We start from the raw sequence: 288,358 nt of genomic DNA on the forward strand, positions 1-288,358 counted from the left end.
CACTTCTCTCCTGCAGGTAGGGTCATAGGGACAGTCAGTCAGAATCCCCATTTCCTGGGACTTCCTTGGCGGTCCAAAGGGTAAGACTTCGCCTTCTAAGGTAGGGGTTGTGGGTTCAATTCCCTGGCTGGGGAGCTAAGATTCTATATGCCTGGAGGCCAAAACACCAAAACATAAAACCAAAACAATATTGTAACAAATTCAATAAAGACTTCGTAAAAGTCCACATTTTTTTTTTTTTTAAAAGGAAACTTAAAAACAACAACCCCCAAAACCCCGTTTCCTGCTTTGAGTCCAATCCCAGATCCACTCTGTACCTGCCTCAGGGTTTGGAGCAAGAGCTTCCTCCCCCTTGACTCCCTTGCTGTATCCCTGATTTAACTTTACCTCATCCTTCCAGGCCTGGCAATCCTCACCTCGCCAGCTATTTAAAAGAAGTAGGGACACATGACTCGAATGTAACGAGCAGTTGTAAGCACTTGACTTCGATCAATCAACCCCATCAACAACCCTAGTGGTTCAAGTTGCAATTGTTTAATTCCTCATCTTGTTCTCCTGAAGCCTCAGATGAGGAAACTGAAGCTTCGAGGAGGCACGCGCGCTGTTCTTGCCTCCCCAGGGGAGCCACAGCTCTCCCAGCGCCTCCACTCCTCGCTTGCCGCCCCCCATCCTAGTTCCTCCCTCCGTCCTCTTGGCCTTGGGTGAGGGCTGAGCCCGAGCTCAGACACCAGGATGGGCTCCACAGCACTGACCTTCGGTCATTTCCAAATCCATCACATGGAGGACCTTCCTTGTAGGAGCCAGTAGTTAATTCACCCCTTTTATTTCCTATCTTATCCCCCAAATACCCTGCTGCGCATGGGTTATGAGGGTGTTCACAAGGCTGGCCACTTGGCAGCACAAGCCATGTGTCCTGAACACCTGCCCGCACACTCCTGTCCCTGAGACTGGGTTTGGAGAAGCTACAGTTTAGAACCAAGGTGTGAGTCACTGGGCTGGGTGAACCCCACTGGCGACCTAAGAGTTCTTGTGGTTTCTACAGCAGGCAAATGAACAGTAATTCTTGCAAGAAACAGTTTTCAGGTGAAAATAAATCAAGCATAAAGTTTTCTGGAGGGTGTGACACAACTGTTCCCTTGCTCCTGGTGCCAGTTTTTCTGTGTGTAATTCAGTTAGAGCTGGTCTCTGCGTTTGGTGGTTGTGGTGGGGGAGGGTTTGGTCCCAGTCTAGCATCACAAAGGCTGGGGTGTCCTGACCTCAGGCTGGTGGGACTGGGGGCAGTGTCCCAGTGCCCAGCTTTGCAGCCTCTCTGTCAGCTTTCATAAGGCCAACTGGATGCCCGGATCCTCTACCTGGCAACCAAGATGCTCTGAAGACAAACGAGGTCACACTCTGAGGTCACTTACGCAAACACACACAAAACACTGAAACACTAGCCCACTGTACGTGACTAGGTGTGTTCACCCACCCTCACAAAGGAGGTAGAATCTACTGGGGTAGGCTTGGAGATCAAGGGTCAATCCTTGATCTTCACATCTTATCATTCTACCCAGAAGTGCTACCCAAGTCTAGAGGTCTACAAAGCCGGCAATACATATTTACTTGCAGCAGAAGTCTGTAAGGGCTTCTGGAAGCGTGGCCCACCCAGGCTCCAGGCTGTTTATCTACCATTTATTGAAACTAGGTTCCAAGGGTGAGGCTGGCGGGGCTCCTGCTATCTGCCTCCTTGCCGTGACTTCGGCGCATTTCTGCCAGCCTGGTTGATAACTTCGGACATAGCCCTTCTGGGGCTTGAGAAGCCATGCTTCCCAAAGTTAAGGATCACAAAGTTCTCAACTTCAGACACAGGAGGCACTTGGGTGTTTGGAGGCCTCTTCCAACCCACAGAGGTGCCCCTCCACCCCGTGAAGCCTGGGGCTCTGGAATGGGGCTTAAGAGAGTGGTGGCATCGGCTGCGGGTGTTCAGGCCGCGAGTCCGGGGAGTAGGTGCTGCGCTGTGTCCCCTTCTACTGCATCTGTGTTAACCAGGTGTTCTGGTAGCTTGAGAGAGAAGGCAGGCCAACCCTCCTGAACGAGTATTTACCAAGCCCCCAGCACGGTGCCCACCTAGGACTTGTGTGTGCAGACGATGCCTTCACAAGATGTTGGGGCAGCAAGAGGCAGCTGAGTGCCACTGAAGTCCTCAAATACAAATTTGACTTTTAAACTTTTTTGTTTTTTTAAATCCAGGATCGAGACCACAGACAATTTATTATGTAAGACATGGGGTGAAGAATGATCAAGGAAAAGTTATGGCTGTGAGTGACATGGAATTAGATGAAAAGGCTCAAGTTTGCTGAAGAGAGTTTTAAATTTGGCTTTTGCTCTTGGAAACGTCAAAATAATCATAAGAAGCACTTATGCCTTACAGAGCAAATAATCCACAGAGTGTCATTTTCATTTTGCAAACAGGGACACAATAGCAGTCAAAGAGAAGCCTAAACACCCAGAGAGTTAACATACAGGTTCGATAAGATATAACAAGGGATTTTTAGCATGCTGGTGGGTTGTTAAATCAAATCCATACTGAACCCTGTGACCTACTGGAGGTTCTAAGTGGAACCTGGGGAAAGCAGCCTTTCCATACAAAACAACAACGACGACAGCAAAGAAAACCCAGGCTCTGCTGGGTGTCTATAATACTCATTTGCAGTAAGGCTTTCAAGATACATGAAATTTTTATAGCATTTGTATTTTAAGGATTTAGGGCAAATACATTTTTTTTTCCTACTTGATAAAAAGAAAATTAGTACTTAAAAGGTTCAAAAATATATCAATTGAGTGATTTTTTTTTTACATAAATAAATTATATTGATTTTTAGGATTAACAGCTGAAAAAACCCTTTCTGCTTCCACTGGAGGCAAAACTGAACAAAATGTTAGTTAAATAGAGCGAGCAGCATTTCTAAGAAATCTGTTGTCAGCATTAGAGACCACCTATGCGACAAAGATGTCATTAAATAGAATCGGTTCAATTACTGGATCTTTTTTTATGGAATCGGTTTACAGAATTTCTGATTTATAACTATGACTCATTAAAACTGGGACTCCACTTTTTAAAAATAAAGCTGGTTTTCCCCCCCACCCCGGCCATGATTTAACAGACTTCTTTGAGATGCTCATTTTAACATTTACATAATTTATAACCCCAAATGTATAAAAGACAATGACAGAAGCATCATAAATAAATAACGCAAACTCAAATAGTTATGTCGAACTTTTGGACCTTCTGATAAATTATAGCAAAACTGTTACAGAAAAAGTAAAACAAAAAAAATACAGTAAATTGTTGACAACAAAACGTGAAACCGGTACTAGTAACGCTTCCAACATTTCCAACGGTCCCGCACCCCCAGGGACTGAACCACGAGCTTTTTTTCAAGTCTCAGAGTGTGAACTGTGGATGGAGAGTGAGACCATCAGAAGGGAGGGACCACGTGGGGCGGGGTGGGGGGGGGGTGGTGGTGGTGAAGGAAGACGAGGCAGGGGTGGGCAGGGTAGGGGCAGGCTGCCCGGAGAGCTGGGCAGCTGAGGAAGAAGGGGGAATGTTAAGCTTGCCAACACAGTCTCCACTAACTTGATGATCTGAGATCTGGGTCCGACTGTAAAATATAAACTGAAAAATCCGGAGGGAAGGGAAAAAAACTTCTCAGTCCCACTCTTTGTAAGAGGTGGAACGCGTGTAGCTTTGACAGCCTCGAACCCCTGGCTAGTGTCAGAGTGTTGGGGGACTTATTTTTCGTGCAGGCTCCAGAGTGAGCCTGGGTCCTGGCAAAGGGAACCACAAAGCAAGAGTCCAGGAGGCTCCAGCAGCCAGAGGGCTTCCTAAGAGGCCCGAGTAGGGGCAGAGCTGGTCGTGTGCTTTACGCCGTGTGCAGTCGTGCTCCCCACCCCACCGCTGGCGACAGCCCACGGTGTGTACAGCTTGCTCGTGCTGGGAATCCCCTTTTGACTCAGGAGGTGAGGGACGAGTGCGTGTGTAAGAAATGCTGCCTGGTCACTGTCTTCTAGCTGCAGGTTGCCTGAAAACCCACAGGGTAGGGGGAAGTCGTGTTACTACCAGTAAGGTTTCTGTTTTAGAAAGAAATGGATATGTGCGGTTTCAACCGTTAGAGACTTCTGCCTAACCTACTTGTTTAGTAATCGTGATAAAACTGGGAAATATTTTAACTAAAGAATACGCACCAGCATTTCCTTTCTCTGTGCTTTTGTTTTTTTGGTTCCCTGTTACCCTTCTTCCCGGTCGGCACAGCTCACGGAAAAAAAAAAAAGAAAAAAGAGCTGCTCTCTGCCTCGGCCCTGCACTGGTCAGTCCCTAGCCGGCTTTCTTTTGCCATTTTTTTTTTTTTCCTCTTTGAATAAATGGGAAACTTGGAAGAGAAGGGGGCAGGGCGTGTCCCCACGTCTGTACTAACTACGATCGCTGGAATGGACAACTGGGTAACGGAGTGAGGGGTTCTGCACCTCCTATACTAGGTCAACGACACGGAGCTGATGATGTGGCAAGACCCTGTGACTGACTATTAACATCTGTTACCATAGTTCTCAGACAGGAAATCAGGGAGGTAATAGTACTCATGGAAACACAGGTTCTTATGACGGTGAAGTGAGGGGAAGTAACAAACCTTTATGGGATAAGAAACTTACAAGTCACAATCATTTTCCTTGGTGAAAAAGTTCTAATTGGTGTCACCGTGAGAGTCCTGGGGGCCCCCTTCCCGGGCCTGTGCTGCGTGTTCTCTATCGGGGGGCGCGGGGGCCCTGGGTTCTGGGCAGCTCTGCTCGCTGCCTGGCTCCCTCTCCAGCCTGGGCACAGGCTCTGGGTTGGGGTTCGGGGCGTCCCCCTTAGTTTTCTTCCGCTTCCTTCTCTGGCTCTCCAGACCTGCTGCTTCGGAGTGTCTGGCCTGCTGCATGGCCGGCAGCGCCATGCCCATGCCGGGGGAAAGGAACATGGAAGGGTAGATGAGTCCGGGGGAAACACCTGGGATGAGGAACGGGTTAAACGCCACGGGGCTGCTCGTAGTTATTGCAGGCTCGGGCTGGTCGGAGGAAAAGGGGTTAGGGCCGGGCTTGTCTTCGGCCGATGGGTCCGTTTTGACGTTGTGGCTGCTGGGCTGGTCTTCCACAGTCTTTTCAGCCGCCGATGCGCCGCCCTTGGTTGTGCTTGACAGGGGCGCTGGCACGGCCGAGGCGCAGGTGGTGGCCATGGGGGCGTTGAGGAGCCCCCCGACCCCGAACATCTGGGGCACGGCGGCCATGCCCGGCAGCACCATGGGCAGCATGCTTAGTGTGCTCTTGACCTCCTCGCCTGGGGGCATTGCCGCGAAGCCGGCTGGGAAGCCCACCAGCCCCGTGAGGGGGATACCCGGCACGTTTCTCACGTTCTGCAGCCCGACCAGGTCCATCCCGGCGATCAGGCCATTCATGAACAGCGGCCCCATCCCGGAGGGGGCGTCCGCCACCAGGGCCGGGGTCTTCAGCAGCTCGCTTCGTGGCCGCCTGCCCCTGCGGCGGGGGCCCGTGTCTCGGAGAACGGGCTCGGGCAAGGTGTGATTGAACTTGTTTTCTGGGAGAAACCCCTGAAAAATGAGAGACACAAGATGCTTCAGGCGATGGATGGCGGGGGGTGGGCAGCTCGGGGCTCCACAGTGGTCTTTCCTGCCCGCCCACCCACCCACCAGGAGCTGCACAGCTCTGCGCCCCAAGGACCTCCCATTTGAGGCAGACAGCCTGAAAGTGGTGAGCAGGTTCCCACGTGCTCACGTCCAGTGCCCCGTGGAGAGGCCGTTGGAGCTCCAGGAGCTGGGGCCAGCCAGGGACCTCAGGTCTTAGCCTAGAGTGTTTTTACTGAGGCATAACCGACATGATAGCAGTTTCACATGTAAAATATAAAAACAGCAATAAAGGACTTCATGAACTCGCGTGTCGTCCTTGTGCAGGGCCGCGCTTGACTTCCCAGCTTCATGCGATCTTAGTGTGTGCAGCTGAAGCCAGTGGTCGAGACCCATGGGGGTGACCCCCTCGGCCAGACCCCCCATTAGCCTCCCTCCTGACAAAGGGAGGGTTTTAACTGAAGCTGCAGAGCCGAGCCGGAGGACGGGGTTTGGGAGCAGAAGACCTGAAGCTCTGTCCTGACCTGCAGGCCCGGCTGTGGGTGAGAAAGGACAAGCGTACCCAAGTCAAATCCTTAGAAGATGCCACAGGTCTCTGCTCAACGGGCGGCCACGGGCACAGGCCGGTGGGGGACACCGGTCAAGCTCTCAGCAGAGGGAAACTGGACGTCGGAGGGGCTGATGAAGGGGGTGGCGATGACAGAGGAGCCAAGCAGAGCTACTGCCCCGTGTTGGGCTGTGCGCGCCTAGCTTCATGTGCCTGCTCTCAACTCATCATCACACCCACCCTACGAGTCGGCACTGCTGTCACAGCCATTTCATAAAGTTCAGAGATTCACACACATGTGAAAAATGTGCACTCAAATGTTCCGAGGTCCCTGGAAAGTGTTATCCCTGAGGTTTTACATTTGTCCTTCAATTTCCCTAATAATATCATAGAAAAACCAAGTCATCATGGGCAAAGAGCTCTATGACGGTCACCTTTGTGTGAGGAGAAAACCTCCTAGCCAGCCTTGTCTTAGGAAAGCCGACGAGGGAGAGACCTCAGTTCAGCCCCCTTTCTTCCTCGCCAACTGAGGAGGGGTGGGATGTGCCCTGGAGTGCAGCTGGGCTGGGACAGAGGGCCCAGACCTCGCAGCCCCGGCCCACCTGTCTGCTCTCGCTGGAGCGGGACCAGCCCCCTGCAGGCTGGGAGCCAGCCTGTCCTGACAGGGCAGGGCAGCCGCGCCCAGCTGTGGGAATGAGGCTCGGGGAGCAGTTCTGTCTGGTTCCCGTTTCTAAAGCGAGGGTCAGACGTGAGGATGGGGCCGGGCTGAAAGAAGCGTTTCTTACCACTCTCTCTGGAGACCATTAGTGCAGATCGCCTCCCTCTGGAGACCACGGCCTCAGGCCCCTCCTTTCAGCCCAGGGCCCCGCCACGGTGACCAGTGCTTGGCCATGAGGCCTCCCAAGCCCTCCTCCCTGTTACCCAGCCACAGTCGAGGGCCAGGGAAAAGGCCCCAGGTGTATCTTCTCCCTTTGTGCCCTCAAACGCCCCCACCCTCGCTCTCCCCATCACTCTCCAGTGGGAGGGCCTGTGCCGTCTCACGAGTCTGTCAGGGAGAAGAAACTGAGCTTGCTGAGTAAGGCCTCAGCTCTTTTGAATAATCTGCTACCTACACAGCAGGCATCCGGTAACACGCTTTGAGGTCACTGGGCGCTGGAGAGGTGACTTTGGGCGGCCTGCACCCTGCAGGACCTGTAGGCCCGGCCCCCCAAGTTCAAGTCACACTCTTCAGGCGTCAGAATGTCCCCGCCCTCACTGGAAACCACTGAGGCGGATCACGTTGGGCTCTCAGGACAGGGAACCTGCCCAGGAGGCGAGGCGAGGCCAGGCGGCCTGCACCCTTTAGACGGGGGAGCAACAGCAGGAAGTCCCTGGGGTGAGAACAGGGCTTCTCCCCCGCTGCAGAGCGCACAGTGGGCTGGCCGAGGAAGGGGAATCCACCCCTTCCTGCGGCTGGCCCGTGGCTGCCCACCCGGGGCACGTGCCCCTCCCAGCAGCGTGGGGACCACACACAGCGGCCAAGCCAGGCTTTGGCAGCTCTCCCTCCTGGTAATTATACCCTGGGAACAGGCCTGCTTCCTCTTCTAAGGGAGGCTGGGGGGAGGGCGAGGCGAGGGGAGACTCCGAGGGGCAGACACAGGCAATGGGTCTGCTCCTCCTGATGATGGCACTTGTATGTGCCCCCCAGATCTCTCTCTAAACCAACACAAGGCACCGTTTAACCCCACAGCCTGTGTGTCCTGGCTCTAACACTCAAGTCCTCGGTAAAGGCAAAGGAGGAGGTGGTGGCCAAAACTGCCTCGCTCCTCCCAGGAAGGTGAGTCGATTCAGCCTAACATGCCCTGAGTAGTAAGAAACCTCACCCCCAGATGCAGCAGGTGGGTCCTGGTTTAAAAATTCTAAAAACAAAAAACAAAAACTAGCTTGGAAAGACACTTCTGGGAGAGCTGGGGATATCTGAATATGGGCGAGCTATGACATATTACTGACATGTGTGGTAGTGGTGACAGATACACGGGAAAACGTTCCCAGAAGACCCATGCTAAGTGTTTATTTAGGGATGACATGTCATCTCTGCAGGGCTTCCCAGGTGGCTCAGTGGGTAAAGAATTCGCTTGCAATTTAGGAGACAGAGGAGATGAAGGTTTGATCCCTGCGTCGGGAAGATCCCCAGGAGGAGGAAATGGCAACCCACTCCAGCATTCTTGCTTGGGAAATCCCATGAACAGGGGAGCCTGGGGGGAATATGGTCCATGGGGTAGCAAAGAGTCAGACTCAAATGAAGTGACTCAGCACACCCAGCAAGCACACAGTCTCCACAATATACTGTCAAATGTCTCAGGAAGAAACTAGCAAAACCGTCCCACCCACTGCATAAGAGTAGGTGAAACACTTAACTCTTCATGTGAAGTATGGGGACATGTGTGTGCACACGCATGTGATAATGAGTGACTGCCATTTGCCGGGCGGGCATTCTTAGAGCTAGGTCTGTCTGTGTGGCGCTGTCAGTGGGGCTGTCAGCCGAACCCCAGCACACACAAGGCAGGAGGGGCTGAAGGCAGGGAGACGCTCCTTGCGGGATTTGGATATTTCTAGAAGAAACGGGAAGGTCTCTAAGGGACGGACAAGGAGTGTCACACACCCAAAGGCTCCGGCCCCACTGGGGTCCACCAAGCAGCCCCAAGGGCCAGGCGGACCCTGCCTGCAATCCCGGCCTTACTGCAGGCAGGGGACCCCGAGGCGGGGCCTGTGTTTACTTAACAAAGGAGGGAAAGCGCATCTCTGGCAGGAGGCTGGCTTGTGAGGACAGCTCGGAAATGAGTGCTCTGGCAGGAGACTGGCGTCGGCCGTGCCGTGATGAACGTTAACTTCCAAAGAATGTCCAAGAAACTGAGACGTGAAGAAAGAAATGAGGAGGTCAACGGGGGAAGCCACTTCGCTCAACCAAGAGCTCGGAGACCCCACCAAGCGAGGGCTGGGGGTGGTCTCTCCATGACAAAAGGAGAGCTTGGGGAGGCCGAGGGTGGGGTCTGGAGGAGGGATGTGGGATCAGCCTGTCCAGCAGGCAGTCATGTTTGTCAAGCTGCTAGCGGAGTGACCCTCCTGGCCACCAAATCAGAAACGAGCTTCCTAACAACATTAACAAGGAGGAAATGACTAGGGTGGGTGGTCTCTGGGAACTAAACACAGAAACGGTGTTCTGGAAACCTCTCAGAGGAGGAGAGCTATAGATGGTCAAGCACCAAAGGAGGCCGTCAGGAGCGCCTGGGAGATCAGAGGACAGCTTACAAGGGCAGAGCCCCAGAGGACCCTCAGAAGCTCCCTATGTGGGCAGAACTCACTTTGAGGAGGTTAGAAGCACGTATGAGTATCCCCTGCAGAAGCTTAACACGCTTTCAGGTTGAAATGCTACCGCCCCCTAGAGGTTGCAAGTCTTCTAGTCCAAATCTGTACCCATCTGTAAACTATAATTAACTCGGCTTCGTTCTACTGCAAGTATCTGCAGATGTCTTTGAAGTCTCTTCCAGGCTCATGATTCTATAATAGGAAAAGGGCAGTTCATGAAGTCAGCTGTTTCTCATTGCCAGCGAGGACAGACGAGGAGGGGGGTGTCTTAAATGGTAGCCGGAAAAACTTAAGGCTGGAAAATGAAAATTTCCAATAAAGAAGTTTTGTTAAAACACTGGATAACAGACTCCTGATAAGACTTAAAAGGTATTTTCCCTGAACTCTCCAAAACGGGGGGAATCGAGCCTTGGGAGTCGTTTCAGTGTAAAACTTAACCCCAAAGTTTTGGAGGGAAAGGCTGAAAACAAAAGACCATGGAGAACATGCTGCTGCTGAGAACACCCCAGTACCACCTGTCCCTGGTCCTCCTGCTAAGGCCGCCTGGCTGCCCCTTCCCAGGTGGGGTGTCCTCTCCGGGTGTGCGATTCCGGGCTCCACCGGGACGTCCTGTTCCTTACCCTCAGGCCGGGCTCCTTGGGGACAGCAGCCCTCTCTTCCCCACTCAGGGAGGTGACGTCTAATGTTCCAGGTTCCTTACAGCGTGGCCTCCTCTGCTTTGGTTTGTCTGAAAAATTCTAGGAGGTAAATGGAAACCAACATTACAGAACGTCCTGGCCACAGGGTCTCCTGATGCGGGTGGTGCCGCTCAGATGGCTGTGCTGTTTCCTCACTCACGGCCCTCTGCACAGGACCTGTCGGGTCAGGGCTGCAGGAACAGCCGTGGGGCCCCCACCGAAGCGCCCTCCTCGAAGCCACAGTGTTCCTGCAGTTAAGTGGCAAGGTGGGCCTCCTGTGAGCGGCCCGCTGGCGCTCCAGGTTCTCAGGGCACTGCTTCACCCCTGCCCTTGTCTCCCCGGACCGTTTTCTCAGGTTCTCTCTTCGCTGCTCCTGGTGTGCTGTGTGTCTCCGGAGGATGTGTGTCTATGAATGCATCCTCCTCCCTTGTGAGCTTTCGAGCGCCTCCCCTTACTAATGAGAGGTAGCCAGGACAGCAGGGGTGGTGGTGGGGTGCCAGTGCTGGGGCGCCCTTTCCTCTGGACCCCTGCTCTGAAGGACGAAAGGCAGAGGAGGAAGAGGACTCGATGAGCAGCCCCTGGGCAGGGACTGAAACTAACCCGTCACCTCAGAGTGGAGACGCGGTGACTTGAATGCACGGGAGCATTTCAGTGAAGGGGAGCAGCGCTTATGCATCCTAAAGAATGCCGTGTGAGCTCACAGATGTGGTGACTCGCGGGGAAGGGAGGGGCAAGCGGAGGCTCGCTGTCCTGGTAAGAGGTCACGCACGTCGACTTTCTGGCCTGGCGTTCTGACATGGGCTGGGATTTCTGTCACCAGAAGACGTAACCAGAATTTAAACTCCCCCGCCCCCACTTTCCAATGAAGTTCTTGGAGGACACAGATTTCCCTCGGCTCCCCAGTCCTCCTGGGCCCCCTCTGAGTCTCTGTGTCAGAGGGGATGCGCACTCACCGCGCCGAAGCCCGGGACCTCGAGGGAGCAGTCGGCCTGCTGCCGCAACCAGTCCAGCAGGCTCTTGCTGGGAATGGCTTTCTCAGCCGGGCTGCCGGCGGCTGGGGTCGGCTCCGGGGTTGACGTGGCGGGCACCGGCCCTTCGGGAGGGTGTGGGGTGCTCAGGGGGGCCTGTCCTGGGTCTTCGTGGACTTCCTGCATGGAGGGAAGATGAGTACGTGCCCTTCACCACGACAGAATGAAAACTCGTTTCTTAAAGGACTCTTCCCACCCATGCCCGACCGCCGATCCCCGCCACAAGTTCCTGACGTGGCGGGGGACCCCTCTAGCCTACTGCTCTCCTCTGCCCTGTCTCCATGGTGACCTCTGCGTCATCCTACCTGCTCAGGCTCCCTCCTGCTGTCTCTGTCACCAGCATGGACTGTCCCCGTGACCCTGGCCACCGCACTTTGCTCCCCCATGGCACTTGTCACAGGTTTTCACGTAACAGAGAGTGCCACCCTGCAATCGACTCGCCTGGCTCTCCTTCTGCATATATAGTCGGCCCTGTGTCCCCAGTGCCTATATGGGGTCTACAACTGTGATGTTGGAGAAGACTCTTGAGAGTCCCTTGGACTGCAAGAATATCCAACCAGTCCATCCTAAAGGAGATCAGTCCTGGGTGTTCATTGGAAGGACTGATGCTGAAGCTGAAACTCGAGTACTTTGGCCACCTCATGCGAAGAGTTGACTCATTGGAAAAGACTCTGATGCTGGGAGGGATTGGGGGCAGGAGGAGAAGGGGACGACAGAGGATGAGATGGCTGGATGGCATCACCGACTCGATGGACATGAATATGGGTAAACTCTGGGAGTTGGTGATGGACAGGGAGGCCTGGCGTGCTGCAATTCATGGAGTCGCAAACAGTTGGAGACGACTGAACGACTGAATTGAATAACATATATCAGTACTAAATGTCTGCATGATAAGATCTTCAAAACGCTCTGAAGCCAAGAAAAAAATACTTCACTTACTCCACTGGAATTCTATGATCATGACAGGAAAACCACGGCTTTGCGTCACTGAAAAACCAGACAACCTTCTTAAAGGCATTGAAGAACTGGGAAGGGAAAGAACCTGCCATTTCAGCTTCCCAAATTATATAGAAAAAAAAGAGGGAGACATCTACCGAACAATACAGCAGAGCTCCCTGGCTGCAGAGGACCAAGCCGCTGGTTTAGTTCCCTGGTTTGCCACTTACTACCTGGATAATCTTGGGCAAATCATTTAACGCTTGTGAGTATCAGTTTGCTCATTTCCAAAACGGGAGCAGTAACCGCACCTTCACAGTGTTGCTGTGAGCATCATACAGGGCAATCATGTAAAACCCTCAACGCAGTGCCTGCCAGAGGCACTCAATACTCGTCACTAGTATTCCTTCTAAAGTAGTTAGGAAGGCAAGAAATGTTGGTTCCTGTTTCGGAGCCTGAAATTCAACAAATGGGAAAAATCAAAATGCAAAGAGAGAGAAGTCGGTGGTCTCTGACACAGTAAGTGGAGTCAGAGGGGATCTCGGGCATGTGTGCAGGGTCTGCCCTCTTCTGTTTCAGACAAGGATTTCTGAGCTGAGAACACCTTAGTGTGACTTCAGCCAAGCTTCACAGTGACCCTCGGCGGCAGAAGCTGCGGCCCCCAGTTTACAGAGGAGTAGAGCAGGGCTCGATAATGAGCCCAAGGTCGCCCAGCAGGTCAAGCAGCAGCCGAGCCAGGACTGATGTTCAGGACCTCCTGACCCCCAAGTCCCTGCTTCTGGAAAGCCCGCTGCTGCTGCAGACCCAGCCCTACTGCTTCACTCATTTGATCCCCAGGAGGAGATCCCCTGGAGGCTGGGCTGTTTCTCTGTGACATGGTGAGACCTCCTGGCTCGTGTCTCCAGGATGTAGGCAGGTTAAGGGCCCTCGATGGACTAATATCGATTTCTAGAAAAGACTGAGGACAACTGATGGCAAGAGTTGTTTCAAGCCAGACAACTGAAACAGGGACTGCTGCTAAGTCGCATCAGTCACGTCCGGCTCTGAGTGACCCCATAGACAGCAGCCCCCCCGGCTCCTCTTTCCCTGGGATTCTCCAGTCAAATACCCACCAAGATGCCCGCCTGCAGGGTCTGCTCCTTCAGGAAGATGAGGTCCACCCCTCCATCGACATGTTTCCGCCTTCCTCTCCGCCTTCTGGAGGCAGCGTCATCTCTCCTGAGGCTTCCATTGACGATCTGTCCGGTCACTGGGTGGATCAGGCCAGCTTGCAGGATCCCCGACAAGTCCATGCCAAGGGCTCCTTGCAGTGAACCAACAGCCCCGATCTTGGGGGTGCTGGCGCTCACTGGGAAAGGAGACGTGGCCCCTGAGGACCCCTCCGATGGGCAGGAGAGGTCTATGGCTGACTCTCCATGCCAGCCATTGAGGACGATGGGGGGGTGCCCGTGGGTGGCCGAGAACTGCTCCAGGCTCCGAGTCTTCACGTCCCTCTCTACCTCGAACTCGTAAGGATGCCTGTGCTTCTGTTCATCCTTTGTGAAAACTGGAGCCAAGAAGCTCTCCTGCAAATACACAGACGGGGCAAGAGAGGTTTGAATGTCACCTCTGTGGGTCAATGCCAGCTCTGTCTTGGCCCCAATTTCCTGGGGACTAGTAATCACCTTCTTGGAACGTCTTTTAACTCAAGCCTTCTCAAACTTCAGTACCTACTCACCTGGATAGCTTGTTAAAATGCAGATTCCACTTCAGTGGGTCTGGGGTTCTGCATTTCTAACAAGTTCCCAGGTGTTGCAAAAGCTCCCAGTCTATAAACTACACTTGCAATTGCCAAGATCATAGTTTAGGGAATCTCTACCTTAGCTGTACATCAGAATCAACTAGAAGTTAAAAAAAAAAAAAGCCAATACCAAGTTTACACCCTGGACCAATCCAACCAGAACCTGGAGATTCTCAAGGTCCCCAGTGTAGTCCAATGTGTAGCTAAGAGCTAGTGAGCTAACTACCTACCTTAAACTTGAGCCCTTGAGTTTTCATTTGCATTTACAAACCTCAAATAAAACTCCTCTGCTGACTTCCCTCATTTCTTTTTTAAAAATAATGCATTTATGTGGCTGCACTGGGTCTTAGCTGTGGCTCTCAGGATCTTTTTTTGTGGTGCACGGGCTCTCCAGCCGTGGCACATGAGCTTAGTTGCTCCGCAGTAAGTGGGATCTTAATGCCCTGGTGAGGAATCAAACCTGAATCCTCTGCTTTGGAAAGCAGATTCTTAACTGCTGGACCAGCAGGGAAGTGTCTGACTTCCCTCATTTCTATTGGCTGCTACTGTTCCCAGTCCTCAAGTATTCATCCCTCCCTCTCCTCAGAGAGTCATCTGTCATCAAGCCATGCCTGCCAACTCCCTCCATCTCTTTGGATCCACTCCTGCCACTAAGCTGGTTGAGAACTTACCTCGTCCTCAAGTGCCCATCTGCCTCCCCACCCCAGAGGTATGCCGGCTCCCCACCCCCATCTCCCATGAACCAGCACATCACTCCCACTGAGCTGCAAACCCACTTTCACCACGCACTTTCCCGCTCCAAGACGCAAATGAATCACTCGATCAGGAAATGCAAAGTGTCCTCCTCCTTTGTTTCAAGGTCAGACATAGCATTCTTAGGGCCTCACCTTCTGCATCTGGGCCACCAACGCTGCACCATTGCTGAAGCTGTGCTCTGATGCCTCTGGCTCCGAGAGGCTGCTTCGGGGACCAGCGCTGCTGGTTAACACGGGGGTGGGCAGCGCGCCCGAGGGCTCATACTGCTGGCTGGAGGGCCACTTCCCCTTTAACACCACCTGACAGATGTTATCCAGGCGGTTGATTATCACGCGATCCTATAAAAAAGGATGCAAGCTCTGAGGAGGAAGTACTAAGTTATCCAAGTTTACAAAGTCCCTTGAAATCAAGCCGCATGTCTTCTAACCAGAAGGAGTTGATTAGAAGAGGGCGCACACAAAGAGACTCACTTTTGTAGTCTTAAAAGAAACGGTGTAGTCTGGACAATGAAAAGCCATAGTACTGTAAATACAAAGATGTGCTGAACGCTTTGGTCTTATGGTCTAGTTATGGTCCTGATACCATTAAAGTCATGTAACTAATATCTCTTAAAGATATTAAACATTTGTCTGAGTTGGTGATTCAGAAAGATTCTAAAAGGTTTAATGTAAAGGATTCAAAAGCTGAGGATGCTCTGGGTGGAGCATGCAAGCTCTGGGAGGTACCTTTGGCCACTCGGAGAATGAATAGAGCGTTTTCTCCTGGAGCAGCTGAGCAATGGTGGGAGCCCGCGCCTCTTGCAGGTCGTCCCCGAGGTCTCCCGTGATGCCTGAGGTCGAGCTCTTGCTCTCTTCCTCAGAGTACTTCCCTGGATAATCTGGGAAGAGAGGTTTTAAAAATAAATGAGACAGGTAGTTGGTAGACTGAAGTGATCTGAAAGACAGGACATCTGAGCTTTTTTTTTTGGCCGCACTGGAAAGGGAACCTAAGTTTCCCAACCAGGGATCAGACCCACACTCACCTCCTGAATTGGAAGGGTAGAGTCTTAACCACTGGACTGCTGGGGAAGTCCCTCATCTTCTTAAAACACTGGCCTATTGTGTGCTTATTTATTTTAAACTGATTAATTACCATGTCTTCTATTTCCAGAAGCGCTCTATCAGTTAAGCCATAAACCCACATCCTGCTCCAAGGCTACCCAAGCAAATCATCTGATAAGAGTCTGCATCGGTAACCAAATGACAACACTGGATGACCACAAAGGCTTCCCCACTTGGTGCAGCGGGGTGAGAGGGAAGTGAACACTGCTTTGATACAGAGGCAGAGACAGTGTGGGAAATAGAACATGGCAAGAGGCTGAGATTAACGATGAAGAAGGAAAAGTCCTGAAACTTACAACGAAGGTAAACAGACCTGATTTACGCTAAAAAATGATGCAAAGACACCTAGGACAGTCAACATCACTGACAGAAATGGGAATGCGACTCATTCCTTCAGTCTTCAGTGGTGAGCACTTATCATCAGTCGTGAAATGTATCTTCAACCATCATCCGCTTCACAGTGCTGACGGGGGACGAACTGAGTGTAGGAAAAGCTGAGGGCCCCTTCCGCGGTGAGACGACACGGAGTGTCCGCCCTCTGCAGCGTGGAGGTCTCACTGGTGCCTGTGCACCAAGTTCCCCAGGGGGCCGCAGGGACCCCTCGGCAGGAGCAGGGCCTCGCCAGGGCAGGGGATTCAAGGATAAAAACAGGACAGTGTGGCGGCTCTGGCCTTCTAGGCTCTTAAGAACTCCTTGAGGGAAAGGCAGCCGGGAAAAACACACTAATAATAAACGAACAGTTTCAATTATAAACCATGGTGAGGACCATAAAGGGAAAGAAACAAGGTGCCCTGATAGGGAAGAAGAAGGAAAAACTCTGCTGGTTGAAGGGAGGGCTGGTAGAGGGGGCCTCTCACAGGAGACCACCCAGGAAGAGGCAGCGGCGGGGGAAGGGTGCGTTCGACTTGCTGAGGAACAAGGTGGGGGGGGAAGTATATACAAAGATGGGGGGGTGGAGTAGGGGGAGCAGGACCATCACCATCATGCTGAACTCTATGGGCTGGGCCAGGACAGAAAATCCAAATTATTCTATATCCAATGGGGGCACACCCCTGCCAGGTTTTAAGCACAGAAGGTGAATTTAAGTTTTGAGAAAAGAACACAACGCTCTGTGAGAAGGAGTCAGGAGAGAAGGGGCTGGGCCAGCTCTGGACTGCTCCTTTGGCCCCAGAGTTCCAGTCTGAGAAACAGGCAGGGCCCTCTCGGCCCCGCCGAGCCCACACCCAGCTTCGGAGGAACCCTTCTGGAGTCTGCCAAAGCCCCTTTAAAAGCACTGGGGCGAGGGACTCCCCACCGCTGAGTGTGTGAGTAGCTCCCGAGAGCTTATCAAGTTCACTGCTGCCTCCTAGCCCAGCACAGCCCAGCCCCACGGCCAGGAGAGGACCGAGCACCTCCTCTTACCCTTCCTTGCTGGACTGCCTGTGTTCCCAGGACTGAGTAGGTAGTGATTTCCCCCATGACAGAGTTCAAAGAGCAAGGTGTACATATAACCCCGCAGGTGGCAGGGACCCTTTATGGCCTGGGGCGAGGAGGGTGGGCAGGTCAGGGCTGGCTCCTCCCAGGGTGGCTGAGGGATGCACTATAACTTGGGTTCAGAACCCTTCCCAAGAGAGTCAGCAATCACAAGGCAGAAGCCAAAGGTGGGAGCTCAGAAATAAAAAGGAAGTCGGACAACCCAGGGAGCAGAGCAGGGTTCCTCTCTCTTTCCCACTTTAGAGCAGTGGTCCCCAACATTTTTGGCCCTGGGGACCAGTTTCATGGAAGCCAATTTCTTGGCGGTTGGGAGGGGTGGAGGATGTTAATGTGAGCGATGGGAGGTGGCGGGGGCGGGCGTGTGCTTGTAAAATACAGATGAAGCTTTGCTTGCATGCACACTGCCCGCCTCTGGCTGTGTGGCCTGCGGAACCTCAGCTTTGGAAGAAGTCACTGTCCTGTGTGGAAGGGGCTGGCCCACCTGAATCCCTGTGTAATACATGGGCCCTGGCACCAGACTGGCCACCAACAGGGTATTCTTTTTTTTTTTTTTCTGACGAGGATAAATAAGAACTATTTTTTGTTCACTCTAATACGCCCTCTTGGGTTTGAAGACACAAAAACAACAGTGAAAAAGTTAAAAACCATTTGTCGTCGCTCAGGATCTCTAATCACTGTACTCATATCCTCGTAAAACATATGCAAATCTCAGGCCACCTAGAGTCTTCACATTTTCAAATCCTTTCCTTACCTAAGATCTCCCTATTTAAAAAGTTCAGACCTATTTGGATTTTTGTCGACTTGCATGTAATTTGGTTATTTATTTTTTTACTTAAAAAACTGCTTATTTGGCTGCACTGGGTCTTAGCTGTGGTAGGCGAGATCTTTAGTTGCAGCACGTGGGATCTAGTTCCCTCACCAGGGATTGAACCAGACGCCCCTGCATCTAGAGCACGGAGTCTTGGCCACTGGATCACCAGGGAAGTCCCTCATTTGGTTATTCTTATTTCTGTTGCGTTACTCAAAGGACTCTCAATACAATGCACTGACATTACAACACAGGGTTTTGACAGTTGAGTGGGTTGCTTTTTCCTCCTCCAGGGGATCTTCTTGACCTAGGGATTGACTCCAGGTCTCCTGCACTGCAGGCAGATGCTTTACTGTCTGAGCCACCAGGGAAGTCCAACCTTACTAAAAAGTTAAGTCAAAGTTGCTCAGTCATGTCTGACTCTGTGACTCCATGGACAATATAGTCCATGAAATTCTCCAGGCTGGAATACTGGAGTGGATAGCCTTTCCCTTCTCCAGGGGATCTTCCCAGGGATGGAACCCAGGTCTCCCGCATTGCAGGCGGATTGTTTACTGAGCTGAGCCACCAGGGAAGCCCAAGGATATGGGAATGGGTAGCCTATCCCTTCTCCAGGGGATCTTCCTGACCCAGGAATCGAAATGGGGTCTCCTGCATTGCAGACAGATTCTTTACCAGATCACAGTTATTTTTGTGGAGTTCCTGAAAAATGACCTGCATCTCTGTTAAACTTCAGCTTCCTGGCGTCCCCTGGCTCTTCTCCTTTACCCAGTTTCAGCACCCTACCTGGTGGAACAACAAATTCCCCTCGACGTCCTATATGGCATCAACATGTATACCAGCACACAGCCCCTGCCCAGACCACGCAGCTGATGCAGCCAAGGTGCTACAGTCACCCTTATCTTTCTGGAATGATCAGACGTAAGCTACTCCATCCCATTTTCAGAATGAGCCCTGTACCCTTCATGTTTAAACACACGGTGGGTGTGAGAGGTCGGTTTCAGAAGCGGTAGAACTCTCACCAGCCCCCACGCACTCGCCCTCCCCGGCCTGGGAGAACTGGCTCGTCCAGGACACAAGGTCTCACACACAGTACCTTGACTCTGGCAGTTCCCGTCTTTATCGAATTCCTCTTTACTCTCATAATCCATGTCTTCCGGCTTGAGCTCACTCCCTTCAGGATACGGAGGGAGACCTTGGGTCCCTTCTGTGCTCTCTTTCCAGGGTTCCTTCAACAGTTCCTGCTTCACCTGGAACAGCTCGGGTGGGACAGCAGTGGGCTCGCCCCTCATTGTGACATTATTGGCTTTGCTTGTGAAGGGGTCTGGGGGGTAAGCCTGGGGTTTCTCCACTTCAAACTCACCCTTCTCGAGGCCACGTGTCCACCTCTCCACGTGTCTGCAGTGACACTGACAAGCTGTGGGAAGGAAAGGGCCCTGCGGTCCAGGAGGCTGGCTTGCGGCCTCCGTGCTCCCTCTCTTGGCTTCCTCCGTAAGGAAGCCGGCCAGGCTCTGCTCCCCTGTCATGCGGGTGGTGGGCTCGCTGAGAGGCGACGCCGCCAGCCTTTCCTGCCTGCCTGCGGCCAGCTCGAGACTCTCCTCCTCGTTGTCGTCCTCGTCGTCCTCCTCATCGCTGTGGTTCGGACCCAAAACCAACTTGCTTTCTAAGCTTTTGCTTTCTAGTAAGTCAATTAGCTGCTGGTCTGATGACAAATTTCTTCTGGAGTCGCAGACACTCAGGTTGCACATGTCGACGAACCCGCTCTCGTTCCCTGGGTCCAAGGAAGGGGAGGCGAAGCAGTTGGAGTCCAGCTGCCCGATGCTTTCAGGTCTTGGCCCTGCCTCGCTGCAGCCGAGTTCCCCTTCCTTTGAAAGAGACATCAACAGGTGTTTCTCATTTTTAATGTTCATCTGAGCCACTCCTGCTTCTAAAGTTTCCATAAAAGAGGGGTCTGAGGCTATTTTTGCCTCGTGGCCCCGGGGCTGGCAATTTCTGTCTCTGCTTGCGGGGATGGCCATGGTGTCTTGCTTGGATTCAGTAATGGCACCCGTGCTGCTCTGAAAAGGGCCTGGCTCATGGCTTAGTGCCTTCTTCCCGTACATCATGGTCTCCAAGGACCCAGGCAGCAGACTCTCGTCATGGGTGAGGGAAAGGACATCTTGAGTTTTAGAGATGAAGCTTTCACAGGTCATGTCAGATAAGCTGCCCCTGGGTGGACCAAGGTGGTCGTCTCTACCTTCAATTTTCATGAGGTTCTCGGGTTCGTTTTCAAGGGACTCGGAAGTCCGGCTCATGTGTGTATAGGCCAGAGACTCATACAGTTTGGAGTTGGTCTGGTACAGGCAACAGAGACTCTCTGGGGCCTGGGGGTCGGGTCTTTTGTGCTGGGCGTAGTTCCTGTAGGCGTCCAGGAAGGACAGCTGGGGGTCGGTCATGACGTAGTAGTCAGTGCGGTTCAGGCCGTGCTTGGCGGTGCCGATCAGCAGATCGCGGTCATGCTTCCCACACTCCCACCAGACGGGCAGGTAGAGGCTGGGCCTGCACAGCTGCAGGCGTTCGTGCAGCTGAGGACACGTGAGCACCTGCTCTCGGACCTTCCGCAACAGCTCGATGCGGTACAGCGTTCTCGCGGCCCGTTCTTCAGTGATGGGTTCCACGTAGATGCTGGGATCCAGGGGCCCTGCGAGGGAAGACACAGCGCCCATCACTTAAGGGGAGGACCACGATACCCCCGCCCACCTGAGCCCCTGCATCCTTATCTTATAGTTTTGACCACCTGGCCCTCAGTAAGGCAGGGCCTTAGTGGCCCCTCAAAGATGAAAAGCTGAAACAGGAAGGAAAGATTTTATGAAACCTGGACAGACCCACTGAGGGTAAAAGGAGAGCATGAACACTCCAGTTCTGGAAATGTTACTTCCTGATCGGTAAGTGTGCGCTAAGTGCCTTCTCACTAGATACTTTATGGACGCTGTTTAGATCTCACAAAACCTCTAGCTACATCATCATCCTTGTGTGAGGATGAGGAAAGAGGCTCGGACAGGCCGACTTGCTCAAGGTTCCGAACCAGAATGCCAGTCTAGGTCTTGTCCGCGTGACTCTGAGATTCAGTCTAAGCAGCTCCCTGGTTTTACTGAAAACTGCCCGACCGTGCCACCTGGGGGCAAAAGGTGGAGTGTCAGAACATGCTGCCATCAGCCCAGAACCCATGCTGAGTAGGCTCGACGTTTGTTTCCGCTTTTTCTAGAATGTAGTACTATGGTCCAGAGTGAGTGAATCCATTACGAGACTGAAGGGAGGCCAGGGGGAAAGCTGGCGCCAATTCCCACCAGGAAGAAATTTCTCAGAAGGGGCCTCTACTGGAGCACAGGAAGTTTAAATGACAGTCCCATATTTTCCGTGGCTACAAGTCAACACATGAGAAAACATTTAAGATTTAGTCTAAGCAAAGTGCGGAGCTCACAGCAGGCTAAATCTATGAGGCTGAAAAAAGAAAACATTTCTGTGGCATTTTAATCTGAATTTCAATTTTTGGTGGAGTTACATCATTTTGGGAGAGAGATTTTATTTTATGAGGGTGGGCTCAATTAGAAGTTTGTGGGTTTGGGAAAACCCACTTTATCTGAATTCTCCACATAGTCTCCATGTCTATAGCTATGACTAAGGCAACTCTCTACCCTGAAAATAGGCTTTTACCCTCTTTGTTCCCCTGGGAATAGAGTGACAGAGCATCCTCACCACCGTCCTTCCAGGCTGGCAGACGACAGACACTGCGGCACATGGACATGAAGCTATAGAAATAGTGCTCCAGGCTCTCGTCCGACTTCTTGTCCAGACGGGAAATGACGCGAAACTGTGTCCAGTCAAAGGTTTTCTTCTCTTGATCGTAAACGACACCAAAGGAAGACACTGTTCTGTAGAAGTCGGCTTGCTCCCTCCTTGTCCACCTAGAGACAGAATCAGAAAGGAGAGGGAGCAGTTTTCCCTTTTTGCTTTTTTTGGTTGTTGAAAAGAGCTTAAAACAACTACTTACTGAGTGCCTAGTTGGAGAGTCTGCAAGGTTCACAGAGCAGGCAGAGCGTGTCTATTTTATTGTTTAAATTGGGAGGAGTCACTTATAACAAAAACAGCCCATCAGCCCTCCACCGCCTGCAAATCATGTGTGCATGCTTGATATCTCTTGACTTACCAGTTTCGGAAATTACCCAGTTCATTTCCTCTTGTGGGAGATAAAGATTTTTAATATAAAAATACTCTGTAGGCTTAAATATTCTGCCCATGACAACAGAGAATCATAGAATCCTGGAGGGATCTTTTGGGCCATTAAATTCACTTCCTTCATTTTACAGATGGATAAGCTGGTCTGGAGTGAGGCAGGGTCTCCCTTGGTCACACACCTCCCTGACTTTCATCTCACACGGGCTTTCTTCCTGGTCTTAATGTAAGTAGATGGGTGATCTTTTCTAGGACACAAAGGCTCTCTAGATTTTATACCCTGCAGGACTAAAAGGACTTAAGGGAAATGGATTATTATTTCCCACCAGTCTTTACCAGGAGCTCTTGGGCATGGTACTTGCTGCCCCCAGAGGGACTCAAGCTAGGAGTGGGGTGAGGGGTCAGTAGAGGAGTGAGAATAAGGGAGGCGGCAGCTCTGGTTCTCTCTTTGGGGCCAGATGAGAGACCTCTTCTCCCTGAATTACAAAATTTCGTAAAGCCAGGAGTATAGAGAAGTAACTGAACTCACTATGTGGTATTTCAATTCACTGGACGTTACAGTAAAAGGATGGAAATATAAAGACCCCATCCTAAAGGAAATCAGTCCTGAATATTCATTGGAAGGACTTATGCTGAAGCTGAAACTCTAATACGTTGTCCACATGATGCGAAGAGCCAACTCGTTAGGAAAGACTGATGCTGGGAAAGATGGAAGGCAGGGGAAGAGATAGACAACAGAGGATGAGGTGGTTGGATGGCATCACCGACTCAATGGACAGGAGTTTGAGCAAGCTCCAGGAGGGGGAGATGGACAGGGAAGCCTGGCATGCTGCAGTCCATGGAGTCGCAAAGAGTCAGACACAACTGAGCGACCGGACTGAACTGACTCAAAGAACGTGAGCTTCACTCAACCATTCTCGTGGCCTCATCCCCAGTCTGTGCTGACCTTCGGCTGCCATTTTTAGCTTAATTCTCAGATGGGCAAGTACCTCCTTCCTTCCTTCCTTCTGGGCTGGCATTTTATGGTAGTCATTGCTCTCATAGGCTTGATAAGGACTGCTGGCTACAATAAGACCACTTCAGTGCACGCTATTCATTTTTCTGATTAAAGAATATGACCTGATGGATATGTTTAAATCACATCCCCAGAGACTGGGGTCCTATTCGCGCAAGTCTGGGAATTGTGAAGAGAGGCTGTCCTAGATCTCACTGGACTCCTGGGCCAGCATGACACCACCGAGGCTGGATTTAACAGACTCTAGAGTTAGCTTAACTCCACACGAGAATATCAGACACACTTGCCCTCCAGCTGTCAGTGTTTCCCTGGTCACCTTTACCCAGTGGGCAGCTCAGCATGCCCTCTTGACTGCCGGCTTTTACCTCTTTTGGGCTTCTTTGTTGATGAGCTCCATCTCTGAGGACCTCCGGAACATCTCTTCCTGGACCCAGTAGCCCTGGTTTCCTAGTCCCAGGACCTCAGGCCGGCAGAGCTCCTTGCGGTTACAGCGCTGGTAAATGGTGACCAGGCGTCGGAGACGAGCAGTGAGTGCGGACGAAACCGGCCAGGGTGATTTGTCTGGGTCGGAGCCATCCTGGGCTTCAAACATCAGTGAGGATATTAGTATTTATAGACAGAACTAAGACTATGGTGACTGGGGTTTTTGGTGGTGGCTCTTCCCCTTTGTTTAGAGAAAACTAAAGCAGCCTTTGTAACTTAATGGAAGTAGCTGATATCTAACAGCGTGGGAGCCAGGCACAGCTGGAAGGGCTGCAATAGTGCTTCAGAAACAGCTTTGGGTATGGTGGGCTCTGTTCTCTCTCAGATACAAGTATGCCTGTCTGTAGGGGCAGAATGGACTCGAGGGCCTTGCTCTAAGGTATCGGAGTAGGTGGACCCACTGAGGCCGTCTCTAGAACTACGGGTTTTTGTGTGGCTGGGCTTTCTAAGCACCAAAGCCTCCAATTAAGTCTGGATTCAGAAAAATAATCAAAAGGACAAACCAAATACTTCTAACTTTTCTCAAAAGAGAAAAAAAAAAAAAAGAAAGAAAATCAATGAAACCACGATTCCTTTTCATCCTCAGAATCCATCCTGACGTTCATTTCACTGCCAGGCAGAGGAAGCTGGCCGGAGTCACATTAAAGCTCCATGTGTGACTCCAGCAGAGTTTGGTGAAGGTCAACTTTATTGGCTTTTAAAAACAGCCTCCTTAAAAAAACAGCATTTAAAAAAAATTACGCATGAACTCCAGGATAACTACAAATGGAGATCTTATTTCTCTTTGCCTTCAGAAGGACACAGTCTCACCTGCCCGGGTATCATCCTTCTTTTCAGCAAAAAGGCCATCACCTCCATCACTGGAACTCTCCTAGGGATAAATGAAGTCGAGTCATCAGCAAAACTGCAGCTCAGACACCCAGTCCCTGTATAGAAGGAGTAAAGATGTACAGGCAACATCTCCTGCCCAGGAACATCTCAAAGATCAAGATGGTCCCTGATGAATAAAGCTTAAGCTATGCACAGTCTTCAAAGAGCCAGAAAGCAGTGTATTTAAAATAAGCATTGTTTCCCCCCTGGAACTGTGTGGAATGATTCTGCCTGTAGAGAGAATGAGCTTGAAGAATGACGAACTGGCATGCTCCCCCTGGCAAGTACATTTTACACGCACTATTTCAATTGTGAGCTTAAATATCTGCTTCACCGTCGTCGCCTGCAGCCTAAGACTGTCACTTCGTAAAGCATGTGCCCGTGTCGTTGGATTTTTGCCGCGGGAAAGTGTCACGCTCACGTTCATTACGCTGCATGTACTTCACAGCAAGCGACACTATTTTCATAAAACACGACTGCTCCAGACGGGAGACCTGATGGCACAGAACTCCAGCAATTTAAAATTAAAATCACGAGCTGAGGCTCAGAAGCTCAAGTGATATCACAGGCACGGAGCTTATCCAAGTCAGAGTACATGTCAAGCTGGCTCTAATGGATTCCTCTCCCAAGGTGTGCTTGGTCTCAGGAAATGAACTTCAAAGGCTCCTCACACACAAGGCACGTGGGAGTTTGGGGAAGGGCAAAGAGATAGCACTAGTCTTCAACTAGCCTCAGTTTTTAACACGAAAATTTATTTTTTTTACCGAAGTAAAGTGGACTTAACAGTATTATTCAGGTGTACAACACAGTGATTTGATATCTTCGTATGTTACGAAATGATCCCGACCGTGGGTGTATCTGTCACCACACAGTTATTCCAATATTCTTGACCACGATCCCCATGCGGTAGGTTCCTCCTATTCACCCCTGTGACTTATAATTTTATAAACGCAAGTTTGCGCCTCTTAATCTCCTTTACGTAGTTCACCCATTTTTTCCCACCTAACATACTGCGCTTCTGACGAGCATCTTAAGACCTGACTGATAGGTGAGAATCACCCCAAGATTCATGACTGCGGCCATGAGGGAGCACAGGGCCAGATCAGAAGAAGGTTTAGTAATCCACAGCCTGTTGATGGTTTTTGTGTGGCCCTCGAGCTAAGAACGGGGTTTACATTGGAGGAGGAGGAAGGGAGGGGGAAGGAGGAAAAGGAGAAGAAAGAGGCAAAGGAGAAGATGTGATGAAGACTCTTCTGGGCCCCAGGCCTAAGATATTTACTATCTGGTCCTTTACAGAAAACTGGGACCCACAGCCCAGGAGAGCCGTAATCTCGTGTCAGGAGGGATGGACAGATACCGACAACTGGTGATACTTAAAAGCCAAACCTCTCTCCTGGGCCCTTCATACTGTGGACGGACCTGACAGAGAAAACCTTGAGAAGCAGAGGAGCAGGCACGGTGGTAACTGCTGGCGTAACGAGAACCACATGTCACCGGGCACAACCCTTTACGTGGCTTCTCTCCTTTAGTCATCAGAACTGCTTCCCCAGGTAGAAAGTATTAGTATCCTCATTTTACAGATGCAGAAAACAAGTTCCAGGAAGTTCTGTAAGTTGCCAAGGCCACACGGATACCAAAGGGCAGAGATGGATTTTGAGCACAGGAGTCTGCAAGGGGCCTACACTGCAACCACTGAGCTGTCCAAATAAGAGTCCCATCTGAAAATGTGACTCAGAGAGTGAAACATACTTAGGGCTGAAGAACACTAGTTTAATCGCTCTCCTTTGGCCATATGACATCAGTGAAGGGAGGAAGCCTCACACTGATCGACTGCACCATTCTGAAGTGTCACTTAAATGCACCATCACAGCCTCTACCATGTTTAGGTAGTTATAAGCAAAACCCAATCAGCCATGCCTTACATCCTTTGCTGCCACTGAGAACATTTTTGAGTATCCTCACAGTAGCTATGCAAGGAGAGATAAGAAAGCTTTCCTTAGTGATCAATGCAAAAAAATAGAGGAAAACAAAATGGGAAAGACTAGAGATCTCTTCAAGATGATCAGAGATATCAAGGGAACATTTCATGCAAAGATGGGCTCAATAAAGGACAGAAATGGTAGGGACCTAACAGAAGCAGAAGATACTAAGAAGAGGTGGCAAGAATACACAGAACTGTACAAAAAAGATCTTCACGACCCAGATAATCATGATGGTGTGATCACTCACCTAGAGCCAGACATCCTGGAATGTGAAGTGAAGTGGGCCTTAGGAAGCATTACTTCGAAAGCTAGAGGAGGAGATGGAATTCCAGTTGAGCTATTTCAAATCCTGAAAGATGACGCTGTGAAAGTGCTGCACTCAATATGCCAGCCAATTTCGAAAACTCAGCAGTGGCCACAGGACTGGAAAAGGTCAGTTTTCATTCCAATCCCAAAGAAAGCAATGCCAAAGAATGCTCAAACTACCACACAACTGCAGTCATCTCACACGCTAGTAATGCTATGCTCAAAATTCTCCAAGCCAGGCTTCAGCAATATGTGAACTGTGAACTTCCTGATGTTCAAGCTGGTTTTAGAAAAGGCAGAGGAACCAGAGATCAAATTGCCAGCATCCACTGGGTCATTGAAAAAGCAAGAGAGTTCCAGAAAAACATCTATTTCTGCTTTATTGACTATGCCAAAGCCTTTGACTATGTGGATCACAATCAACTGTGGAAAATTCTGGAAGAGATGAGAATACCAGACCACCTGACCTGCCTCCTGAGAAACCTGTATGCAGGTCAGGAAGCAACAGTTAGAACTGGACATGGAACAACAAACTGGTTCCAAATAGGAAAAGGAGTACGTCAAGGCTGTATATTGTCACCTTGCTTATTTAACTTATATGCAGAGTACATCATGAGAAACGCTGGGCTGGAGGAAGCACAAGCTGGAATCAAGATTGCCGGGAGAAATATCAATAACCTCAGATATGCAGATGACACCACCCTTATGGCAGAAAGTGAAGAAGAACTAAAAAGCCTCTTGATAAAAGTGAAAGAGAAGAGTGAAAATGTTGGCTTAAAGCTCAACATTCAGAAAACTAAGATCATGGCATCCGGTCCCATCACTTCATGGCAAATAGATGGGGAAACAGTGGACACAGGGGCTGACTTTATTTTTCTGGGTTCCAAAATCACTGCAGATGGTGACTGCAGCCATGAAATTAAAAGACGCTTACTCCTTGGAAGGAAAGTTATGACCAACCTAGACAGCATATTAAAAAGCAGAGACATTACTTTGCCAACAAAGGTCCGTCTAGTCAAGGCTATGGTTTTTCCAGTGGTCATGTATGGATGTGAGAGTTGGACTATAAAGAAGGCTGAGCACCGAAGAATTGATGCTTTTGAACTGTGGTGTTGGAGAAGACTCTTGTGGGTCCCCTGGACTGCAAGGAGATCCAACCAGTCCATCCTAAAGGAGATCAGTCCTGAGTGTTCACTGGAGGGACTGATGTTGAAGCTGAAACGCCAATACTTTGGGCACCTAATGTGAAGAGCTGACTCATTTGAAAAGACCCTGATGCTGGCAAAGATTGAGGGCAGGAGGAGAAGGGGATGACAGAGGATGAGATGGTTGGATGGCATCACCGGCTCAATGGACATGGGTTTGGGTGGACTCTGGGAGTTGGTAATGGACAGGGAGGCCTGGTGTGCTGTGGTTCATGGGGTTGCAAAGAGTCGGACATGACTGACTGAACTGAACTGAACTGAACTGAACTGAACTGAACTGACAGTATCTATGAAGACCCTTTGAATCCTGAAAGCTGTAGTTATAGACACTTCTAGACTGAGAAATGTTCTAGTCGGGTTCTAGTGGGTGTTCCTTATGCCACACAGGTGGCTGATGTGAGCCCCACCACACCCCGAATCCACATAGGTAGCTCCAGGTGGCAGGTGGCAGACACACGACACGCAGGCTTCCTTTCCAGTCTCCCTAATGCTTTCTTGGCCTCAGGCAAACCCTCTCAAGTCAGGAAAGCTTCTGGGATCGGTAAGTGCCTCTCTGTCTCCTGCCCTCTCCTGATGGTAGGTCCCCTTTCTGGCAATGACAGAAAGATTTGGATGAGCAGCAGCCAAAGTGAAAAAGACGCCATAACATTCAACATCATCAGTTTATTACCAGGATTGCGGGAAGCACACGGGAAGTCGTGCTTCCGAAGTCTGAGGCTAAACATTTCCTGGTTTCTGCCTCTGTGAATCAACCTGAAAGAAATATTCATCTCGGAAGAAGTGTGAATCCATTATTTCAGAGTACAGGGTCCCCATAAGACCATCAAAGGGCAGGCAATGGATTGGTTCCAACCTGCAGTTTCTCCATCCTGAGCCTGCCTGTGTTTGGAGTCTGATTGTCTACCGCTCTCTGACCTTTGGCAAGCTGTTTCGCGCTCGCTCAAGCTTATTTCTTTGTTTGCAAAATGGAGGCGATAGTACTTTATGGGGTGATTGTGGTCAAGCTCATTTCTTCATTTGAAAAATAGAGATGATAGCACTTTATAGGGAGATTGTGGGACACAGGTAAGTTGATGATGTGAACTGTTTAACTAAATGCTGGCACAAGGCAAATGCCTGACACATGGTAGCTGGGACTGAGGAGCAACCCACACACGGACCCAACTGCTGCGGGACCATCCATTATGTCTTTCATTCAACTAAAATGTGTCCTCTAAGGACAGCTTCATGACACAGTGGAAAACAATAGTAATAACAACTAAAGTCTATGGAGACCCAGGTAAATAAGTGGGTAGGATATCATACTGAGTACTTCATATGTGTTTTTCATTCATTCAAAATGACTTAAATGACCCTTTTTAGACAGAAACTGCAGAATCAGTTCAGTTCAGTTCAGTTGCTCTGTCATGTCTGACTCTTTGCGACCCCATGAATCGCAGCACGCCAGGCCTCCCTGTCCATCTCCAATTCCCGGAGTTCACTCAGACTCCACGTCCATGGAGTCAGTGATGCCATCCAGCCATCCCATCCTCTGTCGTCCCCTTCTCCTCCTGTCCCCAATCCCTCCCAGCATCAGAGTCTTTTCCAATGAGTCAACTCTTTGCATGACGTGGCCAAAGTACTGGAGCTTCAGCTTTAGCATCATTCCTTCCAAAGAAATCCCAGGGCTGATCTCCTTCAGAATGGACTGGTTGGATCTCATTGCAGTCCTAGGGACTCTCAAGAGTCTTCTCCAACACCACAGTTCAAAAGCATCAATTCTTTGGCGCTCAGCTTTCTTCACAGTCCAACTCGCACATCCACACATGACCACTGGAAACACCATAGCCTTGACTAGACGGACCTTAGTCAGCAAAGTAATGTCTCTGCTTTTGAATATGGTATCTAGGTTGGTTGTAACTTTTTTTCCAAGGAGTAAGCGTCTTTTAATTTCATGGCTACAGTCACCATCTGCAGTGATTTTGGAGCCCCCCAAAATAAAGTCTGACACTGTTTCCACTGTTTCCCCATCTATGTGCCATGAAGTGATGGGACCGGATGCCATGATCTTCATTTTCTGAATGTTGAACTTTAAGCCAACTTTTACACTCTCCTCTTTCATTTTCATCAAGAGGCTTTTGAGTTCCTCTTCACTTTCTGCCATAAGGGTGGTGTCATCTGCATATCTGAGGTTATTGATACTTCTCCTGGCAATCTTGATTCCTGCCTGGGAAATCCTATGGACAGAGGAGCCTGGTGGGCTATGGTCCACAGGATCACAGACTTGGACACGACTTAGTGACTACGCAAAAACAACATGCAGTGTGAAAGTGCTCTTAAACACAGTGGGAAAATCAGAGACAGTCATCAACCCTGCCAGACCCAAATCAGGCAGGAGGAAGACATCTAAGAGGTAACTTTTGAGCTTCAGATCGAAGGACACAAAAGTTTATGAGGAAGAGAACATAGGAGCTCTCTGTGTAGAGGTAACATGATGCAGAAAAGGAGTTTAAAAGATCCCACAGCAGTTTTCATCTGTGGAAAAATCAAGCATCCTATGACCTTCATAAATTTCATGTACAAAGTAGATACACATCAAATGTCATTAACAGAAAATTCAAGGGTTTTACAACGGAAAGACTGCAGGATTTAGAAAAAGACGTGAGCAGAGAGACATTGCTCTTGGCTAGCGTGACTTTTCTTGCAGCTCATTAAAACTATTTGATCTTCCCCCAGTCTAGAATGGGGATAAGAGTAACACCCAACTGAAAGGGAAACGTGCTTGGTAAGCCTGGAAGTACTCCAGCTACAGTCAAACATCACTATTTGAGTTCAGAGACCTCCTCAAACTCTCAACTCCTAAGAATAGAGTCATTGTTCAGATCCTCACTGAACTTTTCTTACAGTAGGATCTGACCATGTTAGGCAGTAAGTTTCCCTGCAGAAGTTTTTTTCTAGGTCACTTGGCACATAACATCACCCTCCTTTTACAAAGAGCACCTGCTGTAGGGAGCACTGCAGACTGAGGACAAGGCCCAGGAGTCAGACACATGAACTTTACTGTGAGTGGCCTTCAGAGCTAGGCCTGGCAGCTGGTCTGCCTCTTCACACTGGCTGTTGCTAGGAGAAGGGGTGCGTACCTGCAGCTAGAATAAAAATCAACCCTGAATCAACTGGAAGGACTGTTGCTGAAGCTGATGCTCCAATACTTTGGCCACCTGAGGCAAAGGGCTGACTCACTGGAAAAGACCCTGATGCTAGGAAAGACTGAGGGCAGGAGGAGAAGGGGATGACAGGGGATGAGATGGTTGGATGGTATCACCGACTCAATGGACGTGAGTTTGAGTAAACTTGGGGAGACAGTGAAAAACAGGGAAACCTGGGGTTGCTGCAGTCCATGGGGTCACAGAGAGTCGGACATGACCGAGCAACAACAACAACTCTTTTGAATATGAAAACAATACTTGATCAGGAAAAAAAAAAGCCATAACATCTAGTCTGAATTCTCCTGTCTAGTCTGTCTAATGTAGTTATCTAGCCTGAACTCTTCTATCTGTGAGACTCTGGCAAAGTCCTTTACGTTCCTGGCGGCAGGGGGAGCGGAGCCGTGAATCTCCTCAGCTTTCACATGAAGGCAGTTAACACCTGAAGCTCTTACGTTACACAGCTGAGGTGAGGATCAACTGATACAAGGGGGAATAGTACTTTGGAGAGAGTACTATTCAGAAGAATTTAAGGTACTATTTTCATCTCTTTGATACTTGAGTTGCCGCCTAAAATGCAGGAGACTTTCGGGAGACATGAGTTCCATCCCTGGGTCAGGAAAATCTCCTGGAGGAGAAAATGGCAACCCACTCGCTACTCTTGCCTCAACAATCCCATGGACAGAGAAGACTGGTGGGCTACAGTCTATGGGGTCTCAGAAGAGGTGGACATGACGCAGTGACCTAACACCACCGTGGGAAAACACATCCCACGTTCTAGGCAAAAGAAGTCACAGTATAAGCTAGGGAACTGAATGGCAGAGCTCGGATTTTAATCGTCAAGATCACAGCCAGCTTCCTTCTGGTCCACAGTCTGAAGCTTGAGAGTGATATGCTTCAATCCCCTGCTTCTTAAATCTTGAGGAGATACGGAAACATATATTCAAAAAAAATTTTTTTTTTTTTTACGTTGGGAAAGTGATGTCTTTGTTACTGTTATAGGAATCAGAACTGATGGAAACCAAAGTAGATACCATTCTTCCAGCTAGAACTAAAAGAAGAGAACCTAAAATTTTGGGTTGGTCATCAGGAGAAGAGGAAAGATTATGTGGATAAGAGAGTCAGTTGAGGACAATGCTATAGTAACCTCTGGTATCCAGAATCCACAAAATCCTAACAGATTTAGTTTCTCCACTCAAAGCCAGAGAAAACGTGGTCGAATAGTGCTAGGACTCTAATAAAGCTTCGGTCTGCTTATGCAAAGTCCTAGAAGCTCATTTGTAACATGCAATACAGATTTCTGCTTCTGGGAAGATGCATTATTTCCCTATTGCTCACTATAAGTACAACTAAAGCCCCTGGACACTATATATAAAACACACCTAAGAAAACGCTGACAGGTGAAGAGAAGGTAGACCAACTAGGGACTTTGGGACCCATGGAATGACACAGTAGTGAGTTCCTTAGGTTTTCTTTTTTGCCTTATATGCCTTAGATTTGGCGGTAAAGAAGGTGGCTACCTGGAAATGACAAAAGGGTGCAGACAAAAAAAGCCTGCTTTCTCTAGCCCAGGACAAGGAAAATGGCAGGCTAGGAATGGACACAGTGTTGAGATGAGATGTGCTACACTCCAGCCCAGCAACACAAGAGCAGACAGTGGCTTGCCACACCCACACCAGCAGAGGCTGGTGGGGGCTCTAGGCGTTTGCCTTCGCCATGCTGTACCAGGGCACCCGGTTCCCCTGCTGGGTGGTGTCAAAAAGTCAAGTAGGGAGCTTGGATTTTCATCCCTGACAGCTGGCAATGAGGTCCTCAACCACCCATGGTATCAGCAAAGACCACACGGAGAGCTGAACTTCCATTCTGCCCTCAGGTCTCTTTGGGGGCTGACTAGGAACGTTAACCTCTACTACAGCCAGGCAGTCAAAAGGCGGTTCACGCTGTGCACTAGGCCACTGCTCCCCCTGCCCCCACCCCCTTCCTCTGCGATAGAGGTGTCAGAGGCAGTCAGTCACAACAGAAGTTTTAAATAAGATCCCAAGTCTCATAATATAATACCCCAAATGTCCAGGTTTCAGTCAAAAATCACTTATCATTCCAAGAACCAGGAAGATCTCAAACTGAAGAAAGATAGCCAACAGATGCTAATGCTGAAATGACAGAGATCTTAAGAATTACCTGACATAAGAATTTAAAGCAGTCATCATTGAGGAATTCTTAACACACTCCAGAAGATCTCAGCAAAGAAACAAAGCTTTAAAGAAGAACTAAAGGGAAATTTTCGATTTGAAAAATACAATGATGTAACCAAGCCCAACAAAAACACAATGGATAGGCTCAACCGCAGAGGGAGGAGAAAGAGGTAAGAATCAGCAAGCTCAAAGAGGGAAAAATATAAAGTACCCAGTGTGCCCAAGAGAGGAACCGATTAAAAACAATCAAAACAGGGCCTCAGGGACCAGTGGAACTGTAGCGAAAGACTTGACGTGCATGTCATCAGAGCTACAGAAGGAAGGAGAAAGGGTTCCAAGAAACAACGACCGGAAACTTCCCAAATTCGGCAAAGGACACGGATCTGGCAAATCTACACATCTGAGAAGCTGGAAAAGCACCAAACAGGATAAACTCAAAGAATCCACGTATACAAAATCCAGAGTTAAACTTCTGAGAACTGAAGATGAGGAGAAGAGCCTTGCAAGCAGCAAAAGAGAAGAGAGACCTAACTGAAAAACAACTCAAGTGACAGAAGATTTCTCCTCGGAAACCACGGAAGCCAGAAGGAGGTGGCACAGCATTTTCAAGAGCGGAAGGAAAACTGTCCACCCAGAATCCTATGTCCAGTGAAAATGTCCTTCAGGAGTGAGGAGGATATCAAGGTATCCCCAGACGAAGGAAAACTAAGAGAACCATCACCAGCAGACCTATCCTAAAAAGAATGGCTCATGGAATTTCCCCCAATAGAAAGAAGAAATCTTGGAACATCTGGAAGAAGAAAGAACACAGTAAGCAGATGTATGGGCGAAAACAGTAGACATTCCTTATCCTTCTGAATTTTATCAATTATATTTCATAGTTGCAGCAAAAATTACATTATCATTAATATCAGTGTATGTAGGAGAAATATTTAAGACCATTATAAAGAGAAAAAACTAGCAGTAGGGATAAATTCCAGTAAGGATTCCATACTTCACCTGAACTGGTAAAATGATACCAGTGGACTGTGATAGAGTATGTATATGCAGTAAAATACCTAAAATAACCACTAAGAAGCTTAAAAAACCTAATACAGATAAGTCAAAAAAGGATCAGAAAAAATTTTCCCGTAAACCAGAGGAAAGCAGGAGAAAGAAACTAGAGAATCCAAATACAGAGAAAACAATAAAAAGTCAGACTTAATCCTTAATGCGGTAGCCTGCAGTCCATGGAGTCGCTAAGAGTCGGACACGACTGAGTGACTTCACTTTCACTCTTGACTTTCATGCATTGGAGAAGGAAATGGCAACCCACTCCAGTGTTCTTGCCTGGAGAATCCCAGGGACGGCAGACCCTGATGGGCTGCCGTCTATGGGGCTGCACAGAGTCGGATACGACTGAAGTGACTTAGCAATCCTTAATGCATCAATAATAACATTACATGTAAACGGCTGACTATGTATCAACTATAAAACAGAGTGCCTTAAAATATATAACCTGACTAAATACTGTCTACAGAAAACTCACTTCAAATAGGCATGTTAAAAGTTAAAGGATGGAAAAACTGACTACCATACAAACATTTGTCAAAGGAAACCAGCAGTAGCTATCTTGATATTAAAGTATACTTCAGAGCCTATCAGACAAGGAGGGGCATTCTATACTGACAGCAGAGTCAACCCACCAAGAAGACATATCCTAACTGTGCTTGCACCAGACAACAGAGCTGCAAAACATGTGAGACAGAAACTGACAGAAGACTGAAAGGAGAAACACATAAATCCCTAAGTACAGCTGGAGCTAAACTAAAAACAAACAACAGAAAGATTACAGGAAAATCTCCAAATGCTTAGAAATTAAATAACACACATCTGATCATCTATGGGCCCAAGGAAAAGTCTCAAGGGAAAAATTTTTTAAAATACGTTGTAATGAATGAAAACGAAAACACCGTATAACACATTTCACCACTTACAGTAAATGGTAAAAATTATGGAGCACAGCTAAAGCAACCCTGAGAGGGAAATTCGCTGGAAGGACTGACAATGAAGCTGAAGCTCCAGTGCTCTGGCTGCCTTATAATGCAAAGACCCTGATGCTGGAAAAGATCATCCCCATAGTGGGAAACTGGATAGAAGGTACATGGGATCACCCTGCACTGTATCTTCTGATTCCATCTAAAATCTACAGTTATCTCAAAAGCAAAAGTTTCATTAAAGTCAGACTGCAAAGCAGCTTGTGAGTTGACAATTTTTACAATAAAATGTTGGGGAAAATGCAATGCAACTACAGCAATGCAATCAAAGACCGATACACCTCGATAGGGATTTCTCACATTTGACTCACCATTTGTTTCTGGAGGCCGTCTGCTTTGTCTTCTGTATTGTCTTCTTTATCCGTGTTGCCTCTAAAAAAAAAAGATTAAATAAAAAGAGTAAAAAGCATCACACACCATCTAAAAGCTATTCTGGAACAGGATGCTGGCACAAACCCCCCCTAAATCATTGACCAAAGAGAGTACTAGTAGACACCTTGGGAGAAGGCAATGGCAACCCACTCCAGTACTCTTGCCTGGAAAATCCCATGGACGGAGGAGTCTCATAGGCTGCAGTCCATGGGGTCGCTAAGAGTCGGGCATGACTGAGCGACTTCACTTTCATGCATTGGAGAAGGAAATGGCAACCCACTCCAGTATTCTTGCCTGGAGAATCCCAGGGACAGAGGAGCCTAGTGGGGTGCCGTCTATGGAGTCGCACAGAGTCGGACACGACCGAAGCAACTTAGCAGCAGCAGCAGCAGTAGACACCTTTCTCCACAGGTCTCAGAATCTTGATTTTTCCAGTGTCATAACTTCTACAAGCAATGACCTCCACTCAAGTGAGACTTCAGCAGGAGCTTCAGGATCTACTCAGGACAGTTCAGAGGCCTGCTTTTCAACAATGATGCTATCTTTGAAAAGGTAATTACTGCCCATCAAGAATTAGCTGAATACGTGGCTTTGATAAAAGAACAGAGTCTAGACACTGACAGCTGTACAAACCAAGAGTCCTCTCGGGCCGACCTTAGCTCCCATGGTAGGGCGAGTCTCAGTGCAGAATCGCTCATGTTTGGCAGCGGTCACTTCCAGGAAAGGACACTGCCCGATGGACCACTGGCAGCTTGCCTCTAAATCCACTGCCTGATGTCTTCTCTCGTGAGCTTAACTACTGCTGATGCCTATTTGTTTTTCATGATGCCTGGGAAAATCAACTTTGAAGGATTCCTGTCTCAAATATTCTGCTCTTCATTGCTCAGGTCCTGGAGGCTGGAAGGGTCTCCTACCTTCATTGCCTGACCAGAGAAAAAACAGCCTTCCCACAGAGAAACCAGCTTTTAGCCACATTCAGGCACCTCCCCCAGGGGGTGTTTCTCCCAAACCCATGAACCCAATATTAACCACTGGTCCTCTGGACATTTGTTAACATTTCTCTGGATGGATCCTTATTATCTTTGGGGGCACAGAATGTTATGAGAGCTAGCTCAAGTGTTTGGCAGGGGCTAAGCATGAATGGAAAAATGTATTTCATCCTTTTCTCAGCCTGAGCAGACAGTTAGGGGGGCTGGCATTGTGTACCCTTGAGTCCAGCCTTGCCTGTGACCCTAGGAAATACAACTTTGGGGGAGAAGATCAGGCCAAAAGCTCACCAAATGCAAACCAAGAGATTCTATACTATGTCTTTCAAATACCCATACACTTATGAAAACCACAGCTTTGGCTGTTTATTTAGTTTTCCTATGAATTCCTATGAATTCATACATTTGGGGTTATGCCAAAAGTAAATAAAACTCAGACAAAGGGGACGCCTCCATACTTTTTTACACATAACCCACGGACAGGACCTGAACGCCATGGCCATCAGGCAGCGGCTATTCATGGACTGTGCAGTCCTTAGAAAACGCCGGTATTTCGTCTCAGGCATTTCAAGGTGAGGAAGCCTGAACTTGCTGTGCCTCTTCTTAACTTTCTGCCAAATATAAGAGGTTAAGAGAGGTCTGAACTCCTCCTAGAGAATCCTCTGACCACACGAGGCTGGTTAAGGAATAGGGCAGGATGGTGGGCAGCTTGGGGAACCCAGGAAGGATAGAAATGGGTATTTGGATCAAAGTGTTCAGAGTTCAGGAGAAAGGCCTGAGGTGCTGTAGGATGTAACCGAAGCAATTCTGGAAGGCGGTTCAGGCTAAAGGGAGACGCCAGGCTGTGAGGAAGAGGCTGTGAGAGTGCTGGGTGCCTGTGGTCAGAGATTCGTGGCGCGACAAGTCACACTGTGCTTGGTCTGTGCAGCTTCTCACCTTTCGGGGACGTCTGAGGCCCCGTCTGTGACACCCTGCTCTGCAGAAAGCAACTTCTCATCTGGCATGCCCACTTTCTCCAGGAAGCAAAGTGCTGGGTCAGCCCGCATGGCGTTGTACCTCTCGTAACCTGATTGGGGGTGGCGAGAAACAACAAGGTTACGACAGGGGTCATGTCAGAACTCATTAAATCTGCCTTGCACCCTAGACATACATTTTGTTTCCCTTATTAAGTAGAAAAACAAAACAAGCCAAGGAAAAATACTTATTTAAGAATAATTGGATCCTATAAGACCTCCTGTCGGGGGAAGATCCTTGAGCTTAAACGGACTCCTTTGTGTAGCGCTTGACCAAAAAATGAAAGCTGAAGTGTACCGAGTGTCCTTGAAGACACACAAGATACAGATTCCACTCCCACTTGTTGTTTCTTTTGGACAGCAAGAGGATCAGGCAAGCTGGTTTCACAATTTCTCCCCCTCACTGCAACACCCCCGCCCCCAACTCTGGACACCCTGTTATCTTGTCATCTCCTGCCTGCATGCATGCTTGTTAAGTCGCTTCAGTCATTTCTGGCTGTGCAGCCCCATGGACTGCAGTCTGCCAGGCTCTGGAGTCCACAGGATTCTCCTGGCAAGAATACTGGAATCAGTTGCCATGCCCTCCTCCAAGAGATCTTCTCAACCCAGGGATCAAACCCTCGCCTCTTATGTCTAACTTGCATTGGCAGGCAGGCTCTTTACCACTACCACCACCTGAATGGGCTGAAATTTTCTCATAGTCCAAATTTATCCCATGTGTTAAAAAAGGAAACTGAGCAAAGTGATGATGCAAAGGATGAAACATAAAGAGGACAACTGGGATTGTTGACTGGATGAAAATGGACTCGTTGCCTCAGTGTTCAGACTCAGTATAAAATCCTAACCCACTGACCAGGGCTTTGGAACTGCCTCTCACTGTATCCCCAGAGTCAAAAACAGATGGAGGAGTTTTGACCCAGAAACAGAGATCCCAGAAGCAAGGCAAAACAATGGAACAATGTCACAATGTCATAACACCGTGCGTGAGAATGTTATCTTATTGACTCTAATGTAATCCTACAATGAGACCAGATATTTGGTCAGCTGTTGTCACATCAAACTATTTGGGGGGAACGCCTTTATGGTCCTCAAAATCCTTTTCTTGCTGCTCCTAACAAAGTCCATTTCTAGCTCTGTAGTAGGTACAGACAGCCCATCTCCAATGAGGGTAGATGCTGTGCTGAAAATGAGAACCGTCTTGATCAAACACACCGGATTTTACTCTGCTGGGTATTTCCCTTCTAGACTGGTTTCTGTTCTGGGATCACTGCTGATGCTGGTCTAGCCTTCACATGGAGGCAGCACCTGGTACTTTTTCTTTAAGGGGTTTCAGGTACTTCATCTTTTAATCCAAAGTGACTCTTCTGCCTTCTCCACAACAGGTGCTGCCTGCCCGAGGCATATGGTGGGAGCAATGGGTCCCTTATGTTCTTCTTTATTCATTCATTCCTCAGGGCGATAGTGTGATTACTTTAAGTCTCTCTCACGAGATTGAGGGCTTCCCAGGGACAGAATCTGTATCTGCTTTGGCATTATATAGTCAGTTCCTCACACAGCGCCTGACACTGTATAAACTCAAATAACAACTGCCTGGATGTGTCAGTTTGGCATGGATCCTCTTCCAACAGTCATTGTAGGAAGAACCATTCTCACGCTCTGCCCGTTCTGCCTTAGCTCACATCACGACAGGAATGTCCGTGACTCTCCTACTCTTTTGAGGATATGCCTGCCACCATCTCCACCTGCCACTCCCCAGGAGAAGAGGCACCTACTACCCAGGTGGGTTCCTCCTCTGCAGACTTCTTGTCGTGTATAGGTAGGTATGAAGTTTGGACAGGTTCTCCACTTCTCTTTCTCAATCAGCTTTGGAGCTAGAGGTGGGAGAGTGATTGATCCAGTTCCCTAGAAAACCCTGACTACTGAAGAGCAGTAGGAGCTGTGTGATAGCAACATAAAGACATAAACAGTAGAACAACAGGCCGCCTGCTCCTGTCCACTTAGTCTAAAAGTTCCTCTGTAAGAATGTGAACAGGGATACTAAAGCCCACAGCGTGATGACTATTTCCTAAGTCCAGGCTACCCTAGAGGGGCGGCCGTTCATCTCTTCCTGCGATCAAGAGCTGTCAAGAGTGTCGTTGAGAACAGATTTGCTGCAGAGTCCTTCTTGCTGTTAGTGAAAGCCCCAACAAAGATGCAGCCAATTCTTCCACGGTGGTTGGCTTCTCATCTAAGCAGGGTCGTAGGAGACTATGTCTAGGGTGGATTAAAACAGCCACGAAACCTCGGACAATGAACAGCTGCATGTTTCATAACAAAGAAAATGGCTGCAGCCCTACAGCTCATACTTGTATCTCCAGGGCATGGAGGTGAGGCAGAGAGAGCTCCTGATGGAGCCTTGAAAAATAAAACACCAGACAACGTGGCTCTCTGAAAATGTCACATGTCCACCGGCTGCCGGGTATCTTGAGAGTTTGTCACCTGGTAAGACACATTGTGTGGGTTGGATTATTCTGTAGAGAGAGCTGTTATGTGGGATGATGAGGTGTGTTACCCAGGTGAGGACAGGTCTAAGTCAAGGCCCATGGACTGTCTGCTGGGCAGCACCCCACCAGGAGTGGAATCTGATTTGGACTCTGCAAGACACCAAAGAGGATGGGTCCATGGAGCCAACTACAGGCCTCTGTCCAGCCCAGCCTAGGTTTGCTTACAATATCCCTGTCCAACTACATGGGTCTGGTCCCATCCAAGAGTGAGCCGGTCAACACCATGTGTGGCTTAACACCAGTCCCTCAGGACTGGGCACAGAGGCTAGGTCTTCCCCATCTTCACAGTGTGTCTGCTAAGCTCATCACATACAAAGTCTTTAAAGCCAAAAGCACAATGTGTGATACAGAGGGTCATTACACAATGACGGGAGATATTAATTCACCAGGAAAGTATGGCTGACGATCCTGACACTAACATCACCAGGCCTCCCAAAGCCTGCAAACACCAGAATCTATGTTTTGAAGAGATTCCTCATTAAAATAGGTATATGCATCGTTGTTATGTAAATACTGCAGGCTGGCCTGCAAATGTTGAAGAATTCTACCGATAGGGCACGTGTGAGAAAGACCGTGAACCTTCCAAAGGCAGAGGAATCAGTGATGGTGGACGGCACCCAGGGCCTGTTACGTGAGAAGCACCGCTCAGGCTGCCCACATGCCCCGTCTCAGTTGATCTTCCAACAACCCTCCAGGTGGCCTGTCTTGTCCTCTCTCTGGTGTCCAGGTAAGGAAATAGGTCAGAGAAGTTTCTGACTTGCCCGAAGTCACACACTGTAAGTGGCAGAGCTGGCAGTTAAGGCAGGGACATCTACCTCTTCCCACTTTTAAGCCCTGCTCTCCAGCTCAAAACGTCGGCTCGTTCACCTGGCAGGGAAGGTGTGTATCAGGTACATTACAGTGAATATTTCTGGGATTTGCTTTATTAATCTTAACAGTCGGCTGAAAGCAAGGACAGGTACTTAGAACAGGATCAGAGATGAAGAAAACACCATTTATGTCATTTTCTCTAAGCTATTAAAAAAACCTCTCAATCCCCTTTGGTCTCTAGGTAACTATATTAAAAAAAAAAAAAAGGATATGCTATCTTTTATTCTTAAAATTTTTAAACCAAAGATATGTACTAGAAATTAAGTAGATCAGCTGAAATGTCCTTAGAATTCTGGATACATGTGAAATGGTAAAACCTAACATTTTCCCCATTTATTTATTGCTTCACTCCAGAAATCCTAGGGCTTGCCACATGGCAGACACCAGGCCGGATGCTGGGTCTGTGAGTGAACGAGAGCAGGGCAGCCACACTAGTGAGGAGGACACGCCACCCTTCCAAGGGGCCTCGCTGATACATTCGCTGTATTTGCATGACCCATACACTCATCTGGGCAAATTCCTCAGAGGACAGAGGGGAGGCTCTACTTTCTCTGAGAGACACGCGACAGGCCCGTGGGATATTTCAGGAAAGAGAAAACACACCCTGAAATACACACCGTGTTTGAACACGCCAATCAGGAGGGACTTGTCGGCCTCAGCATCCCACCAGTCCACCGGGATCTCCACATAGTCGATGTCAGGCAGGGGCACGTCCAGCTCCCTGTGGAAGGAAGGGCGTGAACTCAGAGTGCCTTCCACACGGACAGAATACAACACAGGAGCTCCTGGCCGGAGCCCTGGGGCTAAGCCACATCCCTAGGTGCACGCTTAGAGGCTGAAGGAACAGAACTGGGAGGATTCAGACAGCAGGGGGCCCAGGTGTCCTAACCAGAGCCCTGCATCTGGTTAAAATGGGGAGCGACTTCAGCAGGTGTATTTGATGTCCAGCCTCAACTCAGACTGAATGATGTAGAATCTGAAAGCACCTCATGGAGAACGTGTTGCCAGCTGGTCTGGGGTGGGGCCCGGGGCTCTATGTGTCAGATGATTCTAATGTGCACCTTCAGTTGACAACCACACCAAAAGCCATCAATATGTCCATTAAGTAAAGGCAGAACAACCCCCCAAGTGTTTGAATTCATACATGATCAAAAGCTGAAAAGTGCCCAAGCATCCTGGTCTGACACGTAGAGATCGTGAGCACTATTCCTGAATGAGCTAGTCTGCACTGGTGCACACAGGGTACGAAATGAGCCTTTCAGGGGACAGGGGCCACAGCAGGAGGAACTTCCTGGCCAGGGTCTGCTAAAAGTCTGCTGGGTCAAACTTCTGGCCAAGGGGATGAATGTGACTCACCCCAGGGAGCAGATCTGCAGGGACTGGTCCCTGTCTGAGTTTCTGTGCACGTTCTGAGAGCTCACACAGATCCTTAGCTAACTGGCTTCATTTGTCTGAACACCGTCCTCACTCTTGGAAGGCTTTGGGGTTTGAGGGAGAACATTCACCTGGATGGCTCCTCCCTCCCACCTCCCAGGAGCCTGGAACGCCTCCTCTGGAACATCTCCAGCTGGTTCTTCCATTAGGTTCTTCTTGGGACGCAGGGCTGCCTCCCCCTTGCCAGGCCCAGCTCTCCTTGCAGGGGTGGGACTCCCTGACCCCACCTCTCTCCACCTGGCCCACTGCTCTGCCTGTGTGGTGCCATGTCTGAACAACTCTTTTGGGGTGAGCGGTGTTTCATTCCTCATGGCAATTTCTCCACTATAAGGTATTTAACCTGAATAGGACCAGTGAGAACTAAGACCACGGAAAGCAAAGGAAAGGGGGAAGGAGGTGGACAACGGACTTAGTCTCTTCACGTTCTACTCACTTCCCTCCATCTGCAGGTCTAAGAAGGCAGCTGACAGGGGAATAAGTAAACTCAGATAGGTTACTTCTGCCAGGTAACACTGGAGATAAATAACCAGGCTGAATTCTGCTGCCTTTACATGACTCACTAGTTGGACCTTTTCACCGGGACACCCAACCTCTTGATTCTCACTAGAAATGCCCACGGTAACTGTGAAATGTGTAGCCAGTGCTAACAGTCAACAAGCTGACTGCTCCTGATTACAGAATGCTCAAGGGTAGGACTGTCACTGCCCTTCACCTCTCTCCTCCTCTCATCCTCCTGTGACCACTAAGGCCATGAGCACTGCCCAATGGGGAAGAAAGAGAGGGAAGGAACCATGGCCCTGGGGAACCTCAAAGCAGAGTTCAAACGCCAACACCTGCGGTCCTCTGGGGACGACTAGCACTGTATGGGGCCAGAGCAAACTGCAGGTCTGGGGGAAGGGATGGCGAAGGAGGCGTCTGGGGATCCCGCTCACACACTGTGACTATCCTACAGCCTGATCAAGCGGTAGCCCGGGGCTCGGCAGTCTCTTCCCCCACATCTTGGGCTACTCCAGGATTCTATGGCTTCGGAAACCCTACCTTACAAAACTAAGGCACAGGTGAGAAGGCATCAGTAACACGACTAAGTATTATCACCCAGTAAACAAAGGAGGACCATTCAAAGGTGGAAGAGGACTGAGGCCAAGGGCGGGTAAAGCCTTCAGTCTATACCTGCCATGTCAAACATCAACGTCACTCATATCCATCCATGAGTGATGATCAGTTAAGGCAGAGAAATGACTGCTTTAAAAGCAATTTTACAACACTACCGGAAGGGGAAAAAAACTAAGAACCTCACCAAGAGCCGTGCTATTATTTTTTTTAAAGAGAAAGAAGGTTTATTCAGGGAGATTCTCCACAGACAGAGTGTGGGGCAGCTCAGAAGACGAGAGAGGCCCACGAGCTATGTTTTAAACAACCACTTTTTCTTTTATTTCACTCACAGATGACCTGGCTGAATCCTCCTCACTCTACCAGCCTGCTTTACCAGGGACTGGCCCTGGGAGGGCGGGGACACGGGCCTCGTGAAACACAGGCAGGTTTGTCCATTTCCATCAGCAGGTACTTTATAGCCATTCCTTCACACTGGGCGTTAAGGATGCCCTATTTTACCTGGCTGGAGTTCCTTCAAATGCTTTATCGGCTGCTTCTCCCAGAATTTCAGCTTTTAGGTAGTACAGCATCCGGACTCGCAGGAGTACCCTAGGAAAGGTGGACACGGTAAAGAAACATGCCAGAACCCATCAGCTGCCTGTGCGCTGCCATTCCCTCAGTGACCCAGGGCAATTCTGGGTGCTCCCAGGTCGTGAGTACTAGGAAAAGAGAACATTAACAGCAGATGTTACTGTGGTCATCCCCATTTCACACACGAAAAGGTTACCTTGCCAGTTATCTGTTAAGGTTACCCTGTGAGCCATGGGGGTCGGGGGAGTAGAAAAACAGCATCTCCTCTGGTTCTTAAGATAACCTGCCCCATCCAGGTGGCCACGCGACCTCTAGGGCAGAGCTGCCTTCCAAGAGGCTCGTTACCAGTTTCCTAGTTAAGTGATGAGTGGCGTATGTTGAACGGTGATGTTTCCAAATAGTTTCACTTGTACACGTGCCTGTTGCATGCTCAGTTGCTTCAGTCGTGTCCGACTCTTTGTGACCCCATGGACTGCAGCCCGCCAGGCTCCTGTGTCCATGGGATTCTCCAGGTAAGAATATTGGAGTGGGTTGCCATTTCCTCCTCCAGGAGATCTTCCCGACCCAGGGATCAAACTCATGTCTCTCGTGTCTCCTGCGTGTCTCCTGTATTGGCAGGTGCATTCTTTACCACTGTGACACCTGGGAAGCCTGTAACACCCTTAACTTTAGCCAAACAAAACCTAGTAATATTTTGGCAATGGCAACCCACTCCAGTACTCTTGCCTGGAAAATCCCATGGACGGAGGAGCCTGGTAGGCTGCAGTCCATGGGGTCTCAAAGAATCAGACACATCTGAGCGACTTCACTTTCATGCACTGGAGAAGGAAATGGCAACCCACTCTGGTGTTCTTGCTTGGAGAATCCCAGGGACAGGGGAGCCTGGCGGCCTGCCGTCTATGGGGTTGCATAGAGTTGGACACGACTGAAGTGACTTAGCAGCAGCATTGCCTTTTCTTTTTCCTTTTTCTAAAAATGACTGTTCTCTCGATATGAAGTGTGTTTTGCACAAATGCACAGCTTGATGAATCTTCACATACTGACTGCACATGTATATCCAGGATCCAGATCAGGAACCAGAACATCTCCCGACAAGGTCCCCTGGTGTTCCCTTCCGGTCACTTTACCCACCCCTGAACACATCATCACTGTCTTGACTTCTTGAGCTTAGATCTGAAGCAGCTGTTTTTCCGCTTTTTTAAGTTCTTCTGATAACGTCATGCACTCTCAGTACTATCAGGATACTAACAGCAAACAGTAGTTTGACTACCCACTATGTGCCAGCATGTGTTAGCTCACTTGATCCTCAAATCAATGCTAGGAGGTAGGAACTATTATAAAGGAAATCAACCATGAATATTCACTAGAAGGAGTGATATTGAAGCTGAAGCTCCAATACTTTGGCCACCTGATGTCAAGAGCTGACTCACTGGAAAAGACCCTGATGCTGGGAAAGACTGAAGGCAGGAGGAGAAGAGGGTGGCAGAGGTTGAGATGGTTGAATGGCATCATTCACTCGGACTTGAGTTTGAGCAAACCCTAGGAGATAGTGGAGAACAGGGAAGCCTGGCGAGCTGCAGTTTATGGGGTCACAAAGAGTGGGACATGACTTAGCAACCAAACAACAAGGAACTACTATCCTTATTTTTAAAATAATTCACCTGCAGGTAAGTAATGGGGCCAGGATTGAAATCCAGGCAGTCCTGACTCCAGAGCATGTCTTTACCCTTATCTGAAATTGGTGGTGTGGTAGTTTAGCCACTAAGTTGTGTCTGACTCTTACGACCCCATGGACTGTAGCCTGCCAGGCTTCTCTGTCCATGGGATTTCCCAGGTAAAAGTAGTAAAGTGAGTTGCCATTTCCTTCTCCAGGGCATCTTCCCAACCCAGGAACTGAACCTGGGCTTCCTGCATTGGCAGGAGAATTCTTTACCACTGAGCCACCCAGGAAGCTCATCTGATACAGGGGTGGCAGTAAATTTACTAGTGAAAGAGCCCACAATTCTAGAAGCTCACAGGCCAGATATGCTGAAGCAATCCTGCCTGGTCTCTGAGACCAGGACCTCATGAGAGAACCAGAATCCAAGAGCAGAGGGAGAACAACTCAAGGAGGCAGGTTGTAGATTCGATACACAAAGGACAATGAGTTAGAATCATCTGGTAATTCAGTGGTAAACTCCCATCACTAGGAAGACTGGAATGGAGGCTGGAGGACTCCCTGTTGGGACACTGCCCACAAAACTCCCAGGCTACATGGGGGGCGCTGCAAGCACCCACCAGCTCTGAGTCTCTGGGCCTCACTGAGCCAGAACCGAGAGGGCAGTGGTCTCCACCAGATTCAGAAGAATAAACAGCAGGCAGCTTCTTCAAACCCAGAGGACTGCTTTACTGTTCTATTCTCTGATTCCTGGGGTAAGGCTTGCACTCAGGAGATAGTTGGAGCTGGTGGTAGAAATGTTGAGAATTTCTCCAAGGTTATAATTAGTTCTGCTCAGCATCTGTGATGACCCGTGCAGGTGTGAGGGAAGTTCTATGTCAACCTCTCGAGCTTAGCCTGCTTCCAACACTCCAGATCCCCATCTGCAGCTGGGGACAGGGCAGCCAAGTGTTGCTGCTGTAACTTAATAAGGCAAAACCGGAGTCGGTCCTTGGCTTTGCTCTTCGTCATTTAACGAATGTAACGATTCTGATATGGAGACAAGCACCACTGTTCTCCCAGTCCATAAGGCTCACAATCTTATGAAAGCTCACTGCTTTTCATGTCCCTCATCACACATGGTGATTGTTTCTCCTTTAGTCACACCTCTCACAGTTGACACTTTCTCCCCGGTTCTACAGTCAGCATCCTAATCTAGGTCATCACGGTCAACATTTATGATGACAAAACTCTTGAGTTGGCCATTCAGCTCCAGGTAAGCACCTACTCCATCTTGCAAATTGTTACCAGATTATTTTCTCCCCAAATACCACTTTTTCAATCATGTCTGACTTGTTCAAGAAACATGGCTGCTTAATATTAATACTGACTACAGACTCCTCAGGAGCCTGGGGCACCAGATCTCCCATCCATCAAGGAGTCCTTGTCCCCGCCAGCCTCCTTTCTGTGTATCCACGTGTAAACCTGTCACTGTTTGTGGCTGGTGCCCTCCCTCCCCACAACAAAACTTCACAAGGACGGGTTCATTTTCTATCACTTGTTTCCTTTATCTCTGCCTGCCCCACCCTAGCTGTTAGCGCTGGGATATACAGAATGCTATCTCAGATGTGCGTCCATCACACACCAGGAGGCCATGGATGTCACAGCAGATGGGAAGAGGAGAACCTGGCACAGCGAGGGGGCAGCCGAGCGTGGTGGCTGCCAAGGCCAGTCTCTGTTCTCGCTAACGTGCCCGTGGCGATGGAGGGAGGGAAAGCAGTGCAATCACCAGGGTCCTCAGTGGATCTTGAGAGTCACGTCAGAAGATTCTGTATGAACTCCGTTGGTGAGAGAGGCCAGGTTCCAGAAGAGAAGAGAGATGGTTAAAGGAGGTAGAGAGGGGACCTTCCTGGTGGTTCAGTGGCTAACACTCCTGTGGCTTGACTTTGATCCCTGGTTGGGAAACTAGATCCCACATGCCACAGCTAAGCAACTAAATATCCCTCATGTCCACACTGAAGATCAAAGATCCTGGTACAGCTAAATATTTTTTTCAAAAAGGAAAAAAGAGAGCTTTCAGTGTGAATGAACCCTGACCCAGCTTCCAGCATAGAGCCGCCTGCCTTTCTGACCTTGCACGGTGGTCTAGGGGCACCGAGTGACCAGGGGTGAGGGGCACTCACTTGTTGCAGTGCTGTTTGAGGTGCTTCTTGTAGCCGTCGTCATGTAAGACCACCTCGGGGTTGCAGGTGGCCAGCCAGTCTGCATTCTTTAACTCTGGGAGCAGCAGCTGGTTCTTCGTCTTCTTCCCCTTCCTCCCTCTGGGGACCGGAGCAGACAAGCCTGAGACAGAAAGGCAGGGAGGTGAGCCAAGGTGCCTTCAGTGTGGTTGTTGGAACAAAGCTGGGCTAGGGCGGCAGTGGGGCTGCACATGGTGGCCCTGGACGAAGGACCCTGCTCCTCAGCCCCCAGGCACGGATGGTGAGGGAGCACCCAGTCCCCTACTCAGTGAACCCTTGGTCCATTCAGTCAGTTAGGAAGAATCTACCAAGTACCCTGTAGGATTAAGGAAGGTACAGCCGAACCTGTGTCCTTGGGGACCCCACCACCCAGCTCGGGAAAAGGAACACTGAACCTGAAGATGAGAAGGCGAGTGAGCTGTGGCTCAGCACAGGGAAGGAGCAGCCCCAGGAAACATAGAGAGGTGGAACTGGGGTGGGGCATGCCTTGGGTCACAGGAGGAGATGCTGTGACCCCGAGGGCAGAGGGCAGGAGCGGAGAACTTCAAGAGAGCCCAGCCACACTTAAAACATCCCAGGTAACATGGATGAGTGGGAAGGAGAATGGAAATGAACAAAAATCAGCATCCTTTCCCACCGGTGGTATTCTGAAATACACCTGAGGAGAGAGAGAAGTCCCCAAAGCACAGCGACGCGGACCAGCACGGAAGAGGGAGGGAAGGACACGCGGCCACCCCGCACCTGAGTGGTTCTGGAGCGTCTGGGCCTGCCCGTCTTTGGTGGGTGTGATCAGCTCCCAGATGAAGCTCTTGATCTTCTCGTCCCCTTTGTAGTGCTTGACACAGTACACCAGCAGGGCCCGGCAGATCATCTCCATGTCTTTCTCGTTCAGATGCCACTTGAACCGCCCGTGCGTCAGGATGTCCTTCCACCGGCCCCAGCTGAGAGCGGACCCCGAGAAGGGCGTTAGAGGGAGGAAGGGCCAGCCGTGCCCTCGACACGGCAGGGCACACAGGAGCCAAGGGCGTGTCTTGACCCCTGGTGGGGCCCTGAGGGCTTTGTCTCCTGAAAAACCTCGGAGGCCTGCACACTACAGTCAAACAAATGCCACTGAGGGGACCTCGACACTAGACAGAGAGCTTCATACGGCCGCTATAATGTTAAGAAGGGAGGAATGACAGTATCTGGAGTGCGGAATAAATTTGGAATTAAGACAGAGTCCAGGTGCAGTACTGGAAAGCGATGCGGAGCTCCCAGAAGCTAAACCCTCGGCTTCTACCAGCGCCAGAGCCCGGCATGCATCATGCGGTAACGCTAACATCTGCTGCACTGATTCCTGTACGTCCTTGGGGGGAAAAGGCCGGAAATCAGTACCAGGTGGCAAATGAGTCCCAGAGATGCGCTGTGACAAACACATGAGAGAATCACGGCACGTCTGTAAAATGGCGGCAGAGCTTACCGGCTGAGGGGCCCTCGGGCAGAAAGCTCAGTTCTCTCTTCCTATAACAGACCCTCCCTCCGCCCAGACCCCAGAAGGGAGGGGAGAGCCACGCTGGACACATCTCGACTGAACAGAAGAGGGGGAAATGACGAGGGAGAAGAGGCGAAGCCGACACCCACCCGAAGATGAGCAGGTTCTTCTCCACCCGGAAGCACTCGGCCCGGAGGTAGCGCCTGGTTTTGTCATTGAGGCGCCGGGACCTTGTGGGCCTCTCGTCAGAGTCGCTGTCCAGCTCGGAAAACTCCATGAGCTCGTCCTCCTCGAAAGAGTTGTAGTGTTTGGTCTGCTTCCGCACGCGCGGGCGGTCGAGCACCAGGCTCTCCTGGAGGCAGAGGGGACGGCTGGGGAGAAAGGCCCTGGTCTCCCTCCGCCATCATGGCGGACCCTGCTGCCGCTCCTCAGGACCGCGCGGGGAGGAACCACACCCCTGTCTCGACCCCCAGCAGGAAAGGCCCTTTCCAGCACACCTGCCAGGTCCACGGCAGGCAGAGGGGACTTGTGGAGGCTGGCCGCCACCATCTGCTGGTTCTGCAGTCTTTCTAACAAGGGCGAGGCCCCCAGCGCGGGAGTGGCTGCCTGGGGCACCCGGCTGTTCTGCCCAGCACGCGGAGGCGGCTCTGGAGACAGGAGTCGGAGAATTCCATCTGCTAGGCAACTTTCTGAAGACACATATTAGTGCTGCTTCCTTTTGTGCCTTCCACTGGCGCCACTAACCTTTGTCTTTCATGGAAGACAGAAACGCACCCACTCGGTGGCTCCCTTGGCCACAACCGTGACCACTTCTCTAGCCTCTATCATTTCATGCTTCTCACCCCCTCTGCCTAGGCCTCCTCCGGAAGCTCGGCTACCAGGCCTCCTCCGGAAGCTCGGCTACCAGGCCTCCTCCGGAAGCTCGGCTAAGCTCCTGCACACCCCTCTATGCAGCCTGGATGTCGCCTCTGCTTCAACCATCTTCCCTTCCTCCTGGATGCTCCAACCGCTTCTGACTGTCTCAGGCCAAGGCCTTTTATTCCCCCTCTTGCCCACCGCCCTGTACACAAGTCACTTCCTGACCATGACACTGGACAACACTAGAAAGAGGTTACTAAGGGGACAGCAGAATCCTCCTGTTAGGAGAAGAGGCCGGACTAAGCAACCTCTGGCCATCCTACTGAAGAATTGGCAAGGCTGGATGCTGGTTACTGAATCAAAAGGGTGTAAGCAGGGACTGTCTGCTGGGTCTGTGAGCCCAGGAGACTTCAACACGCATCTGAGGACAAGGGCAGACAGTGACCTGTGCTCAATCCCAAGGGAGGTGATGGGGTCAGAGATGGAGAGTAGGGCAGCTGACACTTCTGGGAGCCTTGCAGCCGGCTGGGGGCAGCTGCCTTCGCAGTGTTACCTCCAGCTCTGCAAACTGGGTGCCACCAGCTCCTCTGTCCACATGTCTCTTTTTTCACTTTCTCAGTGAGGTCAAGTACCTTGCCCCAAATACAGACAGTGGATGGCAGAGCCAGTATTCAAACCCTGGTTTTATTCCAAGGCCATTCTCTTCCTCATGTTCAGAAACAGAAAAACTCAAGATACTGAAAGAATGGAGGGGAACCTAATACACTTTTCTACATCATGCTTTTTTCCACTGTTTGTCAGAGGTAAAATTCCTTGCATAGGAAGTGCTGAAACAGAGGAAAATAGTCACGTGCCAGGGACAGGATATTGGCTTGGGTCACAGGGCTGATCTTGATCTGTTTGGTTAGTTCCAGTTCTAAGTGAATTTTTACTAAAATTGGAAATTCCAGTTTTAATAGAATTTCCCAGGTGCCCATTAGGTCATTTTAAATACAGTTAACATTTCTCAAGCTCTGTCTATGTGGCAAGCATGTTTTAAGTACATTACATGTAGCATCTCATTAAATACTAAGGCTCAGGAGTGAATCATGGTTTGACCTGGTAGGAGTTTATGGCCCCATGAGATATCTGTGAAATGTTCAATGAAATAAAATATTCTCAATGCTGTACCTTCTCACTCTTTGCTTCAGTGTCCAGTTCAGCTATTTTAGCCCACTTCTGCCAAAAATTTGGGTCATCTAAGGAAATATCTGTTCTGTTTCCTGAAGCCACAAAGCTAGCCTGCGAAGAAGAAAGAACCAATAAACCATATCTGAACACAATCAATAAAACACCCTGTGTTTTCCAACGTACCACAGACACAAGTATATGCTCCATCTGCGTTCAAAATCAAAACCTCTAACAGAGCTGCCAAAATGTTAAGTGGAAATCTCAAAGCTATTCTTTTAAAATTTTATTTCAAACATTGGGCGAGGAAATTATAATTTCAACCTACAGGATCATTTTTTGTAACTTAAACTCAGTGGGAGACAATGGCAAGCATATGTCTAGCTGCCCGTGAAAGGGTTGATTCTTACAACTTCCCTGGACGTGGTTTCTCTTTCAGTTCACCAGGTCCCAAGTGTCCATGCTGGGACAGGCCATGGCTGGGCAGTATGAGGTCTGCAGAGATGAGTTATGCCTCTTAAGTGCAAAATGTCCCTGGAAAAGCCCTCCCCCTATAAGTCACCAGACCGGTGATTTACAGAACAGGTCACGAAGCTCAGAGAGCCCGTGGCGAGGGAACCACAGAGGGATCTGTAAGCGGTTTGGTTAAGTTGAATTCTAAACCCAGTGACCTGACGAGCAGAGGAAAGAGGCACCTAGGCTAGAAGCTGGGAATCTTGGATAAACACTCTCTCAAGTCTCATGAAATGAACAGAATACTTGCTTGAGTTTGAGGAATGGAGTGTTCACTGGAATTTCAACTCTCTGACATTGACCAGGGAGTATCCTATAAGGGAACTGAGAGGACCAATCGAGGATTCTGGAGCAATCTTTGTGCATAATGAGGAGTGCAAATTGCAAGCCCAAGTGTCCTCCCTGCCCACTGAAGATCAGCCAAGGATTTGAAGGGGTGAGTTCTTTTATAGCTTCTGACCCATCATTCAAACTTCTTCTAAGAATCTGCATCTTCAGAGTGGCACACAGAATAGGCATATAGCCAGAAAATCTCAACAGTTTGCAATTAGAGAAGTAGGAGCCCAGCCGATGAGGGTCAAAGTATAAAGACTTCCCTTGTCACTGCCCCGCCCCGCCCCGCCCCACCCCGCCCCACGTGGACGCTGCAGAGAAGGCCCTATACCTTGGCGAAAGTGGATCCTTTCCCCTCAGACTGGATGGTGATGGTATGTGTCCTCCTCTGCAGGATCTGGTCTATGTCTTCTTCACAGAACTTGGAGCCTTCGTCCTCTTCATCCATCAAGGCGCCGTAGGCACCTTTCCGGAGCAAGTCCTCTACCTCCATCTTTGAGAGCTGCTGTACCTGGATGGGTCACCAAAGGCTACTCACAAAGTGGGAAATGCACAGGAGGAAAACAGCCTCAACTCTGACCTTCAGGACTCAGCACACAGTTCCTCCACTCATTGCTCATGTCAGAAGAATAAAGACATGGACAATGAGCTTTAGAAAATGAAAACCCAGATAAAGACATGCAGGAGAATGATGGGGAGGGCGGGCAGATGATCCTCTACAGGGTGCCCTGGAATAAAACCCAGCCCAGGACCCAACAGCCCTAACATTCCTCAGGATGTTGGTTATTATCAAATGTCACAAACTGTTAAAACTAGGCACCACAGGAGAGAATATGTTTAAGGTTTATTTTATGTTTTAGTTTGAGTCTGTATCTTTAAAAACCTCCAGATGGACCAAACTGAGCTAAAGAATAATGATTTATTCATTATTAAATAAAAACAATAGTATTGGAAATGATGTCATTTCTTAACTAAAGAGAGGATCCCATGCCAAGTGTGATCTGCTCAATTGCTTGCTGAAAACAGGAAATGGGAGTTCAAAACACCCTTTCCTGGTTCTAATTAAGAATCTGGTTCTCTTTATATCAGTCACAGGAGGGAATTCCATGACTCCCAGCACTGTACCATGAAGTATTATACTTAGCAGCATATGCATAGCTAAGAGGATACAGAACATCTGGACGAAAGGACAGCTCACTTAGAGGGACAGAGATTAAGGACAGATATTCTGCTTTGTTTTCCTGGACTTTACTGCAACTCAAGAATCTTTGCAGCAATTTTTATCCCCTCCAGAGGTGGGAAAAAAGATTCTATTCACTGCCATGTTTCAAGCTGATTGATAATTTATTCATTCATTTCTTCATTGACCGTGATGCACTGAACGTCTTTAATATGCCAACTACTCTAAGGGGTGCTGGGTATGGAATAGCTCACCTTCAGGGAGCTCCAAGTTTGCAGTATCAGATAAAGCATGGTGACAGCAGATAATTTGTAGAGCCGAGAGGGTTAAGATCGACTCATTTCCAAAGGGCAATGTTAAAAGTCTATTCATGGGGTGGGTGGGAGGGAGGCTCAATGGGGAGGGCATATATGTATACATATAGTTGAGTCACGTTGTTACACAGCAGAAACCAACACAGCATTGTAAAGCAATCATCCTTCAATTAAAAAATAAAAATATAAATTAAAAAAATAAAAGTTTTTTTTTACTGAAATGGTATTGAATGTTGGGCAATCCTACCACCTAACTGCTCCTATGGATTCCCTTATCCATCTAGAGATGCAGAGATTCACCCTCAGTAATTCTCTATTCCACGGGATTGACTGTCAAAGGTGTGTGCGTGTGTGTGTGTGCTCAGTTGTGTCCAACTCTTTGTTACCCCATCGACTGTAGCCCGCCAGGCTCCTCTGTCCATGGAATTCTCCAGGCAAGAATACTGGAGTGGGTTGCCATTTCCTTCTCCAGGTGATATTCCCAACTCAGGGATCGAATGTGTGTTTCTTGCGTGTTCTGCACTGGCAGGCAGATTCTTTACCACCATGCCACCCGGAAAGCCCCCAAAGATGTGCGGCCTGACTCAATTTAGTGAAAGGGAACCTTACAACAGCCGTAGGAGTACAGGCTTCTGGCAGGTGGGGGTGGAGGGGTCTGGGCTGCATGACAACCCCGTCTCCGGGCCTAAGGGCAGCCCCGGCATACTCACGCCATTCGTGCTGCCCTTCCGGTTGATGTCCTGAAGGACGGCCTTGTCCAGGCCCAGCTTCAGGCTGGCTTTGTCGAACATTTCCCGCTCGTAGGAGTTCCGCGTGATGAGGCGATACACCTTCACGGCTTTACTCTGGCCTATCCGGTGACACCGGGCCTGAGCCTGGGGAGGAACGAGGGGCACACGCGTCAGGGCACCAGACAGGACGGCGTCAGCCCAAGGGATGGGGAAATGATGCTATGTTCCACGGGGTGTGAGTGGCTAGCTCTCAGAGGTGGGAATCACGGGACTGACTGTGGAGCAGAGCTCACCCTGGTGCCAGCCATCCCTTCCTTTCACCTCCCGTTATTTATGGGGTGACCCTCGTGTGCTGGGATACAGTGCCGAGAGGGACCTGGCTTCCTCCCTCCCCAGCCTGCGGTGTGCGTGCAGGCACTCGGTCCCCGGAGGCTGCCCTGCTCTCTGGGGAAATGTGCCATTCAGAGCCAGCAGCCCCCGCTTGCTAAGTTGTTTTCATTTTACCATAGAAATTTTCACACATAAGACAAAAGCAGAGAAAAGTACAAGGACCTCTTGTGGTCATTCTTATTTCACGTCTCTGCTATGCCTTGATCCTCTAAGATTATTATGGATATCGTTTCATCTTCACATACTGTAATACGTATTTCTAAATATAAGGACTCCTGTAAGATATATTACCATGGCTCTACTTCAGAAAATCAGCACTGAGTACTATCTAGCCAGTGTTCCTATTTCCCTGCTTATCTCATATATATGTTTTTAAGTTTACTTGTTTGGATCAAGATTCAAACGAAGCCCATGTGTTATAACTGGTTGATATATTTCGTGTCTCTTTTAATCTACAGATACTCCCTGCCTGAATTCTCTCCTTTTATAAAATGCAGCTTCTTTGCTGAAGGGACCAAACACCTCTTCTGTAGCTTCTCACGGTCTGTATTCTGCCACCTGTGGTTTGGCTGCTTTACTGAACAGATTCTTCTGTTCCCTTCACTCCTCTAAGCTGGAGCTACACCTCGAGACTTGATGAGGTTGAGATGTTACCTTTGGCAAGTGTATTTCACAGGTGGTGTATAAATTTCCATCAAAAGGTATATGATGTCTGGTTTGTCTTTCTTTCGAAGCTGATGATCACTGCCCAGACTCATTATATCATTAGGGGTTACAATTCCCCTCTCTGATTTTTTTGGTGACCCTGATGTACAGTTCATAAAGGAGAGACAAGCTAGATGTCTGGCTCTTTCTCTTCATATTTAATCAGTTTCCAAATGAACACCCTCCAGAAGTGACTAACAAAGATCTTTGTAATTAGTTTTTTAAGTAATACAATGAAAGTATGCATTTAAATAATACATGTGCTATTTTTTTTTTTTTTTACTGCATTTACTGCTGTTATTATTCTTAATGCTGTTCAAATATGGCCTGTGGGAACCTCTTCGTTGGCTCCTGGCTTTCTGAGGAAGACTAGAAAAAATTCTGATATTGTATTTGGAGGCATCAGTATAAACTCACAGTTGGAGTATGCTGTGTGTAAAGAAAAAGATATGGATATGTTCATATGTTACATCAAAGATGAGCAGTCTCTGACAGCTCCCTTGCTTTCTGGTATGATAACATGTTCCATGCTCCCACTGCATATTTCTTGCCTAAACCCAGATTCAGCCCTCTTTTCAAGGAGTCCAAGAGCCTCTTTTGCTCTAGTGGCAGTGAGACAACAGTCTGGATGCTCACTGCCACTTGCTTGCTTGGTCATTGGTCCTGGGTCTACTCAGTGGGCAAAAGTACAAGTGTTTGTGTGTGTGTGTAGTGTGTATGATCACGTGCACACATAAGACCAAACGCATCATGAAATCATACTGACAACTTTTAATTCCAGTTTGGGACTATGGGATTTTATCTTCCTTAACCACTGACAACTTTTAATTCCAGTTTGGGACTATGGGATTTTATCTTCCTTAACTACACATCTTTTTAACTACACTGAAAAGCTCAGTTCTCAACCATGCCAATATCACTACCTATTTGATCTATCCCACAATATATACCAGAAAAATAGCATCATCATGATCCCTTCTCCCAAAAACTCAATTACCGAAAACAATGTAAGACTTATTGCCCTCCCACTCTAGGCCATATCTCATTAAGTATGCACACTCAAACTGCAGTGTTTTATACACATACTTGCAAATAGGTTTCTTTTATACAGTGTCAAGATTGGCAATTCTAGAACACTTTCTGTGTAATCTAGGGTTGAGCGAATTAGTGAATATACTGAGGGTAAGAGGAGTCAGGCTTTTCATTGCTGACAAAGGAAGTTACAAACATGGAAAGAAGAAAAACTAGAAAACCTCTCTGTGGTGTCAGACTGGATTTGGAGGTTATCAGTATTGTCACGGTTAGGTATGCAGGTGTGTGTACATAGTCACACATATACAGACATAGAAACAGACATAAATGTGTATTTATGTTTATACGTTTAGGTAGACAAATGCATGTTTATACACACATATACACATGAAGGCATCATATTTATTATGTGTATCTGGATTCCCTTTGTGTGTGTGTATTCTGGCTCTGTCCACTGAGAGGGCCTGGGCGCAATGGCATCCTAGTAGCAAAGAACATACCTAACTCTCAGATCTTGGTTTCTAAATTCCATTCTCCATAAGAAGAACAAGGCCTATCAGAGAAGTGCTTAATTCTCGGGCCAGGGGAGGCAGTCTGAAACAGATCACTATGCCAGAATGTGAGGAAGAACTCAAAGGATGATGGAGACACATCAAAATAATACCTGAAAGTTGAAGAGGCGTCCACTGGCTGGGTCTAGGACTAACTCAACATCAAAATAAATAAAATGATAGACTATAACCCACTGAACAGAAGAAGAATCCATGAGTACATACTGACATAAACAAGCTAATGGGAGAAAAGGGAAGACTCTTCCATGGAGTAGAAAGTCAATAACAAATGTAGAATGACTGTTAGAAAATCAACACTTTGCAACCATCACAGTGATGACTGATCCAGGCAAAAAGGATCAATGGAAACTAAAGCCACTGGGTGAAACTTTGATGAGGAAGAGTATATTTACATACTCTCAAAGCATCTCTCCAAAATTCCTTATTAATTTCAGAGGGAAATGAGCAACTTCACAGTGGAGAAATCCAGCAGACGCCACTAACCGAGCTCAAAGTGCTGATTATCGACAAATGAACGTTGTGTTCCTGTAGACGTGACACCCTGAGAACGACCTATCACTGAGAGGGGTATCACTGAACCCGGGCCCAGTCCTGAGGAAATGCAAACACAGAACAAGGGACCATCTGAAAAACATACAGCCTGCACTCACCAAAGACATCAAGGGGGTGGGAGAACGAGAAATATCAAGCAGCTGATCCACTAAAGGAGACGAAAGAGGTAAGAGAACTGTAATGGGTGATCCTGGTTTGGATCCTGGGGAGGAACACTGAGTTGGCCAAAATGCTCATTCAATTGTGCAAAACAAAACAAAACAAAAAATCCCTGAACCAACTTTTGGCCAACCTAATAGCTAGAAAGGATGTTGAAAGAAATGATAAAATCTGAATATGCACGGTGGATTGGAGTTGTTGCTGTTTAGTCATTAAGTCGTGTCTAACTCTTTGTGACCTCATGGATTAATGTGGGGAGAAATGAAACAAACCCTAAATATCAAAAGCAAAATCAAACAGTTGAATCTAGCTGTATATGACATGGACAGCATAACCCCAAGAGAGAGATTACTTCAAGCGTTTGTATTTAATTTTTCAATACCTTCATTGTGATATAATTTCAGTTTACAACTCCAATATGCCCTTTATCCAGATTTACCATTTTCCCTCACTTATTGTACCATTTCTGCCCTAACTCTCTCCTGTCTCTCCGAGTACACACAAAGACATAAACACACGTGTGCACACACACAGGCCACTTTTTGTCTGAAACATTTGAGAGTAAGCTGTCCCAAGTGCTTTAGTCTTGCACACTAAAGTGTGCAAGGACAGTCTCTTATATAACCACAGTTCTCAGGATCAAGAAATAAGGATAGTGTCTCTACATTAATTTAACCATGTGAGAATGGAAAATGGCATTTTGATAACATACTTTAAGCCTAATGAAAACTTTGGTCCAATGAAAAGAAAATCCAGACAAGAGGGGATATGTGTGTAATTACAGCTGATTTACTCTGCTGTACAGTAGAAACACAACATTGTGCAGCACCTATACTCCAATAAGAAATAGTTAAAAAAAAAAAAAAACAGTTTAGTCCGAGACTGCTGTTGTTTAGTCGCTAAGTTGTGTCTCTTTTGTGACCTCATGCATGGACTGTAGTCCTTCCAGCTCCTCTGTCCATGGGATTTCCCCAGAGTAGGATACTGGAGGGAGAAGGCAATGGCACCCCACTCCAGTACTCTTGCCTGGAAAATCCCATGGATGGAGGAGCCTGGTAGGCTGCAGTCCATGGGGTCGCCAAGAGTCGGACATGACTGAGCGACTTCCCTTTCACTTTTCACTTTCATGCACTGGAGAAGGAAATGGCAACCCACTCTAGTGTTCTTGCCTGGAGAATCCCAGGGACGGGGGAGCCTGGTGGGCTGCTGTCTATGGGGTCGCACAAAGTCGGACATGACTGAAGCGACTTGGCAGCAGCAGCAGCAGCAGCAGGATACTGGAGTGGGCTGTCATTTCCTTCTCCAGGGGATCTTCCTGCTTCAGGGATTGAACTTGTGTCTCCAGGGCATCTCCTGCATTGCAGGCGGACCCTTCACCACTGAGCCACTGGGGAAGCTTTCATAGAATATGGGTTAATAATTCTGAAACTATTTGATCTATGCGTATACTAAGAGCGAACAAGTGAGTAAAGGTATGGTATTATGATAATGAGACCAGGCTTCTCACAGCCAGAGAAAGGAGTTACAAATACGGAAGAGTGCAGAAGGCTACAAGGAGTCCTGTGGTGTTGGGACGGGGATCAGAAATCTCACGACAGATGAGCAGATACAGAAGGAATACAGGTGTCTGGTACACGTGCTTGTGTCAGCACGCACACCTGTGTTTCCTGGCTGTCTGCCTGGGGAGCCTAGAAGCAGTAACACTCCAGTAGCAGGGCGTGCTCAGTCACTTCAGTCGTGTCTGACTCTCTGCGACCCCGTGGACCATGGCCTGCCGGGTTCCTCTGTCCGTGGGATTCTCCAGGCAAGAATACTGGAGTGGGTTGCCATGTCCTTCTCCAGTGATTAAAGTATGAAGTGAGTGAAGTCACTCAATTGTGTCTGACTCTGCGACCCCACGGACTGGAGCCTACCAGGCTCCTCTGTCCAGTAGCAGTGGGTACACTCACAAGCCAGACCTTGATTTCTACAAGCTGTTCTCAACTAAACGGAAACCAGGGAGCCTTTGAGACAGCCAGTTCTGTGGACCTGAACCTGAACGTCTCGTGGTGCCAGGAAGTAGAGGAGTACTCACAAACTGACGGTGCTGGTGGTGGTTTAGTCATTCAGTCGTGTCTGACTCTGGCGACCCCACAGACTGTAGCCCACCAGGCTCCTCTGTCCACGGGATTCTCCAGGCAAGAACACTGGAGTGGGTTGCCATTTCCTTCTCCAGTGGATGTTTCAGACCCAGGGATGGAACCCGAGTCTCCTGCATTACAGGCAGATTCTTTACCAACTGAGCCATGAAGGAAGCCCCACAAACTGACGGAACCATGTCTAAAGGATAGGAGCCAATCTAAAGGGGCTCCCAAAAGACCAAATCCAAACAGCAAAATAATGAGAGGAATGGATTCTAACCTGTAAGATAAAATAAATATTCAAGAATCCATACCGATGTGGGGGACAAACAACAGCTCTTCTTTACAGTTAAGAGTCCAATTCCGACTGCAGAAGGAATGACTAAAATAGAAAATTACCATTAGCCAAACACACCATGGTATTAATTACTGAAGGCAAGAACCACTGGTGGATGCTAAAATTAACAGGCAAAAGTATGATAAGAAAACAATATTTATAGCATCTCAAAATATCTCCTCCCAAGAAACTGACTATGTTTCAAGGTAAAAATAGTAACTTTACTGTGGAGAAACCTGGCAGACACCACCTCAACCAAGTAATGAAGCTTAACAATCATGAGTAGTAAGACGTATCGACATCACATACCCCCCGAGAAGGACATAACATCACTTCTATGATATTCATGCCAAAAGTGCATAACCTCAAATCTGATCATGAGAGAAATGTCAGGCAAACCCAAAGTGAGAGACAATTCTACAAAACACCTGGTTAGTACCCTTCAAAAGTGTCAAGGGCATGAAAGATGAGGAAAGACAGGAGCTGTCACAGATTATAGGCGGCTAAGGAGTTGTAATTTCTAAAGGAAACGTGAGATCCTGAACTGGATCCCAGACCAGAAAAAGGAGCATTTGCAGAAAAATGAAGGAATCTGAATAGGGTCTATAGATCAGAGTATTGTACGGACGTTAATTTCCTGGTTTTATTAATTACACTATGGTCATGTGTGCTGCGTGCTGAAGTCACTCAGTCGAGTCTGATTCTTTGCAACTCCATGACTGCAGACTGTAGACTCTGTCCATGGCATTTCCCAGGTAAGAATGCTGGAGTGGGCTGCCATTTCCTTCTCTGGGGGATCTTCCCAACCCAGGAATCAAACCTGCATCTCCTGCTTGGCACGAGGATTCTTTACCACTGAGCCACCTGGGAAACGGGTATGGTTATACAAAATGATAACATTAAGGGAAGCTGGGCAAAGGCTCTTAGAATGTTGCACTATCTGGCACTTTTTACTTAAAATGACTTCAGAATAAACAGTTTTTAAGAGATTTTGTTCTATAATGGTATATTTAGGATGGTTCCAAAGTTGAATATACAAAAAGGCATTTTCAGAAAAACTAGTTTCTATACATCACTTCTCTGTTCTCTCACCCTGACCCCCTCCCCCAATAGGTAACCATTTAAAATGAAGGTTTTTGTTTACCTCTCCATGGCAGGGAAGGCATGACAGATAGACAGACATCCAGCCTTTTTAGATAAAGGCTGGCATACTATATTTTTTCTACCTTATTTTTTTTCAGCCAACAATATCTTTAGGAGATGACTCCAGAGCAGTGTGCAGAGATACTTCCCATTCTCTTATTGGAGCTGAGTATATTATCTTAGTCAATAAGTCTCCTACGGATGGACAACTAAGTTGTTTAGTTTTTGGCTATTACAATTAGTTCCCACACCTTCTTTCACTGTCTTTAGTGGTAGTAAATCTTTATTATTATTAGGAGGAAATCTGATGGCCAGCTCTGGTAAATAAAGGACATGATCAAGTTAAGTAATATGCTTTTATGGATTATGGAGACTATGAAGTAGTAGTAATATGTGGTTCCTGCCAAAGCAGGAGATGCAGGTTCAATCCCTGGGTTGGGAAGATCCTTTGGAGGAGGAAATGGCAACCCACTCCAGTGGCTTGCCTGGAAAATTCCATGGACAGAGGAGCCTGGCGGGCTATATCCACAGGGTCACAAGAGTTGGACATGATTGAGAGACTAAACAGCAACAATATGTGATCATTAAGTACTGGCATTGATTTTCTTATTTTTTTGGTTCATCTGGTATTGAGGGAAAATTACAACAGGGAGTTTCAGAAATGTTCTGAGCAAAGGTCTAACAGAGCTGCAGACATCACCAATTTATGACCTTCTTAGAAGCGACATACCCATTGGTCCTTGCTATCAGCATCGTGATTCTTACACAAGGGCAGCCACGTCTTTGGCTGAGACCATTTCCAGCCTCCCAGAGTCAGCCAGGTCATACGGTTCTGAACAAGGACATGTAACAGCAGTCAACCTTGACTAGCTGAAAAAGTTCTGGATGCTCTTCTGAAAAAAAGCATCACGCCTTCCTTCCTTATTCCTTCCTTATTTTCCCTACCCGGGGTTTGAAGTGTCCATCCTGGAACCAACAGCGTGTAAACCACACTCATGGAGGCTGATAGAGCAGCGAGACAGAGGAACCCAGGACTCTCCAGTCAGCACGAAGCCACCTGACTAGTCCTGGCATATCTATCTCTGGAGTCCTTGCCAATTAAGAAAAAACACACCTCTGCTGGGGGTACAGGGGTGGGGGTGGGCAGGGGGTGCTGTCACAAGTAGCTGGATGGTACCAAGAGACCAAGATGACTGACTTACAGGGTGAATTCTGTCCCATTTAAGAGATTGTCATTTCACAATTCAATCTCATATACTCCTTATTTTCCTTATCAGAACTCACACACACACACACACACACACACAACTTGGTAGACAGAGGAACATTCAGAACTAAGGTAGCAACTGAGATGAAGTCCAAACGAAACACATTAGCAAAGGTATAAACACAGAACCTCTGCTGGAGTCAGGGCCCCTGTCCCAGGCGGTGGTGCTACCCCTTTACCCCACAACCTCCACCCAGGGAAATCAGAGCTCCAGTGCTCTCTGCATGATTTGAGAGCTCGACGGTTGTTCTCTACTTTTTAATACCAAGAGCTTCCAAGAAACATACGAGAGACAAGTAGTCATGTTCAGAAAAATTTTAAACGGGTACAGATCCCAATGACTGCGATGGGAAGACAGAGGGAGTCTCAGATTTCCAACTGATTCCAGCTCTCAATTCACGGTGGTTAAAGGTCCAAGTCTAGAACCTTGCATCACGTCTCTACAATCACATGAAAATTCGAAGGTCGATATGAGGAATCAGGCATGCTGTTCATTCTTCTCTTGATCCTTATACTACTTCTTCAAATGATTAGCTCTATGACATTTTAAAGGCATGTTTTAAAAAATACTTTAAAATACTACTTGTACCTTAAAGAAAACTTACATCATCAGAGAGGTTAAAAGAATTTCCCAGAGTGTCCTCTAACTCAAGCACTGTGAGCATGCTGGGACACTCTGCCAGTTCATGACACATGAATTACATCTCAAACCCAGCGGTTTGACATTTCTCCTGGTACTCTGTAGTCTGGGTCCGCGGGCCACCTACTCATCAGAGGAGGACTCAGGGGCTCTCAGTGTAGTATGAACCAGGGCCCCAGGAAGCTGCCTCCCTTCAGCCATCTCCTTTGCAGGCCTACTTTGGAATCTGATTCCATTCCTCCAGGAATAGATTCCTGGGGGAAAGGCACATTCCCTCTGACAGCGGAAACATCTCTGGGGAAGAGCACAGGTATCGGCCCACCATGCTGTGTTTCCACTGTGTGGTTCTGAAGCCTTGCACGCTTCTGCCTCCCCAGGGCCTGGCCTCAGGTGGAGCACTCCTAAACGTGTCCCCTGGTCAGGCAAGAGCTGGCTGAGGACAGGAAGGAAGGAGAGGTGAGCGAACAGCCTGGGAAAAGGGATTTTGGGGACAGCAGAAAAGAGGAGCAGGGAGTGAGATGGAGAGTCCACTGAAGAGAGGGGCAGGAGAGACCTCAAAGGAGCTTGACTCACTTTCTCGGGGACTCACGCTCTGCCGTGAGCACCCCACCTGTGTCAGGCGTGCCACCGGCGCTCCCTCCACTCTAAGTGGCCACACATCTTGTCCCCTCTGTCTGGAACATTCTTCCTACTGATTTTGTATCCTAAGATTCCCACTCCCATCATTCGGATCTCCCCCAAGATGTCACCTTCTTGAAGAAGGCTTCCTAGGCTACCCTCTAAATCAGGGCACCCAACCCCCATCATTCGTGTCCTCTTACCCTGTGCTGTCTCTGTGTATTGCTGTCTGGGGCTATATGACTTATTCTTCCCTGTTTATTGTCTGCTTCCCCCACTAAGACGAAGGCTCCAAGAGAGCACACACCACGGGTCTTGCTCACTGCTGTGTATTTGACAGTTTAAACATGTCCAGCACATTCTGGCACATCTCAGCATTCAGCAGTCACTGAGCACCTGGACCATTTAACAGAGCAGTCACAAAGTCTTCCTTTCTTCTAGCAAAGAAAAGTAAACTCGATGGAGTTCACGCACACTATCAGTATCAAGAGGTGGTGCCAGCAGAGGCAACGGCCACAGGGACGAGCCCCTCTCCCCACTCAGAGCAGAGAGTCAGGTCCCCACTCCTCTGGATGGGTTCCCTCCTCCCTTCCAAACCCTCTGCAGAGGCCACATTACCTGTGGTTGTGCTCTCGGCCAGGATGCCTGCACCCAGGCTTCCTGAATTCCCCCTTTTGGGGCCTCATCCACAGGAAGGACGGGACCTGGGCCACGTTACCACTGTTATCGTGCGGCCTCTGCAAGGGTGGCACGTGCCCTCAGAGCTGGAGTGGTGCTGGCTTTTTAAAACATATATATTTCTCCAACAAGTCCTAAAACATATATATTTCTCTAGTTCAATCCCCAAAGCACAGAAAGCTCCAGCAAAAAGATCAGAAGGCTGAATGAATGAACTTTCAATAATCGTTAATGAAAAAACACTAGAAAAGGCAACACTGTGCTGACTTGGGCTGAGTTTTCAGACAGTGCAGCTCTGTTTCACGGCCATGGACGCTGGCTTGTCTGCAGCCCTGCCCCGGGGACTCGGGCTGACTTCAGCTGAGCCCAATTGTCACCCCCGCTCCCGCCCCATCCCAACCTGGTCGGCTTCCTTGTCGAGGCTCAGAGGGGGTCTGCCTAGGATCAGTGGAGAAGCAGTGTCCTAGCAGTCCCTGCCTCCCCACACTGCCCCAACTCTGGAGAAGCACGGATTGCACCAGATCTGCCCAGGCTGTTTGAGACCACAGTGAACACTGAAATTCACTATCTGAACCTGACCTCTGGAGCTACGCTAAATTTCACTAGCATAGAAGGTAAGACCATGTTCATATGGGACTCTTTTTTCATGGTCCTGACGTTTTTATTGGGTAGAACGTGCTTCAATCCACTCGTAAAGGAATGTTCTATGTCACACCCATTTTCCAAGAAGAATAATGATCATCTTCAATCAGGGTAGAAATTGTGGCTCTTCAATAACCATGAAGAACTACACATGACCAAAAACTTTCACTCATATACGGAAAATGTCAGAATACGGGCATACGTGTGAACGACTGTGTATGTTGATGTGACCTAACTGGCTAGCAAGGGCAGAACCCGGGGAACGGTCAGGTTGAGTTTTCTGCTCTGTTAGGGACAGGAATGCATTTCACCAATGTTCACAGCTGATTTAGCTGCAGTCCTGTGAACCACACGCTGGTCTCGGCACCCCAGTCTCCAGACTTTGTCTTCTACATCACATTCCCAGCACGTGGGTGAAGGGTAAACGCCAGGGAGACTGTGCTGAATGTGCATGGTTTTGGGGGGGCATTGTCTAGGCCCTTGTACTCCCCTCCCCATGCCAGGCAAGCCGAGAACACCCTGCTCCATCTCTGGGGGGCAACTCAGAACAGCCCACCATAACCACAGACCCAGTTCCCTGCCCTAAAATTACTCTATGTATCCCAATTCTTTCATTTCTACCTAGTCTGATCAGATGTCTCAAAAACAAAGGAGAGTTCCCCCTTGGTTACAAAACTGTAACTAAAAATAATCCCAAAGGCAGCCAGTCTGGGAGACCACAAGTTGAGGAATTCCAGCTCTAACATGGACTTGGGGCTGTTCACTGACACCATCATTCATGATCTTCTGCACGTTCTTGGACAAGTGCCTGCCTGAATCACCCGGGCGCTCATGGCCCTTGTTTCTCCACCAAGGCTGAGTGTTAGAGGAGTTCAGAAGCTGACTCGGCATACGAAACCCTCACACAATCCAACTTCAGTCTGGACATCCCCACTAACTTCTTGACGCATCTCTTGTGACTCCCCCAGCAGTGGACACTAACAATGGCCATTCCAAAGCTGCTCCCTTCTCCCTTTGAGAGCCCTGCCCACCCCATCTGACCAGACAAATCCATCACTTCAGGGGGGACTGATCTACCTCCTTCAGGCCTAGACATTCTCACTCTTGCTCATTCCATTTTTTGGCACTGCACCATCAATGTCTAGATGCCTCTGGCTGTGACCCATCTCTAAATGCCAGCCCTATGCTTTTAATTTTCCTTTTGCAAGTCCTTCAGGCATGCCCAGCTAACAGAGCCTCCAAATGGCCACGCATCACCGGCCCAGGTACCAAGCCTCATCGTCAGGTGAGCGCTGTGAAGGAGCACAGAGCTTTACAGCTGTTGAGAACTTACGACTTAAGGAACCATCTGCTTTAGGGTTGGCAAACATCTTCTCTAAGAGTAAATATTTCAGATGCTTTGGGCTATGAGGGCCCTATTGCAAGACTCAACTCTGCCACTGTAACATGAAAGCAATCAGAGATAATACAGACACAAACGGGTGGGGTTATACTCCACTCAGACCATTTTTAAAAACAGGCAGCTAGCCCAAGGCGGTAGTCTCCCGCCCCAATTAGGTTCCCGCTGCTGACCTTGTCAAATACTGGTTTCTACTGATTTTTAGCACCGTGGTGTTGAGTATGTTAACTTCTTTAAAAATTGGTTATTCATTATATCTAGCAACTCTTTGGGTTTTTTTTTTTGGTGGCCTCGCAGCTTTGGTGGGATCTTTGTTTCCTCACCAGGGATGGAACCTGCACCCCGTGTTGGAAGCACAAAGTTATAATCACTGGACCTGCCAGGAAAGTTCAGCAACTCATCCTGGACCCAAATATCCCATCACTAGCAGAAAGGCCTGATGGTGAGCTGGTCATAGCCGCTGATTTTTCAAGTTAGATGTTGAATAATGTGCCACAAAATTTGTTTTAAGATCATTTTTTTCCCCCCTGAGTTTTATCCAGTTGTCACCAACACGATAATTCAGAGCACTGCTATTTAAACTAGGAGACTGTTTTCTTCCAAAAAAACGTTATTTGGAAACTTGTTAAATGAAAAAGATCGAACAGAGTGACTCTGTGTGACGTGGTGGGCAGGGAAGAAGCCAGATGCCCATCACCTTAGCTCCCTTTCCCTGCATCCCTTCCCTGGCAGTACCCCCTAGGGCACCTCCTCAGTTTTGTGAAACAGCAGCCTTCAAACTTCTCCTATCAGTCACTCTTATCAGTATCATGAAACAGGCTCTGAGGTCCCACTGTTCTCCCCACCACAAACTCACACTCTGATTATCAGCAGATGTTCCAGGAGCCAATACACACGTGGGATGAAGCGTGTCATTAATGGTAATGAATGGAACTCTGGGATCTAAAATGATTAGGATCTTTTGGACTGACTTATTGTGCAATCTAGTTAAAATGTCTTTTTTTTTTTTTTTAACTTTCAAACAGGGTTGATAAGGAATTCTGAACCAGAAGGATCAGCTCTCTCATTTTCTTGTTTGTTTACATTTGCTTTTAAAATGCATTAACTCCAACCCTTGCAATAATCTTTTAGAGCCAGTCATTTTTTAAAACCAAACATTATTCAGTTTGGTTAAAACTAACAAATTTAATCTTCAAATACAGTTAAGTCCCCTACAGGTGAACCTTCAGGTGGTAAGCTTTCAAAGATGCGAACATGCATCTGGTTCCAGCAAGGCCCAGAACCTGAGTGAAGCTGCAGCTGCCCTCCGCCTCCTCCTGTTGACGACCCTTCAGCTCTGCCATCTCCCACCTCCTCTGCCTCCTCCAGTCAGTAATTATTCTTGCCTGTTCGCTCGATGCCAACCCCTGCTGGCCAGCTGTTGTACTGTGCTACTGTACTTTTCAAGGCACTGCAGTGTCAGATTAAAAATGCTTCTGCTATTTTTGTGCTAGTTTGTTTTTATTGGCTATTATTTGTGTGAAAAGTTACTATAAACCTATTGCATCACAGTACTATATAGCTGAATGTGTTAGTTGGGTACCTGTGGCCACTCTGCTGGACTTAAACGAACAAATCGGACTTACAAATGCGCTCTTGGAAAGGAACTCATTCCTATGTAGTAGGCGACCCATACTTAACGGCCACACTGACTCTAATGTGCTACCTTAAGCGGGGAGCAAAGGAACTAACGTGGATGCCTCAGTCACCCCAGCCACACCAGGGAACCTTCCCACACCTCTGGGTCATCTTCCTGTACTGTAAACGACATACAACTACCTCACAACCAAAGTGAGTGAAAATGCCAGAATCAATCCATATGTCAAGAATTAGAAAATTGCTCAAGCTTAGTATCTTGCTTTATGTCTGATAATAACAATGAAGAATAGCTCTACTCTACATTTTGGAAGCTACCACTGCAAAATACCATTTGATTTATCATAAAAGAAAAAAAAAAAACCCCACTCTGATTAGTGGGGAGGCTCGACATTTACTTCTTCCTTAGTTGTACCCGCTGACCGAGGCCCTGAGCCTGCCATCCGGCCAATGCTGTAGCAGTAGCATGGAGCGTGGCAGACTCTCTCTGTAGCCAAGCCAGGCCCTGCCGTGAGGTTCTTAGATTCAGGGACACCTAAGGCAAACAGCAATCATCCTATGGTTACCTGCAAGTCATTTTGTGGGTTCCAGTCTGAATCAAATATGATGCAGGTATCAGCAGCTGTGAGATTGATCCCCAGGCCTCCCGCTCGGGTGCACAGAAGAAAGACAAAGCGGTCTGAGTCTGGCTTACAGAACCGGTCGATGGCTGCCTGGCGCAGGTTTCCCCGTACTCGCCCATCAATTCGCTCATAGGTGTATCTGAGGGGACCCAAACGAACGAAAGCCCAGGCGTTAATCATGACTTCAGTGGAGAACAGGCAACAACGCAGGAAGCTGGTGACTAACGGCCTTACACCCCTCACTTCTACATATGGACCCAGTGTCACAGTCTATAAAGAATCCCCCCCCTCTGTATGCAGCAGGGCAGACACCTGAAACCGTGCTGCAAAATGTCCCCCCCTCAAAACAAACAGAAACCAAACCAAAACAAAACACCAGCCACAGACTACAGAGGACTAGAGGAGCTGTGGACAAAATATCAATCCCCACTGCCTGGGCAAATTTACTCGCAGTGTTCCCAACTGTCTTGCACTGAATCTAACCGTAAGACCGGGAAAGAAAAATAAAAGCCTCAACCATCTTTTAGTTGAGAGTGTAGCATGGAATCAGAGTTCGAATCAGGCTCTATCTGCTTTTGGATGGACTGAGAATGGACAGGCTGTCTTGTTACGTCTCGGTTGGTCATTTCTACCCTAACAGTTCCTTGAGGTTCTAGAAGCAGAAAGCAACGTCTCCAAGTTTATAGCTGAAACCAGGGTCTTCTGGGCAGTATGTTGCCAAGCACATAGGGAGAAATTGCAAGAAAGGTTTCTGGGCTGAGTCAGGTTGGAAAGAAGCCAGAAGAATTTTTAGAGGAAAATAAAATGAGGAAGTAAAACTGAAAGTTACTAAGAAGGCACATACCTGTGTGGAAAGTTAAGAAACGAAGGTGGACAGCACTGTGTAGGAGAAGGTTAAGAGAGTAATTACTTTGGGAGCCTAGAACCACCTTCAAAAAACCAGAAAGTACCTTTAGGATGGAGATCATGTAATTAGCATAGAATTAAAACAGTGCCAATCTGGGTAGCTGTTGAGTCTTATCTTTTCTTATTTACCCCTTGACAACGGACAAATTAATATGAGGATGCTACCCTGGGCCCAATTTTGACCAACAAGTAAGAACTGGTTGGTAAAGTGTAAGTAATAGGAACCAAGTGAGAAAAGAATCAAGTTACCCTAGACTCCACCATAGCCAAGAATGTGAATCCTGATGAAAATCTCAGTAGCCCAGAATCTGGGAAACTGGATTGCTAAAAATTGAGATAAATGACTGGTAAGAGCTAAGGACAGATCCTCTAGGAATAGACAGCTCTGGGTGGGGGTAGCTCTAGATAACTAAATTTGGCGATATAACCCTGCCTTCTTTGAAAGTGAAAGTGTCAGTCACCCAGTCATGTCTGACTCTGCGACCCCATGGACTATAGCCTGCCAGGCTCCGCTGTCCACAGGATTCTCCAGGCAAGAATACTGGAGTGGGTAGTGATTTCCTTATCCAGGGGATCTTCCCAACCCAGCGATGGGACCTGGGTCTCCTGCATTGTAGGCATAATCTTTACCATCTGAGCCACCAGGGAAGAGGAAAATCCACATGAGAAATCACCCAAGGAAATACAGGGAGAGACACCAGACCAACTCAGGCTCAGAAGGGAAATGTACAAGGCAAAGAGCCAAGTCCAAAAAATCTGCCTTCCTTTCACAAAGCTATAGTGCACCCCTATTTGGAATTACAGGTGCAGATTTTTCCTTTCTTCTTCTTTCTTAATGCAGTTAATTTAAGAATAATACACGAGGCGATAGAAGCAAATAAATAAATAAAGCACAGCACAGGACTGTCATGAAGGTAGACTAAGGAGCTTCTATTTACACTAAAAGCCAATGGTCATAAGTCGAATTCTACACAACTACGAAGCAGTTAGATATATTATCACTGTTATTTACAACAGCCACAGCAGCGATATTCACAGCAAGCTCTGAAGTACCAAGCTCGGTGCCAGGCGCTGTGATACGTGCATTTTATGCATCCTTATATTCACTTCTTGTGATAATCCCGTGAGGCAGTTTCCCATTTTACATTTGAGCACACATCAAAAACAAACAAACAAACAACCCCCCAAAGACAAAATGACCCTCACAAACAAAACAACCTGCTCAAACAAAACAACCTGGCAAGTGAGATCCATCTGACTCAGAGTCCACCCTCTTAGTCGGTTTGTAATGTACCCTACGTGTCAATGCAGCAGAAAGATTTCCCTAAAAACTCAGAAGAGAATATTAAAGATAAAGAAGCACCTCTGGAAACCAGTTAATTCTAGTAGAAGGTGAGAACAGAAGCTACAGACATCAAACTGACTCTGATGAACCGATGCCCTGAGGACCTGCACTGAGTTACTCCTACGTTCGGCTGCATGTGTGATGCACTGGGCAGTGGAAGAAGCAGAGCACTTGGACTCAGAAGGCAGGACTGAGATTCAATTAAACAATGGCTGCCAGCGCCCCACTAGCACACATGGGTACAATCAGTGCTGCAGGCACAGAGGACTCGATGTTCTTTGACAAGATACCCCTAAAGCATCAGAGAGGAGCCAGATGCCCGAGGATCTAAGTGAGGCAGGGAACGAGCATCATATTAAGGAGGTGGAGGAACCAATAAATAGTGATGATATGGTTTGGCAATCACCTAGGGAAAACATTCCCATAAAATTAGATAGTATTTTGGCCAGAGATGATAGAACATAGTTTTAGAAATTGTCCAGGATGAGTGGAACATTACTTCTCATTTCTATCACTTACTCGGTTTTGAGAGAGTGTGCTCAAAGAACACAAAACTGCAGTAAAAATCCAGTGATTTGAGAGTTCAATTAAATCGTTCCTCACTCCCCTGACTTCTGAGCCAGATCCTTTGGCTCTTGCCCACACCCCTGTACAAGTATGGCACAGAATTAAACGGGAACAAAACCGAACTGACAGCTGGCGTGGCGACAAGGCTCAGGAGCAAAGAAAATCTTGAGGGCTAGTAAGTCTGAATGAGGAAATTACAGACATCATAAAATTTTCCATACCAAACATCGGTATAGCAGTTAACCCTCTGTGTCAACTGCATTCTGAGTGGAATCCCTAGGAGTTGATGCGGTTCATCCAACGGTAATTGTGAGTCGCTGTCAAACAGCAACAGGAAGCAGGTGGCACTCTGGAAAACCTCTGTGTGCTCAGGAGGGAGGGAGGTGGGGAAAGACACGCTTTTGGCACAACAGGAAATGCTGACCTCAGAAGGCCTGAAGGAAATGAACAATCTCGTCTCCCAGCAATAACCCAGCTGGAAAAAATAAAGACTGGGGGAAAAAAAAAACCCCACAGCACAACCATTCATGATTGCCATAAACATATAAAATTCTTACAACTAATCTGAATAAGAAATATGTGGGACTTGGCAACATGACACTAGGGGTCATGTTGGCTTGGTCACCAAGTCCCTAATACCTACAGAGGTCCCAGCACAAGGCTGGCACCTTATAAGTATTTACGGACTCAACGGTGTATACAAAAGACCTGAGGGACTGCAGTGAATATCATGTTCTTCAATGATACCAAGATGTCAGTCCTGCTCTACAACATGCGGAAGAGCTGATCAAAATCTCAACAAATGGGTATAGCTATACACAGATAAATACAGATATGCAAATGTATAATCTTTTTTTAGTAGTGAGGACTGGAGTAGTAAATACATTAAAAAAGAATAAGTCTGAAGTTCATCTGCAATAATATTGAAAATACTAATTTGCAAATAACAATATTGCAAAGCAATAGAAATATTGATCAAAAGAATAGAAAGGTTACATATTACACCCAATATATATAACATCTCAGTACGTTTCATGGATAGTGTCTTATACAAATGGGAAAAGACGAACTACTTAATAAACAGAAAATCAGACATATTTGGAAGTAAATTAAATTAGACCCCCCCATTAATGTCATTTACCAAAACTGTAGAAGGACTGAAGACTGAAATGAAGAATAATAAAATAAACCAAAGAAATCCAATTAAAGATTCAGAATTAACATACACATTTAACTCTTTTATCTCCTCAAATGTTTAAAATGATAAGTAAAGGGATTTTTTAAAAATGCATAATAATACTCTCCCCCAAATAAACCTACAAATAGAACCTAAGAAGCTATAATAAAAATTTGGAAGTTGGAAAATAAATCAAGTGATACCTGATTCAAAGAAATCCCAGATGAGAAATAGCCTAATTCAGCATGGCAGAATATCCAAAGGGATCAGGCATTGGTGGCACCAGGTACCCCGAAAGTGGGGATACAAAGAGTCTAAACATAAGAGAACTAACTAGTTGAATATTTGCTGAAGTATCTACTAGCCTATAGATCACCCACCTCAGCCTTGAGAGTGAAAAAAGACCTGTAGCTTTCTCTACCTAGGCAACACCATACAGTAAAAGGCAGAGGTGTTATACTAAAAAAGGGAAGAAGGAAAGAAAGAGATGTTGAGACTTCCCTACCTCTCTCCACCCCTTCCCCACAAGTCAGCTCCAAGTCCAAATAAGTTCCCACCCTTTGAGCAGGAGAGAGGAAGAAAAGCATCCCGAAGCACTGACGCTGGAGGCTCCTCGATGAAATGGTCCAGCTAGACGGACAGTGTTCACAGATGGAGCGGAAGGCAGCCAACACACTGGCCCACATGCCCAGAGCTTCTCATCTCTGGATGGTGCCTACCATCTGGCAGCCAAACCAGACATCTGAGGAAAGCCTCTGACCTGAAACACGAAGGCTTTGCTTCTGGTGTGGAGGGGCAAGGTTCTAACACACTAACCCTCCAGTAAACAACCGCAAGACCCTGGCAAAATACAGAAACAAAACAAGTGAACAGAAAAACCTACCTGAGAGCTAAGGAGAGCAAGCAGATTTGGGGAAAAACAGGAATCTGTGGTTTGGGCCTTGAGGGGAAGCAGGAGTTATGGCAAAGGTGCAGGACAGCTACAAGTCTTGATGAGAAGCCACTGTCTTTCTGGCCACAGGCACCAAGGAAAGCAGTCTGGGGCAGCGAGGACCACCAGAGGGTGAGAGGGGGCCTCCAGAAGGGACAGAGATGGTGAACCCCAAACTCTGGGTATAATGGCACCCTACTCCACTACTCTTGCCTGGAAAATCCCATGGGTGGAGGAGCCTGGTAGGCTGCAGTCCATGGGGTTGCTAAGAGTCAGACACGACTGAGCGACTTCACTTTCACTTTTCACTTTCATGCATTGGAGAAGGAAATGGCAACCGACTCCAGTGTTCTTGCCTGGAGAACCCCAGGGACGGGGGAGCCTGGTGGGCTGCCGTCTATGGGGTCACACAGAGTTGGACACGACTGAAGCGGCTTAGCAGCAGTAGCAGCAAGGGTCTGGCTGACCTCTGATGCACACACGCTTGGGGCAAGCTGAAAGCAGTCTGGGCTGAGACTAGACCTGCCAGACGCCAACAGCCTTTGCCTTTGAGACTCACCTACTTAACTGCCCCCAAATAGAAACCATCAACACCTCACAGCAATGTAACAGAATCCTGTATCTCCATAACAAAAATGTTCACAATGTCCAGGGGAAACGTGACCCGTTCTCAAAGGAACAGACAACAGATGTCAAATCTGAGATGCTCTGACGCTCAGACAAGAACTTTAAAGCAGCTCTTACAATCATGTTCAGTGAAGTAAAGACATGTACATGATGAGTGGAAAGATAGGAAATGAGAGCAGAGAAACAACACATCACACTAAGAAACAAATGGAAATCTCAGAACTAAAATATAATCTTTAATATAATGAAACCAATGGCATAATAAGCATGATAGAAAAGACAGATGAAAAGAGTCAGTGAACTTGAAGATAATTCAAAACAAAAGGAGAGAGAGAAAAAGGACTAGAAAAAGAATAATAAAAAGAGAGAACAGAGCCTAGGGACTTAAAGGTCAAATATAGAGGTAAATTGGAATCTCACAGGGAAACATAAAAGTAGGGCAAAAGGATAAAAAAAAGGAAATCAAAGAAATACTGACCAAAAGTTTCCTAAATTTGGTGAAAGATCTGCTTATGGATTTAAGGAGGTCAGTGAACTCTGCACAGGATGAAATCCACACATTATAGTCAAGGTGCCACAGACTGAAAATTAAAAAGAAAATCTTAGTAGAGTAAAAAAACACATTATATATGGGGGAAGAGCTACTTAAATGACTGCAAAACTTCACATCAGAAACCATGGGGGTGAGAACACAGTGGAATAGTAATTCAAAGTGCTGAAAAGAGGGAGAGAAAAAGAAAAAAGCCAACCCAGAATTCTAATATGAAAGACAGAGACATCAACAAACAAAAAGAAAAAAATTTGACTTGAGGAAACAGACACTGTAGGAAGAATGAAAAAATAAAAAATCTATCATCATTCATCTCAAAAGGGCAAGACACTGAGCCTGTGCAATAACCAGCTGAGTGCTACAAAAACTGAAAAATTACAGAAGAAAACTCAGAAATTTATGGTATTCTAGCAGAGGGAGACGGTGAAGGACAGGGAAGTCTGGCGTGCTGCAGTCCATGGGGTCACAGAGAGTCAGATGCGCCTGAGTGACTGAGCAACAAAACCAGAGGTACAGCAAAAACCAGAGGTAAATGAAATGGGATGGGGAAGTAGAGAAAACAGAAAATCAGCCGATCAGTCCAGAAGGTTTGACACACGAATAACAAAAGTTCCACAAACTGAAAGCAGGCCAGAAAGAAATAATGAAAGATAAAATACAAGAAAACACCCCCTAGAACTGACCAAGTATAATTTGCCATGGGAAAGACCTACAATACATCCAGTTCAACAGATGCCATACAAAACCCAGTTCACTGTCAAATGTCACAGTACTGGGACAGAGGACAGATCAAAGCTTCTGAACAGAAAAATCATGTCACATACACAGACCAGGAATTGGAAAGGCTCTGAATTTCTAGACAATCCTGGAAACTAGAAGACAACGGACTAACAACACCTTCAAAACTCTGTGGGAAAATTATTTCTAATCTACTCTCTCAAACTCAGCCAAATGATTGCTCAACGGTGGGAGTAAACATTCTGACAAAGTCTCAAAACCCATGTATCATTCACCCCTTCGCAAGAGCTCTCAGAAGAGGTACACAGGGTCCACCAGCAAGATTAGATTCAAGAGGAAAGGAAAAGAAAGCTGTCAGAGTGCTGAAGGAAGGGAGATCACAGACGGTGACTGAGCACCAGGCAGGAGGGGTAACTGGGCGGAGAGGAAGAGACCAAAGGCCCCGGGGGAGATGGCTCAGACAGGAAGCTGATGCGGCTGCACATAACAAAGGGGGATTCAGATGGCCACAGTGAATTCTGGACCTGAATTATAATGCGTATATTTAAAATTTCACACTGAATTTAAAAAAAAATTATAGCTTCAGGAAAGATAAAAATCATGCAAGAAACAAACAGTAAACAGCATACTACATGGCTGAGCTATAATGCATTATTTACACAAGTCGCAACAAACACTAAATAGTAATTCAACCCCAAAGTATTGCATGGCAGGTTGGGAAGATGGGAGGACAGGAGGCACAGAGGTGGTAATTATGAGGGGCAGTGAAAGAAAGGAAATATTCATCTTCCATAATGAGAACAGATAATATTTAAAACTGAAAAAAAAGAAAACAAAAGAAATTGCAACTACGAACATTCTGTAAAGCTACAGCTATAAACACCAAAAGAAAGCGCATAAGGAGCTTAAAAGCTTCAGGCAAGGGGAAGCTGGGGGTATGTGGTGGTATCAGGAAAATGCTGTTTTTCATAGGTCTAAAAGAATAATTTGCCGTGTCAAATTATGTGCATGTATAACTTTGATGAAAACAAAAAACTAAATTAAGAAGAAAAAAGCAATGGTGATATTAAGGCCAGAAGTCCCTGCTGGGTACAGAGTTGGGATGAAAAAACCACAAAAGAGTGAAAAGAAAAAAGCCATAAAAAAACGAAAAGAAAAAAACTTCAGACTATTTGTATGATACAGTTGAGAGGTGGGGGAAGTCTTTTTAAGTATGTTAATTTAAGTATAAATAAGCACTTAAGTTTATTTAAAGCTGTTTTAAGACTGGGAGATTATAAAATTTAAAACTTCTAAGAATAAAATAAATAAACAAAACCCCACAGCCATAAAGAAAAAGTCAAAAGCAACACTGGGGAAGCATTTGCACCATATTCTTAACAATCAATTTTTATAAATTAATTAATAAACAAAAAGGCAAAGAGTAACAGAAAGTGGGAGAGCATGAATAAGCAATGCACAGAAAAGAAATATAAACAGCTAATATACATAAAATATATTCACTCTCATTCATAATAATAAGTATAAATTAAAACAAGAGACCATAATTTTGGCTTATTGAATTAGCAGAGACTAAATGGCAAAAACAGGACTGATCAGAGTATGAGAAAAAAAGAGCATTCTCATACACTATGAAAAGGGAGATAAAAGTGTCTTTCTAGAGGGTGTTTTGGAAATATGTATTAAATGTTTTTAAAAATGTACAAAAGAATTTATCCCAAGGAAATAACTGGCAACATTCACAGTGACCGAAAATGATATTCAGAGTTCCTAAAAATGTTGAAAAGTTGGAAACAATCTAAATAAGAGAATATCATTCAAATCATCAAAACTATATTGTAGAAAAATAAAGCAAAAAACTCTATAATATATTAAATAAAAAGGTGAGTTACAATGTAGAATGTAGCATACGATCCCAATTCAAGCAAATCAACAACAAAACTAAATATATGTAGGCACAAAGCAAAGAGACTAAGAAGATAAATGCCCAAGTATGAATGGAGTTTTGAGCTGGTGGTGGTATTAAAAAGTATCGCTATTTTCAAGAGCAACTATAATACTTGGGTAATTTTAAAACAAAATGAGCAATAAGTGATAAAGGAGCTAAATAAAGACACTGGTACTTGGCAAAAGTCTGTTAATCACACTGTTACTCATTTGTGGGGGATCTCTTTAAAAAAATCTTCAAACTAGTAGTTGTATATATTTCAAAAAGATAACTATATAAGAAGCAAGTATTCTGGCAATTCATCTAGTGTGAATTATTAAATACAAAACTGCCTTCTAGTTTTGATATATTCCTCAAAGAAAAAAAATAATGCAAGTCTCAAGAATTCTTTACCTAAAGATCTCCACTACAGGAGAAATTCTTTTAGTGCCTAATCCGATTTCAGAGAATTATTTAGGTAATGTTAAATGTGAGCATAACCCATAGTTAAGTTGGTCGTTTCCTTTAATACTTTTTCTATAAATTCTCCTATGTTATAAGGAGAAACAGAATCTTCAAAGATCAGAATATGTGGATTTGCCATGATGATTCTATAAAAACAAAGAGGTACTCTAAACCTACCAATGCCTTGGCTAATAGTTTCTAAGATCTTGAGAAGTCTTTTAACATTAAGAATAAATTTTAAAAATCCATTTGCCATCTTCAGATTGTTGGCGGATCCCAATGGCTGGAAATGGATTGATATAGTGTAATGTAACAAATGTAGTACCCTCACAGAGCCCAAGCAACCCACATGATACCCCAGGCTTTTCACCTGCATGAGGAATGGAACCTAGGTTCAAGGAATTAGAGGAATACAAACAAGAAAATAAACTGGGATGCCAGAGCTAGTGTGTCATAAAAGCTTAGAGGGCTGGCTGAGAAAAAACATAAAGCATCCCCAAGTTCAACTGTCAGCTGATGCTCTTTTAGCAACTTGATATAGTGATGCTTTCCAGGGTTTATTTTTCTCATCACGGGGCAGGAAGGGGGTTGAGGGGGTAGTAAATACACTATTTTCTTAACCTTCTGTAATGCTATTTGAACTCTGTTTCTTAAGAAAATATAAATAAATATGCAAAATTTATTTTTAAAGCAAAGCAAGGGCTCCTATCATAGGAAATTCACTCTCAAGACACTTAAACCTGGTCATAAGATTCAACTCTGAATTTTGGCCAATCTTTTAAGAGAAGATTCCTTTTCTCTATTTTCTAACACTTTTTTGTTGTTAAAACATAATTTCTGAATGAATCAAAAAGGCGACAAAGAAAAGGAACTGCCTGCAGGACCTGATGCCCAGCTTTGACACAAGGCTCACCTTCTCTGGATGAGATAATCTTCCAGGATGTCGAGACAGCGCACCATCTGCGAGAAGATGAGCACTTTGTGGCCGCCAGCAATCAGCTTAGGGAGCAGTTTATCAATCAGCACCAGCTTCCCTGCAGCCTGGATCATGGCCTGCAGCTGAAAGTCCGGGGCATCGGGGCTGTGAGTTTTCCGGAAGTCCTCCAGAATTTTCTCCTCTGCCCCTGAAAAAGGATGCAACAAAAGTATTCTTTGAACAATCTATATGGGCAAAAGCGACTTTCTGTTTGACAGAGCCTAGAAGAAACGGAATGAACTCTTAGGTCCCAAACCAACAGCCCGTGAGGCATCTGCGGTGTGTGCGTCCCTGGTCCATGCCCTCAACCGTAGGCTCTAGTCAGGGGACGACTGACCTGCAGAGAACACAGGGACTTGCTCTCCTGGGAGTCTGACCAGGTAGAGAAAGGATCTGAAATATCAAGCTGACTCAGGCAAGTAAATAAACCTTCACAGGAAGTTGACAAAAAGGAACTTCCCTGGTGGTCCAGCGGTTGAGAATCCACCCTCCAGTGCAGGGGACGTGGGTTTGATCCCTGACCCTACATGTTGTTGGGCAACTAAGCTCGCACACCGCATCTAGACAGGCCCACGTGCTGCAATTACTGAGCCCATGCCCCACAATAAAAGAAGCCCCCGAGTATCCCAACTAGATAAAGTCTGTGCGCTGCAACAAAGACTCAGCACAGTCTAAATAAACAAAGAAAAATTTTAAAAGCGGACAAAAAGACACACCTCTTGGACATAAACACTAGCGACTGGCAAGCCATGTTTGGATTTAAAATTTCATTAAAAAGTTTTGTTTTAAAAAAAAGCTTCCAACGTGTTCTCTATCCAGTACAGTTAATTGTTAATTTATCTGCAGAGAGTTTTAATCTCATTGCGCCATGATCACTTTTTCAACGAAGTAAGACATCTCCCTGATCCCAAGTGGGAAGTGTGGGCCAAACTGCAGGCCCACAAAGGAGAGCAGTGAGACTCATCATCTGTCTTCTGATGGGCAGAGAACTGGTTCAAAACAGGGCTCTGTGTACTCACTGGCCAGATCACTGACGCAGATCCACTGACCTCTTTGAACCTCAGTTTAATACTTGGTAAAAAGTTCAGAATTCACACGAGTGTCTCATGGGGACTCGATACGCAAGCTGGAAAGGCCTCCCCGCGTCCCCGCTCACCGTTGATCAGGTAGGGGTGGTTGCAGCACTTCCTCAGCTCCATCATGGTGTTGATGAGGTTGGGCATGTTGTGTTGGTTGGCCCCCTTGGTCAGGAAGGAAAAGTTCTTCTCCAGGATGGCACGGTAGTACTTTTTCTGGATATTGGTCAGCTCTACTTCGATGATTGTCTCTTGCTTGGGAGCGAGGTTCTTCTCCACGTCATCTTTCAGCCGCCGAAGCATCATCGGTTTGAGGATAGACTGCAGTTTCTTCACCTGGCCAGGGAAACGAGACCTGTTTACCTGCCCGGATCCCCATTCAGTAATGGTTACTGGGGTGATTCCAACCTTCGCTACAGTCTCTTGAGCATCTAATTGCAGAACTGCGGCAGCTGACTAAACGTAAGGTCAAGCCTGATGCCTGAACACAGGAGCTTACAGGGGGACTGAAAGGAAAAAAGGGATCTGGTTTTGATTCGTAAGCAATTACTGAGAACTCACGTGGGAATCTTATAAGAATAAAGGGAGAAAGACACAAAGGACAGGACCTCTTCTCCAGGATGGAGAAAACAAACCTCTCTCTCTGACATGCACTTGTATGGAGCAATTGCCTGAGGACTATTTTCAGGCATGTTAGGAGGCACAAGTGATATATTACAAGGGGAAGATGTATATGCTGAAAGAACAGAGTAAGAAGCAGAGGGAATCTGGGGGTGGGTCAAATGGATGAAGGTGGTCAAAAGGTACATACTGCCAGGTATAAAATGAGTAAGTCCCGGGGATGTAACAGACAGCAAAGAGACTACTGTTAGTAATACCATATTGTATATGTGAAAGCTGCTAAGAGTAAACCTTAAGACTTCTCATCACTAGAATAAAATTTACATATGTATGGGGAGGCAACTAGATTTATTGCTGTGATAACTTTAATACATACTACTATATCACTTTACTATACTACATACATTGAATTGTTACAAAACACATCCGAAACTAATATAGTGTTGTATGTCATTTATATCTCAATTAAAAAAAAAAAAGCAGAGGCAATCTGGAAGTGCATTCCTCTCATATCTAAATAAAAGCAGCCAACAAGTTTGGGGGTAGTGACATAAACAGGGAATGCGGTAAAGTGACACCTCCCACTGCATCAGGCAAGCTGTCATCTCAGGGGCACTTCCAGCCTGACAGTCTTCTTTGCTATGATTTGTGTGTTCTTGCCCTAAAAGACCAGGCCTGGACAGCAGATCTCTATGCACTTGACTGCACTGGCAAGATGACTTGCTCACTCTCCCAAGAAGAGGGCAGAGATGGGATTCAAAGTCAAGGTACCTGAGTTCACCCTGAGCTAAAACCTGAGACCAGTAAGATTAATGCTGGTGGGAAAGTAAGAGGCAAGTGCAAAAGATCAAGTTATAAAGAGCTGTTCAAAAATTTCAAAAGGGTAGATTCCTCACAAATAAGCTGTCGGTTGTCCCAATGCTTCCTGCTGAAATAAAGTGATTTCTAGAGAGTCTGATTTAAAGGAGTTACTGGAGCAGGTTTTAAACAACAAGGAATAGGCTTTACTTTGTAACCAGATGCTTTCTAAAACTTCTATTTTACTGGGATTTAAAACATACAGACATTTGGGGCCATTTTTGTGGCTTTTCCCTAACAAACCCCAATCTTCAATCTAATCCATTTAATGAACGCTTTATTTTAGCAACCACGGAACTTAGGTATGTAATCCCCCACAGGGATAAGGAATTACTACGTAAGAACCCACAGGGGAAAGACACAGCTAGGGACTTGTTAAAAGACAGGGACAAATGCCAAGTCTGCCACATGCTGGGTTCAGTGTTCGCCCTTCACTTGGTTCGTACCTTGAATCATTTAGAGTATACTATATGCCAGACACTGTGCTGGTCAATACAACAAACACAACTTGGGAGGAGATGTGGGCCTTGTCCTCAAGGAGGTCATTGTCTAGGAAGAAGAGAAAACGCATACCACAAAATAAGTGCAATGGGAGAAGAGGAAGCATTTCTAATGGCCCAAAAATGGAGAGAGGGCTGGAGGTGGCTTTGCAAAGATCAATAGATACTGCAAACGTCAAGAAGGGGAATGAAGTTTGATTACTCACTGCTCTCAAAGTCTGACTCGTCGCTGAAGTAGAAACAAACAGATTGGAACCACAGCGTGTACTCTCAAGACATCTGTTAGTGAAATTCCCAAACTTTCTCCATTCCCAAATTCTCTGCCCCAACCCACTCTCACGCCACTGCTAGATTAATTTAGCAGAACTAATTGTGTCGTTGCCTCAGTCAAAGCCTTGTGTTGCTTTTCTAATGCTCACCAAATCCTTCAACCTGTCTTTCAAGATGTTCCCACAATATAGTGCTAAACTCCTCCGGCTTCATACTCCACAGTTCATCCCCAGCTCAGCCAGATGATCCCCCTACCACTGAATAAATTCCATGGCTGCTGCTGATTGCTTTTTTTTCCCATGCAAAGTAGTCATTATCACCTCTCTCTCTGCCTAATGAAAACTTACCCACCCTTTAAAGTTTATTCTCCAACTGTACTCTCTCCATGCAGTTGTTCCAAAGTCCTAACAGATGTGACCTTTCTCGCCTTTAAAGTCTTCAGCTCTGTTCATTGTTCCTCTTGTGACCCTTACACCTGTCTGCCTTATTTCTGTAATGTCCAGTGGAGATTCCTACACATCGTAGATAGATATTTATTAATGTTGGTTTGTTTCTAAACAGCTTTGAGTCCAATAAGCTAGACTCAGGACCACATCTTTGAAAACAGGAAATTGAGTTGATCTGGACAAAACTGGACTGACCAACTACTCTAGTGTACACCTGCCTTCTGTTCCTCACTATCTGTGTATTTGGTTGTACTCAAGAAAATGAGCCTGGAAACATGTTGCAGGTGGTGGAGGAGGAAGGGCGAAGGATGAAGGAAGCAGAGGAGGAGGGAAGCATGGCCCTGAGGGCAGACGATGAACAAAATCACTGAAGTTATTTATACATGAGATTAGTGAAAGCCAAGAGGCTGGAGATTAGGTATTTTGGATGCAGATTCATTTATTGTTTGGATAGAAACTGCTAATGATCAGTTGATCCTCCTCCACATAAATTAAATAAAGGAGGCGATGCTCATTTCACCAGGGGTGTGAGAACTGGCTAACTCCTGTCCCCATGGTGACTTTGTTTTTCCCTTGATGGTGAAGGTAGTGATCACCTTGACTCCTCCAATCCTTCAGGCCCCTATTTACCTGTTCCTCTGTCTTCAGATCTCCAAACTCCTCCAAGAAAGCAGTCTCTGAAGGGAACTGCGATGGCTCCAGGAAGTTGAGCAGACTGAAGAGCTCCTCCACCGAGTTTTGCAAGGGCGTCCCCGTGAGCAGCACCTTATGCTCCTGCACAAATTCATAGCACGGGGAACAGGTTTGAGCTGCCAAGACAGCAGGTTTGGGTGGGAAAGTGACGCCAAGGCCTCTTGGGCTCAATTTGGGGGCAATTTTGTTTTTGCTTTTATGACAACATCGAGTGATAACATCAACAAACAGATCAACCTTCCTTTCACATCCCTGAGTCCAGCAGCAATTCCATGTTAGTTAAAGCACCCATTCACTCATTCACATTCTGGAGGGCCTGCTAGCCACAGACTGGGCACTGTGCCAAGGCAGTAATGTTCAAGGCTATCATCTTTGGTACCAGATCATTCAGGGACCTGGAAACAAGCCAAAACAACTTACATTTCCAGGTCACAAACGCCATGGTACTTAAGATGCCCCTGGGTCCCTCTGGGAGTCAATCTGTGGCAAAGGTCAAATTGCTGACCCAGTTTATAACAGCAACAACAAAAATTTGATTCCTGCACCACTGGAGCTACAAAGGGCAAGAAGAAAATCTAGGGTAAACAGACGGTGCACAAGCAAGCTGCATGCAGATGGCTAAAGAACGCTTCCTCCACTGTGAACAGGAGGGGACTGTGTTCACAGAAAGAGCTCGCCAACTCTCACCAGGGCCATGAGCTTCAGGCCCTCCAGAAGCTTGCAGTTCCTGTTCTTCAACCTGTGGGCTTCATCGATGATCACACAGCTCCAGTGAATCTTCTTCAGCTCTGGGCAGTCTGCCAGGATCATCTCAAATGTTGTAATGACAACATGGAACTTGAAGACGCCTGACAGGGGGTTTCCCTGAGGATGACACAAGCCAAGGCAGAGCTTTACACATGGCTGGAGAGCGCAGCTGCCGGGTTACAAGCTGGACTGGAGAAGGTGGCAAATAGATGGTCAGACCTAGGTGAGAGGCCAGTAAGCACAATCTTCCTCTTTGAGAAGAGAAAGAAGAGGAGAATCAAACCAGCTGTTTCGACAAGAGAGAGATCCCGTTAATTCAAAGAAACAAAAATCAAGATAGCATGTACCCCCACAAAAGCGAGATGATAGAGTATGGAAGGCCAAGCAAGGAAGCTTTTTGTTCATTACTTGCCATGATAAGGAAAGCTGATGGGTGTTGATCCACATGTTCCTAGCCAGCAGGTGGTCTAAACCACACAGAGCTTGAATGCCCAAAGAAAACCCTCTTTGCTAGTTTTCAGGCAGAATTAGTTTCACCTTGTAACTTGGGTTCTAGAACAGATTTAACATGATGATCCTGATTCACCTGGGACAAGTGCTACCAGGCAGGACATACTTTTGTCTTTCCGTTTGTCTTACTGCTACCATCACATTTAAAAAGCAGAGCTGCATCACATTAGAGCACATCTTAAATTTCTCCTGGGTGTCTCCTGCTGCCTGTGAAAACTATGGTATGAGCCCTGCCTCTCCTGTGACTGAATTCATTTAATTTTTACCTTCTTTATGAAAACCAATGCTCTGGACAAGCCTATAAGGATAATGAGCAAAGTGCTTATATTTAACAAAATCTTCTTGCAAAATCCTGCTGTGCTTTAAGCTATTTGTTTTTTCTTTATGCTTTAACCTCAAATCCGTTAACCTCCTCTCTCTCCAAACTCCCTGGCTGAGGATCCTTCCTCTGTTTACAAATCCCTCTGCTCACTTTCTTCACTGAGCACATGGCAATTCAGATAAAATTTTCTGCATGTAAAAGCAACTTTGTAAGCCAACCAAGAAGCCAAGCTTTCGGTGTCCTAAAAAGAGCCTCTGGTGTATGTCAGAGTGGAAAGTATGCCCTTCAGTTCTGCGTTTCATCACAGATGAAGTTACCAGGGAGGAGGGAGACGTCTGCCTCAATAAGTACGTGACTCTACGGAGTAAACCAACAGTAACTCCACGCAGGGCATTGGACTCTGGAGGACAAGGCGGGGAGAGGCTGCTGTGAGCATGATGGCAAGCTGCCCTGGGCCTCTGCGATGAGCGGGGGGCCTACCTGCGCGTCTCTGTACACCATCTCGTACTGCTGGATCATCTGCCTGCTGATTTGGCTGCCGTGGTACACGATGGCGTTCATCTCTGTCCACGTCCGGAACTCCCGCTCCCAGTTGGTGATGGTGGAGAGTGGGGCGATGATGAGGAAAGGGCCGTGGATGCCCCTGAGGAATATTTCTGAAAGGAACGTGATGGACTGGATGGTTTTCCCTAGGCCCATCTCATCGGCCAAAATGCAGTTTTTCCTGCAGAGTAAGAAACAGACCATTCATCGTCAATGTCAGAAAGAGGCGGAGGTTGGTTACAATGAAAAAGATACTACAGAAGCGTACCTTGACCTGTAAGGTCATCAGTGGAGGTTTTATCAGCATTTTCCAGAGATGCAACTGAGGCAAGTTTCCATTATCGTTATTTACACCCTGCCTACTTCCAGAAGGGAACTATTGCAACTTGTGAGAAAATACATGAGATGCATCGATTCAAATGGATACTAAAGATACTAAAAATTAAAATAATAATGCGGCAAGGAGAAAATTATAAAATGCCTCAAATCTACGCCAGTTCTCTACCTGACAAATTTCATGGAAGCTAAGGCAGAAACAGAAACACAAGTTAACACGATTCTCATTGTCTATCACCTGTGTTATCAAAGGACAGACTTTCAACCCCTACCCTAACTTCTGTGTCAGAGTGAAAACGCTGGTCTCTTGAGGTGACCCAGAATCATGGACTGCACACAGTGGTCATCTCTGAAGCTGTGGCCCCTGTTCAGTCTCGCTCATCACTGCACAGGTGGGCAACCCCAGACCTGCCGTGTTTCAGTGAGCTCTGTGAGTGACAGAGACAAGGTTGGAACACAGGTCTCCAGAGTGCCAGCTTGGTATGTGTTCCACTTCATGTGGTCTTTAAAATCAATGCTAGATTGTTAATCAGATCTTAACCCATCTTTCTCAGATGTCATCTGCTTCACCTAGATTCTCACAGGGACTGAAGCTCAGGGTTGAAAACGACAAGTCGAGGCCATCCATGGCTCACAAACAGATAGTGGAGTTGGGACTAGAATGCAGATTCATTCACCTTTAGAGGCACTTTGTGTTAAAGATTTGGGAGATAAAAACACAGTTTTAAAGGATCTTTGGGGTTTTGTTTCATTTAGGTTGAGCCCAACCTTCTGACAAAGGAAATAAAAGAACAATGTTGATGACATCTAAAGATCATTACTCTCTGGTAATGAGAGAAACCAAACCAAACCAAACCGGACATGACAAACAGAAGTCCTGGTATGTCTGATGTACAGAGATCACCCACTAAACTGATGGCTCCATTGCACTCCTCCACCACTCAGCTATCGCCCCTTTATGCTGGCTAAGCCCACCATCTCCCTCCTGGCACAAATGTTTGGTAGAAAGATCAGCCCTGAAGACAGGACTGGTTCTGGTTCCACACCTGTTATACCAGTTAAAAAGAAGCCAGTTCATCCCCTCCAGCTGGTACTCCCGGAGCTGGTTACTGTTCTTATACTCTCGAGACTTCTCAAGTTTCTGCCAGGAGTCTGAAGCGGGTCGCTCCTAGGGGAGGGAGGGCAGAAAACACAAGACACAGAGCAATGTCTCAGCAGCACGGTGTGGAGAGGGATGCGGGGGGGAAGGTGGCGAAACTCACACCACCACCCTAGAGCTACCTGCAGACTGAAGCTGCTATCTTCTGACTGACGAGCAGGCCCTGTATTTTCTAGATTTCAGCAGATTACACTAAGAACATCTCTATAAAATTTGCAAGCAATTAATGAAGAAGAGAAACAGATTCACCTAAAATCTTGGTTAAGTGTTATATTGCTTTACTGAGACTCTTAGAAATCACTCCCACTTACATTTTAATTTCCCTACAAGCCGGCACCAAGGTTTTTAGTTTTCTATAGATAGAATTTTTTGTTATTTGTCCCTGTGGTATCAGTTCAGGAAAGTATGGTGGGTCAAATATTTTGTTGATGAGTTTCTAAAGCTAAAAAGCCTATATAATCGAAATTATAAATTCCTTAAATTCGCCATAAAGGTAAGAGCAATCTTACTGCTTTACTTTTCAATATGAAACACCAATTTCTAAATGTAACTGATCTCTGTTTATATGAAACGCCATTTTTAGCATATATTAAGTTCTAATATATCCAGGGAGCTATATCCAGAGTCTTCATTCTGTTCCACTAAACTGTCTCACGCTACAGTAAAATCACACTTTTGAATTACTATAGCTCTACATCTGATGGGGAATTATTTTTCAAAAATGTCTTGGCTATTTTTCAATTTAGTATTCTGTGCAACTGTAGAATCAATGTCAAATTCCTTTAAGTTTCTATTGGAATTTCTAATCTGGGGAAATTTAAAATTTTTAAGTATTAAGTCTGCCCATCTAAAAACTTTGTTTATTTAGGTTTTAATTATTTGGACATAGATTTGATTATTTTGCTTCTAGACAAATTGAGCCCCTAGACTGACACTTTTAAGGTCTCAAAAAAAAAAAAAATCTTAGCTATGTCTGTAGTTACATTGAGAATTTTGAGACTGCAGCTTTTCTAACAGCAATTTTAGTTTGTGAGTTTTACTTTGGGGTATTACAGAAAGTTTACTCCTAAAATATGTTATTATCTAAAACTAAGCCATTTGCATGTGAGATTTAATAAAATATCCCCAATCATATTGTATCATTGATATATGGAGGTAAATATAATGGTTCAATCTGTCCAGACTACTGAAAATGTGGAAATTTTCAGAAACTTACATACCACAACGTAACCTACAAAATTACGATAGCTGTAGTTAGGCTAAGCTCCTTGAAATACAACTCTGTTGAATATTACTATCAGCACATAGGTACAAGGTGCTTTTAGAAATGTTGCTGCTGCTGCTACTAAGTCGCTTCAGTCGTGTCTGACTCTGTGCGACCACACAGACGGCAGCCCACCAGGCTCCCCCGTCCCTGGGATTCTCCAGGCAAGAACACTGGAGTGGGTTGCCATTTCCTTCTCCAATGCATGAAAGCGAAAAGTGAAAGTGAAGTCGCTCAGTCCTGTCCAACTCTTAGCGACCCCATGGACTGCAGCCTACCAGGCTCCTCCGCCCATGGGATTTTCCAGGCAAGAGTACTGGAGTGGGTGCCATTGCCTTCTCCATTTAGAAATGTAAGGGAAAATAATTTATTATGTCAAAAAAAATTTTTTAAGAGAAAGCTTTTAAGCCAATATATTCTCTTATAAACTCTCTTGCTCTGTTCCCTTAATTACATTCTTATCCCCTAGGAATCATTCAGCCTGGCTTCCTGAAGTTCATGTAACTCATTTTAATGGCACTCTACCCGACACTATGGGGAGACTTTCTGGAATGTTCCTCATCTCTAGAGACCGAAGGGGCTCACTTTTAGCATCACAGATACTGTAGAATAGACTTTCACTGCAGGTTTCTACTTTGCTGACCTGGTAGCACTCCAGATACAGAGGCATCACACACTAATCTAGTCCCTCCTCTGGGTTTTTCCGCTTTCTCCAGATTTTAGTTTTACATCACCTACTGCCCAGAAACTTCAGCGATCTAAGGATGAGACTTGAAATCAGCTAGAAGTTACCGATGCTTAGTCTGGCAGGCTCCTCAGTGGTATCACAGGCGACAGACAAGCGCCTACCGCAGGGCTCCAAAACCTTTAGTGGCTATTATTAAATTCAAAAGAGAATTGATATTTCAAGTCTCCAAGGTGGGTCTTGACTATTAAATGACTGCTACTCTCTTTGCAAAGTTGTTACTGACACTCATGTCTCACTCTCCCAAAAACAAGCAACCAATTTTTAGCCAAAAAGCTTTTAGGGATAGGATGTCCTAGTCATTAAGACAAGCGGTATAAAAACAACAATAAGGAACTGGATAACAGTTTTTCATATAAAAACGTGATTTTTTTTGGGGGGGGGCAAGATTTCCTGGTGGCCTAGTAGTTAGGACTCTGCACCCCCACTGCAGGGAGCACAGATTTGATCCCTGGTCAGGGAACTAAGACCTTGCACACCACGCAGTGTGCCTGCCCGCACCCCCCCCCCCCCCCCCCCACAAAAAAAGTGACTTAGAAAAAAAACAAACTGATCATTCCAGTCTTTAGCCATCTTTAACATCTCTGATTCTCTTCCCAAGTTAGTTACACCTTAACTGAGCTCTATCCCAATTCTGCCTCTTTTTAATTACTAGGTACCCCGTGACATTCCTGCAGCTTGGTGGTAATAAGCCAGAATCAGAAAAACTAACCAATTCAACACATATGGAAAACTTATGTTTTCTCTGCCAAGTCCGAGGGATCTTTTGATAAAGGAGCGTTTAAGAGTATTCTGAGTAAAAGCAAAGAATAAAACCAAAGAAAAGAGATCACTGATGAAGAGATAAGAAACAGGAAACAAAAAAGATATCGAGAACTTACGGAGCTTCTTTCCCAAGCCAGGCAGTTCTTACACCTTCTATCTTACCGACCCCACATGACAGTCATACACCAAGAAAACAAAGCTCATAACCAAGCTTCTTAAATGTCACATCCATCAAACTAGAGCCCAGACCTAAAGCTGACCCAGTGCTAGCAAAGCGTGATGTGGGCAGAAACATACTCTGAACCCCAGTTCCAATGGGCACAACCCACAGTAAGATGCCACAGAAACCACTCAGGAGAACCGCCTGGGGGACACCCCGGATCGTGGCATTACAAGAGACACCAGATAGTGACGTGGGTACGTTACCACGTGCTTGATTTCGGGGAGCACTTGCAGAGATTCGAATTCTTTAACTTTGGCAGGATCCACGTCCTCCTCCAGTTCCCACGTGCTTTCTTCGTAAGGCAGTGAGCACCACTTCACCAGGTAATGCGTCACCTCCTGGAGGCAAAAGGGAGAGGCACTGATGTTCTTTCTACTTCGTTAGAGCAATCAATCCTGCACTGAGGACCTAGGAAACCCTCCCTATGATACGGCAAACAAAGGCCATTGAAACAGAGGCCACGTGTTGACAAAACACGAGACAAGCAAGGAAGACACTTTGGAAGAGTTACAACAGAAACACCCACCTCTCCGGTTTCTGCATCCTTGGTGTGGGCCACCTCTAAGATGCGATCGACCTCCACATAGTCTGGGTTGAACAAGTCTTCGTCAGGCTAAGGCAAATGGGAAAGAAGAGCTCCAGCACCCAGTGTTTTATCTTTAAGTGATCCCCCCAACCTGGGCTCTATCGGGGAATGCAGAATGAAAAGGTCTGCTTGAGTTTAATTAGGTCCCATTTGTTTATTTTTATTTCCATGACTCTAGGAAGTGGGTCAAAGAGGATCTAGGTGCAATTTATGTCAAAGACTGTTCTAAGTTGTCCTCTAAGAGTTTTATAGTTTCTGGCCTTACACTGAGGTCTTTAATCCACTTTGAATTTATTTTTGAGTATGATATTAGAAAGTAATCTAACTTCATTCTTTTATATAAAAGAATGCCCAGTTTCCCAAGCACTACTTATTGAAGAGGCTGTCTTAGAACACTGTAAAGCAATTACATTCCAATAAATTTAAAAACAACAACAAAAAAAGGAGGCAACTCACCAACTTTTCTCATTGTCCCCAAATCCTGCCCTTCAGGACTACATTTAAAGGCACAACCACATCTTCCAGGTTGCACCAGGGGTAAGGATTTCCTATTGGTCATTTCAGTGCATGCATACTAAGTCACTCAGTCGTGCCCAACTCTTTGGACTACAGCCTGCCAGGTTCCTCTGGCCATGGAATTCTCCAGGCAAGAACACTGGAATGGGTTGTCGTGCCCTCCTCCAGGGTTATTAAGTACTGAGCAAAAATCAGCACAAAGAGGATTTCCAGAGATAACCCACGGAAATCCGGAATGTTAGTTTCTTTTTCTTCTTTACACCAATAACAGTTAATAACTGGATGGATGCAAGCGGGGAGCTTATGGGGATACTGATAATGTTCTATTCCTTGATCTAGGTGGTGGTTACATAGGAGTGTTTATTTTGTAAAAGTTCATTGAGCTGTACTCTTAGGACTTGTTTACGGTTAAACAGACCACGCTTCCCACACCACCACCCTCCCCAAAGTGTACCTATAAGAACAGTAATAAGCAAGATTTAGAAATATTCAATGTGTGTCTAGTGCTTTCATGTAAGCCTCTAAACTACCTCATGAGTAGTAAGTGCTGTAAATACTTTAGAGATGACAGAACTGACTCAGAGAGGTTAAATATGTCCTGTGGCCAGGGTCGCAAAGCCACGTGGACCGGAACCCTTACCCAGGTCTTTCTTGCCCAGAAGCCCTCCTCTGAACTGCAGGGGTGTTCTCACTGCCCCTTAAGCTGGAAGGCACTTTAGGAGCTATATAGTTTCACCTTCCAATATACACAGGAACACTTCTTACAGCAACCCTGGCAAATCCACCCTCGGATTCAATTACTCCCGTGTTCAGGAATTTATTGCCTTCTGAGACCTGACCAATCGCCAAGACAGCTTTACCTCTGCCTGTTCAGGAGTAGCATCACAATCTTTATCATTATCACTATCAAATTACTGCCTAATTTTCCTCCTGGACTCACTGGAGTGAACTGCTTCCTCTACAGAAGCAGTAGCCAAGTGATTCTCTCCTCTCTATCTGAATACCTCCCAACCCCAGGTGTTCAATGTTCTTCAGATGCCATGTTTCCAGATCCCTCGGTGATGCAGAGAGCTAACCTTTGTGGAGCAGTGACCGTGGGCCGGGCACCATGCTAAGCACTTTCATCAACACTGTGTCATTTAATCCTCCCAGGTATTGTGAGGGTTAGGAGGATTTCTGATTTATGAAAACAAAGGATGCTGAGTCCAGAGGAGCTATTCAGTTGGCCCAAGGACGTTCAGCAGTGCGTGGACACCTGTGGGTGTGGGTGTTGGGGGGGCCAGCACTGGGCATCCACTGCCCACCTTTGCTCTCAATCACTCAGACATGCTTCTGCCCATTGTTAACAGTCCTTCCCCAGCTGCCCTCAGGCTTTACAAAGTCTCTCACTGAATCCCACTACCCACATCAGCACAATACTCAGCAAAGAATGGAGCATGGCAGGCAGGGTGCCATCTAGGATTACTGGTGGCTTTTAAGCCCCACCCTACTCTTGCTGATGTTGTTCAGTTGCTCAGTCACATCCGACTCTTTTGTGACCCCATGGACTGTAGCCCGCCCACCAGGCTTCTCTGTCCATGGGATTTCCCAAGCAAGAATACTGGAGTGGGTTGCCATTTCCTTCTCCAAGGGATCCTCCCAATCCAGAGACCAAACTTGCATCTCCTGCATTGGCAGGCGGACTGTTTACCACTGAGCCACCAGCTCTTGGTTCACAGTAAACTTTGTCCCTTGAGCTGTGATCCAGTCATCTTCCCCACTCCAAAGCTGTAACGATCTTTACAATACCAATGTGAGCCATTACATTTACTTATTGCCATTTGCATGACTTAATTCATCCTTGCCTGTCCAGGTGAACCTGAACTTGGGTTCCGTCATTCATTCTCCCAGTGCTGGGTCTGGTGCTGAGGAGTCAGGGGCTAACAGGCCTCCGGCCCCGTGGGGTGTGGGAAACGCTCAGCCTTCTAGCCTGACTCTCCTTCACACGTGCCCCTGGCTACCTCATAAAGCAGCTGGAAGTAATGTGTATGAAGAAGCTCTATTCAGAACTAGGTTATTATTTACAAGAATATCATTTATGCAAGTTATAAGTAAAACTGTTGACCAGGTCAAGACTGAAGACAGTGTTATAGCAACTACTTCCCAATTTTCCTTCCTCTCATAGTGGCCTCCAATCTCCTCCCATAACTGTCTGTTCTCACCAGGATCTCACCAGGGACTCCCACTATGGTATTTCTACACATCCTAACACAGTTTTCTCTCTCAATACCCAACCAAGGGAAGAAAAAAAAAAATCACTCCCTTGGGCATAAATCAGAAACTAGACTCATGGGGCTTCGTAGACTGCATTGAGGAGTCTGGACTTTATTCCAGGGAGACAGGAAGTGCTACAGGGTCTAAGCAGGCAACCCTCCTCACCGGCCTGGGCACAGCCAAGTGGTGACTGAGCACGGAGCCTGCGCCTGGTGTCCTGGAGAGAAACACAAGGAAGGCGAGGCCCTGCCTGCCTCGCAGGGCTCAGAATGGCAGACCCAGACCTGTAAACAAGTCTCTATGCTACAAATCCTTGCTAAAATAGAGGTGTGAGTGCGATGTTCTGGGAACCCAGGGACAGCGTCCAACAGGGCTCCAGGACGGCTTTTCCAATTCTAGCCCTTCCTTTCCCTGATGCTCTATCAGAGGAATGATGCCATAAAAAACAGTTCTCACAGGCTTTACAACGAGCCTGGAGAGGCCTGGGGCCAAATGTTGAGGCTACAGAGAAAGGACTCCATATTGGGACAAAAAGAACACTTACTGACACCATCCTAAAATAGGTTTTTGGCATTTGCGGGAAAAGGAGCACCATGTGAACAATGAACTGGTGAGTTATATGTGTCAGTTTGCTATGACTTGACGGCATCTGAGTGCACTCTTAAGATTGCGTATTTGTGACTACATTTAAAAAATAATTTATATTGTTTTTTCTTTGTAAGTTGTCTGTATAAAATTGAAAAATTACATGTTACAGAAAATAGAAACCACCATGATCCTACTGAATAGAGAAAATCAGGTCAGTGATTTCACATAAACTCAGACATTTTCTATGCATTATGATGGTGATTCTTTTCCCCTGCACACCCACCTCCCACTCTCACCCCCAATGCTGGGAAAGATTGAAGGCAGGAGGAGAAGGGGATGACAGAGGATGAGATGGTTGGATGGCATCACTGATTCAATGCACATGAATTTGAGCAAGCTCCAAGAGATGGTTAAGGACAGAGAGGCCTGGCGTGCTGCAGTCCATGGGTTCCCAAAAAGTTGGACACAACTAAGCGACTGAAGAACAATCATCCTCAAAACGGAACTCTCCTATGCTGTAGGAGCCTAACGTTTTCAATTAACAATAGTTTACAACATTAATCCCCTTCCTACTGACATTAATAATCGTCCTCCAGCATCACTTTTACTAGCTACGCAGTACTACACTCTGTGAAATGTATCATTATTTAATAGTATTTATTACCTAACGTTATGCTTGTTTTTAATTTTTCACCAACATAAACTGTTTATCACAGCTAAGTCTTTGCTCCAAGATCTGATAGTTTCCTTAAAAATAAATGATGGAATTAGAACTGCTGGGACAAGGGCTATGCAAATATTGAGGCATTTGACATCTGTTGTCAACCTGCTCTCCTGAGAGGGCATCCTAGGTTATGCTCCCAAGCCGTGATGACAAGAGGGTCTCTTCCATACACCTTTACCAGCAACGGATGATACTTATTTCTAAAACCTTCCAGTATTTGGTAAGTGAAAACTAGAAGATTCTCATCTTAATTTGCATTTCTTTGGCTGCTAATGAAATGGATTACTTTTTTTGTATGATTAGTAAATAATTTCCCCCCCTTTCCTGAATTCCCCAATAATCTGTCCACTTTTTTCCATTTAGGATTTTGTACTTTTCTTTTTTTCTTAATTTTTATTGGAATATGGTTGCTTTACAATTTTTAGTTTCTACTGTACAGCAAAGTGAACCAGCTACACATATACATAAATCCCCTTTTTTTGGATTTCCTTCTCAGCTAGGTCACCATAGGGCACTGAGTAGAGTTCCCTGTGAGATACCATAGGATCTCAATAGTTACCCATTTATATACAGTAGTGTATGTATATCAATCTCAATCTCCCAATCCATCCCACTTCCCTGTATCCATACATCTGTTTTTTATGTCTATGTCTCTATGCATTTTCCTTTTTGAATTATAAGAGCATTTTTTATCATTACAGCTTTTTGTCATATGTATAGGAGTGTATATCATGTCTGTGTCTATGCAAATATAAGAAAGGTTTCCATACTGGATGAGAATTCATGCCTTCTATGTAGATGCATCCGACTCTTCGTGACCCTATGGACTGTAGCCTGCCAGGCTCCTCTGTCCATGGAATTCTCCAGGGAAGAGTACTGGAGTGGGTTGCCATGCCCTCCTGCAGGGGATCTTCCCGACCTAGGGGTTGAACCCCCATCTCTAATGGGTCCTGCACTGGCAGGAAAGTTCTTTACTGCTACAGTGCCACCTGGGAAGTCCAAAGTGAAAGTGTTAGTCGCATCTGACTCTTTGTGACCCCATGGACTACTGTAGCGCATCAGGCTTCTTTGTCTATGGGATTTCCCAGGGGAAGAGTACTAGAGTGTGTTGCCAGTTCCTTCTCCAGGGGATCTTCCTGACCCAGGGATCAAACCCAGGTCTCCTGCATTGCAGGCAGATTCTTTACTGTCTGAACCACCATGGAAGCCCAGCTGTATGTAGGTATGCATGTACACAGTTAGGAAATACATATATGTACCTATGTACTTAAAGATTTGTGGTTATTTTCCAATTTATAGACACTAAAGATGCTCTGATAGCCAAATCCACCAATCCTTCCTCTTAATACACTTAGAAATTCCCAAGTTGATATATTTATTTACTTATTTTCTAACATTTTGGCTTTGTTTCTACTTTACACCCAAACATTAATTCTTGGAACTACCCTTTTGGGGAAGGGGAGGAAGAAGATGAAAAAACTGTTAACACATTCCTTTTGTCATAGAATGTAACCACGATGCAGATTCTTAGGAGTTATAATTTGTAAAGTTTGAGCCTTATTTCATTTTCTTTGACTTAAATCTGGACAACTTGCATCTCAAATCAGGGCACACCTGAGCAATAGGTCTGCATGGGACTTCGACTTAAAGAAACTTAAACCTGGGATCTAATACTGCAGGAAAAGCAGTGATCAAATTAACAAGTAATGCTTCACCTCAGTAAAAATGTGCTTCATCTGGGCTTGCTTATTCCTAAATCGCTTGATCTTCTGTGCGATGCGAGGGTCCTTTTCGAGTTCTTCCATTGTGGCCCATTTACAGTGTAAGTAGGAACTATCCAAAGACACACAGATTGTGAGAACCGGCAAATAATCAGACTTTAAAGTTTCAGTAACGAGGGTGACCATCTACCATAGCAGCCGCGGAGTGGCTTGCTGTGGAACTGCTGGAGACTGGACTTAGAAGGGCCTTGCCCTTCAGGACAAAAACTGAACACAGGACCAGGCAGCAGTTCCAAGCAACTGATCACTCTGTGGTTTCCAGAGAAACTGGCTCCCAGTTGGAGGCAGGGCAGGTATAGGGAGGCTAGCATTCATGCACGTTAGTGGAAGTGGGCACATAGCAAATAAAAAAAGGAAAATGCAAGAGAGCAGAAAAGTATAGGCTATAGGACTGTGATTCTCCACATTGTGTGCAAACAGGAACCGCACAGGGAGTTCTGAAAACACGTCAACCCTTGGGAACTATACCCAGAGAAGAAGTCAACTGGCCTCGAGGGCAGAAAGGGCTTCAGTAGTTTTAAAAATTTCTCCAGGTGACTCTATAAACAAAGTTGAGCACTGCCCTCTAAGGTGAACTTGAGCCAACTGAGGTCTGTGAGTCACACCTTAGGGGCCATTGTTGGAAAATACAGAAGATAATGATGGGATGAAGGAAAGACGTTTTATTCACATAAAATCCAAAAAAAAGAATACATTAAACAGACATACAAATTTCTATACTTGACGTAGAACAGCTCCAGGTCGAATGGGGGTTCTCCCGGGTGGACCTGTAACCCAAAGCAAGCCGTTATCAGCCTAGACCCCTGTGGACCACTCTTAAGTACCAAAGAAAAAAGGTAAATCAAGCGCTCCTTCTTGGTTTAGAATATCTCTCGAGGACATTTGCATTTTACCAGGTCGGGATTTTTGGCAGCTCTGGAGCAGACTTTCTAAAGGCTGAACACACAGCTAAGCTACAACGTTAAAAAAAAAAAAAAAAAAAAAAAAAAAATCCTCCTGGTGTCACTCAAAGATCTCGGCTAGGAGGGCACTCAGCTGAAAAACCCCAACTGGCCCAGGGCACTGAGAGCTGCTGCAAAAGCGAGAACATGCATTTCCAGTGTCCCCGCCAACCCGTCCTACCCTCCCCCCACCCCCTGCTTGTTCCCCACACACTCCAGAGGGGTTCACTCTCAAAGTGAGGAAGTCTTTCATAAATCCTCCAGGTAACTAAAAATGAAACCATGCTCTCCTCCACACTATGTTCTTATGCTCTTTCACACTAGGGATTTTCTCTAGAAGTTCCTTATGACAGTCCTGAAGACATCGAAAGGAAAAGGTGTTTGCACTGGGAGTCTTTCCCCATCTCTTCTTCGTGGCTCCTTGATGACTTTCAGTGAGTTGTGGCAACTAAGAGGTCAATACCTATTGCTAGGATCATAGGGAAAACATCAATTTGAGTCATACTCAAATATTTTAGAATTTCATGTCCTAAAATCTTCTACAGAGGTAAACCTAAGTGTCAACTAGCCCAACAGTGCGCCTGCCTAGCTCTCAGTCCAGCTGAGAAGGACCATTCCAGAGACATCTTTTAACAGAGGGTGTGATGTGCGCTAGAGACACACAAGCCAGAAACATCAGCCACCAACCTCCTGGACAGTCTTAGATGCCAGGATCTTCTCAATGATGTTTGCGTCATCTTCTGGAGGCTCCTGAAGACAGAGGTGAGAGAGAGAGAGTGGATTACTGGCACCACGGAAGCCATGAAATAATTCTACAAGAAATGCTACAATAGATACTACTTGGTCCAAAGGTTCACCTTTGAGTACAGAGGCCTCCATCCTGCCAGCTCAGAGTGATGCAAAGATGGTACACAGTCTAACCTCTGTGTACGACCCTCCCCCTCCCCCCCCCGCACCCCCCGCACCCCCCGCCCACATGAGCAGGGAAGTTACTCTGCTTTGCAGATTCCTGACTTCAGAGCTGCCTTTAGCATTACTAAAATTGGTCCTGGGACCTCCCTTCTCTGCCCAAACTGCTTACATGTTACTGCATAAAATTTTCAGAAAGGCATAACATGAAAGTCTGGGGGCTTCAGAAGCAGAAGGCCCCAATTCTGACACCTTTCAGCTGTTGACTTTGGGCAAGTCAATTAACACCTCTTAGTTTCAAATCTATTAAAATAAGAATTAAAATATGTATCTCACTAGGTTACTGGGAGGATAAGATGGCATGTGAAAACGTTTTTTGGACAGTAAGCATTAGGCAAATGTAAGGCGTAACTATTCTCTACTAAATGGTACCACTGTTCCCCTCTGTATCTGGAAATCGCTTTCTGTTTTACTGATCATCCTTTGACTACAAATCCCAACTGGAAACAATTTAATTACTTCCTTTCTACCCTAGATACACATCAACATTTTCTAATCTCCATGAAATCTCTTTCTACAGAGGAGTACTTGATTTAAAAACATTTGCATTTAAAAAAACAACAAACTTGGGACCTCTCTGATAGTCTGATGGCTAAGAGTCTGTACTCCCAAAGCAGGGGACCCAGGTTTGATCCCTGGTCTGGGAAATAGGGCTTCCCTGGTGGTTCAGATGGTAAAGAATATGTCTGCAATGTGGGAGACCCAGGTTCAATCCGAGTCAGGAAGATCCCCTGGAGATGGGAATGGGACCAACTCCAGTATTCTGGCCTGAAGAATTCCATGGACAGAGGAGCCTCGTGGGCTACAGTCCATAGGATCGCAAAGAGTTGGACATGACTGAGTGACTTTCACTTTTTTTTCTTTCACTGGGAACTAAATCCCACATGCTGCAGATAAGAATTCACATGCTACAACTAAAGGTAAATAAATAAAATTAAACAACAGAAATTTAAAAATAAAAATAAAATAAACAATAAACTTACAAAAGGATACACTGGGTCAGAACACTCCTGTTAAACGTTCTTCCTAAGATTTCAGTTGAGCAGTTTTATTTCAGTGGTTTCAACTGCACTATATGACTTTTCCGGGTCTAGCATTTATCACAATATGAGACTTAGAACAGTGTATGAAAAGAACACATACCCCAACCCTAACTCTCAGAATAACTAGTTGGGTTCCTTCTCAGAACTTTCCAAGAGGATGATTTGCGCTGCATTATCATTGCCTTCAGTCTAACCACTCTAGGGCTCAACTATCCCAAAGTCATACCGTTACAGAAAACATATTTTCTAAGAACTTAAATCAAGCTTTTCCCAGAACATCGATAGTAAGAAACGACGAGTAGGGCAGACGGTGGAAGAGAAGTGTGGAAATCAGCAGGCGCTGACAGATGCTCCCAAAGGCTACGCATATTCATTATGTCCCCCTGGACACATGGCACTGTGAAGTTAATCCAAAATGACAAGTCTTTTCCCACTGCTCAACCGGAAGATCAGTGAACTGGGGCTGGGTACAGACTCAGCTTTTGATTTCCTCTAAGCGTATTTGCTCTGCTTGATTCTTATGCACAAGAAAAGGAGGCAGCGGCAGTTCACAGTAGGTTGCCGTCTTCTCCCATCACACTAGCCTGTAATGGCAGGGATCCTTATTTGTTTTACTCACTGGTGTAGCTAAATACCTTGAGAAAGCCAGACAACAGTGGGTGATCAATGAATATTGGTTGAATGCTAAATAACAGGGAAGACAGATGGAATACAAAGGAAAGACAAAGGGTTATTCTTGATCTCTATCATATAATTAAAGCCTCCCTCTTTTTCCATATACCTGGACTTAACTTCTCTTGTCCAGATGGCTACCACTGAAGGGCCCAAACTAGATGTCTTTTCCTGAGCAGTAAAATCACAACCCCAGTCTTGTAGCCAACACACAGAGCTTGGACTATGACAAGTGGACAGCAAGCAAAGGAACAGGGGCTGGGTTAAAGGAAACTAGATTAATGATCCAACTTCCTTCCCCACCGCTTCATTTCCTTCCTAAACTTTCCCCCCGTTAATTACTGCGTGTCTTTTGAGTTTATGTACTGGTCTTACAGAAATAAATGCGCTATAGTCTTCATCAAGGAATGGCCAGGCCTGCCCACATAACGCTGTAAGTGACTGTGGTACGGTACACATACAGCATGCAGAGATTTCAAGCATACAATTATCGACATTTTACATGTACACATATACAGTGAAGTCCCCCCGAGGTAAAGTTATATTAAATTTTCAACATTCTTGGAAGATCCTCACGCCCCCTTCTAGACATAACCACTCTCAGATTTCTACTACCATTGATTAGTTTTGCCTATTATGAAGTTTCATGCAAATGGAATCATATAGCATGTGGTTCATTCTCCTGTATCACTATGCAGTATTTTATTGTATAAATTACTCATTTACCCACCACTTACTTATCCATGCTATTGCTAAGGAATATTTGGGTTGCTTTCAATGTTCATATAAACGCACTTGCTTACCTTGGATATATACACAGGAATGCAATTGCTAGGTTATGAGGTTGGTTATATGTTTAGTTTTGAGGGATACTGTCAGAACTTTTTCCAAAGTAGTTGCAACCATTTTTACATCCAGCAGCAGTGCATGGGAGTTCTAACTGACTTGATATCATGAGTACTGAAAACTTCAGCCATTCCAATGGATATGTACTCAGTTCAGTTCAGTTACATCCGACTCTTTGGGACCCCATGGACTGCAACACATTAGGCCTCCCTGTCCATCACCAACTCCCGGGATGTACCCAAATGCATGTCCATTGAGTCAGTGACACCATCCAACCATCTCATCCTCTGTTGTCCCCTTCGCCTCCTACTTTCAATGCCTCCCAGCGTCAGGGTCTTTTCAAATGATTCAGCTCTTCACATCAGGTGGCCAAAGTATTGGAGTTTCAGCTTCAACATCAGTCCTTCCAATGAACACCCAGGACTGATCTCCTTTAGGATGGACTGGTTGGATCTCCCTGTAGTCCAAGGGACTCTCAAGAGTCTTCTCCAACACCATAGTTCAAAAGCATCAATTCTTCAGCACTCAGCTTTCTTTACAGTTCAACTATCACATCCCCTCCTTAATTCACATTTCTCTGATACTTAGAAGGTACTGAGCATCTTTTCATATGCTCATTGGCCCTCAGTTCAGTCACTCAGTCGTGTCTGACTCTTTACAACCCCATGAATCGCAGCACACCAGGCCTCCCTGTCCATCACCAACTCCCGGAGTTCACTCAAATTCACATCCATCACAGCTTTCTTCACAGTCCAACTCTCACATCCATACATGACCACTGGAAAAACTATAGCCTTGACTAGACGGACCTTTGTTGGCAAAGTAATGTCTCTGCTTTTGAATATGCTATCTAAGTTGGTCATAAATTCCCTTCCAAGGAGTAAGCGTCTTTTAATTTCATGGCTGCAATCACCATCTGCAGTGATTTTGGAGCCCAAAAAAATTAAGTCTGACACCGTTTCCCCATCTATTTCCCATGAAGTGATGGGACCAGATGCCATGATCTTCGTTTTCTGACTGTTGAGCTTTAAACCAACTTTTTCACTCTCCTCTTTCACTTTCATCAAGAGGCTTTTTAGTTCCTCTTCACTTTCTGCCATAAGGGTGGTATCATCTGCATATCTGAGGTTATTGATATTTCTCCTGGCAATCTTGATTCCAGCTTGCGCTTACTGGCCCTATGAGGCTTCTATTCCAGTCATTTGCCTATTTTAAAAATTGTCCTTTTTTTAATTGTCAAGAGTTCTTTATATTTGGAAGAGTTTATATCTTTATATATTTCTGAATAAGAGTCCTCTGTTATGATCTATACTTTTTCTGTCAATCTATGGTTCACCCTCTCAAACTGGAGATGTGTCTTTTGATGAAGAGAAGTTTTATATGATTCACCTTTTTTTCTCTTTTGTATTTTTATGTCCATTGAACGAATCATTGCTGCCACCAAAGCCACAAATAAGCCACATACATAGTTTTAAATTTCCTTATAGCCACATTTATGCTGGGAAAGGTTGAAGACAAGAGGAGAGAGGAGCGACAGAGGATAAGACTCACTGACTCAATGGACGTGAGTTTGAACAAACTCCAGGAGAGAGAGAGAAAAACAGGGAAGCCTGGTGTGGTGCAGCTCATGGGGTCGTAAAGAGTCGGACATGATGACTCAGCGACTGAATGACAACAGCAGCAGCTACATTTAAAAACAGATGAATTTGATTTTAACAATATTCTAACTAACATAGCCAAAATATCATTTCAACATGCGATCAATATAAAATTATTAATGAAATAGTTTACACTCTTCTTCTCACACTGAGTCTTTAAAAATCTGTTCTGTACTTTGTTGAGCAGATCTCAGTTCGAACTAGGCTGTTTCAAGTGCTCCATAGCCACATACAGCTTTATTTCTGGCCCACTGGTCTATGTGCTCTTATGGCAACATTACCCTGTCTTCATTTTTGTAAACTGGGTTCTTCCTTTTCAAGATTGCCTTGGATAGGGTAGATCTGTATTTCCATCGTCAATTTCCACCAGAAAAGCACTCTGCCTAGATTTGGACTGGGACTGAATTACAGATAGCTTAATTTTGAATACATGTATATCATATATCACTCCATTTACTTAGGGCTTCTTTCATTTGTTTCAGCCATGTTTTTCATACAGAGGGCTTATGTATCTTTTGAGAGTTACTTCAGGGTATATAATACCTTGATACTATCATAAGTGGCATTTTACAATTTTCCATTCCTGATCTGATGTTGCTAGTTTATAAAATAAGTATACTGTAAAAGGTATATTGTAATATTAGTATATTATAAATGGTGCCAATACATTTGTTTGATCCAAGGTTACCATAAACTTTCAAACAAAAAAAAAAAGAAGTATCTGTAAAGTGCACTATATCAAAGAACAATAAAACAAAGCATGCCTCTATTTCTTCCCTTTCCTTAGTGCAGGACCTCCAACGTATTTCTGAATATAAATGAGAATAGTGAAATCCTTTTCTTACTTGCTAATTCAGAGGGAAGGTATTCAATACTATACCATTTAATATAATAGTAGCTGTCAGTTTTTATCTAGTGATTTATAAGATATTCTTTTAGTATCTGGTTTGTACAGTTTAAGATATGCCTAGGTATGGTTTTCTTTTGTGTGTTTTTCCTGCTTGGGGGTTACCTAACATTGAATCTACTGATTGATATCTTCCATCAGTTTGGGGGACTTTCTGGCTCTCCACTGACCCAGGTGTGATCCCAGGGTGGAAAAGATCTCCTGGAGGAGGAAATGGCAATCTACTCCAGTATTCTGGAGAATCCCATGGACAGAGGAGACTGGCAGGCTACAGTCCATGGGGTCACAAAGAGTTGGACGTGACTAAGTGACTGACCTTTCCTTTTCTGTATCTCGGATGCTGAGCAGAGCATCAGGCCTTTTCACTGTATCCCAGTGGTCTCTCTGTGCATTTGTGCTTTGCTCTGTTCTTTCCATTCACTCTTCTGTGTGTCAGTTTAGAGACTTTCTACTGATCTGTCTTCAAAGTCACTAACCTTATCTTCTATTATATCTAATCTGCTTTTAAACTTACCTATTGTGCTTTGAATTTTACAAATTTTCAGTTTTACAGAGTTGATCTGATTCTCTTTATAGCTTCAATTCTCGGTTGGAATTCTTTACTTTAAAACTTATTTTGTCCATCTTTTCCTCTATTTTCTTTAACTCATTAATCGTAGTAATTCAAAAAATTTTTTTCTGCTAACTCCATTATCTGGATCATCTGGGCTTTGCTTCCATTAATATTCCTGATTGTTAGTCAATTTCCCAGCCTTTTCAATGTCTAATAATGTTTTATTGCATGGTGAATATTGTCAACAAAAGAATCACAGCAGCTCCAAACGCTTCCTATTTTCTCCTTGATGAACAGGGAGAAGGAATGGGACCCACTGGTCCAGTCCCATCAGGCTCTGCTGGGTCAGGACTGGGTCACCGTTCTGTTAAGACTCAGTCCATCTCATTTGATCTATTCCTTGAGAACAAATGCCCATGGTCACTTGACTGTAAGCTCGGCATGTCTTTTTACTCCTCAGGCCTGAGTTTTCCAATCCCAAGCAGGTTAACAATCTCTCTTAAGGGAGAGTCAGTTTTGTTTTGCAGTAGACCCATCCTTTCAGTGAGAGTTTATCTCCTAAGTAACGCAAGAGTTTGAGATTTCAATCTGCTTTCTGATTCGGCCACCCACTTCTTGTACTGCCCCAGAACTCAGCAAATGTCTTCTGGGGAAGGCTCCTTGCTTTGGGGATTTCTCTAGTTCCCAATCATTTCATCAGCCCTGCATAATCAACCACCATCAGGGTCAGATGGTTTCTTGTCAACCCAGAGTAGGTCTCTGTTTGGGCCCAGCCTGGTGCTCAGCCCCTGCCCGGAATTACAGAATGCTCCAGAGAAGAAAACAGTCAGCAACCGTCAGCTCATCTAGGAAGAGCTCTTCTCTGTCTGGAATTTTAGTGCATCTCATTCTTGCTGCTTCCACAGCTATCTGATGTCTTTAAAAATATGTTCTTTGCAAGTTACCTTTTTCTTCCCCCTTGCAGCAAGTGTTGGCCTGCCATGCCCGACTATTTCTTACCTGAAAATAGAATCCTCCAACGCTAACTCTTATTTCTGCAGTTCCCTAGGGCCTAGTTTTCGAGCTTTCTTTTTTATCTATATTCATTCTCTAGGTGATCCCATCCAGTCTCATGGTTTTAAATACTGGCTATATGTGTCTTGCCTGCCATATTTATTTATCCTGGGCTTCCCAGGTGGTGCTAGTGATAAAGAGCCGCCTGTCAATGTAGGAGATGCAAGAGATGCAGGTTCTATCCCTGGGTCAGGAAGATCTCCTGGAGGAAGGCATGGCAATCCCCTCCAGTGTTCTTGCCTAGAGAATCCCATGGACAGGGGAGCCTGACGGACTACTGTCCACGTGGTCACAACGAGTCAGACATGACTGAAGCAACTTAACTCGCACGTGTACATGTTGTCCGGACTGCCATATTTATTTAATCCAGCTTAGAACCCCATAATTATAGATTCCTTTATCCAATTGTTATTTGTCATCACCACCTGAGGATTTCAGAAATATATCACACTTCAGATGTCCACTAACCAAACTCCTAGTCTCTTAGCCAAGCCACCAACCCTACCCCTTCAAACTACAGTTTTCTTACAACTGGATTAAAAAGAACTCTGTCCCTCTGGAAGTTCAACCCCCAAATCCTGTAATTCCCAATTCCTCTCTTTTCGCGCCACACACCCTATCTCATCAGCCAAGAGATCCTGTTGAGTTTACCTTCAAAGTATGTTCAGAACCCAGCCATTCCTCACCACCTCCACTGCTTCTACCCTGGCCTAAACCACCTTCATTTCTCACCCAGATTATTCCCAATCATCTCTCAAGTAGTCACTTTGTTACCCTGACTGTCCTACTGGTCTATTCTCAACACAACTATCAGAATGGCCCCTTCATGTAAGTCATCCTTTTGCTTACACTGCTTAAAATGCTTTTCTTTCAACTTGGGAGTAAAACCTAAAGTCTCCCAAAGGTCTTCAGAAGCCCACGGAATGCGTCCCCAGCCTCTCACCTCCTCTGTCACCTTTCAACTCCTTGTCTGTCCCACATACACACCAGGCACGTTTCCACCTTCAGAACTCTGCTAGTCCGTCTGCCTGAAATGCTCTTCTCCCTACACGACTCCCTCACTCCTTTACTTCCTTCAGTTCTTGGATTATATACCACCTTTGTGAGGCCAACACTGATCACCCTATCTAAAATTGCAACCTTCATTCTTGAATTTCGTAATACTCCTACTCTGATTTTTTTTTTTCCATAGCACTTACCACCATGTACACACTACACAATTTTACTCTTTCCAGGTTGAAAACCAGCCTCTCCCGAGTTATTTCTACCCTTTGGAAGTTCTGAGCTTAGCCCTTTGGCCTGACACCCCACGTAGGCTGAAAACCCGGCAAACCTCTGGAGGAGGAGATGGGCTGTGTGCATGGCCAAAGGCTCCCTCCACAAGGGCGGGGACTGCCGGCTCTTTTGTTCCCTGATGTTATCTCCAGCACTCAGAACAGTCCTTGGCACCCAATAGTAGTAGGCGCTCAATAATATTTCTGAATAAATAATGTTAAGAGATTTTACAACGCAACATGGGAACAGCAGTATAGAGCAAGTGCTACGGGCCCACAGAGCCAGAGCGGCTGGCCAAATCAGAAGAGGCTTTGGAAACAAGCTATATGTCTATTAGCCTTAGACTTTCATCACTGCCAACTACCTTTCCTACCTACTTCCAAGTCTATACGAACCAGACTAACAAGCAAGCGTTCCCAAGAGTACACCCACGCTGAAAGAACCACAGTCTCTCCTCACCAGCAGGCAACTTCAAATAGGCTCTCTCTCCTTAAAAGAATGTTCTTTATTTGACTATATATTTGGGGGGAGGGGGGCTTCACCGGGCCTTAGTTGCAGAGCACGGCCTTCTTCCAGCTGTGGTGACCAGGGGCTACTCTCTGGTTGTGGTGTGAGGGCTTCTCATTGCAGTGGCTTCTCTTGTTGCAGAGTATGTGCTCTAGAGCGAGTGGGCTCAGAAACTGTGGCCCACGGGCTTAGCTGCCCGATGGCATGTGGGATTTTAATTCCCAGACCAGGGATCAAATCCATGTCCTCTGCACTGGCAGCTGGATTCGTAAAACCACTGGAGGTCCCTCCAAATAGTCTCTTATTCTTAACTACCATGAAGAGCAGAAAAAGATGGCTTCTGATGGAAAGTTGTTGATTTCTCTTCAGTTTTTAACCAGGACCCAATCCACAGAAACATTAACATGTGGATGAAGAAGGCTCAGAACTTCACGCTGAGGGTTAAAAAGATGGGGGGCTTAAAGCATTCTTTATTACAGAAAATTTTTAAGTAAAAATTAAGGAATTTGAAATAAAACTTCAGTTTGCTTTTTGGCACTAAAGAACAGGGGATAACAGTAGAATTTAAAAAAAAACAATAGTTATCATCAAAATCTGACAACAGATTTTTTTTACTCTATCCTTATAAAAGGGAAAAAAGAGGCTAGTGTTACCAAACATACACATCAAAGTAGGAAGAAGACTGGAAAATCAGGATTTCTTTTTCCTAAACAGAGACCGTGCATAAGCATGATCATGTGTGTATAAACACTCAGTGTATACAGAAACACACAGATATAAACTAAATCTGCTTGCCGAACACACTTCCATAACAGCCATCTGTTCCCAACTTCTTGGAATTTTCTCAAATTATCCTTCAAAGAAGACCATTTTAATTCATTCAATTTCATGTCAGAAACTCATGAAATTAATTTTTTCCCTTAGGGAAAAAGTTTTCAACTCACATCACTCCCAACCTCAACCAACCACCTGATTCACTCTATTTAGCTAGAATAAGGAGAGGCTCTACTGAGACACAACTCACTTTTCAAAACATTAAGTATTTACCAAGTGCTATGGAAGGTCCAAAGTCGCATCAAACAAGGTGCCCAGTCTCAGGGGCTTAGCTCTGAGTGGAAGCAAAATAAAACATATTTTTCTTAGAAATGTGCCAGGGGTAAATCCTAATCAGTGCAACAGTAACGCTAAGTCCAGCAAGAGAGCAGAAAGCATGAACAGCTTGAATTTCAAACAGTGTGTTTTCTCTCAGCTGGGCCCTAAAAGATGCTGGCTCATAAGAGGACTGCAAACAGGAAGGAAAGCTGAAACGTACCCATGGGATGAAAGGACCAGTATAGGGGAAGCAAGATGCCTATTTGGGATACCAAGGAACACAGTCTTAATAGAAAAAAAAACATTACACAGAATGGGGAGTGGGGATAAATGAGAACAGAACGCGGCCACATTCCTTAGAAGAAAATCAGGCAGGAATTTTGATCTAAAACAGGAGTTAACAGGCAAAATCACCTTAGATTCTTGAGTGGGACACTGAGAAAAGCCAAAAACTGCCCTGGGAAAATGAGAAAATTAGCCTAGAAATGGGGCGAGAAGGACAGAGGGCTGTGGCAGGGAACGACAGAGGTGCAAACCGCAGCTGTTTGAACACTAGAAGCTTCAGCAGGACTGGTGGCCAGCAGCAGCCAAGAGGAAACAAAGACAGGAGACACTCGGAGGAAAGACCCAGGGTGGAAAATGGTGGTGTGGCCAACGAAGAAATGGAAAGAATGAAAACCATCCTCCCGGGCCGAGTGGGACGGCAGCCCCAGTCCTGAGTCACCCGGGTTGGTACAGAGCTGCCGTCACTCTGCCCCGGGGCCTGCCCATGGCAGTCAGGGCTGGAGCGAGAAGAGGGCGAATGCCAGCAGGAAAACAGGCCAGTACAAAGAAATGGAGGAAACAAGAGCCCGAGGAAGAAAGAAAAACACCTCATTCTCATCTTTCTAATCCAGGAGTTAAGAATCGTACCTGTTTCTACAATGTTTTAAGCCTATTTATTCATTACTTACATTCAGTTCAGTTCAGTCGCTCAGTCGTGTCCGACTCTTTGCGACCCCATGAATCGCAGCACACCAGGCCTCCCTGTCCATCACCATCTCCCAGAGCTCACTCAGACTCATGTCCATCGAGTCCGTGATGCCATCCAGCCATCTCATCCTCTGTCGTCCCCTTCTCCTCCTGCCCCAATCCCTCCCAGCATCAGAGTCTTTTCCAATGAGTCAACTCTTCGCATGAGGTGGTCAAAGTACTGGAGCTTCAGCTTTAGCATCATTCCTTCCAAAGAAATCCCAGGGCTGATCTCCTTCAGAATGGACTGGTGGGATCTCCTTGCAGTCCAAAGGACTCTCAAGAGTCTTCTCCAACACCACAGTTCAAAAGCATCAATTCTTCCGCACTCAGCCTTCTTCACAGTCCAACTCTCACATCCATACATGACCACTGGAAAAACCATAGCCTTGACTAGACGGACCTTAGTCGGCAAAGTAATGTCTCTGCTTTTGAATATGCTATCTAGGTTGCTCATAACTTCCCTTTCAAGGAGTAAGTGTCTTTTAATTTCATGGCTGCAGTCACCATCCGCAGTGATTTTGGAGCCCAAAAAAATAAAGTCTGACACTGTTTCCAATGTTTCCCCATCTATTTCCCATGAAGTGATGGGACCAGATGCCATGATCTTCGTTTTCTGAATGTTGAGCTTTAAGCCAACTTTTTCACTCTTCTCTTTCACTTTTATCAAGAGGCTTTTTAGTTCCTCTTCACTTTCTGCCATAAGGGTGGTGTCATCTGCATATCTGAGGTTATTGATATTTCTCCCGGCAATCTTGATTCCAGCTTGTGTTTCTTCCAGTCCAGCGTTTCTCATGATGTACTCTGCATAGAAGTTAAATAAGCAGGGTGACAATATACAGCCTTGATGTACTCCTTTTCCTATTTGGAACCAGTTTGTTGTTCCATGTCCAGTTCTAACTGTTGCTTCCTGACCTGCATACAGATTTCTCAAGAGGCAGGTCAGGTGGTGTGGTATTCCCATCTCTCTCAGAATTTTCCACAGTTTATTGTGATCCACACAGTCAAAGGCTTTGGCATAGTCAATAAAGCAGAAATAGATGTTTTTCTGGAACTCTCTTGCTTTCTCCATGATCCAGTGGATGTTGGCAATTTGATCTCTGGTTCCTCTGCCTTTTCTAAAACCAGCTTGAACATCAGGAAGTTCACGGTTCACATATTGTTGAAGCCTGACTTGGAGAATTTTGAGCATTACTTTACTAGCTTGTGAGATGAGTGCAATTGTGCGGTAGTTTGAGCATTGTTTGGCATTGCCTGTCTTTGGGATTGGAATGAAAACTGACCTTTTCCAGTCCTGTGGCCACTGCTGAGTTTTCCAAATTTGCTGGCATATTGAGTGCAGCACTTTCACAGCATCATGATAAGTACAACTGAATGCATGTCTTTATGTTACTTACTACCCAGTGTCAAGTACTACCTATGTTAAGTGAAAATTATGATCAACTAAAAAGTGACACTTGTTTTTGCAAAAGTTTACAGTGTGATGGCGCGAACAATCAGGAGTGATATTCAGAGCAATACGGCAGGGGCGCTGACCCATCAGTGCAGTCACGGGCTGCGAACAAGAGGTGGGTGGGTTCCAGGGACATTGGGCATAATGAATACACCACAAAACAGAGGAGGGACGCGCCATACTTTTCTCTAAATAGTTCCTGGGGCTTAATGTACATTTTACTTTACTGAAGCCTTTTCATGCTGGAGAGATAAGTTAAAAAAAAAAGAGAAAAAGATTACAAGCCCTACCCTAACATGGCTCATGGCTTCAACAACGGCAAACAACAACTGGCAGGTGTTTAAAGGACAGTGACAGAGTTAACCATACTAGAGTGCCATGGGAGACAGAGGAGGCACACTTACCTCCAGCTTGAGGGGAAGCAGGGAGCTTCCCAGGCGAGGGAACCACTGCACTCACCTGCCAAGAGCAGGCAAAGACCAGACAAAGCAGAGGGTACTGTCTGCAAAGATGCAAGAGCGGGCACAAGAGAGCACTGGGAGGTGATGCCTCGCTCAAATTCAAGTCCTTATGTCTCAGTGGCAAAAATTACACAAACCACACCAATTGCAGGAGGCAAAAACTGAGACCACCTTGTAAGAATCTATATGTTGTAAATGGGCCATAACCGGGCAAGCCTGTCTCTGTTCCAAGCACTGCCACCGGTTTGACAAAGAATGAGAAAGCAGGGAGTCACAGTGAGGATGGGAACATATTTCCACCCCTAATCCCATACCCCGGCCAGCGGACTGTCCTCTAGACTCCAAACCAGGTGTCAATGCTGATCTGCCAGGCCCGAGCTAGAATGAATCACGTGTAAAGACGTTTGCAGCAACTCACCACTAGGCAAGCACTGCTGAGGTTGCAATTTGGGGTTGGGACAGGGCCAGGAGCTACACTAGTGGGCTGAGTATGCCGATAAGACACCACAAAGAAAGCAGGGAGGGAGCAGCGGGGACTTTTTGGTGCTGACTGCACACCCTTCTCTGCCCCTTCTCTACCTGTCTGCAAGCAGGCAGACACCCTTCCAAAGGGCCTTGGGAGAAGGACGGAAGAAAAGTCTAATCTTCTACCGGTTTTCTGTGCCCCTGGAATCCTAGATGAGATCCCTGACTTTTGGGCTTTCTGTTAGTCTGGGAAGTCTTTGTTCAGACCTCCCCAGAGAGCCTGGTATGTAAAACAGACACGAATAGAGGGCTCCATGGAGCACTGATTCGGGTCAGTTGCTCAGTCCCTGGCAGGTGATTGGGTCTGTCCTGTGGTGTGGAGGCCAGAGCCACATGGCTACCTTTTCTGAACATTAACATCAAAACCACATTTTGGGCCTCTTTCTTTTTTAAATTTAGTCACAATCTTTGAGGTGTAATTAATACAGATTCAGATTCTAGCTTACGTTTCACCACATATAAACTCTTTCTTGAATGCACCCTTCATGAGGATAAAAAGAGCCTTGTGAAGATAAAAACTTTTCAAGTTATTTCTGTCTGATCAGCTAACACGGCCCTTTAGGTACCGGGGTAGAAGTCAGAACAACAATTAAAATACAGTTAATGACTTGGGCTAAATGGCCACTAGGAGTAAATAAAATCCCTTATAGTGTTTTAACTACCAAATCAACCATAAAATCGCCAAGGAAGGGAAACCCACTGTAAATATTCATCTGGCCACACTGGGTCTTAGTTGCAGCACACGGGATCTTTGATTTTCATTGAAAATGCGAGCTTTCTAGTTGTGACATGTGATATTTAGTTTCCTGACCAGGGATCGAACTTGTGCCCCCTGCATTGGGAGCATGAAGTCTTAGCTACTGGACCACAGGGAGGTCCCAGGAAACCCACTGTAAAGCAATATAATCCTATCATGTCAAAGAAGTCTTGCAAGGACTACTTTTAACTATTTGTTTGTACTACTTCAAATTATTATTCCTATTAGGTGTTCTGTTCATTTCTGTTCTGATCCAGAGAGAGACACGAAGTCAGTTCTTACATGCTTATCACTGATGCACTGGTGCTATGTAATGCTATGACCTGGATTGTTCTGTGCTTATTTCCTGATTGTTAACATAGGCACAAGGGCCCCTGCTCCTAGCTACTTTCTATGCAGACACAGAGCAAAAGGCTGTGAGAAATTACGTGAGAAAGCTTGATGCGGGAGTCAAGGTGGGTGGCAGAGATAAAAGCATCCTCAGCTCCAGGAGCCACACTGGCGTCCAGGAGGAAGCACAGGTATTTGCGCCGTTGCTGCACAGGCAGAACGTGACTCCTGCCAAGTCAGCAACAGGGACTCCATAACGACAGACAGCCTGTGTTCCAGAATGTGCTGCCGGCCGTCAGGCGCATCCCACATGCACAGCCTGCTGCTTCTTTTGCTTCTGCTTTCTCCTCTGCAGGCTCCTTAGCTCAGACCTCCTCCTTTTCAACATGTATTCCCACCCCCTCTTCCTTGGTAGCATCTGGGGGTACCAGGACTAAATGCTGTCCTCGTCTTCCCTGATACTGCTGCCAGTGGAAATTCCTAAACTGCACAGATGGGCATCCTGCTTCTCTGACTGCCCCAGGCCCCTTGTACCATCTACAGGAGGAAGGCCAAACACTTTAGCTGAGAGCCAAGGCCTTGCATAATGTGGCTCTCCCTACCACCCCAGGATCATCTCCCATCACTCCTCAAATCACACCTCAACGTCTGACCAAGCTCATTAAACTGTCATATCACAACCTCTGGTACTCAGCAGGCTATGGGGCTGTGGTTCAGGTTGGAAATGCCTCTCCTAAAACCCTGACCTGCCTTTCCTGTCCATTCCTCCTCCAGTCACCATTCCAGCACACACTTCCAAGACTGCACTTAACTCACAATACCAGTGTAGCCATTCGCTCCTTCTCCCAGATTTAACTCCCTGGAGGCAGGCATCAAGCTGTGATACTCCTCTTGGTGTCCTAGGACCTGGCCCTGCTGTGGGCTCTCCATACACATCTGTAACCCCAGTCCCAACTGTAATGGCTGCTTTATGTGATTCTGTTCATAGAGTACATATTTACTCCATATCAGACTTCTACATTCTAATGGGAGAGACAAATAAAATGAAATCAAAACACAATTATAAATTCTAAGAAGTGCTATGAAAGAAACAAACAGGAGTGAAATAAAGAATCATTAGAGGATTTCCCTGGTGGTCCAGTAGTTAAGACTTTGTCCTTCCAACAAAGAAGGCCCAGGGTTCAATTCCTGGTCAGAGAACTAGCTCCCACAGGCTTCAACTAAAGATCCTGTGTGCCACAACTAAAGACCCAGTGCAGTCAGATAAATAATAATTAATTGGGAAAAAAATCATTAGGACAAGGGCCAAGAGTCGACTTTAAATAAAAGTCAAGTGAAGCATGTGGCAAAGAGCATTCCAACCGAAAGGGACCACACAGGCCAAGGGCAGTAGGTGGGAAAGAATGGCTGATACATGGCTTTAAAAAGAGTGAAGTCTTTTGGCTGGAGAGTAATGAGAGAGATGGCGCAAAGTCGTGTATCTGGGTGAATTTGGGGGAGTATGATGACAGAGGGACCTGCTAGGCCCAGACAAAGAGTCTGAACTTTCAGTTCAGCAGGAAGCCACCTGAAGGACAGAACCTGAAGTTAAAGTGATGGAACTTATGCTTTGAAAAAGAGCCACAGTACAACTCCATCAGACAGTCGAAGTGACTGTCCAGCGGAGGCCAGCAGTCCCGTCTAAAGGCCGTACCTCCGCCTGCCAGGCCAGGGTAGAAGCTGAGAGGGCGGACGTCCGGCCGGCCCCAAGCACGGCAATGGTTTCCCCATCATCGTCCACCACCTTGAAGTCCAAGTCTTCATTGTATTTTCTGCGCTTCACTTGCCGTCCTGAGCGTCGTTTCTGCAGGACAAACACACCGGCCAGAGACGCTCAGTGAGTCGGAGGGAAAAGCAGGCACAAGGACACCCTCGCCTTACTACACTCGCTCACACTCTCCAGCTTTCCAAGAAGGATCTGCCCTAAACACAACTCTTTTCAGAACGAAATTCACTCAAAATGGGAGCCAGCTGAGGAGCGGGAGCCGCCTTCCTGGACCCAGAGTAGGAGCTGCAGCCTCAGGATCCAGGGAGAAGTGTTTCATTATCTCTGCCTGTGCCTTTCCCCCTCCTTTCTGGAATCGGTTTCCATTCCTGTGAAACAGGGATGGGAAGTAACTTCATCATCTCTGAGGTCCCTTCCAAGCATAGCCTGAAGCTCCAGATTTATGACAATGATTTAACAGGTTTTTTTTGGTTTATTTTCAATTTTCCAAGTTCACCAGATTTGCCATGTACTTCCAAACAACTAAATAATACCAATTTCATTCGGACTTACTTTGAGAATCTCCTACCACCACCCTTTGAAATTCAAGCTGACGTCTTGAGTGTGACAAAACGAGATTCGTGACTCACCATGTAAGGACTTGACTATAATTAAATAGCTTATGACCTTTAAAGAGAGATAACATTCTACAGCAAAGCAACCCAGTGGCTTTCCTCAAGCAGAAAAACACATGGTTCATCTCTACCCATCACATCCAAGCAGCAGAAACACTTCCGGGAACTATCCACTCAGCCAGCTAAGTCTTCAACACTTAAACCCTACAAAACAAAACGAGAAGCCAAACCTCACCCTCACCCTACCCCTGGCCCTTATTGTCTAAAAGATGCCTCCTGGGCCTAGTTGTTTCTTTATTGAGTCACCTCAATGACATTTACTTTTACAGGAGGGATTCCACATAAAAAGCTCTCCCTCAATGCCACGTGCAGATCACCATCCTAGAAACACTGAACTACCTGCTGACCCTCATGGACCAGATGTACTTGCTCCTCTGCCAGTCAGGATACTTGGGAGTCACTAACCCAAGTATATCGGCAGTGAAAGGGGGTCTCGGATCTGACACCCCAGACACCACACTTATTCATCACTGTGATGTTAGGAGCTGAGACTTTCCTACAACGAAGATCACAGGACTTCAATTGATCTTATCCTAAATGGCCCTTGTCGGGGCAGAGCCCAGATAAACTGCTGCGGCTGTCAGAGGAAACAGCACTTTGAAATATCACAATTCAAGTCCAAGAGAGGCTGCCTCAACTCAAGGGAGAAAACTCCTACCATTTTGGTGCGTCTTCAGAAATCTCATTTGGGTGCGCCATTCATTTCCCCAAATTTTCCTTCCCATCTTGGCAAAAGGAATCCATCCCTGACTTTTCCAGCATCTGGGATTATGAACGTGTCCTCACACAGACTGGCTTATTAGCACCCCGAGCCATCAATGCATCACCTACATGGCAAGAGAGGCCCTCAGAGCCTCACCTACTTTGGATCACACTTCCCCTCGCCACGTTCCCTCTCACTGCAACCTGATACCATGCGACTCTCCTGGAAGGAAGCCAACACTGCTGAACAGCTGGGAGATTGTTAGTCTAAGGACCAGGATGCTAGGGAAAGAGCCTGGTGGTCACCCACTAACACAGGGAAAGCCCAGCCCAGGTCTGGGTGCGAGGGAAGTGGGCTGGAGACGGAGAGAGGAGCACCAGGATGAGCGTCAGCGAGACCCCGCCCCGCAGCCGCAGTGCCCGCCCGGGCTCCCGGCACAGCGGTACCTGGCTGTCTGCAGACTCAGTGGACTCCTCGGGGCTCCGCAGGGACGGGTTCGGCAGGCCCTGATCCAGCTCTAAACTCTCCACTGCAGTTTCACTTTTCCTTTTTCCTTTCTTCTTTTTCTCCACTGGGGTTGGTCCTTGCTCCTTGCTACAAGGAGAAATTCAGAATTAAAACTGTTGGGCAGTTCTTAAAGCTAAGATTTCTCATGTGATTCAAGTTATGAGGGTACATCCTAGAATTCTGGGGCCAGGATAGGCTTTAATGGAAAAGCGACAAGAGTTTCCTGTCAGAAATGTGCAGGAAAAAGGGAAGAAACATCTACATGCGTTGATGTAAAATTCACTTTTTTTTTTTTACACCCTTATCACGACTACTATAGATAGGATTAATGTGATACAAAGTAAAATGATACAAACATCTCCCCGCCCCCCAAAAAACCCTACTTTCAAATAAACGTCTTCTCTAGGAAGTTGAATTGCTTCACAGATATTGAGAATCATCTACTTTCAAGCTCCCTTTAAGGTATGTGGGAACATCTCCCTAAGCCGTCACCATCCTCTATTGAGAATTATCTATGTAAGACTCAGAATGAGAGCTAGGAGTTCAAAACTGAAGACAGCACTGCCACAGCCCTTGAGGAGGTCACAGGTATAAGATTCCGACCACCCAGAGCCATCACCCACGGCAGGAGATTGATGCTCCTTGAGAGGTGGAGATGGGCAAAACTCACTGTGCAAGGCCCTGCTAAGACGGCAACATCTCCAATAAGCCTTTCTGGCCCCTCCTGGCTGATAAAATCCCTTTTCTACACTCCCAAGCACCACAACGGCATCCCTTGTGGCTCAGCTGGTGAAGAATCCACCTGCAATGCAGGAGATCTGGGTTCAATCCCTGGGCTGGGAAGATCCCCTAGAGAAGGGAAAGGCTACCCACTCTAGTATTCTGGCCAGAAGAAGTCCATGGACTGTATAGTCCATGGGGTCCCAAGGAGTCAGACAGGACTGAGCAACTTTTACTTTCCTTCAAGCACCTCAACCGTGCTTTGCCTAAGGCATTCAAACTTTGATCTTCCACCAGAGTTAGTCATTACACGTGACACCAGGCTCAGAACTAAACAGGACCTCAGATCCTCTGCAGTGAGTCGATCAACATGCGCTGAATGGATGAACAGTTACAGTCCTCTGCGCTCTCCCGTCAGACACTAAGTTCCCAGAGGGCAGGATGCGCTTAAGTTCTGTATTCTTCACAGCGAGTAGTAGTCTTATGCTTAGCATATCAAGGATTCGATAAAATATTCATTGGACAGATGGATGCACTAATGGATGGATCAACTGGGGAGATTTGGGAAAAACACACTTGAGCAAAGATACACACAGAATTTTGATAGAAGACAATAATAATAATAACTAAAGCTAATTTGCACGTAACACCTACTACATGCAGGTACAGTTCTCTAAAGTTTTACATGGATTATCTGCTTTATTCTTCAAAGCAACCATTTAAGGCAGATAGTATTATTATCCTAATTTTATCAAGAAAAACAGTGAGGTTAAGATTTCCAGGGTAACACACTAGTAAACGGAAGAGAAAGTATCTACACCAGGCACGCACGTAGTCACCATGACATTCTTGGGGAATGGAAGAGTGTTAAAAGACAGTCTGTGTGGCTAGATGACAGGACAGGTGAAAAGAAGCACTAAGCTGATGAAGCTGGAAAGAACCCAGGGGTATGTGAGGCTGGAGAGCTTAGACTTATTCTGCATGAAAAGGGCACGATGGCAAGACTGGGCAAGAGAGAAAGAAGACTCAAACGAGACGTGATCAGAGAAAACGCAAGGGTATAAATGATGTGAAAGGTCCGACAGAAGCAGAACCAGTAAGTCTTGGAAGAAGTAGTGTCGATAAGTCTTGGCAGAAGGTGAAGATGAGGAAAGAGCCACAGTTACTGGTACTTCCCATCCGGTGAGTCACTGCAAGGTGTGGGGGAAGACAGGCACAGAAGACGGAAGATCCAGCGGGGTGCACCCTTGGAGGGACGGCGCCTGGCGTGGACCAGGGGGTCTGTCTGCTTCTCCCAACACCCTTCAACCGTTCGCACATGGATCACTCATCAGGTGGGCAAAGACCCAGTCTTACCCTTGATTCTGTAGGCTGAAGACTGGCTTGCCTACCTATCAGCAAAGTTCTTTATGAGATTGTTTTGATCCATAGTTAGGAAATGAAACTTGGGGGTTGTGGGTGGGGATCAGGGGAGAAAGACCACTTCCTACCAGTTTCAGGACAGAAGACTCCGGTGAAAAGAGTTTTTAAAAAGATGTCCAATTTTCACTGGAATATTTATCATGTTACCTGGCTCTCACTAAGAAAATGACATAGCAATTTATATTCTAAAAAGCACTTCAGTGTTTCCTGTCTTGTTTAACTGTAGCAACTGCGATTCTGCGAGGGGGCCAGGGCAGGTGAGCCTCATGTTCCAGATGTAAACAAGTTTAAGAAGCACAAAGGCCCCAAAGCCAGCAGCCAAGCAGAGGCCGGTGCTCAGCTCAGCTGACTCACAATCCCCTCACTGTTTATACTATATCATGTTTCCTGCTTCCTTTTTTCTTTTTAAATCCCCAGTCTCCCTTTCAACAAATGCAAAAACTTCGAATTTCTCTTAATCTTCTTGGAATTTCAAAATAATCACCAAAAGAATTGGTTACAAAACACTCCAATAACTCAGATATATCAAAAAAAAGAAAAAGAAAAATTCGTAACTCCATAGTTGATTCTCTCAACAGAAGAAGGTGTGTGTTTCATTTTTTGGACACACATTTAGAGATAGTAATATAGATATAATATAGTCACCATAATAATCACATGCTTGGAATCCCATTTAATCTTCTGTAAAATCTTAAATCCTTCCAACATTTGAAATCAATTTTATCTTTCTACTAAATATAATTTCATTTTGGAAAGCTTTATCTATATGTTTAATCTCCATTTTAAACATTCATTATATAGATGGGCTAGAAACATGTGCTTCACTGTGAAAATATCCTGCTCAAAACTAAATTAAGCTTAAGACAGAATTAGGGAATAGAACCTCCTCAAAATACTAAACCTTACTATAAGACATGTATATATTTGCCTTCCATGTTTTCAGAAACACGTTAAATGATGACCGTAGTGAGGCCCTCCGAAGTCAAGCCTGGGGCACCACAGGTTTCCTAGCCAGAGGCTGGGTGTGAGGTGGGGTGGAGGGAACAACTTCTTAAATACACATGAGTAAAACAGGAACAAGTCTAGTGATACCTGCTTACCTATTTGGGGATATATAAGAAGATACTCTACTGAGAAATCTTCATAGTGACTTTCTGAATATTACCTTTGACAAAAGAATCAATTTTGATTTTCAAAACTTTTTGCTGGAGCTCTTCTGATAAAGTCAAGTATCAGGAAGATTCCTTGTGAGCTTATAAATGGGACTTTCAAATAGGATAGCAAGAAAATACCACCTGAATTCATCCTCTAGGAAGACTAGGTGAAATGTGTTTTCCCTATCTTCGGAATGAGTTTTAAAAAACTTATACTCGAGAGTTTTATCAAATGAAGACATTTAACCCCCACTTTGTTACAGATGGATTTGGACCATGAATGTACTGTTTTCTCCTTTGGGTTCCAGGTTCTTCAAACATAGTAGTCAAATAATATGTAACAAAATTACGTATGTATGTACCCTTTGATCTAACAATTCCATTTATAGGAATATATTCTGAAGATACACCTCCATCAATATGAAACACATATGCATGTGGTTATTCAACATTGTTTGATAATTTCAAAATAACAAAAAACAACCTAAATGTCCAAACATAAGTGATGAATAAATGAGGATACACAGAAAGGTACTATGCAGCTGTAAAAACAATTAAGAAAGAATCCTATAAACTACCATGGAATGATTTCTAAGATATATTGTTAACAGAAAAAAAGCAAAGTGCAAGAGTATACTAACATGCTACTTTTTATGAAAGAATAAAGAGAAAATAAAAAACCTTGCATATATCTACTTATTTTACAAAAAGAGACACAAAGATGATAAACCAAATAAAGCAAGAGGTAAATTATCTTTTTTATATAGATTTGACTTTTGGAAGCATGTTACCTATACCTAAATTTTTTTTTAATGAAAGATGAAAACAAGTTGAAATAAATAAATCTAGGTGTTTTTCAAATGAAAAACATAACCACACTCAACAGATGGAAAAAGAAAAATCTCATTAATTTATAAACACAGTATCTGACTATATACTTTCAGTTTTGGGGAGAAGTGAGGAAAACAGCCAACAAAAGGTGAACTCTCTTCGGCAGGCGTATAAGGGAAGCAGTTCTGAAGCCATTTTAGCTGTGGTAATAGGAGTAAGCAAATCAGTAAATGTGCTGACGTTAGGAGCTGTGGTTCTCACCCAGGAAGACGTAAATACGAGATGTTGGAAGGCAAGGAAGAGACTGTGGGATGAATCTACACTGGAGGCTCAGTAAGACGCACACTTTCTAAGGTAAGTGTATGTAAGAACACACGCATATAAGTGTGTACATGTGCAGTATGAGTATACTGTGTGTGCATGCAGATGTGGATCCATGTGCATGTACATAATATACGTACACGTGTTTGTCTTGTATATTTCCCCCAGCTTTGACAACTGAGAAAGCCAACAAGCAAAGATGCTCCAAGCACAATCTGCACACACAGCTCTCAGATTTTGGTTTCGAATTCCAAAGTTCTGCACAAAAATGGCTGGTTCCAAGAGAAGGAAGTTATAATATCAGCCTGAAACATTCTGTGTCGTAAAGTAAAGGGAGTGCCCAAAAAAGCGAAGGCAGCACATTAAAAGGGCACAGGAGTCAGCTAAAAGAACTCTCGTTAGTCAAAACCGGGGCCACGTGAGCACGAAAGTAATTAAGGTCAGTAATGAATTATAAGCCATTGAAAATGGTAAGAATCCACACCAATGATAGACAGACAGACAAATAATGAAAAATGAGGGGGAAAGGAAAACTCTTGCTTATTATACAATCCAAACAGTAAATGTAGACAGTGGTGGAGTTGGAAAATCATTTTGTAACCACTGTAGTCAAGATAAGCATAGTCCAGAATCATCAAGGAACGCTAAATCTAGGGGAGAACTTGAAGAGACACAGGATATTTACATGATTTTAAGTGTGTCTCTCTACAGACTGTACGGAAACAGAAGCAGTAACTGAACAAATGGTTATGAAAATGGCATTACTCTTAGAAAAGATACACTGCAGCACTTAGGGATAAAAAGGCATGATATTTGCAACTCATTCTCACAATGGTTGAAGAAAAACCATATAACTTATACACACACACATAAACATAAAAGGTATATATACCTATGCTGCTGCTGATGCTGCTAAGTCCCTTCAGTCGTGTCCGACTCTGTGTGACCCCATAGACGGCAGCCCACCAGGCTCCCCCGTCCCTGAGATTCTCCGGGCAAGAAATCTGGAGTGGGTTGCCATTTCCTTCTCCAATGCGTGAAAGAGAAGAGTGAAAGTGAAGTCGCTCAATCGCGTCTGACTCTTCGCGACCCCATGGACTGCAGTCCACCAGGCTCCTCCGTCCATGGGATTTTCCAGGCAAGAGTACTGGAGTGGGGTGCCATTGCCTTCTCCAATATATATACCTATACCATTGCTGAAGTGGACATTTATTGCCCAGCACCTTTTTGCTGATAATGACCCCTGAATCCTGAGAGTAAGCAGAAAGTCAGGCTGGGCTATGGTGTCCTAGTCCTTTTACTGCAGGAATTGGTCCAGATATGGACACGCGACCTAGCAAGGCCAACGTGGGACTCAGCTCAGTTCAGTCGCTCAGTCGTGTCCGACTCTTTGAGACCCCATGAAGAGCAGCATGCTAGGCCTCTCTGTCCATCAACAACTCCTGGAATTTACTCAAACTCATGTCCATTGAGTCGGTGATGCCATACAGCCATCTCATCCTCTGTTGTCCCCTTCTCCTGCCCTCAATCTTTCCCAGCATCAGGGTCTTTTCCAATGAGTCAGCTCTTCGCATCAGGTGGCCAAATTATTGGAGCTTCAGCTTCAACATCAGTCCTTCCAATGAACACCCAGGACTTATCTCCCTTAGGATGGACTGGTTGGATCTCCTTGCAGTCCAAGGGACTGTCAGGAGTCTTCTTCAACACCACAGTTCAAAAGCATCAATTCTTTGGCACTCTGCTTTCTTTATAGTCCAACTCTCACATCCATACATGACCACTGGAAAAACCATAGACTTGACTAGATGGACCTTTGTTGGCAAAGTAATGTCTCTGCTTTTGAATATGCTATCTAGGTTGGTCATAACTTCCCTTCCAAGGAGTAAGCGTCTTTTAATTTCATGGCTGCAATCACCATCTGCAGTGATTTTGGAGCCCCCAAAAATAAAGTCTGACACTGTTTCCTCATCTATTTCCCATGAAGTGATGGGACCGGATGCCATGATCTTAGTTTTCTGAATGTTGAGCTTTAAGCCAACTTTTTCACTCTCCTCTTTCACTTTCATCAGGAGGCTCTTTAGTCCTTCTTCACTTTCTGCCATAAGGGTGGTGTCATCTGCATATCTGAGGTTATTGATATTTCTCCTGGCAATCTAGATTCCAGCTTGTGCTGCATCCAGCCCAGCGATCTCATGATACACTCTGCAAAAGGCTCCTTCCTTTAAAAAAAAGGACTAATTTCTAGCAGGAGTGGGCAGGAAAATGAATAATCTCTTTCCTCCTAGGTCCTAGGTCTGTTAAGCTATGAGCCCAGAGATATGGGCAGGCACAGTTCAATCTGGAGAAGGAAAGCAGTCGTCAAAGATGGAGCCAACACCCAAAGAGGCTCAGGAAGGGTGGGGGACAAAGACTTCTGTGGAGTTCTTGACTAGAGCCCTGGGTTCTGACTCCCTAAACCAGTGAACCCACTTGTTAATCTTTTTCTTATGTTAATTCAAGTTGGGTTTATGTCAGTTGCAACCAGCGCAGTTCTCATAATACAAAGGCCTAATATCGTTTAACGACACTTGAGGCCACATCAAAGCAATCTAATTTTTATAATCCTTGCTTTTCCAGCTTTCAGAGCTAGAACAAATTACATTACAGGACAGGGAAAAATATACGGCAGACAAGATTTTCGGGGCTCAAAGTACCTATTTTTAGTAGTAAAACTCAACTTGAGTTTACAACATAAATCCATACATCCACTTTAAAGAAAGCATCTATCATGTATTTATGACATGCAAGAAACTTCCAACATATAATCTGTACCATCCATGCAGGACAAGGATCAGGTATGATCAACAGCAGTTCATTAGCAGCCCTCAGCCCCAAAACGCTCTCACATCCTGTCTACCACACAATCTCATCAGCCAAGATTTTATACATCTTGACTCTCCACAGTTTGCATTAGAAAAATAAGTACGCTTTTTTGAGGGGAAGGGATCGTTTAAGGAGTCTGGAAAGGACATGTGCACACTGCTATATTTGAAACGGATAACCAGAGTCTATCTCTGCTCAGTGGTATGTGGCAGCCTGGATGGGACGTGAGTCTAGGGAGAATGCATGCATCTATTTGACAGTCATCTGAAACTATCACAACATTGTTAATCAGCCATACTGCAATACAAAACAAAAAGTTAAAAAAAAAGAGAAGAAAAATAAGTACCTTTTTTGCCGTCCACGTAGAAAATTATAGTATTAATCACAAGACAGACTTCCTCAAATTCTCCTCCCAGCTCCATCTCCAGTTCCCTACCTCCAGCTTTCTTTGCTTGAATTAAGAGTTAGAAATTGAGTGCTGGATCTGAGTACTAGAAGAAAAGTCTGGGTGCATGTCAGAACACTGAGATTCATGGCTATGAGTCTTTTATTAACTTTTCCCCATGGATTCCAGGTATTGAAAATTTTTTATCTACTGGACAAACTGCATTATTTCAAAATGACTCATCTCCTCATTTTAACATTAAACTTGGCAAAATGCTCATCAAAGTTTTAGCAGGAAACAATCAGTTACTTCCACAGTGAGTTGCCATAATCCCCAAATTCAGGACAACAGAAAATAGCACATGAGGCCAATCATTCCTTCCACAAATGTGCATACACCTGGGAGCCCAGCCTGGGAGCCACTGCCCCACTCGGGGAACGACTCTCCAGAAAAGCTTCTATCCGGGCCTCGCCACAGGCTCAGAGCCTCTTCCAGGAAGGACAGTACTGAAATCCTGGACGTTACTCCACGGAGCTCATTTGCACACTTAATCCAACCTTTACTTGCTACCCATATTCATTCCATCTATACATGCAGGGCTGACTTAAGCACGGATTTTTTCAAGATATTGGTTTAAAGAAAAACACACCCCCTCAACTATTGGTTTTGGTGTAGATGGAGTTATCTGTAGACATGATCTCCAGGTTCTCGGAACCTCTAATCACATCATTAGCATCATCAAAACAAAGATTATGCAAGTTTGTGATGTCCTAGCTTAAAAAAAAAAGAAACAAAAACATTACAGGGACTTCCCTGGTGGTTCAATGGTTAAGAATCTGCCTTTCAACGCAGGGGACGTGAGCTCAATCCCTGGTCCAGGAACTAGGATCCCACATGCTGTGGAGCAGCTAAGCCTGTGTGCCTCAAACAGAGGCCAAGTGCTCTGGAGCGTGAACACCACAAGTAGAGAGGAAATGGGCGCCACCTTGAAGAGCCCCGCATGCCACAACTAAGACCCGATGCTGCCAAATAATAATCTTTTTAAAAAATTACATATAAGGTGACAAGGCAGAGTTTTAACAAACTTATTAAAAGTGATCACAGCAAATGAAAAAAAAATTTTTTTAACATAGAAGGGCTTCAAATGAAACATACAAGCCATTCCTACTTGCACCAAATCCCACGTGCCAGAGAGATCTGCTCTTGACCAATACCTCTCTCACTCCAAATACATTCCTGCCTCTAGTTCTTTATTCATCGACATTCAGCAACCGCTACCCACATTCTAAAGTCAATCAGCTTAGATCTTATATATCTCCCCTATTCCTTTCTCTGCTCAAAATTTTTGATGACTGAGTGTGGGCAACCATGTTTTAAATTTTCATTCATTCTTTTTGTTTTCTATTCCTTTTTCCTGATAACACATTTCTTGTTTTGCAGACATGGTATCGATCATCTTGGACCTGAGGACACTAATTTGAAATCTTTATGGCTTCTTTGCCTTGAACTGTTTTTTCTGAGGACAGCTGTCCTGGTCATTCCTCTTCTTCCTGCTGCTCTACTGCTTCTCCTCATGGTCTGGGGATCTCTGGCGGCCGATTAATATTTAGCGTGAAGAAGGCTGATAATACAGGGGCTGGTGAGGCTCCCTGCTGCCGAGTTAAGTCACTTTCTCCAGCAAGCCTCACCCCTGAATGGGAGGCCTGACCTGGGACTCTACATACACAAGGGGCTACCCCTCTCTCCCCCTTTAAGGGGTTTGGGCAGGGAAAGGCAGAGAAGCCTGGGTTCCTGTGCCCCCTTCTTGTGGATGTCAGTCTCCCCAACTGGAGCCTAGACCTTCTTCCAGAACAAGCTGCTCAGCTTCTTTAGAATAACTGTCTAGAGCTGCCAGATCACACAGCCGCTCTGCAGACGGTCCCCGACCCGACACCTCCAGCCCCGGCCCCTCTCCAGGGCTGCCGGGGCCACCATCAGGGGGAAGTACTTCCGCCTCTGCTGCAGACACGGCTCCTGCACGTGCTCTGAGCGGGGATGTCCTCCACAGCATTCACCCATCAATACTTGACCAGGGGCCCCCACATCGGAACTTTGTAACACCTCCCAACTTTGAAGAATTTATTCCCTTCTGTTCTTCCTGTCATTTCAGTAAGTGAAAATCTGGTGAAGAAGGGAAAAAAACAGCATGCTTGATCTACCATTTTAAAACTGGAAATCCCCCAAACATCACAATGCTGTAAGTCTTTTCTCATCTATTAATCCCTTTAATAACTGGCTCAATTGCTTTAATAATGCAGTACTCTTTCAAGGGACTCCCTAGATCAGAAATGAAACACTTTTTTGGGGGGCTTGTGGGATCTCAGTTCCCTCATTGGGGACTGAACTGAGGCCATGGAAGTGAAAGCACAGGATCCTAACTACCATGTCACCAGGGAACTCCCCGAAATACTCTTAATTCTCTAAATCCTTTCGGCTATTCTGTATATTAGGTTCTTTCACTTGTTTATATTTTGCCTGTTTTGGGAACACCGGCCAGGCTGTTTCCCTAACTTGTGAAAGTCCCTCGACGGCAAGGCTCAGAGACACCTCTGAGGCATCTTCCTTCCTCCACTGTCCCATTCCCAACAGAAGTGCTCATTAAGGAAGCAAGGTACGCAGGAGGTAATACATACATACTGGATAAATAAAGGAGCAGGTATTCATCTAGCATTACTGTTTATAAACTGTTTCCTTATGGACCAGGTAAGTTTCCTATAACCCAGACCCTAATGCAGAAAGCTCTGAGGGGACTTCTCTGGTGGTCCCCTGGTTAAGAATCCACCTGTCACTGCAGGGGAAACGGGATTGATCCCTGGTCCAGGAACTAAGATGTCACGAGCTGTGGAGCCACTAAGCCCATGCCCCACAACATCTGAGCCCACGCGCTTCAACTAGGAGGCCCACACACCCTGGAGCCCATGCTCTGCACAAGAGAAGCCACCACAACGGAGAGCAGCTGCAGAGCAAGCCCTGCCCGACACAACTAGAGAAAGCCCGTGCGCAGAAACGGAGACCCCGTGCAGCCCCATTAATTAACTTTAAAATTATATATGGAAAGAAAATCCTAAGAATTACAGAATAAGCACTCCAGGAGCTCGTACAAAAATAGGAACAGAGATTTAGTCCAAAGCTTCAGAGGTGGGTCTCTGACGTTATCATTTAGTTTTCTTCCCTACTTAACAGAAAGCCCAGTAGCTTCTAAGCAGAGGGTCTCTACTCAGAACTCATTTATGTCTTTATATTTGCTTCTTTCTCCTAATAAAATGAACAGAATGTAAAAACAAGTCTCCCAACAGAAAGAATTCTGTCAATGGACTCTCTTGAACCTAAGTTCAGCCTCCATAAAGATCTACACTCTAAACAAAGACAGGTGATTCACCTTCGAGCAGTGAGGCAGAGCTGACCTGGTTGAATTTTATTACCCCTCCTGCTTCATAGTTCTTAGCTGACTCACAGCTCAAACAGTTACATAATCAGAAGGTTTGGGGCTTACCTTTCTTGAAGCGAGCATCAAAGAAAAGAAATCAGAAAACGTAAAATCTTTCTCCTAGGATGTTATCAAATTCATTGGATTTGGAATAAAAATCTGCTGTGGGTTGACAGATCCAAACAAATGGGGGTAAAAAGCTGAGCACAGAAATTGGGGCTAATCAGAGTCTTCATTTCTTTTCATCATTTTGGCTTTTTCATTCCTAGCAGATATCACATAACCCTTAACTTAGACCAGCACACAGATTTATTTCTTGACTTTTGAGAGAGAATATAAACCACCCCCAGCTCTGACATGTGTGGAAATTCCAAAACGTATATACTCTGCCCTCAATCAGCAACATGGACACTGACACTCAAGACCCTGGCTTACAAATGCGACCTCCCTCTCTGTCAAAGCACTTGGCTCCCGGTTTGCAAGAGTAACTCAAAGGGCCATAAACCTCCCCCTCAGATTTCTCTGGATATTGAGTAGGGCCTGATGGCTTCGTACACACTGGAACCACTTGTCTTTCCTGCTCACCAAGCCGCGCTTTAATGCCATGAAGCTTTAGTTACAAAAGGCCGTTTTCAAGAAAGAAATACGAAATTCATAGGCACTCAAAAGTGTTTGATGCAAAAAAAGCCATTGAGGACAGTATCCATTACATCACGTGATGCTGCCCAGTGAGAAATTTCTTTCTCAACTCGTAAAAATCTGACCTGCCTGACTGGCCCGGTGCTTTTCTAATCTCAAAGCATTTTCCCAAAGCCCTTATCAACATTACCTGACCCCGCAAACCTGCCTACCCCTAGGTCCTACGCTGCAGCTGTGTGGGCCATGGTGTCCATGTATGCACAGGTGTGTGCGTGTTTCTGAGAGTATTTGTGTCTCTGTGTGTCTTCTGTGAGAATGCCAGGAGCCCTATTCTCCTTAGGAAAGGTACTATAATTTAAAAAAAGCAAACCGTGCTGGTGAAATTTAAATTTCAGAGTCAGGGAAATGACAGAGAACCTAAATCAGCTTCCTGGAGGAGCTTTCCTGCTTAAGTTTTACATAATAAAGGAGTGAACCAGGCTCACACTTCAAGGTAGCTTGCAGGTAAAGGAAGAGAGGGTAGTTTTTGTTTTCTTAAAGGCTCCTGCTACCTGAGTTGTTTTTATCCCCTAAGCAATAATATTAGTCACTATTAATTATCATCCTTAAAAAGGAAAATTCACTAGACTCTATCATCTGTTAAGGAGAGAAACTGTGTTCAATTAGGTGCTGCCTCAAATGCGAAGAGAAATAGAACAGGAAAAGGTTGCGGTCATCTTTGTCCATGAGGGGATCCTGAGTGTGCAAACTGAAATTCTGCAGAAGAGGGGCCATGTCCTACAAATAAAAACCAGTTTCTCTGACACTAGGCTCTCCCCACTGTTATCCATGCAATCTTCCCTAGCAAGGAGGAAAGAGGCGCAAAGCTGCAGAGAACAAAGTGGGTTTTGTGGTCAGGGGAGCCTGGTGCCAAATCCTGACAGTGCTGCTCATTAGTTTGGCCTCTTGGACAAGTTACCTTGAAGTTTTCATTCCTAAAATAATAAAATTTATGGGATTAAAATATTTAATTATAACATATGCAGAGTACATCATGAGAAACACTGGACTGGAAGAAACACAAGCTGGAATCAAGATTGCCCGGAGAAATATCAATAACCTCAGATATGCAGATGACACCACCCTTATGGCAGAAAGTGAAGAAGAACTAAAAAGCCTCTTGATGAAAGTGAAAGAGGAGAGTGAAAAAGTTGGCTTAAAGCTCAACATTCAGAAAACGAAGATCATGGCATCCGGTCCCATCACTTCATGGGAAATAGATAGGGAAACAGTCGAAACAGCGTCAGACTTTTATTTTTGGGGGCTCCAAAATCACTGCGGATGGTGACTGCAGCCATGAAATTAAAAGACGCTTACTCCTTGGAAGGAAAGTTATGACCAACCTAGATACCATATTCAAAAGCAGAGACATTACTTTGCCGACTAAGGTCCGTCTAGTCAAGGCTATGGTTTTTCCAGTGGTCATGTATGGATGTGAGAGTTGGACTGTGAAGAAGGCTGAGCGCCGAAGAATTGATGCTTTTGAACTGTGGTGTTGGAGAAGACTCTTGAGAGTCCCTTGGACTGCAAGGAGATCCAACCAGTCCATTCTGAAGGAGATCAGCCCTGGGATTTCTTTGGAAGGAATGATGCTAAAGCTGAAACTCCAGTACTTTGGCCACCTCATGCGAAGAGTTGACTCATTGGAAAAGACCCTGATGCTGGGAGGGATTGGGGGCAGGAGGAGAAGGGGACGACAGAGGATGAGATGGCTGGATGGCATCACGGACTCGATGGACGTGAGTCTGAGTGAACTCCAGGAGTTGGTGATGGACAGGGAGGCCTGGTGTGCTGCGATTCATGGGGTCGCAAAGAGTCGGACACGACTGAGCGACTGAACTGAACTGACCTACTGTTATTTAACAATGGGAGTGACTGTGTGATAACTTGTATGACTCCTGTTTTTGGGAGAAGAGCTCTAACCATTTGTTCTAAGAAAACAATTATATTATATATGTATGTAATACTTTAAAATAATACATAAACTACACAAACACACACATACCTCCTTCTACGTGTCCAACAACCTGACAAACCTCTCTGCTGACAACCTCGGCTGTACGTCAAGGCTGTATATTGTCACTCTGCTTATTTAACTTATATGCAGAGTACATCATGAGAAATGCTGGGCTGGATGAAGCACTACTTGGAATCTAGATCGGTGGGAGAAATATCAATAACCTCAGATATGCAGACGACACCACCCTTATGGCAGAAAGTGAAGAACTAAAGGGCCTCTTGATGAAAGTGAAAGAGGAGTGAAAAAGTTGGCTTAAAACTCAACATTCAGAAAACTAAGATCATGGCATCTGGTCCCATCACTTCATGGCAAATAGATGGGGAAACAGTGTCAGACTATTTTTGGGGGCTCCAAAATCACTGCCGATGGTGACTGCAGCCATTAAATTAAAAGATGCCTATTCCTTGGAAGAAAAGTTATGACCAACCCAGACAACATATTACAAAGCAGAGACATTACCTTGCCAACAAAGGTCCGTCTAGTCAAAGCTATGATTTTTCCAGTAGTCATGTATGGATGTAAGAGTTAAACTATAAAGAAAGCTGAGAGCTGAAGAATTGATGCCTTTGAACTGTGGTGTTGGAGAAGACACTTGAGAGTCCCTTGGACTGCAAGGAGATCCATCCAGTCCATCCTAAAGGAAATCAGTCCTGAATATTCCTTGGAAGGACTCATGCTGAAGCTGAAATTCCAATAACTTGGCCATCTGATGTGAAGAACTTTGGAAAAGACCCTGAGGCTGGGAAAGATTGAGGGCAGGAGAAGAAGGGGATGACAGAGGATGAGATGGTTAGATGGCTTCACCGACTCAACTGACATGAGTTTGAGTAAACACCGGGAGCTGGTGATGGACAGGGAGGCCTAGCATGCTGCAGTCCATGGGATCACAGCTGCAGGACTGAGCAACTGAACTGAACTGACAACCTCAGGGACACAGAAGACACAAAGCATGGTGGTCCTGACCTTAGGCACTTCACTTCTGTTGAAGAGAGAAATATATACATGAAAATCCTGGGTTATGACTAAGAAACAGCCTACGGCAGAGGTTAGTGTACAGGACTGGGAGTCAGGACTTCTGAGTTTATGACCCTGCAAACAAGTCACTTCTCTGCGGGTCTCTGTTTCCTGGCTGCAATGTGGCAGGGCTGCACTAGATGTCTTTTATTCAAGGTCCAAAACTCTTGATTTGTGATGCCAGTGAGGCCCCGAGAGCTGAGGGATGGGATGCTCTAGCACCAGGTGTGGGCATTCTGTGCAGGAACTGGGCGGGATGTGAGCTCAGAGCTGAAGAATGGGAAGGACTCTGGGATACTGAGAGGGGATACTGAGAGGGGGACCAAGGGCATAATGTTGAAAAGTGATCAGGAGGGGGAAGGAACCAAGTACCTCATTTCAGGCCTGAGGAGGACTTCCCTGGTGGTCCAGTGGTTAAGAATCCACCCGCCAGTGCAGGGGACACAGGTTCCATCCCTGGCCTGAGAAACTCCACATGCCTCAGGGTAACGAAGCCCGCGCACCCCCACTACCGAGCCGGTGTGCTGCAGTCCTGCAGCTACTGAAGCCACTGCAATGAGAAGCCCCAAACCGCAACAAAGGGTGGCCCCCACTCGCCAGAACTAGAGAAAGCCCGCGCGCAGAGCAGTAAAGACCCAGCACAGTCAAAAATACATAAAAATTTTAAAAATTTCATAAAGGCCTAACGAGGTCAATCTAGCTAGAAAGGTCTGTTGTCAGAGACCAGGCGGCAAGGAGCGGTCAGACCCCAAAGGGTTTGGGAAACAGAAAAAGGAGCCTGATTCTACGCTGGAGGCAGAGGGAACAATCAGAAGTGTCTGAGTAGGTGTAACTGTTAGAGGGAATCCCACTTCCCTGTCCCCATGTCTTCAGGCTTCCCTGTTCCCGAGGAGGGCACGATACTGGAAACATACTTTATCCCTTCTTATAATTCCTCTCACTTGCCTGACCACCTCTGATGGGGACCTACGGGACTGGAGAGACCGAGAGGAAGACTAAGGCATCCCCGGCCCAGAGGCCTCCCTCTGCAGGGCTGCGCCTGCAGTGCTGGTGGGTGAACTTGACCGAGGGCGTTAACAGGAAGCCCGATTCTGGCCGCAAGTCATTGAAAGTGTTTCAAGTCAGCCCATCAGTGGTAGAGCTGCTAACTCCATCTCCATCTCTGTGGACGGGTTCCCAGCTGATCTGGAATGGAGAGAGGGAAGAGGGGGCTTGACTGACCACCACCGCCAGCTACAAACATAAACAATGAGGTAACAGCGGGGCTTCAGAAAGATGAGCCAGGCGGCAGCTGGCAAGACGGACTGAAGGAAGACCGGAAGCCCTTACATCAGCTGTGAAGCTCCTCCAACAATCCAAACATCCCCTGAATCATCTGTAACTGAGGAGTGCAATCCAGGGGCTTATCAATAAAGGCTCAAATCAAAACACGTACTTAAGCCAATCTGCCAGAGAGCAAATCAAAGAACACAAAACATATGACTTAATTATCAACATTTTAAAAAATCAATTAATGTCCTTTCAGAACTAGAGCTGCCTCTGCTGACTAGTGGCATCGTGAGTTGAAGGAGCCGAAGCAGCTTTATAAATATAAAAAAGACAGAAAGGCTTAACAGTCCCGAACCGGACCTGGGCTACATGGAGTAATTCCGTGATAGCCACTGGTCCATCTTCCACTGCTCCCACACCAAGGGAGGTGGAAAGCCTCGTGGATCTTGTGTACATTTCTAAAGGGATAACCAGCCCAACTTGTCAGCATTTTCTCAGAGGGTGTCTCCTGGATTTCTAAACCTCAAGAGCATCTGCTGTCTTCTCAGTTAGCAGACTCACTAGCACTTATCCAGCTCATGCATATTTTAAACAGCCTCATTAGATAAAAATCAATTCCCTTAACATTGCTATGCATACATCTGACACCCAACCTTGCTTTGTCTTCCCTGATGGCTCAGTGGTAAACAATCTTCCTGCAATGCAGGAGATGCAGGTTTGATCCCTGAGTCGGGAAGATTCCCCGGAGGAGGAAATGGCAACCCACTCCAGTATTCTGGCCTGGGAAATCCCATGGACAGAAGAGCCTGGTGGACTTATGGTTCAAAGAGTCCCAAAGAGTCAGACACAACTTAGCACAAAACTTGTGAAATGCCTCCCCACTCATTGCCCCAAATGGAATCTATGACAATGTCTATCTATATACTTGTCGCCTTGTCTCACAAAAAGTAAACATGAATTCCTTTAAGAAGTTGATAAAATTACAAGCACCAGAGACCAGTGACTAAAGTGAGCCCGGATACCTCTGACTTTCTATTACCTTCTAAACACAAACCAAACTCCTTATTAGAGCTCTCAGACCCTCCCCTTGATGGCCTTAATTCTAAAACATCACCCTGGAGGATGCTGCTGCTTCTGCTAATAACCAAACTCAGTCACACCACTAGCTCATGTCTGAGTCTCTCTCCTTGCAAGTAGCTACCCTGCAGAACCATTTCAGCTTCTCCAAAATAATTTGGAACTCAACTGGGACACCCCCATACAAGACATTCCACCCACATCAGAGATGAGCCTGTGTGCACCAAGTTCACAGAGAAAGTGGTTCAATGGGCTTCTGAGGTGGCTCAGTGGTAAAAAAAAAATCCGCCTACCAATGCAGGAGACTCAGGTTTGATCCCGGGATTGGGAAGATTCCTTGGAGGAGGAAATGGCAACCCGTTCTAGTATTCTTGCCTGGGAAATCCCATGGACAGAGGAACCTGACGGGCCGCAGTCCACGAGGTCACAAAGAGTCAGACACAACTGCGCACACACACAAGTTGCTCATTAGTCAGACTCCTGATTTTACTGACTTCTCTTGACCTTCTGAGGAGGTTAGTTTATGTCTATTTGCTGTGAACTACATTCCTGGGATCCCACCCAAGCCTCTGTGATAAAAAAAAGGTAAAATCCCCTGCCAGGCAGAAGAGAGTGAATATTATAAGGCAGCTTTAACTTGGATTAGACAAGTACCCATCTGGTCCCAACAGACTGTCCTTCTGAAAATGAACCGAACCATAAAATAAATTCTGAGTTGTGGTACAAGGCATTCTAAAATGCTTTCTCTCTTTAAAACTAACTTCCTCTATGCCTGACCCGTACAGGACTGATGCCCCCATTAGCTTACATCCTGTTAGCAACTGAATCAATTTCTGCACCTTTAATGGGTGCTCCCGGTCTATACTCTGCCTTAGCACTTAGAACTTAAATTCCCCCTAAATATAGAGGAGTTTTGTATGACCTCAGAAAGTTTAAATATTTTCCACCAAGAATTTAGAAAGAGACAGAACAAAAGACATCATATTTGCATGCACATGTCTGAGTTGCTCAATCGCGTCCGACTCTTTGTGACTCCAGGGACTGCAGCCCACCAGGCTCCTCTGTCCATGGGATTCTCCAGGCAAGAATACTGGAATGGGTTGCCATGCCCTCCTCTAGGAGATCTTCCTGACCCAGGAATCGTCATGTCTCCTGCAGTGCAGGAGGATTCCTTACCCAGTGAGCCCCCTGGGAAGCGCACTTTTGTACAGCGATGACAAATATTTAGCTCCCTGAATAAGGAGTACATTTGGACCCTGACAGGATCTCTAGCCAGGGCCCCTGCAGTCAGCTCCAGCAGCCAGTGCGTCCCCACGCCCTCTTCTCTAGACGGGTCTCTACACGGGGCACTGTGGTCTGTCTCCTCTGGTCTCCCCGACTCACCATGTTCTGAGCACCTTGCTGACATGTCAGGCACCACGTTGGACGCTGAATGAGAGACGCGGACCTGGGAGGCGCCAGCACTACACAGCTCGCAGCTAGGGAGTCTAGGCAGCCCTTCTCTGTCTGGAGCTCTGCACACACCCCTGGGTCTGTGCACACCTCACCCCTGACAGCTGCCCCTCTGCTGTCTACACGGCTGCTGCTCCTCGCATCACTGCCCACCCCATACACACCTGTGGCGTCCCTTCCCTGACACCCTGCGTGTGCTCACAGACTTCAATTCTTCTTAATCCAAAGGGAATGGCAAGAAATGGCAGGCACTCTATTAATTAAGGCTATCTTTCTCTCCTCAGGAGGTGAGGAGGTGGGTTTACTTTGGCCCAGAGTGGGGAAGCCATCCAGGGGCTAGAGCCTGGCCACGGCCAGCCGGGCCATGGACGCAGAGCCCAGGACCGGGGCGGGAAGAGGGGGACGCACCTGGCCTTCCTGGCCTTCGTCCTGGCCGCAGCGTCGGGGCCACCCCTCTTCTCTTTGGCCTCCCTGGGGCCCAAGGCCTCGCGGGGCTTCCGCGCCTTCTTGGTGCCGTCCTTCTGCTTGGGCTCCCTGGGCTCCTTGGCCTTCCTGGGCTCCTTGGCCTTCCTGGGCTCCTTCAGCTCTCTGGGCTCGCGCTTCCTCTTTGGCTTAGGCTCCCTGTCCTTGCTTCCCTTTGCTGCCCCTTCGTGCTCCCCTGGATCCTTTTTCTTGCGTTTCTTCTTCACGCCTGTGCCTCCTCCACCACTGTCCTCCATGCCATTATGGGACGCTGTTTTCCTGGGGAAAAGGGGCCCGGCCTCCTCTTCAATGTCGTACAGCTCCTTCGGTGCTGGACAGTGACTGGCAACATCTTCAATCTTCTCCTCCTGGTCAGTGCTGTGGTCAAATGGGGAGGGGGATGTGTAGTCAAAATTGACAGAGGCATCAGACATTGGGGAGTGATTCGGAACTTTTAGACTTGACAACTGCAAGAGAGAGAGAGAGACAAGCATGTTATTCTTCCACTGCAAGCTTCACACAAACGGTGATGTCAACTGTGAATGTATGGATCTGTTCAGCATCTCCTGAGTGCCTAAAACGTGGTAGTTCCTCCTCTGCTTGGCCACAGTTGTAGAGCGGCAAACACGACGCTTTATTGAAAATATTTGCCTCTGCTGTGTGGAGCAAGGTCCTGGTGGACCAAGTTGTCGTTAGCATATTATGTAGGAGATGTGTATGCAAAGATCTAAAGGCTTTCCATGTTTTGCAGAAATCTGAAACACCTGTTTCAGCTCCAAGTCTAGAACCGGCAACAATGGTCTCCCACATAATGCCTGTAGATGCCATTGTGCTTATTCGCTCAGTCGTGTCTGACTCTCTGTGACCCCACGGACTGAAACCCGCCAGGCTCCTCTATCCATGGGGATTCTCCAGGCCAGAATACTGGACTGGGTTGCCATGCCCTCCTCCAGGGGATCTTCCCAACCCAGGGATGGAACCCAGGTCCCCCGCATTGCAGGTGGATTCTTTACTGTCTGAGCCACCAGGGAAGCCGCAGAAGCCACTAGCAGACACAAATCCTGGGCACGCTGCTCCAACCCAGAGTGACATTTACCATGCTGATACACAAAGTTACTGGCCAAGTGTGCTCCTGGATAAAGCTGATGTCAGCAGGGTGATAAGGATATAGGGTCAAGCTCAATGTGTGAGATTTATTTTCCCCAATCTTCGCTCTCACATATCGTCAAGCAGCATCAACATTCAGCTGGTTTGATTTTCAAACAAGAACATCTGGTCACTCAAAACTGCACCTTTTCTTTTTAGCTAAAAATAATGTTCTGTATGATCATCTAACCTTGTCACCACTCAGCACCAGATAACCTTTGAAAGTGAAAGTTGCACAGTCATGTCCGACTCTTTGTGACCCCATGGACTATACAGTCCGTGGAATTCTCCAGGCCAGAATACTGGAGTGAGTAACCTTTCCCTTCCCCAGACAATCTTCCCAACCCAGGGATTGAACCCAGGTCTCCAGCACTGCAGGCGGATTCTTTACCAGCTGAGCCACAAGGGAAGCCCAAGAATACTGGAGCGGGTAGGCTATCCTTCTCCAGGGGATCTTCCAGACCCAGGAATCGAACCCAGGTCTCCCGCATTGCAGGCGGATTCTGACCCACCAGGGAAGCCCACCAAAGATAACCTTTGGCCACTTACAAAAAAGCAAGTAACTGTACAGGAGCGTGCTTTACTGTAACAGATGCCTTTAGAAAGTGTCACAGGTGCTGAAGGCAGCCCTAAAAAGGACATTTCAGAGCTGATTTGGAGCACTGCCAAATAAATGTGCAGCCTCCTAACACCTAACACCACTTTTAAGGAAGCATCCCTTTGGAAGCAGAAGTTATGTCTCGTATTTTCAGGTGTGGTGTCACAGCGAACATCTGTCATTTCATAACCACGCTAAGGTTGCCAGTAATCTGACAACAACACGGGTGCTGGCTTCAGGAAATAAAGAAGCAACCTACGGAGGACCTGGAAGAGACAAGCAGGCTTTCTAGGAGGATGGTTACAGCCACCATTGGATGATGGCTTAGCAGCGGCCCCATTTGTGAGTTGCCTGCTCTGTTAACATGAGGCCAGGCCTGTGCTGAAGGGCACAGACACTTGCCAGGTGGTGCGGTTTCCCTCTGGCCTTCTGGTCACCCCATCTCTGCTCAGACTTCCTGGCCCACCCTGGGAGTGACGGGGTGCAAAGCCCAGCTGCTTATTTCCCTTTCGTTCTTCCCAGCTCCCATTCTTAGCCTGATATTTCCAAACACAACACTGAGAATCCCAGGAGAAGATGATGAAAGCAAAGGAGGATTCTTCTGGATTTTTATCATAAACACAGTTCAGGGTCATAAACAAGCCTAAATCCAGAGCGAACTGGTCATTATGGCAGGACTCACTACTTGGGGGGTGAGGGTGGGGGGACAATTTAGTGTGACTACCTCACTGCTGATTCAGTACTTAAGATGGTTTAGGAAAAAGAAGAGCTAAGTAAACTTCAGAGAAATTTAAATTAATCAACCGTAAGAAAGTGATTTAGATGGTAAATCTTATGTGTTGTCCACCACAATAAAAAGACCAAAAAAAGTAGGGAGGGAGGAAGAAAGAGAAGAAAACGGAGAAAAGAGAAAGAAACTCAACAGTACGGCAACGGACCCAGTTAAGACTGGGATCCTATGAGCACCTTTCCATCCCTGGGATATTACTAAATTCTGTGCCCGGGACACTCGGCCCTCAGGGAGCAAGTTTTTGCTTAGTATGCAAGGGTGGACACACTGAAAAAGGCAGAGACACACAGGTGTTTATTCAAAGAGGCTTTAAAAGACAACACACTGAAGACCTAATTCTACCAAGGCAGTTCTCTGAAGCTCAAAGTGAGACCCTCTCCTCAGTTCATACCTCATGTTGAGGTCTCTCTTTTGGGGGCTCTCCAGTAAGCTGAGCAGGTAGCTCAGGCAGGTGTGGTAGTACCTAGGTATCCAATCATTAGGCAGTAACAGTAACAGCAGCCAGAGCTACTGAACACACATCAAATGGAGATACTCAGAACTACGCAAAGCATGTTTCATGACGTCTCCTATCTTTCTCAACAACCCTGCAGGCTTATTATCACAATGATGTCTGTTTTGTGTAAGGGGAAAGGGAAGATTACTACCTGATGCTAAGTGATGTGCCCAAGGCCATACAGCTAATGAATGACCAAAGGAGCCTGGATCGGAACTCTCTGGCCAAAAGCTAATGTTGGTTTCGTTGAGCATTTGACGACACCCCAGGGAAGCAGACCACCAGACAAGCATTAACTATGCTTGGTCAGAAACCCTAAATGTGACGGTGTACTCAATCGCTTTGGGAGAAGATCAGGTTCTTTATAAAACTAAACACATACTTACCTGATGTCCTAGCAATCTCATTCCCAGGAATCCCAGAGAGTTGTCTAGTCCACCTCTCACTTTACAGATAAAATAATCTGTCTTGAGATTTAGAGTTGTTTAGTTGCTAAGTCTGTGTCCAACTCTTTTGTGACCCCATGGACTATAGCCCTCCAGACTCCTTTGTCCATGGGATTTTGCAGGCAAGAATACTGGAGTGGGTTACCATTTCCTCCTCCAGGAGTTCTTCCTAACCCAGGAACTGAACTCGTGTCTCCTGCCCTGGCAGGCGAATTCTTACTAATTCTTTACCGCTGAGCTACCAGAGGAGTCAAGAGGTTTAGAGAGAAAAGGCAGTTTGTCAAGATATATTCCTAGGAAGTGGCACAGCTGGGGCATCCTGGAGGGAGAAGGGAAACCCAAGACATGAGCACAATCAACCAGTGTTTAAAAGGCGGAAGTATCCCAAAAGGCAGGTATTAGTAAGCAAAAATATAAAATTTTAATCTTGCAAGTCAATAATTCCTCAGAAATTTTTTTTTTTTTTTTAAATTTTCAAGAGACCTTGTTGGGAGCCTGGAAAAGTATCTGCTGAGGATTAAAAATATAAGACAAAAAATATTTCTTCCATGTATCTCAAGGTCAGCTGGGGGGTGGGGAGGGGAGGGAGGCAAAAGAGTATAAATGAAGTCTCTGTTTCAGCTTCCAACAAGAAGGGCACTAAATTACCCCTTTTCAAAATGGCCTTAAAAGGGACAGACGGCAGATGACCGACCACAGGAACAGTATCATTTTATATTACACTGACAGCTTAACCAGAATCACGCATCTAGGGACGTCAGGATGAAGCCAAGAGAGATGGATAAAACACACATCAATGTTAACTTCTAAACCACACTGATAGTAATAAAACATATTTCTTGGGCTCAAAATTAACAATCTACAATATTGCTGGAAAAGACACTTAAAAGATCTGAATCTAGATAAATAGGTTCCCAGACAGACATCCAAGGACAAATCTCGGGTGTTCCCCAGAAGAATCACGCAAGTCCTTGAAAGTCAAAACAGACTCTAAGAAAATCATCCATGCTACAAAATGTAGAGACCCTGAAAAAACTGTGCTAAGTGAAAGAAGTCAGACACCTTGAAGACCATATATTGTCTAATTTTACTTACATCAAAAGCCCAACATAGGCAAATCCATAGAGACATAAAGGAAGGTATATGGAGTTGCCAGGGGTTGAGGAAAGAAAAAAGTAGTGTCTGCAACAGGCATAAGGTTCTTTTGGGGGTGATGAAAATCTTCTAGAATCAGATAGTGGTGATCTTTACACAATCCTGTGAACAAACCGAAACCACCGAATTGCATGTTTTAAATATGGGATTTATAGAATGTGAATTATATGTCACTTAAAAAAAATTCAACATAAGAATATACTCACAAGGGTCCTCTCTCTTATGTTGCTAACAGGAGTATCAGTTTTTTTTTTTTTTTTTTTGGCTGCAACACACAGCATGTGGGATCTTCGTTTCCTGACCAGGGATTGAACCCATGCTCCCTACAGTGGAAGCATGGAGTCTTAACCACTGGATCACCAAGGAAGTCCCCAGTGCTAACTAGTGAAAGCCTTTTTGCAGGGGAGAGTAGCAAAAATACTAAAATTTTAATCATGGATATGCTTTTAAGTGAGCAATTTCTCTTTGAGAACATAAACTAAGGGAAACATTTAGAAACTCCAAAGTTTATATGTAAGAACATCTGATACAGAATTATTTTTTAATAGAGTAAAAATAAATATCCTATTTAAAAGTAAACACACGGAATTCCCTGGTAGTCCAGTGGTTAGGAACTCAGCACTTTCACTGCCGGACTGCGTGGGTTCAGTCCCTGGTAGGGGAATCAAGACCTCACAAACCACGCAGCATGGCCAGATAAATAAATAGAACATAAATATCTTATTTGTCAATCTTTAGGAAAATGCTTAAATTAATAGCACATCCACACGGAATAACACTACACAGCCATTATTACACAAAGTTTTACCTGACATTTAACAATTTAAAGTTTTAAAGTTTAAAAAGTTTTAGCTGACATTTAAAGTTTTAGCTGACAACATGTGGGAAAATAAAAACATATATATATATATATATATAATCTAATTTTTTAAAATGCGACATCACCACTAGCTTTTTAAAATAAATTTTAGGATACATACCATCATTATGTCTGGGAGATAAGACTGTGGGCAAGTTTCACTTCTTTTTCCTAAAACTTTCTCAAAGTTATTACCTACTTGTCTTTAATTGTTTCCCATGATTAGAAGCTTTATAAGACAGTGACTTTGTGGTGTTCCCCAACATTTTTGTGGCTTATAGTAAAATTCAGTCATGTGGTTATTGGGTGAAACGAATATTTTCAATTTGAGAAAAATACGAAAGTCTACAAAATTGTACACGAAAGCAAAAATGACAACACCCGTGAACAGAAGAAAGAAGAAAACAAACAAAATGTTAAGTCATTTGAGGCTGTGTAAATTGTTTTTCTTTTTTAATACATAGACGTCTAGATTTTCAATAATGAGAATAATACTTTCATGATGTTTGTCACAGATAAACTTTTCACATGGATGTTTAGCAGAAAAATTTTAAAGACTTGAATGATAAACAGGAAAATCTGTTTGCCAGACAATTCATGCTCCTCCAAGTCATCAGGCTTCAGAAATTGAAGGGAGACTACAAGAGGTGCCAGCTCACGATGACATCTGACTGCACGCAGGGCACGGTGCGCTCCTCACTGGGGCCGGGCAGGCCCCCGCACACCCTTCACCCACAAGCGCGTCCTCCAGCTTCCACCCGTGGTGAGTGGCCCCATGGGGCCCTGTTACCAGTCTGCTTCAGGGCCTCCCGCATTCCCCAGGGAGAAGACGGTGTTCTGTGTGGTGGTGTTTAGTCGATTCTTTTGCAACCCCATGGACTGCAACGTACCAGGCTCCTCCGTCCACGGGATTTTCCGGGCAAGAATACTGGAGTGGGGTGCCATTTCCTTCTCCAGGAAATCTCCCCCACCCAGGGATTGAACCTGCGTCTCCTGCATTGGCAGGCAGGATTCTTCACCACTGAGCCACCAAGGAAGCCCGTGCTCTACGTGCAGACTAACTTAACCTACAGAAATCAGTTAGATATAAAATTAAGCAAAAAAGCTTAGCTAAGTTTGAGACCTGTCTTTTTTTTTCTTTAAGTCCAAATAAAAAAAATTAAAATACAAAATAAGAAGCAATCGCTCCTATTAACAAGTTGGGTCTGTGGACATTTCAGGTGGCAAACCTACTTCCCAATTAAAATTAGAAATGGCTTATATTTTTGCCTTCTCTTTCATCTGAAAGAGTATTTCTCATAGCTCCCTGACTGTGGAATACAGTAAAGACGGAAAACCCCACACATCCTTGCCTTTTTATGCTGCAGTTGCACCGGGACACTCATCATTCAGCACAAAGATTTGTGCTGAGATGGCAAGACTCATCTGAGGAGGGAAAGTGTCAGTGTGTGTGTGTCCCTGCTCTGTGCTGAGTTTTTTCCCTGCATTCAGCATATTCATCTGAGGAGAGAGAGTATCAGAAAATCAGAGTGAGTGAGCGAGCGGGTGTGTATGTGTGTGAGAGAGAGAGAGTGAGTGTGCGTGTGTGTGTCCCCTCTGTGTTCCTTGAGTTTTACCCCTGTATTCAGCATATTCAATGCCTTCTGCACCTAAGAGTCCTGTGCTCTGGGTGGTAAAGCAGCCATTTCAATCCTGTGTCTCTTCTCCCACAGTCACAGCTGGTTAGCACCAGGGGAAGAGTTCCGTTTCAGGGATCTAAGGTGGAAACCTTAGGTATGTAAGATGCAGGTGTCCAGGAGGCTCTTGGATATACTTGCCAAGGGAAATGTCCAGAAGAGTACATTGGACTCCCCAGGAAGAACGGGTAAAGAGAGGAGAGGGAACAGGGCCTAACCTGAGGTACACTCATGCTTACGGTTCCCAGAGGGGGAAGAACCTATATACCATGTGGGAAGGAGCATCATCAGGCCGGGGATACAGCGGGAAAAGAGCAAGAAAGTGCGGCTTCACAGACACCTGAGGATGAGCGTGTTTTAGGACAGAACACTCACAGGTGTCGAATGCTGCTGAGGAGCAGGTAAGCTAAGAACTGAAGAGTGATCAACACATCTGGTGGCGTCATTTCTACAAAACACATCCACCCCAAAACCCCTGAACCTGGTCATTCCTGGTCCCCATCTCTATTTCCACATTAAAACAGGGTACAGGGTGGTGTTGGGTTTTCATCTTACAATGTTCCAGGAATCTTAGAAAGTCAACATCTCTAAATATATCTTTAGGCGAACTCAACCTAAACCTTGTCAATTCCAGGCAGCAGTAACAAAAATGGGGCTGGGGAGCAGGCAGATTATCAAATTTAGATGCCAACAAGAAAAGAGCAAGAGAGAGGGAAATCATTTGATAAGTGCCTGTTTGTTAACAAGTGTTTCTAGAAACTACGAGTTTTATTTTCAAACAACTATGGCCCTAATGGAGAAACCAAAAGTTCAAAGTGATTCAGTTCTCTAAATCTGTCCAAGTGGAATGATGTTTGCTTCATCCGAGGCTAGGGGAGGCCTCTTCTAGAATGTTTTTGTGGCATCTTCTAAACTAAGTAGGTCAACAAATACAGAAAAATAAGACTAATTTCCTTCCTCTTCCTTCCTGTTCCACCTGGAATTTCACTGTGGGCTTAGGCTACCAGGGCCTCTGAGCCCAGAACTTCAGCAAACCCTGGCCAACCGCACTGCCACATACCAAAGCCCAGAAAGACCAGGGCCTAGAGTCAGGAACACTGCATGTGTGGACAGGGAATGGTGCTTTTCATACACCCTAGTCACAGCTACTCTGAGTATTCAGCACTGTTTTGATATCTGAAGGACAAAATAGATGCCAGCAATGATCATAATAATACCTGATTTTACTAAGGACTGAGTATTCTTAAACAGATTATGCCTCTAAACAGCTCGAAGAGGAAGTATATTATGGTTCCAATACAACTTCATCTTCTAGAGAAGCTCAGAGAGGTGAATAACTCGCCCAAAGTCACACAGCTCGTGAGCAATAGACTTGCCATTTGAGATCAGATTTGATGCCTGGTTTTAAGAGCCACTGCTCTTGACTCCTTCACGATGCTGCCTCACGCGCTGGATACACCAGACTTAGAATCAGAATTAGCAAGACTCTCTAAGCACCTCTACTTTATCTCCATCATCCACTGCCCAGCACCACTGTATCTCCCTAACCTTTCCCCAGAAAACTGTTAACTCTTTCCTCTTCTATCCATCTCTTTACAAATCCATTTGTTTTCCAGAACAGAATGGGAGATTACATGAAGAATCAATCAATCTAGCAGAACGCTGAAGATTAAATAAGGGACCTCAGACTTTCCAAAACTACCCAGAAGGACCCCAAGATAAGGGTTAAAGAATATCTATTACGCACTTGGCAGCTACCAGAAGACCTACAACCACCATCCTAAGGATGTATCTTGTTGGCACCGGGTACTGTATTTCCTTTTCCCTCCGCAAATGAGAACTTTTGATCTTTGGTCACTAAGTGTTATACAGTTTCTCCAAACTTGGAAAATTTCTCCAAAACTGTATCAGTGGTGAAAGGATGAGCTAGCTCATTAAGAAACCAGACAGTGAGTTAATGAGAAGACTATAAACCGTATCAACAGTGGAAAGAAGTTCACTGCTGTTACTTCTGCTTCTTTTCATAATGCTCAGACTACTAGCTTTGGGCTAGTTTTCCTGAGAGTGAATCCCAGTTAAATAGAGGAAGGCAATTCTCTGCAGCTATATTGACACTCGTCACCACTTTGACGTTGGCCCGAGGCCTCGTTACCAGAGCTCCCCAGACTCCTCTGGCCAGGAAGGGAGATGAGGAAATGCTATTCGCTGTTGAAACATGGTAGTCTTTCTTCCAGGGTTTCCTACATGTAAATAGATTCAGCGTCACTTTATTCGTAGAATTTAAAACTCAGCAGCTTATTTCTGTTTTTAAAAAGTTCCTTTGTGTCTGTCTCAGCTAGTGACATACTGAGCGTTATCAGTAACATGAGCTGAAAGAACCACCATGTAATATATAATTATATATTTAAATTAAAAATTTTATCTGCTTAAAAATTGCATCTACTTTTTATTCTGGTACCAACAGATAAATACCATACACGGTAAACCCTAGGATTCTAGTGAGGATGGACCTCGGAGGCCATCTAGCCCAGGCTCCCATCTCCTGGCCTGACACCCAAGGAAACAGCTCTCCAGCCTCTCCAGGGGCAGGGAGCTTACTGCCCACAAAGCACAGGACACAGCTGAGCAGCTCAACTTTTCAGGACAGTCTTCTTCAGCTGGAGCTATACCCTGCCCACCTGTAACTCTCCACATGTGTCCATAGTCATCCTCAGATGAGACAGATAGATACAGTTAACCTCTTCTCCACAAGATCCTTCTAAATCTTCCTTTCTTCAGGCTCCATCATCTTAGTCTCACCTATCATACCTCACGCAGTCAGTGTTCCTGTACAGTCAGTCACTTTGCTCTGACCTCTCAGAGCACAAAATGAATTAGGGCAGTAACAAAAATGAAAATATGCTAAGGTATGTCCAAAGATCAGTTTGCAAGCCTGTGGATTGCTTTGGTGGGAAGGTTTTTTTTTATTTTCATGCTTGGCAGCATCTTGCAGTTCAGGCATCTGTATGGCCTATCACCAGTACCTGGAAGAGAAGCAGCAGCAACTGCTCCACTTAATTAACTTGCTTCTCCACCCCACCTAACTCTTAAGTAAGAACCCTGCACTACCCATCAACACTGACTATAAGGTCTAAATGAAAACCCATCTCACTGAGGCTACATAATAGCCAGCTGACATATCAAAGGTCTTAATGTGACTGTGAAAATTCATGTTGGAATAATTTTGATAAAGAACATTTTTTTGTTTGTTTTGGCCACCTGTTGTGAAGAACTGACTCAATGGAAGAGACCCTGATGCTGGGAAAGATTGATGGCAGGAGGAGAAGGGGACAAAAGAGGATGAGATGGTTGGATGGCATCACTGACTTGACGGACATGAGACCGAGCAAGCTCCGGGAGCTGGTGATGGACAAGGAAACTTGGCGTGCTGCAGTCCACAGGGTCACAAAGGCTGAGCGACTGAATTGAACTGTTTTTTACTGACATGAAAGCTTACTTTAAACAGTGTTTAAAAAATTTAAATATGCAGACTGTTTTAAGAATTATAAATCTGCCCATATATCATAAATGACAATAGTTTGAGGGTTTGGGATTCTCTTCAAGTAATGTGTTCTTCTGAACAGCAGCATAATATTCCACTGGCACCGGCTATGATGTAAACACAGACCTGCCTCACAGACACTGCAGGATCAGTTCCAGACCACCACATAAAACAAGTATCATAGTGAAGTGCATCACACAGTTTTTGGCTTCCTAGTGCATATAAAAATTACATTAACTCTATACTGGACCCCAAAAATGAAATTAAAAGACGCTTACTCCTTGGAAGAAAAGTTATGACCAACCTAGATAGCAATATTATTACTTTGCCAACAAAGGGCCGTCTAGTCAAGGCGATGGTTTTTCCAGTGGTCATGTATGGATGTGAGAGTTGGACTGTGAAGAAGGCTGAGCGCCGAAGAATTGATGCTTTTGAACTGTGGTGTTGGAGAAGACTCTTGAGAGTCCCTTGGACTGCAAGGTGATCCAACCAGTCCATTCTAAAGATCAGTCCTGGGTGTTCTTTGGAAGGAATGATGGTAAGCTGAAACTCCAGTACTTCGGCCACCTCATGCAACGAGCTGACTCATTGGAAAAGACCCTGATGCTGGGAGGGATTGGGGGCAGGAGGAGAAGGGGACAACAGAGGATGAGATGGCTGGATGGCATCACCGACTAGATGGACGTGAGTTTGAGAGAACTCCGGGAGTTGGTGATGGACAGGGAGGCCTGACGTGCTGCGATTCATGAGGTCACAAAAAGTCGGACGTGACTGAGTGACTGAACTGAACTGAACTGAACAGTATATTGAAGTCGATTAAAATAATATGCAATAGCATTATTTCTAAAAAAGAACAATCTACGTACCTTAATTTAACAACACTTTATTGCTAAAAAAAATGCTAACCATCATCTGAGCCTTCAGCAAGTTCTATTCCTTTTGCTGATAAAGGGTCTTGCCTTGATGATGATGGCTACTGACTGATCAGGGTGCTGGCTGCTGAAGGCTGGGGTGGCTGTGGCAATTTATTAATATAAGACGACAATGAGGCTTACCACATTGATGGAGTCTTCCTTTCAGAGTTTTCAGTAGCATGCAGTGCTGTCTGACAGTGTTTTACCCACAGTACAACTTTTAAAATTGGAATTGAGCCTCTCAAGCCCTGCTGCTGTTTTATTAATTAAGTGTGCAATATTCTAAATCCTTTGTTGCCATTTCAAACCTTCTTCACCAGGAGCAGTTTCCATCTCAAATCACTTTCTTTGCTCATCATAAGAAGCAACTCCTCATTTGTTCAGTTTTATTATGAGATTGCAGCAATTCAGTCCCTTCTTCAGGCTCCACTTCTAGTTCTCCACCACAATTACAGTTATTTCCTCCACTAAAGTCTTGAACCCCTCAAAGTCACCCATGAAGGTCGGAATCAACTTCTCCTAAATCCCTGTTAATGTTAACATTTTGACCTCTTCCTGTGAATCACAAATGTTCTTCACAGTATGTAGAATGGTGAATCCTTTCCAGAAGGCTTTCAATTTGCTTTGTCCAGATCCATCAGAGGAGTTGCTATCGATGGCAGCTACGGCCTTACAAAATACATGTCCTAAATAGCAAGATTTGAAAGTCAGATTACTTCTTGATCCAAAGGCTGCAGAATGGATGCTGTGTTAGCAGACATGAAAACACCATTAATCTCACCATACAACTCCATCAGAGCTCTGGAGTGACCATGGGCGTTGTCAACGAGCAGTCATTTTTTTCTGAGCAGCAGGACTCAACAGTAAACTATGCTGTAAACACATGTGCTGTCATCCAGGCTACGTAATTTTCATTTAGAGACTATAGGCAGAGTAGATTTAGCTCAATTTTTAAGGGCCCTAGTAGTTTCAGGATGGCACATAAGCACTGGCTTCAACTTCAAGTCACCAGCTGAATTAGCCCCTAACGAGAGAGTCAGCCTGTCTTTTGAAGCTTTGAAGACAGGCACTGACTTCTCCTCTCTAGCAATGAAAGTCCTAAATGGCATCTTCTTCCAATGAAGGCTGATTTGTCTAAATTGAAAATCTGTTGTGTGGCGTAGTCACCTTTACGGATCACATGAGCTAGATCTTCTGCGTAACCTGCTGCAGCTTCTATATCTGCACTTGCTGCTTCACCTTGCATTCTTATGTTATGGAGATGGCTTCTCTCCTTAAACCTCACAAGCCAACCTCTGCTAGCTTTGTACTTTTCTTGGGCACTTGCCTCACCTCTGTCAGCCTTCACAGAACTGAAGAGAGTTAGGGCTTTGCTGTGGATGAAGCTGTGACTCAAGGGAATGCTGTGGTTTGCTTGACCTTCCACCTAGACCACTAAAACTTCCTCCACACCAGCTACAAGCCTGCTGTGTGCTCATCACTGATGTGGTCACTGGAGCGGCACCTTTAATTTCCTTCAAGAACTCTTCCTTTACACTCACAACCTGGCTAACTTAAGCATAGGAGGCCTTGATTTTAGCCTGTCTCTACTTCCCATGTGCCTTCTTCACTGAACTTAATCACCTTTAGCTTTTGATTGAAAATGAAAGCCAAGCAACTCTTCCTTTCACCTGAACACCTAGAGGCCGCTGTAAGGTTATTAAGTGGCCTAATTTCCATATTGCTGCGCCTCGAGGAATGGCTGTTTCTTGGGTTCAGAAGCCAGAGGAGAAGGTGAACGGTGGAGGAACAGCCACTCAGTGGAGCAGTGAGCACACACACATTTATCCATGAAGTTCACTGTCTCACACGGGTGCAGTTCCTGGCACCCCAAAACAATTACAATAGTAACACAAAGATCATGGATCTCGGATCACCATAACAAATAAAGTAGCAATGAAAAGGCCTGAAATATTGACAGAATTACCAAAACGTGACACTGAGACGTGAAGTGAGCAAATGCTATTTGAAAAATGGCCCTGTTAGACTTGCTCAAGGCAGGGGTGCCACAAACATTCCATTAAAAAAAAAAAAGCAGTGTCTGTGACAGTGAAATGAAGCCTTCCTACAGTCCCCTTTTAATGGACATGTAAGTTCTTTCCCAGTTTTGCTCTTATAAACAAAGCAGCCATGAAGCCGTACACACAGTTTTGCACACTTGTCTGAGTATACCCACAGAAAATTCTGGCAGATGGAACGGCATGGTCTGCAGTGTTTGTCTGCTAACTTTTGACTCTAAAGAGCTAGGACAGGAAGAAATCGGGAGTGCAGACAGCCTTTAGGCAGCAGATGAGTCAATTATTTCCTAGAACAGGCTGTTTTAGTTTGGTTTCACAAGGACCTATCTGCTGGAGACAGAACAGAGGGTCGTCCTTGGAACCATATCCCTAGACCACCCTGTATTCAACTACTGAGTGCTCTATAGAAGCAGAGAGGAAAGTAGGTGGTCCCACCCAACCTCTGTGCATGGGTTCCAGCTGAAGAGCAGAGACTCAGACCTCCCCGGTTGCCAGGTTGTCATCAATTCTGTACAAGGAAAACCAGCCCAATTCCAGGAGATCAAAGCTGGTCCCCTCATCTCACCTCCCTGGGCCTCATTGGTTTAGGTCTCTGGGTTGCTCTGAATACGGAACCACCTGGAACACAGAACTATGATACCAACTGAGGAAAAAGATCTTAGCAGGATGGGTCACAGGGGCCAAATGTTTTATCAACTCCTCTCCCCTTCAGGAAACCAAACAGTGCCAAATTGTTGAGAGGTTCACTATTTTCTGCAGGAGAAAACTTCCGCAGATCGTGATAAATAGGAGGTCTGTGAGAAAATGCTTTCAGTTTAACTGAACATCGAAAATAATAAATATGTAAACTAGAAAGAAGTGAGCACTTCTCTCTTTATAAAAACTTGGTAAGCTATTCCCGGGGGCAGGAGAGGGGGAGAAACATCTCTTTTTCACATAGCTTATTTTGAGTCATTCTGATTTACAGTCTTCATTACAGTTATTCTGTATGGAGCTGACCTGAGCACAGTACAAATCTATATATTAAGTCCTTCAGGACAGAGCTCTCAGTTACCATGTGGAGAATGGAAAACACAGGAATCAGGGTAAGCACCAGAGGCTGAGAGAGAAGCCACAACTGCCAGCATCTCCTCTTGTTTAAAAAAAAAAAAGGCAAAGCACCAGTGTGAGCTGGATTCACTCACTTAAAAGATAGATGATCTCTTACCTGCTTCTCTTTCTTCTGTATTTTCATTATCATCTATTAAAGGCAATTATTTTATTTCTGTAAAACATAAAAAAGGCAAAAATTATGTTAAAATCCACAATAAAACATTTCAGATTTTCTCAAGATTAGCTGTGGCCCATGAGGAAAACAGAGAATGGAGGATTACTTCCCCAGAACATTTACGATCAGCAATCTTCCAGCCTGACACTCCTGAGAGCCCTGTGCACTGGCCTAAGCCTACCTACTCCCATCCTGAGCCCTCAGTTTTTGCTCTAGATGCACCAGAGTCAAAAAGATACTGTCTTCGTAAATAAAACAAGTTATAAGAGATGCTGGCGCATTAAATCACAAAGGGAACTAAAAGAGGAACCGAAAATGATGCCATGAGTATATTTGGGGGTGTGGAGGGGGGCTAGAATAAGCAAAGCCCTCATTTTGGGGGGGAAGAAAATTAGTAAATAATATCTATAACTGATATATCAAGAAATAGAAATATGCACAATAAGAGAGAGAGTTAAAGGACTTCCTTGGCTAAGACTCCATGCTTCCAGTGCAGGGGGCCCAGGTTCGATTCCTAGTCAGGGAACTAGACTCCATGTGCCACAATTAAAACCAGTGCAGCCAAATAAATAAATAAATATTTTTAAAAGAGAAAGAGCTGAAAGTTAAAACTGGTTCTTCTGAAGGATAGAGGAGCTGGTATAAGACAGGACAGGGCACTCCTGCACTTCATCATATGCTGTCCTACATTACTTGATGTTTCAAACCGTGTGCATTTTAAACTGACAAAATAAATTCTATTTCAATATTCCATAATTTTTTTCCTAATGATTTCATTATACCCATTATTATTATATGCATTTTATTATACCCATTCGCAGGCTCCAACCACAAAGCCCATGACAACACTGAGCTTCTCATAAAAGTCTTTTGAGCAGCACAGCCACAAGACCCCAGCAACTGGCTTGAGAGGTCCGGAAGTGCTCCGGGGCATCCAAGGGACAGAAGGACCTCTGTTCTAGGAAACCCAGAATGGAGGGCTGCCTGAGTCACCCACTCTCATCTCCCCCAAAGACAAACAATGGAAAGATCATAGTATATATATCTTGGCTTCCGGTTCTAGTCTGGATGTAGACACCAATTCATACTCATTGTTAACCTTGATTTCCTGGACATCCCACAGAGTTAGGAACCCATCCCAGAGACGCACAATTATCCTAATGATACACATGCAAGTGAATGTGGTATGTGCAGGCGTCAAAGAGAACTTTTAGATTAATCCAAGGCAGTCTCACCTAAGTGGGCTCAGGATGTGTTTGATGCAAATGAGAAAAATGAAGGCCTTGGGATTTCAATCATCTGTGGGAACCACAATTACAGTTTAAAGTCTGTCAATTTAGGGTTTTCTTTTCCTCCAAGAGTCAGAAGCATTTTCTATTCAAAGGAGCATAATACGTTACCAGGCTACTGCTGCTTGCAAAGAGCACAGCATCCATGGAAGCAGCAAGTGGCCAAGTGGGCACAGGCAGGCCCTAGACCAGGGGGCAAAGAGAGGGCAGCAGAGAAGAACTGGCCAAGTCAGGAAAAGGGAAAACCAAGTCAGTAAATACGCTTTGAAGGGTCAGCGTGAGGACTAATATTTGATGAAACAATGAACTTTCCTCAAGAAAACCATAAATTCCTGAGAAATGGCAAGGTAAGGGCTCTGAAATCAGGGCAGTCCAGAGAATCTTACCCTCTGGACTTCAATACAGTGGAGTTGACTCCAGGTCAACTATGTTAGCACAAAAGTCTATCTCCTTTATCTTTCAATTTTGAGTTATCAGACCCCAGAAAACCAACATTCTCAACCATCACAAACTGCCACAAATTCTGAAATGAAGAAGGAAGTTTGCGAAATAAACTCTAGCTAATAAAAAGGGACATTATCAATAATCAGACATGTAACTCAAATAAGATTCTACCCAACAAAATGAAATCAACTGCTTACAAAAAAAGTCTAGTGCCAAGAAAAATCACCTTTTACTAAATTAAAAAAAAATCAAGTATAATGCAGTAGAGACATCAAAAAACACAATTTCTGATTAAGGTCCACAAACCAGCATGCAAATGAACAGGGCCCCAATACTGCCTGCAACGTGGGGAAAACAGGTCCAACTGATCATCACTGTTGGCAGGTTCATTGTCTCCAGCTTTCTGAAAGCACTCAGGCAGCATGCCACCTAGATCTATGGACTGCGGCGGTTCCACTTTCAGGAATCCACCCCGAGGCAATCAGCCAGTAGGAAATCAAGCTGAGAAGAAGCTCAGGGATGGGGTGGGAGGCAGTGTGGAAACGCTGTCACAGCAGAGCTCAGCCACCGCAGAGGGCCACTGTTCCCTGGGTCCTGTCAAAGGGCCTGGGAAGATCAGAGGCGGCCGATGAGCACAAGCTAGAAAGACTGGGAAGGTGTGGGGCTGACCCAAGTAAGGCAAGAATGTGGTTACTCAGCAGGGAGAAGGCCTGGAGGAAAACAGCTGGGTGAAAGATCCTAAACCAAATCTCACCAGGTGTTCACACGCGAGACACCTGCACCCTCGGGGATTTTCATGCCGTGCAGATAAACCCACTCCATTCCCCGAAAGAGACAATGTGTGTGAAATCCAAGCGCGTCCCAGTGATGCTGCTACGAGAGTAACTGCTTCAGGGACCTCCCTGGTGGTCCAGGGGTTAAGACTTCACCTTCCAATGCAGGGGGTGCAGGCTGGACCCCTGGGATCCCTGGGATCCCTGGTTGGGGAACTAAGATCCCACATGCCAAGGAAAGAACTGCTCTCATTCACTGAAAGCAGGTCTTTGGCCAACCTTGCATTGTGACTGTGAAATCACTTCTAGTACCCAGATGGACTGCCACACACCAGCATGTGGGTACTTCACAAGATAGTGGCTGTCATCAACAGCATCAATTTGGTGTTCAATAAGCATGTATTGACTTTTATTTCTTCAAATACCATCTAGTAGTTTACTAGGCATTCTCTCTGAGGTTTTCTCTACCTTTTTCCTCTTTGATGACACGTGTTTAAAAAACACAAAACTACCTAATCTTTTTGTGCAGCTGAATTTTATGCAGCAGGAATAGCGAACGAGATATACGCTAAAGCAGGTACTTCTGCACAACACTGGAAACAGTTTCACAGCCTCTGCTGCTGTGCTGACATCACCCAAAAGTTGTGATTAGATAGATCCTTTAGGTTCAATAAAGTGCAAATTAAAACAGTAATTTCAGAGTCCCACAATTTAATTAGAAGCATAATACAAATATATTCTGAAACTCCTGTGTGGACAGACCAGGAAACTTGTCAAGAGAGTGCATTAAAAAAGATTTTTAAAAAGTGTATAACTGGGGCTTCCCTGGTGGCCCAGAGGTTGAGACTTCGTGCTTCCACTGTTGGAGGGCATGGGTTCATTCTCTGGCTGGGGGCCTAGATTCCACATGCCTTGCAGCACCGCAAATTAAATAAACAAATAAAAATTTTTAAGTATGTAACTTTTGAATGACATGAAAACTGGGAGAACTCCTCAATGCATTTCACTGCTCATTTATGAAAGCAGTATTTAATTACCTTCACAAGAAGGTTAGCTGTTAATAATATAAAAAGTAAACAATAAAAATATTCCCATTCCTTCTTAACACTCACAGCAAAGCTTACATTAAGAAAAATGGGTGCAGGTTCATTAAGAACATTCTGAAATGTATGACTTTTTCTCTCTCCACTTCAACAATTCTGCCCCAGCGCCATCTCCCAAGCTCCTCCGTGCGGTCAGCCTTTGTCTCCTCACCTACGGAAAGGCTGACAGCGCCAACCTCAGAGCGCACACAAGCCTTCTGGCAGCCTTCGGTGTCACCTGTCCTGGGCTTCCCTCCAGGGCAGGGGAAGGAAGGTGGCCCCCCTCTCCAGAGGACAACTAGCCTTCTGTCGGCACTTGGGGTCCATCCTCTCCTGCTTCGCAGCCACCTCAGCCTCGGGATCACTTCGCAGCCAGTCTCTCCTCGTTTCGCTCCAGTTTCCCCTCAGATGCCACCTGCCACCAGAGTCTTCCTTAACCCCCTACTCCCCTCAACCCCTGTCCCCACTCTCTCTTCTCTCACCCTAATTTAGCTTCTTTTTCTGGCACTTGTTACTACCTGACGTTGTATTACATCTAGTTGATGACAAACTTATTACCTGTGAGATGCACACACACGAGTGTGAACTCTGTTTTGTTCATGTTGTACTTCCTGAGTCTGAAAAAGCAACGGGCTCATAACGGGGACTCAATAAACATGTGTTCCATGAAGAATCACTTCCTTCTCTCTGCAGACGAACAGGCTCAACTCCACCTCAGAACAGTAACCATACTAACAAATCCCACACCTGAATCATCACTTCCTTCCGAATTACTTCCCTAGAGCTCCTCTTGGCAATGACTCCCTAGTTAACAAGTCCAAGGCCTTATCCTGAGTTTCTTGCAGCACTGTAAGCTACAGACCATTTTCTCCTCTTAAAATGCTCATCTCGCTGGTCTCCTGGAGGCCATTCTCTCCAGCTTTCCCTCCGACCACAGGCTTCCAAAGCCTGCAGGCTTCCTCCCTAGGCTCCTCACATTACAAGGCCCAACTCTTAAAGTGTCCCCGTGGCTAAACACTCTTAAGTTCGAACAACTTCACGTGGCAATATTAATCACATCACTCTAAAACAGGACGGAGTCAATGATGTGTTATAAGTTCCACACGGGCTCTGAGTTCTCCACTCAACTCCCAGACTCCACCTCAGCCACTCAGTCCTGTCTGACTCTGCAACCCCGTGGCAGAGGTAGACCACCAGGCTTCTCTGTTCATGGGATTCTCCAGGCAAGAATACTGGAGTTGGGTGACATTTCCCAAATCCAAGTCCTCCTGACCTCTAAGTGGACTTATCCATCCATATCCTGGCCAGTTCCAATCAGGGATTCCACAGATACCCCCAAATCCCACAACTCTTCCAAAATCAAACTCAATGCTGCCTTTACACACACATACACACCTGCTTCTATCACACACACACACACACACCCCTATGTCTCTCACTGGAGGTCAGAGACACACACACACCTATGTCTCTCACTGGAGGTCAGAGTCCCACAGCCTGCCACCCAGCCCAGAGTCCAGTTGTCCTAAACTCCTTCCCTCCCCTTCCTCTTTCCTGAATCCTGAGGATCTTTCCCAGTCCACCTTGGGTTGGGGTGTTTTTCACCTGACCCAGCCTCCTAAGTGTCTCTATTCGTAAGTGCCTTCCACCCTCATACCATTACCCTCATTGCACCAAGTGTGTGTTTTCCTAAAGTATCTGCCAAATCAGATCATTATCTCTGCAGTGTCTTCAGAAAAGAAACCATTCTTCCCATCACAGAGCCCTGCACAAGGGAGCCAGCCTCTAGTCCGCGTCTGCTGCTCCGACATTACCTTTCACCATTCAGCCAACTGTTTTGAACACGAAGTTCAGGCTGTACCTCCTTCCACTTCATGCTCTTATCCTTCAAAACTCAATGCTGTGTGTCATGTTCTCTGGGATGCTGTGCCTGACTTCCCTAAGCCCCGAAAACACCTCTGAGGAGCGCTAAGCCCCAGCAGCTATGCCACCATGGTATCGTCTTTCCCCGTATCTGCGTGCTATCAGCTCCGTGCCTCTGCGCCCTCCAGGAAGGGACTGTGTCCTGCAGCGTTTGGCTCAGTGCCTGACATCTGGGCTCATAAAGGATTACCTGTGGAGTAAGGGAGTGAATAAATAGGAAAGCGATGTTTACAGCAAAGGCTTTGAGCTCCTACCTTCTTTATCATAACTGGTGGCCTTTCTTTTTCCTTTCCTGTTTACTGTTCTTTTACGTCCAATTAAATTTCTTAGCACTCATCATTCATGCTTTTTCAAAGTAATACATGTACTTAGCTTAAGAATTCAATAATATGCAGTTTAAAACAAAACATACTCCCCTGACTCTGCTCCTCCCCATACTGACTCACTCTCCCAGAGGTAATCTTCTGATCTACAGCTCTTCCTTCTGCCTCGTTTCAAAATATTTCTTAAAAACAGTGATTATAAAATTAACAATAAAAATCATTAGGGTAATCTCAATAGATGCAGAAAAAGCTTTCGACAAAATTCAACATCCATTCATGATAAAAAAAAAAAAACTCTCAACAAAGTGGGCCCAGAGGGAACATACCTCAACGTAATAAAGGTCATATATGACAACCCATGGGGCTTCCTCAATGGCTCAGCGGTAAAGAAGCCACCTGCAATGCAGGAGACACAGGAGGTGCGGGTTCAATCCCTGAGTCGGGAAGATCCCTTGGAGGAGGAGTAAATGGCAAGCCACTCCAGTATTCTTGCCTGAAACATCCAATGGACAGAGGAGTCTGGCAGGCTGCAGTCCAAAGGGTCACAAAGAGCCAGACAAGACTGATCAACTGAGTGCAATGACAAACCCACAGCTAATACCATCCTCAACAGTGAGAAGCTTTTCTTCTTAGGTCACGAACAAGACAAGAATGCCCACTCTCACCACTTTAGTATTGGAGATCCTAGCCAGGGCAATCAGACTAGAAAAAGAAATAAAAGGCATCCAAACTGGAAAGTAAAACCATCACCATCTGAAGATGACCTGATGCTTTATAAAGAAAACACTATCGACTCTGACAAAAACCCATCAGAACTAGTAAATGAGTTCAGTGAAGTTGCAGGATATAAAATTAATAATAGAACTATGTAGCATTTCTATACACTAATAATGATCTCTCAGAAAAAGAAATTAAGAAAACATTTGCAATTCCAATCAAAAAGAGTAAAATACCTAGGAATAAACTGAACAAAGAAGCTGAAAGACCTGTAGTTTGAGGCTATCGGACACGGATAAAAGAAACTGAAAACAACACAAAGAGATAGAAAGATACACTGTGTTCACAAGTTGGAAGAATTAATACTGTTAAAATGATCATACTACCCAAAGCAACCTACAGAGTCAATGCAATCCCTATCAAAATACCAATGGCATTTTTCACAGAGCTAGATAGAAGAAATAATCCTAAAATTTGTGTGGAACCAAAAAAGACCCCAAATATCCGAAGCTACCCTGAGAAAGAAGAAGAAAGATGAAAGCATCACGCTTCCTGATTTTGAAGCATACACCCGAAACTGACACAATATTGTCCGTCAACTAAGCTTCAGTATCAGTAAAAACAGGTAAGATTTCTAAGAAACACACTAATACTGCTATCAGGCCTTTTTACGATTTTAAACATGATTCTATCAGTTTCTTCCTATAAAACAGGAGATGGCAAATATTTTTATAAAATACCAGATAATAAATATTTTAGGTTTTGCAGACCACACAGTCACTGTTGCAACTGTTCAATTTTGCCACTGCAGCATGAAAACAGCCACAGACAACATGCAAACGTATGGGTTTGTATTTCAAAGAAACAACAAAAGCACGAAACCCCCCTACTACAGAAGATGAACTGTATCTTCCTGGTACAGTTATTATTAAATCAATATTCATTTCACAGCTAAGATATGAACTATACTGTGCTAAAGTTTTCTTTTTTTGTGTAATCTTTCCCCCTAAATGGCAATCCACTCCAGCACTCTTGCCTGGAAAATCCCATGGAAGGAGGAGCCTGATAGGCTACTACAGTCCATGGGGTCGCACAGAGTCGGACAAGACTGAGCGACTTCACTTTCACTTTCCCCCTAAAGACAGCTGCTGCTGCTGCTGCCAAGTCGCTTCAGTCGTGTCCGACTTTGTGCGACCCCAGAGACGGCAGCCCACCAGGCTCCCCCGTCCCTGGGATTCTCCAGGCAAGAACACTGGAGTGGGTTGCCATTTCCTTCTCCAGTGCGTGAAAGTGAAAAGTGAAAGGGAAGTCGCTCAGTTGTGTCCGACCCTTCGAGACCCCATGGACTGCACCCTACCAGGCTCCTCCGTCCACGGGATTTTCCAGGCAAGAGTACTGTGCCATTGCCTTCTTTGCTAAAGACAGCAAGTACCTTTAAATTTTAAAATGTGCTTTGTTCTCTGAGTCACTAACTTACCTAAAAATGCTCCCCCAAAACTTTAAAAGTAGGATTCCTCTCAGCCTAGGTTCATTTCTTCCCCCTTGTACCATTCTATCTGAAGTCTCAGAGTGCTCTTCAGTCTGCTTCAAAGCCACCTCACTTTACTGGGGCCTCTCACCTCCATCCTCCTGGGGACTCATTCTCTGTGTTACTGTTAAGAGTGGACGTCCAGGTTTCTTTCTTCTCTCTGAGGATTTACTCTCTCATTCTGGTGAATCACAGTGTCCACTAAGTCACTCGGAAATATAAGTTCTGAGACCTTCGTGTCTGACTATGCTCATAGTCCACCTTGACAGCTTGGAGGGCAGCAAATCCCAAGTTGGAGATGGAATTCTCAGAATTTCAAGAACATTTCACCATAGTCCTGTTCCTTCCAACGCCTGTTAAGGAATCTGAACCACTGAGATGGCTAATCCCTTATCTGAAACCTCTCTTCCTTCACAGAAAGCTTTTAGCCAAAGGGAGCATCTTTTCATAATGATGCACCTTGGGGCTATTTTTATCCATGAGGTTGGACACCTGGTGAATTCTTTCACATGCTGGAAACTCCTGTCTCAAGTTCTGAGAAATACTCTTGAATTACTTCCTCATAATTTCCTCCCTATTGTTTTCTTGTAATAGAACTCCTATTATTGTATTTGAATGACAGACCTTCTGGGCTATATTCTAATTTTCTCATTAAAAATTTTTTTTGGTCTCTTTGTGATCTGCTTTCTGGGAGCTTTCCCCACCTTTCTTCTTATTTAGTTATGTATTTTTAAATAGCTAACAAGTTTACCATTCAATAATTCTTTTTTTTCTCCCCAGTAACCCACAATGGAAGGCCATTCAATGACAAACAGTGGTGCTTTCCTTTCAAAGACTCTATGATCTAGTAAAAGACTTTCATCCAACCAGAAAACTCAACCTGGAGTGAGAAAATGCTTCTGTACCAACTTTAAGTATTTTCTATATTTTCAAGGCTCTGAATGAGCTTTTTCCGCCATCAAAGATGTCACAGCACACACACACACACAAAATTAGGATTTTGATTCATATACATAAATTTTTTGATACCTGAAAGTTTTTTTTTTTTTTTTGAACATAGAGAATTTGTAAATTAGATCTCTTTTGGGGGAAACACACAAAATTTACAAATTAGATTTATTTCTGTTACCTTTTGTATATAGTTTAGGACTTTCCAGGTAGCTCAGTGGTAAAGAAATTCATCTGTCAATTCAGGAGACGCAGGAGATGTGAGTTTGATCCCTGGGTTGGGAAGATCTCCTGGAGGAGGAAATGGCAACCCGCTCCAGTATCCTTGCTGGGAAAACCCATGGACAGAGGAACCTGGCAGGCTACGAGTGAGCTTGCACACGCACATACAGTTTAGGCTAGAGCTCATCTCTAAGGGGTGATCTGTGATGCTCTCCACAACAGGCTGGAAAGAACACAGCATCTCATGCCTACAAGTCAAAAGCATTCACATCCCTCCAGGTTACAAGAGGACCATGAGGACGGGGACCCTATCTATTTGGAATACTGCTATGTATCTAATTCCTAGCACAGTATTTTGTGAATGAGTGAATATGTGAATATTACACAGGATTTATCAATGGTGCGTCAGAAAAGAAGGATCATATCTACGTAAGGGAAATAAACCAGGCACAGACTAAAAACACCTTCTCTCCAAAAATGCAGATGCCTAACTTGAAATATCTGTCCACAATACTAGGGAGAAGGCCTTAGCACTGCCACAATTTCCAAACTGAGGTAGCTCTTTGTTTTGCTGGCTTGAAAGTACAATTACCGCCTCCAATATTAACTTAAGATGTTTTGCCCCTCAAAAATTGTTTTAAACACTCAATGCATTACACTAAAAGCTTTGTTACCCTCCATGTGGGTGATGCAAGCCAAAAAGCAAAAGAAGAGTACTGACTTTAATCTCTGTCTGTGAGAGAAGGCATAATCAGCAGTAAGAGCAATAATCTTCTAGAAAACTCTTGTTATTGGATCAAGAGTATTAGAAATGTCCATTTTGAGAGGCTTCCTGTTGGTCAACTACAAAATAACAAGGCTTTAAACTCATTACTATTGACTTCAACAAATGTCTACCACCGCCACGAAAGTCAAAGTGAAGTCGCTCAGTCGTGTCCGACTCTGCGACCCTGTGGACTGCAGCCCACCAGGCTCCTCCATCCATGGGATTTTCCAGCAAGAGTACTGGAGTGGGGAGCCATTTCCTTCTCCAGATCTTCCTGACCCAGGGATTGAACCCGGGTCACCCGCACTGTAGGCAGACGCTTTACCATCTGAGCCACCGCCTGATCAACCACTGCCATAATTCCTTATTATAATCTGCTGTGTCTAACAGACGGTTGCTGTTGTTTAGTCACCAAGTCATGCCCGACTGTCGCAACCCCATGGACTGTAGCCCACCAGGCCCCTCTGTCTGTGGGATTTCCCAGGTAAGAATACTAGAATGGATTGCCATTTCCTTCTCCAGGGGATCTTCCCCAACCCAGGGATCGAACCCGAGTTTCCTACGTTGCAGGCAGATTCTTAACCACTGAGCCACTAGGGAAGCCCATCTAGACGGCATGTGCGAAGTGTGCTAAGTCATCTCAGTCGTGTCCAGCTCTGTGGACCCTCTGGACTGTGATGCACCAGGCTTCTCTGTCTGGGATTCTCCAGGCAGAAATACTGGAGGGGTTTGCCATGCCCTCCTCCAGGGATCAAACTCACGCCTCTTCCATCTTCTGCATTGCAGGCGGGATCTTTACCACTAGAGCCACCTGGGAAGCCCCAGTGGTATACAGGGGGAAGCACTGGGAAGCCTTAATGGTATAAAGGTGTATAAAGAAGCCCTCTGAAATGGCAACCCACTCCAGTACTCTTGCCTGGAAAATCCCATGGACAGAGGAGCCTGGTAGACTACAGTCCATGGGGTTGCAAAGAGTCAGATACGACTGAGCGACTTTGCTTCGTTTGTTTGTTTTTTTGGATATCATATAATTCAGTAACAATTCTTTCAGATAAATAACACTATGGTTTTGCTTTGACTATCAAGAGATTTGAGCCAAATTCATGATCCAGTACTCTTAACTCTATATGCATTTTTAGGAACATATACTAGGCATTTTTGCAAGCTAATCTTTCTCATGGACTTTTTTCTTAATCACATTTTCCTTTCAATCATATTCTTTTGGCTATTAATATTATCCTTTTATAATCACTAGTATTTGTGCAACCTTCTTTAAATACTTCTGTGAAATGGAACAGGAAACATATACACATAGTAATAAAGATTATTTATAACTCAAATAAATAAACAAATAAGCCCTCTAGATGGCATAAATGTTTAAACTAAGGAAGCTCTCTAGAAGTGACTAGCAACATTTCAATAATGCTGCATTCACCAAATCAGAACTGAATGGGACCTCTGAGATTACAAAGCCAAACACTCTGATCTTCATGATGAATGAGATAGTTTCGTAATACAAAAGGAGAAAAATCAACTCCAAATCCCAGTTCATCTCTTCAATCACGTCAACTCCTAATCTAGTGATATAAATCAATTTGCTTGATAAGAATCACTATTAAGGGTAGCAGTAGAAGCAAGTGGCCAGGCATTACCAGGGTTATCAAATAACACGTTGTAAAGTAAAACCTGACTGCCCTTCCTTTCTGTCATTAGACCCTACACTATAATGTCAACTGACCCAGATGAGGAATGATCTCATCTGTGAACACAGAACTGAAGAAACCAATCTCCTAACAGCCAAGCCCATTCAAAGTTTAGAGCTCTAAAGATTCAAGCTATAACCTTATGTGAGAAGACAGGGTTTTTACAGATGACTTTCCATATTCAGTCTCAAGAGACTTCACCAGTAACTCAAGACTTTTTTGACTTGTGGCACTTTTAATGCCATTTGTGGAGGGAGAATAATACCTGTAGGGGCTTCCCTTGAAGCTCAAATGGTAGAGAATCTGCCTGCAATGTGGGAGACCCAGGTTTGATCCCTGGGTCAGGAAGATCCCCTGGAGCAGGGCATGGCAATCCACTCCAATATTATTGCCTAGAGAATTCCATGGACAGAGAACCCTGGCAGGGGTTGCAAAGAGTTGGACACGACTAAGCGACCACACTTCCACTTTTTGAGGGAAGATATCTAGGTTGTGGACACAACTGCAATATGAGTTGTACAATTTATTCTCTTCCTAGGTCTTAGTCTCCCATTTATAGAATAGGGACCAAAACTATCTTCTGCAAGAGGAGATGGATGAGCTCTCTTTTGGACAGGCTAAATTTGAAGAAACAGTAAAGATAAGCAAAGTGAAGGGAGAGAACTTTAAGGTCAGGCAATGCAATCTTTTTATCTTAAGATAATGAAACTTACGGGTTAGAGTAGCCTAACCGCCCAAAGGCCACAATTATGCAAAAGTACCAGGATTATATTTCCCAGGTTCCAATTCAGACCTCTGAGCACTACACCACACTGCCTTGTATGAAAATAGTGGGAGAGGTGAGGATTGTTGCCAGTTGTTAGCAGGGCTGAAGGAGTGACTAAGGGAAACTGAGGCATGCAAACCCGAGATTAGAAATGCAGGAAGGCCATGCCCTCCCTGAAAGGAAAGTAAAGTGAGGAAAGTGAAACCACGGTATCTGACTATTTGCAGCCCCATGGACTGTAGCCTGCCAGGCTCCTCCATCCATGGGACTTTCCACGCAAGAATACTGGAGTGGGTTGCCATTTCCTTCTTCAGGGGATGTTCCTGACCCAAGGATCAAACCTGGATCTCCCACATTGCAGGCAGACTCTATCGTCTGAGCCACCAGGAGGTGAGGCTTGGAGATGTTCTATTGAAGAGCGGACAGAGATTAGAAAGATATCCTATAGACAAATCACTACATTCAAGAAGAAAAATAGAAAGAAAGAAAGCAGGCTATAGTAGATGGTTTTGATCCATCCTTGGGGTGAAGAGGAAGCAATTAAAACAGCTTGATAAAACTATCATTCAAGAAGACCTTTTAAGCATATTTTAAGTAAGATGGACCCTTCAGATAATATTATATTACATATAAGGAAAAATAAAACTCATACAAATAATTCATAAGATAAACAGAGATTTAAAAAAATCTTTAGGAATATAACTGCCAAGTAATTGTTTAAATTCTTTATCTACTCTCCTAAAACCTCCCATTTGAATCCTGAAATTGTTCAACAAAACTCTATCTGATGGCTATCCAAGACAGCAGGAAACACAGTAAACACATATTAACAAAATCATAACACAGACAGTCCTCAGCAGAGCTTTTACTTTGGGGTAAATAACACAAGAAAAATCACGTACTTATGGCCATCCAGGCTCAGCACTCAGGCTCTTTCTACAGGAAACAGAAGAGCCAGTCCAAGTGCAAACCAGTCTGCAATCTGAGGACATCATATAAAGTTGTGGGGTTCCTTGTACTAAAAAGACAGGCTCTTTCCCCAACTTCTACAACTCTGCTGTGTTCAAATAAAATGAAAACCCAAGATTTTTCCAGGTGGGCTCCTTTTTTCTATTGTTGAAAAACAAGACAAAACAAATGGATTCTGAATCTCACACAGATTTCCTTCTGTTCCAGTTTTAAGGTGAAACCCTGAAACTGAACTCCCACATCGCATATTATTAAATCACCGGCCGCAAACCCAGGAGGATGCTGCGCCCTGATGCATCCCACAGTCGTTTCACCTCCTAAAAGCTGCTCAACTCTGACACCTCCTGCACTGTCTTTAGGGGCTAAATTTTTTTCTTTAACAGAATCTGAGGAGGGTTTTTTTTGTTTTTTTGTTTTTTTTTTTAAAAAAAGCTCTGGAGTTTTAAAAGATTAAATTGTTCTTAATCCTCTTCCACCCTCAATTCCCCCTTCCCTGAAATCTAAATAGAAGAAAAGTACTGTGATAAATGCAGAACCAGGCTGTGGGGGAATGCATCTAACAAGGCACTGCCTGATGTGACTGATGTGAGAGAAAGCTCTCCTTGCAAAAGCAAGCTCTGACAAGCACTGGCTGAAGGGTGAGGCGGGTGGCTGGCAACCAGAATCTCCTGCCGATAAAACGCCCTGGTGATCCAAATCTGGTTGTGCGACGACGCTAAGAGCAGAAACTGCAAGCAATAAGCAGAATACTCAAGAGGCCACCCGCGGCAAAGGTAAGCCAACTGACGAAGAGCTGTTAACATTGTCTATGTTATGTGTGGTCCATCTAATCTGCCTAATCACTGGTATAGATGCAGTCACCTACTTTAAATTAATATATGAGCAAACAACATATAGTTACAAGTACTGACTTCTAATACCTAGATAATCGCTTAACCAGAAGTAAAACTCAGCAAGTTTTTAGATTGGCACATGGTACTATTTAAGGAGGACTGGTTTGGGAGATGACAGAATTCATGCCCAGGATGAGCTGACAGAACCACAGACAGGGGCCTGTTAGTTTACCTGATAAATAGCATCCATTCGCAGATCAAAAGACAACCATTTTGAAATACAAATTTATCTCCTTAATACCCATAATCTCCCATTCATATTCCTACCATGTATTTATACCACCCATTCCAATGCTCCCATCCATCATCAGCATGAGCACTGAAAACCAGACATAGGGATGTGATTCAAGACTGTTCTAGACACAGACGAGCAGTTTTGGAGGACTGCAAATTTCCAAACTGCCGCTCTGGAGTACATGCGCAGAATGAGAATCATACCTTCCATCACCCGCACCCTTAAGATGCTATATTTGCTAATGAAGCCCCTTTGTTGGTGGCATAGTATAAGCAACAGTGGAGAATCTGCCTGCCCATGCAGGAGATGCAAGTTCGATCCCTGATCGGGAGGATCCCCTGGTGAAGGAAAGGGCAACCCACTCCAGTATTCCTGCCTGGGAGATCCCATGGACAGAGGAGCCTGGCAGCTACAGAGGTCGCAGCAGAGTCAGACATGATCTACGGACTAAACAAAGTATAAGCTCAGGCTAGTGATCAAATGAAATAAATACAAGTCGGGAAACTCTCATTAGTCTGGAGGTGAAATCCAAGTAACAGTTTTTAAAGGCTCCATAGATCCTAAAGGAGTTGGTGACAGAGTTGCATGTCACAGCCAAGTATACTAAAGGCCACCTTCAAACAGAAGAATACAAAACAGTAACTCTCCAGTGGGCTGAGGGACTGCATCAGTCCCCGATGCCTAGGACAGGGCCTGTGACATCATCGGTACCCATACAATCCGTGTAGTGTAAGCAACAGTGGAGAGTCTGCCTGCCAATGCAGGAGATGCAAGTTCAATCCCTTATCAGGATGATCCCCTGGAGAAGGAAACGGCAACCCACTCCAGTATTCTTGTCTGGGAAATCCCATGGACAGAGAAGCCTGGTGGGCTACAGTCAATGGGGCTGCAAAAGAGTCGGACACAACCTAGGGACTAAAGAACAACAGAGCATAACATCAGGCCAGTAAGAAAATGAAATAAATACAAGTCAGGAAACTCTTGATTTTCCAGATTGAATTTATAAATGAAAGGCTCACTGGCTAGTTTCACCACCCACACTATTTTCTTCCCTCTGCCCTCAAATGACTTAAGGGTTAAAAAATGCAAGGAAACTATTTTTGCAAGGCAATCATTCTTGGTTTTCAGCCTGCTGTGTTGTATGTTTGTGGTAACTCTCTGCCTGGCCAAAGTGTTACCACCAGCAATTCAAAGCATGAACACAACCATAACCTAATGTGGAGATACCAAGCTCTGTACACAAAATCTACTATTGTTATTCACCTCGATTTAGTACACAGCCAAGACTCTTCTTTAAAATTCACCCTAAATCCTATCCACAGTATAAGGTCAGACTTTCCTAGCAACCTGTGTTTTTTTTTTTCTCCCCACCCCGCCACCCCTTGATATTCCCTATCCATCTCTTGGATTCAAGGCCAACTTTCCAACCTAGTGTATTCCTTAGGATTTTGCACCCAGAGTTATCTAGTCCTAAACAAACCGTATCACTGACCTGCTTCTGTTTGTAGCAAAACCACACACACAGCCTCTCCTGAACCACAAATTCCTGAATCAAAGATCCGTAAGTCCCACACCCACTAACCCTTACATGAAAGTTGCACTGGGGGCCCCCAAATTTCTTAGTCAGGCCAAATGGTGATCTACCTGCTTTGAAAGAAAGGAATGTGATGACAAAGATAAAAGCAAAGATAATGCACACGGAGGAGAGCAGTGATATTTAGACTAAGAACAAAGAGGTATCTGAAAAGCCATTAAAAAAAAAAAACAACTTAGAAGCTGTTGTTCTCAGACTTGGTAAGAAGGTCAATAACATGAGAAGTATATTGCTCTTCAGAAGACTTCAGTATTAACACTTTGGTCCCAAATTTAAAAAGAAAAAAAAAAAAAAAGGTGGTCTGGCAGTTAATATTTTTTGCTGACTGAATTAGATACTGTTGTTTGACATTAAGTTAAACAGCCTTCAAACAGGCTTTCAAAAATAAAAAAAGGTTGAGATAGCCTGGATTATTTTGTATTTCTCCCATTCGAGACTGGATCTTATTTCTTAAGTTTATCCTTTTGAAATCAGACTGTACCACCCCTTAACTTTTACTGAAGTATAATATACAATAAAAAAAAGTATAGCTCTTCACATACGAACACATTTCACATACGGAACACACATGTAACCAGAACTGACTAACAGAAACAGAACACTCTTAGCACTTGCAAAAGCCTCAGCCAGGGACTCTCCTGGTGATCCAGTGGCTAAGACTCCACGCTCCCCATGCAGAGGGCCTGGACTCACTTTCTGGTCAGGGAGCTAGATTCTGTATATTGCAACTGATGTATGGAGCAGCCAAATAGACATTTTTTTAAAAAAAGCCCCCTCTGCACTCCTTTTTGGTCACGACTACTTTTCTCCAAGGGTAACTACTAGCCGGACTTCCAACAGTACAGATTAGTTTTGCTTGTTTCCATATCTTATAAGAGTGGAATCACAGAGTATGTACTCTTGGGTCGGGCTTCAGTGTCAGTTATCAATTTCAGTTCCGTTCAGTTCAGTCGCTCAGTCGTGTCCGACTCTTTGCGACCCTGTGAATCGCAGCACGCCAGGCCTCCCTGCCCATCACCAACTCCCAGAGTTTACTCAAAGTCATGTTCATCGAGTCGGTAATGCCATTCAGCCATTTCATCCTCTGTCATCCCCTTCTCCTGCCCCCAATCACTCCCAGCATCAGAGTCTTTTCCAATGAGTCAACTCTTTGCATGAGGTGGCCAAAGTACTGGAGTTTCAGCTTTAGCCATCAGTCCTTCCAATGAACATCCAGGGCCGATCTCCTTTACAATGGACTGATTGGATCTCCTTGCAGTCCAAGGGACTCTCTAGAGTCTTCTCCAGCACCACAGTTCAAAAGCATCAATTCTTCAGTGCTCATCTTTCTTCAGAGTCCAACTCTCACATCCATACATGACCACTGGAAAAACCATAGCCTTGTCTAGACAGACCTTTGTTGGCAAAGTAATGTCTCTGCTTTTTAGTATGCAATCTGTTGGTCATAACTTTCCTTCCAAGGAGTAAGCCTCTCAACTCCAAATTCACCCTTCAGTACCTGCTCTGTGATAAAACACTGGACTCTGGAAGAAATTTCCCTTTACAGAAAGTGTGATGTTAAGCTTGGTCAGCAGAGGGCGCTCGAAGGGGCACTGCAGGAGAAAGGAAGCTTGTCGTTTGGGTTCAAGGGTGTAGCGCCTTTGCCCAGTGAAAGGTATGTAGGGACATCTGGTGGTACTCTGCCCCGACACCATCTCCAGAGCATCAGGCTATTCTCCTATACTCAAACATCATCTAGAGGCTTTAATCTACCAGCAAAGGTCCTACCTACACTTGAGGATAATGAAATTATCCCATAGTTTTTTTCTTCTCTAGGATAAATATTCCCATGCATTTAACATTATATGGGCTTTCCTGGTGGCTCAGCTGGTGAAGAATCAGCCTCCAATGCAGGAGACCTGGGTTCGACCCCTGAATTGAAAAGATACCCTGGAGAAGGGAATGGCTACCAGTTCCGGCATTCTGGCCTGGAGAATTCCATGGACTGTATAGTCCATGCGGTTGCAAAGAGTCAGACACGACTGAGCGACTTTCACTTTCACTTTAATATTATAATACTCCACATATTTTCAGCTTGCTCCTGAACTTTCTATGTTGCTTCTTCCTTAATTTGCAAAATCAAAGGCTGAATTAAGATACTTTATCTAGTTGGAGCAGTACTGAGCCTCATAAACATCCATCCGAAACCAAATCAAATCTCGTGATGAAATGTTAAAGGCACTCCTATTAAGAAGTCTGGAAAAAGACGACGACACCATCCATCAAGTATTGCACTGGACATTCTAGAGAATCTATGGAAAAATTATGAGATGTATAAACTAGGAAGAAAAGCTGTGGTTGAGTAGCTAAGTTGTACCTGACTGACCCCGTGGATTGTACCCAGCCAGACTCCTCTGTGCATGGGATTTCCCAGACAAGAATACTGGAGAGGGTTGCCATTTCCTTCTCCAGGGGATGTTCCCGACCCAGGGATTGAACCCGCATCTCCTGCATTGGAGGCAGATCCTTTACTACCAGAGAGTCACCAGGGAAGCCCCTAGGAAGAACGATACAAAATTATTATTTATATATGATGTGACTGTTCTTGTAAGTCATGAAGAAACAACTTCAAAACTGTAAGAAGGAAGAAAGAGTTTATAAGATGGTCAGTAAAAAAAAAAAAACCACCTGTACAAACATCACTGCTGCTGCTGCTAAGTCGCTTCAGTTGTGTCTGACTCTGCGACCCCATAGATGGCAGCCCACCAGGCTCCCCCGTCCCTGGGATTCTCCAGGCAAGAACACTGGAGTGGGTTGCCATTTCCTTCTCCAATGCATGAAAGTGAAAAGTGAAAGTGAAGTCGCTCAGTCATGTCTGACTCTTTGCGACCCCATGGACTGCAGCCCACCAGGCTCCTCCGTAAACATCACTAACTCTGTTGAAAGAAACCTCAAGTTTTCCTCTAGGGCACAGCTGGTGCTACTCACATCGTGCACACCAAGCGAGACCAACTCCACTGCTCTCTGCCTGTCACCACCTACTCAAGGCACCAGTGCCAAGGCAACCCCCCCCCACCAAAGGCCAGATGTGAGAGGCCAGCCCCCCACTGTAGAGTTTGGTGCCATGCTGGAACTGACTTAGTCAGTCACCTGAGGGCGACTCACGTGTGGCTTGTCTTTATTAACTCAATTCTAGCCACGAACTGTGTTAGCATGCGCTCCATACAATATTCATCTTGAGTTTGTATTTCGCCAGATTCAACTGTTTCTCATACTTCTCCCTCTCACTGTATGGTTTATAGTATCTCCGAGGAGCTAGCCACCTCACTCAGCATCAAACAAGAGCAGATATACAGGAAAGTCACCAATGAAACAAAGGAGTCAACTCCGCTTCTTCAACTTTAAAATGAGGGTGTTGACCTCAGATGTTGAAAAACCCTTTCCCAAGGATCCTATGTCTTAATATTCTCTATGACCCAGTATATATTAAAACCACACACCAAGAGAGAAAGAGAGAGAGAGAGAAAAAAAAACAACTATGGGAAAAGAATCCTGCAAAAACAGTAACATACATATCTGCTACTTTACCGAGTTCTCTGCTCTCCAGGTGAATAAGAAAGCTAGATTTTTTTAAAATACAGAAGGGTAATAATAAATTCCTTTTTTCCTTCAAGAGAAAGTTATTAAAAAGGAAAGAATGACCTGAGGATGCTTCCTCATAGTTCTGTATTAACTCATCCCTATCAGTGATACCCAACTGTTTAAAACATCACACTGTTACAACAATGTTCAGATTCTTGAGAATCTAGTCATTTTCTGATCCACACAGATTAACTTAACAGACTAAGACAAAACAAACAACCATTCGGTGGAAGCAATGAGTCCTAACCACTGGACCGCCAGGGAATTCCTAAACATACAACTTTTAAACATCCCTTTCTACACAACACTTCTTTCACTAAACATAATCAGCCCAAAAAAAGTACTTTGCATAAATAAATTTTTCAGACACCTCATTTTACTATTTTTTTTAAAGTTCTTCATCAAAAATTTTCATTTCATTTTCTACAAGTCTCTCAGTCTTCTTAAAGTGTTAACAATAGTGAAATAAATGATTCAGGCAACATTCATCAGTTAAGGTTAAATTAGGACCATTAGATGAAAGGTGGACAGAACTGGAAATCTGCAGGCTGTCCGAAGTCACCCCATGGATTTCTATTGGCCAAATGTTGACAACAGAGGGCTATGCCAACATGACCCCATCAATTACCCTAGGTATAAACAGGAGGACAATCAAACATTGTAGGAATACACAGTAGGAAAATCAAACATCTTTCCAAATGTGAACAGGAAGCACGATACACTACCTATGAATAATAATAAAAAAAAACCTGAATGATTACTAGAATTGTTAAGCCTCCAAATCTAATTACCAGCTTACAGGTAATATGGAAAGAGTAACATGTTATATGATACAAAGATACAGTCAGCAAACTCCACAATGTGGGGAAGGGGAACCAACCTAGTTTCTTCCACAAAAAAATGGCATAACAGTAACAACAACAACAACAACAGAGATTTATTTTAGATTAAAAGAAATTAAAGATCAATCAAATGCACTAGGTTAACCTTATCTGGACCTGATTCAAAGAGTTAATTGTAAAAAAGCCATTTTTGAGAAAAATGAAGGGAAGAGATTCAGAATCAGGTAAATTAAGGAATTAGGTTGTAGTGAATGTGTTAATGTGTATGATAATGCCCTTTTCTATCCAACAGATACACACTACAATATTTATAGGTTAAAGGACAGGCTACGAGGCTCTCTTCAAAATACTCTAGGTCAAAGAGAAAGTGAGAAGGGACAGATAAAACAAGAACGGCATGAGGATCCACTGTACTGTTCGCTCCAGTTATATGTATGTTTGAAATTCCCCGTAATAAAAACTTTTTTTAAGGTTAAGGGAAAGAAGAGACAGGAATTCATAACCAATCCTAAGTTTGGCCACCATCCACAAGGCATGAAAATCTGCAGAAAGCCTTTATGTAAAACAAACACGAAAAAAGCTGACGGCAGTGGCCTCTGAAGACTGTCTGCGAGAGACCCCGGGCAGCTTTCTTTTGTCAGCAGAAATCCTCGCTACAACATTCCTCTGGAGGTGTGCTTTCCATCAGGCCAGGCACTACTGCCGAGGTGCAGACAGGGTGTCCTGATACCAGGCTGAACTCTTCATGCCTCTTTACCCTGAGAAAAGTTATCTGAGGAACCTGACTACCAAAATATGTATTTTTTAATGGCATGTCTCTATTTCTAAGTCTTCAGCAGTTTATCCGCACTTTTCAGTTTTTTCCAACACTCATAAAATAAATATTTTTGTACAAGCTGAAGAAATACTCTTCAGTATAATAAAAAATCCCACTTTTGTTAAAAAAAAAAAAAGTTAAACAAACTTCCCTCATTTCAATCCCTCATCCATTCCCATCGCTCCTAACACAGTTCATGCTGTGCTATTATCACCTCATACTTGGCATCACAGCAGTTAAAACTGATTATGCCACAGATCTGCAGGTCAAATGTATCACCAATTGCCTTCCAAAACTTACCGCTAATTTAATAAAGGGGTTCAGTAATACAAGCACCAATGCTATGCAAAGGAGAGTTCTCTTTTATCTGTAACCATGTGTTCCACCCCCCTTCTTGTTAGGTAAACAGAACAGTGCATCTAGAAAATCGCACCTGACCAGGTTTCACATATTTTCCTAACAGCTGTCTGCCAAAAATTTTTAATAACTCTCATCAGGCTATCGCCCGTTTCCATAATTCTCTCTGGGCTTTCTCTATTGAACATGATCTGGTCAATAACAGTGGTAAAAAGGAAGAGACTGTGAAAATAAACAACAATAAACGATGCCTAAAGGTAGGATGAATGCAGTTTGAAAACATGCAGTTTACCTTTGAACAATGTGGGGGTGAGGGGTGCCGCTGCTCCGTGTGCCTTCGAAAATTACGTGTAACTTTACAGTCGACCTTCCATATCCAAGGTTCTGCACCCATGGATTGCAGTACTGTAGCACATATTCAGTCAAAAAAAAAAAAAAAAATCCGCATGTAAGTGGACCTGTGCTGTTGAAACCCATGTTGTTCAAGGGTCAACTGTAACTAACAGTGATCTGTAGGATGAAGCACCTTTGGTCCTAGGGAAGGCCGATCTGGGAAATCTATTTCTGTATTGATCACTATGCCCCTGGGAACAGAGCAAACACTCAACACTGCATTACTGCCGACAAGGTAGAAATTAATTAGCTCTGTTCCCATTCTGTTGTTAACATTCTGGGTAAAGGTTACTTCCTTATTTAATATAGAAGTAGTTATATTTATCCATCCTCAGATAGATGGTTTTCAGATAGTAAATGCCTTCCTACTGAAAGACCTTAGCATCTAAAACCTTACTGTTAAAAACTTGCCCTTCTCACATGCACTGTTAATAACAACTGAGGAACTAGGATGCAGCAAGCAACATTTATGACATTATTTTTCTGAGTCATCATAATAATCTTATGAGTTAGGTACTGTTATTATTCCCACCGTATAGATAAAGAAACCAAAACACAGGATGTTAAGCAACTTGCCAAAAAAAACAGAGCCGGTAAGGAATGGAATAATTTCATCCTCGCCATTACTCAAAGTCTTTGGGGACAAACAGAAAAAGAAAAGCTACTGGCAACTCATTCCAAAATTCATTAGTATCATTAAGTCTCAGAAATTTTCAATAATTTGTACACCATCTACTGTGTGCTCAACATTGTGCTGCTTACTAACAAGACACCAGAGGAGAAGCAGAAGACAGTTATTTCCTCTCAAAATCATACTGCCAAGGTAGGGAGGCAAAAGACACATATAAAACTAGTAAGGAAAATATAAAGAAAGAGCCACCTTTTCAAAAATTCAACCATTCTAGACCTCACTTTTCACCTCAGCGCGTTTTTTAGATACATCACAGTTGACTGTGGAAAATCAGAGACAATATTCCCACCAATTGGTGGTGGGCATGAGTGGGAGCAGCAGTGTGGATTTCTGGCTAAGGAATAAAAACTATTTCATAATCTCAATTCAGCTTAACACAGTGTGCCCATCTCTGTGTGTGTATACATATATGTATGTGCTGTGCTTAGCTGCTCAGCTGTATTCAAGTCTTTGCGATCCCATGGTCTATAGCCCACCAGACTCCTCTGTGCGTGTGGATTCTATAGGCAAGAATACTGGAGTTGGTGTGTATGTGTGTATTTCCCTGGTGTCTCAGAGGGTAAAGCATCTGCCTGCAATGCAGGAGACCTGGGTTCGATCCTTGGGATGGGAAGATCCCCTGGAGAAGGAAATGGCAACCCACTCCAGTGTTCTTGCCTGGAAAATCCCATGGACGGAGAAGCCTGGTGGGCTACAGTCCGTGGGGTCACAAAGAGTCGGACACAATGGAGAGACTTCACTTTCAAAATGCAGCTACAAGATTTTAGATATATATATACATAAAGATGACAGAGATCCAAATATATGAATAAGCCATTACCTACTTTAGTCCAGCGAGAGAAGACAAATCTGCTAAACGCACTTGGTGTGCATGGCAACAGAACTAAGGAAGAGTTCTAGGTCCAATCGGAGCAGAAAGAAAGCAAAAAGCAACTGCAAGGGTCAAGTTCTGATAAGGTGACTCTTAGGAATGCTACTTAAAAAGAAGCAAGTTAGAGAAATGTAAAATTTTACAGCTGAACAAAGAAAATTATGTCCCCAGTCCTTTAACAGGTCCTGAATATTCTGTATACACAAATGTGACGTTTTTCCTCCCCCCAAAAACCTACCCCTAATGTAACAGTAATCTCAATATCAATATTTAATGTCCAACTCAGTCTCAGTCCAGCAGTTCATCAAAAATTACAAGGTATACAAAAAAGCAAAGTGGGTATGAAATGGAGACAAAGCTCCAAAGAGAATCAATCAGACTGAGAGATGACCCAGATAGGGGATTTAACGGTGCTTTAGACAGTTATAATGTGGTACAGTGGTTAAGAATTCACCTGCCAATGCAGGGAACACGGGTTTGATTCCCAGTGTGGGGAGATTCCACATGCCAAGGGGCAACTAAGCCCACGCACCCAACTACTGAAGTCCACTCACTCTGGAGCCCACGCTCCACACAAGAGAAGGCACTGCAATAAGAAGCCCTTGCACAGCAACTCAAGAGCAGCCCCTGCTCGCCACAACTGGAGAGAGCCCGGGGGCAGCGATGAAGACCCAGAGCAGCCAATAAATAAACAAATAAACTATAAAAAAAACCCAATGCTTAACATGTTAAACAATTCAGTAGACCATATGCATGAATAGATGGCAGATTTCAACAGAAAGCTAGAATATGTAAGAAAAGAACCAAAGAGAAACTTTTTTTAATGGTATCACAGGTGAAGAGTTCCTGTGACGAGCCCACCAAACACTCAATAAAATCAAGCAAGGAATCAACGAGCTTGAAGACAGATCGCTACAGATCACCTAAACTGAAACAAAAGGGGTAGAGGGGCAGGGAGGACACAAGAGACAGAAAGAACATTCAAGAGCTGTGAGATATGATCAGACGACACCACAAGCATCTAACTGGAGCGGGGGTAGCAAGGCAGAAATAACACCTGGAAGGAAAATGGCTGGAGATTCTCCAAAAATAAAGCCATCAAACCATAGATCTCAGAAAATCCTACAGAATGAATATAAACAAGTAAACAAACAAACAAATACAACAAAGAACACATACCTGGACACTTCACAGTTTAATTGCCAAAAACCAAAGTTAAAGAGAAAATCTGAAATACAGCGGGAAGAAAAAGACATTACCTTCGGGGGCGGGGGGGGCGGCGGTGGGGGGGGGGGGTGCGGGAAATTCAGCCCACTACTTGCAATCCAGAAGATAATGGTGTGGCACCTCTTAACCACTGAAAAGGGGAAGAAAGAAAGAAAAAAGACTTCATGACCCAGAATTCTAGTCAGCAAAAATATCTTTCAAAAATGGAGGCAAAATAATGGCTTTTCAGACAAACAAAAGATGAGGTAATTCAATGTCAGCACACCTGCCCTACAAGAAAAGGTAAAGAAGTCCTTTAAGTAAAAGGCATAAGATAACCAGACAAAAAATGAGGATCCACACAAAACAGTTCCAGAAATTATCAAAATGTAAGCATAAAAAATCTTTTCCACAAATTATTAATTATTCCAAAAGAACAATCTAAAGCAAAAATGATGACAGTACATTATGGAATTTATAAAATACTAAAAGGAAAATGTATGACACCAATAATCACACAGGATAGAAGGGAAAACTAGACGCATACTGTATTGTTAGCATCTTACACTGCACATGAAATGTGAAACAGTATAATGTTATGTGAAGGTAGAATGTGCCTCTAAATTTGGACAACTTAGATGAATGTATGAGTTCCTCAAAAGACACAAACTAGACAAGCTCACTTAAACAAAAGAACCTGAACAGCCCTTCATCTATTAAAGACGGTGAATTTGTAGCTAACCCTTCAACAAAGAAAACTCCAGGCTCGGGTAGCTTCAGTGGAGAATCTCACCAAATAGTTATTGTACTTCATTTTAGGTGCTTTACAGACACTACGTTTTTTACAAATTGAAGGTTTGTGGCTGTTTTAACAGATGACAGTCAGCACGTTTCAGCAATAAAACTAATTTTTAGTTAAGTTATATAAATCACTTTTTAGACATAATGCTAGTGGCTGCACACTTAACAGACTATAGTATAAACCTAATTTTTATATGCAGTAGCAAACCAAAAAATTTATGCAACTCACTTTATTACAATATTCACTTTATTGCAGTGATCTGGAACTGAATCTGCAGTATCTTCTGTATAGCAATATATTACATATACTCTTCCAGAAAGTAGAAGAGGGAATACTTCCATCTAATGTCAGCCAGCATTAAGCCGACAAGTCCTGCAACAACAATATAAGAAGCCACACATTTAAGACAAAGATCAAAACAAAGACACTAAAATCCTTAACAGAATACTATCATATTGAATATGGCAATATATAAAAAGGATAGTACGTTAAGACCAAGTGGGATTTATCCTGGGTATATAAGAGGCATTCAACATCAAAAGTCAATTAATGTAATTCACTGTATCAACAGACTAAAGAAAAAACTCACATGATCATCTCAGCAGATACAAGTATGTAACAAAATCCAACATTCGTGATAAAAACTCTCCAGAAACTAGAAAAGCAGACTTCCTCAATCTAATAAAAAGCTCAACGAAAAGCCTACCATTAATGGGATTGCATAATTTTTCCCTAAACTCAAGAACAAGGCAAGAGTGTCTAATCTCATCACCATATCACTTCAACATCATACTGGGGTCCTAGCCAGTGCAATAAGAAAAAAAAAAAAAAAAAAGAAAGAAACAGAAAGCATACAGATTAAACAGGAAGAAATACAACTGTCTTTACTTGCACTCAAAATAACTATTAATATAGTAAATCCCAAAGAATCTAGAATAACATTTCTAAAGTCAGTGAATTGGTTTGCTAAGACCATAGGATATAAGATCGATATACAAAAGCCAACTGTATTTCTATATACTAGCAAGGAATAACTGTAAATTAACATTTTAAAAGTATCATTTATAAGAGTATCCCAAAACATAAATACTTAAAGAGATAAATTGAAATTAAAAGCACAACCTTTTAAACGCTATAAACCAGCTTTAATTTGATCAATCTCTTCCCCTATACAGAAAAGCTATGGAACCGCCTAAATAGCCTGGAACTTTAGAACAGGCCAACTTATTTTCTTCTCAATCCTTTGGAAGGTTTTGCCAAGTAGCAATCCTTCCAGTAGATGGTCTCTTCTCTCACATTTTTCCTTGAAAGAGGTTCATCCTGAGAACTCATGCTGTAAGGCTGGTTATCTTAGAACTGCTGCTGCTGCTAAGTCGCTTCAGTTATGTCCGACTCTGTGCGACTCCACAGACCGCAGCCCACCAGGCTCCCCCTGTCCTTGGGATTCTCCAGGCAAGAACACTAGGAAACTTAAAACCAGAATGCAGCCCCAGAACATTTTAAACTTGCAAAAGCCAAGTTAAAAGCTTCCCCTCTGGGGAAGTGACGAGTCCAGAAACTGAAAAGCATGAATACTCACTAAAACCCCCAGATGACATACAACCCTGTGTAGAAGACCTGTCTTATAACTGTGATTTCCACACATTCACAGCGTCTATTAAACAAGGCAGTATTAGGCACTCATGTATTTCAAGACATGTCCCCTTCCCAACACATCCCTGACACATTTAACTGGACCAGAGGTGGGCCCCTCACCTAACACTAATCACGGACCAAGCAGGCCAACAATTGAGGACATGACATTTCTGGTGTGGGAGAAAACCTGCCAGGCAAAGTTGACTGTCTCTCAGAAGTCTGAATGATGCTAAGGCTGAAACTCCAGTACTTTGGCCACCTCATGAGAAGAGTTAACTCATTGGAAAAGACTCTGATGCTGGGAGGGATTGGGGGCAGGAGGAGAAGGGGACAACAGAGGATGAGATGGCTGGATGGCATCACTGACTCGATGGATATGAGTCTGAGTAAACTCCGGGAGTTGGTGATGGACAGGGAGGCCTGGCGTGCTGCGATTCACGGGGTTGCAAAGAGTCGGACACGACTGAGTGACTGAACTGAACTGAAATAAGGCAGAGGCAGCAGAAGTGGGAGCTGGGAAGTCATGAGTTTAAGAGAAACTGGAGGAGTCACAAAGGGCTTTGGACCTGGAAAAGTGAGGAGAGAACATAACATACAAGTAAGCAGAAGCTATAAGGTAGAGGGGAACAATAAGGAAGAATGAGGAAAACACTGGAGTGGGAAGAAAAGGGTAGAGAGGGCCAACTGAGAATCCTGGAAGTGGCCAGGCAGGAAGGGAGACCACCCAAGAAAGCTGCCTGTCCTGGATACAGCAGGATGACCGCATTAGTCATCTATTGCCACAATAACGCGTACAACAACAGACCGCAAAATCTTACTGGCGCAAGCATTTAGTTTCCCCTCAGGTGTCTGAGCTGTGTTGGCTCTGCTTTAAGTTACAGATAATCCGCGGGGGCTCTGCTCTGTGGTCTCACTCTGAGGCCCAAGCTGAAGAGGCTGCAGCCACTCAGGGGCCTTCTCACGGTGAGGACAAAGGCACAAAAGGACACAAGCCCACCAGCACAAGCACAGTGCAGACTTCTACTTCCATCATGTTTACTAACATCCCACTAACCTAAAGCAAGTCATACAGCCAAGCCCAAAATCAAGGGATGGGGGCACAATCTCATCCACCACTACAAAGAACTGAAGAACGGGGGTCAAAGACTCAGAGACACAAATCACAGGGAGCATCCACTCCCCAGTGCAATGTTCCCTATGGACCCTATCTCCTCTTCCTCCTCTTCTTAAGAGGTAGCATACCATCTGAATTATTTTGCTGAAATATTTCTAATTTTAAAAGGGTGAGGGGACTTTAAAAGTCAGGAGACAAGTATCTAGAAAATATGGCAGCAAATGCTCAAGGATTTCTAAAGATGGAAGGTTCCAATAAAACACACCTCTCTACCACGTTACTCTGAATCTCCAATCAGTTTGCTGTGGGTCACAGGCTCCCACCAGCCAAAGTAAATGAGTACTATTAGCACCTTTGTGACTAAAAAACACTTTTCAAGAACAGTATTACCTACCTAGTTTGTAAAAGAGAAAAAAAATCACGGACCAAAAAAAAAAGTCAGTAGAGTCAACTCGAAGAGTACAGAAGAACAAAATGGTAGGAAACAAAATAGACAAGTGTGGAAAATTAAAACATTTGATTTGTTGAAGGTACAGGAAATACTGTTGCCTAAACAGAGAAAGGTTTTTTTTTTTTTTTTTCCCCAAGAAAGACACAACCAAACCAAAATGGAGTCACTTGGGCTAAGCCCAGGTCACCAAACAGCAACTTAATACATAATTTACAGTTTCAACTTCTCCCAGGAGGGGAATCTTAAACCAGTCGATTTGGAGTTACCTGGTCAGTACTAGCGAGGTAATCTGCTTGACAGACTTCTGCAGTCCCCTAAAGGAAGGTCACCTTGCCACAAAAAATCCACGCTTTGCAAGTAACTTCTTCATCCCATTCCCTTCTGCATATAGATCTTTCATACGACACAGCTCTTTAGAGCTCCCATCTGTTTGCTGGATGGGACGCTGCCCAATTCATGAATCATCTAATAACGTTAATAAGATCTTTAAAATTCCTTCAATTGAATTTTGTTTTCAACAGGTTTGAAAGAGTTTTGTTTCTTCAAAACGTAAGTAAAATTCTGGGTATACTTTGGAACTATGACCCATTTTAAACACTGAATTTACTCCCTGTAAAAGGATTAACAGTAACTCAGTACCTCATTCATCAATAAATAGCCAAGCAAGTCAAAGAGAACATGAGTATTGTATTAATACAAGTAGAAATTAGAGTCACAATGCACAATACCTTTGAATGCTGTTCAAAGATGTTTAAATGCTCACTGTGACCCACACCGTACTGGCAAAAATTAAACTCATGGTCAATCAGCCCACAGCTAAGTGAAAGAATAGAAAAGGCAGCAGAACTATGTTGGCAGAAACAGGGATGCAACATGAACACGCCTGGGCATGCCATGGCTTTCTCAAATCCCCTGCTCCACATTAGGCTGGGTTTAATATGATGTGATGGCTTCCCAGGTGGCTCAGTGGTAAAGAATCTGCCTGCCAACACAGGAGAAGCGGCTCCGATCCCTGGGTCAGAAAGATCCCCTGGAGGAGGAAACGGCAACTCACTCCAGTATTCTTGCCCGGGAAATCCCTTGGACAGAGGAGCCTAGCGGGCTACAGGCCACGGGGTTGCAAAGAGTCAGACACGACTGAGCACACACCATATGACGTGAGCTAACACGTCTCATTCAACTCTGCATGAGTTCTCTTCATGGCCTAGACGTTTCGAAGTTCTAATTCTGAAAATGGGTCTTAGCATAGCAACTCTGGGACACACACCATAATAATACACATTATTTCACTGAAAACCAGATCTCCAGCTCCCAGGTACCTATAATAAGCCTCATATGCACCACAGAATCTCAATGTGGACTGAAAGAAAAGCAGCCCCTGCAAAATTCATCCCAACAAGGTTTCTCTGTCTCCACTGAAACAAGCTTAGGAGGTGACTATCTAAAAGCACATCCTTAAAAGAAAAATCCCCTCAGTGGCCATCACAACAGAAAATTCAAAACAAAAATCCTTCTACAGAAAACAACTTTCCGCCCACAAGCAGGAGGAAGGTTAAGGTGATCTGACTTAGGAACAGCTCTTTGGTGTTCAAATGTTCTGATAAGGAGAATGCCAAGGCTGTTTAACTTCAGCCAATCAAAAGGGTGAAACAGCAGGAGAGGGATATGGTTTGCTCAACACTGGAACAGATTTATTAAGAATTATGAAAGTTATGACATCACTTTTCTCATGACATTCACCTGGCCTTTACAGTTTGGATTCTTTTCTTCCTAGGCCCTATTTTCAATCTCTATTAATGGACAGAATACCAGTCTTAAGTTTTAGACACATCACTCAAGACTCACAGGTTTGTGTGTGCACAGACAAGTCATGAGGAAGTCAGAGGCGGTGCTTTAAGACCAAGCCCAGCCCCCAGAGCGGTCAGAGCAGACCCTGGGCTACCTCACAGCTCCCTGCTTGTCCTGGAACGGTCTGACCCCTGTGTTTCTCAGGGGACAGCCTTCACACAGCCCAACAATGTCAGGGCAGGCTCTGAGACATGCGTGTAAATGAGCTGAACTGTGTCCTCCCACCCCCCAAAACTTGCAGGTTGAAGCCCTGATCCCCAGTACTTAAGAATGTGACTGTACGTGGAGAGCAAGTCTTTACAGAAGTAATGAAGTTAAAATAGGGGTCTCTGGAGTGGGCCCTAATCCAACACGGCAGGTGTGCTTTTAAGAGGAGATCAGAACACAGAGAGAAGCCTAGGGGAGGACAGGGCGAGGAGCCCTGCAAGTCAAAGAGAAACCAGACCTGCCACCATGGCCTTGGACTTCTAGCCTCCAGAATCATGAGAAATATATCTCTGGGTAAGCTATCCAGTCAGTGGTATTTTGTTATGGTAGCGCCAGCAAACTGAGAGAACAGGGAACACATTCTGGTACAAAATCACATGATTAAGGGAGAGATGCTACATCAAAATCCACCCTCCCTTAGGAAATTTTTGATGGCTTACAGGACATCTCAAGTCATCTCAATTATTAAAAAAAAAAAAAAACACATTCATAATAAGCATCTCCGTAGTTTTATCTAACCTCAAAAAAGTCTTCAATAACATCAACAGAAAAGCACTACAGGGAGTTTTTCTTTGGCTACAGCAGTTACCAAATTTGACTTCTGTCCTCTGCCTTCTCCATAATGATGCATTTACAACTGGTCACTGGAGTGGTCACCTCTTACCCACAGCTCCAACTAAGAAGCCAAACTTGCACACTAAGGTTTTCCTCAAAATTTCTTCCCAAAGTAGTATTTTTGGCTTTCTTACTCATTTTAATCAATCTAAAAGCATTACTAATACAAGTTTCCAAAGATACCATGATGCTTCACATCTCCACACTTGAACTGACCACCTGGAAAAATTCTAATCCTTTGACAATGAGAAGACATTTCACCTCCAATAGAAAAGTCTTTCAAAAATCATAAAGAAAATCTTTCAAAATCATTGCAAAAACCATAAAGGTTGACCAAATCTTCATTTTAATTATGTGTATTATATGTAATCATGTGTGTGTGTTTATCTCCTTCACTAGACAGCAAGCTCCTTAATGGAAGGAACTTGCTCATCTGTGCTCGCCAGGCCCGTGCAGAGCACCTGGAATGTGGCACCTGCAAATGCGCTCTGCACAAACAAATGCCACCAATAAATTCATACCAACTCTCAATGGCATAAGCCACACATGATTATTCTGGATCGCTTCCTGACAGTATGATGGGTCATCAGTGCTCTCCAGCCATCTATATGAATCCCACAGTCATAAAGCTGAGTAACAGAAACCAGACACAAAACAAGACATTCTGTATGCGAGTGTGTGCTCGGTCGCTTCAGTCATGTCCGACTCTTTGCAACCCTCTGGACTGCAGCCCACCAGGCTTGTCTGTCCATGGGGTTTCCCAGGCAAGAATACTGGAATGGGTTGCCATGCCCTTCTCCAGGGGATCTTCCTGGCCCAGGGATCAAACCCGTGTCTCCTGTGGCTCCTGCACTGATGGAGGATTCTTTACCCAGTGAGCCACAGGGGAAGCCCTACAAAGGAATATACACATGTAAAAACCCAGTGAGCAGTACCCTTGATATCTGCACACTTCACTGAATGCACGTTTTACTTCAAAAACCCAATCTCTCGACTTCCTGGTGGTCCAGTGGTTAAGACTCCACTCTTTCAACACAGGGAATGTGGGTTCGATCCCTGGTCAGGAAACTAGAATCCCACATGCCACATGGTATACCCAAAAAAAAAGTCTTAGCTTAGAGCTAGGCTACAAGGAATACCCCATCTCCTCACACAAGTAGGAAACTGCCAGAGTTGCAGTGTGCCTGTGGGTGTTACATGGGTAGCAATTTTTTCCCTCCTATAACTGGTCCACAGCAATATCCCTGGGCATCCAGTTGCCCTACTGCTGAGGCACAGGATTCGAATGGCATTTCAGGACACTAGGGGAAAAGGGGGAGATTTTACAACTGGAAGCTCTTTCTACTCTATCATTAAGGAGCTATAAACACACTGGCAATAACATCAGAAGGAAGCCTCTGTCCATCTCTCTAGCCATTTTCACTTAATTATTCTGCAACTATTTACCTACCAGGAGAAGGAAATGGCAACCCACTCCAATATTCTTGCCTGGAGAATCCCATGGATGGGGGAGCCTGGTGGGCTACAGTCCACGACTGAGCAACTTCACTTCACTTCACTTCTAACTTCTATTCATCCATCAAAACCCAACTTAAATGTTAACTCTTATATGCCTTAATGTTCCTTTTACTGTTCTACTTATTTTGTTTCACTGCAATTTAAATATTGCTTGTGTCTGTTTCTCCTACCAGACCTCTGGTAACATATTACCCGGGCACCAGGTACATCACAGGGAACTCAGGAAGCATGCAAATGTCTGCAGAACTAATTTGAAATACGACTACCACCTAACAAGCCCTACCATTTAAATGCCCAACTCAAGAGCCCTAAAATAAGCGGTATTTCCCAGATAAGGCACAGTCTGTACTCAAGAAGAGGGAGTGAAAAAACTATAAATATTCTCTAGGACAATGTTATTTTTAGTGTTGTGGTCAGCAGCCTCTAACAGTGAACTTCAGGGTAGCAACCTGGAGACTAAATGACTGAAATGATGATCACGGGATCTGCCAGGTAAGCTGTCCTCCTCAGAAGGCTGGCGCAGCAGACGTGGTCCCAGAGGCAGCCGGTTCACCTAGTCAACGCAAGGTCTCCAGCGTCCTACATTACATGTAAGAACACAAAACTAACTGTGTGACTCTGAACAAGTTTCTTTACCTTCCTGTACCTCAGTTTTCCTCATCATAACATGGGGAGTTGGGGAGGCGGGCACTAACATAATGTGCAACCTCACAGTTTTAAAAGATTAAATATAAAATATAAAGTGAGAATATACAATGTTTAGTTCCCAGCATATAGTTAAGCACTCCACGAATATTCGCTCTAATTATTCTGCTGCTCTGGGATGGGATGTCTCAGTTTTCTTTGAAAGTGAAAGTTGCTGAGTCATGTCTGACTCCTTGCGACCCCCATGGACTATGGAATTCTCTAGGCCAGAATACTGGAGTGGGTAGCCTTTCCCTTCTCTAGGGGATCTTCCCGACCCAGGAACTGAACCGGGGTCTCCTGTATTGCAGGTGGATTCTTCGCCAACTGAGTTATCAGGAAGCTCCTAAATATCTATGTCCATGGCATTCTCCAGGCGAGAATACTGGAGTGGGTGGCCTTTCCCTTCTCCAGGGGAATCTTCCCAACCCAGGGATCCAACCCAGGTCTCCCCCATTGCAGGGGGATTCTTTACCAGCTGAGCCACAAGGAAAGCCCAAGAATATTGGGGTGGGTAGCCTATCCCTTCTCCAGAGGATCTTCCCAAACCAGGAATCGAACCGGGGTCTCCTGCGTTGCATTATAGGCAGATTCTTTACCAGCTGAGCTATTAGGGAAGCCTCTTTTCTTTTTCTTTACCAGTTTTCTTTGCTCCTGTCATATTCCTGCCCTGCCTGGCTCTGGGATCAAAAGCAAGCAGTGGCAGGGACTTCCTTGCTGGTCCAGAGACTCCAGCCTTCAATGCAGGATGTATGGGTTCGATCCTTGGTGAGGGAACTAAGATCCCCACATGCTGCATAGTACAACCAAAAAACAAAAAGGTAAGCACAGGCAAAATCTACTCTCCAGACCTTTTGACCACTCATTTCCCTGTCTGCACAGATGATTCCTCCTGGCTGCAGGCATGGCCTCCCTCTGACCATGCATGCACCCCAACAGACCTCATTTTTTAGACCTCTTCTGTTCTTAATGAAAACTCAGTAGCATCCTATTTCATTTCCTCAGTGCTTTATCCCTGTTTAAGATATTAATGACAGCAAATTAATCAAATATATAGATTGCTACAGTCGCTCTCTCCAATATTCTTATGGATAAATCCAATCTCTCCCTCTTCATGCCCCCATTTCACTTTCTTTTGGTGGGGAGGGGTATGTGTGCGGGCACCACAAATCACAGAATGAAGATGCCTGTTTCACCTTCCTGGCGAGGCAAACCCTTTGGCTGCCACCAAAGCAGTTTTCACCCGTGGGTTTGAAAAGCTCACAGCCCCTGCCATGAGCTCTCCAGCATTCATCCCCTGTGAAAGTGTTAGTCATTCAGTCATGTCCGACTCTTTGTGATCCCATGGACCATAGCTCACCCGGCTCCTCTGTCCCTGGAGTTCTCCAGGCAAGAATACTGGAGTGGGTAGCCATTCCCTTCTCCAGGAGATCTTCCCAACCCAGGGACTGAACACTGGTCTCCCGCACTGCAGGAAATTCTTTACCGTCTGAGCCACCAGGAGCTCTCCAGCATTCTTCTCCTACCAAGGAGTAAAATGACCAGTTTGTTCAAGTCCAAACTGTTTATTAAAACAAAGTCCCATGACTACAGTGAGAACCAGAGGTTCAGGGTTAGGACCCTGTCACTACTTCCTTCTCACTTCTTTGGTGGACTACGGGTGGTCTCCAGACCAGCGAGGCCTTGGCATTGTTCTTCTGGCTGAGTGTCAGGCTGTTGCCAACCAGTGGGTCACAATCAGCATTTCTTTTAAAATAAAAAAAATACAGAAAACAGGTGAATTTTACAGTATGCAAATGACCTCAATAAAACTATCTTTAAAAGAATACAGCCTAAAAATAGAGTACATGAGAAGCAATAAGAATAAATACTGAGTATTAAAAAATCTGAATAACATATTTGCATGTACACTCGGCACAGTATAGTGTTATTACTGTGAGCCACGGTCACAACAAGATGACCAAACTCTGGTTTCAGCCATCAGCTGTAAGCCTAAGGTAAATTCTCTGTGGGTAGGAGAGATGGCAAGCAGACACTTTGGCTTGTGCAGTTTCTAGACTTTACAGACTGCCTCCAGCTTAGCTTAAAGCATGCATTCTCAAGGGGACAGTACCTCCCCAAGGGGGCAAAAATTGGTTCCTGGGGGTTAAAATACCTTACTCATTATTAAGCAGACACAGTACATAAACAGATACACTACATATTTGTGGTATTAAATCTTCATGGATGGGAGGATAATACTAAAAAAAAATAGCCTGTCTAAAAACGGCTCCTTAGGGGAGTGATAATGGAAAAAAAAAAAGATTGAGAACCATTTCATAAAGTCTAACTTCCAAGACTCGACATTCAGCCGGAAATGATGTTATGAGCAAACAAGTGCCTCTTTCCCATTAAGTGTGTATGTTGGGGCGGGGGGGGGGGGGCGCCTCGGTGCGGGGATGGGGCTTAGGGAAGGGAGGGGTGTTAGGGACAGCAGGAGCTGGTTAGGGACCTGAGTCTAGTGTTCTTAGTCCCCTGGTCAAATACCATGTCACTCTCACCCCCAGCCACCCAATATTCAAATCAATGCTCAGGTTTACACAGAAAGATAGCAAGTTCAGCTTTGCATGTGGAACAGGCAGGTGAAGCTGCAAAGAGTTATGTGGTTGGAAATGAGGGTCTGGAGCTCAGAAGAGAATGGGGATGGAAACAAAGATTTCTGGGTCATCAAGAGCTAAAACAAGAAAGAAGTCTGCCCAGGAAGGAGTGTAAAGCAAGAAGGGCAAGGGAGCAAAAGGCCACGAACACTAGAATATTTAAAGTGGGGGTGGGGGCAGGGAGGTCCTTAACAGTTTTCTCAAAAAATTAAAACTATTAATTAATATGAACTATATAAAGACAAGGTCATCATAATCAGTGGTCCTCAAGAAATGTCCTCAGAAGACAACCCCTAACTCTTAACGTTTCAGATTTCAAGATGATGCAAAGCTCTTCCCAAAGGCTCATTAACACCACCACATTCTCCACTTTCACCATTTTTTCAAGTATAGTAAATTCACAATTTTGTTTTAGCTTCAGGTGTACAGCAAAGTAACTCAGTTATGTGTGTGTGTGTGTGTGTGTGTGTGTGTAAATATAACATTTCTTCTTCAGATTCTTTCCGTTATAGGTTATTACAAGATACTGAATACAGTTCCCTGTGCCGCCACATTCTCTTAGGTACTGGGCAACCTGAATGGCTTTAACCCTAAAATGGACAGCAACTCTCTGCATAGGACAAAGCCTCTCCAAACATCAGGATGATGTGCACAAGCCGGTCAGCACTAAGGGCTAGGTTCTACTTTAGGATGTTGCCATCAGTCTAAGAAGGTCCATTCGCAGCCAGTGACGGGGGCCGTGGAAGCGGGTAAACAGGTAAGAAGGATGGGAAGCAGGGCCATGACGTCCTTTAAAGGGGGTATTCACTCCCATTCTGGAAACCCTGTGACTACCAGATCCCACTAATCCACACTGAAAGGCAAGGACACACTTAATACAATGTATGATCCTTGACAGAATACTAGATCAGGAAAAATAAAAAAGCTAGAGAACAAGGAAATGGTAAAATTTAAATACGGACTTCATACTGGTTTTATGTCAAGTATCCCAAGTGATAGGACTGTATGATAGTTATACACCCTTTCTCTAGGAGTGAAGTATCACCGTATCTGCAAGAAACTCTCAAAGGGGATGGCTTTAGAAAGAACTAGACATATAGCTCCCCGGTGGCCCAGATGGTAAACAATCTGCCTGCAATGCAGGAGACCCAGGTTCAATTCCTAGGTTGGGAAGATCCCCTGAAGAAGGGAATGGCAACCCACTCCAGTATTCTTGCCTGAAGAATCCCATGGACAGAGGAGCCTGGCGGGCTATAGTCCATGGGGTTGCAAAGAGTCGGATATGACTGAGCGACTTACTTTCACACTTCACACGTTCAGACATGGAGAAAGATATAAAGCAAATTTGGCAAAACATTAATCACTGATGAATCCAGGTAGAGGGGAGATGGGTGTTAAGGTATAATTCTCTTAACTTACTTTCTGTAGGTTTGCTATTTTTCAAAATACAAAGTGGCAAGGGGTATAAATGCTGTCAAATATTTTTAAAGTTCTTAATTTCCTTATGTTCCAACTCCCCTCCATTAGAACAGAGTATGAAAGGTTGACATGAAAATGCTTCACAACACTTTAAAATACTATCCCCACACACAGATAAATTTATTTGGCAAAGAGGAATTATTTCACATGTACAAACCATGTCTGCTTCTATACCATAGCAATAAAGTCCTGAGTCAATACACAGATTAACAGAATCTGGGTATTATTTTTGAGGTTTACCTTTTATGTGCTGTTGGGGAAAGTAAACCTTAGGAATACTTAAAGAATCTAGGTACTCTACACAGAGTCTTTACTTTAAAGGGTATATTAATACTAACTGATTTTATACAAATACCAAGAGTTAAAGGCAAATTTAATTATCTGGGCTAATGAGAGAGAGTACAGATAAATCAACTCCATATGCAGACATTGTTTTAATCACTGGGTTTTAACTTCCTAAATCTTTCATCAGAATTATGAGGAAGTAAAACTGACCGAAAAGTTTCATCTCCATCCATTCTCATTCCTAAAGGAATTTCTGTTTAATACCAAAAAGGAGAGCAGCAACTGAAATAAAAATGCCCTAAGAACTCAACTATGGGTATCGGAACAAAAGAAAACTGACTTTAATCATGGCAAATATTTATTGAGAACCTGCTACCCACAGTTCTCTATGAGGCATTCAAAGTACAGTGACTGGACTTTGCACTCATGGGGCCACAACTTTACTGGAGAAGATAAACATACAGCAAACTGAAGAACAATAATAACGGCTGACTCTGTCTTCCCTTATCCTTGCTCCCAATGCCTCAATTCAGAGACTTATCTCCTGGCCAGGCCATTGCAATGGGCTCTCTCATTCATTAACCTGTTGGTCAAGCCTCTCCCAACCACTGGTGCTTAACTTGGATGCACACTGGAATCACCTGAGAAGTGACCAAAATTCCAATGCCTGGGTCTCTCTTCCAGGGAAATCTGCTTTTCCGGTGTGCAGAATGGGCACTGGCTCTTTTAAAGTTTTCCAGGCAATTCTAATACTCAGTCAAGTTTAAGTGCCACTGTTTTAAACCAATTGCTTCTACCAAGGATGGAATACAATTTACTCTCCTGTGTTTAGGTATCTGATGACTCCTCACTACCGATACAAATCTAAACTCCTTACCGCAATCTCCAAAGCCTTTCAATGTCTCCAACCTACTCCTCCAGCCCGACCTCCCAACCAGCTCCACAGCTCTCCACCAGACTCCACCTGTTCCCTCAGAGGACACTTTCTATGCATAAAAGGCTTCTTCAAATCAGACACCAGTCCCAGTCTGATTATTCACTCCAAATCAATTTTCAGGAACCAATTTAAAAGTTCCTTCCTTCCAAAAGCCTTCACCAACTTCCCTGGGTACACGGGGAGTTCTAACAAAACTGGACACGGCTCTAATTTGACATGTATCATGATGTTGGTAGTAGCAGTTTTTATTTCTATCTCTAGTAAGACTGTGCATTCCTTAAGGGCAGAGGCCAAGTGCATTTATCTTCAAGTTCCTAATGCCCAGTAATGGCCGAAAAAAAATGAAAGTTCAATAACTGTTTACTAAGTATTGAGGCACCCCATGCTTGTGGACTAAAGGAGGAAAGTGAAAGTGAAAGTGAAGTCGCTCCGTCATGTCCGACTCTCTGCGACCCCGTGGACTGTAGCCCACCAGGCTTCTCCGCCATGGGATTCTCCAGGCAAGAATACTGAAGTGGGCTACCATTTCCTTCTCCAGGAATAAAGGAGTAACAGTATGAGAAAAGACAAGTCAGTGACAGAGGCAAACTCTGACTCCAGAAGTGAACTGGGGGAAGAGAGTGCTTCTGGCAGATACAGAGGGGAAGGCCCCATGAAGACACTGGGGCTAGTCTCAATCTCACAGAAAGGGAAATATTTAGATATTTGTCAAGAGCAAGGGACAGGAAACAGGGAGCACAGAAAACAGCAGAGGAAAAGCCAGTTAGCTCTCCCCTGGGCTTCCCTGGTGGCTCAGACAGTAACCAAGAATCCATCTGCAAGGCACGAGACCCAGGTTCTATCCCTGGGTAACCCCTGGAGAAAGGAAGTGCAACCCACTCCAGTATTCTTTGTGCTTCCCTGGTGGCTCAGACAGTAAAGATTTTGCCCGCAAGGCAGGAAACCTGGGTTTGATCCCTGGGTTGGGAAGATCCCCTGGAGAAGGGAATGGCTACCCACTCCAGTATTCTTGCCTGGAGAACTCCAGGGACGGAGGAGCCTGGTGGGCTGCAGCCCATGGGGTCGCAAAGAGTGGGAAACAACTGAGCAACTAACACACTGGGTTTCCTCAAGAGATTCCCAGCCCCCCCCAACCAAAACACCTGACCTTTAGAAATTAATCATGCTTTTCTTAGTTACGTAAATCTATTCTCTGTCTCCTTATCCTGCTTTATTCTTCTTCTTAGTCGGCCACCTGATAGATCATGGCTCTGCACATTGAAATAAGACTAGAACACAAGCTCCACGAGAGCAGGAACTCGATTCTGTTTACCATTGCAGCCCCAGGGCTTCTACCTGTGCTGAGCACAAAGTCAGGGTTCAACACCTATTTGCTGAACGGATGAATGAATATCTGATCTCTCCTTTCATGCAGAGACTGGCTCCCTTCCTCACCCAGTCTCCACATATCCAAATCCTGCATCTTTCCTACCCGAATAAACGCCCAGTCTGACTCAAAGCCTTCTCTGACTCCCTATCCCTCCCTTTTCTAAACTTCCAAAGCCCTTTATCTTTCCTGTCTTGGACACTTTTTATGGGCTACTTCATAATAGCACAAATATCTGTGTACAGGTATCTGCTGTACAAGCAGACATGTATCTTATCTCCCCTCCACACTGTAAATTCTTTAGGGGTAAGCTCTAGGTCATTTCCTCCCCAGAGTTTATAATGTTGCTCAGTAATTCCTACTGAACAAAAGGAAAAATTAAAGGTGGTATTAAATCTTTGATATCTTAATATTAACCTCAGAAAGATTAAAATCAGTAGAGATTTATCTCCATCTTAGCCCCCGGATACCTGATTCTTCATAAAATTATAATACCTAATGCTTAAATCATGCTTACAGTGTGCCAGGTATTGTTCCAAGGCATTACATAAATTAACTCATTTAATCCTTGAAAGAACCATGAGACACAGGTATTATCTCCTTACAGATGAGGAAACTGAGGCATGGAGAGTGAGTAGCACATGAGAATTCAAACCCGGTGACTGGCTGCAGAGGCCACGCATTTTAATCACATCAGGCAGTCTCCTATTCATAAGCTAAATGTGGCCCTTTGAGAAATTTGCTTCAAAAATATTAGAAATGCGAGGATATTTACGGCAAGGAACCATCCTCATCACGTGAAAGAAGGAACTTCAGAGGGCACTAAGAGGAGAGAACAGATGACAGAGAGGAATGGTGGGTGTGCAGCACGCCACTGGGAAGGACACATGCTGGCTGGAGACAGTCAGCCTTGGACCTAAAACGCCAGGAGCATCTGTCTGTAAGAAGGGACAAAACAGAGAGGTAAGCAGAAGTTTTGACATGAATTTATCACAGGCAGAGCCCACATTCTAGACACATTCGGTACCGAGATGACACAGCACATGGAATGGCAGCAGACCGCAACTGCTTAAGAATGTCCGGCTCAGGACCTTCCTGGTGGTCCCGCGGTTAAGAATCCGTCTGCCAGTGCACGGGACACAGGTTTGATCCCTGCTCCAGGAAGGGCAGCTAAGTCCGAGTACCCTAGGGCCTGTGCTCACCAACAAGAGAAACCATCACAGCGAGAAGCCAGAGCACCACAACCAGCGAGTAGTCCCCACTCGCCACCACAACTAGAGAAAGCGCGCACGCAGCAACGGAGACCCAGCACAGCCAAAACTACATAAGCGGATACGAAAAAAACCAAAGGGGGCTTCCCTGGTGGCTCAGTGGTAAAGAATCCGCCAGCCAATGCAGGAGACAGGGGTTCAGTCCCTGATCGGGGAAGATCCCCCATGCCACAGAGCAACTAAGCCCATTATTGAGCCTGTGCTCCCAAGCCCCAGAGCCCCGAGTACGGAGCCCACGTGCAGCAGCTACTGAAGCTCGCAGCTCCAGTGGCCGTGCTCTGCGAGAAGAGAAGCCAGCGCGCTGCAACGAGAGAGCAGCCCCCACTCAGCGCAATGAGAGAAAAACCTGTGCAGCAACCGAGACCCAGCACAGCTAAAAAAACTAATAAAATAAAATAAATAAAAAGAATGTCGGGCTCAAACCGCCTAGGTGACTACCTCAAAACTTACAGACAGGTAACTGGAACTCCTTTACCTCCGGTGTCTCAACTGTAACATGGGCTATTATCAGCCCTTAGCCAGGAGGATGAAGGAGAAATCCGTGTATATTCTTCAAGATGCACTTGGTTATGCTGCAGTTAAAATTCCTGTTTAAAAAATGCAGTGGTCTAAAGTATGGGCTAACTGGCTTATACTGTGTAACCACTGCAGATTTCTTTCAGGAAAAAAAAAAAGTATCTGCCTAGAAGTGTCTCACATGACTTTCAGTCAAATTTCAGTATCCAAAGCAACTCACGTGGCCACGCTCAACTTCAAGGTGATGGACTGCAATTCTACCAAGTACCCAAAAGAAACAGAGGGAGAACAGCCCTAAGAACCAGCAAACCATGAAAGAACCTCGCACCATACCAGGCGTTCAGTAAGCAGCCAAGGACCGAGTAGCTGCTATTACCATTATCATGATTATTGAGGGCTCTGGGAAAAACGTATTCTAAGAACCCTAAGGCATAAAGCTGAAGGAATAAGCAGATGTGAGAACCACCTCTCAAACACATTAACTGCACTAAAGCAAAGGTGAATTTACAAGCATCTCACCAGGATATAATGGAAGGACATGCCAAAAAGTTTCTAGTAAGCAAAGAATAGTAAACACGAGTTACCAAAATAGTACCACAAGCCTTTTACCATGATATCAGGGAAGGACATGCCAGAATGTTTCTAGTAAACAAGACATAGTAAACAAGAGTTACCAAAATAGCACCAGTCATTCGGACTCCTTCAGGACATGTAAAATTTCATTGATAATATCCCTATTTTAGAGAACATAAGAAAAATTATGCAGCCTCTCATAAATTCACTTCTCATCTCCGAGCACTCCTTCCCCACCTTTCTCCACAAGTTCTTAAGGGAAATCCTCCTATGTGCGTTTTTAGGACCCTAACCATCAGAGTTCAGGCAAGAGTTTAGTGAAATGAGAACTGAATCCTAGCTTGACTGTAACCTAGTTCTATGGCCTAACAAATCTTTTGACTAAGACACGACTAGGACTCTGTTCCATCGTCCATGTGCGTGTTCAGTCGCTGGAGTCGTGTCCAACTCTTTGCGGCCCTGTGGACTGTAGTCTGCCAGGCTCCTCTGTCCATGGGATTTCCAAGCAAGAATGCTGGAGCAAGTTGCCACTTCCTCCTCCGGAGGATCTTCCCTATCTGAGGATCGAACCTGCATCTCTTGGGTCTCCTGCGTCGGCAGGTGGATTCCTTATCATTAGTGCCACCTGGGAAGCCCCTTCATCATCCATAAGATAACAATATTGACTAGATGAAGTCCCTTTCAACTCTCAGTTCAGTTCAGTTCAGTCGCTCAGTCGTGTCCGACTCTTTGCGACTCCATAAATCGCAGCACACCAGGCCTCCCTGTCCATCACCAACTCCCGGAGTTCACTCAGACTCATGTCCATCGAGTCGGTGATGCCATCCAGCCATCTCATCCTCTGTCGTCCCCTTCTCCTCCTGCCCCCAATCCCTCCCAGCATCAGAGTCTTTTCCAATGAGTCAACTCTTTGCATGAGGTGGCCAAAGTACTGGAGCTTCAGCTTTAGCATCATTCCTTCCAAAGAAATCCCAGGGTTGATCTTCAGAATGGACTGGTGGGATCTCCTTGCAGTCTAAGGGACTCTCAAGAGTCTTCTCCAACACCACAGTTCAAAAGCATCAATTCTTCGCTGCTCAGCCTTCTTCACGTCCAACTCTCACATCCATACATGACCACTGGAAAAACCATCGCCTTGACTAGACGGACCTTAGTCGGCAAAGTAATGTCTCTGCTTTTGAATATACTATCTAGGTTGGTCATAACTTTTCTTCCAAGGAGTAAGCATCTTTTAATTTCATGGCTGTAGTCACCATCTGAAGTTATTTTGGAGCCCCCCAAAATAAAGTCTGACACTGTTTCCACTGGTTCCCCATCTATTTCCCATGAAGTGATGGGACCAGATGCCATGATCTTCGTTTTCTGAATGTTGAGCTTTAAGCCAACTTTTTCACTCTCCTCTTTCACTTTCATCAAGAGGCTTTTGAGTTCCTCTTCACTTTCTGCCATAAGGGTGGTGTCATCTGCATATCTGAGGTTATTGATATTTCTCCCGGCAATCTTGATTCCAGCTTGTGTTTCTTCCAGTCCAGCGTTTCTCATGATGTACTCTGCAGGTAAGTTAAATAAGCAGGGTGACAATATACAGCCTTGACGTACTCCTTTTCCTATTTGGAACCAGTCTGTTGTTCCATGTCCAGTTCTAACTGTTGCTTCCTGACCTGCATACAGATTTCTCAAGAGGCAGGTCAGGTCTGCAATCCTGAGAAACCAGAAAGAAGCTTTGGTTTAGAAGAATCTAGTGAAGATGCTGAATTATGTAAGACTTGATAACACTTAAAACTTTAAACTAGAAATAACTGCCATAATCACAGCTATGATGGTAGGAACAAAGGTCAGTTCAAGAGTGAACAAAGGAAGAAAAGTCAAGAGCACCCAGGGAGAGCCCTGTGAGCATGAAATGTCGAAGGAAGAGCAGATAAGGATGGACAGAGTATGACTATCATGTGTAAATGAGGAGTCTGGTGTTTCAGCACCACTTATGAAATCAGTTTTTTTAGTAACATCTCATACAACATTCCAGTCATAGCTCTGCAAATCAGCGATGGTGCCTCTGAAACTTCAGGGCTTGGGATCTGTCAGCTACCAGATCTCAATTCCAACAGACTGGGTTTTCCAATTCCTTAAGACCCCAAAGCAGTAATCCAAATATGTGCCTAGGGATCAAGAACTTGAAATCCTTTGGAGAAAGTCCAACAAAAGAGCTCAAAGCTGCACGTTACAAAACGTTAAGCTGTCCCAATCAGTGATAACTTGTGTCTCAGCTGAACAGAAGCCCCTGCCCAGACAACCTACCATAAATCTCAAGTCACTCTGAGAGAATACAACTGTCTCCTACAACAGAATTAAAGGGAAAACAGTGCTGCTTTTTCATGAAAACTCATGTTCATGCCATAAACAAAGCAAGGCCACTGCTGCATCGGCAACTTTGCTCTGCCTGCAGTCCTACCTGCGATCTTTAAGAAGCCTTCCGAGGCTAATATCTATGAGTGTAAAAAGTGTATGGAACACTCATACCGTCTCTCATGCTTACAGAGTCACTGCTGAATGAGTAACAATCTCCTGCTTGAAAACCTAAAACCTGGCAAATTACTTTAAGAAAAACAATATCCCTAGAAAAATCCATTTTATTATGCCTAGACAACATTTTTAAAAGCTATAATTCTATCTGTGAATCTTCATTTACTTAAAAAAAAAAGACTTAGATATTTGGTTGCCCCTGTTCTTAGCTATGGAACTGGGGATTTTGGATTTTCACTGCAGCATGCAGGATCTTTAGTTGCAGCACATGGGATCTAGTTCCCTGACCAGGGATCGAACCCAGACCCCCTGAAACGGGAGCACAGAGTCTTAGCCACTGGACCACCAGGGAAGTCCCTTCACTTACTTCTATAGCCATGTTTCCTTCCACCTCGTCAATCACAAAATACTTTCCAATTCTGCAATGGATGTTAACCAATAAACATATTTTGCCTGAATGTTATCCTTGATTTTAAGGAATTTAAAATTTGAAGTATAAATAGATGGGGCTGGAGGCAGGGAGGCATACACAAACCCTGAATGAGTAAAAGAAATAAATCCTTTCCTTTAACCAATCAACTTTTAAATATACTGGAAGAGGACGGAAGATAAGGCTCAATCCTTTAAGGGAAGTTTGGTGAATATTATTTAAGACAAAGATTATACCTTAAGCTGGTAAACTAGAAATACTTTACATAGGAAAAATCTCCATTAACTAGTCTAAAGTAATGAGAATCCTCAATATTAGTGTTTTATATTGAGAATTAAGCATTGCACTTAAAACCTGCCTGTAATAAATCTTTGTAAGAAAGAAAAAAGCTTCAGCAGTCATTCTGAAAGACATGAAAGGTCATAAGGCCTCGCATGAAAACTTACCTTGCTGTTTACAAAACCTTACAAGACACAGATCTAAATTTATTTTCTGATCCTACTATTTTCTTCACAGCAAATCAACTTTTAGATAAAAATAAATAGGTAAATATAAATGGAAAAAATAGTGTCAAACTTTATTATGTGACTCCTCATTTCAGGCTAAAGAACAGTCTTGCCCCATATTGTATTTTCCTTTCTAAACAAAGAAGAGGGAAAAAAAATTTCCACTATTTCCCCCCAAAAGTTGGGTGGGGGGAGGTTGTGAAAGGGTCCAGAGCTGTGCTATCAAATGCCAGGGCCACCAGTCATACGTGGTTATTTAAACTCAAACTATATTTTAAATAAAAACTTAAATTCTGTTCCTCAGGCAAACCAGGCACCTTTTAGGAGCTCCAAAAGCCACATGTGACTAGTGGGTCCCGCACAGATACAGGACATTTTCCACCATAGCACAAAGTTCTACTGGACAGTGCTGACCTAGAACAACATTTCTCAAATTTAAAGGTATACAAAATCATCAGGATAGCATGTTATAACACATTATAACACAGATTACTGGGTACCTAACCCAGGAGTTTACCTCAGGGGTCTGAAAGTGAAGGTGTTAGTCGCTCAGTTGAGTCCGACTCTCTGCGACCCCATGGACTGTAGCCCTCCAGGCTCCTCTGTCCATGGGATTCTTCAGGCAAGAATACTGAAGTGGGATGCCATTTCCTTCTCTAGGGGATCTTCAAAACCCAGGATCAAACCCAGGTCTCCTGCGTTGCAGGCCGATTCTTTACCATCTGAGCCACCAGGGAAGCCCCAAGAATACTGGAGTGGGTAGCCATTTGCTTCCCCAGGGGATTTTTCCAATCCAAGGATCAAACCTGCATTGCAGGGGAGATGCTTTACAGTCTGAGACACCAGGGATGGGGCCAAAAACCTACATTTCTAACAAGGCTCCAGCAGGACGCTGATGTGCCTGTCATCTCAAGTAATACAGTACTCTATAATAAAGGATCAGTTTGTGTTTCTTCTTAATCCACCTTTAACCAACACTTTGATAAAACACTAGAAAAGCTAATTACCAGGAAAAAGTACTTTAAACAAGGACTACCCCATAAACTTACATTTTCTGTTATCAGATTCAACAGACAAATCATTTTTCTTAAAAATATTGTTGCTGTTTAGTCGCTAAGTCGTGTCTGACTCTTACACGACCCCATAGTCTGTAGCCTGCCAGCCGCCTCTGTGCATGGAATTTCCCAAGCAAGAATACTGGAGTGGGTTGCCATTTCCCTCTCTAGGGGATCTCCCCAACCCAGGAATAAAACCCGAGTCTCCTGCATTGAAGGCAGACTCTTTACCACTGAACCACCAGGGAAGCCCAAAAAATGTTATAAAAGCAGTCAATTCTTACAAGTTTTGAACTTACCTCATCGCAGATAGGTAACAAACAGTCCATAGACTTGCAAGGATCCAGACTAAGTTTGAGTAGCCCTGATCTAGAAGAGCTGATTTTACGTTTTTATGATTATCTTTCTGGAGCTAGTCATTAATGATCTCTTTCATATCCTCTACCATTTCTTCAATGTATTTTTACAACTTGAGGCAAAAATGTTATTTCCATGAACCAGAAACCACCCTCCACCAGCTCCTAAAAATGGTAATGTATGGGGTCTGCTCAAAGAAACAACCTGATAGGTCTTCATTTATAACGTGATCCAAAACTGTCACATGGTCAACAAAGACGATGGCTTGACTTTCTCATGCTAACCCAAGGTTGAGTTTAGACTGCTAACACTGCAAAAGTTGGTCAGCCAAAATAGACAATGAACATTACTAAAATCTCTGCATTAAATTCGATAAAATTTCTTCACTAAATAAAATCGATGATTTGGGACCTTCCTTACCAGATACAATCCTTCAAAGGACTTCTTAAGAATACTGATGGTTTCCCCAAACCCAAAGTGACCAGCCCAGGTACATCTCTTCACCCCTGTCTCTTAGGAAAGGAACACATCAAACAGAATCCCTGTATGGGACTCAATGCCCCTCACCAACTACCTAAAGCTTAGGTGTTTTCCTCATTCCATATATCAAACCAAACAGATTTTCCTTCTATTCAACTTCCAGTCTGGCCCAACAGACTCCTGGGAGAAAATCTTCAGGATAACTTCAAGTTTGGCCACTTCCTAGGGACTACTCTGAGAATTTTCTGACTGCTCAATCATTTTGTTTTACCAATCTGTTTAACTATTACTTAAATAAATTGTAAAATAAGGTTCTGAGAACTTTAATACAAGACCCTTTTTCCTATAATAACATCTGGTCCAACAGAACTTGACATATACGATGTCCTGTATAAAATAAGGTCACATGCTCAACTAGTCCTTATTTTAAGAAAAATTCCACTTAAAATTAACAACATTAACAGAAAAATTACAAGGTATATCTCATTAAAAAGTCTGGGGAATATAAAAATGAGAGGAGAGTCTTTCTAATTGTTCTGCTTATAGCGTCAGAAAGAAAACCCTTTTCCTCTTAACATATTGAATGAAGCACTAACAGAATGAATAAGAAGCAAAATTCAAAGCAAGAAAATATCAGGAGCTTTTGCCACGGCCACCCCCTCCAGTCCCATCTGCAGAGGCAGATGGCTAAGACCAAGAGGCCCTGGACTCTCAAGACTCTTGTCACCTGCTGCAACCTTCACTCTATCAGGCTGCACAGACAACAGGTAAAGGCATGGAACGGCTTCCCAGCTATAAGACAGGGAAGAATTCTGGGGGTAACCCTTGCCTAAAAGCCATCCTCAGATGGCTGATGCAGAAGACCGTCCCCAAGCCCAACTGATCCAGACTGAGATTACGCAAAAAAATACCTGAAACTGAGATTACGCAAAAAAAAAAAAAAAAAATACCCAAAGAAGTCAGCCTCTAGGCAAAAGATTTTGCTCAAACAAAATAACTCCTTTGTAATGACCTAGACCAATGATCCTTAATATTATTTTTGCAGCTGGGTGGGAAGAGATGAGCAAGAGGAGAAGGGAAGGGGGGAGTCACAGATCTCTTTGAGAATCATAAAAAGCAATGGACTTGCTTCCCATAAAAATGCACACACAAGCGATATTTTACATACTATTTTGGGGAGTTTACAGATGAGCTAAACACTCCCTCGATGTTCATGAATCCAAGGATAGAAAACATCAACCTAAATAGATAGGACCCAAAGGTCAATGTTACAGTAGGTGCTCAGTCGCTCAGTCATATCCAAAGACTGTAGCCTGCCAGGCTCCTCTGGCCATGGAACTCTCCAGTAAAGAATACAGGAGTGGGTTGCCATTTCCTACTCCAGAGGATCTTCCCAACCCAGGGATTGAACCTTGTCTCTTGCATATCCCTCACTGACAGGCAGATTCTTTACCACTGCACTGGCTGGGAAGCTAGACCTTCATTTAACCTGAAGCCTGACCTTTTATGGAAAGACAATCTTAGAGTTTAAAAATGTAGATATTCCACAAATAAAATGCTTTGGTCACATAGTGTACAAGAAAATTCAAAACATATATTAAAATTTACCAATACTATATTTGATCCATAAAATTAGATCAACCAAAAAAAAAAAACCCTAGAAGAATCTTTAATAAAGGAGTAGAAAAGTAGAAAAATAGAAATCTTCCTTTACTCTTTTACAAAATTCAAACATGCATCTGTCACTTTGTAAATGTCTGGATTCACGTCTTGAAGCTAACTTAAAATTCTACTTCCCAGTTTTCCTGAAATTTTCAAGCACTATTCGGTATGTTAAGTTCTTCTGAAATTGTCAGTGGATAAAAGCACCATGGAAGTCTATTGAAAAGTCACTATTACAAACTAGAAAAACCAACTAACGCAGGTACCACAAGCAAAACTAAAAGTTTTTCTCCAGATTTTATGCAAATAATTTGGTTCAGAAGTTGGAAAAGGGGTAGATACTTTAAAACAACTCCAGTTTACTACCTTCAGGACTTTTATGGAAATAACAGAATTTCTCACAAGGGTGTCAAAGGCCTCCATGAAATGAACCAAAGAGAAGAACATTTTGGCAAGGAAAAATCAGCTGCATTCCCCTTCTGCACTTCATGGTTATTACTGTACTGGGCTAACCCTGAACTCCTAAGTGCCCTAGAAAGACCTCTTTTGCACTATGGGGGGTGGGGTGGGGGAACAGCCCTCACTGTATTCCAACTTGCCTTTTCAATGACAAATTCTCGAAAAGGAGAAGTGAAAAGGGACGGGTGTGCAAAACTCAAGCAGGGTGTGCTAGTTAACCTAGCACCACAAAAGCATGACAGCACACTCCAGCTTTTTAAGAAAGCTTTTTAGAGAGTACTGGTGGTGAAAAAGGGCATGTGTGCTTTGGATGGAGATGATGTGGGTTCAAATTCTGGCTCTAACCTGAACCAGCTTCAAGGGCCTGAACAAGTTACTTCATTTCTCTGAGCTGGTCCATGGAGCTCCTGGATTGGCTAAGAAAACAGGGTTTTTTTTTTTTTTTTTTTTTTTCCCTCATCTCTTGTAGTCCCAGCACCTGGCTAAGTGCCAGACCCAGACCAGGTATTCATTCATTCAGTGCTAGTTCTTTTTGCTTCCCTCACAAGGGTGTCGTAGTCTACGGCAAACAAAACTTTTCTCTAGGAAATGAGATCTTTAAGCTCTAGATGTTTTTTAGGTATTTCAGAGTTTTCAGTATAGTAATAATCTGGTACGGGGAAATGCAGGCAGTTGCATGGGATCCGGAGAAGGCAATGGCACCCCACTCCAGTACTCTTGCCTGGAAAATCCCATGGACGGAGGAGCCTGGTGGGCTGCAGTCCATGGGATCACTGAGGGTCGGACATGACTGAGCGACTTCATTTTCACTTTTTACTTTTGTGCATTGGAGAAGGAAATGGCAATCCACTCCAGTGTTCTTGCCTAGAGAATCCCAAGGACGGGAGAGCCTGGTGGGCTGCCGTCTATGGGGTCGCACAGAGTTGGACACAACTGAAGCGACTTAGCAGCAGCAGCATGGGATCCACTGTAGCTTTTCACCTAAATTTGACTAAAGCTTCTGCGAGGGCTGGAAGTATAAAGAGAACTACCATTTACTAAAAATAAAACAATTGTGGGGGGAGGGATAAATTAGGAGTTTGGGATTAACAAATACACATTACTACATATAAACAAAACAACAAGGACCTACTGTATAGCACATGGAACTATGTTGAATATCTCATAATAACCAATAACAGAAAAGAATCTGGAAAAAGTATATATATGTATGTATAACTGAATGTGTAAAAGTATATATACATATATAAAACTGAGTCACTTTGCTTGTATGCTTGAAACTAACACATCATTGTAAATCAACTATACTTCAATTTAAAAAACAAATTTCAAACCTTGCTATACTGGGGAGGATGAGAGAAGAGGGTGAGAACACAGTCTTCTCAATTGACTTAGATACTGTCATTGTGTCATAGTACCAACGATATTTATGCAGGTAGAATCATCAAATCCTAAAACCTGTTCAAAAGGGTTCAGAACATGAATCTATGTGTGACTCCACGTGGTTATTACAGTCTTCCAGTGAAAGTTGAAAAACATAAGGCACCCACAGTCGCAAGCCTGTTCCTCAGGGCTTAACACAGGAAGACGTAACCACAAACTCTGCTTGGGGCAAAGTCATATATCCAAGAAAACTTGGAAAACTTCTTGGCAACTCCTCTAAATCAGAGAGCTCCAAGACATGGTAGCCCCAGGGCCTGCTGTTCCCGATAGGTTTTCTATAATATAATGGCAAAATAACTTACAAATGAGACAGTGGTTTCTTAAGAGATAAGATTCTGCTTCAGATTTTCATTGGTACTTGTAATAGTTATAAGTACATTAATAAATGCACTTCACTTTCAACTGGCCATTCAATGTTTCACTTGATTTGTTTGCAAGTAATACACTGATGAGTTCAAAGAACTTCCAACTATACTGATAATAAATTATAAAAATAATGGGAAAGCCATAGAACATGAAAAACTTGTGGGAAAGGTGATCCTATTCCAAGACTTTACAGGGCGGTAACAACTAAACATAAAAAGCAGGAAAATAATTGCAGTATGAAAGATGTGATCTGGACTTCCCTAGCAGTCCAGAGGTTGAGAATCCGCCTGCCAGTGCAGGGGACATGGGTTCGATCCCTGGTCTGGGAAGATCCCACATGCCGAGGGGCCCCCACGCCACAACTGCAGCAGAAGCCACGAACGCAACTAGAGCGGAGCCCCCACGGGCTGCAACTGGAGAAAGCCCACACACAGCAACGAAGACTCAGTGGGCAGCCAAAGATAGATAAATTAAAATTTTTTTTAAAATGTGACTCCAGGCAGACTGTGGTAGCACAATGAGACACAACTAATTTCACAACAGATCTAAGTTTACTTTGCCCAAGGCCAGACTATAGCTGAGAACAGTATCCTAATCTGGTAAGGGAGATTTCAAAGTTAGCAAAAAAAAAAAAGGGGGGGGGGCGGGTTGTAAAGGTTAGTTTTTAATAGTCTATTAACCAAGAAAAAAAGCTTAAATAATTCATCATAATTCATCTAGGAATTCTGCCCTGGGACAGAAAGAAGTCCAAAATTAATCATTTCACCACTCCACATTTTCCCAGGCCTTTGGTTACAGTCACGCATGGCTTATACGAAACCACCTGTTCTGGTTGGCATACATCCTTTCACTTGATGATTCACGCCTAATCATTTTTATCACACATGGATCTCAAACCTTCTCTCTATTCCCAGAGAGCTACAAAGTTTAGAAAAACTATCTCCCTGAGGTTGCCAGCCTGATCTTCCCATTTGGAATACCAGCAAATTCTCCTGTGCTATGCAGCTGATGGGGACAAATCCCCAGTAAGAAAGACAGTTTGTAATTAGTCTCGGGAACACAGCGGTAGTCCCTGTCTGGACTTTCCTAAGGGTCCCAAGGGTATCCCCTCAAAGTACATCTAAATTTAGAGCCTACTGGGATGGTATTCCTATAAGCCATTTGAGAAACAAAAATCGAATTTCAGGCAATACTGCAGACACTCTAAAAACTGTAAAAATGTTTAAATGGGTATCTTCTCTGTTCATGGATCTGCCACACCAGAAAGGAGGAGTGTAGAGGGGGTGGGAAATAAGGCGCATACACAGCTCCAAAGATGCCTGGAGATGTTAGGGATTCACTAGAAACCTTGGCCAGACTACTAATGGTCCATAAACCCTCATTTGGAGAATACGGGCCTACAGGTTCAAAATCGAATTACAGTGCCTTATTAGATCACACACTACCGAAACCACAGTCACAGCAGTCATAACTGGAACTAGGAACACTTTCCGTACACAAATATAAGTGTCTGCTTATGCATTTTTAATCGGATCAAATAAAACTGAAGCTGCAAACAAACTCAAATTTCAATTATCTCACTAGTGAGGGGATTTCCTAATAGCGTCTTTTTAAAAACCAAGTAGCTGCCAACCCTCTGCACATCTAACAGGCACGTCCCTGGAAATTTGGGAGCAACAGACTCCGTTACTTCTTAACAGCCAAGGAAAGATACCCTGAAAGGGAGAGATTCCTTTTTTTTTTTTCTTTACGCTCCAACATGCAATCTAATAATGCACAAAACTTGGCTGCAGGGTTGCTGGACACCTCCAGGGTTCCAATTCTCGGGGCGAGTGCGCGCTAGTGCGTAAGAAGGGGGCGGAGGGGGTGCGCGCTCCGGGGACGCGCCGGCGGCCCCCGCCCCCTCCCGGAGCAGCAGCCTGGCACCAGCCCACCCTCCTCCACCCCTGCAAACAGACGCAGGACGTCAATAGAGCAACTTCTCCGCGGGGGCGGCGGGGGGGTATAGCGGTCACCCCTGCCCCGCCGCGGCACGACCGGGGTCCCTCCTCGGCCGGGTTCCGGGGAGGCGGGGGGAATGGGGGAGCCCTTCGCACGCCCCGCCTCCGCCCGCCTGGCCCGCGGCCGGGGGGCTGCCCGGACCCCCGCCCCTCCGCGCGGCCCGCAGCGGCGCACTCCCAAGGACGGCCACCCGGCCGGAGCGCGGCCTGAGCGCGAGCCCGGAGCGGAGCGCAGGCGGAGGCCGGCCCCTAGCTTCAGGCCTCAGGCCGCCGCCTGCCCTCCGCCAGGCCGTCCGCCGCCGGCCCCAGCTCGGACCCCGGCCGGGCCTCGGCGGTGCCGCCGCAGCCCCTCATCCTGGCTTCATTCATAGGGGCACCCCAGCCCGGCCGGCGGGGCGGGGCCGGGAGCCCGCGGAAAAGGCCGGCCCGCCGAGGCCGGGGAGGAAAATAAAAAGTTTAAGAGAAGAACTTACCTAAAATGGCTCCTGCAGCAGCCAAAATACAAACAGCTATTATTTGGTGAAGTTTAGCTCAGACACCCTGCAAGGACACCCTAACCCGGCTCGGGCCCGCCTTCCCTGCCATGCCATTGGGCTTCGCTGGCCCAAAATACAGAGTCATTGGTCAGGCCGGCTGCCACTCAGGCAGAAGCCCATTTCAAGCTTGCTTGCAGGGGCGAGTGATGGGCTCGCTCCATTGTGCTCGTATTTGCATGGATGTGATAGCGGCGCTGATTGGCCGGCGCCGGGGGCCGCCCCGCCCCCTGCCTCGCGCCCCCCGCCTCGGAGACGCCGCGGCGCGCGGCCCCGCCCCCCGGGACGGAGCGGCGGGGCTACGGGGGCGGGGCGGGGCCGGGGTCCTGCGGGCCGAGAGGGCGGGGCGGGGTCCTGAACGCCGCAGACGGCAGGCAGGGGGCGGGGACCTGGAGCGCGCTCCGGCGGGGCCGGGGAGGGGGTTCCTCCCGCAGGTGGAGGTCCCTTAGGTATTGGGCTGGACAACTGAACACCCGGGGCTGGGATCTCCGGGCCCGGGAGAAGATGTGACTGGGGTCCCGCGCGACAGATATATTCCTCTGGGGCCGAGGTTCCGTAGGTCAGGAAAAGATGCCGAGGAGCCAGGTGAAGAGTAGCTCTGTCTCCAGCCGCATCCCTGCCAGTCCCCCTGGCTCCCTGGCACTCCTGGCACACGGGCTTCTTCCCAAGGACCACCCTCCTCCCGCCCCCGCCCCGCACACCCCGGGAGGTTTCCGCTTCGGAGGAGTTTTGCAACGCCTTTGGATATATACCTCTCTAAAATCAGGGGTCGAGCTATGATAGGTTTATGTTCAGCCCTGTCTCCCTCACTATCCTTGTAGCATCTTCAAGGACGGAGCCCAGCATATGGCAGGGATTCAACTAATTGTTTTAATATTCTTCCGTTCATTCGTTAGTAATTTTTGAAGGCCCACTAAATGCCAGGCATTGATCTGAGACAGGAGATACAGGGGTTAATAAGACAATGGCCTTGCTCTGGTGGGATGGACATGCTAAGGAGAAAGAAAGACAGTAAGTAAATACAAGGGGAGAGGTAGGGATAAGTGCTATGAACAAAATAGACGGAGGCAGAGAGGAATGGGGAGTTGGCCCTGTCAGGCTGAGTACTCTGTATGCCATCCGGTTACTGCCACCTCCCAGATGCAAGTCACCTCACCACTTTACCCCTTGTTTGCTTCCATCATAGGTGTTTCCTTAGCACCCACAGAAAAAAAACAAAACAAGGTTGGATTCTGACTGTAGAGGCTTATTTCACCTTATTAAAGGAGGAATGTCCCAGTGATTCCAAGAGCCGTTTGTCTTGATACTTTCAAGATGAACAGGGTTGACTTTGTCAGAGATAGCTGTAATGATTTAGAAGAGCCATACTGCACCCCCAGAGAGAGGATATTTTTAGTGTCTTTGAAACCCCAGCATTCCTATGGTTTTCAGCCTGTGGCCCCAACTCTCTTTTTTGGACCAATTCTTCAACTTCTTGGCAGACCCAGAGATTTCATCAATTTGAAAATACAGATAGCAGCCGCCGTCCCACCTGTCAACCTCACCTGTACACATATCTCTCTTTTAACTCAAGACTGGCCACGATGTATCATTCTCCTCCCTTCTCTTTCTTCCTTCCTTAACTATTTATTGAGCACCAGCTATGTTCCAGGTATTGTTCTAGACACAAAAAACAGCATTAAATGAGGCAGATGATATCTGTGTCCTCAAGGAGCTTATTGTCTAGCTGAGTACAAGGGGGAGGTTGATGCATGGATTCTGAAGAGCTCCTGCCCAGCTCAAACCAGCTGCTGCAGGGGCTGAAGCAGGACCAAGCAGCTGGTAGCTACAGCCTCTCCAGTCTGACTCCAGGATCAAGGGTTTAAAATTGCTCATGGGACTTGGGTCTGTGAACTTTAACTTCTAGAAAGGGGCTGGGAGCAGAACTGTATTAGAGGCAGAGTTGGTGAGTCCAACATGGGAGTCAAGCAGTCCTCCTTTCACTCAAATCTCTTGCTCACGAAAGATGACAGCATAAATGAGGTGGGGGAGGAATGGGACTCCAGGTAGAGGGAAGAGAGTGTATATGCCTAAGCATAGAAGCATGGACAGTATTGGGAGGTGTGGGAGGGAGAGGGAGGGAGGAGGTAGATGTGTCAGTAATTCCTCTTCTTAAACTCAAGAAAAGTCAGTATCACGTAAGAAATTAAACACACGCAAAAACACGAATGTTATATCACTAAACAAGAAATCAATAGAAGTGCATGATTGATTCACAAATGAATGATACAGGTACAAGCGAAGGAAAGATCTGCTCAGTGTACTCAGGAGAGGCAGCAGTCCTGACCTTCGAAGAATCTGGTCTATAGAACTGAGCAAGGTGTGTGGAATCAGACCCTTTAAATGCTTCCGCAGTATCCAGAGGCTGGCGAGGAAACCCAGACAGCTAAGTGTCTTCTGGCTGTATCCATCCATGGGGACGTCTTAGCCTGGGTTTTCCAGAAAGCAGAGCCTGACTCTGTAGGGCAGGAATGAGAGGCAAAAGGAGGAAGGCAGGGAAAAGGGAAGAACCAGTGCCAGGATAATTGTCCATCTCCTTCTCTAAGTGCTGCTGATGGCTCCCACTCAAGGGATTGTCCTTTCAGAAGCCACATAAAATGAGACTCAGTACAGCCTGTGGGAGGTGGAATGGAAGGAAACTTATCTACTAGTTCATCTTGAATGATTTCTTATTCACTCCAGTTGTTCGTGCTTAAGTGCCAAGTGGGGTTCTGGAGTGGCCCCAAAACTTGGTGTCAAGGAGTGTGCAGCAGGGCCACGGGGCAAAGAATTATTGGGGTACAGTTACGTGGAGTCAGGTGTAGCCCTTGCAGAGCTGGATGCTACAGCAGCTGGCAGGGACAGATGTGGTTGCCACTAAGAGGTCCTGGAGTTCTGATGCTGGGTGACACCAGTGATGCATGACTTTCTGTACCATAGAGTACATCCTTGTTTACAAAGAAAGCAATCTTTAGGAGCTCTGAAGGGGAGCCACATAAGGGCTTCCGGCAGTTCTGGAACTTTGTGACAGCAGCTCCACTAACATGAGCTGCATCCTGCCTGACCACATTCTCTCTTGTCTTTCCGCCTCCGTTCACTTGTCTGTTTTTAGACTGTGAGCTTCTTTTTAAAAAATTTTGTTTATTTATTTTTGGCTGCACTGGGTCTTCGTTGCTGTCTGCAGACGACTCTCTAGTTGCAGCACGAGGGCTTCTCAGTGTGGTGGCTGCTCTTGTTGCGGGGCACCGGCTCTCAGTGCAAGAGCTTCAGCAGTTGCAGCTCGTAGGCTCAGTAGTTGTGGCCTGTGGGCTTAGTTGCCTGCATCATGTGAAATCCTCCCAAACCAGGGATTGAACCCAGGTTCCCTGCATTGGCAGGCGGATTCTTAACCACTGGACCATCAAGGAAGTCCTCCTAGATGGTGAGCTTATCTATTGTTCTTGCTTATATATTTGTGAAACGGCCGCTTTGCCCAGCCCACTTTGTTTTCCTCCTAGGCTCACAGCAAAACTACATTTCTTAGTAATCAGATAGGTCCTTGTGACTGAGCTCTAATGGAATCAGGACAGAAGTAGTAAAAGTATATCTCATTTCTAAGCATCCTCTAAAACTTCCTACGTGATCCTCCAAACTCTTCTCCCATCCTCATCTGCTGGCCAGATGCAAAACTACCCAGTGGAGCAGACTTCCCTGCCAGTCCAGGGGCTAAGACTCCAACTCCCAGTGCAGGAGGCATGGGTTTGATCCCTGGTCAGGGAACTAGATCCCACATGCCTCAACCAAGAGTTTGCATGCTGCAACTAAGACTCAGGGCACCCAAATCAATAATGTTTTTTTTCAACATTGAAGTTTATTTTTGTCTTTCTCATAAGAAATCTAGGAAGCAGCCCTTTCAAGAGAAGCCTGGAGCTCTGGGGTATCGTCAGCAACCCAGGATTCAGTATTTTTCTCCACCATCTTTAGCTTTCACTCCTCAGGTGACTTCATGGTCCATAGCTGCTGGAACACCAGTCCATATTTTTTTTTTGGATGGAAAAAGGAAAGACAAATTGGAAAAAAATTAAAGCTGAGTCATGGCCCTTAAACAGCCTTCCTGGAAACACTACACATCACTTATGCTTACATCTCATTGGCCAGAACTCAGTCACATGGCCACACCAAGCTGCAGAAGAGGCTGGGAAATATGGTGTTTTTATATTTTTTAATTCACTTGGCCATAGGTCAAGTTAAAAATCGAGGTCCTTAAATGTCCATCAACAGACGAATGGATAAACAAGATGTACACTATATATATATGGCAATATTACTCAGCCGTTAAAAAAAAAGAACAAAATATTGTCACTTGTAACAACATTGATGGACCTAGAGATTATCATACCAAATGAAGTAAGTATGTCAGTTTGTCAGAGAATGACAAACATCATATAATATCACTTATGTGGAATCTAAAACATATCACAAGAGAACTTACTTACAAAACAGAAATACACTCACAGACATAGAAAACAAACCAAAGAGGAAAGAGGGAGAGGGAGAGGGATACATTAGCAGTGTGGAACTAACAGACACACACTGCGATATACAAAGCAGATGAACAGCAAGGACCTGCTGTTCAGTACAGGGAATTATATTCAATGCGTTGTAACAACCTATAATGGAAAAGAATCTGAAAGGTATATATATATATATATATGACGGAATCACTTTTCTGTACACCTGAAACAAACACAATATTGTAAATCAACTATAATTTAATAAAATAATTGAGGTTCTGTCGTTAAACAGTTGACTCAATTAGCAGTCTCTGGCACAATGTCCCACAGAAATAATATTCCCAGGATGTAAGTTAGGATAAAATGACCAAATAAGGAGACTGTTTCTAAACATTTGTAACAGCTTTATTCAGGATAATTCTCATACCATATAACTCACCTACTGGAGGTGTACAGTTTAATGAGTTTTAGTAAATGGATATAGCTGTGTAACCTTTACCGCAATCCAGTTTTAGAACAACTCCATCACCCCCAGGAGTTCCCTTCTTCCTGTTTGCAGTCACTTCCCACTCCTACTCCTAGGCCCAGGCAACCATTGACCTGACTACGTCTCTACAGTCATGCCTTTTCTAGAATTTCATATTTATGGAATAGTGCACTATACTGTCATTTGTGTCTGGCTTATTTCCCTTAAAACAGTATCTTTGTGGTTCACCCATGTTGTAGAATATATTGTTAGTTTCTTCCTTTTTATCGCTGCCGAGTCTTCCTTTGTATGGATATGCCATCTTTTACTTACCCACTCATGAACTAATGGACATCTGGATGGTTTCCATTTTGGAGCTATTATGAATAACACTGCTATGAACATTACCTACAAGTGTTTGTGCGGACATATGTTTTCATTTATCTTGGGTAGATAGATATCTAAGGAGATCAATGCTTACAATTGAATGCATACATTGAAAGGACGTTCACTGACTGTCTGCAACTGACAAGCACTATAAATAGGTGCTGGGGATACAGTGGCGAATAAAATGCAGCACAGGGACTTCCCTGATGGTCCAGTGTTTCAGAATCATCCTGCCAGTACAGGGACACAGGTTTGATTCCTGGTCCGGCAAGATCTCATGTGCCTCAGAGCGACTAAGCTTCTGTACCACAATGACTGAGTCCATGCTCCAGATCTCACAAGCTGCAACAGGAGAAGCCGCTGCAGTGAGAAGCCCGTGCACCCCAACGAAGAGTAGCCCCTGCTCGCTGTAACTAAAGAAAGCCCACGCAAAGAGACAAAGACCCAGCACTTCAACTACTGAGCCCGTCTGTGCCAGGGCTGGCGCTCTGCAATAGGAGAAGCCAATGAGAAGCCCACGCACCCCAATGAAGAGTAGCCCCCTCTTGCCACAGCTAGAGAAAACCTGCAGACCACAACAAAGACCTAGCACAGCCAAACATAAATAAATAATAAAATCAATTTTTTAAAATGCAGCAAAAACTCAGCCTTTGTGGAGTTTGCAGACAGTTGTTAGTCAACTAATGTGCAAACAAACGTAAAACATAGCAGCAGTAGTAAGTGCCATAAAGGAGGGGCACATGGTTCCATGAGAGCCCATGCTGGAAGGATATGCCTTGACTAAGGAGGTCAGTAAAGCTGCCCATTAGCTGAGATCTTAAGTATACCATCAGGCTTCCTTGGTAGCTTAGACAGTAAAGAAATGCCTGCAATGCAGGAGACCAAGGTCTGACCCCTGGATCTGGAAGATCCCCTGGAGGAGGGCATGGCAACCCACTCCAGTATTCTTGCCTAGAGAATCCCATGGACAGAGGAGCCTAGCAGACTACAGTCCATGGGGTCACGAAGAGTCGGACACAACTGAGTGACTAACACAAAGTGTACCAGGATGATCACTCCCAGTGAATTTTGTCCTTCAAAGTAATATCTTATGAGGCCATACACTAATTTCCAATAGTGCTGCCCTTGCAAAAATTCTAAGCCCATTTATAAGCAATGCTGGTCGCAGACCTCTTTGTCCTCTGATGAAGTCCTTGTGTGTTAACCTCTCAGAATGTTTTGTTTTCTGATTAGACCATGACAAATACAACAAACCACCTAAGAAAATCAACAGCATCTCTTTAGAGTCACTCTCACCAATTGCCAAACATGGAATTCCCCTGCTAGATCATGGCTCTTATTCCCCAGAGCTGGTGGAGAGGGGTTCGTGGCAGTTTGCAAAAATAAACTCACAGATATCATCTATTAAGGGAGGAGAGTGGGCAGCATCAGCTCTGTTCTTCCTTACAGCTCAAAAATCATGTGCCTATGATCTGCCACTGAGAAGATGCCAGTGACCCATGGTGCGTGGAGGTAATGCCCAAAGAAGAATTAAAAGACTATAAAGAGTCAACAACTGAGCGACTAACCATAAACCACATACACATATAGGAACTTCCCCGGTGGTCCAGTGGCTAAGACTCTGCACTCCCCATGCAGGGGGCCCAGCTTTCATCTGGTTGGAGAACTAGATCCCACATGCAGCAACTAAGACCTGGTGCAGCCAAGTAAATAAATAAAAGTAAATATTAAAAAAAAAATGTACAGTCAGTGGCAGTGTCCTGGTCTGGCAAAAGCACTTTCCCCAGGATGAAACTGGATAAGAATAGTTAAGTCCACAGGATTTGGAGACCAAAAGATCTGATTCTAATTCCAGCTCTGCCACTGGTGACCTTAGGAAAGTTACTTAGAGTTTTTTGATTTCGATTATAGGGTTGTTGTATAAATAATAGGTTGTATAAATTAAACTGGGCTTCCCCAGTGGCTCAGTGGTGAAGAATCCGCCTGCCAATACAGGAGACATGGTTCCCTGGAGGAGGGCATGGCAACCCACTCCAGTATACTTGCTTGGAAAATCCCATGGACAGAGGAGCCTAGTGGGGTACAGTCCATGGGGTCAAAAAGAGTCCCACACAACTGAAGCGCCTGAGCACATGGGCATGCATGAATTAAAGCACTCATACAAACTACTCAGTTCAGTTCAGCTCAGTTCAGTCGCTCAGTCGTGTCCGACTCTTTGCGACCCCGTGAATCACAGCACGCCAGGCCTCCCTGTCCATCACCAACTCCCAGAGTTCACTCAGACTCACGCCCATCGAGTCGGTGATGCCATCCAGCCATCTCATCCTCGGTCGTCCCCTTTTCCTCCTGCCCCCAATCCCTCCCAGCAACAGAGTCTTTTCCAATGAGTCAGCTCTTCGCATGAGGTGGCCAAAGTACTGGAGTTTCAGCTTTAGCATCATTCCTTCCAAAGAACACTCAGGGTTGATCTCCTTCAGAATGGACTGGTTGGATCTCCTTGCAGTCCAAGGGACTCTCAAGAGTCTTCCCCAACACGACAGTTCAAAAGTATTAATTCTTCGGGCCTTAGAAAACATCACTACAAATAAAGCTAGTGGAGGTGATGGGATTCCAGTTGAGCTATTTCAAATTCTGAAAGATGATGTTGTGAAAGTGCTGCACTCAATATGCCAGCAAATTTGGAAAACTCAGCAGTGGCCACAGGACTGGAAAAGGTCAGTTTTCATTCCAATCCCAAAGACAGGCGATGCCAAACAATGCTCAAACTACCGCACAATTTAACTCATCTCACACGCTAGTAAAGTAATGCTCAAAATTCTCCAAGCCAGGCTTCAGCAATACATGAACTGTGAACTTCCAGGTGTTCAAGCTGGTTTTAGAAAAGGAGAGGAACCAGAGATCATATTGCCAACATCCACCGGGTCATTGAAAAAGCAAGAGAGTTCCAGAAAAACATCTATTTCTGCTTTATTGATTATGTCAAAGCCTTTGACTGTGTGGATCACAATAAACTGTGGAAAATTCTGAAAGTGATGGGAATACCAGACCACCTGACCTGCCTCTTGAGAAACCTGTATGCAGGTCAGGAAGCAACAGTTAGAACTGGACATGGAACAGCAGACTGGTTCCAAATAGGAAAAGGAGTACGTCAAGGCTGTATATTGTCACCCTGCTTATTTAACTTATATGCAGAGTACATCATGAGAAACGCTGGACTGGAAGAAACACAAGCTGGAATCAAGATTGCAGGGAGAAATATCAATAACCTCAGATATGCAGATGACACCACCCTTATGGCAGAAAGTGAAGAAGAACTAAAGAGCCTCTTGATAAAAGTGAAAGAGGAGAGTGAAAAAGTTGGCTTAAAGCTCAACATTCAGAAAACGAAGATCATGGCATCTGGTCCCATCACTTCATGGGAAATAGATGGGGAAACATTGGAAACAGTGTCAGACTTTATTTTGGGGGGGGCTCCAAAATCACTGCAGATGGTGATTGCAGCCATGAAATTAAAAGATGCTTACTCCTTGGAAGGAAAGTTATGACCAACCTAGATAGCATAGTCAAAAGCAGAGACATTACTTTGCCAACAAAGGTCCGTCTAGTCAAGGCTATGGTTTTTCCATTGGTCATGTATGGATGTGAGAGTTGGACTGTGAAGAAAGCTGAGCGCTGAAGAATTGATGCTTTTGAACTGTGATGTTGAAGAAGACTCTCGAGAGTCCCTTGGACTGCAAGGAGATCCAACCAGTTACTACTCAGCACCTGGTAACTGCTCAACTAATTGTTAATTACATTCCTTCCTCTGACCCCCATTTTCCTAAGTTCTGTATAGACCTTCCCTCTTCTGTTGACTTGTTTTTTTGAAACTTCAATTCTATTGATTTGACCCAAGTCAGTCTCTATCCTTCTTGCTTTTGGCCTGAGGGACCCTCTGTCTTTTTGAGTGACTTCTGCTGATATATATGGCCTCCATCCCTCATGTATTAATTGGGCTGATTTAACTCTTAAAGTGCTGTAGAGCTCTTTCAGCCAGGTATGACACTGCTACTATTTTGATTTTTTTAAAAATCTGAGTTTATACATATAAATGACTGTGCTCACTTTCAGTAACCATGATTTATGGAAAGTCACACCTCAAATGTTCTTGGGCAGGATTTTTGAAAACACTGATCACCCTACCCTGAAATAGTTCCATAAATCCTTCATTCTCGCTCAGCAGTGTACTTTCCTGCAGCGACAGTTAGACCATTCTAGCCATAAAAACATGCTCAAGCTGAAGCTTTTTACCAAGCCTCAAGTTGCTTCAGAATCCTTTCCGTTATGTACGAAATTCTACCGTAGCATTACTGACTAATTTAGAGAGAGGACTATTTGCAAATTAACAATAAACAAATTGCTGTTTTCACCCTGGGAATAAAGCACTACAATTTTTTAAAATTAATTAGTTTCCGTATTACATGGTAGATATCCTCCAAGATGTCCTTCAACGATCCCCACATGCAAGGATTCAAGCCCTTATACTGTCCCCGCTACTTGGTAGGGTGAAGTAGGAAGAAGGACGGGCTTCCCATCATTCTTCCCATCCTTCCCAGGTGGCGCTAGTAGTAAAGAACTCACTTGCCAATGCAGGGGACATAAGAGTCAAGGGCTTGATCCTTGGATTGGGAAGATCCCTTGGAGAAGGACATGGCAACCCACTCCAGTATTCTTGCCTGGAGAATCCCATGGACAGAGGAGCCTGGCAGGCTACAGTCTGCAGGGTTGCAAAGAGTCGAACGTGACTGAAGTGACTTGACAAGCACGAAAGTGGTAAGGATTTGCAGTGTGAAACCTGTTTGCCAACTCCAGACATTGACTTTGACAGTGACCGCAATGAGGTGGTCATTTCATCTGTAAAATGGGGATAATGCCCTGTCTAGGCAATCTCTCAGGGTGTCATCAGGGTCAAATGAGATGCAGCATCTGAAAGAGCTTTGGCATAAAACCAAGAATCATTATTGAAGATTCCAGGTGTAGCATTTTCTACACAAAACATCAAGTATGAACCCATTGTGTATAATTTGCATGTGTCTTAGCGATGACCAGAGTGCATATTTATAAACCAATGTCCTCATGTTGTTGAAATGTCAGTGCCTCCAAAGTCTTTTGAGTTAGGGCCATGGACTCTTCCAACTGCTAGGGTGTGACATCTTCCCAGACCAGACTGCCCATCGGTCATAGAGAACTGCCAGGACACTGCCTCTCTTCAGGCATTTCTGAAATACTCTTGGATAGCAGCACATTTTTCATTAAACTTTTCTTGAACAGTTTTGAAGAAGTGTAAACAGTAGCCCTCTAAAGAGCTACCATTGAATTCCACAAAGAAGTACCTGGTTTTCTGCCTTCTGATTACCCAACAAGTAAATAACATTTGCACGAGAAGAGCTGGGCTACCAAGATTGCCCAAATAATTTCATTCCAGTTTAAATATGTACCCATGATGGACTGTTGACCTTAAAACTGTACAGGAATCTAGCATTCATTTAGCCATGGTTCTCAGTGTCACGTCTTGACATGGCCAGTTATGCAGTATATGGCAAGCAATCTGTCATTGCTCATATATAAAGGCACACAGTCTAAATGATTTACCTTTTAAAAAATAAATAAATGGGAGCATATATTCTTATAATAATGTCATTCATATTCATTTGTATTCTGATGTGCTGTCCTGAGCAGCAGAGCAGGGGTGGCATTTTAGCTGAGCACGGGGGTACCTTATCTGTGGTTCCACTTGAGGTGCAAGACCATTACCAGTTCTGACAACTATAAATCATGATGGTGTTGGTGAAAGAGTGATTATTTATAGTTATCACCGCTATTAATGCTTTTGCTTCAGTAGCATAAGCTTTCTCAACATATTACTAGTATTTATGGAGCAAAAGTCTGTGGGGAAAGCAAAACATTAAAAATAAAGTTAGCCAGGACTTTCCTGATGGTGCAGTGGATAAGAATGGCCTGCCAATGCAGGAGACACAGGTTCGATCCCTGGCCCAGGAAGATCCCACCTGCCTCGGAGCAACTAAACCCATGCACCACAACTATTGAACCCATGTTCTAGAGCCCATGAACTGTAACTACTGACACCCTGTGCCACAACTGCTGAAGCCCGTGTGCCCTAGACCCAGCAAGCCACGACTACTGAGCCTTGCTGCAACTACTGAAGCCCGTGTGCCTATAGTCTGTGCTCTGCAACAAGAGAAGACACTTTAATGAGAAGCCCACATGCAGAAACTAGAGAGCAGCCCCAGCTCTCTGCAACTAGAGAGAATATGCCTACAGCAGAGAAGACCCAGGAGAGCCATAAATTAATTAAGTAAATTAAATATAAATAAATGAATAAGGCAGTGTGTACATGTCAAAAATTATTTTAAAAATAAATATTAAGGCATAAAGTTAGCCAGATTTATTTAGTTTTTCCTTATATAATGGCAATTCTTGAAATTTTTTAATGGCCTTTTTTTTTTTTTTCCAAAACACTTTTACCATAAATAGTTTCAATACTATTTGTCTTACTTCCCTAGGGGGAAAAATCAACCTAGATGGTGAGGAGCATAGGTTTCATCCAAACCTCCTCATCAGGGTCACAGGGAAGTACAGCAGAAAAAAAAACTGAGGCACAACTTTGATCCAATACCTTCCTTGCACAAATGCTCACTTATTGCAAGATCACTTATTTTCTTTACTCCTCCTGGGTGTAACAAGGACAAGGGCAGATCAGAGTCAACAGAGGCAGGGCTCTGTAAACGAAGTAAAATTCCTGGAAGACCCATTGACGTTGAGCAAGTACAAAGGACAGGCAAAACTGAGTCAGGATTAGGAACCGGGGCTCCAAGTCTTTGGGAGTTAGGATCAGAAAAAAATGAGTGGTTGAAAGCAAATGGCAAAGATTCAGGTACGATGGTCTGTTTTGGTAAGTATGTTCAAATAGTGGTGTGTGTGTGTGTGTGTGTAAGAGAGAGAGAGTATGTGGTCTTGGAAGGGTAGTGTTTAATTAATTTGAAAAGACAAGGTAGGTAGGGGTAGTTCATGAATGATTAGATGGGTGGTTGGATAGTGAAGATGATGCATGGAAAAATGAAATATCTGTGAAGCACAGTAAAGCAGAGCATGATAAAATGAAAAAAATGATGCCTGAACGATTGGTGGAGGAATGGATGGTTGAATGGATAAATGGATATAATGAAATTAGGATGGATGACTGATATGACAGATGAATGGGTGGTGGGCAAGTGAGTGATTTAGTTGGATAAATGGATAAATAAGTGTACGATGGATGGATGAACAGATAGGTAGATAGGCATGTGGGTGCACAGATATTAGATGATTGAGTGGGTAACCAAACTGATGGATTGGGGATGAACACAAAGATGGGCTAGCGAACAGATGGATAAATGAATGCATAAGTGAATATATTATGTGGTAGGCAAAATGATGGCGCCCAAAGATATTTTAACATTCCTGAAATTTGTGAATATGTTAGATTACATGGCAAAGGGAAATTAAGCTTACTAATCAACTGACCTTGAGATGGAGAGATTATCCTGGATTATCTGGGTGGGCCCAAGGTAATCACAAGCACCCTTAGAAGAAGGCAGAAGGGACAGCGTTCGAGATTTGAAGATGGTAGGCTTCTGGTTTTAAAGTTTAAGGAAGGAGCCCAGGAATGCAGGTGGTCTTTAGGAGCTGGAAAAGACAAGGAAACACGTTCTTTCCCTAGGGCCTCCAGAAGTACTGCTATTTTACCCACATTTTTCTTTGGCTGGACCATGAAACGTGTGGGATCTTATTGCCCTGACCAGGGTGGAACCTGTGCCCACTGCATCGGAAGCACAGAGTCTTAACCACTGGACTTCCAGGGAAGCTCCAGCCACATTTTCATTTTAACCCCTTAAGACCTATTTTGGACTGCTGAACTCTAAAACTATAAAATAATCAATCTGTGTTGCTATCATTGTTTTAAATATTTATTTATTTGGCTACACCAGGTCTTAGTTGTGGCATGTAGAATCTTCATTGCGGCATATAAGATTTAGTTCCCTGACCAGGGATCGAACCTAGAGGCCCCTGCATTAGGAGCACTGAGTCTTAGCCACTGGACCACCAGGGAAATCCTTCTGTGTAGTTTCACGTCACTAACTCTGTGGCGGTTTGTCGCAGCACCAATAAAAATGGATGTGTATACAGATAGACAGGTGGATGAACGGATGAATGGAAGGGTGGGTGGATGCACAGTGTTAGGTGCTCATCATGTCTGACTCTTTGCAACTCCATGGACTGTAGCCCACCAGGCTCCTCTGTCCATGGAATTCTCCAGGCAAGAATATTGGAGTGGATAGGCACTCCCTTCTCCAAGGGATCTTCCTAACCCAGGGATCGAACCCGAGTCTCTTGCATTGCAAGCAAATTCTCTATAGTCTGAGCCATCAGTGAATACATACATGAATACATGGTTGGTTGGTTTGTTGGAGAAGAGGATAAAAGGAAACTTGTCTCTGACAACACTTCTGACGCCAAGCATGTGGATTTTCCCCTCACATTAAACAGTTCTGACACTAACTGCTTGGATCCCCCAAAGGTTAAAGACTCATCCCCACAAGACTACTCCCCTCACCTTCAATGTTAATCACAATAGAGGGGAACCAGGTTACTCACACTTTTATCCAACTTGGCTATAAATAATGGCTTCCCAAGACTCTCTCTTCAGGTTTGATAATTGGCTATAATGGATCACAGAACTCAGGGAAATACTTTAGTTCTGTTTACCAGTGTATTATAAGGATATTGTAAAGGATAAAATGAACAACCAAATGAAGAGGTATATAGGGAAGGTTTGGAAGGGTCCTAAGCACAGGACTTTCTGTCCAGGTGAAGTTTTGGGTGTGCCACCCTCCCAGAACACAGACACATTCACCAACTTGGAACCTCTCTGAACCCTGTACCTCAGGGATTTTTATGAAAATTTCATCACTGTAGGCATGATTGATTGGGCTTCCCACGTGGCTCAGTGGTAAAGAATCCACCTGCCAGTGCAGGAGACACAGGAGACACAGGTTCGATCCCTGAGTCGGGAAGATCCCCTGGAGGAGGGCATGGCAACCCGCTCCAGTATTCTTGCCTGGACAGTCCCATGGACAGAGGAGCCTGGCAGGCTACAGTCCACAGGACTGCAAAGAGGTGGACATGAATGAAGTGACTTAGCACGTAGGCACGATTGATCAGTCCAATCTCCAGTCCTTCTCTATTCCCCAGAGGATGGAGGGTCGGGCTCAAAGTTCCAAGCTTCTAATCATGGTTTGATTTTCCTTTACCAGGAAGCCCCATTCTGAAGCTATTCAGGATCGCCTTATGAGAACAAAAGATTTTTCAATCACCCAGGAAATTCCAAGGGATTTAGGAGCTCTGTGTCAGGAATCAAGGGTAGAGATCAAACATATTTATTATGTTACGGAGAGATAAATGAATATAGGCTACAGGAATGGATAAACAAATTGATGGACATATGGGGAAATGAATGGAGAATAGCTGGGTGGGAGGGTGAACAGATAGTGGATATACAAACAAATGGCAAGATAAAATGTGGGTGGGTGTGTAGATACTTGGATAGATGGGTGGTTGTCTGGTGAATGGGTAGATGATGCATGGACTGATGATTGGTACGATGGGTGATTAAATGGATATACAGATGGGTAATAGATGAATAGATACTTGGTTGGAGATCTGATTGGATGGGTGAGTACTTGTGTGTGCGATGCATGCATAAATTGAAAGCATCTTATGCTTAAAGACAGAAGCACTATCATTGACCTGATATGTGGACTTTGTGGCTATTAGGGAAGTTTCCAGTTGGAAGAGGAGCAATCTAGATAGCCTGTAAAAAGTGTGCAAAGTCCTGATCTTGCACTAACTCTCCATTCTTCAGAATGAACCATTTAAAACAAGAGACTTTTGCACTTGATGGTTTCTCCCTTTGGAATGTAATGTTCTTAATGCTCTTCCTTTGGGGCTTCCGAGGTAGGGCAGTGGTAAAGAACCTGCCTACCAATGCAGGAGATGTGAGAGACATGGTTTTGAGCCCTGGAGGAGGGCATGGCAACCCACTTCAGTATTCTTGCTTGGAGAATCCCCATGGACAGAGGAGCCTGCTGGGCTACGGTCTATAAAGTTACAGAGTTGGACACGACTGAAGTAACAGCACAAGCACTTTCCTCCTTCAGGTAATTAACTTCTACTCATTCCCTGCATCACAGCACAAGCATTGCTTTCTCGAGGATGCCTTACTGATTATAAGCTCTTATAGTATTGTATATCTTTCCTTTGGAGTACTTTTAAAATTTTAATTTTACATTTGTTTGTATGATCATGTGATTCATATCTGTCTGCTCCACTAAACTGCAGTTTCAAAGGGCAAGGATCAAATGGTATTTGGACTTAACATTTTATCTCCATCTCTTAAGTCATGCCTGGCACATAGACAAATGTGGGGCTTTTTTTAGTAAGTACCTTTCTGAATGGTCTGAAACCTTCTTGCATCCTTCTTACTGATATGACCAGAGAGGATCTTGCTGGTTTGCTGAAGCATTACTGATAACACAGTGGCAAAGTCTGTTTGGCTGTGTTGGATCTTCATTGCAATGCATGGGCTTTCTCTGGTTGCGGCATTCAGGGGCTTCTCTAGCTGTGGTGTGCAGCCTTCTCCTAATAACGGTGTGGTCTCTAGAGCGTGCATGAGCTCAGCAGTTGTGGCATAGGCTTAGTTGCCTCGTGGCATGTAGGATATTAGTTCCCTGACCAGGGATGAACTCAAGCCCCCTGCATTGTAAGGCGGATTCTTAACCACTAGACCGTCAAGGAAATCCCATGTTTGGCTTTCCTAATGGAAGATTTCGACAAAGAATGTTCCTCCAAAAGAGAGGAGCCACACTCTGAGTTCAAGTCTTGTATCCTAGAGAGGAATAGGGCCCCTTTCTCTGTGCCAGGTCCAACACATCTTTGCCTTAACTCAGGTCTTGCTCACTCAGTTTTCCTGGAAACAGCAAGCTCTCTGACTTGCTGAGGCCCTCTAGCCATCTTCCATCTCAACCTCCATCAGCAGCAGTTCCAGCCATCTGCCCCTGCCCTGCTTCAGGCTGGCAGAGGCAGAAGCCACACCTCTTCTAGTGACTAGAGGAACCTCTGTTCATCCTTTCCTTCACCTCTAGTTAGTTGCACTTTGATCTTTTCAGGTATCTGCTGGGCTTCAGTTTGAATTTTGTCATCTTTGCTTCCTTTCCGTGTCCAGGGCACTCGAATCCCCATGCTGCATGAACTGGACAAGTTACTTAACCTTTCTGAGCCTATTTCCTAGTCCACAAAACGGAGGCAATGAACCTGTGTCCTGGGGCAGTTGTGGAGGTTAAATAAGACGCTATAAATGGAGCATCTAACATAATGACCGGCAACTGTAAGTGATGATCACTTACTGATTTCCCTTCTTTTTCCCCCAGCTTTTTCTCTCTTGTTTCTTCCCACAGCACAATGTGCTCTCCTTTTCTATTTTCCACTTTTCTGTCTACAAAATGTTTTCTAGCCTTCATAAAAATAGCACTACATTAAACAAAATTGCCGAGTATTTTTATGTCCTCCGAATAACTCAATTCAATTATAGACTGGTCAATTTTAGTTGTTTGAGCATTACTAAAAACCATCTGAAGCTGGTAAATAAAGGTCTATATTCACATTCAGAAAATAAAGAGCTAAAGCAGTACTTTGGAAACCAGTAAGGGACACTTTCCTTGAGGCCTAAGATCTCATATGGAATGTGTCAGCCTTTTGATGCGTCTTCTGGCTCAGAGGCAATGCACAAGAAACTCTGTATTTTAAATTTGACACAGCAGCCACTGAGCTAGTGGAAGAATGGAAGTCCACGTTTTCCGGGAAGGATTTGGCAGGGACTTCCCTGGCGGTTCTTCTCCGGTGGCTCAGTGGTAAAAGAGTATGCCTGCCAATGCAGGAGATGTAGGAGATGGGGGTTCGATTCCCAGCTGGGGAAGATCCCCTGGAGTAGGAAATGGCAACCCACTCAAGTATCCTTGCCTGGGAAAAAAATCTACGGACCAAAGAACTTGGCAGGCTATAGTCCACAGGGTCACAAAGAGCTGGGCACTACTGAGTGCACACTGTCTCCCCTCTTCCTAGTGGTCCAGTGGCTAAGATTCCATACTCCCAGTGCAGGATGGTCTGGGTTTGATCCCTGGTCAGGGAACTGGATCCTGCATGCCACAACTAAAGATCCCACATGCCGCTACTAAGACCCGGTGCAGCCAAATAAATATTTTTTTAAAGAAGAATATTTTTGCTGATAGTCCCTGTGTGTTACTTCCAAGGTGCCCACATATGTGATTTAGTGCTGGAGACCTGAAAATTCAGAAGGAAAGTAAGAAATTAGTGGGGAAAGGGTTATCAATTTGTTTTTGGAATATAGTAAAGATTATATTAAATATAGACTATAGATTATAGTAAAGATCCCTTCCCTAATAGTTCAGTTGGTAAAGAATCTGCCTGCAGTGCAGGAGACCCTGGTTCAATTCCTGGGTCAGGAAGATATCCTGGAGAAGAGATAGGCTACACACCCTAGTATTCTTGGGCTTCCCTTGTGGCTCAGCAGGTAAAGAATCCGCCTGCCATGTGGGAAACCTGAGTTCAATCCCTGGGTTGGGAAGATCTGCTGGAGAGGGGAAAGGCTACCCACTCCAGTATACTGGCCTGGAGAATTCCATGGACTGTACCATCCATGAGGTCACAAAGAGTCAGACACGACTGACCAACTTTCACTTTTCAGTTTCAAGCTAAAGGGAGAATTCAAGACAGGGTCGTAATCAACTACAATCAACATAAGCACAGAAGAAAGCAGATGGTCCAGGGTTCAAATCCTGACAGCACCACTTTTTGACTTAGTAAACTTTGGTCAAGTTACTCCATTTCTCTAGTCCCATTTTCTTCATCTGTAAATTAGAAACTAATATTGTTGACATGATAGAAATGTTCTGGCTATTAACTAGTCCATTAAGTGTGCCAAGAACAGTGCCAGGCAGCTAAAAAGTGCTTAATAAGGGGGTAAGTGTGATTATTACTTATTATTAGTTATGGGGTTTCTGGCAGATTTGCCTTCTATGATTAAGAAAGGTACCTATTATTAAGAAAGGTATTTGCATAGCACTGGAAATGTTGAAGATTATCTCCAAGAGAACATGGTAAGACTGACCTTTCTCAAAAAGGTCTGGATGAATTAATTCAAATCAGACTCTGATTCTCAGATGTACAGCTCAAGAACCTGATTTGTCAGTACAGAAAACAGCTTCGCCTCTAGGGCAGACTCACAGTAACCAAACTCTTTAGACCAATGTATAAACCAGATCATAGACAATTAATTTTCAATGGGAAAAACAGCTTTTGATGGAGCTAGGTACCGGGCTCACACTTACATGGGAAGCCAAGTCTTCGTAAGAAGATTACATCATAAGAAACATTTATAGTCAGAGACTAGGAGAGAGACTAGGAAGAGCTACACAAGTAATCTCAATCCATGCTACCCTAAACCGGCTATCTCATGTTAGGGAGAGCCTTTCCTCTGCTGTGTATTGTGAAACTTTATCCTCCTGTCAAGTCAAAAAGGTAAACATTCACTGGTAATTTGGACTGCATAAAAAAATTTTAAACTTCTGTACAATGAAAATACCAGAAGTGAAGTCAAAAGATAAATGATAAATTGGAAAAATATTTGTAACACATATGACTAACACATATGGTTACCTGGGTTGGGAAGATCCCCTGGGGAAGGGAAGGGGAAGGCTAAAATCTAACCAATATAAAGTGCCTATGAATCAATAAGGAAAAGAGCAATACTGCATCACTAAAACGGGCAAAAGATATGAATAGGTAGTTCACAGAAAAAGAATACAAATCATTTATAAATTGTGAAAGGAAACACACTGTGCTTATGAGTAAATGTTTTATAATTTTGTCAAGTTGATATTTTATTATTGTTATAACTTGCCTTTTTGTTATTGTTGTTCAATTACTAAGTTCTGTCCAACTCTGTGCACCTCCATTAACTGCAATATGCCAGGCTTTCCTGTCCTTCCCTATCTCCTGGAGTTTACTCGAATTCACATCCATTAAGTTGGTGAGCTGTCTAAACATCTCATCCCCTGCCGCCCTTTTGTTAATGAAGTACATACGTATATGTAGATGTATATTTGTATGTCTCTGATATTGTATTTATATATGATTAATAGCCATTAAAACATATTCTTCTACTAATTGCTTCTATCTTTTGCCTGTTTTTCTGTTGAGGTATTCTTTCTCTTATCGATTTAAAAAACTCTATATATTATATATATCTATAATATATATATATTTTCAGAAATTAACCCTTTATACACATTGAATCGGAGAAGGCAATGGCAACCCACTCCACTACTCTTGCCTGGTCCATGGGGTCACTAAGAGTCGGGCACGACTGAGCGACCTCACTTTCACTTTTCACTTTAGTGCATTGGTGAAGGAAATGGCAACCCACTCCAGTGTTCTTGCCTGGAGAATCCCAGGGACGGCAGAGCCTGGTGGGCTGCCGTCTGAGGGGTCGCACAGAGTCGGACAAGACTGAAACAACTTAGCAGCAGCAGCAGTAGCAGCAGCAGCACATGTTGAATAAAATCATGAGGAAAAAGCAGAAGAGAATCCCCTTTAACCAAACATCCATTGTGTGCCAGATTCTTTCATATAAAATTATCTCATTTATCCTCAAAACCATCCTAGGAAGCAGGTGCTATAATCTCCATTTCATAGCTGGTGGCTCAGAGAGGCTGGGTAACTTGCTCAAGGAAACACAGCTAGCAAAGACTACCTGAATCCTGAACTGAAAGCTTGCTCTTCCTTCTCAGTCGTGCAAGTGCCCTCCTGGGAGGCTCCCAGCATTTCTGACCACCACCTAATCTCTACCCTGCTACGACACCCAGGGCCCCAGTGCATTCTTGCACCAACACCAGCCGGGCAGTAGTGGGTAGGCTAACAATCATAGCATCCTTGCTGCAGCACATTGTGAGTTTGGGGTGTGAGTCTGGCACACCTGAGTGCACACTGAGTTGCAATTCCTCCCCCACTTCTTGCCTCGGTTTCCCTTTTGCCTTGCGGCCAGGCCAAGTCAGACTCCTACATTTAAAGGAAAAAAGGAACTCATACTAACGAGGAGAAAGCTAACATTCATCTTCCCTCCTTAAGAGGAAGAGTTGTAATTTGATCATGTCAGATGCTAGGGTTGTGGTGTGAAAATCCATATTTATTAGTAGGTCTTCTTTTTGTTGTCATTCAGTCGCTAAGTCCTATCCAACTCTTTTGTGACCCCATGGACTGTAGCCCACCAGGCTCCTCTGTCCATGGGATCTCCCAGGCAAGAATACTGGAGTGGGGAGCCATTTCCTTCTCCTGGGGATCTTCCCGACCCAGGGATCGAACCTGTGTGTCCTGCATTGGTAGGCAGATTCATTACTGCTGGGCCACCTGGGAAGCCCTTATTAGTAGGTAAGACCACCAAAATCATAACCAGGACTACATCCCTTTATGCTTCCTCCACCCACATCTGCAGCATTTGCTGCTAATTCTCATAGGCACCCAGCACATCAGCCTCATCTCAGTATTGGCAGGGTCCCAAGCAGGCTTTGCTGTAACATATCTCTATGCCAGAACCCAGGCTTCACTTTTTCCACCTAGTAATTGCTCTTACATCCTTTAATTACCAACTTGCCTCTACTATAAAGGACCCTTAGATCTTCCTCTCTGCTATAAGGGACCCCCAAGTCCTCCCAAGAGGAAGGACCTCTAGTCCCTCTTTCCAAAAAGGCAGAGTCAGAGCCTCATCTTCTGTGTGCTAGAACCCTGGTGCTACCTCTGCCCTAGCCCTGACCAAGTTTTACTGTGTCTGTGTTCACCACTAAACTCAAAAAGGGATTCCCCCCAGGGCATCACTCATCTCTGCGCCCCCAGCACCCAGCACAGAGTGATAAACGGAGGATGGTTCTTCTGAGGTCTATCCTCCCCACCCAGCCTGAGCCTAGACTCATGGGGCTGGCTTCTGTTTTCAGAGAAGAGGCTTTTTTTTTTTTTGGCCATGCTGCCCAGCATGTGAAATTTTAGTTCCCGGACCAGGGATGAAACCTGGACCCCCTGTGTTTGAAGTGCAGAGTCTTGACCACTGAACCGCCAGGGACGTCCCACTGTTTCTGTACCTGATAATAGATCTCACTCTGATTTGTTTCTTTAAATAGTTTACTTCCTTCTCCAACTTTCAGGACGACTGTTTTCTGCCTCAGCCTTGATATCCCTCTTGTTTGGTATCACCTATCAGCTGGACCCCACCACTAAGTCTGGCGGCTCGTTGGGAGAGTCCTAGAGTCTGGGCTCTCCCGTGAACGCTGCAGCCCTCTAAATCCTTCCTGAGCTGGCAGAGTTCCCTCGGGCCCCGCTGTCCTCCCTGGAGTTAAATTCAGGACTAGACCCTAACCCTTTTGGCCTTCTCCATGGTCTTATGGGCGTGAGACCAGGCCTCTTCATGATCATAAGACTCAAACTTTGGTTGCAACTTGATCCCCTACCATTCTTCCCCCCTCCTACTCCACTTGAAGCATGTCAGAAGGCAAATCAGCTGAGTCACTCCTGAGCCAGAAATCCTGCAACATCACAAGTGAAATCAACAGAGCGAGAGAAAATTCACTCATTCTACAGAGAGGTGCTTAGAGCAGCCAGACAGCCCCACAGCCCCAGGCAGGTCAGGCAAAGGACCACCTAGATTGTAACTGCGTCCTCTCGGCTGTTGCCCCTCTACGGAGAGAGGTGCTCTCGGGACCGAGCCTGCAAATCCGTTTACACCTGAGTCATCTCTGGCACAAAGGAAGGACCGTGCGATCTCACTTGGCTATCTCCAGGACCCTCGTTTTTCCACACCTCTTCAAGACGAGCTGTTGAATCAGGGGATGGGGGTGGTGGCAGGTATACTGAACTCTAAGGGAAGAATCTTTCAGGATCACTGCAAAATTGGCCTTTAGCAGCTGGTATCCCCTCTGGATCAGTTCCAAAGGTCACTAAATCATCATTCTTGCCCTGAAGGGTTTGTGGTTCAGCAGATGGGAGATGTTTGAACACTCCAGACTGAGCTCTTGTGTAGAGAAAGGGAAATACAAGTTGAGATGGAGAAATCCAAACAAAACCCTTGTGTGGAGTGTAGTTAAAAGGAAAGCATTGGTTAGAGGGTGGCAAGAGCTGATTTTATGTTAAAAATTATATATGAGAAGTTTGGGCTTCCCAGGTAGCTCAGCTGGTAAAGAACCCGCCTGCAATGCAGGAGACACCAGTTCGATTCCTGGGTTGGGAAGATCTCCTGGAGAAGGGCATGGCTAACCCCCTCCAGTATTCTTGCCCGGAGAATCCTATGGACAGAGGAGCCTGGTGAGCTACAGTCCATGGGGTCTCAGAGAGTAGCACATGACCGAGGGACTAAGGACAGCACAACACATGAGAAGATCAGATGGGTGTGGGACAGAGGGAGCAGAAAGACATGATGCTGGAGAGGTAAGGTGTAGGCAAGGACTTCATTTTGAAGACCACATCTCTACAGAAGAACATTCACTGTGTTCAGGAGCACAGGAGGAAGAACAGATCTGGGAGTGAAGATGACAGGCTTAGGTTTGTACATGTTGAGTCTGAAATACTGGATTAGAATGAAATCCATTAACTCTGTGTGTTTGACATTTCCTTAGTCTTTATGAGAGAAGTGGCCATAAGCCACAGGACTTGTGCAGGACTCTCTGGATGAATAGGGATCACAGATCTAATCACACTCTCCTTGGGGAAGTTTAGATCTGTGGGATCAACTTAAGTAGCAGCATGGCCGGCAGAAGCCATGAGGCAGTGACGTCTCCAGGCAGAAGAGGCTGTAGGGTAGACAGAAGGAGCCTGGAGAGAAGCAATGACACAATGAGAGCGAATAGTAGGGGTAAAAGAAATCAATACTCACCAGAGGGAGAAGCCAGGAGATGGAAACGGAGACAGAAAGGCAATGGATCACGAGCATGGGGCAGTAACGGAGGCAGGGAGCAATGGTGCCCATTTATCATGGAACCATGAAATGTCTGGAAAGACAACAAACATTTGCTGTTCATCCACAACTGTTGGACTCCAGGGAGAGGTCCAGCTCCTCTCTCTCTCTCTGGCTTTGCCTCCAAATAGGAGGCATGCCAATGTGCATGGGCCACAGGCCAGAATACTAACTGGGCCACAGGGCCAAGGGTGAATCTCCCTGCTTTATAATTAGCTCTCTTTTGAAATACTACCTCTGATCCTCCAAGGTGGTTGAGAAGATAAATGGCCTGGATTTGTTTCCATTTAAGATCTGTGTTTCCAACCCATCAATGAAAGCCTGGGGTGGGTGGGTAAGTCAAGACCTGCTGGGCAATTATCCTGCTCAGTATATTCATCCTTGGGGTTGCCATTTCATACCACTGGGATAGGAAGTGGAGACTGGCTCCATGGTGGGGATAAGATAGAAAGAATATGAAACCATTCAGGGTTTCTGGTTTGCAACAATAGAAACCACATCCAGTTTATGGAAGACATTTTCCCATATGAGGTGTGGGGAAGTCATTCTGGCTTATACATGATTTGGCTTGAACTTTACGCTGACTTGAACAGTCTGTCTTTTGGCTTGTCAAATATGCATTGTACATCTGCTTTGACTATTAAAGGAGGCATTTAAAAATAAAAATGGCCATGGTTCAGGCATCCAAAATGGAGCTGGGTGGCCATGGTGGATGTGATCTCAGACACATTCCTGCATCACTGAGAACCTGAGTTTTCTGACCTCTATCAAGCTCAAGGACATCACCAGCCATTCTCAAAACAATGTCTACTAGCAGCCACCAGCTCCAACTTCAGGTCTCAAAGTCTTCCCCCCTCGTACCTATGTAATCATTTTGGCTCCCAACCAATCCTTGCTTAACAAGCATCCTTACTTCTTGCCGATTCTAATCCTAATTCTTTTAAAAAAATTTTTTATTTGTTTGTTTGTTTTTGTCTCTGCTGGATCTTCATTGCTATGTGCGAGCTCTCTCTAGTTGCAGCTTTCGGGGGATCCTCTTTGTTGTGGTGTGCAGGCTTCTCATTTTGGTGGCTTCTCTTGTTGTAGAGCACGGGCTCAGCAGTTGTGGGCGCACCAGCTTAGCTACCCCATGGATCTTCCTGGACCAGGGATCGAACCTGTGTCCCTTGCATTGGTGGGTAGATTCTTAACCACTGGACCATCAGGGAAGTCCCTCCCATCCTAATTCTTGACCGACAGTGGCTTTTCAGGTTTTGTCTGTGGCCGCTTTCATTGTGGAGTTTGGAGAAATAAAATTGAAGCCCTTCTTGAGTCTGAGTCTCCCGGGCTCTAGTCTCCAGTTTGACTCAACTAAAACTTTTCCATCCCAATTTGTTTATAGATTATTTCTGTTGACATGGTGATCCTATTGGAAGTAGATCATAGAACTGACAAAAAGGGCTTGAACACTGGCCTCAGAAAAGCAAGCTAACATCCTACTTCAGAGACAGTTCAGTTAGGTCATTGCTGCCAGAGCTGCTGCTCCCAGTGTGCTCGGCTTCTTACAATGGGTGCTGCTCGGGCGCTCCAAAGGTGAATGTACTCTTCTGAGGTCAGTTAGGTCTCCCTCTAGCTCAGATCAAAGAGATCCTCCACATGGGTCAATCCAGCATGAGGCCAGAACCTCAGAAAAATGAACACAATATTATACATTTACCCGGCTTTGTTCTCTGGGTGCATATTTCTTTGAAAGACTTGGGGAGAAGGAATGAGCAGAAGTGGTTGGGACAGGATGGGCATCAGGTCTCAAAGAATCCTTCATCTTCTCCAAATTCCATCGTCGCCAACATAACTTAACACTGACTGAGAGAGCTCTAAGCTGAGGCCTGAGCAGTGAGTAGCTATTAGCAAGGCAAAGAGAAGTGGGGAGATATCTTCCAAGATATGTAAAGGCTTGGTGTGATCTTTTTAAAGATTCTTTTTAATGCAGACCATTTTTAAAATCTTTATTGAATTTGTTACAATATTGCCTCTGTTCTATGCTTTAGTTTTTTGGCCAAGATCCCTGATCAGAGATCCAACCAGCACCTCTTGCATTGGAAGGGACCCAGGTCTCCTGCATTGCAGGTGGATTCTTTACCAGCTGAGTTACAAGGGAAGCCCAAGAATACTGGAGTGGGTAGCCTATCCCTTCTCCAGAGGCTCTTCCCGACCCAGAAATCGAACCAGGGTTCCTGCATTGCAGGAAGATTCTTTACCAACTGAGCTATCAGGGAAGCCCTGCATTTGGAAGGTGAAATCTTAACCAATGAACCACCAGCAAGGTCCCTAGGCTTGACTTGGTGCGTTTAAGTTACTGACTGAAAAGTCATCTTCCACATGACTGGGTAGATAAGCAAAGGGGATGGGGGATGTAGTGATTCATTTGGAGAGCAGGGCTAGCATTTGTTCCAGCTGGGACACATGAGCCCAGGACTGAGACCCCGAGATGAGTTATAGAAGAGCATAGTAGAGAATTTGGATTTTATGCTGATGGCAATGGGACACCACTGATATATTTCAAATTGGGGGAGGGGCAGATGTGATGATATTCGTGCTTTAGGCATGGCAGCTGACTCCTATAAGGATGTTAGTTCCATAAGGACAAGGACTCTGTTTTGCTTACCACTGTATCACCAAAGGCTTCCCAAGTGGTTCAGTGGTAAAGAATCTGCCTGCCAATGCAGGAGACTCAGGAGACATGGGTTTGATCCATAGGAAGATTCCCTAAAGAAGGAAATGGCAACCCACTTTAGTATTCTTGCCTGGAAAATCTTAAGGACAGAGGAGTCTGGTGGGCTACAGCCCATGGGGTTGCAAAGAGTCAGACACAGCTGAGCGGCTGAGCACGCACGCACGTATCAACAGCTCCCAACATGCGGTGGGTGCTCGATAAACAGTCGTGCAACGAATGAATGAATGACTACAGGATGGAAAAGGTAGCCAATCATCAATTAAAAGCTGACATGGAGTAGAAATATTAAATAACAGGTATTCTGAACTATAATGATGGAGAGAAGTAGTCAGATTCCGGCAATGTTTGGGAGATAGAGTACCTTAGCTGCTGGTAGCGGTGTAATGATGCTGGTAGGGTAAACAGGTTATCCAGGATGATATCCTAGTTTTTCAGTTAGATGCAGGAATGGCAGGGCTACCACTCCCTAAGACATGAAAGACCGGGGTAGAGATGAAGAACTTCATGAGTTGGCATGTTGTTTTAGGTGTCTGTGGGACATCTAGGTGGTGACCTCCCTTGGGAAGTTCATTTCGCAGAAGTCCCTGGGAAAGCACACCTAGTCAGATAGACTACCGGTGAAGATGTAGCAACTCGTTTGGAGAGCAGGGCTAGGGTTTGTTCCAGCTGGGACACATGAGCCCAGGACTGAGACCCTGGGAAGTTCTACGTCTCAGACCCCAGCATTGTCTCTGCCCTTGACTCTGCCATTAAACATTTATGTATGCTTAAATAAATATTGAGGGCTTCCTGTGTGCTTGATCCTGATGTCTTCTCTTCCCTGTCTCATTCTGTGGCTCACCATTCTCTTACAGCTGCAGAGAGGATGGGCAGCTGGCTTTTACTGGGAGGCTGAGCCCGAACACGGCAGCACAACTTCCTTCTCAGAGTTATGTAAGCTTGGACAGAATGCTGGAGCCGCGGTGTAATACAACACAGACTGATAAAACTGAGGGCTCAGATCACAAGCTTGTGTTGCTCTTAGAGTTAAAAATTGTTAAACAAAATAAATCGCTTAACCAAATGTTTACTCATACACATTTTAACAACTCCTGATGTAAGAAAAGAGAGCCCTGTTTTGTCACTGGGCTGTGGTCACTCCCATTTCTCTGTCCTCTGATGTGAGGCCAGCCCTGCCTTGTAGTTGGCAGCCAGGGAAATCAGCCAGGAGAAGGCAGGAGGGTTGGGGAGGAACTGAGTAATTTGTGTTACTAAGCAGCCAAATAGTAACTGCCCTGTTCCTTTGGGGTCTGGAGGTGTGAGGATGCAGCGCCAGAAACTGCTCTTGGTGGTGGTGGTGGGTTTCCTCCTGTATCCCTCGACCCTACAAGTGTTTGAGTCAAAGAGAACAGGAAAGAAAGGAAGGGGTTTGTTAATTACGTTGAGCCCGTGATCAAGAGACAGAGCTGCTGCCAGTAGGGAACACTTTTCTACTTTTATTGGTATGATAAGATCTGTACTTAAGAAGGAATGAAAATAAGGCATGCATGTTGAACCTTGACAAACACTTATTAAGTGCTATTTAAATGCTAAATTCATTTCATTTGGAAATTAAATCATATCCTCAAAAAAGTCACTGAAATAACGAAGCGTGTGCTGTCCAAGGTCGGCTGGCTCTCCGATCCCATCACTGTCTCCCCCTTGCTTTGCTCTGTCACAGCGGGGCTGACCCCGGGGTTTCCTTTCCCGGGCTCCTCTGTCAGCTGGGTGACAGTTGGGAGGCGCTGGCAGAAGACTGGTGAACAGGAGGAAAGGAATACCCAGGGTGTTTCTCCCCTGGCTCTGTCGTGGGAGGCATTCTCAGGAGTGGCTGTCGTCTTTGCCCCTCTGTCCCAGGTGTGTCAGTGACTCCCTGTCATTGTTAAGCTCTGAGTTGCTTCACCGTCCTCAGGTTAGCTTACCAGTGCCTCCATCACTTACATAACCAAATCTATGCCTTGAATTTCCTCTCCTTTATTTTATAAAATTTGGTTTATTATTTTTGATTTTGCTGGGTCATCGTTGCTATGCTTGGGCTTTCTCTAGCTGTGATGCGCAGGCTTCTCATTGCAGCGGCTTCTCTCGTTGCAGAGCACGGGCTCTAGGGGACATGGGTTTCATAGTAGTGGCACACAGGCTCATTTTGCTTCAAGGCATGCGGGACCAGAGACCAAACCTGTGTCCTCTGCACTGGCAGGCAGGATTCTTAACTACTAGACCATCAGGGAAGCCCCAAACTCCCTCTCCTTTAAATGCTTAAAGTGGTTCTCTTTTCTTGGTTAAGCCCTGTCCGTTATAGGTAATATCAGTGGAGAGGGATCATAGATGAAAACTTTGGTTTTTAAACTGAAGACAGCCACTTTCTGAAAGATGGTAACAAAGAATCAGAAGCTGCAGTTTGCCTGGGAATTGTGGGCATACAGCGAGTGATGAGCCTGAACTTTCCTGGCTCTGAAATGAACCCAGGTGACAGTGGATGATGGAGAATAGACCATCCTTGTGAAATCAGGTAAGGCTCTTAGTGGCAAGCAATAGATACAGACTTGGGCTAATTTAGGGATAAAGGAGACATAGGAAAAGACTATAGGAAAAGTCACAGGATCGTAAGGAAAGCTGAATAGTCAGCTTTTAGAAAGATCAGGAATAAAGTTAGCTCCAGGATCTAGGGAGCCAGAATTAGCAGTCTCTTTAGGAAGTTTTGGAGAAGGAAATGGCAATCCACTCCAGCACTCTTGCCTGGAAAATCCCATGGACGGAGGAGTCTGATAGGCTACAGTCCATGGGGTTGCATAGAGTTGGACACGACTGAGCGACTTCACTTTTAGGAAGTTTGGTTTTAGTAGCTCTACTACATGGAAATCACTTGCGTCCTTGAATCATTCTGTTCCAAGCAGAGACATCACTTTGCTGACAAAGGTCTGTATAGTGAAAGCTATGGTGTTTCCAGTAGTCACGTACAGGTATGAGAGCAGGACCACGAAGAAGACTGACTGCCGAAGAACTGATGCTTTTGAATTGTGGGGCTGGAGAAGACTCCTGAGTGTCCCTTGGACTTCAAGGAGATCAAACCAGTCAATCCTAAAGGAAATGAACCCTGAATATTAATTGGAAGGACTGATACTAAAACTGAAGCTCCAATACTTTGTCCACCTGATTCAAAGAGCTGACTCATTGGAAAAGCCCCTGATACTGGGAAAGATTGAGGGCTGGAAGAGAAGGGAAAAATAGAGGATGAGATGATTGGATGGCATCACTGACTCAATGGACCAGTTTGAGCAAACTCAGGGACATAGTGAAGGATGGGGAAGCCTGGAGTTCTGCAGTCCATGGAGTTGCAAAGAGTCGGACACAACTGATTGACTGAACTGATATGTATATATGGGCTTCCCTGGTGGTTCAACAACAACATTCTTCTCCAGATTCAAAATCCAGGGAGGAAGGGACAGGGTCTACTTAGTATCAGGCAAGCGTTTTGATTGGGCTTCCCTAGTGGCTCAGTGGTAAAGAATCTGCCTGCCAATGCAGGGGATGTGGGTTTGATCCTTGGGCTGGAAAGATCCCTGGAGAAGGAAAGGGCAACCCATTCCAGTATTCCTTACTGGAAAATTCCGTGGACAGAGCAGCCTGGCGGGCTACAGTCCATGGGGTCTCAAAGAGTTGGACACCACTGGGTGACTAAATAACAACAGCTTATGATGGTCCAGGGAGAGCAGGACCTCAAGGCCAAGTGCAATGTAGGCAGGGAGTTTTCCTTCCCCACCAAAGAGAGCAGGTGGAGGGACTCCCCTGGTGGTCCAGTGGTAAAGACGCCAATCTTCCACTGAAGAGGGAACAGGTTTGACCCCTGGCTGGGTAAGTAAGATCCTAGATGTCTCACAGTGAGGCTCTCCCCAACCCCCTAAAAAAGAGACTAGAGCGAGTGGAGATCTGTGTTGTTTGCATCATGGCTCCACAGTAAAAATAAAGAGGAAGACAGGAAGAAGAGGCCCCAAAAGTAAATTGGAGTGTTCCCTTCTCCAGTCAAGAAACCACGTGAGGCTGCTAAGTCACTTCAGTCATGTCCGACTTTTTGTGACCCTATGGGCTCTAGCCTGCCAGGTCCCTCTGTCCATGGGATTCTCCAGGCAAGAATACTGGAGTGGGTTGCCATGCCCTCCTCCAAGGGATCTTCCTGAGCCAAGGATCGAACCTGCGGGTTCTTTACCACTAGCACCACGTGGGAAATCCTCAAGAAGCTGACCAAGAACCAAAATGAAGGCCAACCTGAGGAAGACCTGACTGCGGCTGGAGACACTGGCTCAGGGATCAGATGATCCATATGGACTTGCTTCCACCTTGAGGTCAAAGACAGCTGCCTGCTTCCATGTAACTTGGGGCCTGACTGGGGAATCCTCAAACCAATCAATTTGGTGGGGGTTGGGGGGGTGGCGGGGGATGAGATTGAGGGGTTGGGGGATAGATTCCCAGATCAAAGGTCAATGCATAGGGCAGCAATAGGCTTACTTACTTTGTTCCTGGGGTATGTAAGAACAGCTTTTGTTTGTGCTGAGAGCTCATTGAAAGTGAAAGTGAAAGTGAAGTCGCTCAGTCGTGTCTGACTCTTTGCGACCCGTGGACTGTAGCCCACCAAGCTCCTCGGTCCATGGGTTTCTCCAGGCAAGAATACTGGAGTGGGTTGCCATTTCCATTAGGACAGAATTATTCAACATGTCAAATCCTTGTTCCTGGAAGCCAAGCTCTGAAAAGGATTAATGGAAGAATCATATCTTCACTCTTTAAGGTAGAACCGTTGAGGGATTCTACCTCAATTCTAGCTTAGGGATTCTAGCTTAGCCTAGTCTAAGCTGCGTCCACATATGGGGTGTAATCTGTCTGGTTATGTCTCTATAGAACTGATGAGCTTGCCAACCAGACGTCTATTGGCATTGGGCTATCAGGGGCTTTGTGGGAGGAAATTCACCCTAAACTAAGAGGGAACCAGAGAACAAGACCTAGTGAGTGAGGCCTTCATTGCAGGCAATTCTGAGCTCAGATAAGGGTGTTCCACTTAGATTTGTGTCCAGTAAGTATCATATCTGAATCTTAAGTTGGACTTGGGAAAGAGAGAGAGAGACTGAACTGAAAATAGACTGTAAATGGGAAAACTAAAAGAGGTGCTAACCTGAAGACTTTGTACAGCTCTGTCCCCAGTCACAGCCCAGTTGCTGGTTTTCTGCTGGTCCCAAGGACAGAACACCTTTCTCTCCCAGTGTATCTCGGCATGCAGCAATGTCTGGAGGAAGAGAGCATTGCCCAGTGATGTAGGTGACCCTACTGGAGGGTGGCTGGAACCAAAGAATATGTCTGCAGATGTCTCAGGGTAACCGCCCAGACTTGTGAACATATGTGAGACACCCCTGGGCCCCTGAATGATCTGGTCTGAGATTCTTGCCTGGAAGTGGAGGTTTTGTGTTTGAAGCTAGGAGGAAGAGCCATCCAAATACAGGTTACTGGTTGAAGAACACTCCAAACAGGGCATGGTGATGTTGATAACATGAATAGCTGCATCTTCCAAGACTAGCCCAGTTGTTATCTTTAAAACAATATGTCTAGTCATCTTCAGCTTGGTAGTGAATCTTCAGTGGAAAAAACTTGCCTGGCATTCATGATAAAAGAAGCCTTGTTTCTAAAAGCAGGGTTCAGACTGGGAGCTGGGAGTGGGGGATACCCTCCCTGTTTCTCTCCCCTCTTCTTGCTTTCCCGCCTACCTCTCTCCTTTCTCTTCCTCTCTCCATGCCTCTTTCCCTCTGTCTCTTTCTTTCTTTCCTTCTTCCATCTTTTCCTCATCAATTTCAAGACCTTGCAGCAGTGGCTTTCACAAAACCTGATGGCTTATGCCTTCCAGGAGGGGAAGTTCATAAATTGCAACAGAGTGGCTTTTTTTTTTTTTTTTTGGTTTTTGGTTTTTGTTTTGTTTTTCTTTTTTTTTTTTTAAAGCTGAGCAGCAGGATCACAGAACCTGCAGGTTTGCTGCCTGCTCAGCAGGATAAAGAAAGCAGAGCTTGAAAGATGAAAGCCAGGCCGACCAGAAGAAAGGAAAACATGAAGAAAGCTCTTGAAAGGGGGAGGAGACTTTGCTTAAGCCATTGGGGTAAGAAGGGGACACTGCCCCCAAGCATATGCTGTTTCCTTTGTCCAGATGGTGTCATTTGCCCTGCGAAACAAGTACCAGACAACAAGACTTGGATGCTCTCTCAGAAATACATGTGTGAGTAAGTCATTTGGGAAATGATGCCTGTGGCCATTGTACTTAAACAAAAGAGATTCAACCGTATTGGAAAACAACTGCCCTGCAATGCTAGCCTCCAGTTCATTTGAATACTCTGTTTACATTGTTACCGGTCACCAGTCACATTTGCACAAGGAGAACTTCCACCTGCTTGTAGTTTACCTAGGGCACATACTGTATTTACATGGTATAGATTAGAGTGGGAAAACTAGTCACACCAGTTTGGGAGTGGAAAAAGTGAAGGGAAATGTCCATCTTGGTTTCCTGAGACCCACTGCCTTTGCCACAGGGGCTGCCACGTGGTAAACTGTATCATCACTGCCACCATCCTCTGATTATCTCTGATAGAATGGTTGACTGTGTGCTAGGCGCTGGTCTAAGAGCTCACAACATTCGAAGGAAGTATGTACTGTTACCAGCCAGGGTTCTTGGCCTTCTCCAATCCATAGAAATTGACCAGAGGCTAGACAAAGCTTTCAGGCCAGGCTTCACCAAAAACAAGCACCAGGTTCCCTTGCTCACTCCCTCAGTTCCTTATCTGAGGTGAGGGTAGGGGTGTGTCCAGGGATCCAGCCAGAGGGGTGGCTTAGGTGTTTCGCCCACCTTTATGGTGGTGTTGTGTGGAGAGGGCATTCAGAGCACGCTGCTTTTGCTCCTGACACTCTCTTTTGGCTCTTGGGTCTTCAGTGGCAGTTGGGCTTTTTGACTTTTTTGTATCTTTTTTGCTCATAGCTTGCCCCAACTGCAGCCTGCACATAATCCCTTAGTCCCTTACAGTTTGTATTTTGTGGCTTAGGGAGACATTTGTCCAGGTGCAAGTTTTGCAACACTGCAGCAAAGAGTCCCAGGTTCCAGGCCTGTCTCAGTACCATTATTATCCCTATTTTACAGATAAGACAACTGATACAGAGTTTCTGAAATTTGCCTATGGTTAAGTAGCCAGTACACACTACGGCGAGGATACTAAAGCCAACATTGGAATCCAGGCGAAGCTCTTTAGTGCCAGCTGTTATTCAAGACTTTGGGTGCAAGATGGCAGACTGAACTAGTGCGACTGATAAGGAACTTTCTTCCCCCAAATTCTTACATAACAGTGCAGGTGTTTTAAAAAGATTTACATCTTCAAAGATGAATCTCCCCAAGCAGGAATAAAATTTTAGAAGTTGGAGAGCACATGAATAAATGGGGGCTCACTCAGGAGACCCGAAAACCTGATCTTAAACTGGCCGTGGAAAAAGCCAAGAAATGCAACCTGCTTTTATGGTAGAACCTCCCCTGCCCTCCCCCCACCCCCCCCCCCCCAAAAGTTCAGGGATTGGTAGCACCATCAGATGGGGCTAAAACATGAAGACTGATTTAAGGACTTCCCTGCAGTCCAGTGGTTAAGACTCTGAGCTCCCAATGCAGGAGGAGCAGGTTTGATTCTTGGTCAGGCAACTAGATCTCTAATGTCTCAACTACTAATAAAAAAGATCCTGCATGCTGCCATGAGGATCAAGATCCCACATGCCTCAATGGAGACCCAGCACAGACAAATAAATAAATATTAAAAAAAAAAAAAGAACCAAACCAGAAAGATTAAAGTCTACAATTCCCAGTTCTCTTCCGCAGCAGATTATTTTCCAGAGAAGATAAAATCGGGCTTCTAGATTTGGGGGTGCCAGGTATAATTGAAGCCAGGGGTGTCCCCTGCTGAAAACACTATTTTCTGAATGCAGAAACTGAAGACTGAATGTGAAAACTCCCACCCATTTCTTCTCTCAAAGTTGCTAGAATGCCAGCTCACATCCTCTAGGCAGGAGTGTGGCCAACTGGTCTCTCTGGGGAATCTGCCCAGCCTAAGAAGGTTCTAACAAATGGATCCTGGGGGATCACCTCACCATGCAGTTCTCAAACCACATGTCCACGCCAAGTGCAAGGAGCTGCTGATTAGTTTTTTGGTGCTTTCCTCTTATGTATGATCAGGCAACCTGAACTTCTAAGCTTAGTCCAGTCATCCAAACAACCCGCTAAACATCCCCAAACGTTTGAGGAAAACTCCGGTGTGAAAGGTAGAGACCCAAATAGGTTCAATTTGAAGGAATTCAAGACAGTAGACAGGAGATAAGATTAGACAGTGCATCCGTGCAAAACGAACAGGGTGTGATAAAAGGGGGATCAAGTCTCCCCTGGGGGCTCAGAGGCAAAGAACCCGCCTGCCAACGCAGGAGATGCGGGTGTGATCCCTGATGCGGGAAGATCCCATGTGCCTCGGAGCAACGAAAGCCAATGCGCCACGACTACCGGGCCTGTGCTCTAGACCGCGGTCTGCGTGAGAGGCCACTGCGTGAAGCCCACGCACCACAACTAGAGAAAAGCCCGCACAGCAGCGAAGGACCCGGCCCAGCCATAAATGGGGAATTTGACCCCATATCCTGCAACTGAAAGATCCCACATGCCTCAGCTGAGATCTGGCAAAGCCAAATAAACAAATATTTTTTACAAAAAGAAGTCTTGGAAATGAAAGCAGCTCTCACGGAAAGGGTGAACTCATTTTCCTTGGACATTTAGAAGATCTGCGTGGTCTTCCATCTTCTACTCGTGAAGTCCAATGCCGGTATGATTTGGATATTTTCTGTGAAAATCGCTTTAATTCTCTAGAAGCTCTTAGGATCTTCTGTCACCAGTGATTCCTCAAAGATGTGACTTGGAAATAGAAATATTTGCAGTCTTTGGTTTGGATCGGTTCCTTAGAATCTCTGTATCTGAAAACTCATATTTTCTGGGATATTTCAATTATTTTCAATATTTTTCTACTATTGGTTGAATAATCTCGTCCCATTTGTTCTCTCTGTTCTTTAATTTTCTCATTTCTATGTGTTATTCAATTGTTGCAACTCCTCATTGATACCCCAATTCTCTCATATTTCTTTTTTTTCTTTTTACATTTTTTAGAAAAAAGAATTTAATGGGTGAATTGTATTTATTTATTTTTAATGTTTATTTAATGTTATTTATTTAATGGCTGTGTCTCTCAGCATGTTGGAATCTTAGTTCCCCGGCCAAGGCTTGAACTCATGCCCCCTGCATTAGAAGTGTAAAGCTGTCTTCACTGAACTGCCAGGGAAGTCCCTCATATTTCCTTTCTTATTGTCCATCTCTATATCATTTTGTCTCTTAGAGAGATCTCCTTATTTCTACCTCATTTCTGGGCCAGTCCTGCCTAGGGAACCCCAGGAAGTCTGGACCAGAGAATCCAGGGAGCAAGCCCTCAGGGAGACTGTGACATCCTCAATGTGGCATCCATCCTCCCGCTGTTTGAGCTGTAGGTGTGGGGGGCGGTACTGGGAGCAGACCCCTGTTGGGCTCTCTTGCCGCTGTGTTACTGAGACCCCGCTATAACCTTCTTGTCCACAGCCTCTCCTCAGTTTTCCCACTCTCCAATCCAAATCATTTTCATTCTGACCCTACAGCAGAGTCTATTGATAGAAGTGGGGGAACTGGGACTGCAAGATCGTCTTCTGAATCCTGGCATATTAGTACATCTCTTGAAAGCCATTCTTGCTACTGACCATCCCAAAGAACTGGATGCTATGAGTGTGCAGTGAGTGCCCAACACTCCAGTTTAGGTACTCCCTCTGAAAAGTCAATGCCTGAGGAAAAGACAGGATCAATCTGATGGTCCCAGGGAGCAGTTTAGGGATGCACAACTCATCACAAACCAGGGATAGGAAGGTTTTTGTTAGACCTCAGGTAACACACCGCTGCCTAAGCCTTGCTATGTCCCGGGATGCCAGAGGACTTGTTTCCTTAGCAACAACAGTCATGTGACAGGAAAACACAGAGCTCCAAAGATGTTGCTTAGCAACTAGGCTGCACCTGCTGGGGCTCTGGGCCGACAGCTTGGGCCGGGGAGCTTGGCTTTGAACTTGGAAACTCCCATCAGTGCTGGCAAAAAGTGGAAGACCTAATTTGGGCAGATCCAGTTTCAGCCCCGGGCTTTTGCAGGGATGGCAGAGGTAAAAATGGAGAAGCTGAGACAGAGGGGTTGGCTTTTCCATAGTAATGGGAGGTGGGAAGTAGTGGTAGATGTGGAAAGAGCAGGGCTGGACAGGGGAAATGACGGTTGGGTTGATGTGGAGAGCAATTCTCTGTCTGCTCACCCTGGAGAAAACTGACATCTCAGAGGATGGGTTTCCAGAACCCCGAGGATGAATGCGTCTGGCTCAGGACTCCACTCCACAGGGCTTTTCAGGAAGTTGAATCAAGTCAGAGCATCTGGGCCCTCAGCGTTGGCCCAAGGAGAATTTCCCTCTGCAAGAAATTAGAGCTCTCCACAAAGGGAAGACACTCGTGGTGGTCAGGAGTCACAAAGAACCAGCCTCAGGAACTTGGCTCTTCAAGCTCAGGGCCTCAGGGAGCTCTCCATGGTTTGGGTGGTCTTCCCATCTGCTCTCCGTCTGACCCTCTAGTGTTAGTTGCTCAGTCCTGTCCAACTCTCTGCAGCCCCACACCCTGTAGCCTGCAGGCTTCTCTGTTCATGGAATTCTCCAGGCAAGAATACTTGAGTGAATTGTCGTTTCCTTCTCCAGGGGATCTTCTTGACCCAGGGATCGAACCCAGGTCTCCTGCATTGCAGAAGGATTTTTTACCATCTGAGCCACCAGGGAAGCCCTCTGCCCCTCTGCCAGAGCCCAGCTGGCTGGAGGGCGGCTGTGGAGTAAAACTGCTCCGATTTTGAATTCAGCTTCCTCTCCCAAGGGCGAGCGAGGAACTGTGTTTGGTGTTTCAGTTTCTCTATCTACAATGGTGATGATATGACAGCCTCAGGGAGCATTGTGAGGATTAAATGAGTTAAACCTTGAAAAAAAATGATTATCATACTCGTTGGCATAGAGTAAGCGCTCAGTAAAACTATCATCAGTATACTCCCAGCCCAACCCTGGCCCCCAGCAACTGGCCCAGGAGACAGACTCACCAGGTTTTTTTCTGATCTCTCTTGATGATCCTCAAGCACATGGGAATAGATAGTGGCAAAAATTCTAGACCCTTTCTTTTTGCAGACAGAAGGAATGTGCCCCTTTCCTCTGAGGAGCTTGCTGAGGGTTTGAATATCCTTGATCAGTTGATTTTATTTACTGAACCGAGTGCCCCTCCAAATCTTGCTGCCCAAACACCCCCATTCTTTTTTTTTTTTTTCTTAAAAAAACTATGTATTTATTTATTTGGCTGCATCGGGTCTTAGTTGCGACATGCGGGATCTTTCGTTACAACGCTCGGACTCTCTATTTGCAGCAGATGGGCTCCAGGGTGTGTGGGCTCCAGCACCTGCGGCATAGAGACTCTAGCTGTGGCATGGGGGCTCTGGAGTGCACAGGCTCAGTAATTGCACCACATGAGCTTAGTTGCTCTGAGGCATGTGGGATCTTATTTTCCTGACAAGGGATTGAAACCGAGTGCCCCGCCCTTCAAGGCGGATTCTTAACCACTGGATCATCAGAGATGTCCCAACACGCCCTTTCTTTATCCTGCTGCTTCTAGAAATTGCATAGCATGTGGCTTTAAGTGCTAATTATTAGAGAAATGTGAATCAAATCTACAATGAGGTATCACCTCACACTGGTAAGAATGGCCATCATCAAACCATCTACAAATAACAAATGCTGGAGAGGAGAGGGTGTGGAGAGAAGGTTATTCTTCCACACTATACATGGGTATGTAAATTGCTTCAGCCAGAATCGAAAATAGTATGGAGGTTCCTAAAAAAAAAAACAATAGAACTACCATCAATCAGTTCAGTTCAATCGTTCAGTCCTATCCAACTCTTTGTTACCCCATGGACTACAGCTCACCAGGCTTCCCTGTCCATTGCCAACTCCTGGAGCTTGCTCTAACTCATGTCCATCAAGTCGGTGATACCATCCAACCATGTGATCCTCTGTTGTTTCCCTCTCCCTTTAATCTTTCCCAGCATCAGGGTCTTTTCCAATGAGTCAGTTATTCGCATCAGGTGGTCACAGTATTGCAGTTTCAGCTTCAGCATCCGTCCTTCCAATGAATATTCAGGACTGATTTCCTTTAGAATTGAATGGTTGGATCTCCTTGCAGTCCAAGGGAATCTCAAGAGTCTTCTTCAACACCACAGTTCAAAAGCATCAATTCTTCAGCACTCAGCTTTCTTCATAGTCCAACTCTCACATCCATACATGAGCATTGAGAAAACCATAGCTTTGACTAGACAGACCTTTGTTGGCAAAGTAACGTCTCTGCTTTTTAATATGCTGTCTATGCTGGTCATAGCTTTTCTTTCAAGGAGTAAGCGTCTTTGAATTTCCTGGCTGCAGTCACCATCTGCAGTGATTTTGGAGCCCAAGAAAATAAAGTCTGTCACTGTTTCCATTGTTTCCCCATTTATTTGCCAAGAAGTGATGGGACTGAATGTCATGATCTTAGTTTTCTGAATGTTGAGCTTTAAGCCAGCTTTTTTACTCTCCTCTTTCACTTTCATCAAGAAGCTCTTCAGTTCCTCTTTGATTTCTGCCATAAGGGTGGTGTCATCTGCATATCTGAGATTATTGATATTTCTCCCCATAATCCTGATTTCAGCTTGTGCTTCCTCCAGCCCAGCATTTTGTATGATGTACTCTGCATGTAAGTCAAATAAACAGGGTGACAATATACAGCTTTGACATACTCCTTTCCCAGTTTGGAACCAGTCCGTTGTTTTGTGTCCAGTTCTTATTGTTGCTTCTTGACCTGCATACAGGTTTCTCAGGAGAAAGGTAAGATGGCCTGGTATTCCCATTTCTTGAAGAATTTTCCACAGTTTGTTGTGATCCACACTGTCAAAGGCTTTGGCATAGTCAATACAGCAGAAGTAGATGTTTTTCTGGAACTCTCTTGCTTTTTCTATGATCCAACAGATATTGGCAATTTGATCTCTGGTTCCTCTGCCTTTTCTAAATCTAACTTGAACATCTGAAAGTTCTCGGTTCACACTATTGGAGCCTTGCTTGGAGAATTTTGAGCATTACTTTGCTAGCCTGTGAGATGAGTGCAATTGTGCGGTAGTTTGAACATTCTTTCCAATGTTTGAACATTGCTTCCCTTGTGGTTCAGCTGGTAAAGAATCTGACTACATTGAGGGAGACCTCAGTTTGATCCCTGGATTGGGAAGATCCCATGGAGAAGGGAAAGGCTACCCACTCCAGTATTCTGGCCTAGAGAATTCCATGGATTGTATAGTCCATGGGGTTGCAAGGAGTTAGACACGGCTGAGCGACTTTCGCTTCATTTCACTTCACTTTGAACATTCTTTGGCGTTGCCTTTCTTTGGGATTGGAATGAAAACTGACAAAACCATAGTTTGAAAATATGCATGCACCCTTATGTTCATAGCAGCACTATTTACAACAGCCAAGGCTGGAAGCCATCTAAATGTCCATCAGCATATAAATGGATGAAGATGTGGTATGTATACAAGTGGAATACTACTCAGCCATAACAAAGAATGGAATAATTCCGCTGCAGCAATGTGGGTGGACATAAGAGAGGTTTTTATACTAAGTGAAGTCGGCCAGACAGACAATGACAAATATGATACCACTTTTAAAAAAAAGATACAAATGAACTTATATACCAATGTAAAGGAGAAATATACCCAGGGACATGGAAAATAAACTTAACAGTTGCTGTGCTGTGCTCAGGCACTCAGGCGTGTCCAATTCTCCATGGGGTCCGATTTGTGACCCCATGGACTGTGGCCCTCCAGGCTCCTCTGCCCATGGGATTTTACAGGCAAGAATAATGGAGTGGTTTGCCATTTCCTTCTCCAGGGGATCTTCCTGATTCAGGGGTCAAACCCTTGTCTCCTGAGTCTCCTTCATCAGCAGGCGAACGTTTAACACTGAGCCACCAGAGAAGCCCAAACTTATGGTTACCAAAGGAGAAAGGCAGGGAGAGAGAACTTAGGAATTTGAGGTTAACATGTACACACTATTACATATAAAATAGATAACCAGCAAGGACCTACTCTATAGCACAGGGAACCATACTCAATACTTTGTAATAACCTATGAGGGGAAAGAATCTGGGGACAAAAAAACAATAAATTGTGTGCAAGAAAAAGAAAAAAAGGACAATGAGAGCATGAATTTGGGAGCTAAGCTCAAATCCCAACTTCTGCCATAATTCTGAGATTTTGAGCAGGTGACATTACCTCTCCGAGCCTCAGTGTTCCCATCTATATTACGGGAAATGACAGCACGTAACCTTCTTGGTATGAGACAGGACTGACTTTTGATAAATGTTAGCAATGTTGACCCTTGCTGATAGTCAGAGGCAGGACCTAAGGTCTCTCTCTTCCTGTGGCCTGACACCTTTATGAGCTGACTCCCAGTGAAACCGTAAGGATGAAGGGATGACTGATTCCCGTGGATCCCCAAAAGGGAGGGAGGAGGCAGTTAAAGCAGCTAGTGGTTGAAATGCCCCATCTCTATGTGAGTGGGTGCTGGCAGCCGCGATTGCAGCTTTGCGGTCCTGGGGCTCCAGACCCTCCCTGACTTTCCTGCTTTCTGGTGCTGTGGGAATCCCAGCCCACTCGCCGCAGCCTTTGCTCTACTCCTGCTGGCTGTGGGGCTCCTCGGGTTTCCCCCTCTCCCTTCAAAGCGGAGGCTGGTGCCTGCTTTTCCTTCTTTCTCAGCTGGGCTTGTTCCCCAGCTGACCCTACAGCTGCATGTTTCTAAAATTAGCTGGATCCTGCATTTGACTCTGATAATGAATTATCCAAATGGAGAAAATTGAATAGTTAACTGGTTCACAGGAAGATAATTAGCTTTGCTGAGCCCCTGTTACAGGCAAATAAAGAGGAGGCTTGTTTCTCAATTGCCTTCATTAAAGGGAGTCCCTTTCACACAGGGGCCCTGCCCCCCTGAGGCCCTGTTGGGTTCCTGGTTTTTCATCCCTCAAATAGACAGGCAGATGGTACCATGTAGCAAGTGCAGGCTTCTGACTCTAACAGGCTGAGGTTGAAGCCCCAGCTCTGCCACTCCCTACCTGTGTGACCTTGGACGAGGGATACAACCTCTCTGAGCCTCACTTTGCTCATCTGAGAATGGGAAGAGTGGTGTGTACCTCACAGTGGTATTATAACCATCGAATGATAAAATGTAAGAAAAATTCTTGGTTCTTCATTTACTTGTTGTTGTTGTTTCGTCACTAAGTTGTGTCCAACTCTCTGTGACCCTGTGGACTGTAGCCCGCCAGACTCCTCTATCCGTGGGATTTAACAGGCAAGAATACTGGAGTGGGTTGCCTTTCCCTCCTCCAGGGGATCTTCCCAATCCAGGGCTCAAATCCGGGTCTCCTGCATTACAGGCAGATTTTTTACCACTGAGCTACTCGGGAAGCCTCTTCACTCACGGATGAATTTATTTATTTTTATTGAAGTATAGTTGCTTTGCAATGTTATGTTTCTGCTGTACAGGAAAGTGAGTCATTTGCACGCATACACATATCCCCCTTTCCCTGGATTGATGAATCTTTCATTGATAAAGTTCTTCACAAAGTTCAACGTCGTTATGAAGTGTTCATTGACTAGAAGCCGTTTTTATCACAGTATCGTCATTACGGTTACCACCGCAGCACCATGCCTCCCTACCCTGGAAAGAGAACAGAGTCTCAGCCAGTGATATACACACGGAAACCATGGGAATGTTGTTGTTGTCGTTTAGTTGCCAAGTCGTGTCCGACTCTTTGCAGCCCCGTGGACTGCAGCATGCCAGGCCCCCCGGTCAAGCGTAGCATGCTGTTAGACGCAGAGCCGACACAAGCTGAGGAAGATGGGAGGGTCTCTTTGCATCTACTCACTCGTCCCTGTCCTCCTGATATTGGCTCTGCCTTCTGGTCCTAGGCTTTCTGAGCCACCACCTGCTCAATCATCTCTCACAGCAAGTCCCCAGAAACTGCCTCCTACGCAGAGCATTTCATCCTCACCTGCAAGCCTCAGCCCCTTGACCTTTTAAAGTTTCATTTACTCCTCTCAGGATTTCCCTGGTGGTCCAGTGGTTACCATTCCATGCTCCCCATGCAGGGTCCTGGGTTCCATCCCTGGTTGGGGATCTAGATCCTATCTGTTGCAACTAAGAGTCAGAGCAGCCAAATTTATATTTAAAAAAATGGTAAAATTTCATTTACTCCTCTCAAGCCCACCCACCTCTAGTGTTTATCACTCTCTGACACAGCCAGTATGTATAGATCCATATGTGGAAGTCAAGAGCAAGGAATCTGAAGGCAGACGGCCTGAGAGTGAATTCAGTTTAGGTATCTGTTGGTCAGGAAGATCCCCTGGAGAAAGGAATGGCTACCCACTCCAGTATTCTTGCCTGGGAAATCCCACGGACAGAGGAGCCTGACGGGCTACAGTCCATGGGGTTTTGCAAAGAGTCGGACATGACTGAGAGTTAGACACTGTCACTTCACTTCACTTTTTGTATTACTTACTTTGTGCCCTTATAAGATGGGATTGGAAACAGTCCTACCCATGCTACGTACTTATGATTACTGAACAGATGTGCAGTAATTAGAGCAGTGCTTGGAACCTGGAAGTGCTCGAAATGTGCTATTCTTATCATCTAGTTCTTATGCTGCATTAGGGCAAGCAGAGGTCTACAGATAGAGTGGGCCAGACGCCTTCACCTGGGCATGGACTCAGAGCTGAATATCTTAGAGACAGTTGGACCATGTCCACTGGGATGATTAACTTCTGGAATAATTTCTCTCATCCTCTTAGGTGACTATGTCATACTGTCTCTTTTCTGTTCAAGCCCCTGATAGTTCGTCCTCCAGGCTCACTCTCATCAGACTTTAATAATTTTACTTCTTTAAAAAATTTTTAATTTATTTATTTACTTTGCAGACCTGGGTCTTAGTTGCAGCATGGGGGATCTTTGATCTTCACTGTGGCATGTAGAATCTTTAGTTGTGGCACGTGGGATCTAGTTCCCTAACCAGGGATGGAACCTGGGCGCCCTGCATAGGGAGCAAAGTCTTAGCCACTGGACCACCAGGGATGTGCCCTAATTTTGCTTTATATTTCCTTGAGATCATACAAGTGATTGGAAAAAGAACTTCAACAAGCACACTTTTACTCCCCACCTGGACTTTGTCCGTATATCACTGTCACTAGAGATGAACTGCTTGTGTTCTTTCCAAGGCCAACCTTTGCCTTATCGCTAGCCCCCGTCCTTGCTTGCTTACTCAAGGACATCACTACAGCCATTTAGCCTCTGCTTCCTGCAACTTTTTTTTTTTTCTCTACTGGAAAACTCCTATCAGCATAAAAATAAGCTTTTGGTTCTTCATTGTAAAAAACAAACCAAGGGAGTTTCCTGGCAGTCTAATGGTTAGAGGGCTTCCCCCGGGGCTCAGCAGTCAAGAAGTGAAGTGAAGTTGCTCAGTCGTGTCTGACTCTTTGCAGCTCCATGGACTGTAGCCTACCAGGCTCCTCCATCCATGGGATTTTCCAGGCAAGAGTACTGGAGTGGGTTGCCATTTCCTTCTCCACAGCAGTAAAGAACTCACCTGCAATGCAGGACATGTGGGTTTGATCCCTGGGTCAGGAAGATCCCCTGAAGAAGGAAATGGAAACCCACTCCAGTTTTCTTGCCTGGGAAATCCCATGGACAGAGGAGCCTAGTAGGCTACAGTCTTTGGGGTCGCAAAAGAGTCAGAAAGGACTTATCGACTAAACAACAACAAACAACAGCAACTAGTGGTTAGGAGTTGGCACTGTCACTGCCGAGACCCAGATTCAATGCCTGGTCAGGGAACCGAGATCCTGCAAGCTGCTTGGCATGGCAAAAAAAAAAAAAAAGCGCAAAACTCTCTTGGTCCCACAATGCTTCCAGCTATCATCTTATTGCTTTGCTTCCCTGTACAGCAAAACTAATTGAAAGAGGTTGTTGTTGTTGCTAATAACTGCTGTGCTGTCTCCTCCAACTCTCTCTTGAATCCACTCCTGTTAGGCTTTCACACCCACCCCTCTACCAAGACCAGACTACTGTAATCACCAATGGCCTCCATGTTGTAAAATCTAATGGTCAATGGATGGTTATCATCTTGCTTGACCTTGAGTTGGAGACAGGTTATCTGGTCACCAAATCTCTCTTTCTTCCTCCTAAGCACCAGCTGGACCATATTTCCTAAACTTTTTGGTGGTTACGTGGGGCCATATGACTGGGTTCCAGCCAATGGAAGGTGAGTGGAAGGAAGTTCTGTGACTTCCAAGTGTGACATATAGAAACATCTTGTGCAGGATATTTACTCCTCCAGATCCACTCCTCACCATCCTCCATGCTGTTGTGTACCTTGGGAGCATAACCACTTGGGACTTTATCAATGAGCCTTCTGGTTTCTGGTTGGATGGAGTCATGGAAGATACCTGGAGGAAACTGGAGAGCAGGAGAGTGAGGTCAGAGTATTTGTTCCCCTGGATTGGCTGTTTTCCTCTACCAAAGCTTCAGTCCAGCATCTCTCCCCACATAGTTCTTTCTCTCCCCCATTCCCTCTGACCATTACTTTCTCCTGTCTCATCAGACCTGGGGTGGTAATAGCTCCCACGATCAACCATATCAGAGTTACAGGAATCCTGTAACAGTATTTCTGCCCCTGCTCACATCTTTATACATAGTCTCTTTGTTACACTTTTCTCCATTTACCCAACTTGAATGTGCCCTCTGTCTCTCACCAGACTCTTACCAACTCACTTCCCGTGTACCAGCCTCATCTCCCACCCCAATTTACTGGCTGACATCACACCCTAACTGACCTTGAAAACCACACGTTAAAGATGACTCAGACCCCATCAGCATGGGACCCTGATTATCATCGTGGAGTGGAGAACCGCTTCTCTTTTCCTTTTATCCTTCCCCTCTGCTGCTGAAAATACTATACATGAGCGAGAAACAAACATATTGCCTATACCACTGAGATATGGGAAATATCTGTGTTACAGCAGCTGGTTCCTTTGGGACTAATACAACCGACCTGCAGTGTCCGGCACCGCTGACGACTCTGCTCCTGGAAACACTTCCTGTGCTTACCTTCCATGACGTCGCATTCTTCTCTTAATAGTTTTCCTTCTGCTTCAATAACCGATCTCAGTCTTCTCTGTTGCTTCCTTCTCCTCTCCCCAGTCTAAACGTTGGATTTTTCCAGACTCCATCCCGGAACATTTTCTTTATCTCCTTTTACTTTCTGGTGACCTCATCCACTCTCACGGCTCTGTTGTGGTTTAGTCACTAAGTTGTGTCTGATTCTTTTGTGATCCCACGGACTGTAGCCCGCCAGGCTCCTCTGTCCATGGATTAACCAGGCAAGGCAAGAATACTGGAGTGGGTTGCCATTTCCTACTCCTGGAGATCTTCCCGACCCGGGGATTGAACCCAAACCTCCTGCAATGGCAGGTGGATTCTTGAAAACTGAGACACCTGGGCATCCCTTCATGGCTCTGCTGCTGCTGCTGCTAAGTCGATGCTTCAGTCGTGTCTGACTCTGTGCGACCCCATAGACGGCAGCCACCAGGCTCCTCTGTCCCTGGGATTCTCCAGGCAAGAATACTGGAGTCTAACATCCCCAAATTTATATTTCCAACCCTGGATTCTCCCAAGAACTCTTGGCTTACATATCTAACTACCTGCTTGATATCCTCTTTTAGTTATCCAGTAGCATCTCAGATATAACATGTCCAAAATCAAATTTCAGACCTCTTCAAATCTTGCTCATCCTATGGTTTCTGCCATGTTAGGAAATAGCAACTCCATGCTTCCAACGGCTCAGGCCAAAAATCTTGGATCCATCTTTTTTCTCTCACCCTATGTTCAATTTGTCAGCAAATCCTATCAACTATATATTCAAAATATATTCAGAATCTGTTTCACCACCTGTGCTATCTTGGCCTCAGGAGATGCCAAGCTTTGATGAGAAGGGAAATAGTCTTGCCATATCACTGTCAGCATCATCTATTACTGAATCATAGCCTTGAACTGCTTTGATTGTGGATTCTTTCAAGAACTCTTTCCCAAAATGTGTCCAAATCTTCTTGGTTCTCTCATCAGACACAGATCTATATATCAGAGTGTTTCCAGAAAACTCATTCTCCCATCCTGGCAGACATAAGAGCATCAGGACCTCTTATAAGACACAGTCAGAAGAGGAAAGGGGTAAGCACATTAACAGCTTTTAGCACAAATTTAACTAGCTCTGGGATGGAAGAATAAATAGTTTTTGAGAAAATCTTCACACTCAAAACCTCAAAAAATGGTCATTGGATTTTCATAAAGTAATTCAGTGAAAGCTAGTATCTTTTTTATAATGAAATGTGGTATCTGAAACCTTTTTAGTTCTTTAGCTTTAGAAATATTTTATCATTTTTCTCACGTAAACCATATACTTTTGGTTATAGTCCTATGTACAGGTATTCTACAGTTATTATTGCAATTATGAATGGATTTTTTTTCATTCCATTTATTCACTGGTTATTGATAGTATAGAAGAAAGCCATACATTTCTCCATGTATTTCTTTTTTGTGTGTGTTTCTTATACTGAAGCACTTTATTGACTTCTTTTATTAGTTTCAATAATATTTTCAGTTGGTTTTCATGGATTTCCTAGAAAGAAAAGAGTATAGTCTGGATATAAAGATAATTTACTATTATTTTAATATTGATCTCTTTATTTCTTTTTTTAAAATTAAATTTCTTTAATTTCTTAAAAAATTTATTTATGTTGGGACCTAACAAATGCCGTGATAGGCTTCAGGGACTAAGGTAGGACTCACGGGAAAGGCTGAGTCATTGCCCAGTGAGGTCATCCCCGCAGATGCCAGGACTTGTCTAATCAGCATACTCCCCATAACCTGGTTTGAGTTTATCAGGACATAAAAGACATCCCCCTGCAGCCAATAGCCAATTAGTATATACCAGGAACCCCCTGCAGCCAATAAAGATTAGCCAACTAGTAAATACTAGGAAACTCCTGCAGCCAATCAGCCCTTGCCAACGCTCTGTTCTAAAACCTATAAATACTGCTGTAAATCTGGGCTCGGGGCTCCTTGCTCCACTCCACTGCGTTGGATGTGGCGGGAGCCCTAGCTCGAGCTAGAAATAAAACCCCCTTCATGCTTTTGCATTGCTGTGGACGTCTTATTCTCTCAGTTTTGGGGACTCAGACTCTGGGCATAACAATTTAAAAAATGGTTGTTTTTTTTTTTCTCATGAAATTAAAGGATGCTTGCTCCTTGGCAAAAAACCTATGACCAAACTAGATAGCATATTAAAAAGCAGAGACACTACTTAGCCAACAAAGGTCCGCCTTATCAAAGCTATGGTTTTTCCAGTAGTCGTGTATGGATGTGAGAATTGGACTACAAAGAAAGCTGAGCACTGAAGAATTGATGCTTTTGAACTGCAGTGTTGGAGAAGACTCTTGAGAGTCTCTTCGACTGCAAGGAGATCAAACCAGTCAATCCTAAAGGAAATTAGTCTTGAATATTCATTGGAAGGACTGATGCTAAAGCTGAAACTGCAATACTTTGGCCACCTGATGTGAAGAACTCACTAATTTGAAAAGATCCTGATGCTGGGAAAGATTGAAGGCGGGAGAAGGGGACAAGAGAGGATGAGATGGTTGGATGGCATCACCAACTCAATGGATATGAGTCTGAGGAAGCTCTGGGAGTTGGTGATGGACAGGGAAGCCTGGCTTGCTGAAGTGCATGTGGTCACAAAGAGTTGGACACCACTGAGCGACTGAACTGAACTGATTTCTTTTTCTTAAGTAATGGCATTGTTCTGAGACTTCATAAACATTTTGACTAGTAGCAATAATAGCGACCATCTCACTCCAGTGCTCTTGCCTGTAAAATCCCATGGATGGAGGAGCCTGGTGGGCTGCAGTCCATGGAGTCGCTAAGAGTCAGACACAACTGAGCGGCTCTACTTTCACTTTTCGTTTTCATGCATTGGAGAAGGAAATGGCAACCCACTCCAGTGTTCTTGCCTAGAGAATCTCAGGGATGGGGGAGTCTGATGGGCTGCCATCTATGGGGTTACACAGAGTTGGACACGACTAAAGTGACTTAGCAGCAGCAGCATTTAATGGAAATATGTTTAATATTTTACTATTAAGATTGCTGCTGTGGCTTCTGATTTTAAAAGAGTATCCTTGGCCCTCCTTTTCTTTCTTACTAAGGTATTTACCATCATTGTTGTCATTACTGTAATTTTCATCATTATCTGAAATAGATGTCGCATTTTAATTAATGCATTTTTGGCATATATTGAGATGATCATATGCTCTTTTCTTTCACCATCTGATGTATTACAGAATGCTTGATTCAACACACATTACTTAATGCTGAACAAATCACCCTTCCTGGAATAAACACTACATGATCTGGTGCACAATTATTTTAATATACTGCTGGGTATAACTTACAAATATTTTATTTAAGACTTTCAAGTCTATAAGTGCCTCATTAGACTTTTGTATTATAAAACACACCACATTTTTGTATTATAAATTATATCTTTTCCTACGCTAGTTTAAGGATGTAGTTAAAATAACATAGAAATGATATTTCAAAATAAGATTTCCTAGAACTCATTCATAAAACCATCTGGGATGCTGTTGCTGGTGGGTGTAGATTATTTACAACTTTTTCCATTTTATCAATGGGTTTTGCTTCTTTAGAATCAATTTCAGGAACTTAACAGTTTCAAGGAAAATCACTTCAGATGAATTTTTAGGTATATTAACATCGAATTTTCTAATAATTTTTAGTTCTTTATATGTGGAGATAAAAACCCTATTCCTTATACTTGGTGTTGTGTTTTACTTCTTATTTTTTTCTCTTGCTTGATATTTAAAAATTTTCCTCTTCTGTTTAACCTCCTCCTCTTTTTTTTTTTTTAACTGATAGTTATCTTTAAAATTTATTTTGTCTTTATTATGGAAGGAAGGGGAATTTTAAACATAGATCCGTAGATTCTACATTAGATATTTTGGGCACACTTTTCTTTTTCTTTCTTTTATTTTTGAAAAAAATTTTTTTATTTTAATTTTTTTAATTTTAAAATATTTAATTCTTACATGCATTCCCATAACCTCCTCCTTTTTTAAAGAACCAGCTCTTCATTTTATTTATTGTATACATTTTTTTGCTTTCTAATTTATTAATTTCTGTTTCTATCTTTAATAATTCATCCTCCTAAAACATCTGTGTCTACTTTAACATTTGCTGGTGGCTCTGCTAGAAGAATTTCAGTTCAAAATGTATTTTTTTCAGGGACTTTCAGTGTGGATCAGAAGCTAAGACTCCATGCTCCCAATGCAGGGACCTGAGTCCAATCCCTGGGAACTAGATCCCACATGCTGCAACTAAGACCTGGAGCAGTCAAATTAAATAAATCAATTAATTAAAAAATTTTCACAAAGTCACAAAAAAAGCCACTGTTTCATTACAATAACAATTAGAGAAAACTGTTCACACTAGCAATGTGTATAATACCCAATGACATCCAGTGTGTGGGGAAAAGCCACTTTCAGACATCACTGATAGAAATGCATATTGATAACAACCATTGTGGCAGGCAACTTGGCAATACATATGAAAAGTTTAAGTCAGTATGTATTTGAACAAACTATTCCACTTCTGGCAATTTATGCTTAGACAAATAACTAGACCAGTAGGTAGATAAATATTTAAAAGGATATTCTTCAGAGTATTATTTCTAGCAGTAAAAATTAAAGAGATTGGATAAATGGTGATATACAATAAAATACACTGCAGCCATTAAAAAGGTTGTGATAGGTTATGTTTTGAGTTGATTTATAAGAAAGCTCAGTAGGGACTTCCTTGGTGGTCCAGTGCCTGACTCTGCACTCCCAATGCAGGGGGTCTGGCTTTGATTCTTGGTCTGGGAACTAGATCCCATATGCTGCAGCTAAGAGTTGGAATGCCACAACTAAAGATCCCGCATGCTGTAATTAAAGATTTCGTATGCAGCAACAAGGATCAAAGATCCCGTGTACCGCAACTAAGATGTGGCACAGCCATTTAAATAAATAAACGCTAAAAAAATTTTAATAAAGAAGCTGGTTAAAGATAGCAGGACATATGATTATGTAATTGCTTTGCATATAATCTGGAAGGCCATTGGTCAAAATGTGAAGGGTGGATATTTCTGCTGACAGGCTCTGTATCTTTCCTGTTCACCTTCTTGTGCCATTCTCTCAATAATTATGCCTTATCAGAAAAAAAAAATTTTTTTTTTAAAGAATTCCCAGTTGTTTACACATTGTGGAGTATATACAATAAGCATTCACTAGATGCTATGCTGAACATGGGGAGAAGGCAGTGGCACCCCACTCCAGTACTCCTGCCTGGAAAATCCCATGGATGGAGGAGTCTGGTGGGCTGCAGTCCATGGGGTCGCTAAGAGTCAGACACGACTGAGTGACTTCACTTTCCTTTTCACTTTCATGCATTGGAGAAGGAAATGGCAACCCACTCCAGTGTTCTTGCCTGGAGAATCCCAGGGATGGGGGAGCCTGGTGGGCTGCCGTCTATGGGGCTTTGCAGAGTTCAACACGACTGAAGCGACTTGGCAGCAGCAGCAGCAGCAGCAGCGTGCTGAACATGGAGGTGCTCAAGAAAAGAATTAGTGCAGTTCTTCACTTGGATGGTGAAGAGGAGGTAATATTGGTTGCTTAGAGAGCACAGGGGACTGATGGAAGGTCCCCCACCCCTGCCACCCAGGAAACAGAGAGTTCAGGAGGCAGGGCAGGAGCCCCTGAAAATCCAAAATGGAGGGTTGGCCTCAATACTTGGCCCCAATCTATCCAGATTCTTTAGGTCTCCTCCAACCCTGAAATATTGGCTCCTGTCTGCCTCTCCTGACTCAGCTTCCTACACATACTCAGCATCTCACACAAGTGTCTTGGGCTTCCTTCTGTCAAAACAGCCACAATTTTCCAACTGTCTCACACAGTGCTATGTGTCTTCCTGCCTTTCCGGATGCTGCTCTCTTGGGAACACATTTTCCTGCTGCTTTTCCTTAGAAAAACATCCTTTGGTTCTATAAGATCCCACTTGTGGTGGATGACTACTCAGCAAATATTCATTGCTTCTCACCACATCACCATGGCAGGAATGTATTTCCTTGCGCTTTGATTGTCAGCTTTGCCATACGACCTACTTTGGCCAATGGGATATTAGTGGTGTGAGCAGAGGCTTAAAATGTGCTTTCATGTTCAGCTTAGTCTCTTGAATGCCTCTATTTTGCCATGATAACCAGGTAGCCACCAGTGAAGGAGGGCCAAAATGCATGGAAAAGACAAATCAAATCCGTAGCTTGGAGCGAAGCCCATGTAGGCCCAGACGAAATCAAGATCAATGCCCAGCAAACTTCCAGTCATCTGCATGAGAAATTTACAAATGCCCTATGTATTGTTGTTTGACCCTGAGATTATTGCAGTGTTTGTTACGCAGCAGTGGTTGACTGCTGCACAGTTAATAAGGTCTTTTGCCCTTGCTTGTTGTATTTTGGACTTATCCTCTAAGTATGCCCTCAAATCCTGTGTCCCCTATAGTACAACTTTGGAAAAGCCTTTATTATGCTGTATTGTGATTATTGAAGCTTTCCAGATGGTGCAGTGGTAAAGAATCTGCCTGCCAAGGCAGGAGATGCGAGAGACTTGGGTTCGACCCCTGAGTCGGGAAGATCCCTCCCTTTGGATCAGGAAATGGCAACCCACTCCAGTATTCTTGACTGGAAAATTCCATGGACAGAGGAACCTGATGGGCTACAGTCCAGGGGGTCACAAAAGAGTCAGACACAACTGAGCAATTGAACATACACACACACATTGTGATTATCTGCTTAAAATGCACTGTATTCTGCTGCTGCTGCTATTGCTGCTAAGTCGCTTCAGTCGTGTCCGACTCTTTGCGACCCCATAGACAGCAGCCCACCAGTCTCCCCCGTCCCTAGGATTCTCCAGGCAAGAACATTGGAGTGCGTTGCCATTTCCTTCTCCAACGCATGAAAGTGAACAGTGGAAGTGAAGTCGCTCAGTCGTGTCCGACTCTTAGCGACCCCATGGACTGCAGCCCACCAGGTTCCTCCATCCACGGGATTTTCCAGGCAAGAGTACTGGAGTGGGGTGCCATCGCCTGGCATGGTAAGTATATTGGTAAGCTTCTCAGTTCAGTTCAGTTCAGTTGCTCAGTCGTGTCTGACTCTTTGTGACCCCATGAATTGCAGCATGGCAGGCCTCCCTGTCTATCACCAACTCGCCGAGTTCACTCAAGCTCATGTCCATCGAGTCAATAATGCCATCCAACCATCTCATCCTCTGTTGTCCCCTTCTCCTCCTGCCCCCAATCCCTCCCAGCATCAGAGTCTTTTCCAATGAGTCAGCTCTTCACATGAGGTGGCCAAAGGATTGGAGTTTCAGCTTTAGCATCAGTCCTTTAAGCTTCTAAATGCATCTAAATGTTCTGGGAGACCTTCAGTCAAACTTGCATTTAAATAAGTAAAGTCGCTCAGTCGTGTCCGACTCTTTGCGACCCTGTGGACTGTAGCCCACCAGGCTCCTCCATCCATGGGATTCTCCGAGCAAGAATACTGGAGTGGGTAGCCATTTCCTTCTCCAGGGGATCTTCCCGACCCAGGGATCAAACCCAGGTCTCCTGCATTACAGGCAGACGCTTTAACCTCTGAGCCACCGGGGACCTGAAAACACCCCTGTCACTCACCTAATAGCTAAAAGTTGTGCTTAGTGAACAAGTTGTACCAAGATCTGTGAATCTGTGGGCATATACTGCAACAGGTTGAATATGCAGTGTTTGGTATTTTCACATACCCACTGGATAACAGAGAGAGGGCAACCATTAGAACTGCTTTGAATAAAAGAAAAGAATAAACCTATGGATTCATGGTCCATGCGTTCTGCCCTAAGAGAGGAAATAAAAGGGATTGAAACACCTTCCTTCTTTTTTAAAAAAATGTGTTTATTTATTATTTTTGGCTGTGCTGGGTGCTCGTTGCTGGAGGGCTTTTCTCTAGCTGCAGCTGTCTGGGGCTACTGTGTAGTTGCGGTGCTTGGGCTTCCCACTGCAGTGGCCTCTTTTGTTGGGGAGCCCTGTAGGGCATGAGGGCTTCAGTAGCTGCAGCACTGGGGCTCAGTAGTTAATGCCTCCTGGGCTCAGCAGTTGTGGTGCACGGGCTTAGTTGCTCCGAGGCATGTGGCATCTTCCTGTATCAGGGACTGAATTTACGTCTCCTGCATTGGTAGGTGGGTTCTTTACCACCAAGTCCCCAGGGAAGCCCCACCTCCCTTCTTTGAAGCCATGCCTTACTCTGTTCAGGCTGCCAAAAGAAATTGCCATAGATGACGTGGCTTACAAACAATGTAAATTTATTTCTCACAGTCCAGAAGCTTGGGAAGTCCAAGATCAAGGCACTTTGCAGATTTGGTGTTCAGTGAGGGCCTGTTTCCAGGTTCATAGATGACTTTCTTTTCATTGTGTCCTCACTGGGAGGAACGGTTGAGGGAACTCTCTGGGGTCTGTTTTATATTTATTTAGTTATTCACTTATTATTTTATTTTGGCCATGCCGCACAGCTTGTGGGATCTAAGTTCCCCGACCAGGGATTGAACCCAGGCCCTTTGCAGAGGGAGTGCGGAGTCCTCACTGGGGTTTACCCTGAGATCTCTTTCATAAGGGCACTAATCGCATTGATAAGGGCTCCACCTTCCTGACTTAGTCACCCCCCAAAAGCCCCCACCTCCTCATACCATTGTATTAGGGACCGGGTTTCAACAAACAAATCTGGGGAGGGACACATTCAGTCTTTAGCAAGCAGTGATTAAAATATAGGACATCCAAAAAAATAAAAAATTAAAAAAAAAATAAAATATAGGACATCCAAAACTGTTTGAACAAAGAAGTCTCAGCCAATAGAGTCTGAAGGCAATGTGGGTGAGAGTCTGGGTAGAGAAATAATGGGCGGTCAAATGATCTTAGATCACTCTCTGTCTCATATTGTGAGAAAATCCGCATTGCTGATTTTTGAAATACCAAACGCCAGAATTAAGTCTAGTCTGAAATAAGGAGTCACCTATAATTTTGGCAAAGCTTTAAACCACCAAAGTCTAGTTCAAGGTCATTACTAGCACTTGGCACATGCTTGATATAAATGTGTGTTGAACAAATCAACAAATATTTACGTGTGCGGAAAGGGAAATATTTACATTGTCCTTTACAAGCCAACCAATCTACAGAGATATTCCAGAATATGAGAGTCTTCAGGGACCCTGGAGAAACATGTGTGATCTTATCTTAAATCTAAGGTTGGTATAAGGTTAAGGAAGTCCAGTTACATGTGCAATATTGCTGAAAAAGCAATTTTCCAATTATATCACAAATCTTAAAAATGACCATACCCTTTGACTTGAAAATACTCTAGAGAGCACTTTTGAAGGAATTATTCAGAGACATAGATAAAAATCTAAAATCACACTCAGTACATGGTTATTTCTAATAGAAAATAAAAGACTTGCTAGCACAAACTGCTTTGTAACTTGTCAGTTAACTGTGAAAGTGAAAGTGTTAGTTGCTTAGTTGTATCCAACTCCTTGTGACCCCATGGACTGCAACCTGCCAGGCTCCTCCGTCCAAGGAATTCTCCAGGCAAGAATACTGGAGTGGGTTTTCATTCCCATCTCCAGGGGATCTTCCTGACCCAGGGATTGAACCTGGGTCTCCCACATTGCAGGCAGATTCTTTACTGTGGGCACTGTCAAATTTGCTATATCATCTGTCTTCAGAGATACAGCCCAGTTTAATTCAAACAGACCAGAACAGGGAGGAGGGGGAGAGAAAAGGAAAGGGAGAAAAGCGGAGAGAGAAAGAGGGGAAAGGAACTAAAAAAGAGGTAGAAATGGAGTCCGAGAGAGAGAGAAAAAAAGAAACAGGAACAGGGGTGGAGACAGAATAAAGACAGCAATTCCTGGTGAGTGGCATGTGGTGAATAAATGTTTGTGGAATAAAGACTTTAAAGGGGTTTAAGAGTCAGAGATGGGAGTGGATTGAAAGGCGGGTCCCCAGCTCCCTGACCACAGTAGATCTTGTTCACTCTAGAACACCCACAACTGAGACCCTGGCACAAAGGGAGGGAAGCTGGCAGCAGGGTGGAGGAGAAGGAGGCAGGGGAGAGGCGGTGCTGCCAGCCGGCAGCTGAGCCCCTGGGCATGCACGGCTGAGGAAGGAGGGGGGCTGCCTGGCTTTGTCTTGGGTTGGGTTGTAGGGAAGGAGCTTGGGTCATGAGGGGCGAGGGTGCCGTGTTGTAAGACCCTCACTGTGGGCTTGGATGGCATTGCCTCCTCCACCTTCCATGAGCTCCTGTTTGTTGCGGGGTCAACTTATTGATTTTAATTGGCAGATGCTGTTGCAATGTTCTAGCTGCCTTTGTATATTTGGGATGATTTTAGAACTTATCTTTCATTTATTTCAAGTTTGTCCTTTCATGTATAACTCAGATCTCAAGAGGAGAATCTCATTTCTCTCCACCTCTTGGTGGACTGGTGTGTGTGTGTGTGTGTGTGTGTGTGTTGTGTGTGTGTGTGTTGTGTGTGTGTGGTGTGTGTATGGTATGTGTGTGTGGTGTGTGTGTGTGTGGTATGTGTGTGGTGTGTGTGTGGTGTGTGTGTGTGTGGTGTGTGTGTGGTGTGTGTGTGGTGTGTGTGTGCGTGGTGTGTGTGGTGTGTGTGTGTGTGGTGTGTGTGTGGTGTGTGTGTGTAGTGTGTGTGTGCGTGGTGTGTGTGTGCGTGGTGTGTGTGTGGTGTGTGTGTGTGGTGTGTGTGTGCGTGGTGTGTGCGGTGTGTGTGTGTGTGTGGTGTGTGTGTGTGTGTGGTGTGTGTGTGCGTGGTGTGTGTGTGTGGTGTGTGTGTGTGCGTGATGTGTGTGTGCATGTGTGTGCGTGTGTGTGTGTGTGTGTGTGTGTGTGTGGTGCATGTGTGACAGATTATGTTTTCTCTAGTCTTCTCTGGCTCAGAGTTCCTGCTTCCACTGAACAAACTCGTTTTCAGGACTGTCTTGCCTTCTCATCCTGACCTTCTGGTCCGCACTGAAGCATGGCATTCCAAGCAGCCTTACCCCAAACACCCTGTGCCTACACAGTGTCTGTGTGAGTAGCAGTCCTTATCGAAGGTTTTGTGCGATAGAGACGTTTCTTACTGCTCAACTTCAACCTTCTCTGCCTCAAACTTCCAGTTTCTGCCTCTTCTTAGCCCCCTCCAGGCTCCCTTCAGAAGCCCAATTCTTCTCTCTTTGATCTGAAGAAACAATTTAAGTCTCCACCCTTTCCTCATCTCAGGGTCTAGCTTTCATGCCTGCAGCATCTTTATTGAGCTTTATAAACAAAAAAAAGCCTGCCTGCTCTTTCCAGTTTGTAGTAGCAAAGAACAAGCAAGGATTCTGAAAGATGAGGCTGTCTTAGATTGAGTTTCCAGAAACAGAGACTAGAAGAAGAAAATTCATCTAAAAATTATTTATTTAAGAAGTGTTCCCAGAAAAAAAACCAAACAAACAACAAACTGGTTGGTGGGTGGTGAGTAGGGAAGTGAGAGTTGGAAAGAAAGGAGGCTAAGGAAACACACGGGAGCCAGCAGTGTCCTAAGATACGGCAGCTCTGGTGCAGTCTCTCGTGGCAACACTGGAGGCACCTTAAAATTGCCCCCACAAAAGAGCAAGAGAGCTGGAGGGCTATACCCCCTGTTTTCAGTCGTTTGTTAAGGGCTAGTCCTGAAACTCAGCAGGACTCTGTGGGGTTCCTGGGCACAAAAGCCTTTCTATGTCTCCTTTGCTGAGTTCCAAAGCGCAGGTTCAAACCATTGCTAATAAGGGAAAGGAGGGGATGCAGAGACAAGGGAGGAGCAGTCAAGAAACAGTAGTACAGGACCTCCCTGGTGGTCCGGTGATTAAGAATCCTCCTGACAATGCAGGGACACGGGTTCGATCCCTGGTCCCGGAAGAGCCCACAGTTTGTGGGGCAACCTACACATCTCAAGTACTGACCCTTAACGCTCTAGAGCTGCACTGCAATGAAGAGTAGCCCCAGCTCAACTAGGGAAAGCGCGCACGCAGCAATGAAGATCCAGCACAGCCAGAAACAAATAAATAAACATTTCAAAACAAAACAATAGGGTGGTCTTGGGGCAGGGTCCCGGTCCCCTCTTAAGGGATACACATGTCTTTGAACTCTTCTGCCAAACTAAAACCCCTACCAAATGAAAGATGTTCCAGAGAGAGGGTCACAGATCAATAATCTTGAGAACCACAGATCTCGAGACTTCCTGACACTAGGTCTCTAGATTGAAGGAATGTAGGTCATGCACACCCTCTAATCCTCATCAGCAACCCCACCCCTTGACTATAAAACTCCTCCACACCCTAGGTTGGGACACACAGGTATGAGGGCATTAGCCCCCTTTGCCTGGCAAAGCAATCAAGTTGTTCTTTTCTACCTCACCTAAAACTGTGTCTCCGAGATTTAAGTTGGTGTCAGGGTACAGAGGCCAGATTTGGCATCAGTCCTAGGGGGACATGGGTTTCCCTGGTGGTTCAGACAGTAAAGAATCTGCCTGCAATGCAGGAGACCCCAGTTCAATCCCAGAGTTAGAAAGATCACCTGGAGAAAGAAATGGCTACCCACTCCAGTATTCTTGTCTGGAGAACTCCGTGGACAGAGGAGTCTGGTGGGCTAGAGTCCATGGGATTGTAAAGTGTCGGACACGACTGAGCGACTAACACACACACCCTAGAGGGACATATGTTCCTAGGCTCTCTTTCAAGAGATGCAGGGGCAGACTTCTGGGAGTGACATCTCAAGGAGACCTAATGTGCACAAAAGCAGTTCAGGGGTTCTGGGGGCTCTGGGCACAGCACCAGCAGTATCTGCTCTGAGCCTTCCCTTATCTGCCCTTCCCCATTGCTTCGAGGGAAAGGCTGCCTCGTGGAGGATAGTGTCCTCGCTGGGGAGAGCCACGCCACTCCTTAGAAAGCAGAAGCAGCTGTCACTGAGGATGTGATGTTGGCATGTGTGACATGATGAGAAACGTATTTGGTTTCCATCCCTGGTTCCTGGCGTTGAGCTCCTAAAACCCCTATACTTTGCTGGGTGATGGGAGTATCTTTTGTTATTCACAAGGACTTTCTATTACATCTGAGTTTACTTTAATGAGATGACTTGGAGAGGGGCCCCTGTACAGCCTCAGGAGGGGGATGGTCACTAGAAAGACCCAGTGGGGACTGCCCTGGTGGTCCAGTGGTTGAGAGTCAGTCCTCTAACGCAGACGCTACCATCGTGAGCCCTTGTCGGGGGACTAGGATCTCACATGTCGCTGAGCAACTAAGCTGGTGCACTGCAACTAGAGAGATGTGCCCACCACAAAGAAGATCCTGCATGACACAACTAAGACCCGAAGCAGCCGAATGAATAAATATTGAAAAAAGAAAGACCAGGTGATTTACAGAATTGGAGCTTTTATCTCCATTTAAGGGAAGGAACTGGGGGCTGCAGAATAAATTTCATAAAAACTCTCAAACAAGATTTGATGAGCTGGTGAACACTCCACTTGCCGGGAGGCACTGCGCCCTAGACCCACGGGAATAGAAGCTCTTGAGCTCAGAACTCTTCCTGACGTCATCCCGTGGGACTCTTCATCGGGCTGCTCATCTGTATCCTTTGTCATATTCTTTTTATTTATTCATTTTTGGTGGTCCCTAGAGGCATGTGGGATATTAGTTCCCTGACCAGGGATAGAACCAGCGCCCTCTGTATTGGAAGTAAGGAGTCCTAATCACTGGGCCACCAGGGGAGTCCCTATGATATTCTTTTTAATAAACTGGTAAATGTAAATAATGATTCCCTGAGCTTTGAGAGCTGTTCTACAACTGGTCGGTCAGAAGCAGACGTCACGACCTGAATGTACATCTGAATTGGGGGCAGTCTTGAGGACTGACCCCTAGTCCATGAGATCTGTGGCTCTGTCTAGGTAGATAGTGTGAGAATTTGGCTGCAGGACACCCAGTCAAGGTCTGCTGAGAGTTGGAGGCTTGCTTGGTGGTGCTGAAAATACCCTGGAATGCACTTCCCTTTCCCATTTTCTGGCCCCTCTCAGGTACACGGTAGCTTCTCAGGAGGTCTTCAGGGTGCTCGCGGTCAGAAAGGAAGGGTGAACATTCACACCAAGTCCTGGGATCAGCCTCTCAGAACCCTCACATGAAACTGCCCTGTTCCCCTTCTAGACGAGGGAATAAAGTTCCCACTCAGGTCATGGAGCCCTGGCTGCGGAGGTGGCTAGGGCCCCGTTCTCTTTCAAATATGCCCCACCTGACTCTGGTTTGCTAGATGTCAAGGGCAGGCTGGCCTTGTGTTTGAGACACAGCTCTTCTGTCTGTGGCTATCTTCCCAAGGATGGAAGCAAGATACTTGGTATTGTTGTTATCCAAGTCCTGGCATGTGGTGATGGCCCTCTGACAGAGGATGAGAAATCTACTATTTTCCTCACCTCATGAAGTCACCCTCAGGGGTTGGAATCAGCTACATTAACCTCCCTTCACCCGGCCCCCTGAGTCTGAGAGGTAACTGGTGACCTCTGCAACTCTGAATGGTTTCTCAAGAGCATCCAGTGTTCTGATGTTGCCCCTAACAGGGTGAGGACAGTGTGGGGTGAGTGCGATGCAGCTGGATCTTGGCCATTGATGATTTTCCAGTAGACTTTTGCTTGCTCCAGCAGACCCTGAGTCTCTTTCTTCGTTAACAGCACCTTCCTCTGTTGCCTTTTTTTTTTTTCCCTCTGTCGCTCTTTTCACAAGCATCACTGGTCTGAACACACACGCAGAGAACTCCTCTCTGCTTATCACAGAACTGGATACCATGTCAGGCATCCGGCCAACCTCAGGGAGGCTCTGAAACCCAAGCCTGCTGCAGATGTCCAAGCAAGGCCCTGCAGACTTCCTGCGGTTTCCTCTGCTCCTCGCCTCGGGTACCTTCCACACTCCAACACCTCTTTGTCATGGGGACGGTGATACTGAAAACACGTTCATTCATTTCCACCTTGTCCCCAAAGTCTCAAAATGATAGTAGAGACATTACAACAAAAAACGCAAACATCCACAAGGACAAAGAGAACTGGAGAGGAGGCAGGAACAGAGGACAGATGCCAAGAAAATTTTGGAATCTGTAAAAAAGTTAGTGGTAACTGATTTAGAAGAGTTGAGAAGGCTGAAATTTAAACTGAGAAGGGAGGTCAACAGAATAAGAAGCAGCAGGTGGATTCTTTGTTGCAGGACCCCAACTGGAGTATCTCTGAAGATGGAGATGAGGGGTGGGACTGAAAATAGGAGGTGGTCTTGACTGTGCCTCTGTTTGAGGGACGGTGAGACCCCCCCAAGACCTCCACTCCCAGATGACTGCCTCCTCTGCAGTGGAAGATGGTGGGGAGGTCAAACCAAGAGGCTCTGGATTCAGAGACACCAAGCACAGCTGAGAACAGAGGACTGTACTGAAAATGGGCATTAAATGAACGTCTACCTGGAAGTGGCAAGTGCCTCACTCACGTTTCTGGGCCGGCAGCCAGAACGATGGTAGACCAGCTTCTATCCTCTGGGAGGAAGAATGGAAGATTCTTCTCCAGGGAAATTGACTAGGCCAAGAGAAATGACCTGCTAGCATTTGGTGTTTCCCTCCGTGAAACAGCTGCATCCCCACATGGTCACCCTGCAGACACTGTGAAGCCCCCCTGCAGACAAGCCCCATCCATGCACCTAGGACTGAAAATTAGCATTTTGATGCTTTTACTGTTATGTCAGAGCCTACAGCTAAGCATTCCTTGACATGAGAGGAGAGTTTTATATATATATATATATATAATTATATATAGAGTTATATATATATATATATAATTTATGTCTGTATGTATATTTGGCTGCTCTGGGTCTTAGTTACAGCATGCAGGATCTAATTCCCTGACCAGGGATTGAACCCAGGCCCCCTGCACTGACAGTGCAGAGTCTTAGCCATTGGACTGCCAGGAAAGTCCTGAAAGGGGAGTTTCTAATACAAAATATAGAGATATAAATCCATCAATTATCCAACTAAGTATCCTAGGGGAAAACAGGGAATGCAGCAAGCAAAAGAAAATTGGAAGAACATCCTAAATCTTCTTTCCACTGGGGCCCAGGGAAGGCTGCCCCAAAATATGCCTTCATGGCATATTTTATTATTTTGAATTAAGGTTCCTTGAGAAACAGCTGGTAAAAAATTATATATATATATATAAACTCCACTCTGACTCCCTCTTTCCATGCAGGAAATAAATCTTCCATGTGAAAGTACCCTTTCTATACAAGAAGGAGAGAAAGCATCCTTATCACCAGAATTAAGATATTCAAGGCTAAGAAAGCTATAAACACACTTTGTTACTTATTCTTTAGCCTGTTACCTTAAAAAGCACAAGCCCCTCTAATTTGTGAGGTCTTCACAGTTTGCTTTGGTTCCTTGTTGGGACCAAAGGTCTATGAGAGGGACTAAAGGTCAACCAGAGGTCTACGAGACCTCTGTTCTCAATAATTAATTTTTTTTCCTCCTGTTAATCTGTCTTAGAGGAGCCAAAGGAACCCAAAGGGGAAATTTCCCTTCCCTGTTTGTCTGTATGAAAATTACGAAAATAGAACAGTGAACGATGAAAAGGCACATCCCGAGAATAAGAGCTTTGAGAAATTCAAAACATGATAGCAGAAATAAAAAAAAGTCAATAGATGATTTAGAGTATAATTTGAGACATTCTCAGAGTGGAAGGAAGCTACAAAGAAGCAGCAAACAGGAGAGAAGAGGTAAGAAAATGCAAGGCTCAGCCAAGAAGATTCGACAACTGACTGATGGAAGTTTCAGAGAAGAGAGGAAATAAGGGAAAGAAATGAGGTAAGAAATGACCACATTAGGACTTAATGCCGGTCCTTGGCAGAATAGATAAATAAATTTTAGTATCTCCATACAACAGAATGCTACACTATAATGAAACATTAATAAACTCTAGCTCCATGCATAGATGACTCCTAGGAATAATGTGGATTGAGATTTCAGCCACAGAGGAATGCCATTTCTGTGTGTGATGACATTTACTTCTGACTTTCGGCTGCGCTGCATCCTTGGGGGGCTTGGAGGGGCTTAGTTTCCTGATCAGGGATCAAACCCACATCCCTTGCACTGGAAGGCAGATTCTTTACCACTGGACCATCACAGAAGTCCCTGTGATGCCATTTCTATGGTGTTCAGAAGCAAGCAAGAGTAAACAAAGTATAGTTTAGCTACACGTAATGAAAAGTAATGATGGTGAAGGACAGGGAAGCCTGGAGTGCTGTGGTCCATGGGGTCGCAAAGAGTCGGACACAACTGAGCAACTGAACAACAACAATGAATAGTAAAACCATAAAGAGAAGCAAGGGAATTAGGAGGAAAGTTATGAGGGTGGTTATGTGATCGGTAGATGGTGAATGCGTGTGGCATGGCCCCAGAAGGGTGTGGGATCAGAAAAGAGTGCATAGGGAAGGTCTAGGTATTGACAATATCCTATTTCCTAAATTGGGTGGTGGGTTCATGGGTGTTTATTTTACTATGATACTTCATAACTTGTATTACTTATATTCATATATATATTATACATATTTATGTATATATAAAATCTCTCTCTTTCTCTCCTTTTCTCTGTCTATCTCTCAGTCACACACACAAACACTATAAGAAAATTTCCCTGAACTAGGGATATGAGATTAGAGTCCAGGGCAATGAGGGGAACAAAAACACCCTATACCAATGTACATCTTTATGAAATTTCAGAACATCAGTGATAAAGAGAATATCATAAAAGCAATAAGAGAGGAGAAACAACTCATATTCAAAAACTGAGAATCAGAAAGGTGTTGGTCCTTTCATTCAGTTCAGTTCAGTTCAGTCGCTCAGTTGTGTCTGACTCTGCGACCCCATGAATCGCAGCACGCCAGGCCTCCCTGTCCATCATCAACTCCCGGAGTTCACTCAACCTCATGTCCGTCGAGTCAGTGATGCCATCCAGCCATTTCATCCTCTGTCGTCCCCTTCTCCTCCTGCCCCCAATCCCTCCCAGCATCAGAGTCTTTTCCAATGAGTCAATTCTTCGCATGAGGTGGCCAAAGTACTGGAGTTTCAGCTTTAGCATCATTCCTTCCAAAGAACACCTAGGACTGATCTCCTTTAGAATGGATTGGTTGGATCTCCTTGCAGTCCAAGGGACTCTCAAGAGTCTTCTTCAACACCACAGTTCAAAAGCATCAATTCTTCGGTGCTCAGCTTTCTTCACAGTCCAATCTCACATCCATACATGACCACTGAAAAAACCATAGCCTTGACTAGATGGACCTTTGTTGGCAAAGTAATGTCTCTGCTTTTCCATATGCTGTCTAGGTTGGTCATAGCTTTCCTTCCAAGGAGTGTCTTTTAGTTTCATAGCTGGAATCACCATCTGCAGTGATTTTGGAGCCCCAGAAAGAAAATCTGACACTGTTTCCAATGTTTCCCCATCTATTTCCCATGAAGTGATGGGACCAGATGCCATGATCTTAGTCCTTTCATTGGCAAGAATGAAATTAGAGGACAAGAAACCTTCTAGATTCTAAAGGAACAAGATTCCTATCTAGAATTCGAGGCCCAATAAAGTAGCAAATGAGAGAGCAGAATTAAGACAAACTTAAACAAGCCAGGCCTCAAAAAATTTATCTTCTCTGCATCCCTTCTCAAAATGAGAGAATCGTGCTCCACCAAAAATGAGCCAGTAAATCAAGAAAGAAGGAACCATGGAAACCAGAATACAGGGATTCCAAAACATAAAAGAGACAAGGAATAAAAATGATGCTAGTTGAAGGAAATTCCCCCAAACAGCAGGAAGCAGGCCCTGCACAGTCCAGTTTGGAGCAGAACAAGAAAGCTCCAGGAGAGATTTCTCCATGAAAAACATAAAACTAACCACTGCCTAATATTTAAGTGAATGGAGATGAGATTTAGAGTTCCGTGCAACAGTTTCAAGAAGAATTACTGATTGGTACACAGAAAATTAAGCTCAAACCAGCCAATCAACCAACCAACCAACCAAGATTCCATTTATTTACCCCAGAGAAAACGAAAGGTTGTACAGGGAAAGGATACATAAATACAATATGCAATGTAGCTCATGAGTATATAAAATTTATATAAATTCCTGAATGTGCTGAATATTGATGGAACCAAAAATTACAGCACAACCATGTAAGAAGAATGAAGACGGTGAAGGTATGGCTGTGGGTAAGAGTGTGTGGAATTTAAGAGCATCAGATCTGTACCTTCAGTAGTTGTAAGTAAATGCTTATTTTCAAAAAGAATCAACCAAAATAGCAAGGGAGAGAACACTTCCCAACTCATTTTGTGAGGCTATCAAACCCTGAACCCGAACCAGACTAGGACAGAGGAACACAGGAATTTACAGCCAGTTAATCGTGAACATAAATGGAAGCTTCATTAATATTTAGCAACGTGAAAGCAGGAAAAGCAAGCTGGTTCTTACCTCATTAATGCAAAGCTTGTCCAACTTGTAAAAAATATCATTATAAATCATCACGACAATAGCTTAAAGGAGAAAAATCTACATGATTATTTTGACAGGCACAGAAAAGATTTTTTAAATAAAATTCAGCACCCATTTATGCTAAAAATAATCTTAATCAACTAGTGAAAGTCGTTCAGTCGAGTCCGACTCTTTTTGACCGTGTTCCAGGCCAGAATACTGGAGTGGGTAGCCATTCCCTTCCCCAGGGGATTTTCCTGACCCAGGAATTGAACCAGGATCTCCTGTATTGCAGGCAAGTTCTTTACCAGCTGAGCTACCAGGGAAGCTCCCCTCTAGGGGAAGGAAAAAATGTCTTAACTTGATGAAAGCTTTCTACCGATAATTTACAGCCTATAGAATACTTAAGTGGTGAAGTATTAGACACATTGCCTTGAAAATCAGGAGAGCGACCGATCATCAAATCAACATGGTCTACATCTTAAACTTACATACACAATGCTATATGTCAAATACATTTCCATTGGGAAAAATCAGCATATAATCTTAAAAAAACATCAGGAAGATAACAAGCATATCCTCTAAAATCTTCCTATTCAACATCATATTTGGACAGTCTGGTCAGTACAGTAAGATAGTTGAAAGAAATTATATAAAGATTTATATCATTTATATCTTAGGGAAAAAAAAAAAAAACCTGTTCTGAGGGAACAAGATTTCAATCTTGGATTTTTGGAGCCAAACTCTCAGCTTTGAGAAAAGAATTAAGACAAGTTCAGACAAGACAGGTCTCAAAAAAGTATACCTTCCATGCATCCTGGGTTAGTTTCTTATTGCTGCTAGAACGAATTATCACAAATTTAGTGGTTTAAAACAACACGAATTTGGGAATTCCCTGGCAGTCTAGTGGATAGGACTCCATGCCCTCACTGCTGAGGGCAAGGGTTCAATTGCTGCCTGGGGAACTAAAATCCCACGAGTGCTGCAGTATGGCCCCCCCCAAACAAAACAGTACACATTTATTCTCTTACATTTCTGGAGGTATGAAATTAGTGTGATGGGATTAAGGTGTTCTAGAGGCTCTAATAGGAGAAGGCAATGGCAACCCACTCCAGTACTCTTGCCTGGAGAATCCCAGGGACAGAGGAGCCTGGTGGGCTGCCATCTATGGGGTCACACAGAGTCGGACACGACTGAAGCGACTTAGCAGCAGCAGCAGCAGAGGCTCTAATCCTAATCAAATCCTAAAAGATGATGCTGTTAAAGTGCTGCACTCAACATGTCAGCAAGTTTGGAAAACTCAGCAGTGGCCACAGGACTGGAAAAGGTCAGTTTTCATTCCAATCCCAAAGAAAGGCAATGCCAAAGAATGTTCAAACTACTGCACAATTGCACTCATCCCACACGCTAGCAAAGTAGTGCACAAAATTCTCCAAGCCAGGCTTAAACAGTATGTGAACCAAGAACTTCCAGGTATTCAAGCTGGTTTTAGAAAAGGCAGAGGAACCAGAGATCAAATTGCCAACATCTGTTGGATCATGGAAAAAGCAAGAGAGTTCCAGAAAAACTTCTATTTCTGCTTTATTGACTATGCCGAAGCCTTTGACAGTGTGGATCACAACAAACTGTGGAAAATTCTTCAAGAGATAGGAATACCAGACCACCTTACCTGTCTCCTGAGAAATCTGTATACAGGTTAAGAAGCAACAGTTAGAACCAGATATGAAGCAAAGGACTGGTTACAAACTGGGAAAGGAGTACATTGAGGCTGTCTATTGTCACCCTGCCTATTTAACTTACATGCAGAGTACATCATGTGAAATGCCAGACTAGATGAAGCACAAGCTGGAATCAAGATTGCCAGGAGAAATATCAATAACCTCAGATATGCAGATGACACCACCCTTATGGCAGAAAGTGAAGAGGAGCTAAAAAGCCTCGATGAAAGTGAAAGAGGAGAGTGAAAAAGTCGGCTTAAAGCTCAACATTCAGAAAACTAAGATCATGGCATCCGGTCCCATCACTTCATGGGAAATCGATGGGGAAACAGTGGAAACAGTGTCAGACTTTATTTTTTTGGGCTCCAAAATCACTGCAGGTGGTGACTGCAGCCATGAAATTAAAAGACACTCCTTGGAAGAAAAGTTATGACCAACCTAGATAGCATATTCAAAAGCAGAGACATTACTTTGCCGACTAAGGTCCGTCTAGTCAAGGCGATGGTTTTTCCTGTGGTCATGTATGGATGTGAGAGTTGGACTGTGAAGAAGGCTGAGCGCCGAAGAATTGATGCTTTTGAAGTGTGGTGTTGAAGAAGACTCTTGAGAGTCCCTTGGACTGCAAGGAGATCCAACCAGTCCATTCTGAAAGAGATCAACCCTGGGATTTCTTTGGAAGGAATGATGCTAAAGCTGAAACTCCAGTACTTTGGCCACCTCATGCAAAGAGTTGACTCATTGGAAAAGACTTTGATGCTGGGAGGGATTGGGGGCAGGAGGAGAAGGGGACCACCGAGGATGAGATGGCTGGATGACATCACGGACTCGATGGACGTGAGTCTGAGTGAACTCCGGGAGTTGGTGATGGACAGGGAGGCCTGGCGTGCTGCGATTCATGCGGTCACAAAGAGTCAGACACGACTGAGCGACTGAACTGAAATGAACTGAACTGAACTGAAAAAGCGCAATCCATAAAGAAAAAAGCTGATAGAGTCAAGATAATTAAAATTAAAAATGTCCGAATATCAAAAGACATCACTAAAAAATGAAAGGACAAACTGCAAACTGGGAAAAAATATTTGTAACATACATCATTGACCACATCCAGGCTATATTGATATAAATAACTTATAAATCAAAAATTAAAAGCACTCAATAGAAAACTGAGCAAAAGATATAGAGATAAATCACAGAATAAGAAGCCAAAATGGCTAATAAATGTATGAGAAGATGTTCAATCTTATTATCAGCTAGGGAAATGCAAACTAGACCATAATGAAGTGCCATTTTATATCCAGCAGATTGGGGAAATTAAAAGTCTGACAATTTCGAATGTTTGTGATCAAATGGAGAATCGAGAACTCTTCCACGCTGCTGAAGTTAAGTGCGAATTGGTACAGGCACTTTGGAGACCAAGCAGCCAATATCTAAAAGTGAAAATGCATACATTCTTCAACACAGCAGTTTCACTCACGGGTAAATGAATCACATAGAATGGCATGAGTACATACCCCAGGTTCTTGGAGTTGAGCATGAGGAAACATTTACAAGAATGTTCATTGCAACATTGTTTTGTACTAATAAAAAGTAGGAAACAATCCAAATGTCTATCAACAGGACAGTGGGTAAATAAATTGTGGTATATTCATATATTGACAATAAAAGCCAGTGCTATAAAACCAATGAGATTTTGAGCCAGGGAGTGATTTACTTTTGAAAGATCTCCATTTTAGATGCTTCATCTCAGTGCTATATAAAAATATACTCCTTGGACAAGGTGGGTTGATTATCTGGTATTCCATGAATGAAATATATAATTGAGTCTGAGTGTTTGGAGACTTTTATAGCAATTTGAAGGTGATTTTATGTATGCTGACTCTGACCATTTAAAAAGTAGCACTAAAAAGTGTTTTGTATTTTATAATTCATTATAATTTTTTTTTCTAAAAATAAACTCTTACTTACAAAAGTATTGGTGTATAATGAATTGAAAACAACCAACCAACCAACCAACCCGCTCCTGAACAGACAGTCTGAGATGCATTGCTTTACCTTTAAGAAAATTGATACCTATGTGATTTCTTACTCTGCAATGTGTAGGTTTCCTTGTTCATTAGAGAGCTTGTGCTTTACTCCTAAAATATTAATGTCCAGCCTGGGATTTCAGAATTGTTTTGTTTGGTTCTGGATATTTGCCTTTCATACAAATACTTGGTATTTTCTGCAGGCATTTCTCCCAGAGACACATGTAAATGTACTTGCAACACCCTGTTGGTGAACAGCAAGTCTTTAAATTTAGAATCAGGTGGCAAGGTTGATATATAGATGTGTAATACATTGTGTTGCTTTCAAAGCAATATCCTTTCCAGTTAACTGACAAGTTTGCTGCTGTTCTTAATCAAATTATCATGTAGTATGTGAAAACGCTAGATAGGGTTCAAAGTATTTCACAGATTTTTTATATAACAAGTGGACCATATGCTATAGAGGAATGGGAAGATACAAACAAATAAAACGTAATCATTGTAAGAGAACAAAACCAAACCAAATCTCCTCTGCAGGGCTTTGGTAGCACACTTCCTGAGAAGTTTCAGGCTGTGTGTGGTCTTTGCCTGGGGCTTCAAAGCCTGCTTAATGGCCTTTGTGACAGCAGGGACCTAGGCTACTTGGGATTCTGCTTCTGAGAAGCAACAGGGTAGGGGCCTCTGATAAGCCCAAACACACCTTCTTGGCACACCTGCTTCCCCCCAGGAAAAAACTCCTGTTTAGAATGTGTATTCTTGAAGTCCAATTACTGATTTTGAGGATCCTCTTACACCTGCCACTTCTCAAGGGAATATTTTTGGGTATAATCTTTTAATCTTTCTGGAAGGCTGGCAAAAACAGGGCCAATGCCTGCTTTTCCATCAGAAACATGCAATCTCTTTCCATCATAATGGTTTCTAAAGAACTTTGTCTTACTCTCTGGGTTCATTTTAAATTTCTGATTTACACCAACTTAGCCTCTTGGCCATGCTTTCCTGCCATTTCTCATTTCATTCCTTATTTTATTTAACATTTGCTGGAGACTTTTAGTAACTTCTACTTTTTCACCAACGCACTATTCTAGAATATTCTCATCACTAATACGTTGCTTTGCTCTACACTTCATTCTCAGGTTGTAATACGACAAACACGAGGTGGATGCAACAAAGCTAGCCGTTCTAGAACCTTGTACTCCCACCAGAGGTTTCAGCAGCAAATTAATCGGCCTGTTTTTTCTGGCCTCCCAGCGCGGTCCCAGTGCACTAGGTTTAGGCCTTAGATGACGTCTGAGATCTTGATTCCAGTGGCATCAACCTGTGAAGTTAGTGATGTATCTTTTCCCCACTCCAGGAGCACCTAGCAAACCCAAAGCGGGCGATTGTAGTAACTGACGGTCTGATGTCACAGAAGCAGGCAACAGCGGGGCAGGATCTAGGCTGGGTAGGGAAAAAAATGAAATGGGAGGGGGCCCGATAATGAGAAACAGGCGGGTCCTGGGACTTAAGTTTCTGAGGAGACAAGGTCATCGGTGAAGACAAAAGTGGCCGAATGAGAACAGCGCATAGAAAAGATGAGGCGAAAAGTGATTCATCATCCAATCACTGATGAATGATTTATTCAGGAAAGCTTTGAAGCAGCAACTCCAGTGTTTCAGTTTGGCAGCTGCAGAGGCCAAGGCAGGAGATGAACACTGCAAGGTCCCCTAGAGTCAAGTTCAAATACATGCAAATGAAGTCAGCGCTGTCATTGGCCAGCCGGGACGGCTCGGGGAGTGCTGAGGCCGCCAGTCCCTAAGTCCAGACGGCCGCAGCAGCTCTGCCCACAGCTCGAGACGCCCCCTCCTGCAGCCTAGCCCAGCCCCCAGAGCAGCTGACCACGCGGGCCACGTGACAAGCCCCAAGCCCGGCGCTAACTGGCTGCCAAAGCCTCGCGGCCTCCCTCCGACTGTTGCCCAGAGATATTTCGGAAACTACGTTTCCCAGAGGGTCTTGCGACGCTGATTTCTTTCTGCTTTATTCCTACGGGGGGTGGAGTGGGGGTACCGAGCTCGCTCTCTGTCTTTGGGGGGCCTCGGCAGGCGCGGCCCCAGGAGGGCGAGACCTCCCGGTATGAAAATATCCCGCGCTGTGGAGGCGAGGGCAGCGAGCCGCCGCCGGGCCGCCCTCTTTGCACAGAGGCCCCTGGGAAGCGCAGTAACTTGAAGTCGAGCCCCTCCACGTTCAAGAGGAGGGAGCTCGAGCCTCCCCGGCCCTTGGGGGTCGCGGGTGCGGTGGAAACTCCGGAGGGAAGCGGAGGGACCGGGTGGGCTTTCCACACCGGCCCCGCCCCACCTCCAGGCGGCGCCGCGCCCGAGCGTCAGTGCTTCTACCTCCGGGTTATCACCAGCGGGAATGTCCCATCTACAGGGTAGTCCTGAGAGTTTTCCAAGCTTAGGTTTCGATCAAGCAAATCTGAGAAGTTGGGGGCGCTGTTCCAAAAGAAACATGATGACGGCGCTACATTATTTCCCCCGCTCTTGCTTCTCATCGGACACTTTTAAGTGGTGCAAAGAGTCATGGCGTCCGGCGTGTGGGGGATCTATTTTATCTTGGGACTTGCCGCGAGCACCGACTTTTCGCCCACAGGGGGCGCCCGCGGGGCTTCCCACTTTCCTCAGCGGATAGCTGCCCCTGTTCTGGGTGACCACGACCCTCCCCTAGCCTTCCTGTTTCTGCCTTGCAGGATGTTCCTGCTGCCTAGCTTGCTGGGATACTATGCTCATCTTATTGGAAGGGAAAACTGAGGCTGTGGTGGATAAAGGTTGTTAACTTGACCAGACTACTCAGCTAAGTTCTGTAGTGTAGTAAGAACTCAGTACAGTTGGAACTAATTCTGATTCTTGTCTCAAACCTGAGAGGACTGGAACCTACATGTTTCTGACCTTAATGGTTGAGGCCGGGGGCTTCCCTGGTGGTCCAGTGGTTAAGATGTCACCTTCTAATGTAGGGGGTGTGGGTTCAACCCCCGGTCCGGGGAGCTGAGATGCCTCACGGCCAAAACAAAACAAACAATTCCCCACCCCCGACCCCCCCCAACCCCCCCAAAAGAAAAAACCCCAAACAAAAAAAACACCCAAAATATAAAGCAGAAGCACTATTGTAAAAAATTCAATAAAGACTTAAAAAGTGGTTCACATTAAAAAAAAAAGTTGAGGGCCCCTGATACTCCCTTCATGCCCCTATTCTGGCATCTTTTACTAAGTATAGTGAAAAGTGAAGTCGCTCAGTTGTGTCTGACTCTTTGCGACCCCGTGGACTGTAGCTCTCCAGGCTCCTCCATCCATGGGATTCTCCAGGCAAGAATACTGGAGTGGGTTGCCATTATAGACTTCTGAAAACTTTAAGGAGCTGACCTCTTAAGTGCCGTCTATCTCAGGTGGGTCATTTGTACCTCTACAATGTCAGGTATGGCACAGCCAGTGGGGTTCTGCCCCTTCCAGATACCAGTGACTCATATCACTCTCTGCTTATCTCAGTATCTGAAGGGCGGGGAAGAACTGGCAAGGTGCAGAAAATTCAGGAAAGGGCTGGTACTGTCTAGTAGAACTCTGTGATGATTAAATTCTTCTATATAGGCCCTGTCTGATAAAATAATGTCTCAAATTCTGCTCAGACAGTAGTTCCAGTTTTCCCCGGTGGGCCTTGACTCTAGACTGTTTGAAAAACAGTTCAGCCTCAGACTACAGACCCTTGGGCTAAGTCTTCACGGGGCTCTCCAGATCCTTAGCGGTAACTATGCTATTCCTTAGTCGGCAGCTCGAGCCATGTGCAAGAACACACATAGGGTACAGACAGATGGAATATATATGGCGTCCAGATACGGCCAGTGCCTTGTGACCTTGCCACTTCAGCATCCTGCCCAGAGCAGATGCTGGTCAACACTATGGATGGATGAACTTACCTTCTCTTCCCCAGGCTGGTGCTCTCTCAGCTACTGCAATTGGCTTCTAGGATCCCTCCCTATCATCATGGACTAGTGGCCTTTGCCATCCAGTGGAGGTTAGTGACACCAGTGTTTCATAAACCACCTCTTCCATCCTGACCCTTTGTGGGTGTGTCAAGGAGCAACTGAAAAACCAGTGAGTAATAATTCCTTGGAAACATGCTGGATCCAAGCATTTGGGGTGAGAATCTGATTTTCTATTTTGAGACCCTGTGTGCAAAATAAAAGCACCTACTACGTATGATTAAGGGCAATGTCATTCTGGAGAAAGAGGACTAGATTCGGAGTCATCCTAGAGCTGCAAGTGAAAAGCTGTATGATTTTTAACAAGGTGTTCAGTGTCTCTGGGCCCCAGTTTTCTCCTGAGTAAAATGAAAACATTGTAGACTCTAAGCTTCTTCCTGTGGTTAATGTGAATGCTTAAAAAATGGCTGGTCACGTTTGCGGTCAACTCACATTAAGTACCTCCCAAGAGATCTTCTGCCTGAATCAGGTATTTTTTTCATGGTTTAGTTTTTCTAACACCTTTCACTTAACCCTTCCCCTTCCAGTGCATTCCTCATTTGCTAAATCTTCGCACTTTTTTGGCTGCTTCATATTCAACTAAATTGTATCGATTACCAGCCAATGAATCACCTGCTCCTTTACCCTGCCTGGAGTCTCTTTAATCCCCAGCAGTTTCACTTCCCTGACAAAGCACAGAGAATGGTTCTAGTCTCCATCTTCTCCCATCCCACCTGCCAGCCCTTCGCACTTCTCTGAAAAAACAGGGAGGTTTCTAGTCTGGCAGTTATCACTCTCGCCACTAGATGGCACATGTGTGCAAGTAACCAGACTTTAGATGCACAAACTTAATTTTATGTATTTATACTCCAATTCACAAAAGCTTTGAGAGGAATTATGAAAGCACAAAATACACAAAAGAATAAAATGAAAATTTGAGGGGATATAGAATAAGTAGAAGCGATAACTTTAGGGTGACATTAGCTCAAGGAGGTGGACGCCAGCTGAGGCCTATGTGGTTGACTCTGAGCTTCCCCATAGCCAAAGTAAAGAGGGAAACATGAATGGTCATAAAATCCCAGATTTTATGTGAGAAAAATAAAACAGTTATAGAAGAGAAGACACTGACTGACTAAAGTACTGAGGACACCGACCGATGACTTAGTTGGAGCTGCTTCTGTTGTAGGGAAAGAGACCCCCTTCCAGGGGCCAAGAGTGGGCTCTTGTCTAACACTCGGAAATGAATTGTTCAAGGAGATCCACATAATGACAAAGCAAGAGACTTTATTGGGAAGGGATGCCCGGGTGGAGAGCAGCAGAGTAAGGGAGCCCAGAGCTGCTCTGCCATGCGACTCGAAGTTTCAGGTTTTATGGTGATGGGGTCAGTTTGGGGTTGTCTCTGGCCAATCATCTGACTCATGGTCCTTCCTGATGGTGCTCACGTTGCTTAGCCAAGATGGATACCAGTGAGAAGGATTCTGGGAGGTTGGTGGGACATAGGACTGATAGCTCCTCTCTCCTTTTGCCCTTTCCCGAATTTTTCTGGTTGGTGGTAGCTCGCTTTGCATTCCTTTCGAGGACCTCCTGTTGCAGCATATTGTAACTCATGCCAGTTACAGTGATGCCTAGCCAGGGCAGGTGGTTTTGGTCAGTGGTCCCCCTAACACTTCTGTGATGTCCTTCTTTGCAGGCCTATGGTGTGATGCTGAAGTAGGATTGAGGACAGGCAGTTAGTTCTCTGGGGTTCAAACACCGGGTTTCCAGGACAGAGTGAATTTATTTCTGTGTGCCTTTGTATTTTCAAACTGTGGAATTTGCACGCACTCCCTCTCCCCCACTGGGATTTGGGTGGAGTTTGGGGAGAGTCAGACCAGCAAGCTAAGTCAGTCCTTAGCTCTGTGAGAAAATGAATATTATTTTAAGCTGCTAATTTGGGAGGTTAACTGGTTACACAGCAGTAGATAACTAATACAGAGTTATTTAATGGACACCCAGGGGGGCATCATGGATCATTTTACATGGGTGGTTCAGCTTGGTTTCAGAGACAAAGAAAATATTTTAGGAGAAATGAATAGGCTTTAAATCTGATAAACATGGGCACCAATTCAGGCTGTGTTTGTGGAAAGACAGAGGTAGAAGGACTCGCATAAAATGTCTACAAAGGAGACGTCTCTGCAAGAGGATGGTAAAGACGAGGACCTCAACTGTCCTGTTCACTGTGGCACCCTCAGGGCCTAGCACAGGGCCTGGCACATCGTAGGCTTTCTACACATCTTTCTTCGATGTATGAATGAATGATGAACTATAACCTTGGGAGAGCCATTTAGTTATCTGGGCAACCATCATGAACTGAGGTTCTACCACATGCCGAGTATACAATGTCTCTAGAACTTTTGTGTCCTATGCAGGTTACATCCACCTTTCTCCCTCATTGTGCTTTCCCTGTCTTTTTTTTTCCCCCACCTCTTTTTAATTAATTGATTTTATTTTTGGCTGCGCAGGGTCTTCATTGCTGTCCGAGGGCTTTTCTCAGGTTGTGGCGGGGGCTGCTCTCTCGTTGCAGTGCACGGGCTTCTCACTGTTGCTTCTCCTGTTGCAGCTCCAAGGCTCTAGAACTCAGACTCAGTAGTAGTTGTGCACAGCCATAGTTTGCTCTGCGGCAAGTGGAATCTTGCCGGCCCAGGAATCAAACCTGTGTCCCCTGCATTGGCAGGCAGATTCTTAACCGCTGGACCTCTGGGGAAGTCCCTCCTTACTATCTCATTGCCTTGAAATTCTTTATTATTTTTGTAGAGACTTGCACGGAGAAGGCAATGGCACCCCACTCCAGTACTCTTGCCTGGAAAATCCCATGGATGGAGGAGTCTGGTGGGCTACGACCATGGGGTCGCTAAGAGTCAGACACAACTGAGTGACTTCACTTTCACTTTTCACTTTCATGCATTGGGGAAGGAAATGGCAACCCACTTCAGTGTTCTTGCCTTGAGAATCCCAGGGATGGCGGAGCCTGGTGGGCTGCTGTCTATGGGGTCACACAGAGTCGGACACGACTGAAGCGACTTAGCAGCAGTAGCAACAGCAGAGACTTGCATGTGCTTTAACTTTTATGCTGAAAACTTTCTCATGGGAATAGTGTTCCTAGGTCCTTGTGCTGTTCTGTGCTAAGTTGCTTCAGTTGTGTCCGACTCTTTGCGACCTTATGGACTGTAGTCCGCCAGGCTCCTCTGTCCATAAGATTCTCCAGGTAAAAATACCGGAGTGGGTTGCCATGCCCTCTTCCAAGGGGTCTCTCCAACCCAGGGATTGAACCCTTGTCTGTCTACTGCATTGGCAAGCGGGTTCTTTACCGCTAGCGCCACCTGGGAAGCCCTCTTAGGTCATTACAAGAAGTAATTTCTGGTCGCAGTTTCTCCATGAGAACCAGAATTGCTCAGGGCATTGGGTTTATTTTGTGCAGTTTTGTCTTAGGGCTTGCCCTATTTCTCCCCTCCTTTTTTTTTGGTATAAAAATGTCTCGAATTGGCTGATGCTCAGTAAAAACAGTTCAGTCCCCCTAAGATGACCACTATCTAGGGTCTGTTTTGTCCCTTTCATACTGACTTTGGTGCTGATCGTTTTTTGGGCTGTGCTGGGTCTTTGCTGCTGCTCAAGGTCTTTCTCTACTGTCAGTGAGCCAAGGCTGCTCTCCAGTTGTGGTGCGCAGGCTTCTCATTGTGGTGGCTTCTCTTTTTGTGGAGCATGGGCTCTAGAGCTTGCGGGCTCAGTAGTTGTGATGCACGGGCTTAGTTGCCCCATGGCCTGTGGGATCTTCTTGGACCAGGGATTGAACCTGTCTGCCCCCCCCCGCGCCCCCCATTGTAAGGCGGATCCTTAACCACTGAGCCACCAGGGAAGTCTGTTTGGTGCTGATTTTAACCAGATTGTACTATAATAGAAATTTTCTGGGGGTGGAGAAGATTGAAACAGAGTGATTGCTTCAGATTCTTGTCCCACCAATTTGTAAACACTCCTTTCTCCGTAATTAGCTCCGGGCTGCCGTCTACGGGGTCGCACAGAGTCGGACACAGCTGAAGCAACTTGGCAGCAGTAGCAGTTCTCCTCTTTGTCCTCCCCCACTTCTCCCCCCTTCTCCACCTACACCAGCATTATCACCACACAGCCATTATTTATTGAGTGCCTACTACATGCTCATCCCCGAGTTATGCAGCTGCTACGTGCATTATTTAAATCTGTGCGACAGCCTGAGAATTGCCGTGCTAATTTTGTTAGTCCAGGTCCATCAAGAAGCAAACACCAAGCTGGAGTTAACTGTGCAAGGGTTTTACTGGGGGAAGCGCCTGGGCGGGAGTTAGAAAAGGCCAGAAGGGCCATCAGACCCCAAGTGAAGAAGAGAAGGTGGGGCAAGTGTCCCAGACGGCCCTGCAGTTTCAGGAAGATTCAGTCTAATGAAGGTTTGGCAAAGCTGTAGGGCCTCCTTGAACCAAAGTTAGCCAATAAAGGAGTCCCTTGTCTCAGGACTGGGTCTGACTTTGCATGCCACTGAACTCAGCCATGGATTGGGGCAGCCCCTGGGAGGCATGGCCAATGGATTTCAGAGCACAGGGGCTGGTGTCTTCAGCTCCCTGCGACAGAAAGAACATTTTTTTGCGGCAGCCAGTTTTTGTTAATCTTCTTTCTTTTTAAGTAGCTGAAGCCTGATTTATTTGGGGGTAACAAAGACCTGATTCTGAATGAAAGGATTTTAGTTCCTAGCCTCCCTTGCAACTAGGTGTGGCTCTGTGACTATATTGCAAGACTCCTGGTCATGCAGTATAAACAGGAATATTATGAAGATCTGCCAGAAATGCTTCTTAAGGGGATCTGACTTGACTAGGAGGTGCATCCCTTTTTCCCTTCCTTCTTGCAGGGACTATAGACAAAATGGCTGTAGCCTTAACAGCTATTTTGTGCCAAGAGGCAATATGTTAATAAAGACATGGCATATCAAAAGACAGACAGCAAGAGTCTGTGTCCCTAATGATAAGAGGCCTCATACCAGTTCTCGGTTTCTTAGCTCCAACTTCAACCTGAGAGGAAAATAAACCCATTTTGTGTAAGCCAGTATTACCTTGTTTGTGTTATAAACAGGTAAATCTGATCTTAATTGGTACAGTTTCTCATCATTACCACAACTCTACCAGGGGGGCCTGCCTATTTCACAGTCAAGGAAGAGGAATCGTAGCATGATAAAGTGTCAGAACCTAAATTAGAGTCCGGGGTGGTGCTTACAATACTTTCAGCTGCAAATAACAGAACAAACGAATTGCCTGGGAAACTTGCTAAATACACAGATGGCCACAGTCCTCTCCCCTGGAAATCCTCATTCAGTACGGTCATGTTAAGGCCTGAGAAGTTATTTGATCTCAAACAAGCAGTCCAGGGTGTCTTTATCCTTGAGGAAGATTGTAAATCCCAAGGTGGATGATGACCAGTGATAGGCACCTCAACCAGGAAGGAGGTGAAATTCTTCACATAACATTTCTGGACGTCCTTGGTGGTCCAGTGGTTGAAGAACCAGCCAGTCAATGCAGAAGACACGGGTTGGATCCCTGGTCCGGGAAGATTCCACATGCCTCGAGGCAGGTAAGCCTGTGTGCCACAACTACTGAAGCCCACACACCCCAGAGTCTGTGTTCCAAAGCGAGAGTAGCCTCCGCTCGCTGCAACTAGAGAAAGCCTAAGTGCAGCAATGAAAACCCAGCACAACCAAAAATAAAATAAATAAATAAATCTTTTAATTTTTTTTTTAAAGAAGACTTATGTGAGCATGAGAGTTGTGCGGGGAGCTGGATAGAAGCACAGATTCTAGGCTCCACTTTCACAGATTTGGAGGCAATAGATCCTCTGTGGAACCTGGGGATTTGCATGTTTCAAATGGTCCCAGGTGACACTGATGCCTGTGATGCACAGAGTCCATCATGAGGGACCCCAGCTTCATGGTTCGGAGCACTGCCGGGAGAGGGCAGGCCTGGGTTCAAATCCTGACGCTGCCATTTACTGGCTGGATGCCCTGTAGCAGGTTGATGAAGCTCTGTGCATCTCAGGTTTCATCATTTTCAAACTGGAGAACATAATAAGGCCTACCTCACAGAGTTGTTGTGAGGATTAAACGAGGTAATTTATGTAAAGCTCTTAGCTCTGCATAAATAAGCTCTCGGTAAATGGTGACTGTTGTTATTATCATACTTCATGCATAGGTCTTGCAAACAGGATGAACACAGAGTTTTGTCACTATGGATAATTTATACAAATCCCTAGGGAACCATGATTCTGCTGAGGCTGGTATAGGAAGCTGGACTCCTGCTTTCTCTCTCTTCTGGCCTTGAGCATGAGTAAACTGCCTGTGCAGAGGCAGAAGTGGAGCGAAGGTCCTCTGAGGCCTGCTCCTAGGTTCCCCCAGAGGCCACTTCCCCCGCTTCCCCTTTCCAACCAGTCTGCCAGCCATCGACACGTCTGCACTCAATGACCCTGTTTTCTCACTTTCCATTCCCTTTGGAGTCACTGCAGTCTGGATTCTGCTGTCACTGCTTTACTGACGTGACTCTCAGGCAAGTCACCAGTGGCTTCTAGACTGTCACATCCAACAGTTATTTTGATTTATTTATTTGACTGCCCCAGGTCTTCGTTGCAGCACACACGATCTTCGGTTTTTGTTGCAGCATGTAGGATCTAGGGCTTCCCTGTGGCTCAGACGATAGAGTCTGCCTGCAGTGCAGGAGACACGGGTTTGATCCCTGGGTCAGGAAGACCCCTGGAGGAGGGAATGGCTGCCCACTCCAGTATTCTTGTCTGGAGAATTCCATGGACAGAGGAGCCTGGTGGCTACAGGCCATGGGGTCGCAAAAAGTCAGACAAGACTGAGAGACTGAGTGCATGCGTGCACGTGCACACACACACACACACACACACACACACACACACACACACACGTAGGATCTAGTTCTCTGACCAGGGATCGAACCCAGCTCCCCTGCATTGGGAACGTAGAGTCTTAGCCACTGAACCACCGGGGTTGTCCCCTCTGTAAGGTGAGTGCGGAGAAAAAGAGAATGGTCTGGGTCAGGCAGAGAAAAGATTTATTATAGGAAGAAAGAAAGAATCTGGCTTTAGAGAAAAACCAGTGCCCTCCCTTTACAGCCAACCCTTCTTATATTCTATCGATGGGAAATTGTGCCCTGAAGGGAGGGGGCCTTAGTTTATCTTTAACCCGCAGCTGGGGTCTTGTGGTCACATAGTCGAAGGGGTCTCATGGTCAGGTGGTCACATAGTCTTGAGAAATTGGCACCAGCAGGGGAAAAACAGGATATTGCCTTAAGGAAACAACAACAACAACAAAAAACCAGGATGCCCACTAGGGCAAGGTAGCCACTGTGACTTCATCCCTTGTTTGTCATGTCACCACAATGGGCCATATTTTAACTATATGAGCTCCTTGTGAACCGTAACTCCCTCCCCCAGTTATTTTAAAGTCTTCTCCTGCCTTGAACCCCTGCAGCAATTGTTATTCCTTCCAGGAACTTGGCTCTCTTGGTTTCCAGGACTCCGTGGCTCTTTTCCTTTTTCTAAATCTGTGATCACTTCCTCTAGCCTTTGCTGAAACTCTCCTTGCATCCTTGTCTTACACAGCTTTGTTCTCTGCCCTTTGAATCCTTCATATGCCTCTAATTCCTTTTCACTGTTCCTTTCCTTCCCCTGACCAGAACCCACCATCACAGGTGAATGATCTGCCTTCTTAGGGAGTCCTGAATGTCTTCCTTCATCCCTCTATGAGACGATCTCAATCAGGCCCAAACAGCGTGCTCCAAAGTCTTCTTCCCTGGTGGTCCTAAGGGGCCTAGCAGCACCCATGAAAACAGGACCTGGGTTTCCTGTCAATCAGGCCCTAGCAGGACCCTGAGACCCCCTTCACGGTCCCACATTGTACAGATATCAGAGACAGTCACTCCTCAGGGTATGTTTCCCATCCATCTTCTTAGCTCGGATACTAAGGCCTCATGTCCAGTTTATTGCTCCACTGATACCCACAGCCTTTCAGAGGAGTTGGGGCCATTCTTCCTTCTGCCACTGACCTGTCTGACTTTGGAGCTCACTTTTTCCTTTCCAGTTTTGATTTTCTCCCCATTGAAATCCAAGAGTTGGACTAGTCATCTCTGGATTCACCTCTAATCATAGCCACCATCCCAGTCAGCTTTCTCATCCATTGAATGACTCTTGACTCAATGGACATGAATTTGAGCAAACTCTGGGACATAGTGATAGATAGGGAAGTCTGGCTTGCTGCAGTCCATTGGGTTGCAAAGAGTTAGACACAACTTAGCAACTTGAACATCAACAACAAGGCATACAAATATGCTCATAGAGGCACAAAACATTTCTGGAACAAGTCCTAAGAAATGGACAAGGGTTTCCTATGGGGAATGCATGTGGGATTCTGGGGTGCTGGATGTCCAGACTCTTCTTTTGTACATCCAGCCTGCTCTTCAGTGGGTCCTACTCTGTACAGTGGCTGGAATCTGTTCTGATGGGTCTGCACCCTTCTTGCAGTTGTAAGATGTTTTGAATGCAATTCCTGTTATAGCCTTTTGATGACTGAACTTTAAAAAATAACAACTATGGGCATGTATCACTTTCATATTTAGGCACTGGAATCAAAGAGATGTTTCTAACTTTTTTTTTTTTAACTGTGTGACTTTCAGAGTCTTAGTTCCACAACCAAGGATCGAACTCAGGCCCTCGGTGGTGAGAGCATGGAGTCCTAACTTCTGGACTGCCAGGGAGTTTCCTCATTTCCATATTTTAAGACAAACTAGTTAGAGAATACTAATGCTTCTAGAACCTCTACTGCTGGATAACAAGCCTCCTCCTTTTCCACGAACATCGCTTCCCTCTATTCTCTGTGAATGCGTCTGTTCCCTTTGTCCTGTGGCTGGCAGCTTGCCTCCTGCAAATCCATTCACTCTGAAGCCTTTTGGTTCACAGCCTAGCGATGAAGATGGCCCAGGGGCCACAGGGTTGATTATAGTTCTAATCTACAATTATACAATGATTTTTCACATTGCTCATGAAATTCTGACTTCCTGATTGAGTTGAAGAGTTACAGTGTTCTGATTTGGCTGAAGTAGTATAGGCTGTGCTTACCATAAGAACTTGGCATATGAAACTGAATTCGGAAGTATTGGACAACAAATGTAAATGATTTTCTTCCGTTCCTTTACTCCTACACGACTACGCATATACCGTTTGCAGCTCATCCTGTGCGGAGAAGTGAAATGACTTATCCTGATGCCTTTAAATTAAGAATTGTTGTGACATCTAAGTGGCCTCTTTAAACAAGATATAGACAGACTGTGCTGTTGGAGGCTGCATGAACCTAAGACAGTGTTGCTGGAATCTGGTAATTTTTGGTTCAAACGCTCTAGGTCCACTCTGTGTATATGTGTGTTCAACATGAGTAAGTATAGTTCATTTACAATGTTGTCTTACATTCAGGTGTACAGCACACTGATTTATATGTATATATATCAGTTCAGTTCAGTTCAGTCACTCAGTCATGTCCGACTCTTTGTGACCCCGTGAATCACAGCATGCCAGGCCTTCCTGTCCATCACCAACTCCCGGAGTTCACTCAGACTCATGTCCATCAAGTCGGTGATGCCATCCAGCCATCTCATCCTCTGTCATCTCCTTCTCCTCCTGCCCCCAAT

At 45.1% G+C, this 288,358-nt stretch overlaps 1 protein-coding gene across 2 annotated transcripts; it reads right to left on the bottom strand.

Moving 5' to 3' along the window:
* CHD6 (chromodomain helicase DNA binding protein 6) lies at positions 2,232–205,682 on the bottom strand. 2 transcript variants are annotated; one of them, XM_018057884.1, is made up of 39 exons: positions 205,617–205,673; positions 176,959–177,102; positions 173,060–173,172; positions 150,896–150,952; positions 135,957–136,477; positions 116,817–116,964; positions 114,922–115,071; positions 98,804–98,866; positions 97,884–97,942; positions 97,110–97,227; positions 91,254–91,340; positions 90,931–91,065; positions 87,618–87,739; positions 86,173–86,416; positions 84,801–84,977; positions 84,051–84,194; positions 80,806–81,061; positions 79,587–79,797; positions 69,384–69,579; positions 54,908–55,072; positions 53,035–53,214; positions 51,861–51,971; positions 49,982–50,184; positions 49,103–49,302; positions 48,305–48,464; positions 44,414–44,503; positions 41,986–42,089; positions 37,879–38,008; positions 35,896–35,956; positions 24,622–24,682; positions 23,694–23,910; positions 21,837–22,045; positions 19,198–20,781; positions 15,446–15,597; positions 14,852–15,058; positions 13,297–13,749; positions 11,174–11,368; positions 10,164–10,280; positions 2,232–5,618 (listed from the first exon to the last, which is right to left on the bottom strand). In XM_018057884.1, the coding sequence occupies exons 4-39, from the start codon at positions 150,926–150,928 to the stop codon at positions 4,719–4,721; spliced, it is 8,163 nt and encodes a 2,720-aa protein (XP_017913373.1). In that variant the 5' UTR covers positions 150,929–150,952; positions 173,060–173,172; positions 176,959–177,102; positions 205,617–205,673; the 3' UTR covers positions 2,232–4,718. The 2 variants fall into 2 exon arrangements, with proteins under 2 accessions (XP_017913373.1, XP_017913371.1); XM_018057882.1 differs by lacking the exon at positions 176,959–177,102 and having other exon boundaries at positions 205,617–205,682.

This window comes from Capra hircus, chromosome 13, assembly GCF_001704415.2.
Source record: "Capra hircus breed San Clemente chromosome 13, ASM170441v1, whole genome shotgun sequence".
NCBI lineage: Eukaryota > Metazoa > Chordata > Mammalia > Artiodactyla > Bovidae > Capra > Capra hircus.

Bases quoted from the DNA above. Each gene is read 5' to 3' on its own strand.
- CHD6 (XM_018057882.1), bottom strand. From the start codon at position 150,928: ATGATAATGAAAATACAGAAGAAAGAGAAGCAG. The intron at 91,341-97,109 runs GTGAAGCATTAC...CATTTGCCTTAG, and splicing joins TGAAGCACATTTTTACTGAG to CCTGACGAAGACTTGTTCAA. The intron at 87,740-90,930 runs GTAACGTACCCA...TCCCTCCCCTAG, and splicing joins TCCCCGAAATCAAGCACGTG to GAGCGACCCGCTTCAGACTC.